This window comes from Cuculus canorus, chromosome 5 (genome assembly GCF_017976375.1).
Source record: "Cuculus canorus isolate bCucCan1 chromosome 5, bCucCan1.pri, whole genome shotgun sequence".
NCBI lineage: Eukaryota > Metazoa > Chordata > Aves > Cuculiformes > Cuculidae > Cuculus > Cuculus canorus.
Window position 1 is genome coordinate 2,257,720 of NC_071405.1, and position 261,651 is coordinate 2,519,370.

At 49.8% G+C, this 261,651-nt stretch overlaps 9 protein-coding genes across 19 annotated transcripts; 5 read left to right on the forward strand and 4 right to left on the reverse strand.

The window, feature by feature from the left end:
* Positions 1–99,058: 99,058 nt before the first annotated feature.
* Positions 99,059–99,983, reverse strand: RPS29 (ribosomal protein S29). Its single transcript, XM_009558810.2, has 3 exons — positions 99,823–99,983; positions 99,266–99,365; positions 99,059–99,180 (listed from the first exon to the last, which is right to left on the reverse strand). Exons 1-3 carry the CDS (start codon positions 99,882–99,884, stop codon positions 99,172–99,174), a joined length of 171 nt encoding a protein of 56 aa, XP_009557105.1. The 5' UTR covers positions 99,885–99,983; the 3' UTR covers positions 99,059–99,171.
* Positions 99,984–103,996: 4,013 nt separating this feature from the next.
* On the forward strand, positions 103,997–112,755 carry LRR1 (leucine rich repeat protein 1). Its single transcript, XM_054068934.1, has 3 exons — positions 103,997–104,314; positions 106,046–106,773; positions 111,045–112,755. Exons 1-3 carry the CDS (start codon positions 104,057–104,059, stop codon positions 111,295–111,297), a joined length of 1,239 nt encoding a protein of 412 aa, XP_053924909.1. The 5' UTR covers positions 103,997–104,056; the 3' UTR covers positions 111,298–112,755.
* A 3,684-nt stretch (positions 112,756–116,439) lies between these two features.
* MGAT2 (alpha-1,6-mannosyl-glycoprotein 2-beta-N-acetylglucosaminyltransferase) lies at positions 116,440–118,253 on the forward strand. Its single transcript, XM_009558813.2, has one exon. It carries the CDS (start codon positions 116,476–116,478, stop codon positions 117,790–117,792), a length of 1,317 nt encoding a protein of 438 aa, XP_009557108.2. The 5' UTR covers positions 116,440–116,475; the 3' UTR covers positions 117,793–118,253.
* Positions 118,254–118,474: 221 nt separating this feature from the next.
* Positions 118,475–137,507, reverse strand: DNAAF2 (dynein axonemal assembly factor 2). Its single transcript, XM_054067093.1, has 3 exons — positions 135,256–137,507; positions 122,778–122,924; positions 118,475–120,835 (listed from the first exon to the last, which is right to left on the reverse strand). The coding sequence occupies exons 1-3, from the start codon at positions 137,488–137,490 to the stop codon at positions 120,263–120,265; spliced, it is 2,955 nt and encodes a 984-aa protein (XP_053923068.1). The 5' UTR covers positions 137,491–137,507; the 3' UTR covers positions 118,475–120,262.
* A 1,364-nt stretch (positions 137,508–138,871) lies between these two features.
* POLE2 (DNA polymerase epsilon 2, accessory subunit) lies at positions 138,872–158,166 on the reverse strand. Of its 5 annotated transcripts, none has more exons than XM_054067096.1 (19): positions 158,047–158,166; positions 156,811–156,911; positions 155,901–155,976; positions 154,881–154,958; positions 153,901–153,994; positions 153,262–153,336; positions 151,226–151,309; positions 150,250–150,306; positions 149,837–149,885; positions 148,323–148,395; positions 147,145–147,317; positions 145,776–145,865; positions 145,158–145,212; positions 143,210–143,266; positions 143,043–143,120; positions 142,521–142,629; positions 140,357–140,533; positions 140,171–140,238; positions 138,872–139,022 (listed from the first exon to the last, which is right to left on the reverse strand). In XM_054067096.1, exons 1-19 carry the CDS (start codon positions 158,112–158,114, stop codon positions 139,004–139,006), a joined length of 1,581 nt encoding a protein of 526 aa, XP_053923071.1. In that variant the 5' UTR covers positions 158,115–158,166; the 3' UTR covers positions 138,872–139,003. The 5 variants fall into 5 exon arrangements, 3 of the variants coding, with proteins under 3 accessions (XP_053923071.1, XP_053923070.1, XP_053923069.1); XM_054067095.1 differs by having other exon boundaries at positions 143,210–143,269; XR_008449961.1 differs by having other exon boundaries at positions 138,880–139,461; positions 140,037–140,238; positions 143,210–143,269.
* Positions 158,167–159,529: 1,363 nt separating this feature from the next.
* On the forward strand, positions 159,530–192,399 carry KLHDC1 (kelch domain containing 1). 2 transcript variants are annotated; one of them, XM_054067611.1, is made up of 14 exons: positions 159,530–160,004; positions 163,774–163,844; positions 165,206–165,323; positions 167,831–167,949; positions 169,634–169,712; positions 171,260–171,343; positions 173,707–173,790; positions 178,117–178,344; positions 181,478–181,536; positions 186,029–186,141; positions 186,963–187,035; positions 190,297–190,381; positions 190,702–190,754; positions 191,545–192,399. In XM_054067611.1, the coding sequence occupies exons 1-14, from the start codon at positions 159,903–159,905 to the stop codon at positions 191,714–191,716; spliced, it is 1,440 nt and encodes a 479-aa protein (XP_053923586.1). In that variant the 5' UTR covers positions 159,530–159,902; the 3' UTR covers positions 191,717–192,399. The 2 variants fall into 2 exon arrangements, with proteins under 2 accessions (XP_053923586.1, XP_053923587.1); XM_054067612.1 differs by lacking the exon at positions 178,117–178,344 and having other exon boundaries at positions 159,536–160,004.
* Positions 192,400–193,945: 1,546 nt separating this feature from the next.
* Positions 193,946–206,392, forward strand: KLHDC2 (kelch domain containing 2). Of its 6 annotated transcripts, none has more exons than XM_054067277.1 (14): positions 193,946–194,044; positions 194,978–195,149; positions 196,034–196,113; positions 197,082–197,199; positions 198,844–198,959; positions 199,966–200,047; positions 200,136–200,219; positions 201,179–201,259; positions 201,336–201,394; positions 201,908–202,017; positions 202,650–202,722; positions 204,017–204,104; positions 205,166–205,218; positions 205,502–206,392. In XM_054067277.1, the coding sequence occupies exons 2-14, from the start codon at positions 194,994–194,996 to the stop codon at positions 205,623–205,625; spliced, it is 1,224 nt and encodes a 407-aa protein (XP_053923252.1). In that variant the 5' UTR covers positions 193,946–194,044; positions 194,978–194,993; the 3' UTR covers positions 205,626–206,392. The 6 variants fall into 6 exon arrangements, with proteins under 6 accessions (XP_053923252.1, XP_053923248.1, XP_053923250.1 ...); XM_054067273.1 differs by having other exon boundaries at positions 194,019–194,044; positions 194,898–195,149; XM_054067275.1 differs by lacking the exon at positions 193,946–194,044 and adding an exon at positions 194,058–194,197.
* A 912-nt stretch (positions 206,393–207,304) lies between these two features.
* NEMF (nuclear export mediator factor) lies at positions 207,305–236,692 on the reverse strand. The gene is made up of 33 exons (XM_054067272.1): positions 236,591–236,692; positions 234,698–234,766; positions 233,346–233,448; positions 232,210–232,335; positions 231,976–232,124; positions 231,693–231,760; positions 227,925–228,011; positions 226,939–227,015; positions 224,885–224,955; positions 224,719–224,794; positions 223,570–223,632; positions 223,159–223,236; positions 222,616–222,824; positions 221,485–221,670; positions 220,112–220,175; positions 219,485–219,573; positions 218,349–218,452; positions 217,716–217,778; positions 216,897–217,009; positions 215,907–215,964; positions 215,474–215,532; positions 214,295–214,415; positions 213,914–214,190; positions 213,033–213,075; positions 212,898–212,947; positions 212,190–212,337; positions 211,521–211,595; positions 211,247–211,441; positions 210,590–210,622; positions 209,277–209,383; positions 209,141–209,184; positions 208,973–209,052; positions 207,305–207,869 (listed from the first exon to the last, which is right to left on the reverse strand). The coding sequence occupies exons 1-33, from the start codon at positions 236,647–236,649 to the stop codon at positions 207,792–207,794; spliced, it is 3,222 nt and encodes a 1,073-aa protein (XP_053923247.1). The 5' UTR covers positions 236,650–236,692; the 3' UTR covers positions 207,305–207,791.
* Positions 236,693–251,220: 14,528 nt separating this feature from the next.
* Positions 251,221–255,184, forward strand: ARF6 (ADP ribosylation factor 6). Its single transcript, XM_054068538.1, has 2 exons — positions 251,221–251,355; positions 251,441–255,184. Exon 2 carries the CDS (start codon positions 251,689–251,691, stop codon positions 252,214–252,216), a length of 528 nt encoding a protein of 175 aa, XP_053924513.1. The 5' UTR covers positions 251,221–251,355; positions 251,441–251,688; the 3' UTR covers positions 252,217–255,184.
* The last annotated feature ends 6,467 nt before the right edge of the window (positions 255,185–261,651 follow it).

Sequence of the window (261,651 nt, forward strand, 5' to 3'; positions counted from 1 at the left end):
TACCCAAAGAGAGTCTCTGAGGAGAGAAAACTGTGAAGATGTGTAAGTAGTCCTACTCAAAAACCATTATTCCAGGATTCATTGCTTCTCAAGTCAGGATGCTGGTAATGATACTGAAAGCTCTCTGTACCTTATGGCCCTTCACCAGCCGTGTGCTCATCTATTATTTCGCTGGGGTTATATTACACATTCCAGTGACTCCGTTGTTGTAAATGCACCAGGTATCAGGCAGTTGTAAACAGTGATGAGGTCTCAGCCTCCTCCAGGCTAAACAGCCCCAGGTCCCTCAGCCACTCCTCATATCCCTCATTCTCCAGCTCCTTCCCCAGCTCTGTTCCCTTCTCTGGACACGCTCCAGAATGCCAACATCCTTCTTGTAGCGAGGGGCCAAAAACTGAAGCCAGGATTCGAGATGTGGCCCCACCAGTGCCGAGTTCGGGCGCAGAATCCCTTCCCTGCTCCTGCTGGCCACGCTGTTTCTGATCCAGGCCAAGATGCCATTGGCCTTCTTGGCCACCTGGGCCACTGCTGGCTCATGTTCAGCTGCTGTCAACGAGCACTCCCAGGTCCTTCTCCTCCAGGCACCTTTCATACGCTCTTCCCCAAGCCTGGAGCTCCACCGAGTGGTTGGTGCCAAGGGGGTGATCGTGTCCTGGGGTGCATCCAGCACGGCATCTCCAGCCAGGTGATGGAGGGGATTGCCCTCTCCTTCTGGGTGCAGTTTTGGGCACCACAGGATAAAAAGGCAAAAGCTACTGGAGAGCATCCAGAGGAGGGCACAAAGTTGGTGAAAAGTATAGAGACTAAGTCGTATGAGAAGCAGCTGAAGTCACTTGGTCTGTTCAGCCTGGAGAAGACTGAGTGGGGACCTTATCACACTCTACAACTTTCTCACAAGGGGAGAGGGAGGAGCAGGCACTGAGCTTTTCTCTCTGGTGACCAATGACAGGACCCAAGGGAATGGCAGGAAGGTGCTCCAGGGGAGGGTTAGGTTGGGCATTAGGAGAAGGTTCTTCCCCAAGAGCGTGGTGGAGCTCCGGAACAGCTCCCAGGGAAGCGGTCACAGCCGCTTCCAGGAGTTGGACGTAATGATCCTTGCAGGCCCCTTCCAGCTCTGGATATTCCGTGATCCTTTATTTCTATAATATTTTAGAAAAAATACAGATATTATCAATAATGAACTCTTAAACCTTGCCAACTGCTTGGTGCAGATGTGTCAGTAATTACCTGTATTTAGAAAAGGGGATAATTCCAGTATCTCACATTTATATAATTAACATGTCCAAGTTTATTAAAGAAAGGTAGAATCTTTTTGATGTTCCTGACAACTGCAGCCATCTGAAGGTGGGTCTAATTAATGCAAAAAGAAAGCTCTTTTTCTTTTATAACTAGATAAAATATATTATACATAATCTAGCTTCTTCTCTCCCTCTAGCCTTGAGAAGAACACCAAGTGCAACCATCCAGCATGTTTCTCCTTAAAACTAGACTGACACTCAAACAGTGTTAAAGAAAAGGAGTACAAATATCTAGGAAGACTGGATTATGGAGAAATTCAAGTGCGCTGAGTACAATTTAAAGCCCTTCTCTGTGCTTTGGGTGCTTCAGAAAACTCAAAAGTCTGCACTGCACTGAGAGATATCCAGTTCAGCCCTTGGAGACTGACCTCACCATGTGATGAAAAACCCTCTAGAACTGCTCTTTTCTCCATCATTCTGTGGTCATAAATGTAGCAGAAAAGGGTCCAAAAACTCTGAAAGTCTTTCCATTTCCCAAACTTTGCAAATTGACTGATTTATCTGAAAAAAAAATATTCTTTTCTTAAAGAAAAAAGCACACAAACAGCAAAAGTATTTGAGAAATACAGAAAGAACAATTTCTGATAGACGTTTCAATAAAGTCTGTCAGGCAATTCACAAAAGAAAATCCTCTCTAAATAGGAGCTTGATTGTAATGAGAAGAGTCTGAGATTTTTCCCAATTTCCTCCTCAAGAGACAGAGGCTAAAATATTCTGATTGTTAAACAAGAGAATACACAATCTTAGATGAGGACTTTGTAGAGTTTATGTCCACTCTTCCACACTGCTGCTTCACCAATAAAATCTGATGGAGGATGAACTAAGAAGGACAAGGGGTGCGGGAGGACACGGTGGCACAATGCCACGGTCTTTCCCAGGTTCCTCCCTTGTGAATTCATGGAATCATAAAATCATGGAATGGTTTAGCTTGAAAGGGGACCTCAAAGCCCATCCAGTTCCAACCCCCAGATTTGGGGCAGCACAAAACCTTTCACCTTTCTCTCCGGTTTGCACCCATCGTCAGTAAGAGAGCAGGACTTTATCGTGGGGACAAACTGTGTTATCTATGCTCAGGACTGCTTAAGTCCCTTTTGATCTGCCTCTTAGAATGATAGAATCATAGAATGGTTTGGGTTGGAAGGGACGCTAAAGACCATCCTGTTCCAATCCCCTGCCATGGGCAGGGACACCTCCCATTGGATCAGGCTGCTCTTACCTCTTCGCAGATGCTACCTCCTCACCTCCTCCCTTAGCACCTCTCAGGTGTGTGGCACAGCACCTTCTCCCTGGAGTGGCTTTCCAGGAATGCTGGGGCCACCATCTGCTGTGGCTGGAAGTAATGAGAATTCTTCCCAAAAAAAGAAAATTACTTGTCAACTCAGACCTGACAATATCTGTTTAGCTGCAGAGTGAATATAAGTCACTTCAGTGATATCAGCAAGAATGTCATTTTCTGACAACACACACGAAGAACAATCATTTCAATTACTGAAGGAAAGGCTGCTGCCACCTAAAACCAGATGTCAATCTGCCGGAGTACAAATTGGCTTTCTTTGACACAATAATTATGACCGGCTCAATAATGCATTAACACGGGCGAGCAAATGGCGTGTTGAGCACAGGTCAGCACTGCCCTGCTCGGGATCAGCTGGCTTAGAAAATCTCAAGTGATTTATGTCGCCATCGCACATCGCACTTTGGTAAGAGGCAGGTTTACACAGCAGCCTCAAAGGCTTGAGCTGCTTGTGCCAGCAGAGCAGGCGCTGTGGCAGGATGGTTCGAGTTGCCTTTGCTCTGGGGTTGGTCCCCTGGAGCTGCCTCAGGCAGGGCACTACCAGGTCACAGAACTATAGAATCGCTTGGTTGGAAAAGACCTTTGTGATCATCAAGCCCAACTGCCCCTGTCCACTGCTAAACAATATCCTGAGCACCTCATCTACCCATCTTTTAAACCCTTCCAGGGATGGGGACTCCATCCCCTCTCTGCGCAGCCTCTACTATGGCCTGAGAAACCTTTCCATGAAGAAATTTTTCCTGATGTCCACCCTGAACCTGCCCTGGTGCAACTTGAGGCCATTTCCTCTCATCCTGTCTCCTGGCACTTGGGAAAAGAGACCAACACCCACCTCACCACAATCTCCTTTCAGGGAGCTGTAGACAGTGAGAAGGTTGATGATGCTGCGTTGCCAGTCTACTGCTGAAGGACTTGCAGCTTAAGGATGGGATTGATCTTACACTACCTTAGACAATTAAAGGTAGACGGTTAAATAGACGGTTAAAGTAAACCAGCTGTGTCAGTTTATTCCATGGTCAACAGCAGGAGATAATACCTCAAAAGATAACAGCATTAATGGCTTTAAATTGGAGAGGGGCAAATTCCATCCCTGGAGGGGTTCCAAGCCAGGTTGGATGGGGCTTGGAGCCCCTGATCCAGTGGGAGGTGTCCCTGCCCATGGCAGGGGGTGGGACTGGATGGGCTTTGAGGTCCCTTCCATTCTGTGATTTTATGATTCTATGATCTGTTTGAAAAACTCTTAAGATGCACAAGAAAATATCAGGGTAATTGGGCTTGTGTGTAAGTAAATTAACACCATTTTGTCCTAAAGACTCCATTTTGCACAAATGAGGTCACGTGCTGCAGTCTCTCTGTCTCTGATGCTTCCTTTTAATCAGCAACACAAAGCAAGGCAGCTTAAATCAGACCCTTGATCACTGTGAATGGGATTCTGTAAACAAAGAGGCACAAAACAATGGCAAACGCTGCTCTGATAGATACACAGACAGACCAGGGACAAGGAGCAAAGGATGCCTGAAGTTCATCAGAGAAGTTAAACATAAGAGTAAATAGAAACCAGCTTTACTTGGATCCCTTAACAACAAAGACACGGATATGTGGTCAGTTAGATGTTAATGATGTTGCAGTCTGGAAGCAAAAAACAAATGCAATGAGAAGCTGAGCACAAGCAAGATAAACCATGCTGTACATCACAGGAATGGCCCTTGTCTTGAAACTGGAATCCTGCCCAGGAGCTCAGGGACAAGGAGGTGCTTATGCTGCATGTGAATTTGATCTCACAGAATCACAGAATGTTCTGAGTTGGAAGGGCCCACAAGGATCATTGAGACCAACTCCTGTCCCTGCACAGGACACCCAAACGTTCTCACCATGTGTTTGAGGGCATTGGCCAAATGCTTCTGGAAATATTCAGGCTGTGTCTGCTTCCCTGGGAGCTATTCCAGTGCTCCACCACCCTCTGGGAGAAGAACCTGTTCCTAATGTCCAACCTAACCCTCCCCTGGCACAGCCTCCTGCCACCCCCTTGGGTCCTGTCATTGGCCACCACAAAGAAGACCTCAGCACGTGCTCCTCCTCCTCCCTTTGTGAGAAAGCTGCAGACCACAATGAGGTCCTCCCTCAGCCTCCTCTTCTCTGCGCTGAACAAACCAAGTGACTTCAGCCACTTCTCATACAGCATCCCCTCTAGACCATTCACCAACTTTGTGCCCTTCTCTGGCCACTCTCCAGTAGCTTTAGGTCCTTTTTATCCTGTGGCACCCAAAGCTGCACCCAGATTTAACATAGATACAAGCCAGTATGCCCCAACACGTAACCAACATGATCAAGGTTCCTCATAACGTCCTCTCTACATGCATCTACAGTTGTAGGTACAACAAGCTGGAAGAAACCACTTACACACATCTTCTCACTACCCTTTGCTGGAGATCCCAGAGGAGCAACTCAAGCTATCAAAGTAGTCTTCATTTGGTTGATGAGCTGTAAACCACCCTCATGTCTGCGTTCTGTCCTCACTAGACAGCTGCTGGTTGAGTCCCAGTGATCTCACCCACCTTTGCCTTAACTTCCAACACAGCTATAAAAAATATCTTGCAAAATTCTAATTAAGAAGAATTTCTCCTCCTTACCCTTATTGAGCCTGTGATGGACTGACCCTTGTGTGCACACTAAGTTGTTTGTACACGTCTTCGTTTCAGACTTGAACAGATATTTAGTCCAAAAACATACCCACAAAGATGATGAGCAAACTGCAAATTGTCCCATGCTAAGTGTAAGGGATGCTTTCACGTCTAATAAATCAATCCGCACGCTCATGAATCCAGTCCCAGGAAAACTCCCTGTCAGCAAGGAGAAAGTATTTGTAGAGCCTGTAAATTTGCATAAAATTAAATACAGACATTTAAAAATCTCCTCTGAAAGCAGAAGTGGAAAACACCTGTGAGCTACCCCAGGGTGACCCTCAGAAACTACCATCCCAGCCGGACCCAGATATGGCTCATCTCACTTTTCCTCTTTTTTCTTGGGATGCAGTAAATGGCTATTGGCTGCAGCAGCATCAAACCACCCCTTCTCATACTGACCACTGCCACCAGCTAATGCTCTGCAAAATCCCACCAGCTGCCCAGGGATGCCCCAGCACCGTTCCGTGTACCAGAGCCTCGGAGCCCAGACACAACGAGTAGAAACATACAGTGGTTTGGGTTGGAAAGGGATCTCAAAGCCCATCCAGTTCCACCCCCTGCCATGGCCAGGGACACCTCCCACTGGATCAGGGACTCCAAGCCCCATCCAACCTGGCCTGGAACCCCTCCAGGGATGGGGCAGCCACAGCTTCCCTGGACAACCTGTCCCAGGGCCTCCCCACCCTCACAGGAAACCATTTTGTCCTAAGTTCCCATCTCAATTTTCCCTCTTTCAGCTGGAAACTGTTCCCTCTCATCTCATCTCACGAGGAGCGGCTGAGGGACCTGGGGTTGTTTAGCCTATAGGAGGCTGAAGGGAGATCTCATCACTGTCTACAACTTCCTGAAAGGAGGTTGTGGTGAAGTGGGCACTGGGCTCTTCTCCCAAGTGACAGGCAGTAGGACCAGAGGGAATGTCCTCAAGCTGCACCAGGGCAGGTTCAGATTGGACATCAGGAAAAATGTCTTCACAGAAAGGTTTCTCAGGCCCTGGCAGAGGCTGCCCAGGGAGGTGGTGGAGTCCCCATCCCTGTGGGTGTTTACAAGATGGGTAGATGAGGTCCTCAGCGATCTGGTTTAGTAGTGGACAGGGATGGTGGGGCTTGACGATCTCAAAGGTATTTTCCAATGAAGTGTTTCTATAATTCTGTCCCTGCGCTCCCTGATCAAGAGCCTTCAGGAAGAGTTGGACATGCTTTATTTACATGGGATGCATCATTTGAATCACAATCCACCCCAAGACAAGTTTTGTATTCAAAGAATTGCTCACAACTGTTTTTTTTAAAGATCCATTATTCGGATCAAGCTCGTCTGTGCTTCTTTAATGTTCCTCCATCATGGTCTGCTGCTGTATCCATTAGTTACACCAAGACAAAAATATAAATGGATGCAGTATCAGAAATCATTTCATACAGTCAAATCTTTTTTACATAAATAAGTTCCCCAACCCAGGTGGATTTGCTCTGAATATATTCACTGGCTCCTTTTGCGGATGTTTCTGGAAGCTGGGAATTGCAGGTCTCTGCAATACCCTTTGAGGAGCACATTCATTATGTGTGCAAAAAAAAGCCCTGTGTGTGTGTTTCTGTGTGTGTGTCTGTGTGAAGGAACAATTTATCTGGATGACTAAAATTCCAATATGAGTTGACAAAGGATTGACTGCTCGTGTATTTAAATCCATGACAAGCCTGACATTTTATAAGTTTTTTGCTCCAGGCATAAGATAATTTACATTACAATTTTAATATTTTGAGAAATGGGGACCAGAGAGGTTTTTCCTGCTCAGTTATTTTCTTCAAAGCATATCAGAAAGAAACCCTGATGGGCTGTGATCATACTTCTTCCACAAAGACCAAGCTCCTGGTTTGTAAAGACAACACAACAAACTTTGTTCTCGGTTTGTGGCACAATTCTTCACCCTCTTAATGACTGGTGGGGCTGGAATGAATACTCATACGTCGTTCGGCCCTACAGACGCTACCATGCTGCAAAATTCAGCCGTTCTGATTAGCTACATCTTTAATGTGCCTGGAGATGAGTTTCCAGCAGAGCTCACAGGAGCCATAAGCTCTTCAAGGCAGTGTTTGCTCACAGGTCTGTAGAGCACCAGATGCAACGAGCCCTTCGTCCCGAGGGTGTCTCTGGCACAACCTCACTCAGTGCACTAATAAACATGCAGCTAAAAAAGAACATTCTATCCACGTCTTGCCATTGGTGCTTTTTCTCCCTCCTGCTGTAAAACTACAGAGCTGCTGCCCTGTACCAGCGAGCAGGTGTGATGCGTTTGGAGTAAAGAAGCCTTGAATGGAAGAGAACAACTCATAATGGCTTTAAACTGGGAGGAGGAAGATTTAGATGAGACATTAGAAAGAATTTCTTCATGCTGAGGGTGGGGAGGCCCTGGCCCAGGGTGCCCAGAGCAGTGGTGGCTGCCCCATCCCTGGAGGGGTTCCAGGCCAGGTTGGATGGGGCTTGGAGCCCCTGATCCAGTGGGAGGTGTCCCTGCCCATGGCAGGGGGTGGGACTGGATGGGCTTTGAGGTCCCTTCCAACCCAAAACATTCTATGATTCTATGAGTCTATGATCCATCAGAAAACCTGCACTGGGCTGCTCTCGCTCTGGGTTTGTTGCACGTTTCTCTCAATAAGGGCCAAAGCGAAAACAGTGAAAGATGCAGCACCAGGATTAAACACGTTTAGAAAACAACACTGGCTTTGTGAAGGGATACAGGAAAAACAGACTCAATCTGACCTTTTGGAACACTTTTGGTTGATCTGCTGCAATCCTGGACACAGAAATCTGTTGAGTCATAGAGTTTTTGGTTGCTTATTCTACTATGAAAGGTCTGCAAATGCCATTGAACTGAACATCAGAAAAAAGCACTGAAATAATGGATGAAGGACTTGCTGTGCAGTTTCATTTATGATGAAAGTTAAACAAGCAGTTGGTAGTTTTCTGACATGCATGAATCTCAAGAACATCCAAAAATAAAAGAGTTTTTTCACCTGGCGTTGATGAAAAGCAATTGGAGCAAAGACTGGAACAAAACAATTCTCTAAATAGAAGCCTCCAGATGGATCCTGGCATGAGGGAATTTTCATGTTTTATATCATAAATGCAATAAATTCCGATATTTCCACTCCTAACACCCTCCTGTGCAGTCCTTCTCTCCCAGGTCATCTCCAAGGGTTATTGCTGCCCTCTGCATCAGCATGACCAGGATTCATTGTGGGCCAGAGGCTGCATGTGGTACCATCCAACTCAACCACCTCAAGGAAGTACCACTGAAATGAACCAACGTCTTAAAAAGTAATTTGAAATCCCTAGCAGTATCTGTCTCAAGCAAATAAAAGCAGACAAAAGAAAATGAAATGTCATGACTATACAACCCAGTCAATGTGCTCTGAAGACAACAGCTCACTGAGAAAATTCATGGAATCATAGAATCATCGAGGTTGAAAAAGACCTCTAAGATCATCCACTCCGACCACCAAGGCAACATCATCGTGTCTACTAGACCGCGCCCTGAAGCACCACATCTACGTGTTTCTTGAATGGCTCCAGGGATGGAGACTCCACCACTGCCCTGGGCAGCCTCTGCCAGGGCTTCACCACTCTTTCAGTAAAGACATTTTTCCTAATATCCAATCTAAACCTCCTTTGAGCGGAGTGAGAAAAGACCAACTCCCACCTCACCACAATTGCCTTTCCAAGAGCTGCAGAGAGCGATGAGGTCTCCCCTCAGCCTCCTTTTCTCCAGACTAAACAGCCATAGCTCCCTCAAGAAACCATCACCACTTGGCTCTCCACTGGAGTGAAAGCAGAAGAACAAGTTCAACAGCACTAATGTGAAGTTGCTCAAAGAGCCTCACATCCTCTCTCCACAGCACTCAGGCCCCAGAGACAGAGAGCTGCACCACAGCATCAGCGCAACCCAACATCAGCTCCTGAGGAAGGACCACAGCTCCTCAGAACCTCAGGCCCAGCCTGGCTGCGAAGACACAGCAAAAGTACTCTGAGGATAATGTGATTCTTAAAGTGCTTCCAGAAATATGATCTAAAACTGGAACGCAGCCCAGACAATTACTGTTGCAGACACCTTGGCATGGTGACTCCTCCCTGCCTGAGCCCAAGCACAAAATAAGAATAAAAAGAAGCATTTGTGTGTTAAACAGTTGCAACCAAAGTGAAAATCTTGCCACAAGATGTTGAATCTTAGCAGAAAATAACACCAAAAAAGGGGTAAAAAAGGCAGTAAATGGAAAGTATCAACAGGAAGGCTGGACCTGTCCACAACACAGCTAAACACTGGAAGTGGTATCTGTAGGTTTGAGGTTGCTAAACCCATCCAAGTCTCAACACTGGAAATCTAATTTTCCTACCATCAAAAGAGTTTTCTACAGGATACATGAATAGCCGAATTGCTGCCAATAGCCTGAAGAGCTGATCCAAAGATTTTGCCAAGTGTGGCTTTCAGCAGCAGCTGCAGACGCAATTTCTGGTACCAAATCTGCTGTGAATGTGACCTGAACTGAATCACAGAATGGTTTGGGTTGGAAGGGACCATGAAGGTCACCTAGTCCAACCCCCCTGCAGTCAGCAGGGACACCTCCCACTGGATCAGGGGCTCCAAGCCCCATCCAACCTGGCCTGGAACTCCTCCAGGGATGGGGCAGCCACCGCTGCTCTGGGCAACCTCGGCCAGGGCCTCCCTGCCCTCAGTGTAAAAAAGTTCATCCTAATGTCTAATTCAAATCTCCCTCCTTCCAATTTAAAGTCATTCTCTCTCATCCTATCACTCCAGGCTCTTGGAAAAAGCCTCTCCCCAGCTTTCCTGGAGCCCCTTTCAGCACTGGAAGCTGCTCTAAGGTCTCCCCAGAGCCTTCTCTTCTCCAGGATGAACAACCCCAACTCTCTCAGCCTGTCCTCATACAGGAGGTGCTCCAGCCCTCGGATCATCTTCGTGGCATCCCCTGGACCCATTCCAACAGCTCCATCTCCTTCTTATTCGCGGATTCCAGAACTGGACAGGAGAGCAGGGTCTCCTCATCCAGGTTCCAGTGGGAATCCAGGAATAAAAATCAAATTGAAAATTTGGAAAGAGCTGAAAAATTATCTTTGCAGTAGCACATGAGGCTGCTGATGTCACTGAACATCTTGTTGTTAGCAGAGTTCCTCTGGGCTCTGTTTGAAGCCTTTTTTTTTTATTTTCTATACAAACGAGCTAGACCTACACTTCCAGAGAGTTAATTTGCATTTTTATGGGGATGAAGCCATTTTGTATGCCAGTGGGCCTTCTCCGAATAGCGCTCTGGTTACTTTTTAAAAGGCATTTAACATAATGAAGGGTAGATTGCTGAATATTAAGCCAGTGAGTTTAGCGAAGGAAATGTCAGAGAGTACGTTTCATCTTGATGCATTCAAAATGGCAAATAGCGTACCATCCCATTCCTTATCAAACAGAGTCCACGCAGCTCGCCTTTCAAATACACAGCCAGGTTTCCAAATTCCAGGCTTTTGAAATCCGGGGTATCAACCCACTGAGCAAGGGTTCGCTGGCTCCAGAGATCCTCTGTGGAAATCAGAGGTGGTGGCATTTAGACAGGGACAAGAAGAAGTGAATAGAAGGGTGCAGAGGTGGCAGCGCGTTGGGGCTGTGTGGATGGAGCGGCTCAGGAAAGGTTACCTGGACATCAACCTCGTGTGTTGGAGCACCTCCTGTACGAGGACAGGCTGAGAGTTGGGATTGCTCAGCCTGGAGAAGAGAAGGCTCCGAGGAGACCTTATAGTGACCTTCCAGTACCTGAAGGGGCTACAGGAAAGCTGCTGATAGGACAAGGGGGAACAGGTATGAACTGGAAAAGGGCAGATTTAGACTGGATATAAGGAGGAATTTCTTCAGCACGAGAGCAGTGAGGCCCTGGCACAGGTTGCCCAGGGAAGTTGTGGCTGCCCCATGCCTGGAGGTGCTCAAGGCCAGGTTGGATCGGGCTTGGGCAGCCTGATCCAGTGGGAGGTGTCCCTGCCCATGGCAGGGGGTGGAACTGGAAGATCCTTTAAGGTCCCTTCCAACCCGAACTACTCTATGATTCTATATATATACACACATATATTGATACGTATGAATGGTGAAGCCCTGGCCGAGGCTGCCAAGGGCAGTGGTGGAATCTCCATCCCTGGAGGGGTTCAAAAAATGTGTAGATGTGGCACTTTGGGACATGGTTTAACAGGCATAGTGGCGTTGGGCTGGATTGGACTGGATGGTCTTAGAGGTCTTTTCCAACCTTAATGATTCCATGATACTATTGATATTGCACACGATAAAGTTCAGCAGCATTTCAGTACGCTAATTGACTATAAAACCAGAGAAAAGTTCAGTTTTTACATTTAAATTGCTATGGCTCTCCCAAATTTTGATCTTCTTAAATAAAAAGTAGTTACTAAAGCCTTGGACAAAAAATAAACATCACCTACAAAATAATAAAAAAAAAGAAATTCATAGAATCATAGGGAAAAAAAGAAATTAAGAATTAATAATCAGTATTCTGGACAAAACAGGGCACTGTCTATGGGGGCTGACTGGTAACGTCAGTTTCCCCATGTTCAAATCCAAATGAGTTGATACCCACAAAGAAGAAACAAAGGGACTCTATGCTTAACAAGAAAATGTCTCCTAAAAGCATCAAGAATGCAAATACAGCAGATTCCCACACATGCACGGCCAGGAGATCTTGATCCTGAGGGTTCCCACTACTCAGCCTGGAGGAGCAGCTCAGTTTGGCACCAGGACCAGGCTGCTGGACTGCAGTGGCGTGAGAAAGGGCCAGATTCCCTACTTGCCACCCACGAAAAGCATAAAGAAAAGCATCAGCTCACAGCACAGAGAAGCCAGGAGCAAAGCTGCTGCCTGCTCTCATCCCTGCCCTGCTGCACATCCAGCTACAGCAAAGTGCTCATCGCCTCTTTGGCTTTTACCTTCCTATGTGGGAAGACACTGGAATGCACTTTCTGCATCCATCAGCTCCTGTTTGCAGAAGATGGCACAAATCGGGCAACCACACCTCCCTCAGAGCTCTCAAATACGTTTCCATCAGCTTCAGCAGAACCGGTCCTGATTTACTCCAGGCCAGAGGAGACAAAGACAACGCCATCAGGTTTACATTTCTGCTGTGTAGCTCATCAGGATTTTAACCCTGGTGAACAAAAAGGAGGGACATTTTCCTCCTGTTTATTGTACCTTACTCAAGATCATTGTATCTCCCCCAAGACACACAGTGCCTCAGCTCTGCATCCACCTCCCAGCAGGCACACTTGCATTCCAACACCGAGCCAGGGCCAAAACACTGCTGCGCATAAGCCAAGTCACAGCAGTCCCTCCATTCCCCGGGTTCAGCAGCACAAATAAGACTGGAAATGTTAATTCAGGCAAGGAGATTGTTAGAGATATAAGTTTTCCATATAAGAAGGCACTGGGAAAAACTAAACAGATCAGCAAAGAGTGGCCTGAGCAAGAGCTGAGTGGTGTTTGGAGCTCGGGCCAGGCACATAGTGTAGTGGAGTGGCACAACCCACTGGCAGAAGCAGGTAACAGGTTCATCGCTTTCGTATCTAAGGAGTTTTGATGGCACAGTGCAAACGGGAGTCTGGAGGAAGGCCTGGGAGTGCATTATCCCCAGGGAGTGGGGTGCTGCCTGCCAGGGAGACAACAGGCAGCAGGGGCTGAGTGTTTGCTAGATACACATGGACTGCAGAAACACCTTCTGATAGAATAGCTTGGGTTGGAAGGGACCTCAAAGCCCATCCAGTTCCACCCCCTGCCATGGGCAGGGACACCTCCCACTGGATCAGGGGCTCCAAGCCCCATCCAAACCTGGCCTGGAACCCCTCCAGGGATGGGGCAGCCATCACTGCTCTGGGCAACCTGGGCCAGGGCCTCCCCACCCTCATGGTGATCCAGATACAATTCAGATTTATTTTCAGAGGCGTTCAAGGCCAGGTTGGACTGTGTGACATGACTGAACTTTTTCCAGAGTCACTGACCTACTTTTCATGTGAAATCATAGAATCGCAGAATGGTTTGAGTTGGAATGGGCCTCAAAGCCCACCCAGTTCCAACCCCTGCCATGGGCAGGGACACCTCTCACTGGATCAGGGGCTCCAAGCCCCATCCAACCTGGCCTTGAACACCTCCAGGGATGGGGCAGCCACTACTTCCCTGGGCAACATCCCTGTTGTGCCAAGACATGTACAATGGCATCGCAGCTCTGCCCAGCACTGCTGCAGGCTACTTGACACCCAACTTCAGCTAACAGCGTAGACCAAGGAGATGTGAAGATATCTCTGTCAAGCAGGAAGGCGGCACACACCACAGCTCATTACAGCAAAGCCTAATTGGCATCACTGTCTTTGCAGCAAGCTTTGACATATTGAGGAGCTCAGGGAGGCTGAAGGGTGGCCTCTCAGGGCAAGGAGGTGGGTGCTCCCCAGTGAAGGATATCATCTCAACGCTTCTCCTATCCGTAGCATCAACAGCAGCTTTGGGGGTGGAATAGCTGTGGCCCCATGTGCAGGGGAGCACCTGGAAAGCAGGAGGAGCAGGACTGATGCACTATGATAACATTACACACCACCAGGAAGCAGCAGGCATCAGGGCAGGAGCAAAGGAGACCAAGAGACAGGAGAAGCAGCAAAAAGACAGGCTGAGTGCTGACTTCCACTGCAACACCTAGCAGGGTCCCATTCCCAGGGCTTTCCTTAATACGGACATCTAAGTTTAGCAAGACAGATAAAAATCTCATCCTCTCTTTAGTCAGAATTAAATCAAGAGTCTGGCTTGCCCCAGAGGATGGTCTCAGTCACATCCCAAAAATGCACATATTGTATAGCCCAAAACTAAAAGTGCCATGAAAACTGAGCAGATTTGGGAGCCGGGAGGCAGAAGCGGCCTCGTCTGTGCCCAGAAACGGGGAAACTAACAAAGGTATGCAGAGGCAGAAACCAGGTGGTAGAGAAGATGGTACATTGCAGGGTTTCAGCCTCCTCCAGCCAAGGAGGGACCCCGAGAGCTGTGGGAGGAGAGGGACCATCCTGGAGACAGACGCAGGGGATACAGCTTGCAGAGAAGATGCCACCAACAACAAGCTGTTGGAGAGCATCACCTTCCCGAGCATTTCAACACACCACTCCTCAATTCTCCTTTCTCATGTCGATCCATAAGCGCTGCTTTTTCTGCTCTGATGTGTTAATTTCTAGAAAATAGACAAAAGTCTATTTAATTTCAACTCCAGACTTGGTGGATAGAAAATAGACAAAAGTCTATTTAATTTCAACTCCAGACTTGGTTGATACCTTCACTGTGAAAACAGAGGAAGGAAGAACAACACCCTTGGAAGCTTCTGGGGGCCCAAAGGTTGTTTGTTTATCTTTGAACTTTGTGCCAAAACAACAAAACACAATTATCCTAATTTTTGCATGCGATTTCCAGCATTGTAAATCCTTTATGTAAGAATACATCAAAACCCTTCTGCCTGCCAATCCCCTCCGTTGCTAAGGAACAGGCAGGCAGAAACCCTGAGCTGGGAGACTTGAAAGTCCTCATTAAAAGGCTTTGTGCATCACTATCAGTGAAATGTTAATTCAGTAAGGCTGATTGATACCCCTGTGTTATCAAGTTCCAGCGATGAGGAAGCTGCTCTGGCTCACCTTCAGTCACTGTTGTTAACAGCAAAAAAAAAGGTTTCTCACTTAAGAAACTGGAAACATTTTAATCCTGAAAAGCAAGCAAAGTTTTCATGTTCTGCATTCCTCATTTCTGCCCAGCACACACGGGGCTCGGGAAATTATTTACATACATTGAAATTCACTTAGCAAACTGGGCTGCACCATTTAATTAAAATGTTTCCAGCTGTATAATCATAGTACATCTTTCAGAGCATCTGACCAGGCTGATCAGCAAGGAAAGCTGCTGATCTGGACAAAAATTTTCCACCAAGCCCATGTCTCCTTCCTCCAGGGCTCCCAGTCTCAGCATCAGAGTAAAGTGAACGCTGATCACCCCTTATGGCCCAGAGCATTGGGGGCTGCCCCATCCCTGGAGGGGTTCCAGGCCAGGTTGGATGGGGCTTGGAGCCCCTGATCCAGTGGGAGGTGTTCCTGCCCATGGCAGGAGGTACAACTGGATGGGCTTTAATGTCCCTTCCAAGCCAAACTGCTCTATGATTCTATGATTATTAAGTTTTATTTCAATCTCACACCTCTCTCACAGCTCTCCTGGAACAGGGCACAGACGTCACCACGTTGCAAGAAACAATATTTTAGCCTCTTTGTTAAGCCTCCTCTGCTTAAAACCTGCGCTACAGATGTGAATTGTTGTAATTTTACAGTTAAAAATATACCAGTATCAAAGAAATACTATTTAAAATCAATCTGCATGGCAGACAAGGGAGGGGCAGGGTGATCCTATCCATGCACAGCAACAACTATGCTCAACACAAAACTCAACATGAGCCCACACAGTGCACTCGCAGCGCAGAAAGCCAACCGTACCCCAGACTGCACCCAAAGCACTGCGACCAGCAGGGCAAGGGAGGGGTTTCTTCACCTCTGCTTCAGACGCACGAGATCCCACCTGGAGTCCTGTGTCCAGTTTTGGAGTCCTCAGCACAAGAAGAACATGGAGCTGTTGGAGCGAGTCCAGAGGAGGCCACAGAGATGATCCATGGCCTGGAGAACCTCTGCTATGAGGAAAGGCTGAGAGAGTTGCGGTTGTTCAGCCTGGAGAAGAGGAGGCTCTGGGGAGACCTTAGAGCAGATTCCAGTACTGAAAGGGGCTCCAGGAAAGCTGGGGAGGGGCTCTGGATCAGGGAGTGCAGGGAGAGGACAAGGGGGAATGGTTTTCAGCTGAAAGAGGGGAGATTGAGACGAGATCTTAGGGAGAAATGTTTTGCTGTGAGGGTGAGGAGGCCCTGGACCAGGTTGCCCAGAGCAGTGGTGGCTGCCTCATCCCTGGAGGGGTTCCAGGCCAGGTTGGATGGGGCTCCAAGCCTCCAGTGGGAGGTGTCCCTGCCCAGGTCAGGGGGTGGAACTGGATGCTCTTTAAGGTCTCTTCCATTCCAAACCATTCCATGTTTCTATAAACATTCTGTTCTATATATTCTATGATACAAATGATTTTTTTTCCATTACAAATATGAAGGAGCTGTGGGAAGTGGCTTCCAAGCTCAAATACTCCAGCAAGTCAGGATTTATCCAACTTCATGTCCTTCTACACCTTCTTTGGAAACAGGGAGCGACTGTCACCCTATTACCCTACGGAGCGTGGCAGCAGCAAATCATTGTCAGACTATGCACAATTGGTCATCCTCTTCATTGATTTGTAAAGCTAAATTAGGAAACGAACACTTTGCAGTTTAATCAAAGCTACAACAGTGCCATTAATGCACTGAAAGGTTGGAAATGATTGACCCAGAAATGAATCCCCAACAGAGCAGGCACAGCTTCCCACCAAAACTAAACGGAGGGAAGTGTCAGGAGGAGGAACCAAGCACTTTCAAATGGGCTTACGGACTTTTTTACATAGAGGAGGTAAAGAATTTCACAGCAATGTGGCCAAACAACCCATATTTCACTATCATGGCCCAATCAGAGGAAGTCATTTTTTTGACTTAGGTTTAAATGAAGTTATTATTTGACCCAAATCTCAGTGAAAGCAGAGCTTTATAGAGCAATTTATCCAAGATTTCCTCAGGTAGCTCAGTTTATCCAGCCAACATCACAGCCACCCCTGCGTCTCCCATTCAGGCAGCACAAGCCCTGTCCTGCCGTGCAGAGATCAGCATCAGTTGTACCATGTTTCTCAGGGACATATCCCTTATTTAAGAAGCAGCATGACTAAATCTCCTTCCTCCCCTCCAAGATGTACAACAATGCTGTCCAAGCTCTCACCAGACTTCTCACAGGAGCTCATGGCCGTCTGTAGCACACACATGTGCCAAACGAGGTCAAGAAGGGGTTTGGTTTCTAATGAGGTTTCTGCTTGAGGTTTTGGTGATGGAGAATTGAACTAGGAGTAGGAAGCAAGCCTTAGATCAGCCCAGATCACTTTATCAGCGCCACAAAGATGATCCGAAGCTGGAGCACCTCTACTATGAGGCCAGGCTGAGAGAGTTGGGGTTGTTCAGCATGGAGAAGAGAAGGCTCCAAGGAAACCTTAGAGCAGCTTCCAGTACTGAAAGGGGCTCCAGGAAAGCTGGGGAGGGGCTTTTTAGCAAGGCCTGTTGTGACAGGATGAGGAGTAATGGTTTTAAACTACGGGAGAGGAGACTTAGACCGGATGCAAGGAAGATATTTTTTACAATAAAGGCAGTGAAGCACTGGCACAAGTTGCTCAGGGAGATGGTGGAGGCCCCATCCCTGGAAACACTCAAGGTCAGGTTAGATGGAGCGCTGTGCTGCCTGGTCTGGTTAAAGATGTCCCTGCTCCTGCAGGGGAGTTGGACTGGGTGACCTGTTGAGGTTCTGTCCAACACAAAGCATTCCATAATTCTACCTCATCCTCTTCCAGGGGGCATTTGAGGTGGGATTGAGTTGGGAAGGGGGACAGTCTACTGCAGACATCAGTCAGAGAATTGAGATGGTGCTGCCACACTCCAGTGGATGCTGAGCACCCACTTGGCATAGAGTGGAGAACATGAGCCCCTCTGGCAAAGCTGCTGGAAAACACTGCTCCTGGCGCTCAGTATCACCCAGGGAGTCTTCACCATCCTACTGTGAGCACTTTCCATCTCTTGGCACCCAGCTAATATAGGAAATTCACATTTCCCACTGGAGTCTGGCTAATCACAGCTGCATCAGATGTCCAGATGATGCCCAAACCACCAGCCCACCCACAGCTCCCCCAAAATCCCATGGCAACCGTGAAAGCTGCATCACCCCCAGCATAAACAGGAGGAGAAGGAGTCCTGGCACCATTATGCTGCTTCAAACTGTTAAGGTTTATTAATATCACTATTTACCTTGGGTTTTTCCATCATCATTTCATGCAAAAAAGATTAATATTTACCTTGGTGTAAAACCCAGAAAGCAGTTTACACAGCTTTTAATGCACGGCAATTGTTCAGTTGGGAACCCTGATCTCAGGCACTGTGCATATATATCTGGGCTGCTCTCTATCCACCCGGTGACAGTAGTTTGAGAGGAACAATAAGAACTAAAAATCAGAGGCAAATATTACCAGCCAAAAGCTCACTGGAGTCATCTGCCGGAGCTGCGAGTGCCAGAGAGCAAATCGCTCATTAGCAACACGCACAAAAGGAGGGTTTATTTGAGGCAATTAAATAACAACGGCAGTTGTGCAGCTCAGAGCCTCAAAATGCCTTTAATTAAACGGTTTTAGTGTAAGGAAAAATCAGGTCAGGCAAATACAGGCGCAATTCAGAACTGTTAGCAGATTTCTGAAGTTTTGGAGTTCCATGCTTTGTCACAGCTCAGCCTCCACAGAACAGAAACACAGAATCCTAGAATGGTTTGGGTTGGAAGGGACCTCAAAGCCCACCCAGTTCCACCCCCTGCCATGGGCAGGGACACCTCCCACTGGATAAGGGGCTCCAAGCCCCATCCAACCTGGCCTGGAACCCCTCCAGGGATGGGGCAGCCACCACTGCTCTGGGCACCCTGGGCCAGGGCCTCCCCACCCTCAGCGTGAAGAATTTCCTCCTCATGTCTCATCTAAATCTTCTCCCTTCCAAATCAAAGCCATTCCTCCTTGTCCTATCACTTCAGGGCCTTGGAAAAACTCCTTCCCCGACTCTCCTGGAGCCCCTTTCAGTGCTGGAAGCTGCTGTAAGGTCTCCCCGGAGCCTTCTCTTCTCCAGGCTGAACAACCTCAACTCTCTCAGCCTGTCCTCACAGCAGAGGTGCTCCTGCACTTGCATCATCTCCGTGGCCTCCTCTGGACTGCTGAACAATTCATGGGGCTTTTCACTGTGAGGAGAGGACAAGAGAGAAATGGAGGCCTGATTCACTGTTTTGCCTCTTAAGCTACTGTGTAATCTCACAATCACTCTGCCGCAGTGAAGAGTTATAAAATAATAGGAATTTGTCAGGCCTTTGATTTTTTACAGACTCCTGTGGCAGAGACACTTGAACAGTTTCACCAGAAAAGATTGAACAGGAATTAAATATTTTGACCCTAACTCTTGCCTCATACCTCTTTACTTCAGAAGCAGAGTTATGGGACTCATCCTAATAAAATCTATACAAATACATGAAATCACATCCCCACCCTTCAATGTCTGTATGTCCCCACCAACGCTGCAGAGCAGACACGAGGGGAAGGGTCCGAGGCTGGGAGGGAGCTGGGCTCAGGACCTGGGTTCAGGAACACACGGATCCACATCAGGGGCAAAGGGATAGATGAGATCCTCGCTGGACATTGGCCATCACAGAAGAGAAAGAGACCCTTGTGATCACTCAGTCTTGTACTCAGTGTGACGTCTATGGGATGGAATCCTCTGCTGGTCAGTTTGGGGTCACCTCTCCTGTCCGCCCCTCCCTGCGGGTGCCACTCTTTTTCCCCCTTTCCCTTACGGCTCCACCAGCTCCAGGACAGCCTTGGTTTCTCTAGGTCCAAGCACGATTAGTGGCCTCTCTGCGTCCCAGTGCCCGTGTGATCACTACTAGAGAGAACCTGTCTGAAAAACATGCAGTTAGCTCAGAAAATGAAGTTCCTTAGATGAGACTGAGCTGAAAACTCAGAAATGTTATTCTACTTTAGCTCAAACCACAGCACCTAGCTGGCACCAACAAGCTGGACTTCTCACAGCAACCCTCAAGGTCCTCCCCACCTTCCCCGTAAGTACAGCTCATTGAAGCCCTCACGGTGTTTTCAGAGCAGCCAGACAAGTTTGCACAGATTAACGTCATGGGAGGATAACTCTTCGCCTCAGGTGAATACCTTGATTCAAAACCAAACCATATATAACGTAGTCCCCAAAAATGGAAATGAGGATTTTAAATCCAGGTCCTGTAAAACAATGAGACACTTGGGGATGAAGTTATTTTACAACATCGGCTGAATAGAAGTTGGAGAAAGGGGCTGGCTATTTCTCAAGCCTGCCAGACACTCTTTGTGGAAGACAAATTATGGCAATGACCGCCAGAAGCTGTTCATGATGCATTTGATACCGAGTTAAACAGCAAATTAATATTTTCCCACTTTTCAAAAATTTAGCTTGCCACAATCAGTCTTGCTTCAACTATAAAGAAGGTTCAGGCATTAATTTTCTTTCCATGCAACATATATTTCACTTTTCCTACTCAAATAGTTAAGTATCTCAATAGTAAAACTCAAGGAATTTATGGTTTAGTTTAAGAGCCTATGTAAAATAAGGCAAGGGTCCAGAGCCACAAAGCTTTATTTAGCTGGCTATAGCTTTATTTCTTAGCTATTAAGAAGTCATTCATTACACTCAGCATTATTCTTACATATAGATTTTTCACTAACCTACTTGCAAAGTCACTCCAGAGCCTAAATTTTGAGATGAATTCAACCAATAAGAAAAAGATGCTCCTGCAGGCATTTTCTCACTTACATTGCCTAAGATCACCTCCTGTTTCTTAAAATCCCTGTCTTTCACCCAGCCATGCGCAGTCACAATTTAACAAGCTGTTACAAAAATTCTTCATACAGGAGAATTTGTCTAGACACCTGTTTCGGATCATAGAGACATAGAACGGTTTGGGTTAAATGGACCTCAAAGCCCAGCCAGTTCCACCCTCTGCCATGGGCAGGGACACCTCCCACTGGATCAGGGGCTCCAAGCCCCATCCAACCTGGCCTTGAACACCTCCAGGGATGGACATCCATGACAACCCTGGGCAACCTGGGCCAGGGCATCCCCACCCTCACAGCAAAATATATCTTCCTAAGATCTTACCTCAGCCTCCCCTCTTTCTGCTTTAAAACATTCCCCTTATCCTATTCCTGCTCTTCCTGCAGAAGAGCCCCTCCCCAGCTTTCCTAGCTGGGCGATGCTGCGGTTGTGGGATAGCTCGTAGGAGGAGCGCTGGTGGCCTGTACTGGGGGTCGTTGTTGCCTAGGTTCTCACTGGGTTGTTTTATTCTTGGAAAAGCAAAATAAAATGAAGTGTAACCACAGGTAGATCACAGAATCACAAAGGCTGGCAAAGAACTCTTAAGTTCATCCACTCCAACTGTCAGCCCAACCCCACTACAGTGCCTACTAAACTACATCCCAGAATGCCACATCTGCATGCTTTTCAAACCCCTCCAGGGATGGTGCCTCCACCACTTCCCTGGGCAGCCTCTGCCAGGACTTCACCACTCATTCACTAAAGAAATTTTTCTTGATATCCAAACACCCCCTGACACAACCTGAGGCCATTTCCTCTCATCCTATCACTTGTTACTTGGGAGAAGAGCCCAGCACCCACCTCCCTACAACCTCCTCTCCTGGAGCTGCAGAGAGCGATGAGGTCTCCCCTCAGCGTCCTCTTCCCCAGACTAAGCAACCCCAGCCACTCCCAGAACCCCTGTTCTCCAGCCCCTTCCCCAGCTCCATTCCCCTCCTTCAGACATGCTCCAGCCCCTCTATGTCCTTCTTGGAGTGAGGGGCCCAAAACTGAACATAGAATTCAAGGTGCGATCTCATCAGCACCAAGTACAGGGGGACGATCCCCTCCCTGGTCCTGCTGGCCACACCATGGCTGACCCAAGCTAGGATGGTCTTCAAAGATGCATTAGCAACTTACTAATACTCACAACTCCACTTGGGTGCAGCAGGTTCTGCAGAGAAAGTGTGATTTCTTAGCAATTGCAGGTATTTTGCATCTTCAGCGCCACTTATGAGTGTCACCTGCTTAACCCCCATGGCAGAAGTATTCTTAGTTTATTAATGGGAAGTTAACATGGTACAGTTGTGAATACACTGTGCTTGAAGCAGAGAGTGTGCAAGAACACTCAATTGCATTGTCTCTCAGGGGGGAACAACATTTCCTTTGCTCATAGATTAGAAAGCAGAGTCATCGGAGAATGCAGAAATGGAAGAAACTGGGGATGGGCGATCAGCCTCGTGCCTCAAGTTTTCATTTGCAGAGTGAGCATTTTTCTCTGCTTCATGGTTAACTGAATGTTTCATCCACTTTTCATCCAGAATTTGCTTACCTATATTTTCAAAGTGATGTTCAGAATCCCCCAGCTCTCACTAAAAGGCTCTTCTCCAACTTTAACAGTGTCAGAAGCTGAAATCCACCAACGAACACGCCATGTGCATGGCTATTAGAGTGGCTCCTAGGAAAACCCCAGACTTTACCAATTTACAAGCACTCCCCAACTCTTCTAAACCCTCTCCCAGCTGTACAGGTAAGACCATGTAGCCAAAAGAGACATCATCTCACCAAGGCCAGTCACCTCCCTTGACAGACACATGGTGTGAGGAGCAGAGAGGCTCCCACTAACAACACAAGAACCACATCACACCACAGCTACAGTGATATTAGCAGGACTATCAAGGGAGCCTTAATTGCTGCACCATGAGTCAGTCCACTGTCTTTAATCTGAGTTTAAGTGTCCATAAATTGATATATCTTAGTGAACATGCCAATAAGTGACCACCCAAATGCAGCTCTGAGCTCAACACTATCTTATGTTCAGGTTCAGCAGGAAAAGAGAAGAAAAGTAAATCATTTTCTGCAAGGTGAGTATTCATCACATTAGATTTAGTAATAAAGAACTCGATAATATTCTCACAGGCTGGCTTTTAAGTTGACTGGTTAATGGATTATTAGATATTTTTAATAGACAGTGGAAGATCGTGGAATAGTTTTGGTTAGAAGGGACCTCAAAGCCCATGGGCAGGGACACCTCCCACTGGATCAGGGACTCCAAGCCCCATCCAACCTGGCCTTGAACCCCTCAAGGGATGGGGCAGCCACCACTGCTCTGGGCAACCTGGGCCAGGGCCTCCCCACCCTCACAGCAAAACGTTTTTCCCTAAGATCTCATCTCAACCTCCCCTCTTTCAGCCTCAAATCATTCCCCTTGTCCTATCCCTGCAATCCCTGATCAAAAGCCCCTCCCCAGCTTTCCTGGAGCCCCTTTTAGTACTGGAAGCTGCTCCAAGGTCTCCTCAGAGCCTTCTCTTCTCCAGGCTGAACAACCCCAACTCTCTCAGCCTGTTCTCATACAGGAGGTGTTCCAGCCCTTGGATCATCTCCGTGGCCTCCTCTGGACTCACTCCAACAGATCCATGTTCTTCCTTTGCTGCCAAAAGCACATGGATTGTCAGAGCCATATGAGATGAATGGTTAGTGTTAGTTAAACATTCAAGTAATTTATGCAAGCCTTTGGCTAATACGCAATTGGACACATTAGCGTAAAAAATATCTGATAACAGCCCTAAATTCCCAACATTTAAAAGCACCTATTGCATGCTGCACAATGACTTTCCCCTTTGCAGAATCCCAACTCCATGTTTCCACCTTAAAGCTTCTTGTGCCGAGCCCCAAAGGCTGCAGATGTACCAAGAGAAAAGCCCTACCAGCCCAGCTGAACTAATGCATTTGTCTCCTGAAATTTGGCATGAAAATGGATCATTGAAGTAAGAGGGAGAGACAGGAAAATTACAGGTTTTCAGTGACACTTTTCACAATGGCTTTCTAATCCACCGTGCAGTCTCTTCAGCCTGAACGCCATAAAGTCCATTTAGCTGGAATGGGAGCATTAAATCCTTAATTTTACAGGGAAGCTGCGATTGGATCAAAATACCATGTTTGAACAGAACTTTTAAATCATGTACTTGAACTGGCCAGTTTGTTTAATAAAGATCGCTCAGCACCAAGAGCGCGGGTTTGGAGCTTTGACAAAGGTGAATTACTGTCAGCGGTGCGGAGCGGGCTGCTGCTGAGCATCCCACGAGCCACCAGCTGCGGGGAACTCACGCTTATTAGAATGGTTGAAGCGACACATTAATTACTTGGGCAAATAGACTTCATTTGCAGTATTTGGTTCAGTTCTGGAATCCTCAACATGAGATGAAGCTGTTGGAACGGGTCCAGAGGAGGCCATAAAGATGATTCGAGGGCTGAAGCATCTCCCATACAAGGACAGGCTCAATTCTGGGGTTGCTCAGCCTGGAGAGGAGAAGGCTCCAAGGAGACCTTATAGTGACCTTCCAGTACCTGAAGGGGCTAAAAGAAAGCTGGAGAGGGGCTGATCACAAAGGCTGATGGTGATAGGATGAGGGGGAACGGGTATAAACTGGAGAGGGGCAGATTTAGACTGGACATGAGGAAGAATTTCTTCACCATGAGGGTGGTGAGGCCCTGGCCCAGGTTGTCCAGGGAGGTTGTAGCTGCCCCATCCCTGGAGGTGTTCAAGACCAGGTTGGATGGGACCTTGGGTAACCTGATCCAGTGGGAGTTGTCCATGCCCACGGCAGGGGGTTGGAACTGGACGATCTTTAAGGCCCCTTCCAACCCAAACTATTCTATGATTCTAAATCTGAACTGCAAGCAAGCGTGCTGTGGCTGCCACTGCTCACCACACCTTGCCTCCACGGTTCGGATTCATCCCACAACCATGGGCACTGCAGCTACACACCGTGCAGGATCACCTTTCCCAGCTCCGAAGCAAATATTCAACAATTACCAGTCCATTTAACCCTAGCTTTATGCCATATATCTGCATCCCAGCATCAGCGCGTCCAGACCTGCCTAGTGGTGCACCTGCACTTAGTTTTCACGTGTCCCAAAGGGGAGTGAACTGTGTGGCAGAATTTCAGGGGAAAAGTGTGTTTTCGCTTTTCCTCCTTCACTCTTCTCTTTAAAATGTTTTGCACCTCCCAACAGGACGGCATGATCAACACGTTCAGTACTGAACTCAAAAGACAAAATTACCAGCTATGCAAAAAGAGCAGCAGGTGACCAACCAGTAAGCAGGAAATTATTCCCCAAAAGGAGCTGGCAGTTGCTTTCAAATAACAAATGAGGGCACACAAATTACCAAGCCTCTGAGGCAGCTCTTTCCAAATAACAGAGGAGCACACAGGAGTTTGCCAGTCAGAGAGGACCTGGGGAAACCATCGCAATAGGTCATTCAAATACATCACAGGTTGCTCACCTGTTATTAAATGCGTGGAGTCTGCAGGTACTGTAATGTTTCAACATCACGACCAAACTACTGGCAATTTTAAGGCTTTGCACAATTTCAAGCTCTTTGCAAGGGTTCAGAGCCCCTGCTTTTGAGCCAGACTCATTCAGTGCTCTGTGATTTACAGAGCTCAGCCCCTGCGACACAAATTCAGCCTTCAGTAGCAATTCATGTTGCATCCTGGTCTTCAGAAATGCAAGTGAGGACCAAAGGAGGGCTGCAAAGCTCAGGCATCTGCGTCTGGTTTGGGATAGGATTCACGTTCAGCCACCTCATCCAGAGATATCACTTAAAAATTGCTGAGCACAAACACTGCAAGGCAGAAAGGAAGAAAATCCTTTTGGGAGGAATCCTTCAAAGAATACACTGAAGATTAATCTAGTCTTTTTTAAGAGAGAAAGGAAATTGATTCCCTGAACCTGAAGACTCAGCTTTGCTCCTGAGCACCCAAAGCTTTATTCAAGCAATAAAACATGGCAACAGTTTGTCCCTTTAGCACTTCATCCATCACTCATGGGAGAGAAGGGGAACCTCTTCCCTCAGAAGCCGAGCTCTGAACTTCCCCCAGAAAACAGCGCTGAATGAGCAGCAGCACCCTCTTAGATTTCATCTCCAGGTAGTGGGAATGTGTCTTCCATTGAGAGATAATGGACAAGGTATTTAAGAAGTACAGCTCACTAATGTGCCAAAAAATGGTCTCTCTGTGAGGTGTCTCTTTTGCTCTGATGTAAAAGGCGAGTTGGCCTTCCTACCACAGCCATATAACTGAGCTGCAGGTCATGCCAAGAAGGCCAGGCAATGGCAACGGGGTGGCCACAAGCTACAGGTGGGTTGGCACTGCAATAATTTGCTCTGTGGTCCTACCCTGCTCCTGGGAGACCTAAATCCAGAGTACACTAAGAAAGAAATTGGTTACACAGAGGGTGGGGAGCCCCTGGCCCAGGCTGCCCAAAGCAGTGGGGGCTGCCCCATCCCTGGAGATGTTCCAGGCCAGGTTGGATGGGGCTTGGAGCCCCTGAGCCAGTGGGAGGTGTCCCTGCCCATGGCAGGGGGTGGGACTGGATGGATTTTGAGGTTCCTTCCAATGAAAACCATTCTATGAAAAAAAGATGCAATTTTGGAGCCCAAAAAACAGCTAAGAGCATTAAAAGATAAAAATAACACAGATAAAGTTTTTTAAAATTGCTAATTATTCCAGCATGTCTGGCCTTCAACAGAGAGCTGCTGTCACTGTGTTTGTTTGCAACCTTTTAAGGGAGAACAAGGTAGATTAGAGACATAAAAAGGGTGTGACTGGAGAGACTGAGCAGCAGGAAAACACTTCTCTATTCTCCTAAGCCTTCCACAAAACAGGCCTGGAAATGTCTCTTCAGCGGACATTCAGATGAACTTGAGGGATGTGATAGTTCACTAAGCAGCACCCACTGCATACACAAATCCCAAGTGCCAGGGCAACGGGCAGCTATTCCAGCCCAACATTTGAGCAAGAACACCTCAAAGGTAAAAAAACAGGAGCAAAAACCCCAGTGGGATTTGACAGAAGTCAGTATGGACGGCACGTGGGCAGAGACCCTGCTTTGCCACCACGCCATGCCAACAAAATTAAATTGGAAGCTGTCACCTCTATAAACAACACTGAGGTGTCTGCAATCCAAAGGAAACGCTGAGTTAGGGACCAGCGGCTCTTTCTCTCCAGCTCGATGATTCCTCAATGGTTCCTCCTCAACAAGCAAATTCCCCTTGGGGCAACTCGGACATGGCATCTGGTTGCACATCTTTCCAGTTCACTTCTCCTGCTCGTAGCTGTGGCTGCTGTGAGTGAGAACAGTAATTGCCCCTGGAGCTGGAGTTCAAAGGGAACAAAGACCCCAGTCCTTGATCAGGGCTCATGTCCAGGACTGTGGATCCGGAATCTTAGGTACCGAATTTCTCCTAATCAAGGGCAGGGAGGAAGTCCTAAATCTCCTTCCTTACTTTCTGACCTTCCCACATTCACACATCAGCAAGAAGCTTCCCAGTGTTTCCCCTTCGTGCTCAAAGCAACGTATTTCCAGCAAAAGGGAAGAGGCAGCTTCCTCCTTTCTACCAAGGGGAGAAAAATTACTCTATTTCTGCTGTAGTAGAGACCAGGACCTTTGAATTATCCTGTGGCAGAGGAACGATTACCTAAACCAACACAGGCAGCAGGAGGCATGCCGCATCCCAAACATGACTCCAAAAGCTAATGGAATTACTGTAAAGGCAAAATTATTCCATTATTTTAAAACTACAGCTGCATGACCCTATATATAAAGAACTCGTATATAAAGAGCCTCGAGCAAATCAATAATGCAAGAACTTGCCTACTAAAAGAGCAAAGAAAACCAATATAAAAGCATGGAAGCATACACGCTGTGACCGCTCTCTGAGGGTGATAAAGTGCTCCTCCAGCCCCATTTCAGACCTTCCTCTCCCGCCCATCAGCCAGGGAAAGGGGCGCAGCCATCCAGGACTCATCTCTACAAAGAAGCCATCCCAAACCAGCAAGGATATGAATCTAAAGCACAAAATTATCACAGCTGATTTTGCCAGAGATCAGGCTAAAGTCCGAGTGCCAGCTCCTTCAGCCGGCTCGGCATGCAGATGTGTTCGGTGGTACCTGGGATCAGTCATCACAAGCAGCCTATGAGCAATTCGGTTCAGTGTGCTCGGATATAGTACATTACCCAAGACTGATTGAAGACAATTCCCTGTCCTGAACGTGTTGATGGCCTAATATGTCACACGAGCTCTCCTTCCGAGCAGCCTCATGGCCTCTCTCTTATCCAAGCTGACACATCCATAATGGCATTGTTCCTGCTAGAAAAGTCATCTGCAGGAGGAGATTTACGCTGGGATGTTTTACAGCTGGCAAAACGCGAAGCTTTTGCTCAGTCATGCCAGGTGTGATGAGCTATCGCCTCTCCCCACCTCTTCCACCTCTGCTCACACTAGCGAGATCCACAAAACTGAGGGGAGAAACAGCAAATGATTGTGAACTCTCCTTGCAACCAGAAGCACAGCAGGAAATGATTCGCTACCTCCTGCAATGTAGTTTGGATTTGCAAGAGAAGAAGAGGAACCCAGGGCAGCCATTGCTTTGGCCTTGCCTCACTTTCTCCTTCACATCCATTCCACCCAGCTGCTCTCTTCTGCCCGTGACACGGTCTCACAGCACAGAGAACAAATGTAGCACCACAACAGGAAGTGTTATTTATTCATTCCCACCACGCACTATATCTGTGCTTATATCTTGTTGAGTTACTTATTTTTAGTACATTCCTACCTCTCTAACAGGTCAGGTAGATAATTGTTATCTCTATATATATAATTGCAGGAAATATTCATTAATCAGTACAACACCGGGCAGAAATTTCCTGATGAATCATAAAATGGACTGGGTTAGGTTGGAAGGGACCTTAAAGATCATCTAACTCCAACAACCCTGTCATGGGCACCTCCCACTGGATCAGGGGCTCCAAGTCCCATCCAACCTGGCCTGGAACCCCTCCAGGGATGGGGCAGCCACCACTGCTCTGGGCAACCTGGGCCAGGGCCTCCTCACCCTCATCATGAAGAAATTCCTCCTTATGTCTAGTCTAAATCTTCCTCTCTCCAATTTAAAGCCATTCCCCCTTGTCCTAACACTCCACACCCTTTGTTAAAAGTCCCTCCCCAGCTTCCTTGTAGCCCCTTCAGGCACTGGAAGGTCACTATAAGGTCTCAGAGTGAAGTCTGATTACATCTTAAAATCACTCTTAAAAAGGGATGGATATTCCACCACGGTGTCAGCCCCTTAGTTAAATCGTGCTGCATTTTGCAAGAGCAGAAGACAGTTTCATACAGTTTCTTATGCAAAAGTACTACAGGCAGAGTTCAGATATTTGGGTTGTACAGAGAGACTCAAGTTGCTCCGGTAGAAGTGATAAATCATTTGCAAATAAGGCAGAAAAGCTGTGAGTTTCAGGGAAAACAGTTAGGAATCAGTAACAGAAACCAACAGGCTCAGGGATTTGAGGAACAGGACAAGAGGAAATGGCCTCAAGTTGCACCAGGACAGGTTTAGATTGGATATTAGGAAAAATTTCTTTACTAAAAGAGTGGTGAAGCATTGGAAGAGGCTGCCCAGGGCAGTGTTGGAATCTCCATCCCTGGAGGGGTTCAAGAACTGTGTAGTAGGCATAGTGGGGTTGGGCTGATGGCTGGACTGGGTGATCTTGGAGGTCTTTTCCAACCTTAATGATTCTATGAATTTTTAGAAGATTTGATTATTTTATGATAAACAGCGGAAGGGTGGGACACAAGGAGGAAAAGGGAGAGTTGGGTGAAGAATCAGTTTCTGTGGGGGGAAGAAAACACCAGTGCAGGACCTCAAGGCATCTCCCCCTGGGCAGAGATGACACTCTCAGTCACACGGTCCCCAGGTGGCCACTTACAGAGCTGCTACTTTGTAATGGTGAAGGTATGAACACAGACTCAGAGGACAGAGGGCAACAGAGCTGCAAAGCTGAGATGAGCCTGGAAATTCACCCGTGTATTGTCAACAAGTCCAAGTTCAAGGCAGACACATCAGTTCCCAACAAGAGCAGAAGGAACTGGAGTTTTATGCCATTTGCTCTTATGACACAATCGTGCGATGATTCATTTAGCGTGCATTACCTAATCCAGATCGCGGCACAGCCTTGATTCATTGAGCCGGGCAAAGAAATGAAAGAGCGGAGCCCTGGGAAGAGACGCACAGTTATTTGTCCTCTGCAGAGCACTGAGAGGTGAGGATCCATTAGATGCGGTAGTGGAAAACGGAAGCGATGGGAAGAAGAAGGTGAAGAGAGAGCTCCAGGAAAGACATTAAATAGAAACCCTAGCAAAATATAGGTTATTGTTAGTGCACAGAAACAATCAGTCTGGAGAAGCAGCTATAAATTGATAGCGTGTTATTGATTTCAATTGACATGTAGCATCTTGGACAGCCGGTGGCTGACGGAGAAGAGTACAGAAAGCCTACACCTCCCAGAGGTCTTCTTTAGCTGACAAAACAGGAAAAGCAGAGAAGATATTAAAGTGCTTTGCCCACTTCCCAAACTCAGCTCCAAGCTTGAACCCCAGCAACAGCAAATCTGCACTGAGAAAAATCGTAGAATCACGGTGTAGTTAGGGTTGGAAGGGGCCTTAAAGATCATCCATTTCCAACCCCTCTTCCATGGGCAGGGACATGTCTCACTAGATCAGGCTGCCCAAGGCCCATCCAACCTGGCCTTGAACACCTCCAGGGATGGGGCAGCCACAACCTCCCTCGGCAACCTGGGCCAGGGCCTCACCACCGTCATCATGAAAAGATTCTTCCTAATGTCTTGCCTAAATCTGCCCCTCTCCAGTTTATACCTCTTCAAGACTGAAGCAAGAAAAGAAACAGGTGATCCTGGGGAGCAGAGGAGAGCAGTCAGTGCCTACGTCTGGACCTCAGCAACACCACCATCCAGACCTCATGAAAGAAAAACAACAGAATCATAGAATCATCAATCGTAGAATTGCTAGGTTGGAAAAGACCTTTGAGATCATCAGCTCCAACCATACCTGTCCACTACTAAACCATAACCCTAAGTGGAGCTAGCAAGGACACCAGAAAGCATGTGATATACTCCATCCTGCCAGACAGGGATTCTCCATATCTCGGCTTTGCAGAAGATGTAGTTTAGGGCTGGGATGCAGTCTCCATCTTCACATCCTTCACCCAGACCATCCCAAGGGCTGCAGAACCTTAAGTGTTTAGCAAAGGTAGCAAAGAAGGATACCTGGGGCTGAGACCACCTCAACTGTCCTGTCAAAGGGCCTGGTAGTCTTCTCGTGCTTTCCCTTAAGACACATACAGGTGTCAGGACCACGACCTTCTCAACAGACAGGCGACTCCTAATGACCGTGGTGCGAGCTAAAGATGTGATGGAGAAGCCATGTCACAGATTCAAAAGCATGACACATTGACCCTGGCTAGATGCCATGTGTTCACCAAAGCCACTCTACCACCTACCCCTCCTCAATTGGATCAGGAAAAAAAAATATAACAAAATGCACGTGGGTTGAGATAAGGACAGGGGGAGCATTCGTCGATTCCTACCCTGGGCAAAACAGACTTGACTTGGGGAAATTAGTTTGTTACCAATCAAGTCAGAGTAGGATAATGAGAAATAAAACTAAAAACACCTTTCTCTCATCCCTCCCTTCTTCCCAAGCTCAACTTCGACCCTAATTTTCTCTACCTCCTTCCCCTGAGCAGCACAGGGTGACAGGGAACGTGGATTTGCTGTCAGTTCATCACACATTGTCTCTACCACTCCTTTCTCCTTAAATTCTTCCCCTGCTTCGGTGTGGGGTCCATCCTAGAGGACACAGTCCTCCATGAATTTCTCCAATGTGAGTCCTTCCCATGGGCTGAAGTTAAACTGGAAGGAGAAAGATTTAGGGAGGCTCCGGCCCAAGCTCTCCAGAGCAGTGGTGGCTGCCCCATCCCTGGAGGGGTTCAAGGCCAGGTTGGACGGGGCTTGGAGCCCCTGATCCAGTGGGAGGTGTCCCTGCCCACGGCAGGGGGTGGAACTGGATGGGCTTTAAGGTCCCTTCCAACACAACCCATTCCATGATTCTATTCTATAAAGAGAAAAGCGTAGGAAAGCAAAGGACCAACCATCTGCTGTCAGATGTTCCTGAGGCACCATAATTATGAAAATATTATTTCATGTTTTGTAATAGTATTTTCTGAGAGAGAGACACTTGCTTGGAGCTTTAAAATCTCATCATAGTACAAGACTTTGTGATCGTGATGCACTCCAGGAGACAGATGAATAAATAAGGCCCTCCATAACTTTACATCTTAAACATCTCTCTCAGTCCTCTCTCATGGAGCTATGGAACATTAGAGGGGGAGCATCACTGCACACAGAAAAGCACCTCTACAACGTAGCCATTTGTGCTCTGCTTCTTCCTCATAATTTCTTTTTTGTGACATCTCGAGATGTCCATTAGGCACAGAAAACACTGTTCTCTATTACCCAACAAATGAAAATGCCCATGACTTTTAAATTACAACCAGATCACAGTGACGAGTCAGAAAGAGCTCATTTAGGCCAGCTGACAGCCCATTTGTCCTTTTCCAAATCTTCGCGGAGCACAACAAAGCTGATAGAAGCCTAATGACACCTAACAAGCACATTTCACTGCTGCACGCAATGGATTTGACGCTCCTAGGAAGAATCATAGAACTGCTTGGTTGGAAAAGACCTGTGAGATCATCGAGTCCAACCGTACCTGTCCACTACTAAATTAGACCCCTCAACACCTTATCTACCTGTCTTTTAAACCCCCCCAGAGATGAGGACTCCACTACCTCCCTGGGCAGCCCCTGCCAGGGCCTGAGAACCCTTTCTGTGACTAAATTTTTTTGATGTATCAAGTGCTTTGTCAGGGTAGGGGGCAACATACCAATGCTGGGGGACTTTGTGGTGGAAAAGAGACATAGAAGTTCACACACCATCAGACACCACGGTGATTAAGGGCAGGGTGGTTCAAAACTGGTGGAGGGAAACCTTGATATTCACAAACCATGGAAAAGATATAGAAACTAAGGATTATCATGGTGTTCTTGATAAGATGGTGAGGATGGGCAACATCTGAAAATGGATTTGGCCACAGCACAATGTGCCACCAAGTTGCTGTGTGGTCTTGTTGGCTGGTGGCCCATCCATGGGGCATTTATAGAACACGCTCCAGCAAGGTGGCAGAGAGTTGTCTTTATTTTGTCCAGACCTCAATACTCCTTTTGACCTCACTGTAAGAGAAGGATGGAAGATCTGGCACTTAGATATTTACAAACCGGCTGGGAAACAGTATCATTGTTTCTGGTTCCTTAATCACTCAAGTCATGACAAGAGTTAATGGTCCCTGAAGCTTTCCTAGCAAATGTTCCTTGACATGCCATTTTCTACACATCTCAGTGATAGATAGGGAGTGAGAAGTCACTTTATGACAAACCTTCTCAATTATTTAATCAGGCAGATTCTAATAACTTGGGGAAGTCCCCTAGAGAAATGAAAGAATAAACACAGTTACCCTTTTATTCTCTGAGTAGCTAGAGAGGAAAATGGATTGTCTCCTCTCCCGTTGCCTGCCAGGTTTGGGTTTGTGACAGTGAGTTTCTCTATTTCTGTCTCCGTATTTATGGCTTTTTGAACTGCTTGTGAAAAAGAGTAAACGAAAATTAGGGTTTATTTTTTTCTGTAATATAAACACGGTCAAGAAAAGTCACTGTTCTGTCAAGAACAGGAAGAAGGTTGTGAATAAGGCAACATGTTGGCCCACCATAAGGGAGGTGGGCTTAGCAAGTCTGATAGACACTTTCTTCCTTTTGGTGCCTCTCACCTCAGATTTTAACCTGTTTTTGGATGAGTGGCACTGCTGAGGCTCTGAACACAACAGAACTTGCTGTGTGGAAGCTCTTCTGTCCATTGATTTATGCAGAACTGTAGAACTGCATTAGCACTAAAGTATTCAATTATCTTTTCATGTAAAACCACCAAGTCAAAGCATTATAAAAGGGACCCGGGGATTTAACTTCACGCCACTGACTTGCAACAGCAGGACAGCTTGCTTTCTCTCTGCCGTACCAAAATCCACATTTCGATATGGTAGGGGAAGTATTCAGGCACCTCTGTAAGTCATTATGCAGCTACATAACAACCAATCTGCTCTTTTGTGCTGGAAGCAGGGGTCAGGCTTCGGCCAGAGCAATTCTACTGCTACAAATGCATGTTTTGTTGTCCTTTATTTCTCTCCTCATTCACGCTGGAGTGGGATACAATTTACAGCCGTAATACGTGTACAGCAGTCACCACTTTTTGCATTGCAAACACACATCCATATGCATGGTAGAGAAACGAGACTGTAATATATGCTGGTCTCAGCCCAATATATCTGTAACATCCCTCTATTTCTCTTGAAAGATACACCAGGCCGGGCATGCCAAAAGCAGAGAACATAAATCTGAGTGTAGGAGAAAGTCACTTGCATTAACCAAGGACACCTTCAAGCCTGTTCCTGACGCCAGGCCAAAAGCCGGTCGCTGCCCAGCCTTCCCCTGCCTATTTAGAAAACAAGAACGTGAGCCGGGTGTGTTAAATGGTTAATCCAGACTGTCTGCTGAAGATATGTCTCCACAAATGTTGTACCATCTGGTGCTCTGTGAAAGCTGGAGGAGTGGGTGCCGTATTTTCATAACAATACACCCTTCCACTCTCATTGATTAATAACATGAAGCTATTTTGTCTTTGTTCTGTTGTATTTTAAAATATTTGTATGAAGGCTTTTCAACGTGAAATCCAGTAATTATCTTAAGAGCTGAGTCAATAGGTTCTTCGGGCAGAGAAACTACACGTTAAGCTGAACAGTAAAAAGCTCAATGAAAAAGTGTCTCTGCATCAGGTCCAAGATCACTAACGTCCTTTTTTTTGCTCCAGCACAATGATACCCAGGAGCCTTTTTCCAGATGCCATTTGGAAGCAAGTAGGCTGGACACCACCACTGAGGAGCTGCGAAAACCAGGAGCACTGTTGGCTCATCTTCACCCGAGGTGACGGGAAGTCAGTTTATACCATGCCAACGTCCATACTGAGGCCAGGGCCACATGACACCAAGGTGGGTAAATTGCCCTCAGCCAACACCTTGAACCTGCTCCAGGAGGGAGAAAAGAGATCTTCTTTGCACCTCTCTGCCTCCTGCCCTCTATCCCGCTCCATTTTCTTCCCACAACAGCTGGGGGAGCTTCTGCAAAGCCTGGGGCCTTGGGGCGTGAAGACAGCTGAAAACATCTGTCTCCAAGCCTCCTCTTCGGGGTGCTGGCTGTAGAGTTGCCCTCCCATAAAAGCAATGTTTTGGAAATAACAGAGAAGGAAAAGCTGCAAAGGGAACAACACACACATCCCTGAATGAGGAGACATCGGTGCTTCGCCTCCTTCCAGCGGTCCCCAGTCAACAAGGGAATGATAACTCCTGAATTTAGTTATAATCCAAAAACTAGAAGGAAATAAGGGTTACTGCTGATATTAACTCAACTGAGAGTCAGTCTACATAATGCTGTGTGCCTGCAGGTGTGTTCACAGCGGCCCCTCTTTAGCTATCGATAAATGTAATGTGAGGGATTTAAACCCAACCACGGAGGCTTCGATATCAAAGGCGAAATCTCTCTTTAATTTAACATCTAGAACATCCAGCTCATCGAGGCAAAGCTGTTTTAGTTCCAGCGGATGAATAGCTCATGAACAGGGAGCACAGCTAAAAATGTGCAACTAGAAGATGATTTAAATAGCGCAGTTTATAGTGGATACAATTAATAGGCAATTTCTCATAAACTTCCCTAGAAGATGTAATTTTTTCTTCCAATGGGAAGCCTTATTGCACCCAGTGATTCCAGTTCTGTGCTGGAAAACCAAATTATATGCTTTCACACTATCAAACTTTTTCCAGCGGCTGAAAAAGGTAGCAGTTTTATTTCAATGAAAGCTGAGTTTCCCCATAATTGCTCCATGGACAAGCAGAGCCTGGGAGAAGGCACATCAAATACTGGGAAACCTGTGGTAAAATTAAGAGTCACCACCCATCAGTTTAACTCAAAATATCATGGAATGGTTTGTGTTGGAAGGGACCTTAAAGCCTATCCAGTTCCACCCTCCTGCCACAGGCAGGACCACCTTCCAACGGATCGGGTCGCTCACAGCCTCACGCAGCCTGGCCTTCAACATCTCCAGGGATGGATAAGTCTTCATCCCTTCACACACAGCATCCACTGGATTTAAAGCAGAGGGTGGAGATCACGACAGAGAGGCACATCCAGCACCAAATTGGATCAATCCCTCGTTTCCCCATAAAATATACATCCACCTGCCCCATTAGCACCCACCCACCATTTCCAGCCTCAGCAGAATTTCCCCTTTTCCTCAGTTTCATATCTCTCTTCCACCTGTTATGTGGTGACCAAGTTCCAAGTACAAACAGAGTGACCCTCATCAAGCAATAAAGAAACAAATCCTCCAGCAGCGATTTCCTATCTGACAGTTGGTGTGCGAATGCTTCACTGGCTTTACTGTTTAGCCATGAAACCTTCATCATAAGTGTCATTTGGCTTTAACTTTGCAACAAGGTAATTATAGCACCGTGCTTATTAAAAACAGACTCCATCACAGCCGACGTTGACTGATGTTGGGTAGAGTCGGAACTTGACAGCCCAGTAGGATGAGCAAGTGCATCAGGGTGCTAACGACATTATATTGCAAATGCTGCTTATTTTCTGTCGGCTCTAAACTATGCGGTAAATAACACATCATAAAAAAAGGAGATCCAGAAATAACATTAGGTTAAAATGGAACCATCAATTATCTCTCTTTTTGCAGCTTTTAGGAGATTTATCTCCTTTTTTTAATTTTTCTCTTTTTTATCCTCAAGTGTTTGCGCAGGTTTTTTTCTTTACTTATTAATTGCTTTCTTCTGACTCCCCTGTTCTGCTTCAGTGCCCATAAATCAATGTAAAAAAGATAAAATGCTACTATTATGAAATGAGTGTAAAACCGTATTTAAATGAAGTTCTTTTCGCACATATTTTCTCCCATCTCAGCCCCAAAAAAATCCATTCCCAATGAGATCAAGACCGGTTTTCCTACCCCAAAGTGGAACTGGCCTGTCTCATGGTTCAAAATCCTCCCAGAGCAGCAGGAGGCCAAGGCCACAGTTCTGTGACTCACAGAGTCATAGAATCACTAAGGTTGGAAAAGACCTCTAAGGTCATCCAGCCCCACCATCAGCCCAACGCCATCATGCCTACCAAACCATGTCCTGAAGTGCCACAGCCACACGCTTTTTGAACCCTTCCAGGGCTGGGGACTCCACCACTGCCCTGGGCAGCCTCTGCCAGGACTTCACCACTCTTTCTGAAAAGTCATTTTTCCTGATATCCAATCTAAACCTACCCTGGTGCAACTTGAGGGCATTTCCTCTCATCCCATCACTTGTTACTTCGGACACTTTCTCCTAGAAGCCATGAAGGAAGTTTCAGTATCAACTTTCTCCAACAGTGAATACATGATGTAAGGTGATACCCACACACTGACCACTGGTGGTATCAGCTGCCACCAGAGATAGCCCTAAATACTCCATACCAAAAAATTGATTATTACAAATCAGCTCTTTCCTGGAAGAACGTATGGTGCTGGAAATTTTTTATAGAATCATAGAATGGTTTGGGTTGCAAAGGACCCCATAGCCCATGCAGTTCCACCCCCTGCCATGGGCAGGGACACCTCCCACTGGATCAGGGCCTCCAAGTCCCATCCTACCTGGCCTTGAACACCACCACGGATGGGGAAGCCACCACTCCCCTGGGCAACCTGGGCCAGGGCCTCACTACAGGGTATTTTTTCCCCACTTCTCAATATTTCCACTGCAGGAGATGCTGGGGCAAGAGCTGAGAAGGAAGCAGTGATGAAGGTGAAACACCTTCTCTCTCCTCAGATGTACAGAAAGAGAAAATACAAATTATTTTTATCTTAAAATCCAAGAAGAGAGTGAGAGCAGAATTTAGTATTCATTCTCAGAGCTTCACAAGGAAAAAAATTAAAGACTTAGCAAACTGAATGGGGGAGGCTGAGGTCCCTCCAACAATTGTTGCTTTTGCGGAAAATGAGCCAGAAGGTTCACAGAAGATGGAAGGCATCCCCTCCCATGGCAGGGGATTTGGAGCAGGATGGTCTTTAAGGTCCCTTCCAACCCAAAGCATGCTGTGATTGTCTAAAAACGGGGAGGTAATGAAGAAGGAAGAAAACTCAGCCCAGGCACCCTGGCTCTGTCTGAGCTGCATTAAAACAACGAATTTTCCAGGGTATCTTCTACATTTTGTACTGAAGTATTTCATGCTGGGATCAGTACAGAGACAGTTTAGGAGCAGCTGTGTTTGGCTGCCAAGTCTTAACTTGATCTACTTTTACAGGATAAAAATTAATTTCAGAATCATTTCCTCCCTCAGTTAACACTTGGAAATGTTTCTAAAATGAAGACAAATGTAGCTTCCTAAAAGAGATCTTGAAGAAAAACTATTTTGCACTTCTTGGGACCCAACCTTGTGCCTGTGGCTGCGCTGCTGGACCAAAGAAACCCCTGACTTTTGAGGTGAACTGGCAGGTATCTCATCCCAGATTCTGTTTGTGGCAGAATCAGCCAAGTTAAAATGGTAAGCGACCCTTAGAAGCTGTGGAAAAGATGCTTCAGTTGAGAAGTAATTTATTCTGATTAGTGCTGACTGCTCGTCAGCCACCAGCCTCACTATTCCCCATCTTCTGCCCCAAAAGGTCAGAGAGTTTGACCTCAGCTCCTCCTGGATTCATCTTAAGTGACAGAGAGGGAGGAGGATGAGTCATTTGTAGGAATGGGGACTTGAAGAAGGTCTGGTTTGTGGTCACTGGGGTTATTTGCAGCTGGATTTCTTTTTTGACCTTTCTGCTCCATATTGTTAAGAGCAAAGAGGTCCCTCTCCGATCGTTTCATTTTGAAGAAAGCTGCCACGTAATGTTCCAAATACATTGGGCTGCATTTTCTGTGCAAACAAACACAATTGGTGACGGATACTTAACATCCTTGACCTTTGGATCTGGACCATTAGAGGAGAGAAGCAAGAAGGGGAACTGTGCCCTGAGGGTCTCTGCACAGAGGAGCACCTTCGGGACAGCCAGTGGGGTCAGCATCTCCCAAGAGTGGATGCACAAAGGATGATGCTTCCCAGCACTCTGCAGCAAGTGAGGTATATTTTTCAACACCATTTTTTCACTCCTTTCAGGACGATGGACTTGCCTTGGGCAGATACAACAGGATGGAGAAGCCGCTGGGCCAACCCCAAAGCCTCTGTAAACTGCCTCAGGGCACCTTGCAACCACAATGGTAAATTCCTGGGAGGTCACTTAGCAGAGGAAGAACATGTTCACATTTCAGTTATCAAACTGCAACTTCCTTCACGTCCAAAAGCAGGAATATTTCCTTCCCTGACCTCTCCTGGACCCAGGAAGGGAATCCTGACTGAACCGTGAACAGGAGAACTTCACGGGGCAGAGATCAGGGGTATTCATGGCAAGATGGTCAGCTGGTACTTAATTTACACTTGGATAGCAATCACCAAGCCAGTTTCCAAGAAATTAGCTCTCAGACAGGCGGAGAGAGTTGAGGTTGCTCAGCCTGGAGAAGAGAAGGCTTCGAGGAGACCTTATAGAGACCTTCCAGTACCTGAAGGGGCTGTGAGAAAGCTGAAGAGGGGCTGTTTACAAAGGCTTGTGGGGATAGGACGAGGGGGAATGGGTACAAACTGGAGAGGGGCAGAGTTAGACTGGACATAAGAAAGAATTTCTTCATGCTGAGGGTGGGGAGGCCCTGGCCCAGGTTGCCCAGAGCAGTGGGGGCTGCCCCATCCCTGGAGGGGTTCCAGGCCAGGTTGGATGGGGCTTGGAGCCCCTGATCCAGTGGGAGGTGTCCCTGCCCATGGCAGGGGGTGGGACTGGATGGGCTTTGAGGTCCCTTCCAACCCAAACCATCCTATGATTCTACGAAATTTTGCTGTTTCAAATATTTTCATTCTGAAACAAAAGGGAGTCAAAGTGACTTTTCACAATTCAAATCCCAGAAACTCATTTACTTTAGGAGGGCTGAACAGCTTTATTTCAAATTTGATGGGGTTTGGTTTTCCTTAGGAAATGTGTTTAATTTAAAAAAAAAAAATTGTGCGTAGGAAAAATCAAATCATTTTGGAAATGGAGAAATAGGACACATCAGTGTTATTGAAGAGGTTTTGTCTAAATAAAATATTACTGACATTAGTGAGGTTTTGAAAATATTCAGACTTGGATGAAAATGCTCACTGTTCAACACCAGCACTTTGAAAAATTTCCAGGCAGAGTTAATTCAAGTGACAAGGGCATTTTTCCTGATTTGTTTTTGTGTCTCAGTCCTTTAATTGCAGTTGAGAGGAGCATCTAAAGTGCTCCAGCTTGCACTAAGATCATAGATTCACAGAATCATGGAACAGTTTAGGTTGGAAGGCGCCTTAAAGCCCATCCAGTCCCACCCCCTGCCATGGGCAGGGACACCTCCCACTGGATCAGGGGCTCCAAGCCCCATCCAACCTGGCCTGGAACCCCTCCAGGGATGGGGCAGCCCCCACTGCTCTGGGCACCCTGGGCCAGGGACTACCCAGCCTCACAGCAAAATATTTTTTCTTGATATCTCATCTCAATCTCCCCTCTTCCAGCTCAAAACTGTTCCTCCTCGTCCTATCCCTGCACTCCCTGATCAGGAAGGAGCCCCTCCTCAGCTTTCCCGGAGCCCCTTTCAGCACTGGAAGCTGCTCTAAGGTGTTCCCACAGCCTTCTCTTCTCCAGGTTGAACAATCCCAACTCACTCAGTCTGTCCTCATAGCAGAGGTGCTGCAGCCCTTGGATCATCTTTGTGGCCTCCTCTGGACTCACTCTAGCAGATCCATGTCCTTCTTTTTTTGTCCTTTTTTCCTTTCTTTTTCCTTTTTTTTTTTTTTTTTTCATTTTTCTACATGTCTGACAGCCAAAACCACACGGAGATCTGGACATCAGCAGCCCAACACCCAAAGACAGGATCCATCCCATCCTCTCTTCATCCTCTTTATGCAAAGTTGCTCAGACATTTTGCTCATTTTTTGCTATACAGAAATTAGAAGATTCCAAGTGATGAACGCAGCATCTCCAATTGCACAATCTGCTTTTTGTCTTCAGAAACATTTGACATCTCTGAATTTTTAACCAAGAGCTAACTCTTCAATGAATTCACCAATCACTTCAGTGGACACAAAATATTTTACATGGGCATATTTTCTTATTTTTTGTCGCTGAATTAAAAACATTCTTTGAGGTGCCTACTGATGCCTGCATTTTAAGTAAAAAATACTGAAATTCTGTAAGAAAAATCTCTTTTTCATGAGTTGCACCACACTGTGGGCTGTTTCTGCAGTTGCACTGATAAAGGGGATTCTCTCTGTGTGGTTTGAAGTCAGAGATTCACACAAATTATATCAGAGTGACACATTCAAAGGCGCTCACGTATCTACATCCTACCTGTTTGGGGATCACTTGTTAAGAATCATAGAATCACAGAATAGTTAAGGTTGGAAAAGGCCTCTAAGCTCATCCAGTCCAACCATCAACACAACACCACTGTACCTACTAAACCATGTCCCCAAGTGCAACATCTACACATTTATTGAACGCAGGGATGGAGACTCCACCGATTCCCTGGGCAGCCTTTTCTAATGCTTCACCATTCTTTCAGTAAAAAAATGTTTCCTAATATCGAATCTAAACCTCCCTGGTGCAACTTGAGGCCGTTTCCTCCCATCCCATCACTTGCTACTTGGGAGCAAAGAGTCTCCATGCACCTGGGAGACTCCTTTTCACAAACTGGTCACACAGCCTTTCAAAGCTGTTGTGATCATTTCCCAGTTTGGGACAAAAAACTGTGTGAGTTCTTATGCAAACAGTTTGTATCTCTGACAGACGGTTTGTTTCTCTATATTTACCTTGAAAATCATCCCTATCATTTGGATCTCATTCAGTTCATTAAACTCTCATTTCACCTTCAAATCTGCCAAAACTATTTGCAATGGACACCTGGGAGTCTCCTGCTGTACCCTTCCCATCACTGAACAGAACTGCAGAACTGCTGCAAAACCTTATTCTATTAGGTTTGTAAAGCAGTAATTCAGTATTTTTGCCTGCCTTGCATTTAAAAATATGGAGGCAATTGATAATGCTCTCAAATATTTAAAGCAGGAGCTTGAAAACAATATTCATAGATCATCGCTCTCTTCTGCCATGCAACTACGTTAGCGCTGTCTGGGGAATATTCTTGGTCGATCGTATTTTTGATCATGAGCTTTTCTATATAACCATGGCTGTTTGCATTTATTCATCAAAAGAATAGATAAAAGAGTTCAGAAAACATTTATATTTTCTGATTGTTGACTTTGGCCTTAAAGAATGCACCCAAAATTCCACTTTCTGCAGGCAATAATGCTCCATATCTTCCACTGTCCCTATCACCTGTCTGCTCCGTTAGGTGATTAACTCTATGATCACTATAAAAATGTTTTATTTAGTGAATAGTTGTAAGTACTGGTATCTACCATTTCCAAATCTCTTGCTTTATTACCCTTGCTCAAGAAGGTCTTAATATTTAAGTGATTTACTGATCACTTAAAATGCCAGCTTGGCCATTAGGAGATACATTTCACTATGCATTGCCTAATTTTATAGTACATTATTTCTTTATAAACAGACACATTACTCCGAAGCATTAATTAAACCTGTTTGCCCATTATGAACTTCATTTGGAAGACAATCACATAACCAGCTGCTTGTCCTGATGGATGGGTCTGCGACTCCACGTTTTGGCTCGCACCAAAGAGCTTCCCAAAGAGCGGGCGCCACCAGGAGCGGGTAACATTATGCCATGGAGAGCAGTGATTTGTGGAAAGAAAGCATCTAATGAATAATGCATGGCATTTGCACTTCAGCAATCCAGTTTGCTGAACTATTTTGCATCAATAACCCGGTACTAAAAAGCTCTGTTTATTATTGCCAGCCTCTAAGGCTTTTTGAAATAGAATTACATCAGCCACATTTATAACACTTAACCTTTGGATCAAACTGCAGCTCGTTACATCACTGGCGAGCGTCCTCGCCCAGAAACTTCTCTTGAACTCTTCTGGAGTCGTTCACACTCCCACCACAAAGACATGACATTTAGAGCAAATGTAGAACAGTTCATCCCCCACCTCCTTAAATTCTGCCAGTGCTCCTGGACTGAAAGGCCTCGGGACACAAGCACTCAAGATCCAGGCAGACTACCCATCTCGAGTTTTGGTCACCACAGGATGAAAAGGATCTAAAGCTACTGCAGAGTGTCCAGAGGAGGCCACAAAGTTGGTGAAGGGTTTAGCGACTAAGTCGCATGAGGAGCAGCTGAAGTCACTTGGTCTGTTCAGCCTGGAGAGGAGGAGACTGAGAGGGTACCTCATCGCTTTCTACACCTTCCTCACAAGCGGAGGAGGAGGAGCAGGTGCTGACCTCTTCTCTCTGGTGACCAGTGACAGGACCCAAAGGAATGGCAGGAAGATGCTCCAGGGGAGGGTTAGGTTGGGCATTAGGAACAGGTTCTTCACCCAGAGCGTGGTGGAGCTCCGGAACAGCTCCCCAGGGAAGCAGTCACAGCCTGGCAATATTCCAGAAGCATCTGGACAACACCCTCAGCCTCACAGTGTTAATGTTGGGGTGTCCTATGCGGGGACAGGAGCTGGACTCGATGAGCCTTGTGGGTCCCTTCCAACTCAGGATATTCAATGACTCTATGATTCCTGAAGAAGCCCTCAGTGAGCAAATGTTGTCTTCTCATCAGACTTTTCACACAAAAGAGATCAATTAAGCCTCCCCACCCCCTCCTAGCACCACAATACTCACCAGTACAGACTCCCCAGAAGTCTCCCTCTTTCTTGCAACATGTGTGTCCATCCCACAGTCTCTGTACCAGGACCACCTCCAGTTTCCAACATTTACGGACTCCCAAGGCTGGAGGCATCCCCAGCCTCTGCTCCAGACCACTTCCAACCACTGCAGTGCTGTGTTGCTCTGGATCTTCTGATTTTCACTCCAAATGAGTCAGATTTACAAGACAGTCTGCTAAGAAATAAAACTCCATTTCTCATTCCTGACTCTAGCGAGTATTTCAGTCTTTACATATTTTCTTCTCAGGTGTGCATAGCCTGAGTTATTGTCTCAGCCAGCTCCCTCCAGCATCGCTTCGGAGACCACGACAGCCACTCCACAATTCAAACATTCAGGACAGCATCATGCCCTGCTGTGCCTGAACATCCCCATTAAGAAGGCAACATTTGCCCACGGTAACCCTGCAGACGTATGCACAGATGTTCCCTGCATTTAGGATAGCAAATAACCGTGGTTTCTCAGGTACCACTGAGTGGAGCTGACTGAGAAATGATTTAATGGTGCCCATTATAACTGAAAAAGCCAAAAAGCTATTAAAGGTTGTAGGAGAAGTGCTGTCACAGTTGGAAGACTCTTGGCTGAGCTGAGCCAAAGGCCACCTCATGGGGATTCGATTTATGATGAGACACAGACAACACCAGGAACAGCAGCACACGTGCCAGCCAACACAGATCAGCTCCGTGCATCGGAGGCAAAGCAAGTCTTGACATGCACTCATTGGAAACTCCACAGCCTCACAGGGCACCCTCATCCCACGCCTGCAGAGAGCAGCTCAAATGGACCCCAGTTAGCAGAGCTGTGCCATAGCTCAGCTACACCCAGAGCTCCATACAGACCTGGAAGAAATGCAAAATGCATTAAAGCCCAAAGAGGGCTGGCAGCTGATGTTGCTTTCCAGCTATCTGCAGGCACCAGAAGAAATGAGCTGACAGAGAAGGATGCGCTGGCAGGGCTTGGCGCAGACCTTAAAGGAAGAGGCTGAACTTTTTCCTCTAAGAGCACGCAGAACAGCGGGCACCGAAATGTGTGCATGCAGTACACAAACACCATCCCATCACCTTCCTCACCATCCTCATTTCTTTGGGTCCAGGCGCAAGATCACTGGCTGAAGCACCGTGATCACAAACGAACCCTCATAGCATGGCAGTCTCCCCAGATGCAAAGGAAGCTCATTTGGATTCAGGAGGAGAGTTAGAAAGAACGGCTGCAGAAAGAGATAGTTCAGGAGGGAGCTGAAAGCTTGGAATAGAGATAACGCTGTGGGGACATTCATCTTCTGGTGATGGAAGGAAAACACAAGGGAGAAGAGTTAGATTGCCACAGAGGTGCATGGAGCTGCTCCACTGCTCCCAGTCCCTCTCACGCTCACTGCAACTGTTCAGCCCCACCCCAACAACTGATAATCCTACCAGCATTCAAGACTTCTTCCACCCTCTCTAATATGTGTGACAAACTGCATCAAATCAACCTCTGTGGAATAAAACTACACTCCCAGGTCTGGGGGGATTTTTGAGCCCTATGCTTACCATGCAGAAAGCCTTCAAAACACAAATCACAGTACTGTTTCATCAGTTACATAATTACTCTGCTACAGCTAATTAGCAGCCGTCTGTAAACACAACTTTTATCCCAGAAGTCCCCTTTTTGGAGCACAGCTGAAAATACAAGTCAGGAAGCGCTCTACCACTCAGTCCAGTGAGCTCAATAACCCTCAGGACTGGTCTTCGTGTCTTCAGGAGATGCCTTAGTGACAAGCCAAGAGAAACCAGGTTCTCCAGACAGGGCAGATGGGTTTCTAATCCCTGTTTACGAGAAGTGAGTAATAAAGATGGGTTCTGAACCTACACAAACCTACACGAGATTTGGAGCACCTCTGCTCTGACGACAGGCTAAGAGAGTTGAGGTTGTTCAGCCTGGAGAAGAAAACGTTCTGGGAAGACCTTACAGCAGCTTCCAGTACTGAGGGGGATAGGGGAAAGCTGAGAAGGGGCTTTTTCCAAGGGTCTGTAATGACAGAATGAGGAATGGCTTTAAAGTGGAAGGGGGAAGATTTAGACGAGACATGAGGAAGAAATTCTGCACACTGAGGGTGCTGAGGCCCTGGCCCAGGTTGCCCAGAGAAGTAAGTGATAGCTGCCCCATCCCTGGAGGGGTTCAAGGCCAGGCTGGATGGGGCTTGGAGTAACCTGATCCAGTGAGAGGTGTCCCTGCCCAAGGCAGAGGGTGGGACTGGATGGGCTTTGAGGTGCCTTCCAACCCAACCCCATTCCACGATTCCCTGTAACCCCATTCATCAGCAGCAGGCACTGCAGTCAGAATCAGAGGGGCCTCGCCTCCAGCTGGGCTTTTTCCTTTCCTTCCCCCCCAGCTGGGGAAGGCAAGGGAGGGGCTGCCTACTTTCTCACTGCCAGCTAAGGGGGACAAATATTCAATTTGAAAAGAGCAGGAAAAGCAAATGCTTAGGGAAAATACGCTCAGCTGGACAAAAAAGCTTACCAAAGAGTGACAAATTGCTCCCACCGCTGTCAGACTTGCAGAGACCTTTTCAGCAGTGGTAGAGGAATGCACTGAAGAAATGCCATCCTACACTCAGCAGAAAGATCAGAGATTGATGCAATTAAATCCCTAAAAGTCTAAGGGTAAATGTAGCCACAGCAATGAAAGCAAAGAGGGTGATCTGACTCTAGATAATTAAGCATCCATTTTGACACCATTGGGATCAAGAGTCCAAAAGTGGAAACCTGGATCCCACTTGCAGGCAGCAATGGGCAGGACAGTGGGGAATGCAGCCAAGCAACAGCAGGGCTGGGGCCAGCCTTCCCCAAAAGCAGCCTCTCCCCCAAAGCATCCCCTCACACAAGGACCCACACTGGATACAGGATGGGTGGCAGGTGGGAGGAAGTCTGCAGAGACCTCACACCATGGAGAAGGAGCCGTGTTTGAGTGGGAATGACAGCGATCTCACAAAAGCCGTGCAATACCATACCTCCAACAAACACACCAAGAAGATCATAAGTCTCCACAGCACACTACGAATGACTGCAGAGCAAATGGTCAACACGTAAAAGCTATTTAATCCTGATAAACAGAATGACAGAATGGTTTGAGTAGGAAGGGACCTTAAAGATCATTTAATTCCAACCCATTGGCAGAGGCATCTCCTCCTACATGACGTTGCTGAAAGCCCCATCCAACCTGGCCTTGAACACCTTCAAGGATGTTGCAGTGCTCTCGTCAAACCCCATGAGCAGGTCTCATGGCAGTGAGTTCAGGACATTCAGCTTAAAAAGGTATTTAGCACAGATGAGTCACAGGACTACTGTTCTAATTTGTATTTCAATCACAGATGCATAAACCCCTAAATTTTCTGCTGGAATATTCCATGTAAAGTTGGACTGGGTGATCTTAGAGGTCTTTTCCAGCTTTAATGATTCTGTGATTCTAAGTCCAACATATCTGGAAAGACATCATTTGCCACACAAAAATGGAAATTGTACGTAAGCTTAGCAGCAATCTCAACAAAAAAAAAAAACCAGGATGGTGACATTGCTTGACAAATCTTAATTAACCACTTCTCTAGGCCCAATCAAGCAAATTAATTACGTATGCACCAATCTTTAAAAAATAAAAGTATTAACATTAAACCTCCCAAGCAACTTGCTGAACAACAGCCACCAAAACCCGAGTTTTAAAATGAGCTCCAAAGCACAGAAACTCTTTTTTTTCTCCATCAAAAACTGGCAGGGGTCTTCATTGTGCAAGATAGCCAGTGTCTGAACAGAGCAACTGTAATTTCATTTCAGGGGAAGAACAGGTTAATCAGCATTGCTGGATTCAACACAAGCTTCCAGGAGAGGGATTTTTGTCACTGCATGAAGAGGTTCGGCCAACCCTTGCCCACAGTACCTGAGCCCTGGGCACGTCCTGGTACCCTTGATAACATCTCAGCCCCAGATGCAAACAGCAACCAGCTTTCAAGAACTGCAGTGCCCTGACGCCTGCTTCTCCCAGAGAGCCCTGACGCTGGCCTTGCACTCAGAAGGTGATTTCTGGGCTAAAGTTCAGGAAGATTTAAAGTAATGGCAGTAAAAAAAATACTAATAAAAGTAGATTGCTTCTACTGCAAAAGGGCATCTTCATTGAACTAATGACAACCAGAGGGAAAATCCTTCGTCTGTCTGAGTCAAAGTTTTCAGCCAAACTGCAAGTGGAATATAACAAAAGTCCCTGAGGACTAGTCATTAGTGACCACTTCAAGGACAGCAAGTCACACAAATCACCCGATTCTTCATAGAACAGTTTGGGCTGGAAGGGATCTAAATGCCAGTTCCACCCCCTGCCGCGAGCAAGGACACCTCCCACTGGATCAGGGGCTCCAAGCCCCATCCAACCTGGCCTGGAACCCCTCCAGGGATGGGGCAGCCACCACTGCTCTGGGCAACCTGGGCCAGGGCCTCTCAGCCCTTATAGAAAGAATTTCTTTCTAATGTCTAATGTAAATCTTCTCCCTTCCAATTTAAAGCCATTCTTCCCCAAATAAAGTAGTCCCAGGGAAGTGGGTCCTTCCCTCCCATCCTGGTGAAACACAAGGTCAAAGAGTTCAATGCCGCAGAGTTTCAGAAGAGGAGGTGTGAAACCTTCAAGGAGATCCACACCAGCCCCAGCCCAGGCCTGCCTCTTGTCCGGCTCCTGTGCAGGGGCTGCAATTTAGAACACAGTTTCCTCTCAAAACACCTCAGAATCATTGAATCATCATGGTTGGAAGAGACTTCCAAGATCCTTAAGTTCATCCATCAGCTCAACCCCACCATGCCTACTAAACCATGTCCTGAAGTGCCACAGCCACACATTTTTTTAACTCCTCCAGGGATTGAGACTCCCCCACTGCCCTCGGCAGCCCCTTCTAACGCTTCACCACTCTTTCAGTAAAGAATTTTTTCCTAATATCCAATCTAAAGCTCCGCTGGTGCAACTTGAGGCCATTTCCTCTCATCCTATCCCTTGTTACTCGGGACTCAGTAACCACCTTCTGACATTCCTGAGCACAGAGAACGCATCCTGCATTGCGCTTCTCCGCCGTTCCCCAAGCACAACTCCTGAAGCCACAGCTCCGAGAAGGTCAGTCACTGCTGTTGGACGGCAGTTTGAATATCAAAGGCGCTGCGAAGGCCAGCAGAGCGCAGACCGCAGAGGGTGGACGCCTCCAGCCAGAGCACTGATCCTTTTTTAAACAAAGCACACTGGCGATGATTAATGAAATCGCTCTGCTGCCTGCTTCGGCCTCCTCTCAGAAGGTACACGATCACAGGATGGAACTTTCCAAGTCAGCTCCAAGGTCAGAACTGAAACATCCTGAAATACCAGTAAAAAGCAGTTTTCTCTCCCCTTCAAGCATTCAACATCTAGAAACACGCACAGCAAAGGATTGCCCGCAGCAAGGCTCCCGGTCTATACTTAGACTAATTATTTGCATCTCAGCTACTTTGCAAACATACAGAGAGAACTGACTTAACTTATTTCCCCATCTGAAGCTTTTTTTTATTAATGAAAGCGCTACCAGAAGAATGACATGTTTATTTTAATGATTCCGTTCCCCTAATTTATACAGCGCAGTCACTTAGGCACCATGTAGATCTGCAGATCAGCAAATGAACCTTGTTAGTGTGTGTATGCAACTCAATACACGCAGGCAAAAACACTAACTAGCTTGATTTGCTGATCAGCAGATTTGTAAGTTATTTAAATGACTGCACAGCTCTAATTCATTAAAACAAATTTAATGATTTTTCCCATCAATGTTCTCACACAATCCCTCACTCCCCAACAGAAACACTGGCTGCAGGGAGCGGCAGCTCCAGCACTAAACCTCTGCTTATGGGGAGCCGTGGGATAAAGATTTCAAATTGGAGGAAAGAAGCAATCCCTGAACCTCCTGCCCCCAGGCAGAAGCACCAAGAGGCAAACACAAACCCTGCAAACGGCTCAGCTCCACCACCATCTGCCGATTTCTGCAGGACAGCCTGCTTTCCAAGATGCGTCTCCCAGCTCACACGCTGCTTTATAATCTTCTCCATCCCTCGTTTGCCCTGCTCAGACCTCTTTGCAAGCTTTTTCTCCTCTTTCAACCCCCTAAACCTGTATATTTTTGAGTGTGCGGCTCCCTTCAAATACACACCTCCAGGTGGTAAACTCGGCACCCCCTCCGTTTACTGCAGATATACAAAGCTTCTGTCACTTCCATGGTGGGAGCGGTGTGGCAGGCACCCAGAGCCTCACAGAGCTCGGACGATCTCACATCAAAAAGCAGAATATGATTAAAGGGGTAAAAGCTCCGTATAGGAGAGCTACAGCTTCCCAAACAGACAGGAGGTGAGGCTGCAATGAGAGAAGCGGTGCCACTTACAGCAGCTGGCAGGAAGGGACCAGCAATGTGCGCTGGCAGCCCAGAAAGCCAAGTGTCCTGGACTACACCCCAAGTGTGGCCAGCAGGGTGAGGGAGGGGATTCTGCCCCTCTGCTCTGCTCTGGTGAGACCCCACCTAGAGTCCTGCATCCAGTTCTGGAGTTTTCAGCACAGGAAGGACTTGGAGCTGTTGGAGCGAGTCCAGAGGAGACCACAGAGATGATCCATGTGCTGGAGCAACTCTCATATGAGGACTCTTAAGAAGGGCAAGAATGTTTCCCAGTTCCCAGCCAGATCAGGGAGAATTTTCACGCACTAAAAAGGTGCAAAAATGTTCTGGTAGCTTCTGAGGGATCCATCAGCACAGGACATGACGTATCAGCACAGACAGTGGTATGGACACTGCTCAGAGGCTCATTTCACCGTTCTGTGTGCCCACTTAGATCTTCTAGAAAAGGGAGCAGGCACCTTGCGGAAATTAATTTATATAAGGTATAAAAAAGGGGAAAATACCTATTTGAAGACATCAGAGCAGCAAACGCTGCCTGTCCAGACAGAGACTCCTCAGCAAGAACATACGAGGCAGGGAAGCCCCACACACTTTGCTCAGGGTTAAGTCTCAGCAAGACGGTTTCCATATGCAAAACATTGTCAGGCTTTAGGTTGCAGAATCATTAAGGCTGGAAAAGACCTTGAAGTTCATTCCGTCCAACCATCAGCATAACCCCACCGTGCCTGCTAAACCGTGTCTCAGAGTGCCACATCTACAGGTTTTTTGAACCCCTCCAGGATGGAGACTCCACCACTGCCTCTGCCAGAGCTTCACCACTCTGTCAGGAAAGATAATTTTCCTAAATCTTCCCTGGTGCAACTTGAGGCCATTTCCTCCTGTTCTATCACTTGTTACTTGGGAGAAGAGGCCAACACCCACCTCACCACAACCTCCTTTCTGGGAGCTGCAGAGAGCGATGAGGTCTCCTCTAAGCCTCCTCTCCTCCAGGTTAAACAGCCCCAGGTCCCTCGGCTGCTCCTCATAAGATTTGTTCTCAATCTGATTCACCAGCACTTGCCTTAAAACAAGCCTTCAAGTGAGCAGAAACAATAAAGCGGCTCGTGCCTCGCTGCTGTGCAATGCATTAAGCCACTTGATTTAATAAATGATGCAATTACGATTATACATATTAAACCTGACTGCCCGATGTACAGCGAACAACCAAACAGTGCGTTTCAGAAAAGCTGCTCTATCAGCTTATGCCAGGCTCGATGAATTAACCACACACACCGAGCACTTCTAAGGGGAATCACAGATGGGATTCATCCAAGTGTCCATCACTATTAATTCAGCCTGAGCTTTGATTCCTGCCTTCATGCCAGAAAATGGGATTCCTGCAAGGGAAGGCACACAGCACATCGGCAGACACAGACCTTCAGGCACTTACACATCTCTTGTACAAGACACGTTGTTAATGAGGAGCGTGGAAAGTCTCACAGCATCCCCCCCATCACTTCATCCTGTCCTTTTTAGGTACTGACATGCATGAGACATCACTTGGATACAGATAACTGAAAAAAATAAGGTAACGGAAGACAAATACCCCTTCTCCTGCCCTAAATATCACATCAGATATGCACCTCAGCCAGTCTGTCAATGACAACAAGCTGTGGCACAGTTACATCCCGGAGGAAAGAGATGTCATCCAGAGGGACCTGGACAAGCTGGAGAAGTGGGGCTGTGTGAACCTCATGAAGTCTGACAACGCCAAGTACAAAGTCCTGCACCTGGGTCACGGCTATGCCAAGCACAAGTCCAGGCTGGGCAGAGAATAGAGTGAGAGCAGCCCTGAGGAGAAGGGCTTGGGGTGCTGGCGGAGCAGAAGCTCAACATGAGCCGGGAATGTGTGCCCACAGCCCAGAAACCACCTGTGTCCTGGGCTGCATCCTAACAGTGGAACCGGAAAGGTGAGGGAGGGGATTCTGCCCCTCTGCTCCACTCTCTTGAGACCCCACCTGGAATCCAGAGTGCTGTTCTGGAGCCCTCAGCACGAGATGGACTTGGATCTGTTGGAGCAAGTCCAGAGGAGGCCACGAAGATGATTCAAGGACTGGAGCACCTTTGCTACAAGTACAGGCTGAGAGAGTTGGGGTTGTTCAGCCTGGAGAAGAGAAAGTCTGTGGAGACCTTAGAGCAGTCTTTCAGTACTATAAGGGGTCTACAGGAAAGCTGGGGAGGGGCTCTTTAGTAGGTGGCAGGGACACCTCCCACTGGATCAGGGGCTCCAAGCCCCATCCAACCTGGCCTTGAACCCCTCCAGGGATGGAGCAGCCACCACTGCTCTGGGCAACCTGGGCCAGGGCCTCACCACCCTCACAGCAAAACATTTCTTCCTAAGATCTCATCCCAATCTCCCCTCTTGCAGCTGAAAAACATTCCCCTCATGCTATCCCTGCACTCCCTGATCCAGAGTCCCTCCCCAGCTTTCCTGGAGCTCCTTTCAGTACTGGAAGCTACTCTAAGGTCTCCCTGGAGCTTTCTCTTCTCCAGACTGAACAACCCCAACTCTCTCAGCCTGTCCTTGTATGGGAGGTGCTCCAGCTCCCAGTTCATCTTCATGGCCCTTCCTGCCAAACATCTGCCCTCCCATTTCTGCAACACATGGATCCCAAAACGGAAGCTCTCCAAAAATTGATTCTCTGATACTGTGATCCCACGCTTGCTTGCACAAGTCCTGGGCAAACCCAACTGCTCTTTTGTGAGTTGCCATAAGCCTCCAACACTGCATTTCTGAGCAGCCTTCAAATTAAATAGCAATAAAATGCCAGCAGCTTTTGTTGTCCTGTTTGTTTAGGTTTTTATTCTGCCTTGTGCTCCATCTGTGTCACTTTCCTATTGCGCCGCTCCCAAGCGGCAGCATGTCAGCGCGTTATATTTAGGGGGGAGAAATGAGCAGCCTCTCTGGAATTCTTTCATTTGCCACTTTATTATCATCAAGAGCACCTACTTCCAGATGGAAACGCAGATTGGCATGAACTGCGAGCCTTTGCCACTGCCTTCTGTTCAATCCTGCTTTGCCAGGAAAGATTATGTCCCTGGACAAGCTGGAACTTCACGCCAATGGCAGACAGTCCTGTTGAATTAGTCCTTCCCAGGTTCATTTGAGCAATTTGCACTAAGATTTGCTGTTTGTTTACAAAGCCCATGGTCTGGGACTATCAGATCTGTATGAATCATGGAATGGTTTGGGTTGGAAGGGACCCCAAAGCCCATCCAGTCCCACCCCCTGCCATGGGCAGGGACACCTCCCACTGGATCAGGGGCTCCAAGCCCCATCCAACCTGGCCTGGAACCCCTCCAGGGATGGGGCAGCCACCACTGCTCTGGGCAACCTGGGCCAGGGCCTCCCTACCCCCAGAGAAAAACATTTCTTCCTAAGATCTCATCTCAGTCTCCCCTCTTGCAGCTGAAAACCACTCCCCCTGTCCCTCCCCAGCTTCCTGGAGCCCCTTTCAATATTGGAAGACACTCTAAGGTCTCCCCACAGCCTTCTCTTCTCCAGGCTGAACCACCCCAAGTCTTTCAGCCTTTCCTCGTACGGGAGGTGCTCCAGCCCTTGGATCATCTTCTTGCAGTAGGATGTGGTAAGAGTTTTTCTATTTGTTAAATGGAGAAATAGGATTTTAAGCTTCATTTTAAACTTGCGCCTTGACAAAAATATCATTACACTCCTTTTCTGCATATGACTTTGTATCATCCCCTCGCGGCAGCACCGGAACAAAAGTGCTTTGCACAGCAAAGTTGAGTTGAACTCAACTAAATGCGCCCTGAGTTCAGCATAGAATTCCAAATCCCAGTAATTACCACTGCGTATTTCACTGTCCTCCAGTGCATTGCACAAATTGAAATCTATATTTCAGTCTCGCAGCTCAAAGTATCCTCGCTAATAGCCAACAGTGAAAATAATCATCATAGTGCGGCGGCAGAACCAACATGCAAGCAGCGCTTCAACAGAATCATGCGCAAACGAGTGGAGAATCCAACTCGATCTTAAAGCAGCCGGGCTGAGAAACACCAATCTAAAAAAAGGTAAAATAGACAGAGAAGTATAGGCAGTCGCCATGGCAACAACTTGATATGAAAGCAAGAACTGATGGAACCTTTACAGTTACTTAAATGCTTATTATAACATTATGCAGAAGGGCTGAGTAAAGAACGCAGAGAGGTTAAGGTAGTTATAAGAAAAACAGTCATTGTGGGATGAGCAAGGCAACAATTTATAAGTCATAAATAAGACCCTGTTTCAACTGAGGCATTAGAAATAACAAGATAACTATGTCCTCTCAAATTAACGAGGGAAATTTGTTTTCAGGAGCAAGGAAAGGAGGGAAGTCTCATTGGGCCACAGCCTTCAGTGTGAACACTTCTCATCAAGAAGTGCATGACCTCTCCAGCATCCCATGTTCCTGTTCCTCAGCCTCAGCCATCCCTGGGCTCCAAAGAGATGGCTCAGGGGTGAGACCTGAGCCACACCAGAGTCCTACCCAGATGCTTTAGCTTTACAGCATTGAATCCTCCTCTTTTCACTCTGCTCTGAGCAGTGGGATGACTCAAGGTGAGCACGGTCATACACAAGGGTGAAGCAGAGATCTGAGGCCAAGATTTCCTTTAAAACCCAGGTTCGGTGCAGAAATAAGATATTGTCATCCATGGACAAAAGCAACTCAAGACATGTCAGAGAGTAAGTGCAGCACCCACCACAAAGATCAACCACGTTCCCCTGTTCCAAAATGCTCACCCAACTCCTGCACAAGTACGTGGTGTTCTGTCTCCATCGGTCTTGTACAGCCAAATGGAAAGAAGGAAAAAAATAGGGACTTACTTCTCCTTGACCCAGAATTCACCCCAAGCCTGAAGCAGAGCTTCCTGCTGTGGTCTCTTCTCCAGAGAGGCTGATGGGAGGCAAGCAGGGGAAACGTCGTTACAGTCACGCTCAGGATTTTGGTCTCAGGTGCTTTTCATCTGAAACATGATTCCAGGGTTCAGTTTTATAAAGTCAATGGTTTAGGTCACAGCCTATGCATCAACAAAGACACAGAATCACAGAATCACTAAGGTTGGAAAAGACCTCCAAGATCATTAAGTCCAACTGCCAGACCAACACCACTGTGCCTACTAAACCATGTCCCTGGGTTGGATATTAGGAACAGCTTCTTCCCCCAGAGGGTGGTGGAGCACTGGAACAGCTCCCAGGGAAACAGGCACAGCCTGACAACATTCCAGAAGTGTTTGGCCAATGCCCTTAGACCCACGATGTGAATGTTGGGGTTGTCTATGCAGGGACACAAGTTGGACTCCATGGTCCTTGTAGGTCCCTCCCAACTCAGGACATTCGATGATCCTATGGTTTAACCCCATGTGCACCTAATAAAACAGAAGGCAGTGTGTTTTGGGGCAGATTCTGCAGTTAGCTGAGGTCTCCCAGGTATCTGCTAGAGAGGTCAAAGACAACCCAGGGCAGAGACTATAAAAATCTGAAGTATTTGGGCACAGGGGGAAGGATAGAGTCATGCTGAAGACCAATACTTACACAAGAAACTAAAGCATGGGTGAAAGGCAGCCCAGGTGAAAGATAAATGTGTTCATGAGCTGGAGTGGGATATAAATTTCCAACAGCTCTGGTGGAACAGGGCATTGTACAAAGCTCTGGTAAGAGCTGACCTGGCACGCTGTGCAATTAGACTACATAGGTGATGAGGGGAAGGTGAGGAGAAAGGCTGGGACCCAGAGAGAAGCCTCACTTTGGTTCCTCTACCCTTGGAAAACGCAGCCAGCAAAGGAAGAGGGGAAAAAAACAACTATTTAGTTGAAAGATGATGTTAGTAAAGGGAAAATATCAGGATAACCTGGTCACAAACACATTCAGACCAGAAACAGAGTTGCTGATGTGGTTTAACCCCAGCTGGCAACTAAGCACCACACAGCCACTCACTCACCACTCCCTGCAGTGGGAAGGGGAGGAGAATTGGGGGGGATAAAGCTCGTGGGTTGAGATAAAGACAGTTCAATAGGACAGGACAAGGGAAAGAAAAGAAGATAAAGAAGAAAACATACACAACAAGTGATGCAGAATGCAATTGCTCACCACTCAATGACCAATGTCCACCTTGTCCCTGAGCAGCAATTTCCCCCACAGCCAACTCCCCAGTTTATACACTGAGCATGACTCTATAGGGCATGGACTACTCCTCTGGCCAGCCTGGGTCAGCTCTCCTGGCTGTGCTCCCTCCCAGCTCCTCGTGCACCTCCCTGTGGACAGTGCAAAGGAGGCTGAAATGTCCTTGGCTGCTCAGCAACAACTAAAACCAGCAGTGCTGTCAATGTTATTCTCATATTAAACCCAAAACACAGCTGTACCAGCTAGTGGGAAGAAAATTAACTCTGTCTCAGCCAAAACCAGGACAGTTGCTAATGATCAAAAGGAGGAAGTCTAGAAGAGCTTTGTAGAGAGGGGCAGAAGAGAAGGCGGAGCTTTACCTGGGTTTTGGGTGGCTCTCAGTAGGTTGAGGGAAGGCAGTGGCTGCAGCTGTGCTGCAATAGCAGAGAACAGCAGCTGGAGCCTCCCACCCTCTGCTCCAATATTTCAGTACTAAGCAGTACAAATACAATTCTTCAAGGCTTTAATTAAAGGCTTCAGGCAATCTAAGGGGGGGAAAGTTTCATATTTCATTTGGGATGGGGGCTTTCTCCCTCCTTATTATGAAACTTAGCTCAATACTAAATTAAATATTTCAAATTCTTTTTCCCCTGAAATCATCCAAACAGTAAATTTTGAGTCTTTGTTTAACACGCTACCTATTGATCCTCGCCAAGGCTACAGAACTTCATAAATCTCCACTCCAAGCAAGAAAAGCATCTGAAAAAAAAAAAAAGCTTAAGATTAGTACAACTCAGATCGGTTCCCAAGAAAAATTTCCAAGACCAGAAGTGCGTTTTTAGCAAACAGACCCTGGAGAAGCAAATCCATCCAGTGTTCACTGGCGCACAAGAGGGCCACGATGCTCAAGATGGTCCAATGGCAATAAATGCATGCATCGCAAGCCCAGCTGCAATGCCGAGACTCTCCCACTGCAATACCTTCCACATCAAAGCCAGCAGCTCAAACCTCTCTGCATTTGATTTCATCCCATGCTTACTGGGCCAGCATTGCTAGAATTTGGCCCGCACCAACAGCTCCTCCTCTCCTGCCTTGCAGCACAGTGACAGGATGAGAGAAAATAGCCTCTGGTTGCGTCAGGGGAAGTTTAGATTGGATATGAGGAAAAATTTCTTCACTAAAGGGTTCTCAGGCCCTGACAGAGGCTGCCCAGGAAAGTGGTGGAGTCCCCATCCCTGGGGGTATTTAAAAGACGGATGGATGAGGTGCTCAGGGATCTGGTTTAGGAGTGGACAGGTACAGTTGGACTCGATGATTTAAAAAATCTTCTCCAACCAAATGATTCTATGATTCTATTCTATTAGAAAAGAAAGAGAAATGAGAAAGTGAGAAAGAAGATGGATGAAGGTGCTTTTAGGCCTTCAGCAAAAGGAGGAGAAGCTACACCAAGAGAACTCATCAAGTATATTTAATTTAGGTTCATTAGCAAGGGAAAACGAGCCTGGCCAGTTAGCTGAGCAGCTAATCAGGATGATACATTGTAGGCATCTTAATGGGATTGCTTCAGATGTGGATAGGGCTGAATCACCTCCTGTAGATGGTTAGGGCAGTCCACCATCCACCTAAAGTTATCCCAGCTTCAAACCAGGAGGAAATGGAAACCCTCAGCCCCTGCAGTGGGTCTCTGTGTCGGTATTCAGGAATGCTCTAGCAGTTCCTTATCACCAAACACTCAGAGAAGGCTGTTCAATTAATAGAAGACAGTAAAACGAGAAGATTTAATGGCGGCAGCAGCAAGGTTTAACACCAGATAGCAGCAACACCCTCCTTTGACACTCTTCATCCATTGATAAAGTCTGATAAAGCTGTAAGCTTCACAGGCATTTTCTGGCAAATGAGCCATAAAATAGGATAGTTTAAGTATTATCCCTAAATGGTAAACCTTCCAATTATGCTAGAAGAAAAATTACTATATCCCGCTAATTATAACAGCCGTGGCTTGGATTTGTTTGAAAAGAAGCTCACTTCATTTAAAATAAATACAAACTCTGAAGGAGAGACAGAAGGGCTGAAAAAAAGAATGAAAATGAGAAATGAAAAGTATGGAGCATGCAGAGAGACTGAGCACCCGCGTGTGATGGGTGCACGCAGCTGCCGGTGCTCACTGCCGCATCCATCCAGCTGTGGCTGCTCCCATCTCCAGCAGCCCCTCCGACCAGGACTCACCACCACATCCATCCAGCTGTGGCTGCTCCCATCTCCAGCAGCCCCTCCGACCAGGACTCACCACCGCATCCATCCAGGTGTGGCTGCCCCCATCTCCAGCAGCCCCTCCGACCAGGACTCACCACCGCATCCATCCAGCTTTGGCTGCCCCCATCTCCAGCAGTGCCCTTCAACCAGGACCAGCCTGGTGCAGAGCTAGCTGCTAGCATTGTGTCTCCCTTACCTTACCCACACCCAACTTCATCTTCATCCTGAAACAGGAACCCTCACCTAGGCTCACTGCCAGCTGCATCTCCATCCCAGGACCTACAGCCACCACAGAGGAGGCTGCAGCAGCAGGATGTCCTGCACATGCCAGGATCTGTCTCAGTTTGGGTGACTCCTCTTCTCCTGCCCTTTGGCTCCTACCATCATCATCAAGATCAGAAATCCAGGTGGAAAGCAGAAGGAGGAGCTGTGCATCTGCAGAGAGCAAGTAGGTCTTGTTAGCCCTGCAGTCCCTAGGACAAGGATGGGCTCTCTCCTAGATGAGATGATAAAAGGCAACAGGATTGAACAATGGGGTTAATTCTCATTACAAGAAGAAACCATTCAATAATAAAACTTGATTTTAGAAAAATTTTATAGAAAATGGTTTTTGAACCCCTCCAGGGATGGAGACTCCACCACTGCCCTGGGCAGCCTCTGCCAGGGCTTCACCACTCTGTCAGGAAAGAAGTGTTCCCTAATACCCAATCTAAACCTGCCCTGGTGCAACTTGAGGCCATTTCCTCTCATCCTATCACTTGTTATTTGGGAGATGAGACCAGTACCCACCTCACCACAACCTCCTTTCATGTATCACTGCCTGCAACTGAGGTCTCCCTTCAGTCTCCTCCAGGCTAAATAAACAGCTTCAAGTCCCTCAGCCGCTCGCCATAAGACTCATGCTCCAGACCCTTCCCCGGCTCCATCGCCCTTCTCTGGACCTGCTCCAGCAGCTCCAGCAGTTCATAGTAATTATGAAAGAGCAAACCTACAGGACTGAGAGATCTAGTTCACAGGACATGGAGGCTGAAGGCTCAGCGCCCATAACCACAGCCAACAGCCAACTGCTACTGCAAGACCATTTCCACCCATGCACATTTCCAGGATGGAAATCAGTGCAGCAAGCAGCACAGATCTCTCCACCCACCATCCCGCAGCCATCTCCAGTGCTTGGTCTCAGAACCAATTTCTGGGTATTTTTATCCTGGCCGTGAAAACAACTGAAAAAATTACTTTCTGCAGGAATTCTGCAAAAGGCTCTGTTTCGGCTGACAGTCCCATCCACACACACAGTTGCTCAAAACCAAACCAAGCAAGGTGTGCAAATGGAGCCAACGAGAAATTGTTCTAAAATGGAAAGGGATGAATATTCATGGCAATATTTTGGTTGCATCTAATCTATCTTTATAACAGACATTTCACTCCAGCACGCTCAGACTGGAGCTCTAAACAGTGACAGCAAGAAGAAATGTAATTAGCATAAGTCATAGCAATTAAGGATGCAAATACAGTGGATGCCACGTGGTAATTTATCATAGAATCATAGAATTGTTTGGTTGTAAAAGACTTTTGAGATCATCAAGTCCAACCATACCTGTCCACTACTAACCCAGATCCCTTAGCAGTTCATCCACCTGCCTTTTAAACCCTTCCAGGGATGGCGACTGCACCACCCCCCTGGGCAGCCTCTGCCAGTGCCCAAGAACCCTTTCCATAAAGAAATTTTTCCTGATGCCCAATCTGAACCTGCCCTGGTGCAACTTGAGGCCATTTCCTCTCATCCTATCGCCTGGCACTTGGGAGAAGAGACCAACACCCACCTCACCACAATCTCCTTCCAGGCAGTTGTAGACAGTGATGAGGTCTCCCCTCAGCCTCCTCTTCTCCAGGCTGAACAATTCCAGTTTCCCCAGCCACCCCTCAGAAAACTTGCCCACCTCTGGATGTGCTCCAGCCCCTCAATGTCCTTCTTGTAGTGAGGGGCCCAAAACTGAACCCAGGATTCAAGGTGTGGCCTCACCAGCGCACACCAGTACAGGGGCACAATCCCTTCCCTGCTCCTGCTGACCACATTGTTTCTGATCCAGGCCAAGATGCCATTTGCCTTCACGGCCACCTGGACCACTGCTGGCTCATGTTCAGCCACTGTCAACCAACAGCCCCAGGTCCTTCTCCTCCAGGCAGCTTTCCAGCCACTCCTCCCCAAGCCTGGAGCTGCACAGGGTTGTTGTGACCCATGTGCAGGACCTGGCACTTGGGCTGGCTGAACCTCATCCCGTTGGTCACAGCCCATGAATTCAGCCTGTCCAGAACCCTCTGCAGATCCTCCCTACCCTCCAGCAGATCAACACTCCCTCCAATTTCACCAGGAGAGCACCAAAGCTCCCCAGGGAGCAGGTGAGATGCTCCCCTTGCCTCTTAAACACCATCACAGTCACATACACGTACAGACATAGTAAGTGTTTCACTCTGCTTGCACAGACAGAAACACAGCCCAGCAAACACAACGTGCTGGGAGATCTCATTACAGAAAGAGGGAGGCTGAATTTTGTGTTCCCAAATCATGTTTCCTCCAAGCCACTGTAGTCCGAGAGGTGACAGTGAAAGTTTCCTACTGATCGAAGAGCAAGCCTGCAATGGTAGACGAGACTTCTCCCATATTGTCTGCAGAACTGGATGCCCGGCTCAAGCCAAATGCCACGTACATCCTTGTGGCCCCCTAATCCCGACACGGACGCATTTTGCTGGCAGCCAGCCCGTGCCATTGAGTCATCAGGTTACGTGACACTGCACGCTGAAAGCGTCCATTCCCTTCAATGATGTTCAGAAGCAATTACCTAAACAGTGTGTACAAATCCTTTATTTGGATGCTTAATTACCTGGTAGGTACATAAATGCCGGGTTTAAGGCTTGCACAGTGAGTGGAGCATATAAACGTGGGCTTCAGCTGGAATGTTAAGGCAACCAGTTCCAGAAATGGGGCTCACTACAGGAAGAAACAAGCAGGCAATGAATGGCAGAGCCAAGGGAGACTTTAAATAAATAAACAACACCAAAAAAACAACCCACCCTAAAATTTAAGGCAGCTCAGCACACTGCAAAACCAGGCAGTATGGGCTGGGCTGGATGGGGCTTGGAGCAACCTGATGCAGTGGGAGGTGTCCCCCCCCATGGCAGGGGGTGGAACTGGATGGACTTTGAGTTCTCTTCCAACCCAAACTATTCTGTGATTCTATGATTCTATGTTGGAATGGGTCGGTTTTATTCACTTTTGCAACAAAACAGTGCAAAGAGTGTGAGGAGGAAGAGGGATCTCTTGCAAAGGTTTATTCCGCAGCACAAAACAGCGATATCCAGAGATGTGATTACCCAGAGAGAGACAGAGACCCTCTCCACACCCAGGCTCAAACACTGCCAGTGCCCCTAAATGTTTTGAGATCTCCCATATGGGCAAAATACTGGCTGAACCAAGACAGAGCTGAATTCTGATAAAAAGGACTCTATGTATTTTAATATCCACCCAAAACTCTGAGCCAAGTGACAGCCCTCCTGTATAAGTGCATTGCCCTCATCACAAAAACGCTCATCCTGTCTTCTAAGACTTTCAGAACCTTTTGCACCACATATATCACACAAAGACGAGCTATTTCGAAAGCACTGAAAGTGCAGACTCCTGATTTTTAATACACATTGCATTTTATGGCTCAGATACCAGGTTGATATGCAGTGTCAAGGATTTCAATGGGACTATATTTATAGGCATCATTAATTCAAACGAGTTCATAATAATCCCATAGTATGGAATTAGTGGCATTCTGCTTTATCCAAGGTGCTATTAAGTTATATATCAGGTAAAGAGTAAGGCTATTCCACAAAGAAAAATAAGAAGGCAAAACAACTTCAATAGCGCATTATTATTAGATACTGAACAGTCAGAGAAAAAGAAAAGCTCACTGAGCAGAGGTGGAAGCTGTATTTCATGTGCTTTCCAGTAGCATCACTGCTGCACAAGGAGGAATAAGAAAACAGGCTGTGAAAACCAAGGCTGCAGTAGGAACACTTTGCTCCATGGAGTGCTGGAGAGGAGCCCTCTGATGGGAATGACACCTCCAGCCACTCTGCGGTTGACACCAAGCCCAGGCGGACCTCACCCATCCCTGTGCCACTCACCTGCAGCCCCAAACAGCACGTATCAAGCAACAGGAGAGTTTGGCACCTTCCCAAAAAGCTCATCCAACTCTGAAAAGCAGGCTCCAGTCCTGCTTGGGATCACATTAGCTATGCAACATTATTCAGCTGGGAGCAAAAAACCCTCCAGTATGCGTTATTTCTTAACTGCCATCATGTGTTTTAAGAGGGAAACATTCAGGAGGAATTAGGGATAAAAACAGATAAATGAACAGGGAATTTAGGACTGGACTCTTGGGACTGGAAGTGAAAAAAAAACCTGCAGCATTCCCCATAAAACCTGACTTTCAGGCTGAAAATGACAGCAATCAATTTTGCTTTCCAGCTGCAGGAAAGGGATTTTCTTGGATCCTTTCGCCATTGCCCAATTTGGGAAAAACTCTAGTTCCTAACAATGTTGCCAAGCACCATCAAGCAAGGAAACTCCCACAAACAGCACCATTCACAAATCACTGCTACGCTTTGTTTACAACATTGCTAAATAATCGTAAAATCATGGAATGATTTGGGTTGGAAGGGACCTCAAAGCCCATCCAGTCCCACCTCCTGCCATGGGCAGGGACACCTCCCACTGGATCAGGGGCTCCAAGCCCCATCCAACCTGGCCTTGAACCCCTCAAGGGATGGGGCAGCCACCACTGCTCTGGGCAACCTGGGCTAGTGCCTCGTGCAACATCCTTTGCTCTTCAGGTGCTCTCCTGCTGACCCCCGTTCCTCCTCCAGGCTCTGTACATCTGTTGCTAGCACTGGCATCAAACTGGGACTGATTTAGGTTCTCCTCCCCTGTGAACTTTAGTTTAAAGCCCTCTTCACCAGCCTGGCAAGCCTTTCACTGAGGATGCTCTCCACCTTTTCTCACAGGAGGACCCCATCAGCCCCCCATTAGACCAGGTTTCTCAAAGGCACTGAATGGATGAACCTCATGACAGAAGTTAAATTTTGAGGACAGGCTGAGAGAGTTGGGGTTGTTCAGCCTGAAGAAGAGAATGCTCCGAGGAGACCTTATAGTGACCTTCCAGTCCCTGAAGGGGCTACAAGAAAGCTGGGGAGGGGCTGTTCACAAAGCCTTGGAGTGATAGGACGAGGGGCAATGGGTACTAACTGGAGAGGGGCAGATTTAGACAGAGCATAAGGAGGAATTTCTTCGCTATAAGAGTGGTGAGGCCCTGGCCCAGGTTGCCCAGGGAAGCTGAGACTGTTCCATCCCTGGAGGTGTTCAAGGCCTGGTTGGATGGGGCTTGGAGCCCCTGATCCAGTGGGAGGTGTCCCTGCCCATGGCACAGGGGTGGAACGGGATGATCTTTAAGGTCCCTTCCAACCCAAACTATTCTATGATACTATGATTAAAAATAACAGAATAGGGAAGAAAAATATTTCACCTACAAAATCTCAACAAAAGCTCCGTGCAGATGAACCTGCATCGCTGCACCTGAGATCTCCTAAACAGGGTGGCAGCAGGGATTATTTTAGTAACATACCACAATAAACACTGGGGTTGCAGCACCCAGGGCTGTTCCATGACTCTGGCTAATTTGCTAAATCAGACTGAAGCGTTGAGTCGGAGAGCAAATTTACCTCCAGCTTTGCAACAAATTAGTAACATGCAGATAAAAACTGCACTCTTGCTATTCATCTGCTGGGAAATGGATGGAAAAGCCTTTTTCTAGGTCTCCCTAGAAAAGAGAAGGCTCTGGAGAGAACTTACAGCAGCCTTTAGGTAATTAAAGGGGCTCCAGAAAAGCTGGGGAGGGGCTCTTGGTAAGGGAATGCAGGGATCAGAAAAGGGGGAGTTATTTTAAGCTGAAAGAGGTGAGATTTAGATCAGATGTTTCTAAGAAATGCTTTGCTGCGAGCGTGGGGAGGCCCTGGCCCAGGTTGCCCAGAGCAGTGGTGGCTGCCCCAGCCCTGGAGGGGTTCCAGGCCAGGTTGGATGGGGCTTGGAGCCCCTGATCCAGTGGGAGGTGTTCCTTCCCGTGGCAGGGGGGCGGAACTGGATGGGTTTTAAAGTCCTTTCCAACTCAAGCCATTCTATAATTCTTTGAACAACACAGGGATGTGTGAGCTCAGGCACGGTTCTTCCAAAGCCCCATGCCATACCACTCACTGTCCCAGGCAATGGCTGCTGTCCCCATGCTGGCCTCACAGGCCACCTTGGCATCCAGAACACTGTCTCCAGCTAAAAACTTCCTCTCTACCTTGGTTTTTTGGGCTTTTTTTTTTTTTTTTAAACATCCAAACATGTTGCTACAGCAACCCCAGCACTTTATTGGCACTCAGGGGAATATTCATCTCCAGTTGAGCTGCTCCATGGAAACACATCCCTGTGTGGAGGGGTAGAAGCCGACCCCACCACTCTGTGTCTGCTGAGGCACGGGGTCCACACCAGCTAGGCAAAGACGGGGGGGTGGAAGGTGCTGCAAAGGGACGCTTTCAGCTCAGAAAAGTACCCAAATAAAAACCTTGCAGAGGCCAGCCCAGCACTCACAGTCTCTGCAACACAGAGGGAAGTAGTTCTGCAACTTGGAAAAACACCTCATGCACAGGAGTGAGGACACTACTAGGAGGGAACCCGTTAGAAATAACTCCCTGGTTTGCTGCAATGTTAATCCTGGCCCATAACCTGCTGAATGCAGCAGGATTATCACTCAGCATATCACAAGGCTTCATCCCAAAACATGCACCGTGCAACACACATGTATTTAGAGGCACCTTTTGGGGGGACCAGCCCATCCACAGGGCCATCGTAGTGACACCTGCACTGATCTTACGCAGCAAAACACATCATCATTTTTCATGGGGTGTTTGGATATTCAAGTAGACAGGCTGAGGCAGTTGGGTTGTCCAGCCTGGAGAAGAAAAGGCTCCAGAGAGACATTAGAGCAGCTTCCAGCACTGAAAAGGGCTCCAGAAAAGCTGGGGAGGGGCTCTTGATCAGGGAATGCAGGGACAAGACAAGGAGGAATAGTTTTAAACTGAAAGAGGGGAGATTGAGATGATATCTTGGGAATAAATGTTTTCCTGGTGGGGAGGCCCTGGCCCAGGCTGCCCAAAGCAGTGGTGGCTGCCTCACTCCTGGACACAGCTGGATGCAGAACTGCTATCTTGTTTCCATCACTTAGAATCATAAAATTATAGAATGGTTTGGGTTGGAAGGGACCTCAAAGCCCACCTAGTCCCACCCCTGCCATGGGCAGGGACACCTCCCACTGGATCAGGGGCTCCAAGCCCCATCCAACCTGGCCTGGAACCCCTCCAGGGATGGGGCAGCCACCACTGCTCTGGGCACCCTGGGCCAGGGCCTCTCCACATGCCATGCCCCAGATCCACGACCTGCACAGTCTAAGGTGGTTCGATTATCCATGCGGAGATCCAGAGGCTGAAAAGGTCACTCACAGGGCGACGTCAAAAAAAAAAGCAAAATTTAACGTGACTTCAACCAAAGGAAAGGGATCAAAAACTCGTTTGCAAAGCCGAGCTATGGAGAACTTCCCAAAGCTGCAGCAAACAGAGATCAGTTTGGGCAGAGCAGAACGTGATCCCTGGACACAGCCAAGGAATTCGGATTTGATCCAACAAGAGCGGTGCCGGTCAAGGAATCACAGTGAGATAAATGAGAGACAAAGGCAGGGGTCGGGGGGGAAAGGGAGAGAGAAAAGGGAAAAGGAAGGGGTCACCTCTGCACTGGGCAGCCCCACATTCCCGGGAACACGCGCTCTCTCCGGCAGCAGCTCCAGCAGCTCCTTCCAGGGATCCCATTGGAGCGATGGGTGCACGAGGGAGCTGGGGAAGGGGCTGGAGAGCAACGGATACGAGAGGAGCCTGAGGGACATGGGGCTGTTTAACCTGGAGAGAAGGAGCCTGAGGGGAGACCTCATCCCTCTATAAACTACCTGCGAGGAGGCTGTGGTGAGGCGGGCGCTGGGCTCTGCGATGGGGTGAGAGGGAACGGCCTCGAGCTGCACCGGGGCAGGTTCAGACTGGACATCAGGAAAAATTCCTTCACTAGAGGGTTCTCAGCCCTGGTAGAGGCTGCCCAGGGAGGGGGGCGGGGGGGGAGTCCCCATGCCTGGAGGGGTTTAAGCGATGGGCAGATGAGGTGCTCCGGGATCCGGTTTAGCAGCGCACGCGGAGGCCTCGACTCGACGATCTCCGAGATCTTTTCCAACAAAGCGACTTCCGGAGTCTTAAGTCCTTTCATCGGGGCAGTCCCTCCCCCTCGGCCCGAGGGGCCACTGGGGGCTCTGCATGGGCAGAAGCCCCTTGAGGAGGGTCCGGAGGGGGTGGGAGGGACAAACGAGGCGCTCAAACAATACAAACGTTTAAGACAGACAAAACAGTAAAGTGGGTGTTTACACCCCACTCACAGGAAAACATTCCTTCCTAAAATCTCATCTCAATCTCCTCTCTTTCAGCTTCAAACTATCCCCCTCATCCTCTCCCTGCCCCTCCCCAGCTTTCCTGGAGCCCCTTTCAGCACTGGAAGCTGCTCTAAGGCCTCCCTGGAGCCTTCTCTTCTCCAGGCTGAACAACCCCAACTCTCTCATCCTGTCCTCAGAGCAGAGGTGCTCCAGCCCTGGGATCATCTTTGTGGCCTCCTCTGGACTCTCTCCAACAGCTCCATGTCCTTCTTACGCTGGGGATTCCAGACCTTGACACAGGGCTGCAGGTGGAATATCACAGAGCAGCTATTTAATTCATTACTTCATAATCAAACTATTAAAACAAAGCACATTTCTTCACATTCTAAACACAGCTTCTCAAGAAGGTCCCTCTGGCAGCGCTGCCCCTCGCCGCCAGCATCAGTAGTCGCAGTGTCACCCTTTGGCTCCACAGTTTCTGTGGCATTTTTCGATATTTAAAATCAAGCGACTCTCAAAAGTTTCCTTGGCCGGGACCAAAGTTCATTAATATGCCAAACCAAATACTTATGAGCTTAAAAACAGGCAGAGATGAAGCACTGTGCTGCCTGCAAACAATATATCTCAGCATGCAAAAGCTGAATTCTCCCTCTTGATTTTGCTTAATTTGCTGGGTTTTTTTTTTTAAATTATCTCAGCTTTCCCTCTCTCAGTTTCCCAACTTTCTCTTTTTTTCCGAAGAAGAAAGGAGTTCTCTCCACAAGAGCTCAATGAAGACAGGAGGACACTCCTGGAGGGCTTCAAGGCCAGGTTGGATGGGGCTTGGAGCCCCTGATCCAGTGGGAGGTGTCCCTGCCCAGGGCAGGGGGTGGAACTGGATGAGCTTTGGAGTCCCTTCCAACCCAAACCATTCCATGATCCTGTGACAGGAGGGTACCTCCTTCCAGCCCTACTAGAATGGGTTTTCTTCTGTTGTTTCCCAGCTGTCTTACTCATATCTCAACATATTTCTTCTCTATGTTACTAATACACATTTTCAGGCTGTTGGAATATAAAATAGAATTAATATATTGGCAGATATCCACAGCAGCCTCTCAGGTGTTCATATTGAAAATTATTATTTTCAACAGTTCATGGCTCATTTCTTTAAAATTAAAATTAGTGTTGTGGCAGCTGGGAATAATTTCCCAGATGCCTGCACAGAGAACATAGACCTGGAGGACGTGAGGAATGAGGCTGCTGTTGGATGTGTCCGATCTTGGGACATCCCAAGTCTTTACTACTGAGGATGACCTTGAACGGGGGGTTCCGACACAGATGAAGCAAAGGTAGGAATAATCTTCTTTGCTTCCCTTAGAATCATAGAACCATCAAGGTTGGAAAGAACCTCGAAGATCAAGTCCAACCATCAAAACAATACCAACACGCCTACTAAACCATGTACCCAAGTTCCACATTTTTGCTTGTCCACGTTCAGCTGTCACTGAAGGGAGATCGTGGGCTTCAGAGCACAGTGCTGGGTGAGATGCATGGTCTGAACGGCATCATTGGTTTCACATTTTCATGCGATACTCTTGAAGACAAGCACATTTCTGTCTTAAACACTTAAATCTCACTGTCCCATTGAACTCCACACAAGGATTTGACCTAAAAGCTGCACAAGAACACTAGAAAATTGGGATCTGGCAGAAAAATGTTATAAAGGACAGGACCGAAAATAGCGCACATGCACAATTTCCAGAAAATCCTGCCAGAGAATATTGAAGGAAAGTCGAGCAGCACACTTTGGACACGTGTTTGGATTTGTTTGGATTGGGGGTGGCATCTTTCTAGGTGGCCTGGCAGCAGGGTGGTGAGCAGCTTCCATCTCTGCTGGTCACTGGGGAAAAAACAAGCATTACAGCATCCGGTCCTCTGAGGGGCAAGAGAGAGGCAGCATTTCACTTTCATTCACTCCATCCTTACCCCACCGTGCTGCACAGCCACCACCTCATGCCACATCCTGCCACAACATGAGGACCCACAGTTTCCAGCAGCTTTGGAGTACTGCAAGGAGTCAAAAATTTGTTCTTACCGTGGAGAGAAGAAAGGCTCCAGGGAGACTGTAGAGCAGCTTCCAGCTCTGAAAGGGGCTCCAGGAAAGCTGGGGAGGAGCTCCTGATCAGGGAGGGCAGGGACAGGACGAGGGGGAATGGTTTTCAGCTGAAAGAAGGGAGACTGAGATGAAATCTTAGGAAGAAATGTTTTGCTGTGAGGGTGGGGAGGCCCTGGCCCAGGTTGCCCAGAGCAGTGGTGGCTGCCCCATCCCTGGAGGAGTTCCAGGCCAGGTTGGATGGGGCTTGGAGCCCCTGATCCAGTGGGAGGTGTCCCTGCCCATGGCAAGGGGTGGAACTGGATGGGCTTTGAAGTCCCTTCCAACCCAAACCATTCTTCAGTTCTCTGGGACACCCAACTGTTACATCCATCTCGGGTGTCCCCATGGGGAAGGTCCTGCTCTTGGCCATCCACCAAGCCTTCATAGCAGAGGAGTACATTCTGCTTTCCTGGGAAGTCAGGCAGGGTGGGGCAGCCTTCACCCCTTGCTCCCAATAGCCCCATGCAGCATGTGCAACACAGACCCTTCTGAAACGCCAGAAATACCTGCAGCCTCCAGGCAGCAGCAAAGCATCCACCTGCATTGTAAATCACTGGGAAACATTAATAAACAGCTCCATCTACTGACATCCTTACCCAAAATCCAAACTCCTATGGCAGAAGTAACACAGCATCCAGAGGCGCTCGTGTTGCTGACTGCATCCTGCCTGGGCAGAGCAAGGACCAGCTTTCAGCCCAGGCGCAACCCATCACAGCCCCGTGGATCCCTTGCAGGAAAGGGAAATCTTCTAGAATAGCTCATTGCCTCCTCCTGAACCACCTCTGTCAGAACTCCCTTTGAATTTCAGTTAATTGACATTAATTAAGTGTATTTTCAGCTCATGGAGTGAAATGTAACAACTCTTTAATGTTGTATTTCAGCCAAGGAGATGGATACACCTGTGATATAATAAAGCTAACAAGTTGAAAAGAGGCGTCTGAGAACGAGCAGCCTCGTTACCCTTGTGGAGCACAGGGACATAACGAGATGTAACCAAGTCTTCACCATCCAGAATCCACCCTTTTTTTCAATACCAAGCACTGTGGTCTCAATGCAGCCCCTGTTGAGGGCCAGAAAAGGCACAACCGCCCTCCCTCTCACATAGCATCTTCCTCCAGGCAGTTTCACGCCACTGACAATCACAGAACGATTTGGGTTGGAAGGGACCTTAAAGATCTTTTAGATCCAATGAGGCCAAAATCACAAACCTGCAAGAGGAAGCATATTGGGGTGTCGCTTCTTCCCCAAATTTTTGCTGGAATTGCGAAAGTACTTTCAGACTGGGTATTTAATTTATAGATTGTTTATTTTCCCATTCATTTCAGGTCCTTGGGTTACCCTAAAAGCACTCTTGAACCCCAAAGCCCCTTTCCTGCCCCAGGGAGACATAACAAGGCAGGACATCTGCTGTTCTGCAATTTCCCCTGTCCTCGGGGGACAAATCCTGCTGTCTCCTCTAGCGCAGAGCAGTATTTAGCTGTGTCCAATACCCTGGAGCATCACAACAGTCGGTTCACACGGATACAGTGACTCCATGTCCACTTTGCCAAAGCATCCATCCTCTGTCACTTGTTATTTTTCATTGATCAAGCCCAACTCATCTCTCAGACCCCACATTTGCGGGCAGACTCAGTGCAGAGGGGAGGGTTTGGTCACTAATTCCCACATGCAGCAACCCCAGGACATGCTCAGATCCATGCCCAGGTCTTTCAAAACGCCAGGCATCCCCTGGCTCTCTGCTCTGCCAAAATTAAAACCATAGCTTCTTTCTTCCACATCACTGCTGACGAGCAGCAATTGCAAAACATCCGTGGGAGTAAAGGAGCTGTGCTCTGCACTGCTCTGCCAGGGGAGAGCATTATTTACAGCCAGCAACAGGATTAAAGCTTCAAACTGCTTTTAAATTTGGAAGATAGGGCCCACGCTTGGGGAGCTCAGGTGTGAAGAAGTTGCTCGCATGGCAGAGGAAGGTGACTCGGAGCTGTTGGGCTGAGCTTCGGGGTGGCTGCAGCTGCACCTTCCATAGCGCTGACACAGGGATGGGAAACACGAGGGTGGGAAATTAAGACTGAGGAGGAGGACATCAGCAGGACCACAGGTTGCTGACAAAAAAGTAACCTGTAAAAATCTGGCTTTAGGGTAAATAGCAAGGTGGTTGGAATAAAAGTGTCTGAGTGTCCATCCTTCCCCACACGCCCACAAGGATATTTGGGCAGAAGCAGCCATGCAGGGACTCGCATTTTTCTCTTACAAAGGTATGTGTTTAAAAATCCCAGCCCAAAATATAACTCGATTCAGTTGGATGGATCCTTATAGCTGGTCCTCATTTTTTATTAAAGCATTTGTGGCTTTTTCTGAGCAGCTCAGGTGGCCAAAGTCCATCTGCTGACAGGCACAGAAACGTCATCCGTTTGATTGTGCTCTCTCTTTCCAGAAAGGCTTTTGCACAACATCTTCAGCCAAACCAAGAAATGCCTGTGGAGCAGATGGCGAGCACCATCTGAGGGATCTCCAGACTCTTTCCCCATTGTGCTGAGCAGCATAAGCTCTTTGATAGGTCTGTTGACGTCCACCATGTCTCCTGCCTCCTCCAGGAACACCCTTCCCATGTGTCAGCAGGATTAAACTGATGCAAAAAAACTTCAGAAAAGGCCCAAAACCTTTACAAATAAAAATCCTGACTGTGAGCTGCCATGCGAGGAGATCCTTAACGCTGCCCAGCCGCAGGAGGCACCTTGTATAGGCACAGGGGCTGGTTGCCTTTGTCACCGATGTCACCTAGAGCAGCTGCCAGCCCAAACATGTTTCCCAGTTTGGCTGTTTATGGCAGGATAGAGAGAAATGTGTCAGAGCTGTTAAAATGCTGGCAGAAATGTTTTGAGCTGTTTATTACCTTATAATCCCTGCCAAAAATCTATAGGGACAGGGTTGTCTTAACAGGGCTGAGATAGTAAATGCAGGGGTAAGTGTCTCAGCATCCCTGATGGATATTATGACCCCTCCAAGAAGCCAGGGACCCCTCTGCTCCTGCCACACACGTGTGCCTCTGCTTCACAGAGCTTCATCAAATGCTGGAGCATGTCCAGGGGAGGAGAACAGAGCTGGGAAAGGCTCTGGAGCCCAGGGTTTCTGGGAGTGGATGAGGGCCCTGGGGCTGTTTAGCGTGGAGAAGAGGAGGCTGAGAGGAGACCCCCATCGCTCTCTGCAGCTCCTGGAAAGAAGGTTGTGGTGAGGTGGGTGCTGGTGTCTTCAACCAAGTAACAAGTGACAGGATGAGAGGAGATGGCCTCAAGTTGCACCAGGGCAGGTTTAGATTGGATATTAGGGAACACTTCTTTCCTGACAGAGTGGTGAAGCCCTGGCAGAGGCTGCCCAGGGCAGTGATGGAGTCTCCATCCCTGGAGGGGTTAAAAAAACATTTAGATGTGGCGCTTGGGGACATGGCTTAGCAGGCACGGTGGGGTTGGGCTGAAGGTTGGACTGGATGGGCTGAGAAGTCTTTTCCAAACTTAATGATTCCATGATTCTATGACTGAAAATTTTTGGAGCCAAGGAGAGAACTGTATTTGGGGAAACACCAGTGTCCCCGAGCTTGAGAGAGAAAAACTGCTGGAAGGAAGGGAAAGACAAAAGGCAGATCCTTGCTTATGGCTAAAATTCTCCCATCAGCACTGTCATAAAAGCACACTTTGAGCGTATTTTCTCAGATGAGGTGTCAGGGTCTGCACTGAAAAAAACCTGAGACTGTGTAATTTTCCAAAAGAAACTTCAGCTCACACCACCTTTGCCTGGAATGGCGTGAAGGGCAGGCGACTGACAGAGGATGCTCTTGCTCATACCAAGAATCCTACTGAACTGAGATGCCAGGGCTGTATCAAAGCTGTCCAGGCTCCTATCCAGGGCTAAAGTGTTTAATCCGGGTTTCATCCACACACCAGGATGAGTACCAGGAGCTGGTGCCGTGCACTGGGCTGGGCTGGTGCACTCCCAGGGGCTACCGAGACATCCACACCCCGGATGGATTTTCAGCCGAGCAGAGATCACAGCAAAGACAGAGCAAGAAAATGTTCCTTATGCAATTTTAACTCCATTTTGCAAACTTAGTTTCATTTACTTGTTAAAGTTTAATACATTCCTGGGAGATGGGGGGAGGGAGCTGTCAGCGCTGCTTTACCTCTCCCCATGGCCCAGCTGGCATTTTTTATTTGTGTTTCCACTCTCAACAGATAAATCTGCTTTTATCTCCTTCCGAGTCACCCAACAGCCTAAAAAAATGCAGAAGCAGGAGGAGGAGACAGACATCGTGTAGGAAACTCGATGGCAAATTTACTGCAAGGGAACAGAAAATATCAGGAGGTGATTCTGCATCTTTGCTGACCATGACTTGGGCATTGCACGTCTTTAGAAGTATTAATTAAAGCAAACTGAACATTAGCATTAAGAAACCTTCAAGGCATTTGACCCCCCATATCACCCAAATATATGTTTAGGTTGTAAGAAACAATGGAGGCTTCCAGCTCCCAATGTTGCCAGGGAAGAGTCGGACTCAAACAGCGCAGCCGATCAGGTGAAATGCAGAAAAACAGGGAAAAGATTTGCAGCTCAGTGGTAATGGATTTTCTCAGTAAGGGCTGTCATGGACCACCTGAAATTCCCTTTGCCATTTCTCTCTATAAATGTCATCCTCAGGTGGATACTTTGCTATAAAGGGATGATTTTTTTCCCCCTCCTGCATAGAGGAGCTGTTTGTTTGAATGTATAAATAGTCACAGCCTCTATCAGGGCTCCAGAGATGGCTCGGCTGCCAACTTCTGCTCCCTTGCGAGTGATGTGCCCTAATTTTCTCCGCAATTTACCTCTTCCCATCCTCCATCCCTCTGTCCTGCCACGGCACAACGAGTCTCACTGAAAATCATTGAATCACAGAATCATGGAATGGTTTGGGTTGGAAGAGACCCAAAAGCCCATCCAGTTCCAACACCCTGCATGGGCAGGGACACTTCCCACTGGATCAGGGGCTCCAAGCCCCATCCAACCTGGCCTGGAACCCCTCCAGGGATGGGGCAGCCACCACTGCTCTGGGCAACCTGGGCCAGGGCCTCCCCACCCTCACAGCAAAACATTTCTCCCTAAGATCTCATCTCAATCTCCCCTCTTTCAGCTGAAAACCATTCCCCCTCATCCTATCCCTGCACTCCCTGATCCACAGCCCCTCCTCAGCTTTTCTGGAGCCCCTTTCAGCACTGGAAGCTGCTCTAATGTCTACCCAGAGCCTTCTCTTCTCCAGGTTGAACAACCCCAACTCTCTCAGCCTGTCTTCATATGGGAAGTGCTTCAGCCCTCAGATCATCTCCATGGCCTCCTCTGGACTCGCTCCAACAGCTCCATGTCCTTCCTTTGCTGAGGATGTTTAGCTTTACCCTATGCCTATATCGGTATTTATTGCCTTTTTGGACCCAAAGGGGCTTTTTAGAGCCCTGATCCTCACCATCATCAAGGAGTTGCTTGGTGTGCTGGTCCAGGCTCATCAGGATTCAGCGCACGGGGCTGGGGTTTTCGGCAGGGAGGGTTTAGGAAGCAAGGAAGAGAGCAAGGCAATAAACATCTCTCTAATGGGCACGTCTGCGACAGCAGCAGAGAAATGCACCGGAGGCATTTTCCTTTCCCCACACCAGCAGCCGGAATTTACCCTGCCTGACGAGCCCCCGCAAGCCGTTAATGACTGAAAGAGCCACTTCCTATAATGAGATTTTCATAGGTGAAATGAATATAGGCAGGTTGCGGTGAGTGATTACAAGATTTAATGATGGTCTCTTTCCACACCCGTGAGAATGCCTGGGGAAAGCTGCATCCCAGTTATCTTCACCAGAGGCAGGCGCGGCGTAATGCGATGTATTTTACATAGTGAGAATGGACTCCTGGTAGGCTTTACGTACCTACAGCCCCTTCTGGGCACAGGTGGGGAGAGACGGCTGCACCGCTGATGTAACTCAGGGAAATCTCAGCTATCCCAGTGTGTACGCACGCACACATCCCCCCTATGCCACTGCCTGGGTAGGCAATAGCAATTAATTACCCTGATTAACATCAGCTTACTTAGCACCAGCCTCATCCGTTGTTCACCCGGGATGCAGGTTGCTGTTTCTTGAGCCAGCATCAACTCTCATGCTCTCAGAAATATCCTTGATCAGAGCAGATTTGGTGTCTTTTCATAGAATCATAGAATCATTAAGGTTGGAAAAGACCTCTAAGATCATCCACTCCGACCATCAACACAACACCATCGTGTCTACTAAACCATGTCCTGAAGCACCACATCTACATGTTTTTTGAACCCCTCCAGAGATGGAGACTTCACCACTGCCCTGGGCAGCTTCTGCCAGGGCTTCACCATTCTTTCAGTAAAGAAATTTTTCCTGATATCCAGTCTAAACCTCCAATGGCACAACTTGAGGTCGTTTCCTCTTGTTCTATCACTTGTTACTTGGTTGAAGAGACCAGCACCCAAATGGCTACAACCTCCTTTTAGGTAGCTGTGGAGAGCAATGCACACACATTTCCAGCAGGACTGTAGGATTCCCATAGGAAGCCACACCAGGATCCGTCTGGTTTTTCTCCCCCAAAATGTGCAGGCTGGGTTGGGGCAGCTTTCGGCTTGTCCATGGGGAGATGGAATTGCTAGACCATCATTTTTTTATTCGCCCTCTATGAGCAGCTATGGAAAAGAAATAAAGCAGAATTGTAATCACTGTCACTCTTACTCCTTCGCAGCTGCAGACCCAGTGTTTTATGGATGTCACAGCTTTAATATTCCTTTCAAAACAGGCTGTGGACATAAAAGGCTGGTTTGTCAATCCGTTGATCGCCCAGGGCTAAGCCAGTGTTTCTGCTGAGTTGCCGTGGTTTGCATTGAACAAGCTGGCTTTCTAAGATCAAAAAAATATTCTCCATCAGCGCAGGGTTGCAGCCACAGCTCTCCTGGATGCCAGAGTTCCCCTCTTTCTGTGGGAATAGGACAAGAGGGTGACAAAGTCAAAGATTTAGCATTACTCTCCCTTTCCTTATGTCTTCTGGAGCTCCCCTTTGCCAGCATCACACCATCCAGCATAACAAACACTACAATAGAGTTATTTGATGTGCCAAAAGTTCTTCTGCCAAAATCCATTTTGTGGGGTCCGGTGCAGGGCAGGAGAATGACTTTGAAATGTGGGTTTTGACCTGGGGGTTCTGCATCTCTCACTGCACCCCTGTGTCCCCCGGCTCGAGCCCAGCGAGCCGTGCCCAGGCTGGCACCACACTGCTCATGTCTGCTGAGGGACCCTCTCCTGGGGGATGCTGTAATGAGGTGGATTATGCGACATTCTCATGGCTTTAGTATCCTGGAGCTGTTAAACACTTACCGCGCTGGTCTGGGCTGGTTTTGTGCTCCCCAGTACCAGCTTCAGGCTCAGCCTGAAAGATTAGATAGAAATGGTTGGACTTGATGATCTAAGAGGTCTTTTCCAATCTAGTGATTCTATGATTTCCAAACTGCCAAGCAGCAAATGAGAAACAATCAACACTCAGACCTAGTAACATACAAAAATTACCGTTTTTTTTTTCAGATCCCATTCTCACTTCTTCTGTCGCTTTTCCCCACTTTCCCACCACCTTATACTTCCCGTGAGTTTCTATCCCAGAATAACTCTTTCAGGAGGCTGCAAAAAGCAGTTTTACATCAAGTAGAAGGACTACAAAGGTGATTTGAGAGTGGGAGCAGCTCCCATACCAGGCCAGGTTGAAACAGTTGGGGTTGTTCAGCCTGGAGAAGAGAAGGCTCCAAAGGGAGACCTTAGAGCAGCTTCCAGTGCTGAAAGGGGCTCCAGGAAAGCTGGGGAGGGGCTGTGGATCAGGGAGTGCAGGGATAGGATGAGGGGGAATGGTTTTCAGCTGAAAGAGGGAAGATTGAGATGAGATCTTAGGAAGAAATGTTTTGCTGTGTGGGTGGGGAGGCCCTGGCCCAGGTTGTTGCCCAGGGAAGTGGTGGCTGCCCCATCCCTGGAGGGGTTCCAGGCCAGGTTGGATGGGGCTTGGAGCCCCTGATCCAGTGGGAGGTGTCCCTGCCCATGGCAGGGGGTGGAACTGGATGGGCTTTGAGGTCCTTTCCAACCTCAAACATGGTATGATTCTACAAACTGGCCTAAAGAGCTCCCCAGGCTCCATCTACCAGAGAATAAAGCATTGTAGAGCTCCTTCTGGAAACATAACAGGCACTAGTCGGGAAGTTCATCTCTGGGGGAGAAGGGATCTTTAAAAGAAAGAGAGGAATAAAGAAAGACACTTTCATTCTGCAGTGTTAGTTGAATCAGACTCCTTCAAACACCGATGTCAAAGCTTGGAAACTGGTGCTGAATAACTGCAACGCTCATCGTCACCCATCTGCTGACCACTAACTTTTAAAAGAGAGCTATTTAAGAGCAAATTGTTGGATGTTCCTTCACCGGCAGCAGATAGCAAGCATTTAGATGACATGGCTGCCCTCCAAGAAAAAGCAAAATAATGACAGAAAAGCAGTCAGCTCTAAATACAACAAAGCCCAAGAAGACAAAGTCAAGATTAAACCTGCTCTTATGCTGGGGACACAGATAGATTCGTTGAAGTGATGTACTGATGTTCCCACTCTTGCCCAGAGCGGCTGCTGAAGGTATAATGGGCCATGTACACCTCTTGCAAGCCACGTCCTAGCAGGACATCTGTCATAACTGGGCTTTTTAGAGACAGGAGATGCTCTCCTGGGCTCTGTGGAGAGCGAAGGGCTCCATTAATTGACAGCGATGCGCAAAAAGTGGAGGAGATCCTACCAGGTTGTTTATCCCTCATGAAGGCAAACAATCAGATTGCCATTAATCCCATGACTGGAATGGGCATAGGAGAGCACTGGCGTTCTGCTATAGTTGTCCACCCCCAAAAACCCTTGAGGAGAAGTTTTCCCCTTTGACTGTTGCTATTGTCAGCATTGGCTGAAGTCATTCCTTGCATAGCTTTGAGTTGCAAACAAGAAAAATAGTATGTTCCTTGATCATGGTGGCCCTTGCTCTTCTGTGCAGTTTCTCTAATAAGGGCTTTGCAGATCCTTCATCCATTGCCGCAGAGGAGTGTTATTAAAAGGTCTCTCTCCTCTGCTCAGCCAGCTGTCTTCATAAAATGTGAGAATTCAATACTCATGATGAGCTCCGCTCTTCTGATGCATAGGGTAGGAAACAGCCAGCAAGTTAAGAGTTAAATAAAACTGCAGCAATTGTGTTTGTTTTGTTTTCTTAGGAAAACACCCTCCAGCCTACTAAAGAGAAAGCAAACGTCTATCCTCAGAGCCGGCTCCTGAACCTGGGAGGAGAGGGAGACAGCTCAAAACACCATCCCATGCGCACACACTGCCTTGCACACTCATTTTATGGATGGCAGTGTCAAATGAGGCTGAAACACCCAAGAGCATCATGAAAGACTTTGAACTGCTGGAGCATGTCCAGAGAAAGGGCAGCAAAGCTGGGGAAGGGTCTGGAGAACATGTCTTAGGAGGAGCGGCTGAGGGAACGGGATTGTTTAGCCTGGAGAAGAGGAGGCTGACGGGAGACCTCATTGCTCTCTGCAGCTCCCTGAAGGCTGAGGTGGACGTTGACCTTTTCTCCCCAAAAAAACAAGAGATAGGACAAGAGGAAACGGCCTCAGGTTGCACAGGGGAGGTTTAGATTGGATATTAGGAAAAATTTCTTTACCAAAAGAGTGGTGAAGCCCTGGCAGAGGCTGCCCAGGGCAGGGGTGGAGTCTCCATCCCTGGAGGGGGTTCATAAATTGTGTAGCTGTGGCACTTCAGGACATGGTTTAGCGGGCACAGTGGAGTAGGGCTGATGATTGGAGTGGATGAGCTGAGAGGGCTTTTCCAACCTTAATGGCTCTATGATTCTATGAACCTGCGTGTGCGTGTGTGCAATGGGCTTGTGGTTTTGAGCTTAAGGATTTTGATGTGAATTGTCCTTTATTTTGAATGGAAATCACTGCTCTTGCAGAACCAACATAGACCCCACATGGCTTTAATCCACCAGTTACAGGTCTGCTCTAACATTCACACTTTTATACCACCTGCACTAGAAAATGGAATTATTCCTGTCCTAAACCAGTTGAAAACAAAGGCACAATCCCTGGCAAAGCCCCTCCTGGTCTCTAACAGTCGACAGCACGAGTGCAGAACCAGCCAAAAGCATATCCATGCCTGGAAACATTCAAGGTCAGGTTGGATGGGGCTCTGAGCAACCTGACTGAGGTAAAGATGTCCCTGCTTCCGCAGGGGGTTGAACCGGATGGGTTTTAAAGGTCCCTTCCAACTCAAACCATTCTATGATTCTATGATTTAATATCCATATGAAATACATCACCCACTTCCTAATTTTCAGGGTTCAGATCCAAAGCCAACCCCAAACCACAGTAAGTTTAGTGCCAGCTCCCCACCACACTTGGAAGCAGCCCCGATATCTCAGCTGTGAGGGAAAGGTGTGATTTTACCTCTGCCAAAGAACTTTGAACAAAAATAGAGGTGAATGAGTCCTCAGTGAGCACTGAAAACAGCTTTGATTCCAGAAGCATCCAGCTCGCAGATGGACCACCTTAAAAAAAGGCACGTTACTACCGAGGTACAATGAAAAATGGTGCTGTTTTATTTGGTGTATCATGAGCTGTATCTCCCCGCTACACCCGCTGGAGCTGGAGTGCCGGCTGTGGCAGGTACAGCCGTATCTGCAGAATCTTCAAACGTTGCCTTCAGGCAAGAAGTTAATCTTCTTTCCCTTTGTTGATAATATTTTTTCTGTACGTTATATCTCTTCAAATGCAATTTGCAGTCCCCAAATCGGAGGACAGGCTTTGTGACAAGGAGAAGCCTCATGCCGAGACGCTGATGTGCTTTTTCCATCTCCCAGCCTGGCAACGGCAGCGCTGGTACCACATATTCCATCTCGAAACACGATAAAGTTTCATTGTTCATTAGGACGGCTGCAATGAGGCATTGGTGGAGCAATCAAATAATTGTTTCTAAAAGCACGTCTTTATGATGCCCTAATGTGGTGCTTTAAAGAGTTGTTGGGAAACGAGGTGAGGACAAGGAGTGGGAGATTTCAGTCTTGTGAACGGTGTTGTGCTATAAAAGCTGCAAAGAACAGAGATATCTGTAGGGCCAAAGGTGATCGAGAAGTCATAGGATTATTGACTATCCTGAGTTGGAGGGGACCCACAAGGCTCATCGAGTCCAACTCCTGTCCCTGCACAGGACACCCCCAACATTCCCTCCATGGGGCTGAGGGTGTTGTCCAAATGCTTCTGGAATATTGTCAGGCTGTGACTGCTTCCCCGGAAGCTGTTCCAGTGCTCCACCACCCTCTGGGGGAAGAGCCTGTTCCTAATGTCTAACCTAACCCTCCCCTGGATCGTCTTTCTGCCAATCACTCAGAGAGAGAAGTTATTGATCTCATCCACTTCCTCACCCACAATCAACTTCATCATGCCATTCCCATGAGAGCTTTGTCTAACCTTGTCCTGAAAACCTTCCATGACTTCTTGGTCATGTTCTCCTTGGTTACTTACTCCAGGTGCTTCTTTCTTTATTTACTTCATTAGTACAAATGCACAAATAAAATCATCACTTCTGAACAAAGTTGAAGACTGAACTCCTGTTTTCCAAATCTTGTCGCATTTGTTTTCATCGTTTCGTCATTCTTTTTTGCTGATTTTTAGTAATTGGGCTCATTGTCTACTTCATATACATCTCTTATGACTAAGACCAACAATGATTTCTTTGAGGAGATATCCATACTCCATAGCACCTGCCGGAAGAAGGTCACCTGCCATTCCCCACAGACACCGTGCTTAGTCTCCTGGAACTATAGAATGTGGGTGGGAAGGAACCTCTCTTCTCCATTCAATTCCAGTTTCCACAACTGCTCCTCAGAAGACTTGCCTACCTCTGGACACGCTTCAGCCCCTCGATGTCCTTCTCATAGTGAGGAGCCCAAAACTGACTCCAGGATCTGAGGTGCAGCCTCACCAGTGCTGAGTACAGGCGGATGATCCACCCCATGGCTGATCCAGACCAACACGCTGTTGGTCTTCTTGGCCACCTGGGCCACTGCTGGCTCATGTTCAGCCACTGTCAACTTACACCCCCAGGCAGCTTTCCAGCCACTCTTCCCCAAGCCTGGAGCTACACAGGGTTGTGATCAAAGTGCAGAACCTGACACTTGGCCTTGTTGAATGCCATCCCGTTACCCTCAGCGCATCGATCCAGCCTGTCCAGCTCCCTCTGCAGATCCTACCTACCCTCAAGCAGATCGACACCCCCATCCAGTTTGGTGTCTTCTGCAAAGTGACTGAGGGAGCATTCGATTCCCTCATCCAGCTCATTGGCATCTCCCAGGAAGAGACAGTGCATCCATCCTACTGCCACAAAATCCTGTTTTGGCATTCACAGGAGCTGAGTGTCCACCGAGGGTCTGTCTGTGCTCCTCACAACAGGAGGCATCAAGACTCACCACCTCTTTTCTGAGAGCACATGAAAAGGAAAAAGCAGCCAGCTCAAGGTCCAACAAAATAACCAACTAGAGAGACAACGAAGTGGACAACTTTAAAATGTATAAATTACCATAGCTTGCTCCAGTGTAGCTGAAAAACAACAAAAAAAAATCAATCTTTATAGTTGGAAAATGACAGTAGCTTATTTAATTTATGGCAGAAGCAAAGACAAGAGGAGAACGGCATGGAAGATTACGCTTGCCGAGCGCGCTGCTCTCCTGTAATGTAATGAAATGAGTTAAGAGCAAAGTGAATTAGTGCTACGGGCTGACCTCATCCCACTAATCCTGGAGAGTAATAAGAAATGAAAGGTTGCATTCGCTAGCTTGGTTTTCAAGGTCAGTGAGGACCAAAGTGGCCAGTGTCATCTCCCTGTGATTTTGGCATTAACTGAGTGGCCGGCTGCGATCCTCATAATTTATTCTAACAAGGAGAATTACTCCAGTGCTTTTGGTGGGTGGGTAACTCCTTCAGGAGCAAGAAGAACATGAGAACGAGGGGCTGCAGCTATCAAACCAGCTCCCACGCTCAGGTACATGGACATCCTTTTCTATTTGGCACCTCGCACCAAGCAGACTGATAGGACTGCAGCAAGCGGAGGCTCATCCCAGCGCATCCTGGCTGCACCGCTCTTGAGCTGATCCTGAGGTGGTCCCCATCCATCCTGCTCTTGGCTCCTAAATGATTCCTATCTCCCTTTTGTGCCTTTGCTTGGAAAAGTTATGGATGCTTTAAAAGCAGTTTTGTTGGAAAGCTGTATTTCTCATGCCCTGACAGAGCTTATCCCTGAGCGAACCAAACACTAAGCTGGGATGGTGGCAACCGGCTGGATGTTTCTGCAGGTAAGATTGTCCTCCACAAGAAAAGACAGTTTGAGACCCCGGTACGAGACACCAGCCGCTGTTTTGCAGATTTGTGGACTCTGGCTGGAGGCTGAACTTCATGATGTGCAGAGCTGCACACCACTGATCCACCACCGCTGGGGACAAGCAGACGACGGTTACACCTGGAGAGTTGATCCTCCTGCACGCAGCACAGTGAGATCGCCCCATAATCAGGAGCTATCGGCAGACAGAGGATGGGATTCTGGCAGGAGGGGAAGGTGCTGCTGGAGCATATCTGGTCTTCACATTATCCAACAGACAGAGGAGAACAGGACTTGAGGATGGGCGCTGTGGCTCCTTTGAGGACCATCAATAACTTCACCTCCTTGGCTGTGACGGCAGGACTGCCAACACGGCTTTGAACCCCCCCAGCCTGGCTGGGCTGCTCCCAAAGGCACACAGACAGGCTTTTGCTCCAAACCCACCGCTTTTCTGGTGCTGATGTTCACTACCTTCCCAGACGGCTCCATTATCAGCGTGTGATTTCAGGCTGCAGCTCTAGAAATGTCATTCATGTGTTTCTATTAATCATTTTCTCCCTTCACACGCAGCCTAATCAATGGGGACAAGTGTGCACTCCCTCTAACTGATTCCTATTATTCCTCATTATGGCCTTTGTTTCAACCCTCTGCTTCCCATCTGGCACTAAACCCCAAGAGTCCACATCCGAGCTATCCTTGTCTCCGTAGGGACAGCTCTGCTTTAGTTGTGTAATCAATTAGCCAGGAACCAGACCACCAGCTTGGATACCTTCTTAAAGCAGCCTTAATTTTGATTAATATCTCTTCAGGACTTTAAAACCATACAGGCATGATTCCCTACCCAGCCATGCCTGTTAAAATCATAAATCAATCTATTCCATCCCTTCCAGATGCACTGAGACCTTTCCAGCCGCAGCTCTCCAGCTCCCACCACCGCAGAGTGTTATTTACTGGGTTTGAGTCTACCATCCACAGAGAAGAAATCCCCTCACCAAAGCCAAAAAAAGGCCAGAAATATGTGTTTATTTTCTAAAGTAATTAGGAGTTACCTCCTGCAGATAGGACACTTGGGAACAGCTTTATCCATGCTGGGAGTAAAGGCTTTGCTGCTCACCTGGAGGGTCACACCAGCAACTCTTAGCCGGAGACTTTGCCCATCGTCACATCCTTGGCACCCGCCTAGAGGGGAGGAGGAGGAAAATACACACATAAGCACATGCTGTATATAAAAAAGATGTTTCAGCTTTAGACATCAGTCGGTTTAGGTCCTCCAAAGACATGTGTCACAGCTCAAGGTCCCATTTCTGGTTCCCCTCTGGCCCAGGTTGCCCAGAGCAGTGGTGGCTGTCCCATCCCTGGAGGGGTTCAAGCCAGGTTGGATGGGGCTTGGAGCCCCTGATCCAGTGGGAGGTGTCCCTGCCCACCACCCCACCAGAGGGGTGGAAATGGATGGGCTTTGAGGTCCCTTCCAACCCAAACCAACCCACAATTCTATGATGCTATGATGCTATGATTTCAGAACCCCAAACCAGCCTATTTCAATCCTTCCTGATGCTCAAAGCCCTTCCTTTCCCAGTTACCACCCATCTGGGAGAAAAACACCCAAGAAGTAATGTTTCCTTTTATGTTTTCCGTCTTTTATTCCCGTTTGGATCACCCAACCCAGGATGCAGATTTGGGTCCTCACAGCATAATCCTGGGTGCTGTCATGGGCAAAGGGTTGGAAAGCAAATGGGCAGCCCCGGGTGTAGGCACGCGACAGAAGTGTTCTGCAAGGCTCTCGTACCTATAGAAAGAGAGGGGACACACTTTAAGGAGGAAAACTGCAAGTGGGAGAGACACATCATCGTTTTGATTTATATTTTGAAATATGGCGCTGGCAGTGAGAAGATAAAACGATGCTGCTCTGCAATAAAAGATTCAAGAGTTGTTTGTCAGTTTTCCATTCCTTACTCCAGAAACTGAGTTTGCAGCCAATGCTTTGATCAGTTTTCAAGCCAGAAAAGATAATTTTTTCGTGTTGTAGCAGGATGGACACGCGCAGCCTGATCCTGCCCTCTGGGGAGGGAGGTTTGGCTCCATCCCTTTCACCCATCCCCTGGTAGTTTTAGAAGAGCTTCTCTGCAAACAGCACTGTTCACTTCAAGCGGCTTTTCCCCTTGGTTGCAAGGACTTTAGGACAAGGGGAAATGGCCTCAAGTTGCACCAGGGAAGGTTTAGGTTGGATATTAGGAAAAATTTCTTTACTGAAAGAGTGGTGAAGCCCTGGCAGAGGCTGCCCAGGGCAGGGGGGGAGTCTCCATTCCTGGAGGGGTTCAAAAAGTGTGTGGATGTGGCACCTGGGGACATGGTTTACTTGGCACGGTGGGGTTGGATTTGATCTTAAAGGTCTTTCCCAGTCTTAACGATTCTATGATTTAACTATCGAAGGTATAAATATCAGATTGCAAAGACACATCAGGGCTGGCGCGGGTGCAGCAAGGAGCATGGCCAAGTTCTAGGGCAGACACGGATGGGTGGAGAACCTCAGCTGAAAACAGGAGCTGGCCCCAAAATATCCCGAGGGACAGAGCAAGGAGCTAATTTCAGTTTTCAAGCCCATATCCATCGAGAAATCTGGTTTATAGCCTGGTTACAGCAGCTGTGTCAGGGGCCGGTGGAATACAGCATGCCCCAGAGCGGCCCAAAGGCAAACTGAGGCGGGAGGTTTCTCTGGAGCACCTGGACCACAATGCTGGAGCAGGTGTCTGCAGGTGGGAAAGGAGCCAAAGCACCATCAAAACCATTGCATCTTTCCATTGTCCTCCAGGGACAGAAACTCTCTCCAGCACAGGGATGGAAAAGGCACAGCCAGAGGGAAACTCTGCCGAGGCTCCTCCAGAGAGGACTATGTCTGTATAGCTGAAAGGTACACACTGCAAACCAACCCAGCTGCCACATTTCAGTCTGGCTTTGGAGAAATCCAAGGGGTTTAACCATCATCTGAGAGCAAAGCCTGAGCCTCTCACCGGGGACAATAAACACAGCAGGAAGCACCTTAAGGTTCATATGAGTGATGGTCTATTTTTGCACCGATCCCACATCCCCACTCTGCTTAAAAACAAATCCTTGTGGGTTTTTTGCCACAGCAGAAGGGACACAGGGGACCAATTGCCTGGCAGCGCAGATGGGATTTTGTGGCCACATAAAACCCTGTGCTGATAAGATTCCTCCGCAGTCATTTGTTTTAAATGCCAGAATATGCTTCAGGAGCTCTGACATTTGGGGAATAAAAGCAAGCGGTGACCAACTCCCCGCTCTTCATTAGCTCCTGTAATTGGCATTATCAGCAGAAGGAAGCACGGACAGAATGTGTGGACCAGACCCTGCAAGCACTGGGTGAGACAAGGTCCATCTGAGACAGGTTCAGTCACCAAGGGGTACAACACCTCACCACGTTCTCCATCCCCTCCAGCAAAAGCAACCCCTCAGTTGTTGAATGTTGAGAAGTTGTGACTGCCCCATCCCTGGAGGGGTTCCAGGCCAGGTTGGATGGGGCTTGGAGCCCCTGATCCAGTGGGAGGTGTCCCTGCCCATGGCAGGGGGTGGAACTTCAACGACCTTGGATCTTCAAAGTTGCTTCCAACACAAACCATGCCATGATTCTATGACTATTCAAGCCTAAATGCTCCAAAAAGTTCTGGAAATGTCCTATATCCCCATGGAATTCATCATGACCTCTACGAGTAATGCACAGTTGGACCTGAAAACGTTCTGCCTGAGAATATCCAGACTCGTGAAACCCACTTTGTCGCACAGAGCCTTTAGGAGGGTGAGCCAGTAGAGGCAGCCCAAATCCTGCGAGGCCAGGCGAGTGCCGAGCCCCAGCCGCAGCTCTGCCGCACACGGGGACGAACACCTGGTTGAGCTGAGATGAGCATCGATTTTGTGCCGCCGGCTGCTGTGACACCTTACATCAAACACAGGGAAAAAAGCAGGAGAAATATAACTGAGGTTTACAGCTGGTGTGAGCACACTGGTGTTGCAGACGAGATGCCATAAACACGAGGCATAACTCCAGAGGATTTCCTGCTCTTCTGTGCAACAGACCATCTATTTGCCAGGGGTTGTATAGCGCTTGCCCAGGATAGACGCAGTCGAAGCGGTGATAAACGCTGCGGGCACACACACAAAAAAAAGTCTCTATCTGTGTGTCTGGACCTTCAAGAAAATCAGTTAAACAAAAAGTGGTCCTGAGAGAAGCTAAGTCCCCAGGCAAGGGCTGGCTGCTGGGTTTCACCTGCTGTTCTGAGCAAGGTAATAGTTTTGCCCATCATTACAGGGGAGTTAACGGAGAAGCAAAAAGTAATTAAGCCATCAGAAGGCATTGAAGACACACAGATCCCAGGTGTTCGGTTGGGAGGGGATTTCTACAGCATATGTGAAATCCTAGTTAAAGTTCTCACATTTTCTGGATGGAATCCCAATCCTGCGCAGCTACTGCAGACTTAGGAGGAGGATGGAGGAGAGCACAGCGAGGAGACCATGCTGAATAAGCAAAGCCCCCACTGCAAAGCTTGGAGCTTTGACTGGAGGTAGGACTTCAGGGATGCTCTTTGTCAGATTGCAGCCAAGAAATCATAGAATCACAGAATGTTTTGGGTTGGAAGGGACCTTAAAGCCCATCCAGTCCCACCCCCTGCCATGGGCAGGGATACCTCCCACTGGATCAGGGGCTCCAAGCCCCATCCAACCTGGCCTTGAACACCTCCAGGGATGGGGCCAGTATTTGCATCGATTTCTCCTCTCACCTATGAGCCCCTCCTGGCAGAGGGTTTGGGGGAAGTATCACAGTGGTTTTGGAGTTTTATTCACCAGCACAAGCCTGAGCTATCAGTGCAGAGGTCCCTCGCTCCCACGTGCCTTTACTCTGATGAAATATTAATGAAGACATCAGCATCGCACAACGCCCTCTTGTGATCTGGTGCCAACAGAAAATTAGAGAAATCCACAGCAAAGGCAGAAAACAACACAAATGTGGGATAAAGCCGGACAGCTGGAGCGGCACAGAGGGAGAGGTTGCAAGGCTGGGGCACTGATGGACAAGAAGCTCGAGATGAGCTGGCAGAGTGCGCTCACAGCTCAGAAACCAACCTGGGCTGCATCCAAAGCAGCGTGGCCAGCAGGGAGGGAGGGGATTCTGCCCCTCTGTTCCTCTCTTGTGAGACCTCATCTGGAGCCCTGTGTCCAGTTCTGAAATCCTCAACATAAGAAGGAGATGGAACTGATGGAACGGGTCCAGAGGAGTCCACGGAGATGATGCAAGGGCTGGAGCACCTCTGCTCTGAGGCCAGGCTGAGAGAGTTGGGGTTGTTCAACCTGGACAAGAGAAGGCTCCAAACAGACCTTAGAGCAGCTTCCAGGACTCAAAGGGGCTCCAGGAAAGACTGGGACAGAACTTTCAGCAGAGCCTGTTGTGATTGGACAAGGAGTAATGGTAGATTTAGACTGGATATAAAGAAGAAATTTTTCACGCTGAGGGTGGGGAGGCCCTGGCCCAGGTTGCCCAGAGCAGTGGTGGCTGCCCCATCCCTGGAGGGGTTCAAGGCCAGGTTGGATGGGGCTTGGAGCCCCTGATCCAGTGGGAGGTGTCCCTGCCCATGGCAGGGGGTGGAACTGGATGATCTTTAAGGTCCCTTCCAACTCAAACTATTCTATGACTCTGACTCCTCGGTCAGGCAGGGAAGTGGCCCAAGTTATTTGGGGCCACATGATGGAGCCCAGGTGGTCAACTCTGCATACCTCAGTACTTCAGCTCCCCTTTCTGCTCCCTTCAAAGCCTTCTCTTTCGTTTTAATGTTGGTGGGTTTATCCCCCAGAGTCCCAAGCTGGATGCATCTCCTCTACCCGATTTTTATCCCTGCCATCACCCACCTCCCCGGCTGCTCAAAAAATCAAGGAGAAACATGGTCCATATCCCAAAACAGGCCCAGTGGGTCCCAACGGGGGCTTCACAGCCTGACAAGAGCTGACCTGGAAAACCACAGGCGGGGACACACAGACACGCAGGCAGCGCTGGGTGATGCTCTGCCTCTGGGCCATTTTCAGCCACCCTGAGATTAATGAACGGCATAACCTGGTTGCACATTGGCAACTGATCCCGGTGCTGCCTTTCCCGTGGGAAGCACACAGGGAAAATGCACAGCTTTCCCTTCAAGGCATATAAAATCATCTGCTTCACAAGCTGCAAAAACAACATACATCCTCAGGGCAGAAATACATTTTCCAAACTCAAAATTCTGGACTCCTCCTAGTTACAAGACTCCACTATCAATAGCAAAGCATCAACCTGGAATTTCCTCAGCACGGTCCCAGAATCATGGAATGGTTTGGGTTGGAAAGGACCTCAAAGCCCATCCAGTCCCACCCCCTGCCATGGGCAGGGACACCTCCCGCTGGATCAGGGGCTCCAAGCCCCATCCAACCTGTCCTGGAACCCCTCCAGGGATGGGGCAGCCACCACTGCTCTGGGCACCCTGGGCCAGGGCCTCCCCACTGTCATAAAAAATAAATTCCTCCTTATGTCCAGTCTAAATCTGCCCCTCTCCAGTTTATACCCATTGCCCCTCATCCCATCCCCACAAGGCTTTGTGAACAGCCCCTCCCCAGCTTTCCTGTAGCCCCTTCAAGTACTGGACAGTCGCTATAAGGTCTCCTCAGAGCCTTCTTTTCTCCAGGCTGAACAACCCCAACTCTCTCAGCCTGTCCTCAGAGCAGAGGTGCTCCAGCCCTTGGATCATCTTTGTGGCCTCCTCTGGACCCGTTCCAACAGCTCCATCTCCTTCTTATGTGGAGGATTCCTTAACTGGACACAGGACTCCAGATGAGGTCTCACCAGAGCGGAGCAGAGGGGCAGAATCCCCTCCCTCCCTGCTGGCTACGCTGCTTTGGATGCAGCCCAGGACACAGTTGGTTTCTGGGCTGCGAGCGCACATTGCCGGCTCATGTTGAGCTTCTCACCCCCCAGCACCCCAAGTCCTTCTCCTCAGGGCTGCTCTCAATCACATCATCCTCAGCCTGTACTGAAACCCTAGATTGCCCCGACCCAGGTGTAGGACTTTGCACTTGGCCTTGTTGAACCTCATGAGGTTCTCACAGCCCCATTTCTCCAGCCCGTCCAGGTCCCTCTGGGTCACACCCCGTCCTTCCAGCGTGACAACTGCACCACTCAGCTTGGTGTCATCTACAAACTTTCTGAGGGTGCACTCAGTTTCACTGTCTCTGTCACTGATGAAGATATTAAACAGCTCTGGTCCCAGTACGGACCCCTGAGGGACACCACTTGTCACGGATCTCCAGCTGGACATCGAGCGGTTGACCACTACTCTCTGAATACGACCATCCAACCAATTTCTTACCCACCGATATTACTGAAGTGTTAATGCCGAGCATTTGGGGCAAGAAAGCGTTGTTCTAAATGATCTGACTTTGTACGACCAAGCTATTTGAGAAGAGCAGCAGCTCTGCGAGTCCCATCAGCACTCGGAGCATCAGTGCCCTTAGAAGGTGTAAATATACAGTGAACTCATAATAAGATATTACACATTGCTCAGCAATCTCATGTCTGGAATACAGTGGAAATCTGCTCAGGGGGGAAGACAGCAATTTGATTTTTAAGTTTGTTTAAAGCAGTTTTAACATTAAACAAGTAAACATTTGTAACTGAATAAGTAGTTTTCAGTTTAGTCAAGGAGCATTCAGTGGATGTTGGTATAAATATTCAGTTATGGAAATTATTTGATTGAAATAGAGTTTACACGCCATAAATAAACATCGCTGGCGATGAACACACGCTCCCAACAAGCGGGGCGAATTAGAGAGCCACTGATGCCTAATGCCAGCCTTTGAAAATGGTTTATTTAGAAGCACTTCTGCTCACCGCGCAGACAGCCGAATCCCATCTGCCTGGGGTTTTGCTAGATGTTCGTCTCCCTGCGGTATTAAATCCTCCGAGCAGAAGCCCGGCTGCACGCGGGAGCTCATCCCTGTGCCCGCGGGAGCTCATCCAGGCACTGGGATGGGGCAGATTTATCTGAGGAGCGCGTCCAAGGAGCAAATAAAACTGTACACCAGGAGCCCGGGATACGTGAGCGTCGCTGTGGAGCAATGGTGTTGGCCATCTGTAGAAATCAGGGGTGAGAAATCATAGAATTATGGAATCACAGAATGATTTGGGTTGGAAGGGACCTCAAAGCCCACCCAGTCCCACCCCTGGCGTGTAGATATAGCAGATGATCTCCCAAATCATACAGTTGTGGAATGGGTTTGATCACATAGGACTTTAAAGCCCATCCAGTCCCACCTCCTGCCATGGACAGGGACACCTCCCACTGGATCAGGGGCTCCAAGCCCCATCCAACCTGGCCTGGAATCCCTCCAGGGATGGGGCAGCCACCACTGCTCTGGGCTGTGGGTTTTAACCAAAATCCGCTGTGGTTTTGGTGCTAGTGGAGCAGGTTGGATGCAGGCGTGGAAGAGATCTTCTTCCACGGTATAAACTGGAGAGGGGCAGAGTTAGACTAGACATTAGGAAGAAATTCTTCACGCTGATTGTGTTCCAGGTTGCCCAGAGCAGTGGTGGCTGCCCCATCCCTGGAAGGGTTCCAGGCCAGGTTGGATGGGGCTTGGAGCCCCTGATCCAGTGGGAGGTGTCCCTGCTCATGGCAGGGGTGGAACTGGATGATCTCTAAGGTCCCTTTCAACCCAAACCATTCTCTGATTCCATGTTGTCCCTCAAGCATTGAGCATCATCTTGACTTGTAACCATACGTAGTGACATAGAGTTAAGAGTCTTCCAAACTATATTAATAAATGCCATCCAATTCAGGAGGGTTCGTGGTGGCATTGCAGTCGGGGACAGCTCTGCACAATCCTGTGGAGCAGCAGATGAGCTCAGCGTTACGGTGGCGCGAGGCAGGGGTGACCTGAGCAGGGACCAACAGCACTGTGCTGCTCTGGGTATGTTCTTGAGCTTTCTCTCCAAAGTGCCAGTGTGTGCAGGAACCAGAGCAGGAGGGGGAAAAGGGGAAAACGGGGGGAAAGGGGCAGAGATGGGGAGAAAAATGGGGGAGATGGGGAAGAAAAGGGGGGGAAAAAAGGGGAGAGATGGGGGAAAGAAAGGGGGGAGAGAACAGGGGGAGGAAAAGAGAAGGAAAAGGGGGGGAAGAGGGAGAAAAATGGAGGGGAAGGGGGAGAAAAATGGGGGGAAGGGGGAGAAAAATGGGGGGGAAGGGAGAAAAGGAGGGAAAAGGGAGGGGAATGGGGGAAGAGGGGAAAGGGGGGAAAGAGGGAAAAGAGAATGGGAGAGGGAAGGGGAAAAAGGGAGGGGAAAGGAGGGGGAAGGCACGGATAAAGGAGGGAAAAGAGTGGGGAAAAAGGGGGAGAAAAGGGGAGAAAAGGGGGGAGAGAGGGGAGAAGGGGGAAGGGGTGGAGATGGGGGAAAAAAGGGGGAAAAAGGGGGATAAAAAGTGGAAAAGGGGAAAAAGGGGGACAAAGGGGAAAAAAGGGGGGAAAGCATGGAAAAAAGGGGAAAAGGGGAGAAAAAATAGGGGAAAGGGGGAAGGAAAGGGGGGAAAGGAGGGGAAACAGGGAAAGACATTTCAGTTCTGACATCACCTGTGACCCAGTCGAGCAGGACCCAAGAAGCAATGAGAAGGGGGCAGAGCCATCCCGTGCAAGGATTCAGATCCCAGAGGTTTCTCCAAAGCAGGTGAGGTCAGGGCACCTGTGGGACAGACTCCCTGGTGCCAGGGCTTATGGAGAACAACCCCTGATTTCTGGCCACAGGAGCCCAGGACCATTTCTCCCGAAGCTCCTCCAAGCACTGGATCCACGGTTGGACTGTGCCATCTAGCTTCTACGCTCCGACATGGACTGATGTGCTGGGAGTCGTTGCTCCCCCTGCTCACCAAAGCCAGTGTGTCAAGGGTGGCAGAGATCCCAGGACCTTGGAACTGGAAATGTGTGCTCTGCCACAAGGCTCTGCCAGCACAGCCCGTGGGGTGGGTGAGACCCTGCCCAGAGTCACTCTTGGAGACAGTCTGCCAGACCTTTTCTCCTGAGCATCACCGAGTGCCATCATTGGGATCATAGAATAGGCTGGAAGAGATCCCAAAGCCCATCTAATTCCAACCCCCCTGCCATGGGCAGGGACACCTCCCGCTGGATCAGGGGCTCCAAACCCCATCCAACCTGGCCTGGAACCCCTCCAGGGATGGGGCAGCACCACTGCTCTGGGCAACCTGGGCCAGGGCCTCCCCACCCTCAGCGTGAAGAAATTCTTCCTTATGTCCAGCCTAACTCTGCCCCTCTCCAGTTTATCCCCATCGCCCCTCATCCCATCCCCACAAGCCTTTGTGAACAGCCCCTCCCCAGCTTTCCTGGAGCCCTTCAGGGACTGGAAGGTCGCTATAAGGTCTCCTCAGAGCCTTCTCTTCTCCAGGCTGAACAACCCCAACTCTCTCAGCGTGTCCTCGTCTGGGAGGTACTCCAGCCCTCAGATCATCTTTGTAGCCTCCTCTGGACCGGTTCCAACAGCTCCATCTCCTTCTTAAGTGGAGGATTCCAGAAGTGGACACAGAACTCCACGTGGGGTCTCACCAGAGCGGAGCAGAGGGGCAGAATCCCCTCCCTCCCTGCTGGCCACGCTGCTTTGGATGCAGCCCAGAACACGGTTGGTTTCTGGGTTGTGAGCGCACATTCCCGGCTCGTGTTGAGCTTCTCACCCCCAACACCCCAAGTCCTTCTCCTCGGAGCTGCTCTCAGAGCAGCAGAGCCCATGTGTGATGAGCCACAGGCACAGAACACATGGACAGCACTTTATGTGGGCAGCAACCAGATCTCATCCCACACCTGGACCAGGCACCTCTTGCATCTCTCCTGGGAGACCCTTGTGCCACCTGACCCATGTCCAGCAGACCCCAGAGCACTCACAAAGCTGCTTTTGGAGCATCAACTCCCACCCTGTGCCTGCTCACAGCAACCACGGACAGACTCCCAGGTCTCTTTCCCTCCTCCTAGTAAACAGCTTTAAGCTCAGCGTACTCCGCTCCACGCATCACCTGCAGCTCACACACGCTGGAGCGGCTCCAAGATGCCCCAGGTAGATCCTGCTCCTTGCAGGAATTCACCAGTGTCGATACTGGGAATATCCACATCCCTGGATGAGCTGCTGGCCCTGTCCCAGCACAACTCACAGAGCAGAAAGTGTTTTCCCAGTTCCACAGCTGGGAAAGTGAACCCTGCGGCAGAAGGGCAAGGTGCCACATCCTGGTCCAGGTGATGGGGATCCACCTCACTGAGCCCAGCACCCACCTCGAGATGCTGCAAGCACAACAGCCTGAAGAGCAGCCCCAGCCTGGGGCGGTTTCTTTGCTGCCACAAACCACATCCCGGCGAGCTGAAGGTCACCTCCGTAGGTAGAGGGGCTGCCGCGAGGCGTGGGCTTTCCCAGCGGCCACAGCTCACCTGAAGGAATCACACATTTTTCCTATCTGAGCATATCAGACAGCTTCAGGGATGATGCTTTGAAGCTGGAAGACGGGAGATTGAGTTGAGATCTTGGGAAGGAAGAGATCTGTTCAGGTGGGGAGGCCCTGGCCCAGGGTGCCCAGAGCAGTGGTGGCTGCCCCATCCCTGGAGGGGTTCCAGGCCAGGTTGGATGGGGTTTGGAGCCCCTGATCCAGTGGGAGGTGTTCCTGCCCATGGCAGGGGGTGGGACTGGATGGGCTTTGAGGTCCCTTCCAACCCAAACCATTCTATGATTCTATGATTCTTGTAGCCTAAGGAAGAGTTTAAGGGCAGCGTTTTACCCAGAGCCTCTGACAAATTTTATCTGGTGCATAATCCAACGCAATTTACTGGTTTTCCAGCAGCCCAGATCCACTACAAACTCTATTCCAGCAATTATGGGTTCATCTCTCCGAAAGCCAAGGCATCGCTGTCTTTTACTTGGCTCCAAGTAGGCAACATTATTTCCCTACAGATAAACACATATTAGTTGTTTGCTGCTAATGCAAAGTCCTTCGAGGGTATTTTGATTTTACCTCTTCTTTAGGGGAATCAGCAGCTCTTTGTAAGTCATTTCGCTTCCAAATAACTTTGAGTTTCACATCTGTGCCCCTTCAGAGTCCGTAACCGTCAGCTTTACGAAGAGACAAAATGCAATTTTCACAATGAGCTCAGGAAATTCAATGTTTTGGCATCTAATCTTCATCGTATATTGGGCAATAAATACCTAGTTAAGGCAGCAATAAGGTAAAAAGGGATTACAGTCGCACCACACCACCTTCCCACTAGACTTAAAAGATGGGAACAATAGAATAGGAAAAAAAGAAAGAACATTTAAAGCGCTTACAAAATTACAAGGTGACAATTCAGGTGCTTTAATGTGTATAAGGCAATTCAAAAATCTATTTTAGCTCTGTTTTCCAGCAGGAAGCTGCTGCTCAGCCGCTATCCCCGACCATGGGGGACAGAGAGGGGTTTATTGTTCCCGTTTTCCATCACGCGGATAACAGGGCCGCTCGGGCTCTTCGCTCTCGGGACACATCCTCAGCTGCTTTAGTGCAGCAGAGCTCAGCGCCCACAGCAGCACCGCGTGGGGCAGAGGGAGAAGGTCCTGCACCCGGGACGGGACAATCCATAGAGTACAGGCTGAGGGACAACGGGATGGAGAGCAGCCCTGAGGAGAAGGACTTGGGGTGTTGGGGGTGAGAAGCTCAACATGAGCCGGGAATGTGCGCTCACAGCCCAGAAACCAACCGTGTCCTGGGCTGCATCCAAAGCAGCGTGGCCAGCAGGGAGGGAGGGAATTCTGCCCCTCTGTTTCTCCGTTGTGAGACCCCACGTGGAGTTCTGTGCCCAGTTCTGGAATTCTCAATGTAAAAAGGAGATGGAGCTGTTGGAATGGGTCCAGAGGAGGGCTACAAAGATGGTCCGAGGGCTGGAGCACCTCCCATACGAGGACAGGCTGAGAGAGTTGGGGTTGTTCAGCCTGGAGAAGAGAAGGCTCCGAGACCTTATAGCAACTGTCCAGTACCTGAAGGGGCTCCAGGAAAGCTGGAGAGGGGCTGTTCACAAAGGCTTGTGTGGATAGGACGAGGGGGAACGGGTATAAACTGGAGAGGGGCAGATGATCTCTAAGGTCCCTTCCAACCCAAACCATTCCATGATTTGTGGTATTAATTACCAAGTATTTCTCAAGATGAAATCCATCTCAGATCATTCCAAATCTTAGAATCATAGAATCACCAGGTTGGAAAGGACCCACTGGATCAGAGTCCAATCATTCCTAACACTCCCTAAACCATGCCCCTCAGCACCTCACCCACCTGTCCCTTAAACATCTCCAGGGAAGGCAACTCAACCCCCTCCCTGGGCAGCCTCTGCCAGTGCCCAATGACCCTTTCCATGAAAAATACTTTCCTGGTGTCCAATCTGACCCTCCCGTGGTGGAGCTTCAGGCCATTCCCTCTTGTCCTGTCCTCTGTCACTTGGGAGAAGAGCCCAGCTCCCTCCTCTCCACAACCTCCATTCAGGCAGTTGTAGAGAGTAATAAGGTCTCCCCTCAGCCTCCTCTTATCCAGGATAAACAATATGCGCTTGCAGCCCAGAAACCAACCGTGTCCTGGGCTGCATCCAAAGCAGCGTGGCCAGCAGGGAGGGAGGGGATTCTGCCGCTCTGTGTCTCTGTTGTGAGACCCCACCTGGAGTCCTGTGTCCAGTTCTGGAATCCTCCACGTAAGAAGGAGATGGAGCTGTTGGAACGGGTCCAGAGGAGGGCTACAAAGATGATCCAAGGGCTGGAGCACCTTCCATACGAGGGCAGGCTGAGAGAGTTGGGGTTGTTCAGCCTGGAGAAGAGAAGGCTCCGAGACCTTATAGTGACTGTCCAGTACCTGAGGGGGCTCCAGGAAAGCTGGAGAGGGGCTGTTCACAAAGGCTTGTGGGGATAGGACAAGGGGGAACAGGTATAAACTGGAGATGGGCAGATGATCTCTAAGGTCCCTTCCAACCCAAACCATTCCATGATTCATGGTATTAATTACCAAGTATTACTCCAGATGAAATCCATCTCAGATCATTCCAAATCTTAGAATCATAGAATCACCAGGTTGGAAAGGACCCATTGGATCATCGAGTCCAGCCATTCCTAACACTCCCTAAACCATGTCCCTCAGCACTTCAACCACCCATCCCTTAAACGCCTCCAGGGAAGGCGACTCAACCCCCTCCCTGGGCAGCAGTTCCAGTGCCCAATGACCCTTTCCATGAAAAATATTTTCCTGATATCCAACCTGAACCTCCCCTGGCGGAGCTTCAGGCCATTCCCCCTTGTCCTGTCCCCTGTCACTTGGGAGAAGAGCCCAGCTCCCTCCTCTCCACAACCTCCTTTCAGGCAGTTGCAGAGAGCAATAAGGTCTCCCCTCAGCCTCCTCTTCTCCAGTCTAAACACCCCCAGCTCTCTCAGCCGCTCCTCGTCAGACGTTCTCCAGCCCCTCACCAGCTTCGTTGCTCTTCTCTGGACACGCTCCAGAGCCTCAACATCCTTCTTGTGGTGAGGGGCCCAGAACTGAACACAAGATTCGGGATGCCGATCCCCCAACTGACCACCGCAGCGCTCACCTCAGTGCACATTTATCCGTCCAGATGGGAAAAAAGCAGCTCCCTAAGCTCCTGCCAGCAGCACCACCCACGGCCCTTCAGCCTCTGCTGGCAGCACCAGCCCAGGGCAAGGGGACAGGGCTCCCTGCCCCAAGGGGGTGACTTGCCCCCACCAATCCCCTCTCTCGGGGTTTGCTCCCACTCCCTCACCCCTCCATCTCCTTCAGTTGCATTTAATGACCTAAAAAGGCTGTGAGTGACTCACAAAACCAGGGACTGACCTATTTACCATTTCAGGTGTGGTCACAACTCTCATCCCACCAGTAACATCACCCAGAGCAGAGATGTTCCACTTGACACTGGTGGAGCTGCGCCTCAAACCCTGGGTTTGGTTTTGGGCCCCTCACTCCAAGCACACATCCAGAGAAGGGAACGGAGCTGGAGAAGGGGCTGGAGAACAGGGGTTACGAGGAGCAGCTGGGGCTGTTTAGCCTGGAGACAAGGAGGCTGAGGGGACACCTCATCCCTGTCTACGACCGCCTGAAAGGAGATTGTGATGAGGTGGGTGTTGGTCTCTTCTCCCAAGTGACAGATATTGGGAGAAGGCGGAATGGCCTCAAGTTGCACCAGGGCAGGTTCAGACCGGACATCAGGAAAAACTTCACCAAAAGGGTTCTCAGGCCCTGGCAGAGGCTGCCCAGGAGGGGGTGGAGTCCCCATCCCTAAGGGGTTTAAAAGACTGAGAGATGAGGTACTTAAGGATATGGTTTAGTGGTCGATAGGTATGGTTGGATTCAGAGGTCTTTTCCTACCAAGTGATTCTACGATTCCATCCCTTCACAGTGAACCAGAACGGCCCAGCTCTAAGCTTTGGGCACACCTGATGGGTGTTTCCTCAACCCACTCTCTCCAGTCCTGTTGCACTTAAGGCAGCCGGAACCTTCAGAAACACCATCCTGAGTAGAAGCGGGGCACAGCTCCAACCATAACTCGCTTCCCTTGGGCAAGGGTTCCATCTGCACAGCACACATGGGCTCCAGCAGACACCTCCACAAAAGCCACCACTGCCTCAGGACATCCTCACCCCATCTTGGTTTGGGATCAGCTGTAGCTTCCCCAGTTTCCACATATCCTGACCAGCGAGGAAGGTTTGGGGACGGTCAGAAGGACAGCTCACCAACCACACATTTTAAGCCAAGCATTTTACTGCTCTGCTCACAAACCTGAAGGCTCTGGGGCACCAGCACCCCCAAGACCCCCTGGATCTGCCCCAAGACCCCCTGGGTTTGAGCAGGAAACCCATGGACAGCAGGACAGGCTCCTCCAGTCCTCAGCACAGCACCCCCACCTCAGGAGGGCCCTTCCAAGGGATTAGAAGCCCCAAACCATCAGAACCTTTATAAAAGGCAAACGTACAGATCAGCAGGGAAGAGAGACCATTTATTGAGCAGGGCTGCACCAAGATGTTGAAGGGAAGCCCACATAAGCCCCTGGAGCTTCTGGCGATGGTCTCATCCTCCTGGCGCTCAGTCCAGCTGTAAAAAAGGGAGAGAAGTGAGAGGAGCCCGTAGGAAATGGCGAACCCGGCACAGCAGCCCCCAAGAAGCCTCCAGCGCTCACCTTGACGAAGCCGATATCCTTGGCGTACTGGCGGAAGCACTGCCGGCACATGTTCAGCCCGTACTTGCGAATGAGGCCGTGGCGGTTGGAGCAGACGCGGCTGTGAGGAAAGAGGGAAGCTGGTCAGGGCAGGGAAAGGCAGCAGAGAAGAGAGGAGATGAGAGGAGAGAGTCATGAGAAGAGAGAGAAGGGCGAAATGGCAGAGATACGTGAGGGGAGAGAGAGAATGTAGCAGAGAGAGAGACGGGGAAAGAGACAGAAAAGAAGGGGAGCAAAAGAGAGAAAGGGCTGGAGGGGAGACGAGAACAAAAGAGAGAGGGGCTGGAAGGGAAGGGGGGGCAAAAGAGAGAAGCTGGAGAAGAAATGGGGGGAAGAGAGAGGGACGGGAGAAAAAGGAAGGAAAACAGAAGAGGCTGGAGAAGAGCAGAACGGTGGTGAGAGCGAGAAAATGAAGGGGGGAGAAAGAACCACAAAGGAAGGAAGAAAGGAAAAGAGGCAAAGAGGACACGGGGGAAAAGGCAGAGAGGAGAGAGCGGTAAAATAGCCGGAACACTGACCAGGAGCGCGATCCCTGCCCAAACTTCCTGGGGTGACTCCAATAGAGCTGTTGGTGCCCCATGCTGCCGCCCGACAGAGAAAGATGGCGGCCGCCGCGCGCGCTAATGAGGGGCGGCCCCGCCTCCCGGCATGCACCGCGGCTCCCTTCCTCCCGGCGTGCGCCGCGGCCTGCCCGGCCCTGCCACTCCTCCCGGCATGCACCGCGCCGCGGCGGGAGGAGTAGCGCAGGGAGTGGGTGGTCCCACAGCCACGCCCCTCGGTGACATCACGCGGGACACTACTAAGGAGCTGCCACACCTCCCGGCATGCACCGCGCCGCATTCCCCCGTCCCCCGGCCGTTTACCCGACATGCAACGCGCCCAGCTCTGCCCTGCGGTGGAAGGGAGTCTGCAGGGGGATGCCTCTACGTCTCTCCCCCTCGTCTTGTCCCGACTCGAGGGGGTCACACTAGGGAGTTGCCACGCCTCCCGACATGTACCGCGCCCCACCTTGCCCTGCCACGCCACTCCTCCCAGAATGCACCGAGCCACACACCACCCCACCCCACCCCCCGCCCTGCCTCCCGGTATGCACCGCGCCAGGGCGGGCGGGGGCGGTGCCCGGAGTGCCCTGAAGCCCCGCCCCTTCGGTGACGTCACGAGGGCCTCCTCAAGCCGCTTCCACTCCTTCCGGCATGCACCGCGCGCCCCTCTGCCACGCCACTCCTCCCGGCATGCACCGCGCCGAGCCGGTCGGGGAGTGGAGGGAGAGGGTGTAGCCCCGTAGCCCCGCCCCCGTGATGACGTCATTCTGAGCGGCCCTCGGTTTTCTGCGGTGGGCGTGGTCCCTATGCCCCGCCCCCTCGTGACGTCAGGCATGCTCGGCTCTAAGTGGTGGCGCGGCGCGAGCGCTGATCGCCGGGCGCGGTGGCGCGCGCCTGTGGTCCCAGCTACTCGGGAGGCTGAGCCCGCCGGATCGCTTGAGCCCAGGAGTTCTGGGCTGCAGTGCGCTATGCCGAGCGGGCGTCCGCGCTAAGGCCGGCATCAATATGGTGAGCCCCGGGGAGCCGGGGGACACCAGGTTGACTAAGGAGGGGTGAACCGGCCCAGGTCGGAGACGGAGCAGGTCAAAGCTCCCGTGCCGGTCAGTAGCGGGATCGCGCCTGTGAATAGCCACTGCAGCGTAGCCTGGGCAACACAGAGAGACGCGGGTTCTTTTTGTGTGCCCTACAAGCGGCTTTTTGCACCGCGGAGTTGTCCGCACCAGTTCTCCAACTAAAGCCCCTGCTCAGCTCTGCACCGCCTCCTGCTGGAACAACGCCGCTATGCCTACACCGCAGTCCCCCCTCATTGAGCCATACCGCCTCCTGCTGGAACAACGCCGAGATGCCTACACCGCAGTCCTCATTGAGCCATACCGCCTCCTGCGGGAACAACGCCGCAAAGCCACTCCGCACCGCACCCCTTGGGTCACTCCCTCACCCTGCACCGCAGCGCCTCCTGCGGGAGCAACGCGGTGATGCCTTCACACCCCGGAGCCACAGGGACTCCTGGTGGAGCAACGCCCCGAGGTCACAGCCGCACAGCGCTGCACCCCCTCCTGCGGGGCCGGGGCCGCAATGCCCCCCCCCTGCACCGCCCCCCCGGGTCACACCGCCTCCCGCTGGAACAGTGCAGCGCTGACCGCACCAAACTGCCCTGCACCGCATCCCCTCCTGCTGGGACAGGGCAGGGATGCCTGCACGCCTCTGAGCTGCACCCCGCACCGCACAGCCCTGAGCCACAGCAGCTCCTGCGGGGACAATGCCACAATGCCGCACCGCATCCGCCTGGGGGACACCCGCCCCGCAACACACCGCCTCCCGCTGCAGCTCTGCCCGCACTGCTCTCCTCTGGGTCACACCCGCACCTCCCCCCACACTGCCTCCTGCTGGGAATATTATGGACTCATAGGATAGTTTGGGTTGGAAGGGACCTCAAAGCCCATCCAGTCCCACCCCCTGCCATGTGCAGGGACACCTCCCACTGGATCAGGGGCTCCAAGCCCCATCCAACCTGGCCTGGAACCCCTCCAGGGATGGGGCGGCCACCACTGCTCTGGGTGACCTGGGCCAGGGCCTCCCCACTCAGATCCCACACAACATCCTTTAGACCCATCGAGCTGCTCCCAGACCCCCCAGACACCACTGAGCTGCTCTTAGACTGCATTGAGCACCCACAGATCCCACTGACCTCCCCCAACCACACTTAACAGCTCCCAGACCCTTCTGAGCTGCCTCCAGACCCCACCGAGCGGCTTTTAGACTACACTGAATCCCCTCAAGACCCTACTGAGCTACCCCCATGCCCCACCGAGCCCCTCACACCCCACTGAGCCGCTCTTAGACTGCATTGAGTTGCTCCCAGACCCCACTGAACATTCCTTAGACCCATCAAGCTGCTCCCAGACTGAATTTCCCCAGATCCCACTGTGCACTCCCTAAACTTCACTAAGTAGCCCTCAGACCCCATTTAACAGCTCCTAGACTTCACTGAAGCCACCACTGCTCTGGGCAACCTGGGCCAGGGCCTCCCCACCCTTATCATGAAGAAATTCCTCCTTACACCTAGTCCAAGTCTGCCCCTCTCCAGTTTACACCCACTGCCCCTCATCCTATCACTCCAAGCCTTTGTGAACAGTCCCTCTCCAGCTTTCCTGTAGGGCCTTCAGGTACTGGGAGGTCGCTATAAGGTCTCCTTGGAGCCCTCACTTCTGCAGAAGAGACCACCAACAACAGAACAGCCCCAACTCTCTCAGCCTGTCCTCAGAGCAGAGGTGCTCCAGCCCTCAGATCACCTCCGTGGCCTCCTCTGGACCCGTTCCAACAGCTCCATCTCCTTCTTATGTTGAGGATTCCAGAACTGGGCACAGGGCTCCAGATGAGGTCTCACCAGAGCGGAGCAGAGGGGCAGAATCCCCTCCCTCCCTGCTGGCCACGCTGCTTTGGATGCAGCCCAGGACACGGTTGGTTTCTGGGCTGTGAGCGCACATTCCCGGCTCATGTTGAGCTTCTCACCCCCCAACACCCCAAGTCCTTCTCCTCAGGGCTGCTCTCCATCCCGTTGTCCCTCAGCCTGTACTCTATGGATTGTCCCATCCCGGGTGCAGGACCTTCTCCCTCTGCCCCACGCGGTGCTGCTGTGGGCGCTGAGCTCTGCTGTACTAAAGCAGCTGAGGATGTGTCCCGAGAGCGAAGAGCCCGAGCGGCCCTGTTATCCGCGTGATGGAAAACGGGAACAATAAACCCCTCTCTGTCCCCCATGGTCGGGGATAGCGGCTGAGCAGCAGCGTATACACTGGAGAGAGGAATTTCTTCACGCTGAGGGTGGGGAGGCCCTGGCCCAGGTTGCCCAGAGCAGCGGTGGCTGCCCCATCCCTGGAGGGGTTCCAGGCCAGGTTGGATGGGGCTTGGAGCCCCTGATCCAGTGGGAGGTGTCCCTGCCCATGGGTGGAACTGGATGGGCTCCTCCAGCTCTCCCAGCCTGTCCCCGTATGGGAGGTGCTCCTACCCTTGGATCATCCCCCTCAGCTGCTCTGTGTCCCCTCTCTGAGGCTGTTATAGCATCACGGAACGGTTTAGGTTCGAGGGGCTCTCACAGCCCACCCAATTCCCGCCAGGGGCAGAGACACCCCCCGGGGGATGAGGAGCCCCGTGCCCCTCCCCCTGCCCCGTCTGCCCAATCGCCTCTCGCCCCGCCCCTCACCCCGCCCTCCAGACGTTCTGCCCAATCATCTCCCTCTAGCGCCCCGCCCCTCCCTCCATCTGTCCAATCGCCTCTCTCCTCGCCCTGCTTCTGGCCCCGCCCCTCGCATGGCCTCTCCACTCGCCCCGCCCCTCGCCCCGCCTTCTCCCGTTCTGTCCAATCACCTCCCTCCTCCCCTGCCTATAGCCACGCTCCCTCTCCCCGCCCCTCGCTCAATCTGTCCAATTGCCTCTCACCCCTCGCCCCATCTGTCCAATCACCTCTCACGGCCCCGCCTCTCTCATTTGTTCTCCGGTAGCCTCGCCCTTGGCCCCGCCCCTCATGCTGCCTGTCCAATTGCCTCTCTCCCCTCCCCGCCCTTGGCCCCGCCCCTCGGCTCCTCTATCCAATCGCCTCTCGCTCCTCGCCCCGCTCCCGCCCCGCGCATCCAATCGCGCCCCGCCCCGCCCTCAGGCGGTGCCGCCGCCGCTCCCGCGCTTCGCTCCGCTCGCAGTGCCGCCCGCAGCGGCGATGCGGCTGCAGTGCGAGGCCGAGGTGGTGCACCGGCAGGTCCCGGGGCTGCGGGGCCGCGCCTCCCGCGCGTTGCTGTCGCTGGGCCGGGCCCGCGGCTCCGGGGCGGTGTGTTTGCTGCTGTGCACGGCGCGGGACCGGGCCGGGGCGCGCTACGGGCTGCGCGACAACGTGGAGAGGTTCTTCACCCGCTTCGTGGAGGAAGGCAAGGCCACCGTGCGCCTGCGGGAGCCGCCCGTGGACCTCTGCCTCAGCAAGGTATGGCGGGAACCGCCGGGGGGGGCTTTGCTGGGGCTGGGAGCTGTGAGGTGGGTTCTGGGGGGGGGGTTGATGGGGTCTGGGGGGGCTTTGGTGGGGACTGGGAGCTGTGAAGTGGGGTCGGGGGGGGCCTCAGTGGGGTCTGGGGGGGGTTGATGGGGTCTGGGGGGGCCTTAGTGGGGTCTGAGGGGGGTTGATGAGGTCTGAGGGGCCTCAGTGGGGTCTGGGGGGGGGGGTTGATGGGGTCTGGGAGCTGTGAGGTGGGGTCTGGGGGGGCTTCAGTGGGGTCTGGGGGGGTTGATGGGGCCTGAGGGGTCTCAGTCGGGTCTGGGGGGAGTTGATGGGGACTGAGAGCTGTGAGGTGAGATATGGAGGGGCTTACTGGGGTCTGGGGGGGCTTTGATGGGGCTGGGAACTGTGAGGTGAGGTCGGGGGGCCTCAGTGGGGGCTTTGAGGGGGACTGGGCGCTGTGAGGTGGGGTCTGGGGGGGCTTTGATGGGGACTGGGAGCTGTGAGGTGGGGTCTGAGGGGGGCTCAGTGGGGTCTGGAGGGGTCCCAACACAGTCTAAGAGCGGCTCGGTGGGGTCTGGCGTGGCTCAGTCGGTGGGATCTGGGAGCTGTTAAATGGGGTCTCAGGGGCTCAGTGCAGTCTGGGAGCAGCTCGGTGGGGTCTGGAGGGGTCTCAACACAGTATAAGAGCTGCTCAGTGGGGCCTGGGGGTATTCACAGGCTCTGGAGGGGCTCAGTGGGGTCTGAAAGTGACTCAATACAGTCTAGGAGCTGTTAAGTGGGGTCTGGGGGGGCTCAATGCAGTCTAAGAGCATCTCGGTAGGGTCTGGCAGCTGTTCACAGGGTCTAGGGGGGCTCAACATGATCTGGGAGCTGTTAAGTGGCGTCTTGGGACTCAGTGGGGTCTAAAAGCTGTTCACTGGGGTCTGGGAGCAGCTCAGTGGGGTCTGGGAGAGCTTCAGTGAAGTCTAGGAGCTGTTAAATGGGGTCTGAGGGCTACTTAGTGAAGTTTAGGGAGTGCACAGTGGGATCTGGGGGAATTCAGTCTGGGAGCAGCTTGATGGGTCTAAGGAATGTTCAGTGGGGTCTGGGAGTAACTCAATGCAGTCTTAAGATTGGCTCAGTGGGGTGTGAGGGGCTCGGTGGGGCATGGGGGTAGCTCAGTAGGGTCTTGAGGGGATTCAGTGTAGTCTAAAAGCCGCTCGGTGGGGTCTGGAGGCAGCTCAGAAGAGTCTGGGAGCTGTTAAGTGTGGTTGGGGGAGGTCAGTGGGATCTGGGGGTGGTCAATGCAGTCCAAGGGAGCAGCTCAGTGGTGTCTGGGGGGTCTGGGAGCAGCTCGATGGGTCTAAAGGATGTTGTGTGGGATCTGAGTGGGGAGGCCCTGGCCCAGGTCGCCCAGAGCAGTGGTGGCTGCCTCATCCCTGGAGGGGTTCCAGGCCAGGTTGGATGGGGCTTGGAGCCCCTGATCCAGTGGGAGGTGTCCCTGCCCATGGCAGGGGGTGGGACTGGATCTGCTTTGAGGTCCCTTCCAACCCAAACCATTCCGTGATTCTATGAAATTTTTTAAGCAGCACAGCAGCCTCACAAGCCATTTCCCTTTCCCGTTTCATTCCTTTGCTGAGTTGCATCACCCAACACACGTACAAAATAGTTCAGAATGCATTTGTACAAATGAGCACAAGAATAATGACCTTTTACCTCCCCGTTTGTGTTTTCTTGTAGGCAAATGCCAGCAATTTGAAGGCTTTCCTTTCAGCTGTGAGACTGGCTCACCAAGGGACTGACATCGGAGCTCTCCCGCTCTCGGCTTTGGTACCGGCAAAGACCTCAGAGGTTGAAAAACCCAAGACAAAAATGATCATAACTTCCCGAAGGGACTATCCTCTCACCAAAAACTTCCCCTACTCCCTGGAACACCTCCAAGCCTCATACTGCAAACTCGCTCGGATCGACACGCGTGTGCTGTGTTTGAAGAAGCTCCGAAAACTAGACCTGAGTCATAACCACATAAAGCAGCTGCCGGCTACCATTGGCGACCTGACCTGTCTTCAGGAGCTGAATTTGCACGACAATCACCTGGAGTCCTTCAGCGGGGCTTTGTGCAACTCCACCCTCCAGAAATCCCTTCAGTTCTTGGACCTCAGCCAGAACAAAATCAAAGCTCTTCCAATTCAGTTTTGCCAGCTGCGAGAACTTGTCAATTTAAAGCTCGATGACAATGAGCTGATTAGGCTGCCGTTCAAGATTGGCCAGTTAGATCATCTACGCTTTCTGTCAGCAGCTCGAAACAAACTTCCTTTCTTACCCAGTGATTTTAGGAAGCTCTGCCTTGAGAACCTGGATCTCTTTGGGAATCCTTTTGAACAGCCCAATCCGCTCGTTCCCAACATACAACTGAAAATACCTTTGACTTTGTTGGAGTGCGCAGCGAGAGCAACCGTGAATCACAGGTAAGAGCAGCACGGTGGGTGCACACAGTTGTGAAATGGTTTGCGTTGGAAAGGACCTCAAAGCCCATCCAGTTCAATGGGCAGGGACACCTCCCACTGGATCCGGTTGCTCCGAACCCCATCCAACCTGGCCTTGAACCCCTCCAGGGATGGAGCAGCCGCCACTTCTCTGGGAAACCTGGGCCAGGGCCTCCCCACCCTCAGCGTGAAGAATTTCTTCCTAATGTCTCATCTAAATCTTCCTTCTTCCAATTTAAAACCATTTTGCTTTGTCCAGTCACTCCAGGCCCTTGTAAGAAGCCCCTCCCCAGCTTTCCTGGAGCCCCTTTCAGCACTGGAAGCTGCTCTAAGGTCTCCCTGGAGCCTTCTCTGAGCCTGAACACCCCCCCCCCTCTCTTCTCAGGATGAGAAGGAATGGCCTCACGCTGTGCCAGGGCAGGTTCAGATTGGACATCAGGAAAGATTTCTTCAGTAAAGGGTTCTCAAGCCCTGGCAGAAGCTGCCCAGGGAGGGGGGGGAGTCCCCATCCCTGGAGGGGCTTAAAAGATGGGTAAAGTTGCTTGGGGATCGGGTTTAGTACCACATAGGTGCTGTTGGACTCCATGATCTCAAAGGTCTTTTCCAAACAAGCGATTCTATGATTAGGTTGTCACTGTCCCTTCGCATGTAAGAACAGTGTTGCCTGAAGATTCCCTTCACTATATGGCTCCAGGTTCTATCTGCGGATGAGTTTCCCTGCACATAAGGTGGGACCTGACGCAATCTGAGCTGCATTGGAAAGGTCCCAACAAGGCAGCTTTGCCACGGCACTGTAGCTGGCATGACCTGCGGGCTTTCTCCAGCCGTAGGTTTTCCTTGAGCTGTTGTTTTCCTCTGGTGTTGGGGTGAAGGCCCTCAGTCTGATGTGGAGAATCCTGGTTCTGAGGCAGTTTTACACTTATCACTTCACACAGTGAACACAGCCCTTGCCCAGGATGTTCGTCATCATAGAATCATGGAATAGTTTGGGTTGGAAGGGACCTCAAAGCCCATCCAGTTCCACCCCCTGCCATGGGCAGGGACACCTCCCACTGGATCAGGGGCTCCAAGCCCCATCCAACCTGGCCTGGAACCCCTCCAGGGATGGGGCAGCCACCACTGCTTTGGGCAACCTGGGCCAGGGCCTCTCCACCCTCAGTGTGGATGATTTCTTACTAATATCTCAATCTTCCCCCTTCCATTTTAAAGCCATTCCCCTCATCCTATCACTCCAGGCCCTTGGAAAAAGCCCCTCCCCAGCTTTCCTGGCACCACTTTCAGTACTGGAAGCTCCCTGGAGTCTTCTGTGAGCCTGAACAACCCCAACTCTCTCATCCTGGCCTCATTGCAGAAGTGCTCCAGCCCTTGCATCATCTTCATGGCCTCCTCTGGACCCGTTCCAACAGCTCCATCTCCTTCTTATGTTGAGGATTCCAGAACTGGACACGGGACTCCAGATGAGGTCTCACCAGAGCAGAGCAGAGGGGCAGAATCCCCTCCCTCCCTGCTGGCCACGCTGCTTTGGATGCAGCCCAGGACACGGTTGGTTTCTGGGCTGTGAGCGCACATTCCCGGCTCGTGTTGAGCTTCTCACCCCCAACACCCCAAGTCCTTCTCCTCAGGGCTGCTCTCACTCACGTCATCCCCAGCCTGTACTGAAACTGCAGATCACCCCGTGCTGCTGCCTGTGGTCCTTCCAGTATCAACTGCCACGGCTCCCGCCCTGCTCTGGGTGTAAAACAGAGCCAAAAGATGGAAAAGAGGAGTCATGGTTACAGACGGGGTGAGAGACTGACTTGAAGGGTTCCTGATCCGCATTCCATGCCCCTTGTTGCCCTGAGGGTGGGGAGCGCCCTGTGAGCCTGGGTTAATTGCTCGGAAGGCTGTGGGAAAGGTGTCCACGGGCAGGCAGGGCACACCCTGGAAACGAGCTGAGCAACCAAGTGCTCTGGTTCAAACCATACCCGTTTCTGACCTTCCTGATTTATTAATTCAACTCCACATGTCTCCTCCCCAACTTTACATAAATTGCAGTGGCCTTGATATTGATATTATTAAGGCATCTTTTTTTTCTAGGGAATATAATGCCTTGCAGTTGGGGAAGGGGCTGGAGAACAAGGGTTATGAGAGGCGGCTGAGGGACCTGGGTCTGTTTGACCTGGAGAAAAGGAATCTGAGGGGAGACTGATTACTGTCTACAACAGACTTGAAAGGAGATTGTGGTGAGGTGGGTGCTGGGCTCTTCTCCCAAGTGACAAGTGATAGGACATGGGGGAATGGCCTCAGGCAGTGCCAGGGCAGGTTCAGATTGGATATCAGGAAAGATTTCTTCAGTAAAAGGTTCCCAGGCCCTGGCAGAAGCTGCCCAGGGAGGTGGTGGAGTCCTCATCCCTGGAGAGGTTTAAAAGATGGGGAGATGAGGTGCTCAGGGATCTGGTTTAGTAGTGGACAGGGACAGTTGGACTCGATGATCTCAAAGGTCTTTGCCAACCAAGCAATTCTATGATTTTGGTGCTCGGTTACGTTACCGAAGTTTCTCGGGATACCCAGTCACGAACCAGCCCCTGGTCCCATGCAGTAGGCAGCACACGGAACAAAACAAGGTTCATCCTCCACGGGCCTTCTTGAGGCAAAGGGCGGTGGAAGCAGTCCATGGTTCTGTGATTCTTAGGAAACAGCATTGGACAAAGTGGTCCTGATTATCTCAGACAGAAAAGGAAAAACCAAGTGGGCAACAGACGTTGTCCAACGTTCACTGGAGGTGAGAGCTCACAAAGAATGAGAACTAGGAGCGATGATGGGCTGTACCAACCTTGAGAAAGGGAGAGAACCAGAGGGAAAGATACAGAAGCAAAAGAGTGGAAATTGGTCTCCATAGTGGCGTTCGGGGCAAGTGCTGGAGCTGTGCTTGTGCTTGTTCTGACCAGGAAAAAGGTTGTCCTGGAATTGAGGTGGTGAAAATCCCCCGAGGAGCCTTAGCTGTGTGAGTGATGGAGTGTAGAAAGAATTGGGAATGTGTGGGTGTAGTCAGGATGTGAGTCAGAAGGACCTGTTCCGTAGGGCTGGAGAGGCAGCTGGGCACTGGTGGTGCTCACACTTTGGAGTGACCTCGGCAGCGCCACAGGGAGATCATTCCTGTGGTACCTCAAGCACAGTGCCTTGTCCACCATGGAATGGAACAGCAGCAGTTCTTGTTCCTGTCTCTGGATGTCATCATTGGTACGACAGATTAAAAGAGCAGCATTCCAAGAGAACCTGCAATGAAAAGGCACATGTCATCTCACGCCATCCAGAGGAACCCGGACACGCTGGAGAAGTGTGACGGTGTGAACCTCATGAGGTTCAACAAGGCCAAGGGCAAGGTCCTGCACTTGGGTCACAACAACCCTGTGCAGCTCCAGGCTTGGGGAAGAGAGGATGTAAAGCTGCCTGGAGGAGAAGGACCTGGGGTTGTTGGTTGACAGTGGCTGAAGATGAGCCAGCAGTGTCCCAGGTGGCCGAGAAGGCCAATGGCATCTTGGCCTGGATCAGCCATGGTGTGGCCAGCAGGAGCCGGGAAGGGATTGCACTGTACTCAGCGTTGGTGGAGCTGCAGCTCGAATCCTGGGTTCAGTTTTGGTCCTTCACTCCAAGAAGGACACTGAGGGGCTGGAGAAGAGGCTGGAGGACAAGGTTTATGAGAGGTGGCTGAGGGACCTGGGGCTGTTTAATGTGGAGAAAAGGAGGCTGAGGGGAGACCTCATCACTGTCTGCAGCTCCCAGAAAGGAGGTTGTGGAGAGGTGAGTGCTGGACTCTTCTCCCAAGTGACAGGTGATAGGACAAGAGGGAGGACAAGCTGTGCCAGGGCAGGTTCAGATTGGACATCAGGAAAGATCTTTTGCAATAAAGGGTTCTCAAGCCCTGGCAGAGGCTGCCCAGGGAGGTGGTGGAGTCCCCACCCCTGGACGGGTTTAAAAGCAGGGGAGATGAGGTGCTCGGGGATCTGGTTTAGTAGTGGACAGGGACGGTTGGACTTGGTGATCTCAAAGGTCTTTTCCAACCAAACCATTCTGTGGTTCTACCGTGATTGCACATTTTTAATGACTGTCTTTAAGTGCAGTATTTAATTCCTGACCAGTGACAAAATTCCAGCTTTGCCGTGTCCGGGATCTCAGAGGCGTTTCTCCCGGCTGGTGCAGCCACTGTCTTCCCAGGGCTGAGTGACACTGGTTAACTCTGAGGTGAATTCACACTTGCTCCTCTTGTTCCACAGAATCCCCTATGGTTGTCACCTCCTTCCTGCTCATCTTTGTGAAGACCTGGAAGTGGCTAAAAATTGCCAGTGTGGAAATGCCTGTCTGAGCAGCTTCATTCAGATCACGGTGACCATGAATCTCCATCACGTAGCTCACACCGTGGTCCTGGTGGATAACATGGGAGGTACAGAAGCCCCCATCATCTGCTACTTCTGTTCTCTAGACTGCTATTCCCAGTTCCTGGACAGGTACCTGCAGGGTAAGAGGTGACCATCATGAGGTGCCAAAGCTCTGCCTGAAGTTCTGTCCAGTGGCGGAGGAGCCAAAATTGCTTCCTGCTTGTTCCCTTCATGTGCTGTCGGGGGCATTGTCGATCCTGCACTGAGGGACCACCGCTCATCCGGTGCCTTGGCTGTTCCTCTACCACTAGAATCTCTCTTTGGTTGGAATAAATGATGCTTAGCTTGAAGGGATCCTCCTTTAGAATGTATTTTGCAGTTGTTTTCCTAGTACTGTGACTCTGTTCGGAGTATCACAACCATCTTCTTTTTTCTGGGTCGTAAGTGGTTTCTCCTCACTGGGAGAAGGAAGGTGAACATGTACCGACCACTCTGCTTGCTGACGCTTGAGCTCTGCCTACAGAAGAGCTGCGCTGCCGTTGTCGCTCCACTGGACTCTTCCTAACTTGTTTACTCAGAGCAACGTGGTGGGCAGCTACAAGAAGACATGACAGTGGGAGAGTTCCAAAGCAGTCCTGTAATTCCAGGTGCTCCTTTTTAAATGCTTCTGTTACAGGGTTTTCACTTCAAGCAAGGACCAGCACTGCTGTTTTTTTACCAGAGCCAATTTTTTGGGGTTTTATCTCTTTGTGATACAAAAAATGTCTTTTTCTAAGTATGTGAGCTGAACTTTTGTTTTTTAACTCTCACGTTTTAAAGAGCCTTGACTTGTTCACTGCGTCAACGTATTAAACTTCGAATTCTCTGTGCTTGTGATTTGTGTTTTCTCTAAGCAGTTTTTCAACCGAAGCATTCTAGGGATCACCTCCCGGCTCTTTTCCTGGTGCAGAGACCAAAATACTTGAGAGACTCCACACAGCCTTATTTCACATCTGCTCCATGGCCGGAGCTTTGATACAGCATGGAACAAAAATCCCTTGAGAGTCTTTGGGCACCTCCTGCCCTGGAACACGGGATGGCTGGGAGGAGGGAGCATGTCACGCTGTTGTTCTTGAAGAAGCACTGGCTGCCCAGGAGTGAATTCCTCACACTGCATCCCTCTAGGTCAGAGCTAAGGGCACCACTCTGGCAGTTTTGTGTAGTTTTAGTAGGAAAATGAGACACCTGGAGCTATCGAGTGCAGAACTGCTCCGGGCTGGGCATCAGGCGCCAGCTAACTGCAAGCACAGTGTGAGGAGCAGCCCCTGGGGCGGCAGCCAGCTTTGGGAGAACGTCCTGGCTCGCCGGTATCTTTAACGTCTCCTATGTGAGCACAATCTTCACCTTTTAAAAGTCATCCATTCCAAACTTCACTCACCCAAGACATTCACAGCCAGAATAAACACCGAGCGCGCCTGCTGAAGGGCTTCACTCTGACAAGGCCAAGAGATGCATTTTCCTGGGGAAAAATGGCTTTTATCCTAGAAACACTGAGTGTCATTAAAGCTTTCTGCAGGTGTCGGGATAACCCAACTACTCTCTCCACACAGCAGCTGCAAAGCAGTAACTTCTAAGCCCCTACAGAAGATCTGGATGAATCATTCCTTAGGTGTTGCTCTTCAACTCCAGAAAGCACGTGAAGGAGGAAGCCAAGCATGGCTGTTTACCTCCACTCTGATCTTTAGGAAGCTCTGGGATGGTTTAAATAGTCGTGTGCTAATGCTGCTGTAAAGAGGGAGATCCGATTGCAGCAGCCTGGGATTACTCAACGGGAAAAATATCTTCCAGGTGGAGGAGGGATGTGGAGCAGGGGGAGAAATTTGGGCTCCTCAGGAATTTTTGATGCTGCTGTGTGGGTGGCTGTGCGGTGCCTGGGAGCGTTCCTGGGGAGCCCATGGTGGTGGATGGAGAAGGATCTGCACTGCGTGGCCCTGGGGGCGAGCGGGATCCACACTGCGTGGCCCAGGAGGTGAGAATCCGGCTAGCAGAAGGTGGCATTGAATTATGGAATCATAGAATAGTTAGTGTTGGAAGGGACCTTAAAGATCATCTAGTTCCAACCCCCCTGCCATGATCAGGGAAATCCCAAGCCTTGAGGTCCTGCCCAATCCCTGCCATGCTGGAAGAAGGGATCAGCTGGAGAGGAGACCGAGGAGGAGTGCAGCCTCTTGGCATGAAAAACAGGCTGCAAACAGTGGGAAAGGGCGTTTTGTATGGGAATCTTTTGCCATCGGCTCTGCATGTGCTGCTGGGTTTTTTTTAATCCCATGTGTGCAGTGGGGTGCCGCTATCTCTGAAGCGAGTGTCATCCTCAGAACTGACCTGGCTTCCCTTGATCCTCTGAAACTACAGCACCTGGTGCAGCGTGGAAGAGAGTGGTGGGGCGCCTGAGCCCCGTCCTGCAGAGGTTCTTCCCCGGCCACATTGCTGCGTTAGCAATGTCCCCAGAGTGCTGTGATCTCACCATCTCCATCCACAGAGATCAGACACATAGAGGAGCTTTCTAAACTCCCTCCTTTCCTGCTTTCCAACAAAAGAAGTAAAGGGAAGTCTCGTGCAGACACGCAAAGGGGTTTACGCTGTCCCCAAGTCCCCTCGGGAATGGGTTCCAGCTGACCTCATTTCCTCAGCAACTTGCAGTCCCTGCAAACGAGCTCTCTCCGTGCTGTGAAGCATTTGTCGCAGTCGGATGAAGCCGGATTGCAGCTCCATCCTGGGGACAGGAGGGTGGTTGGTGAGCGAGTTGGGGTTTGAGCCTGGTTGGCTGCGGGGCAGCTGCTGCAGCGCTCCGTGCCTCCGCTTGGCACTGCTGGAGCTGCTGTCAGCCAGCCAGGAGGTGGCACAGCCAGGAGCCAACGCTCTGCTTCTCAGAGGCAAGAGCAGAGATCTCTTTTAGGGAGTGCTCTGTTTTAATGCCTTGCTTGAAAATCATCTGTGCCCAAGTGATTAAAAGACACCAGGGGGATTATGCACCAGTCAGGCAGCAAAACTGTCGTTAACAACATGTCCTAAATGTGGAAGCATCACTCTAGTCCCTTCTGCTCATTTTGTGCCCAAGAAGTTGGATGTTTGCCTCGGATGGTGCACTCGAGTACTGTGGGGCTTGGGGTCATCGGATGAAAGCACTCAATTGCTCTTGGCTGAAAGTGAGAGATGCTGTTAAATGGAATTGAAACCTGAGCTTACCCATCTCATCTGGGGGACAAACCAAATCATAGAATCATGGAATGGTTTGGGTTGGAAGGGACCAAGCCCATCCAGTTCCGCCCCCTGCTATGGGACACCTCCCACTGGATCAGGGGCTCCAAGCCCCATCCAACCTGGCCTTGAACCCCTCCAGGGATGGGGCAGCCACCACTGCTCTGGGCAACCTGGGCCAGGGCCTCCCCACCCTCATCATGAAAAATTTCTTTCCAATATCTCATCTAAATCTCTCCCCTTCCAATTTAAAGCCATTCCCTCTTGTCCTATTACTCCAGGCTTCCTTTTCCCCAGGCTAAACAGCCCCAGGTCCCTCAGCCACCTCTCATAACCCTTGTTCTCCAGCCCCTTCCCCAGCTTCGTTCCCTTCTCTGGATGCACTCCAGCCCCTCAACGTCCTTCTTGTAGTGAGGGGCCCAGAACTGAACCCAGGATTCAAGGTGTGTCTCACCAGCGCTGAGTACAGGGGCAGAATCACCTCCTTGGTCTTACTGGCCACGCTGTTTCTGATCCAGGCCAAGATGCCATTGGCCTTCTTGGCCACCTGGGCCACTGCTGGCTCCTGTTGACCAACATCCCCAGGTCCTTCTCCTTCAGGCAGCTTTCCAGCCAGTCTTCCTCTAGCCTGTAGCTGCACAGGGTTGTTGTGCCCCAAGTGCAGGATCCAGCCTTGTTGAACCTCATACCATCACTCAGCCCATCGGTCCAGCCTGTTCAGATCCCTACGGAGCCTCCCACCCTCCAGCATATCCACACTTCCTCCCAGCTTAGTGTCCTCTGCAGACTTGCTGAGGGTGCACTCAGTATCTCCATCCAGGTCATTGATAAAGGCATTGAATAGAACTAATGCAACACAGTTTTTTTGATGACAGATATCATCCAGAGGGACTTGGACAGGCTGGAGAACTGGGGCTGTGCGAACCTCGTGGGGTTCAACAAGGCCAAGTGCAAGGTCCTACTCCTGGGCTGGGGCAATCTGCGGTTTCAGTACAGGCTGAGGATGATGTGACTGAGAGCAGCCCTGAGGAGAAGGACTTGGGGTGGTGGGGGGTGAGAAGCTCAACATGAGCCGGGAATGTGCGCTCGCAGCCCAGAAACCAACCATGTCCTGGGCTGCATCCAAAGCAGTGGGACCAGCAGGGAGGGAGGGGATTCTGCCCCTCTGCTCCGCTGTGGGGAGACCCCACCTGGAGGATTGCATCCAGCTCTGGAATCCTCAACATAAGAAGGAGATGGAGCTGTTGGAACGGGTCCAGAGGAGGCCACGAAGATGATCCAAGGGCTGGAGCACCTCTGCTATGAGGACAGGCTGAGAGAGTTGGGGTTGTTTAGCCTGGAGAAGGCTCCGAGGAGATTTTACAGCGACCTTCCAGTACCTGAATGGGCTCCAGGAGTGCTGGAGAGGGGCTGTTCACAAAGGCTTGTGGGGATGGGACGCGGGGCAGTGGGTATAAACTGGAGAGGGGCAGATTTAGGCTGGGCATAAGGAGGAATTTCTCCACACTGAGGGTGGGGAGGCCCTGGCCCAGGGTGCCCAGAGCAGTGGTGGCTGCCCCATCCCTGGAGGGGTTCCAGGCCAGGTTGGATGGGACTTGGAGCCCCTGATCCAGTGGGAGGTGTCCCTGCCCATGGCAGGGGGTGGCACTGGATGGGCTTTGAGGTCCCTTCCGACCGAAACCATTCCATGATTCTAAGATTCTACGATTCTATAAGGTCAATTCTGGGCAAACCCCACGATTCGAACCTCCCCCTCCCGCTCACGGCTTTCTCCCCCCGCGCCTGTGGGGGCGATGGCGGCTGCGCGCGGCCCCCCCCGCGGGGATTGCGGCGCGCGGGACAATCGCGGGGCGCGGGCGGGATGATGGAGGGCTGAGGCAGCCAATCGCCGCGCGGGGCGCCAGGATGGACCGCCGCGCGCGCCAATCGCGAGGCGCCTCCGGGCGGGTGGGCGTGTCCAAGGGCGCGGTGGGCGTGGCCGGGGCGGGGGAGGCGCGGGAGGCTCAGCGCGAGGAGGAGGAGGAGGAGGAGGAGGTGGCGGCGGAGGGGAGGGAGGAAGGAGCGGGGCGGCCGCCGCCGCCGCCGGGAGAGGATGCGGCTGCGGATTTACAAGCGCAAAGTGTTGTTGGTGGCCTCGGCGCTCGCCCTGTGCGCTCTGGCGCTGTGGGGAGGAGGAGGAGGAGGAGGAGGAGGCGGCGGAGGCGGCGGCGGAGGGAGGAAGCGGCCGCAGCCCTCGGGCAGCCCCGGGGACGCGCCCCCCGCCGGCAGCGAAGCCCCGCGCCGCCCCGCCGGTAACGCCTCGGTTGCCTCGTCGGCCTGGGACGGGGAGAACGCGACGCTGCGGTACCGCTCGCTGGTGTACCGGCTGAATTTCGACCAGGCGGTGCGGGGCGCGGCGCGGCTCCCCCCCGAGCTCGCCCTGGTGGTGCAGGTCCACGAGCGCGCCGAGCACCTGCGGCTGCTGCTGGAGTCGCTGCGCAGGGCGGCGGGCGTGGAGAACGTGCTGCTGGTGCTCAGCCACGACCTGTGGTCCGAGGAGCTCAACCGCCTGGTGGCCCGCGTGGACTTCTGCGCCGTCCTCCAGATCTTCTTCCCCTTCAGCGTCCAGCTGTACCCCGGAGAATTCCCGGGCCACGACCCCCGCGACTGTCCGCGCGACGTGGGCAAAGCGGCCGCTTTGCGCTTGGGTTGCCTCAACGCCGAGTATCCCGACTCGTTCGGGCACTACCGCGAGGCGCGCTTCTCCCAGACCAAGCACCACTGGTGGTGGAAGCTCCACTTCGTGTGGGAGCGGGTGCGGGCGCTGCGGGAGCACGCGGGACCCATCCTCTTCTTGGAGGAGGATCACTACCTGGCGCCGGATTTCTACCACGTCCTCAAAAAGCTGTGGGCGTTACGCGAGAGCGAGTGCCCCGAGTGCCAGATCGTCTCGCTCGGCACCTACAGCCCCATCCGGGGCAGCTTCGCCGGCCGCGCCGACAAGGTGGAGATGAAGACGTGGAAGTCCACCGAGCACAACATGGGCATGGCCTTCAGCAGAGACACCTACCAGAAGCTCATCGAGTGCACGGACGCCTTCTGCACCTACGATGACTACAACTGGGACTGGACTCTGCAGCACTTGACTGTCTCTTGTCTTCCAAAGTTCTGGAAAGTGCTGGTTCCCGAAATCCCCAGGATTTTCCACACGGGGGACTGTGGCATGCACCACAAGAAATCCTGCAGACCGTCCACCCAGAGTGCCAAAATCGACTCTCTCTTGAACAGCAACCAACAGTACCTGTTCCCCGAGACGATGACTGTCAGTAAAAGGTACTCCATGGCACCGCTCTCCCCTCACGTCAAAAATGGAGGGTGGGGAGACATCAGGGACCACGAACTCTGTAAAAGTTACCGCAGACTTCAGTGAGGAGCCTTCTCGCAGCCTTTTTTTTGCCCCCTTTTTTGAGTTGTCCCCTCCTGTCTTTTACAGGCACACGCCTGTATCACGAGCATTTATGAGTTGGTTTCTGCTTTAATATGAATAAACATTCTTGTAAAAGGTGTCCCAAAAAATAGTAATCTTTCATCTTCGGCAGCCACAGTCTGGAAATGGGTTCCTTGCTCAGCCCCTTTGGAAAGTCAGCATCGCTGCGTTTACTGGGAGGAGGACAAAACTTGTCTTCAAGCGTATCTTTTCCGGTGTCTGCGTGCTCCGGTGCGGGGGTTTTGCCCCATCGGGGTGGTGGGCAGCGAGCGAGGGGATCAAGCTCTCCCCAGCTCCGGTGGGAGCCAGTGGTACTGGCACATCCCGTCCCACCGGGGGTCACCTTGTGCCTGACTTGGTTTGATTGCGATGTCTTGATGAATATATGAAGGAAAAAAACAAAACAAAATATCATTGTTTTTACTACAATGTAGATAAATAAATATATGATTTTTTTTTTAGTTCTGCCGAAATAAAGTTCAGTTGTTTTGTACAACCAGAAGTTCTTGGTTCTCACAAAAAGGCAATGTCGTTCCGTGTTGCTAGAAAGCAAATCAGGGGTGGGGAGGGTCTTATCCTTAATCCCGAGGGCTGAGCACGTGCCAGCACCTGTTTGAGTTGTGTGCATTTAACTTCATTAGATTTTTAATGATGCTCGCTAATTGAAGTAGAATGGAGTGACAAACACGTGGTGCGACGCTGCTTTTGTTTGGATCCAAGAGGAAAAAAAAAGAGCTCACTCCCAAATTAGTCAGCTGTGCAACGCGACCGGAGGGAAACAGTGCTGGGCAATGGGAGTGAGCAGAGCCGTTCGTTAACATCAACGGCTTCAAGTCTAACAGGCCGAGCGCTGTGGTGGCCACTACAACTGGTAGTAGCTCACAAGCAGCTTTTTGTGGAAAGAATCGTGTCAGAGGGGACAGGCGTGAGGTGTTAAGAGGTGGATTCTGTACCAGCGGTTTAGGAAGAGAAAAACAGCTTCATTTGCTGAATTTCAGATAATAGGGCTGGTTTAGGACTTGCAGAACTCTTGCTGCAACTGTTATTTGCGATGGAACGGTGCACGGCGAGGCTCTTCTCGCCCCGCTGTTTGTCACCCGCTTTATGGGTGTGAATGCATCTGTTAGTAGCGGTTTGAGAGCACTGAGGGTTGTGAAATTCTCTGCGGTGTCAGCAGGAGTTTATTTTGATGGCAAGAGGATGCCCTTTTCCCTCCAGGGTAATTTAACCACCACGATTTGGTACCAGCTCTGGCACTTGCCACATTCTCAGTTTCACAAAGTCAGGGCTGCGCTGGCAAAGCCACACGTGTGCCCGGCGCTTCGATCGCTCCCATGGGAGCCACACAGCTGGGACAGAGCCGGCAGAGTTCTGTTTAGAATCATAGGATTGCTCGGTTGGAAAAGACCTTGGAGACCATTGAGTACAACTGTCCCTGTCCACTAAACCAGACCTTGGGAGCAGGAATATCAGGGCTTCACCCAGCAAACCGCGCGCCCTCCTGCCGCCGGGCAGAGGCTTTCGGCAGCCGCAGCTGCACCGAGCTGACAAAAGTAAAGCTTAGGCTGCAGGCGCTGGCGTTTAACAGAGAGCAGTTCCAGAGCAGCTGTGAAAGAAGTCAAATTTAACTTTATTCTAAAGCACTTGTGGCTTGTACAACTCCAAAGGCAAACAGAAGTTATTTCAGAATCAGAGAGAAAGGGAACTGAAAGTCCTATTATTATTAGATGTGTTCTTTTGGTCATCGTGACAAGCAGGGAACTGTTTCTGAAAAGCAAATCTCATCTGGATAAAGCGAATCCATTTTATAAACTGGAAATACGTAGATGTGCAATGAGAGAGAATGTTTTTATTGTTTGTTTGGCAGATGGGGGGGGAGGAGGGTGTGGATGCCGTGTGCTGAAGTAATGTACTGGGATGGAATACATGGTATAAATGTTAATTATTTTTAGGAGACTAATTAGAACTTCCCTCTGTAATTAGAAAGTTCGTTTGATTGCTAAGAATCAGTGTAAGTCTAATCCTGCAGTGAGCACAAAATGAAGGGTTTGAGAAATGATGGATAGGTGGACCAAACCCAGCGGATCCAGGGAGAAAGACACATGCTCCCTGCGATGTAGCGAGAGACTGGGAAAGTTATGTAAACAATAAAGATGTATTTTCCTTCCAGAAGCTCGGATTCACCTTCAGCTGCTTCTTTCTTGTAAGTAAAACTACTTCAACCCATACAGGTGATGAGAAAACTCAGATCCGTTAACTTCAAAACCATTAATAACCTAAGAGTTCAACGCCAGTGTGTAAACAGAACAGTTCCAGTAGGAACTGGCTTCGCCTTTTAGCCCTGAAGCTGCAAATCCACGTGTGGAAGTCACAGTGAGCACCAACCAACAGAACCAAACCCTGAACAACTAAACTAGTCCAATTCATACAGCAAAGGATTCTGAAACACAATGGGGCAGCACGTGACATGGTCCCGGATGATCCGCACACTCCCATCCTCCGTGTTCACTTCTTGGAGCACCAGGGAGGCTGCTCTGCTGCCGGAGCTGTCGCTGTTTCCCTGTGCCGACCCTGCGAGCGCAGCCGCCTCCTCCCCTCCTGCTTTTGCCAGACCCACCATCTCAAGGCCTGCTTGGTTTTCAGACTCTGTGGCCACGGCCCCTCCATCTCCTGTGACAGCACTTTCTAAATCCAGTTCCTTTCTCCCCGATTTGCCAGGAATGGCTGAATTATTGTCAGAAGGTTCCTTCTGCACACAATGGTGTGAACTAAAACCTACTTCTCCTATTGTTTCAGCTGCTGCGAGAGACATGGAAGTCCTGTTGGTTTCTGTAGCGCGCTCTCCTTCGGCTGTGTCAGCTGTGGGACTGTGTGTTTCTGCCTTTGTTTGGGGGCAGCTGCCCTTTGTCTCTTCAGCCTGATCCCCTCCTGTGCTGCTGAGCGTTTCTTCTTTCCCATCCCGTTCGGAACGGGCTGCTTCCTGCGGCTGTCAAGAAAACAAACAGACTGTTTTATAGTTGAAACAGCTTGGATACACAAAACTGCTGTCAAAGACAGGCCAAGACACTTGTTTCTCCAACCTCTACTTCCGAAAAGCCAAGTCAGTCCTGCACTGAGGTTTTCCTGGTCTTGTACGGCGCGTGGGAATGAGTGGCAGGGAGGCAGTTTGCCTCCCGAGGGTTTCCTCCACAACAGGACGCGCTGCTGGGCAGCGGCCAAGCGGTCGCAGCCTCTCTTGCAATGAACAGTGGGGAGGCGGGCGAGGCACCACACCCAGGCTGTTCTCCCGAACTCAGGGGCCACAAACCAGCCGCAACTCCAAACTCTCATTGCGAGAGGTGTGTTTTAACCTTGCAGTTAGGGAAATTACCATGCTGGAGTATTGGAAAGGTGTAACTGGGAGCGAGCTGTCTCTCTCAATCGACCCAGGTGAGTCAGCCCGGGAATCGCTGCGGGTTGCCGCAGGAGAGAGGGAACTGCGACCTATCGCTGTCTAACAGCAGTTACACCATTTCACCAGTAGCTACTGACTGCTTTAGCGAAAATCAGCGGTCACTTGGATGTCCCTAGCAGCGGGCAGCCAGGATCAGGCGGGCAGCTTTCCAGGAGCAGCTGGATTCATGGATTCAAAGACTGAGTCACGCTCTCACACGCCCAACCCTTTTTGACCCCAAACCCACTGCTCACTCCAGCGAGTGAGGAAAGAAACTCCCGTGAGTCCTTCTCGGCACGGGATGATTCTCCCACGTGGGTGTTGCCTTCCAAGAAGCTGTGACACATTAACTGCATCTGCAGCCTCAGCTTTATGGTCGCAGAGGTAACCTGATTGTCCCTGTCTATTATCCTTTCTTAAAAGAAATGGGGAAAGTTAAATGGATTTTCTTGGCGTCTACCAAGAAACCCCAGTGGATTTGTGGGCTCTACCTCACATTTTCCTCTCTACAAAACTAACGTTGTGTGTTCTCCATCTCCTGCCATCCCAGTCCTGCGGCAGACTCAGAAACAACAGCCCTGTACACAGAGCGGGTGACTGAGGGAGAAGGGCAGCCTGAATGAGATCTTAAAGCACAAGCAGCAAGTTTGAGACCAGTGCTGAAGAGGAATGGTCCCATGTTTAATCATCTACACAACAGGAAAGCCCTGAGTGTTTGAACACTTGGACCGAATAAAGATAATGAGGCCCAGTTATTTGCAGGCAAAATCCTCCAGGTTTTCTCTGTCTGTGTGACAAGGCAGAGAGGGGGAAGCGGTGCCGTGACCGAGCAGCCTCTGCCCATCCTAAGGAGCTCTTTCTCATTCCCACCCCCAGCCAGGTTCTTTGCCTCTCCACTCCCTCCTGACCCTGAGTCCCACCAGGGAAGTTCTCTTCTGGAATAAATGCCTGCGAAAGTGTCTGTGCATCTTTAACCATGGGCTCCGCTACCTGAGCCCAAACACTCGGGTATGTGAAGGACGTGGATTATTCAATCCCTTATTCTGGCTTTGTTCTGATGACATCTGCCATGGTTTGCTTGTGGCATGTTGGCATCAGGTCTGCCCTGAAAGCACCTGGGGTCCCTCTGAATAAGGGTCACTAGGTAGGTAATTAGTCATTTTTTTTGTCTTAATCCCAGTGAGAGATGTAGTGCATGCGTGCCATGCTGAATTCCTGCAAGGAGAAAGCACTGTCCTTAATGATTGTATCACTGTTCTCCATCTTCCCAATGAATCATAAGAGCTTTCAATCCCTTGGTCACATTAAACAGCACGAACGTGAACCTGTGTTTCTTAAAACTGATGTTTATACTTGCAAACACACCCTACTCCACAGGCTTCCCTGCTCTATCAAGACAAAACAGGAACAAAGCCATTCTGGTCAGAGCTGATAAGATCTTGCTGCGGCACATAAATCAGTCAGCAATATGTACCACTGCCAGGGAAATCCTTACCTTCAACCTGATTTGAATTCTGTCCTCAGTAACATCAAGCACTTCAATTAATGGCTGACTTTCCAGTGCTGATTGGGAGCAAGAGGAAGGGCATGAAACAGCGTCTAGAAATCCATCAACGTTTTCTTCACTGACAAACAATCTTTCCTAAGGAGAAAAAAAGAGGAGGTTATGTTCTTTTCATACTGTGCTTCAGCAACACCGGAGCAAGAATCTAACTCCAAACAGAGCCAGGACTGCTTCACAAAGCCGGTTTCACATAGCATCTTGATAGAGAGAGATTCTCAGTCAGACATTCAGACCTAACGATGGGAAACGAAGACCAGCGATCAGCTCATTTTGGTTTAACGTTTGGTTCTGCATCACACACACTGATAAAAGACACACATTCTCTCTCTTTCAGTATATGATAATACACAGATTTGGACTCCCTCTGAAGAATGATTTGCATCAACACCGCTCCACCGTCCTCACCTGTCTCAACATCAGGAAGGAGTTATGCTTTTACTTACTTATTTCTTACTTTAAGGAAACACAAACACCTCCTTGGACCCTCACTGCAGGATCTCCGAACTCTCACACTCCCAGATCAGACCTCCTAAAGCCGATGCTACGAAACATGCATGCCTGTACCCATTTCACACCCATCACCCATGCTTCTCAGGTCTCCAGTCAGGCGAGCATGAACATCAGGAGGAAGAAACAGTTAATGAACACGGTCCAGGACAGGTTTTGTTCATACACAGTTCAGAAATAACGTGAAACATGTTGCTACAGGTTTTAAGATTTAAATCAGTTCCAGGGAATTAAAGGTCCTAAAATACAACCCGGAGGGGCTGTTTCATAAGAACTACAGAGCCTTCCGTGTCCTTGTGTTCTTCACGAATCATCTGCTGTAGGCTGTGGGTAACGACAGATGTTGGCACAGTAGAAATGCTCTAACCTAGAGGACAGTTCTTATGTTCTGTGTTCTTATGTTCTATGAGGACAGGCTGAGAGAGTTGGGGTTGTTCAGCCTGGAAAAGAGAAGGCTCTGGGGAGACCTTAGAGCAGCTTCCAGTGCTGAAAGGGGCTCCAGGAAAGCTGGGGAGGGGCTTCTTACAAGGGCCTGGAGTCATACGACAAAGGGGGATGGCTTTAAATTGGAAGGAGGAAGATTTAGATGAGACATTAGGAAGAAATTTTTCACGATGAGCATGGTGAGGCTCTGGCCCAGGTTGCCCAGAGCAGTGGTGGCTGCCCCATCCCTGGAGGGGTTCCAGGCCAGGTTGGATGGGGCTTGGAGCCCCTGATCCAGAGGGAGGTGTCCCTGCCCATGGCAGGGGGTGAGACTGGATGGGCTTTGAGGTCCCTTCCAACCCAAACCATTCCATGATTCTGTGTTCTGTGAATTACCTTTTTTGTATAATGATGAACTCTTTAATGGGAAATAGCAGGGGAAAGTTGCAAACCTTCTACTTTAAGCCATACTTTTAAATGTTTCGGGCCAGCTCTACGCTTTTGTTAACCCAATGGAAGTTAAATCCAATTATCACTGACATGTTGCGTACTGAGAAGCAAAAAGGCAACTCTGCACATTCCTGGCCCCCCGTGGATGCAGCCTTATGCACACCCAGATGCCGCGTGGTATCTAAGGCACAAAATTCAACTGTCACCTCAGAAACAGATCCTGTAGGGGGACAAATCCAACAGTGCCCTGTTGTTTCACTATATGAATTAGAAAGCACAATATGGAAAGTCACAACATACCTATTGCTGGCTTTCAAAACAAGAGGACTGAACTCATTTTCTCTATAGGAAGATTAAAATCCAGGCAAACATCCAGCATCGGATGCTGAAATGGTTTTTGGAAAGATTAAACTGCAGCAAAAGAAAACTCTCCTGTAACACACACACATCTTGCACTTCTGTATATGAAGCTCAGTGCTTATTGCCTTGTGCTGATCCTTTCTGCCTGCCAGAGAGGGGCCCAGCTGGAGCTTCAGCCTTGTAGGAATGTTCTGCAGGGTTCCAGAGAAGGTGTCAGGGTAAAGAAATGAGGCAGGGAGCACAGACACCAGCATCGAACCTTCCACGAGCTCACAAACCACATCACTGGGCATCACAGGAGGCACATTCCCACCTCTGTCAGCGTCGCTTTGCCCACGCATCCCAGACAGAGCAGCTCAACTCCCCTCCTGTGGGGTTTTCAGCCCGCTGCCCAGCACCGTGGTGGTTCAGCCCCTCCCTAGAGGTAAGGGCAGCAAAGCATCCTCTCCTCCAGCACAACTCTCCTCACCCAGCTGGCAAATCTAAGTCACCTTTAGCAGACACCTTCGCTCCTTCATTCCCTGCGATTTCATTTTAAGAGCAAGAACATTTTTCCTAAAAGCTAGAGACTTGTGATTTGAATGTGGATAAAAAAAGACACCACTGTTTGTTACTGCTTTTCCTTAAAATAACCGCTACAAGATCTCCACATCTCACACCCTGCTTGGGAAAAGAACCACCGTGGGCTTGGGGGCTCAGCAACCTTCCTTCGATTCTCTGCTTTCTCCCAGACTACTGTGACAGGAGATGCCTCTTTGCCTCTATTTTTCCTACATAAAATGGGGAAAATAATCTCCTTTCCCTGTGTTTTGTCCAGTTAAAGCATAAATCTGCAAATACACTCTCTTACTGTGCATTTGTGCTCACAACAAAGTTGGTACCTGACCAGCGTGACAATAAAAAGGAATCTCAGGAACAGGAATCGAAAGATGAGAGACACTTGAAACGCCAATAGGTAATGAAAAGCTTTCTGTTAGGTCTAAACGTTACAAATTATAGAATCATGGAATGGTTTGGGTTGGAAGGGACCTCAAAGCCCATCCAGTTCCACCCCCTGCCATGGGCAGGGACACCTCCCCCTGGATCAGGGGCTCCAAGCCCCATCCTACCTGGCCTTGGACACCTCTAGAGAGGAACAGCAGGAGACAGTGTACACACACCAAAGCAGAGAGACAAGGAAGAAGAACAGGAGCACCTTAGGAGAGAACGCGAGGTTGAGAGCTCTCTGTATTGAAACTGTGAGAGCCCACACTGCCCGGGAACCACGGCTCTGTGAAGGGCGTGACAGCCGTTCCTCCTTAGCGCAAGGACAAGTTGCACTTTGCCAACAAACCCCATAAATCTTCCTGAAGTTGTTTTTCCCCGATTAAAAGCAAAATGAATTATTTTCTTAACAGAAAATACTGCTACAGAACCCCTGAAACCAAAAGGAAGGTTTGCCAATCAGTGCTTTCCAGGAGGATAAAAGTAACCGCTTGTGATGATGTTCCTATTGGTTTGGCTAATTACTACAAACCAATTTCCCCAGGTTTCAGACCAGTTCAACGCCACCTTCCCGGAGCACCACGCTTACATTCCCAATCTGTGTTTACACCATTATCACTTTGCTACCTGAGTGCCTGCCATAAATCACGGTCCCTTGTGGTGTGCACACACGCAGTGTTGGGTTTATCAGTATAATGATTATCATTAGCCTGCTTTGCCAGCCAGCCGCTGTAATTCAGACTTTGCATTCACAGCGAGAGCGTGCCACGGCACTTACGTTACTGCAGATGTTATCAAAGCACAGACCTTGAAAAAATGATTCAGGAATTTGTTTTAAAGCCTGTTTGCTCTGGCTTGGAAAAGCAGCAGAGGACAAACATCTGTGAATCATTCCAATGCCCCTATAGAATAATTGTTGGACTCAATGATCTTAAAGGCCTTTTCCAAATGAAACCCTTCTGTGATTCTATAAGCCTTCGGTTTAAAGAATTTATTTTCTGATATTTATGATTCTCTCTTAGCAACTCGGAATTAGATTTGTTTTTCCTCACACATGCTGTCATCTGCTGTCAGGTAGACATTCCTTTCTCCCTGTGACTAAACTGAGACCAAATTAACACAAACATTAGCAGGAATGACTGTGGTTTTCAGAGCATTTCATCATTCAAAGCTGTTCCGTATCAGTCAGCACTGACAGCACAGAGCAGGTCCCCACTGTTGTCCTTCGCACTCATTGTTTGTACTGCTTTACTTTACCCGAGCTCGCAGCCAGGCACCATCCAGAGTTACCTCCCACGCAGGATGGAACACCTTTAAAATTGGGACAGATTTCAGGTCTAAATTATTTGCATGTCTTCTGTAATGAGAAGTTCATGCCAAGATGGAAAGGGACTCGGATCTATGGGTTTCCTGGACTCTTGGATTGCAGGGTCCCACTGCAAATCAGCTCGACGTGAGGATTCAAAGCTCCCAGTTTTGGTGATTCATAGAATTGCTTGGTTGGAAAAGACCTTTGAGATCATCGAGTCCAACCGCACCTGTCCACTACTAAACCAGATCCCTGAGCACCTCATCTCCCCGTCTTTTAAACCTCTCCAGGGATTGGGGACTCCATCACCTCCCTGGGCAGCCTCTGCCAGGGCCTGAGGACCCCTTCTGTGAAGAAATTTTTCCTGATGTCCAATCTGAACCTGCGGTGATGCAGCTTGAGGCCATTCCCTCTCGTCCTACTGCCTGTCACCTGGGAGAAGAGCCCAGCGCCCACCTCACCACAACCTCCTTTCAGGCAGTTGTAGACAGTGATGAGGTCTCCCCTCAGCCCCCTCTTCTCCAGACTAAACAGCCCCAGGTCCTTCAGCCGCCTCTCATAACCCTTGTTCTCCAGCCCCTTCCTTATCTTTGTTTTCTTCTCTGGACGTGCTACAGCCCCTCAATGTCCTTCTTGGAATGAGGGGTCCCAAACTGAACCCAGGATTTGACCTGTGGTCTCACCAGCGCCAAGTGCAGGGGCAGAATCACCTCCTTGGTCTTACTGGCCACGCTGTTTCTGATCCAGGCCAAGATGCCATTGGCCTTCTTGGCCACCTGGGCCACTGCTGGCTCATGTTCAGCAACTGTCAACCACCACCCGCATGTCCTTCTCCTCCAGGCACCTTTCCAGCCACTCTTCCCCAAGCCTGGAGCTGCACAGGTTTGTGGTGATCCACATGCAGGACCAGGCACTTGGCCTGGTTGGACCTCATCCCGTTGGTCACAGCCCATCGATCCAGCTGTAGCCTGAAAGTAGTATCATAGTATCACAGTATTATAGTATCATAGGATAGTTTGGGTTGGAAGGGACCTTAAAGATCATCTAGTTCCAACCCCCCTGCCATGGGTGGGGACATCTCACTAAATCAGGCTGCCCAAGGCCCATCCAACCTGTAGTGGTTGTATCTGTAGTAGGGGCAAAAGCTTTTGTATGGTAATTGTGACTGCAAAGATTACACAGCTCAGAAGAAGCTTTTGAGAGCTTCATTGGTAGGTTAATAATGCTTCCTACAACAACTGTTTTGTGCAGTACGTTATTCCCACAATGCAGCTACCAATTAAAGGCTATTCAAAAATTAGTTTGTTCTACAGCAGAAGCAATCTCATTAGGTTTCTTAATGTCGTTTGGGAAAGGAATTACTTTGGAAAAAAAACCAATCCAAATCAAACAATCAGTTTGTTCTGTTCTCCTTTTCTGTCCTACTCTGACCTCCCAAAAAACTTGCTGGGAGTCCTGAAATGCCAAGTACCAAATTAACTGAACCAAAAATAAACTGTTGTAGGATTAAGCACAACAGTCCTAGTTTCTAGTATCACCTTCCAAGAAGTGACCCCTAATTGTTGCATTAACGCTTTAGAGTAGCTTTGGAGTTGAGAATCATAACCCTGACTTCCAAAGAGAGCGTGTAACAACTCAGAATAGCTGGGGAAGAAGAGCTGCAGTGGCACAGCTCACCGGGCTGTCCCTGCCGGCAGAGATCCAGCACCTCTGTTTGGACTTGTGAGCACATCGCAGCACCCACGCAGCTCCCTGGCACAGAGAAAACCAACTGAGAGGTGGCACAGGCTTAAAACATCAACGTATCTTACACTCCTGTGCGCAGCATACCTGCTGCCAAAGCAGAACGCCCAAGTCCAGCAGTTAGGAAACAACACGTGGCAGTCGGAGCATGCGGCAAGCAGAGGTCACAGGGCCTCGGTGTTACCTACTGGCTGCTTTCTGAAGGAAAGAGAAGTAACAGCTTCCAAAGGATCTTCCCAAGGCTCTGTGGCTGTGCCGAGCAGAGAAATCACACCTCTTTTTTTATGCTCAGTAACACACCCGCCTAAAATAGTCTCTGTGAAAGCATCAGCGTTGACACAGAAGTTAAACAAAGCTTTTGTATCACTGTGCGATTCCCTTTTAGGTACCTGTGTTAAATAATCCTCACCAACGGCGAAACTGATGCTCGATTCATATAGTGAACTCACCAGGAATGTTTAGTATCCTATTTTTCATACTGTAAATGTTAAAAACCATGTCAAGACACATGGGCTTGTATCACAAAAGGGATGGGCTGACTGCAGTGAGGGAAGAGGAAAGCTCGAGAGGGAAGTGCTGACCAGGACAGCGAGCACACATCCTCTGAACAAAGTCATTCCAGTCCACTGAGAAGGGCAGGAAGGGTGTGGATCAGCATGAATGGGAATTATTCCTTTAACTAACCCTTTTCTAATCACATGAAAACGACATATGACCCCAAAACTGCAGGCAGAACTGATTATCCACCAAACATGTTTCACATGCGAGTACAACCGAGCCTCCAAGCCTCAGATAAAGAAAAGCGGTTTGTATTTCTGTTCAGAATTGAGCATTCAACCCCAGGAGACATTCCAATACGGTGCTTTACGAAGGCACCATTTCAGTAATTGCCCAACTCCAGCCCTGCTGTAAACCAGGACATTCTGGGACACGTTGTTCTCGGAAACCCCGCCTGGCAGGCTTACAAATTTTATTAATGGTTATTTAACTCTCTCATTCTTCTTTCAGCATTCAGTCCCCAGGCTCTGCTGTCTCAAAATGAAGAGGAACGCTCTGATGCAGGAGCTTCCCAGGCCTGAGCTCCCAGGATTTCACAAATGGAAGAGAGAATCACAGAATCCTGGAATGCCTTAGGTTGGAAAGGACCTTAAAGCCCATCCAGTCCCACCCCCTGCCATGGGCAGGGACACCTCCTGCTGGATCAGGGGCTCCAAGCCCCATCCAACCTGGCCTGGAACCCCTCCAGGGATGGGGCAGCCACCACTGCTCTGGGCAACCTGGGCCAGGGCCTCCCCACCCTTGTGCCAAAGGCAGAAGTGGGTGAGCTGCGATGAAGTGCAACAGCGGAAGCACAGCCTGCAGCTGGTCCTTCAAGGCAAAGAGCCAACAGCGATTCCGACAGCGGGGAAGCTGGGCAACTTTCTTAGGTCATGAGTCTCTATTCCCATGGGAAAGCAGGGCCTGGAGCGATCCCTGCAGAAAGACCAACACCGTGTGGTCCAAGCACATGGCCAGTGACAGAAGACCACTTTTAATCACCTGAAATATGTGTCCCTGGTCCACAAAGGCCAAACTTACAGGACCTTTATTTTCCTAGGGTGTCTGCTCACCACCGCAAGAGTGCGGATGTCGTGGTTTAACCAAGGAGTGAAACTACCTGGAGAGAAAGAGAAGCAATGGCTGAACCACTGGAAGGAGCTGGAGCTGAGAGTCAGCAGAGAGCCACCAAGAAAGCTGTGAAACCAAAGGAACACCAGGAGCAACCAAATGGAGGAACAGTCACTATGGCACAGTTAAAGTCCGGGGAGGACTGCTGCACTGTGACAACTTGCTCGAAATAACCACTTGCTGGGGTGGGAATTCATCTATGGAAAGTGAGCTCTAAATATATAATCTTTCAGCACAGGGATTCAAATGTATCCAACTACAAAAAGGAAAAGCAGTCCTTGATATTCTGCTTCAAGAATGGTGTCCTAAGGAAAAGCTCAACTCATTCTTCTACCGATATCCGTATCAGACCTTTGTGATAAAAGGAACATCATAAGCACATGAGGCAGGGTCGTGCAATTACTGGCACCACCATCGTACGTGCTGCTCTGGGCAGAGGCGCACAGGCAATCGGAACCAAGAGATACACATCCCACCACATCCCAGTCCAGGGATGCGGCTGCTAACGAGACATTCTGCACATGCAGTGAACAATCATCACAATACCTTTTAGACTAGACATTAGGAAGAATTTCTTCACTATGAGAGTGGTGACACACTGGAACAGGTTGCCCAGGGAAGTGGTGGCTGTCCCATCCCTGGAGGTGTTCAAGGCCAGGTTGGATGGGGCCTTGGGCAGACTGAGCCAGTGGGATGTCCCTGCCCATGGCAGGGGGGTTAGAACTAGATGATCTTTAAGGTCCCTTCCAACCCAAACTATCCTGCGATTCTATGATTTTCCTGGCTGTTGGGCAAGTTAATGGGAGACAATTACGGACCAGGGTACAGTAGCAACCACTGAGGAAACCATTCCTTGAAATAACACAGAAAACCTTTGGCTCCAGTGAGAAGCAGCTTTCCAGAAGAGAGCAGAACAGGAATTTCATATCTATAAAAACACCAGCCTCTTCTTCTGCCACACACAACCCTCTGGCACTGCTGCTGCAGGAGAAAAGATAAAGCTATCAATGGGCCAAGGTAAATTGTGTGAGGTTCAACAATCCAAGTGCCAGGTCCCGCAGTTGGGTCACAACAACCCTGTGCAGCCCCAGGCTTGGGGAAGAGAGGATGGAAAGCTGCCTGGAGAAGGAGCTGTGGATGTTTGTTGACAGTGGCTGAACATGAGCCAGCAGTGGCCCAGGTGGGCAAGAAGGCCAACGACATCCTGGCTTGGATCAGCCATGGTGTGGCCAGCAGGAGCAGGAGTTGGGGAAGGGGCTGGAACACAGGGGTTATAGGAGCAGCTGAAGGACCTGGGGTTGTTTAGCCTGGAGAAGGGGAGGCTGAGGGGAGACCTTATCACTGTCTGCAGCTCCCGGAAAGGATGTTGTGGTGAGGTGGATGCTGGGCTCTTCTCCCAAGTAACAAGTGATGGGATGAGAGGAAATGGCCTCAAGTTGCAAAGGTGGGGGGGTTAGACTGGATATTAGGAAAACATTCTTTCCTGAAAAAGTGGAGAAGCATTGGAAAAGGCTGCCCAGGGAAGTGGAGTCTCCATCCCTGGAGGTGGCGTAGATGTTACACTTGGGGAAGTGGTTTAGCAGGCATGGTGGGGCTGGGCTGATGGTTGGACAGGATGAGCCTAGAGGTCTTTTCCAACCCTGAAGATTCCATGATTCTGTGATTACAAAGAATCAGACAGGAGCATTACTGGGAGGCGCAGGATAAGATTCCTGCTTGCCTGGCCCACGAGAAGCTCCCAAAGGGATGAAACAGGGTGCTGCTACTGTGTACGTTCCTAAAACACTCTTCTATGACTGCTGTAAGTCCTTGCAGATCTGCATGCAGGAACTATATCTCTGACTCACAGAAAAGAGATTCAAAGCAGAAAAACATCAGAGATGGCAGCAGACAAATTGAAGAAATCAACCTAAGTAGGAGAGAAGCTACCAGGAGCAAACAGTTAATGGATAGAAGACAGCACGGAATAGTAGCTCTAATTAAATATTCATTTTTCTCACTTCACTCTGAGCGAATGCAGCTCTCGGCGTTGGCACAGGCACTTCTGGGAAACAGCACACTTAAAAAGAGAGCAAACAGAACAAATGACTTCAGATGATTCCAGCTGCTTCACTTTGCAGGCCCGGGATCCAAAAGGACCAAAATGCAGAAGGAATCAATCTTTTTCAGTGCACTATGTAAATGAATGGCAGGGAGGCTCGTGACTGATGCTAAACCTCCTCCTCCTTCCAAAGCATTTTGCAATATATAATGCATTTTACACATTCAAAGATGGTTTAACTCACAACAAGGTAATATTGACCATTGCTTCAGGCCCTTTTAACAACCCAATCACAAAATCTTCCCCCGGTCATAGTAATGAATACACACACCAAACACTTCCAATCATTAGACTGAGATGAAAGCATGCAGAAACGTCCATTGATTGCAGTACTAAAGAGACACTGCAGCGGAATTTCCTCTCCCCACACTGATTTTTCAGCTATATCCCTATGTACAGTCACTGAAAGCTGTTGTTTTCCCTTAAAACCTGCATTTAGGCCTATGGTCTCATGCCACAGTGTGTGATGAAAGAGACGGATATTCAGACCACCTGAAATAGCAGCTAAAACGTGTGTAGGCCCTGTCCTGTGCCTCTGCACCTGCACAGAAAATGGGCAGTAGTTTCATCATGGTGTATTTAATGTTGCATCAGCACCCAGTACTTGATGACATCAATTAATAATAGCGCCGGATGCATTGTGGTCTTATTGGCAAAGACACTGCCATCAGTGGCCCAAACGGCCAAGAAGGCCAACGGCATCTTGGCCTGGATCAGACAGAGCGTGGCCAGCAGGAGCAGGGAAGGGACTGTGCCCCTGGACTCATCACTGGTGAGGACACACCTCGAATCCTGGGTTCAGTTTTGGCCCCTCACTCCAAGAAGGACATTGAGGGGCTGGAGCGTGTCCAGAGAAGGGAACACAGCTGGGGAAGGGGCTGGAGAACAAGGGTTATGAGAGGTGGCTGAGGGACCTGGGGCTGTTTAGCCTGGAGAAAAGAAGGCTGAGGGGAGACCTCATCACTGTCTATAACTGCCTGAAAGGAGATTGTGCTGAGGTGGGTGCTGGTCCCTTCGCCTAAGTGACGGGTGACAGGATGAGAGGGAATGGCCTCAAGCTGCACCACTGCAGGTTCAGATTGGACATCAGGAAGAATTTCTTCACAGAAAGGGTTCTCGGGCCCTGGCAGAGGCTGCCCAGGGAGGTGCTGGAGTCCACATCCCTGGAGGGGTTTAAAAGACAGGGAGATGAGGTGCTCAGGGATCTGGTTTAGTAGCAGACAGGTATGGTTGGACTCGAGGATCTCAAAGGTCTTTTCCAACCAAGCGATTCTATGATTCTAAGATTTGGAGGTTCCTTCTCTGGGAGAAGCAAAGGAAACGCACATCCAGCAGTTCAGCATGGGTAGTTTTCAATAAATCCATCACCTTCAATACTTACCCAAAGGGCTCAGCTCCTCCTTCAGAGGAGCTGCTGTTACAGAAAAGGTATGCAGCCTGCTAAACGGCAAACAATATGTGAGTGCCCAGATGCACAAATACTCATTGGATAAAGACCTCCTTTTCAGATGTATGCAGCGTTTTCTAATTGCAGGGTTAGAGCAATTAAGATACTTGAAGCCACTGTGCCAGTGGATGGTGGGATACTTTAAGTCTGCCAGTTTTCTGGACTTGCAACCCCATGGTACATGACCCAATCGGCAAAGGATTTTATCGTCTAAAGTAAAGACAAACTCAAAATCACAGGGATGAAAGGCTATACAAGAATTGAGCTGCCTCAATCTAGTGGGAGGTGTCCCTGCCCATGGCAGGGGGATTGGAACAGGATGAGCTTTAAGATCCCTCCCGACCCAAACCATTCCATGATTCTGTAATTCTACAGAATTCTGAGCTTACCAAACATAGCTTTCCACAAAACTAGTGTGACTGCTTCTTGACATGAGTGCCTTGAGGCGAGCAGCCCTTCACAGGGACACTGCAGTTCTCAGCAGGCACTGTCAGCTGGACACAGCACGAGTGCCAAACTCCACCTGCCTGACCATCCATGAAATAAGAAACCATCTCAACTAGAATAATATTCTAGAATCATATTGACAGGACAAGGGGAAATAGTTTTCAGCTGAAAGAGAGGAGATTGAGATCTTCGGAAGAAATGTTCTCCTGTGAGGGTGGGGAGGCCCTGGCCCAGGTTGCCCAGAGCAGTGGTGGCTGCCCCATCCCTGGAGGGGTTCCAGGCCAGGTTGGATGGGGCTTGGAGCCCCTGATCCAGTGGGAGGTGTCCCTGCCCATGGCTGGGGTGGATCTGGCTGTGCTTTGAGGTCCCTTCTGACCCAAAACATTCCACGATTCTATGATATTCAGACTGCCAGGAAGAGAAGATGAAGAACCAGCTCAGCAGAACAGCAACAGATCAACCATTCCCAGCTATGGTTGGGTGTTCTCGTGGCTGTAAGTGGGAGTTCTGTCCTGGAATACAGACACCAGTAAGCTCACTCCACATACACTAGTGCTACATGACGCTGGCTGCATGTGTCTCTGTCTGGTTATTCTAAACATCTCCTTCCTTTGTGTGAAGGGGCTGCATGAGCCATTTCCATGGCCTAAAAGGCCAACACTAAGGATAGAGTTCAGGCTCTGCTTTCACTCTTCACCACAATTTCCCTTATCAAAAAAGCACCCAAGTCACTTGAGGTCCAAGGATGAAGATGTCAACTCAGTGACGTGACCTTCGTTACTGCACTAACGAGGTTGTTGCACTGACATCTGGCAGAAGGTCTCTGTGGGAAGCAGTCTCCATCCCTACCAAGATCTTCTGAACTCAAGAGCTCCCCGAGCCATCGTTCCTACAGAGCGGCAGAGGTCACGCACCACAGTGGCACTCTGGGAAGCGCACAGCACCAACCCTGCCATTGCAAAGCCGTTACCTGCAAAGCAGAGGAGGCGTCGAGGCCGAAGCAGAACTTCTGCCAGTGTCCAGTGCTGCCGGGGGCCTTGGCGAGCGTGATGGCAGCGTTGTGTGAGGACACGCTCACGCTGGTCTCGGGGGATGCCAACCTGTGTGCGGGCGCGAACCGGAGGAACAGGGCATGGGCTCCCGCGCCGCTGGAGAAGCGGATGCAGTAGTGGTTGGTGCCCACGTCCCCGCGGAGGCTCTGGGGCTGGATGCCGGGCACGTGGAGCACCAGCGCCACCGAGGCTTCGTCCTGCCGGCACTGGAAGGGCGGGCACACCGGCAGCGCCATGGCCCCAGGGGACACGGGGGAGGCGGCACCGGGGCGGCGACCGGCCGGAACCGCCCCGCCGCTCCCCAACGCCTCTGCTCGGAGCTCGGGCTCCCCTTCGAGCCTCTCGGCTCCGAGCTCGGGCTCCCCGCCCCGCTCCCCGCTCAGTTCCTGCGCTGGGAGCTCGGGCTCCTCCCGCTGCTCCGCCCCGGGCTCCCGCTGCTCCACTCCGAGCTCGGGCTCCTCCCGCTGCTCCGCCCCGGGCTCCCGCGGCTCCACTCCGAGCTCGGGTTCCTCCCGCTGCTCCGCCCCGGGCTCCCGCTGCTCCACTCCGAGCTCGGGCTCCTCCCGCTGCTCCGCCCCGGGCTCCCGCGGCTCCATTCGGAGCTCGGGCTCCTCCCGCTGCTCCTCCCCGGGCTCCCGCGGCTCCACTCGGAGCTCGAGCTCCTTCCGCTGCTCCTCCCCGGGCTCCCGCTGCTCCACTCGGAGCTCGGGTTCCTCCCGCTGCTCCGCCCCGGGCTCCCGCGGCTCCACTCGGAGCTCGGGCTCCTCCCGCTGCTCCGCCCCGGGCTCCCGCTGCTCCACTCGGAGCTCGGGCTCCACCCGCTGCTCCGCCCCGGGCTCCCCCCGGTCCTCGCCCGGCAGCAGAGGCAGCGTGAGGCGGAGCTGCCGGCTCTCCCTGCAGAAGACGGCGCGGCCGCGGTCCTCGTCCACGCGGCAGGGCAGGCGGAGTTGCAGGCGGTAGGCGGGACGCGCGGAGCGCAGGAGCAGCTCACGGCCGCGCAGCTCCAGCTCCAGCGCGGCGGCTCGGGGCAGCAGCGGCAGCTCCACCGACACCTCCAGCTCCCGCCGCGTCGCCCCGCCGGCCCGCCCGCACTGGTAGTCTTGCAGGTCCATGTAGGAGCGGTGCACGATGCTCCAGCGCGGCGTGGTGGGGCCGGGGCGGCGCGGCGAGGCGGCGGGGGGTGGCAGCTCCGCGCTGCAGGCGCTGGGGCGCGGCGGGGCGCGGGCGGCGGGCGGCTCTGGGGCAGCGCTGGTGCGCGGCGGGGTATGGATGCTGGGCGGCTCCGGGGCAGCAGTGTCGGGGTGCAGCGGGGTGCCGGCTGGCTCTAGGGTGATGTCAGGCGGCTCTGGAGCAGCGCTGGGGCGCAGCGGGGTGCAGCTGGCAGGTGGCTCCGGGGCAGCAGTGTCGGGGTGCTGCGGGGTGTCGATACCGGGCGGCTCTGGGTCGATGTCAGGCGGCTCTGGAGCAGCAGCACTGGGACGCACTGGGGTGCGGATGGCGGGTGGCTCTTGGGCGACGTCAGGGGGCTCCGGGGCAGCAGTGTCGGGGCTCAGCGGGGTGCGGATGGCGTGGGCCTGCGGGACGCCGCGGTAGCGGGTCCCTCTCAGCACGGCGGCGTTGGCGCGGTCCAGGCTGACCCCGCAGTGCCGCTCCACCGCATCCATGGCCGTGTGGGCGAGCAGGCGGCGGAAGCGGGCGCTGCGGGCGGCCAGGCGCAGGGCGGCCGGGTGGAACACGACGTCGTAGATGAGGCGGCGGCGGCGCCCCGGCTCCTCGCGGCCCGGCGGCAGCGCGTAGGGCAGCGATAGGCGGCGGCCGCCGGGCTCGGGGCGGGCCTGCGGAGCCGCCACGGCCGGGTCGCTGCACACGTTGATGTAGCAGCGGCGGGAGCCGGCCTGGCTGGTGAGCAGCACGAACCCGCCCGCGGGGTGCAGGAAGCGCAACTCCACGCCGCGCTCCCGCTCCAGCGCCGCCACCTCCTGCTCGTACAGACAGCGCTGCGCGGGGTCGGCCAGCTCCGCCGCGAACTCGGCGAATAGCGCCTGGAACTGCGGGTCGCGGAACGCCCGCTGCAGCCGCTCGGCCTCCTCGGCGCTCAGCTCCGGCGGTTCCGGCGGGGACCGGATCGGCCCCGCGGAGAACGGCGCCGCCATGGCTGCCCTCGTCGCCTTGGAGACGCCAAACAAGATGGCGGCCGCGGCGCAGGGGCGGACGGGAGCAAACAAGGTGGCGGATAGGGCGCGAACGGGGGAGCAAACAAGATGGCGGACGCGGCGCAGGAGCAATCAAGATGGCGGACGCGGCGCAGGCGCAGGAGCAATCAAGATGGCGGCCCAGGCGCCACCCGCTGAGTAAAGATGGCGACCGCCCTTTGGGGCAGCACCAGGCTGATGTTGATGCTCGCGAGCTGTTCTTGACTTCATTTTCTTGGGAAAGGGCACAGTTCAGACAACACGAGGTTGCTCTGCTGTAGAATCACGGAACTGTTTGTGTTGGAAGGGACCTCAAAGCCCATCCAGTCCCACCCCCTGCCACGGGCAGGGACACCTCCCACTGGATCAGGGGCTCCAAGCCCCATCCAACCTGGCCTGGAACCCCTCCAGGGATGGGGCAGCCACCACTGCTCTGGGCAATGTAAAAGCTGCTGGGGCAGAAGATGGCACTGCCATACAAACTGGCTCTTTTCGGATGGCTCCTGCAGAGGATTTCCTCCTCCTGGCCTCCTGCAGAAGTTCCAGAGGACCGTGTCCTTGCTCCCATGGACTCCCCTCACCCTGTCTGCCTGGCGCTGTCTGTACACACAGTGTATCCTGCCAACAGTAAAGACCTCACTGATGTTAACACCCAAGCCCACATTCCCAGCATCTCCTGCAGATGACTAGAATCTTGGAGTCATTAAGGTTGGAAAATATCTCTAAAATTATAAAGTACAAGCGTCAGCCCAACCCCACTGTGCCTGCTAAACCATGTCCCTGACTGCCATAGCTACCTGTTTTTTTGAACCCCTCCACGGATGGAGACTCCACTGCTGCCCTGGGCAGCCTCTGCCAGGGCTTCACCCCTCTTTCAGTAAAGACATTTTTCCTAGTATCCAATCTGAAATTCCCCTGGTACAACTTGAGGCCATTTCCTCTCATCCCATCCCTTGGGAGAAGAGCGCAGCACCCACCTCACCACAACCTCCTCTCAGGAGCTGCAGAGAGCGATGAGGTCTCCCCTCAGCCTCAACTTCTCCAGCCTAAACAACCCCAGGTCCCTCAGCTGCTCCCATAAACCCTGTGTTCCAGCCCCTTCCCCAGCTCCATTCCCTTCTCTGGACACAGCTACACAATAGCAGTAGCTGCCCGTTCAACTCAGCTCTCCCTACCTCTACTGTGTTTTTCCAACAGATGGAGATCTCCTGTTTGATGTTCACACATCTGGTTCCTCTCGTTGTCTTCCTTTATTATGCTTTTACAAGTAATCTTCGCTGTGACTTGACACCAGTTATCTGAACCGAGACCAGGATCTTTTCCTGTGAAGGTCTTATCTGTGTAGAAAACACCCTTTTTGGCTTTGATATTTACTCTAAACAGGCTGTAATACATGATAAAATCAATCCATCTCAAATCAGCGCTGCAGGTGGCTTTACAAAGCCTCTCCCCCTTTTTGCAGTCTCGCAGAGATTCACAGCCCTTGGAGCTTGCTGAAAATACCAAACAAAAACAATATTTAGGGATTTTTTGTCAGAGACAGTTTACAATGCTATTCAGTTCTTCATTTATGAAAGTCTCAATAACACTAAAGCATTTCATGGTGTGGTGTTTTCTATATTCAGGTAGAGGTTACATGAAACTGAATTGTACAAGAGTTTGCACTTCTCCCTTAGGGTTTTGCTATCGTTATTTCAAATGGAGGCACATTTCCATCGCAGCTATAAGCTCTTTGACTTTTTTTGGTGCTGCAGTTAGCTTTTTTTTCCAGTCACTGGAAGCCCACAGTGGGAATGAATACGTACAGATTGAAAATGTGTTAAGTCAAAGCATGAAAATGGCTCCCAAGATTAATGGCAATCACAAAATGAACCGAGAATAGTTCCTAAGTGTAATTAGCCTGTGTAACAGGCATCATCTCCAGAAACAAATCTGTTTCCCAACTGGATCTTAGTTACTGAAAATCATAGAATCATGGAATGGTTTGGGTTGGAAGGGACCTCAAAGCCCATCCAGTCCCACCCCCTGCCATAGGCAGGGACACCTCCCACTGGATCAGGGGCTCCAAGCCCCATCCAACCTGGCCTGGAACCCCTCCAGGGATGGGGCAGACACCACTGCTCTGGGCAACCTGGGCCAGGGCCTCCCCTCCCTCACAGCAAAACATTTCTTCCTAAGGTCTCATCTCAATCTCCCTTCCTGCAGCAGAAAACTGTTCCCCCTTGTCCCATCCTTGCACTCCCTGATAATCTTTTAACTTTTGGATCACACTTCTCATCATTGTTATTTGACTAATTTCTACATTGATTATTTCATTTCTAGGCATTTGGATTTCTTATACTGCCTAAAGATGAAGCCTCAGTCATTCCAAGCGGTGGCTGCCCCATCCCTGGAGGGGTTCCAGGCCAGGTTGGATGGGGCTTGGAGCCCCTGATCCAGTGGGAAGTGTCCCTGCCCATGGCAGGGGGTGGGACTGGATGATCTGTGGGGTCCCTTCCAACCCAAACCATTCTGTGATTAACTGCTAGAGCACTGACATTGGTTCTGTTTATAAAAGTGCTTTTCCGTGGTCCTCCTAATAACTCGGAAATCAGCAAATAAGAAGATACTTCCTTTTAAGTGAGAAAGTGAATATATTTACCTGTCTTCCACTGTCTTGTTGGAGGGATAGAATACCTTGAATGAAAATCCACTTCTTGGAAAGGAACCCTGTAAAGACAGGCAGAAACCTCGCTCAGGTAAGGAAAATACTGTACAAGTAGTTAAAGACACACCCGGCTGTGACTGTTCTCCCTTCGTATTTTGGTAAAGCGCAAGGAAATCTTACCGGGTTTATGCAGAGGCAGTCGGTGTTGGTGACAGTGAATGGGTCGTATTTATCCGCAATGACGAGCATGTCTGGCACAGGATACACCCTCAGGGTGTAGTCGTAAGCCCAGTACACGGGGCTGACGTACAGCGGGAGCGGTGTCAGATGTCCTTGCGATAATATAGTCTTTATGAACTGCGAGATAAATGTAAATAGTTAATTTGAGCCATATTCAGCAAGTCATTCCTGCACATGCTAATGCCTTGTTGGTAAATAAAGAAGCTTTGGACCTGGAAGTGTGTTTTGTGTATCTGTCTTGGTCCCTCTGATTATTAACGATTTCCAGAGTAAATTAGCAGCTCCCCTACAACAGTCGGCTGCTGCTCTCTTGTTGTGTTGGATTTTTAAATAGACTAAGTCCTTTCCAAAACCGATCAGCCAACGTTTGAAGATGTCAAAGCTATTTCATGGATCAGACTCTCCAACAAACTGCACAGTCTGCTCGCCTCTTCTTCCAGTGCAGGAAGTACCAACGCTCTCAGAACTTATGTTTTGTGTTTTTTTTTCTCCTATGGCTTTCCTCCCAGTACTAGTTAACTACAAGGCCCTCTTTCCCCTGAACTGAGGAAACCATTTGCTTAAGAAATGATTTTGATTCCTTTGGCAGTTCTTGGAGTTGCCCTGCTCCAAACACCAGCTGCCCCTTTCATTTGCTTTTTCATCTGGGAAATTCCACCCAGGGTATTTTTCTTCCCCAAACTCCCTCCTCAAGCCCCTTGAAAGCTTTTATTATCTCTAATTACTCACGTAGCTGCCATTAGGCTCCATTTTCTCCAAAGGGCCAAAATCCCTACAGTAACGTGGCGGAAGGGTCTACTGTTGAAAGGAAACTAAGCCTAGGCCTCATTCCTTAATTTGTCAACACTGATGTGGGCAGCTTTTCGTTTCAAACTCTAAATGCTTTATTCTTTTAATTAGTTCATTCCACTTCACATTTCTTGGAGAATCCTGCATTGCTTAATGCATGTTTGATTTTGCTGTGATTTATACCTGCAGCGATACAGATGTGATATAAAAACTCAAAGTATGGTGCAAAATTCCATATCTATTCATTCATGCGTTCACGCATCGCAGTGCATCCAAGCTTGCTGTTCAAAATCTCAAGATGCCTCAAATACCACTAACACCGTACAAGGCCTGAAGTCATTACTAATTCAATCTTCAACCAAGATTTCCCTCTCATTCATCTTTTTACGCTGATGGCTGAATTAAAGTGCTGAAGAGAGGCAGAAAAGGCAGAGAAACACTGAAGTTTGCAAAAGCAATCCAATTCTTTTATCCACAGAAAGTGCTGTCACGCATAATTCTACCTGGTTGCTTCCCTTCCAAGCATGAGAAAGCAGGGAAGTGATGGCTTTGCAGCAAACGCATCCGCAAACGTGCCCACAATGAGTTCCCCATGTTCCCAGAGAACCTGAGCACCGCCCTGATGGAGCAAAGAGCTGAAGGAAGTTTCCAAGTCAAACAAACAAACCAACCCCAAATAAACAGAAAGACACTCCATCTGTCACTGCAAGGAGTCAGTACTGCCTGGATTATTCTCATTCAGTTATGTCAGTGAGTCCCACCAGCTCCTGCTTTGCGCTCATTAACTGGGATCATAACGTAGGATCATAGAATCATGGAATGGTTTGAATTGGAAGGGACCTTAAAGCTCACTCAGTTCCACCCCCTGCCATAGGCAGGGACACCTCCCACTGGATGAGGTTGCTCCAAGCCCCATCCAACCTGGCCTGGAACCCCTCCAGGGATGGGGCAGCCACCACTGCTCTGGGCAGCCTGGGCCAGGGCCTCCCCACCCTCAGTGTGAAGAAATTCCTCCTTTCTTTAGATTTAGATAGTTTAGATATTAGTGACTTTCCAGTACCTGAAAGGACTTAAAGTGACCTTCCAGTCCCTGAAGGGGCTACAAGAAAGGTGGGGAGGGGCTGTTCACAAAGGCTTGTGGGGATAGGACGAGGGGCAGTGGGTATAAACTGGAGAGGGGCCCTTCCAACCCAAACCATTCTGAGATCTTTCCTACAGTCTCTCCTGGTTACTCTTGCAACGTGAGAATGCAGATCAGAGCATCCTAAAGGCTGATAAAAAAGAAATGAGGAAGCGCTGAGCACAACTCACTCACATGGCTGGGAATATCCATGTTGCTGCTAGGGAAGCGGACGCAGTTTCTGCACATTTTGTTTACCAAATCTTCGCGAAAGATAATTATTTCTTGGGTGCAATACTGAATCCTAAATGGAAAACATTTATTAAATTAAATAGGAATGAAACTAAAAAGATAGGGAGCTGATTGTAAAGTTGATCTCCCCCCTATACAGCGAAATGTAAAAGCACATTTAAATGAGAGTAATATTTTGCCATCTTCCTTTCATTCCCTCCAGATTCAGGAAAAATATGATCCTTTGAGCAGGATTTTTACACTTGCTATCAAGCTTTTAGCACTACTTCCTTTTATCAATGAATTATTTATGTCTTAATGTATTTTAAACTAGTTATAATTACTGCAGGTGAAGAAATATATTCATTGGAAAAATGTAATACCAATTTTTCCCCATAATTTGTCATTTTTGAAAATTACACCTGCACGTAAATTAGTTGTTCAGGGGGGGAAAAAAAGAAAAATTGCAGTACATTGTACTGTTACCTGCAAGGATTTGTGGTGAAAACTGAAAACGGCACCAGCTGCCTGAATTCCTGAGTAATATTTTCAGCCAGGGGAGGTCTGGAATAAAGAGGAACAGATGGAGCCATGAAGACTCTTCCCTTCTGTAACTATTTAACTCAAAATCTGAGAAAGTGAAGCAAACTGACCTGGGTAAAATAGAACCAGGACCAGGGTCTTCAGGGCCAGGAACAAACACAAATCGACTGCTGTGAAGAGTCCAATGTATCACATTTATACAACTTAGTCCATAAATGTATGCAAATAACTATTCCAGGCAGGGATGACAGCTCCTTATGGACCACATACGTCACAGCTAAGACTGAAGATCCATATGCATCCTGCACTGTAGAGGAGGAAGCCTCCAAAACTGGTCACCGTGTGAGGTGGGTCGACTGGGGATCTGAGACCCACAGGGTGTGCAGCCCGGCTCGACTCAGTGGTGATCCCTAACAGGGAACCCAGACAATCCAGCAGTGACGTCCCATGACAGCCCCACTGGGATGCGGGATGGAGGAACAATCCATGAGACACGCTTGTCGCGTCTCATCACATCAATAAACGTGATGGCTGGAGAACAAGGGTTGTGAGAGGTGGTTGAGGGACCTGGTGCTGTTTAGTCTGGAGAAGAGGAGGCTGAGGGGAGACCTCATCACTCTCTGCAGCTCCCTGGAAGGAGGGAGGTGGTGAGGTGGGTGCTGGGCTCTTCTCCCAAGTGACAGGCGATATAGGATGAGAGGAAATGGCCTCAGGTTGCACCGGGGCAGGTTCAGATTGGACATCAGGAACGATTTCTTCACGGAAAGGGTTCTCAGGCCCTGGCAGAGGCTGCCAAGGAAGGTGGTGGAGTCCCTATCCCTGGAGCGGTTTAGAAGACGGGGAGATGAGGTGCTCAGGGATCTGGTTTAGTAGTGGACAGGTGCGGTTGGACTTGATGATCTCAAAGGTCTTTTCCAACCAAACGATTCTACGATTCTATGATCTCACACAGCTGGAGAGCCACAGGCTGTGGCCATTCCGGCTTTGGGGGCCCACTCTAGGAATGAGCTCTGCTTATGTGCTGCTTTTGCAAACTCAAGCATCAGAAGCCAGAGAGGACCAGCCTGGCTGCTCCTAGTTTCACCTCCCTTTGTATATTCAAATCTCCACAGAAGGGATTCAGTTCTCTTCAGTGCTCCCACAGAGCAGGGACACAGGAAGGAAGAAATAAAAGATTCCTTTGCAGGACAGTGCGTGGCTTTGGTTTGAAGAACCATGTGTGCAAAAAGGGAAAGGACAGGAAGGAAATGCTTCCACGTTCCTGGGGCTGGCTCAGAGGCCTGTATGTGCTCACAGCAGCATCGATGTTTCAACATCAGTTTATAAAGCAGCACCGCTTGGGCAGAGGCCTGCTGATTCATAGAATCACAGAATGGTTTCACCTGGAAAAGACGTTCAAGGTCATCGAGTACAACCATCGATCCAGCTCTGCTAAGTCTGCTGCCAGACCATGTCCCCAAGTATGACATCTGCTATTCTTTGAAACCCCACCAGTGATGGGGACTCCACCTTCTCCCTGGGCAGCCTCTGCCAGGGCCTGAGAACCCTTTCAGTGAAGAAATTCCTCCTAATATCCAGCCTAAATCTCTCCTGATATCTTGAGGCCATTTCACCTTCTGTCATTGGCTACCAGCAAGAAGAGACCATCTCCCACCTATCTACAACCTCCTTTTAGGTACTTGTAGAGAGTGATGAGGTCTCCTCTCAGCCTCCTTTTCTCCAAGGGAATTCCAGGGTGGACAGGCTCACCCAAACAGCACTTTCAGGGAAACATAAGCCTTTAAAAATAATTAAACATAATGTTTAATCCTTGTGGAAAATGTTCCGGGGAGAAGTAGTTTCACCTTCACTCACTCAACAGAAGCTGCCATGGCCACGCTATTTTAGATAAAGCCAAAGCATTATCCTGCTCCCAAAATAAACTGCAAGACCAACTCCCTGCCTCAGAGCTGGCTCATGATAATGAGAAAACATGCTATCGGCCAGCTTCTTAAAGTAATTAAAGCAAAGTTTCACACCATAAACATATTTCCCTTTCCATAGCCCTTTGCCATGTACCTTTTATGGATGCTGGGATATTCACATATAATATCAGCAAGAGCCTTCAATGAACCTAGAGCATGAGAAAAAAATCCATGATGTAAATACATGGTGAGACAATAAATGCGTGATAAATACTCTGTACTTCAGTACACGAAAATGTGTCACTTTGAAAATAATTTCGTTTCTACTTTACTTGTTTTGCTGTCATTCTTTTAATTTAATCATAGAATCATAGAATGGTTTGGGCTGGAAGGAACCTCAAAGCCCACCCAGTCCCAACCCTGCTGTGGGCAGGGACACCTCCCACTGGATCAGGGGCTCCAAGCCCCATCCAACCTGGCCTGGAACCCCTCTAGGGATGGGGCAGCCCCCACTGCTCTGGGCAACCTGGGCCAGGGCCTCCCCACCCTCAGCGTGAAGAATTTCCTCCTAATGTCCCATCTAAATCTTCCCCTTTCCAATGTAAAGCCATTCCCCCTCTTTCTATTACTCCAGACCCTTGAAAGAAGCCCCTCCCCAGCTTTCCTGGAGCCCCTTTCAGCACTGGAAGCTGCTCTAAGGTCCCCCCAGAGCCTTCTCTTTTCCAGGCTGAACAAGCCCCACATGTCTGACTCCATACAAGGAATTCCCCACCTTTCAGTGACTGGATTTGATTTTTTCCATATGGTGCAGATGAAAAGTTTCCACAAAAGAAAAAGCAGGTTGGAGGTGCAGCGGAATAACCTGGGAAAAGAGAGTATCTGTTAGTGTAGCATCCATTCACACCAGTATCCATCATTCTTCAGCCTTCAATCTGTTCTATGGAAAGCAGAATCTGAAACAGCTCTTGGAGCTCTGCCGCTGTTGATGCACCTGAACTATTTTCTTCATACAGGCTTTTGTTAACTTAAAAGGGATGATGGCAGTGTAGAAATGTCACTTCAAGGGAGCCCTCTGCTATTTACAGGCCCAGTTCCCACAATACTGTCTACCTGTATCCAACTGCTGACCCCGGTCATGTAATTACACAAAGTATAATTATAATAAACAATACAATTCAACATGTACTCTGTCCCTGAAGAGAAAAATGGGAGTAGGAAGAAAGCGGTTATTATTAACCTCCGTGCATCATTCCAATGCAAGGGCTCTACCAACATTTAATTCCCTCTTTGGCATCAAAAAGCAACAGCAACTGGAATTGCCTGAGCATTGTAAAACTGATGAATCCTCACAATACCACTGATGACTCAGAAATACAGAAAACAGTGAAAAAAGAAACCCACTTCTCATCCCTAAGGGAGAAATCATAGAACCATGGAATGGTTTGAGTTGGAAGGGACCTTAAAGATCATCCAGTTCCAATCTCCCTGCCATGAGCAGGGACACCTCCCACTGGATCAGGGGCTCCAAGCCTCATCCAACCTGGCCTGGAACCCCTCCAGGGATGGGGCAGCCTCCACTGCTCTAGGACACCTGGGCCAGGGCCTCCCCACCATCAGCATGAAGAATTTCCTCCTAACGCCTCATCTAAATCTTCCCCCTTCCAATTTAAAGCCATTCTCCCTCATTCTATCACTACAGGCCTTTGTAAAAATGAAAGCATCTACTCCAGCACTCACCTCCCGCACATCATCCCCTGAGAAAGGGCTCAGCAATGTTTTTTTATCTTGTTATTCCACTCAGCTATGATTACTCTCCATTTATAATCACAAAGCTCATTACGTGCCTCATAAAAAAGTCTTAAAACAGTGAATACAGCGTATGCGTCTGTGCCAGCGAGTTCAGTATTCTAACCTCACAGTCCCTTTTAACCACAGCCCCTCCATCTCTTCAGCATTTCCAATCTCCAGTTTGCTTCAAGGATCTTGTGGGGCTTACAGGGAAGCTGGGGAGGGACTTTTTCCAAGGCCTGGAGTGACCAGATGACGGGGAATGGCTTTAATTGGAATGGGGAAGATTTAGCCTGGATATGAGGAAGGAATTCCCTAAAGCAAGGCTCAAAGTCAAAGGAGCTCTCACCTACCTGAAAACATCGTGTGAAGCTTTTCCAGCACCTCTGCTTGGTCCAACCACACATCAGACAGAAACACAAACATGGCATCTTCATTTTCATCCTCCAGCTGCTTTAGTTTCGCAGAAGCTTTTACTGAAGCTGATGAAGGGCCTCCAAAGAAGTTCACGTTCCCGTAGAAGGCTCTGCATCATCACAATATTCCAGTTAGTTCTGCATTCTTCCCAAATAATTTTCATTATGACTCTTTACACTTTTTATGACACTTTAGCCATTTTTATAATGAGGATGATGATAATATAAGTGGCCACATAGTACCAACCATCTTCCAATACTTTGTGGATGATCAAGATGATTTCAAGATGATGCAAGGGCTGGAGCACCTCCCATAGGAGGACAGGCTGAGAGTTGCAGTTGTTGAGCCTGGAGAAGAGAAGGCTGAGGGGAAAGAGCAGCTTCCAGCACTGAAAGGGGCTCCAGCAATGCTGGGGAGGGCTCTGGATCAGAGAGGGCAGGGAGAGGATGAGGGGGAATGGCTTTAAGCTTAAAGAGGGGAGATTGAGATGAGACATTGGGAAGAAAAGTTTTGCTGTGAGGGTGGGGAGGCCCTGGCCCAGGTTGCCCAGAGCAGTGGGGGCTGCCCCATCCCTGGAGGGGTTCCAGGCCAGGTTGGATGGGGCTTGGAGCCCCTGATCCAGTGGGAGGTGTCCCTGCCCATGGCAGGGGGTGGAACTGGATGGGCTTTGAGGTCCCTTCCAACCCAAACAATTTCATGATTCTATGTGGAAACAAAGCAATATGGCAGTCACCCAGATACAAACCAGGGCTGCTGCCCTGCCTTAATTTAACAGATTGTCTCAGGGTAATATTTATCCAGAGTTCTTTCCCACATCCATTCCTTGAGCAACAAGAAATTTCTTATTCCCATGTAACAATTGCAACAGAGAAGGGCTGAGATCTCAATTGCCATTAATATGCAGAACCCAGTGGCCTTTGCAAAGGTTTTTCACTGGTCCAAACAAACCAGCAAGTCTCTGAAAAGCTTCCTTAAAATCCTCTTTACTTTGAAGCACTTGGAGAGGGGGAAGAACCACACGTTTTGATGTCACAGACATTATAAAACAATGATGCGCTTGCTCAGAAGCCCATAACAAAACAGAGGGTGAGGCCGCTGAGAGCCAGTTTCATACCTCGTGGTAGCAGAAGGCTCAGTAGGGGGAAATCCAAATGCGTTCACATGAAAAACTTCATCTTCATACCAACCTAAAAGATTTTTAACAACAAAATAACCTTTAGTTTCTCTAACAACACCATGTCCCAGACATGATTCAGTATTGGCAGCCGTCCTGCATAGCTGTTCCCAGCCTCCACCAACCCATCGCATGCGATAGCCCCGGTCCCTGCGCTGCTCCGTGGTGAGCCAGATCAGGGAATTGGCCGGCTCAACAATAGGTTGAGCAAGGAAACAGCTATTTTTTAACCCCTGTCACTTCTTTGCTGTTCAGCCACGTAAAGAATCTTTTCAATCCAAGCGAGTAAGGATGTAGGGGAACGGGAATAATTTTTGCTGGCCCTGGCTCAGAGAATCATAGAATTATGGAATGGTTTGGGTTGGAAGAGACCTTAAAACCCATCTAACTCCAACCCCCTGCCATGGGCTGGGACACCTCCCACTGGATCAGGGGCTCCAAGCCCCATCCAACCTGGCCTTGAACCTCTCCAGGGATGGGGCAGCCACCACTGCTCTGGGCAACCTGGGCCAGGGCCTCCCCACCCTCAGCGTGAAGAAATTCTTCCCTATGTCCAGTCTAAATCTGCCCCTCTCCAGTTTATACCCACTGCCCCTCGTCCTATCCCTCCAAGCCTTAGTGAACAGCCCCTCCCCAGCTTTCCTGTAGCCCCTTCAGGTACTGGAAGCTGCTCTAAGGTCTCCTCAGAGCCTTCTCTTCCCTAGGATGAACAACCCCAACTCTCTCAGCCTGTCCTCATATGGGAGGTGCTCCAGCCCTCAGATTATCTTTGTAGCCTCCTCTGGACCCGTTCCAACAGCTCCATCTCCTCCTTATGCTGAGGATTCCATAATTGGACACAATATCCCAGATGAGGACTCAAGAGAGTGATAGAGGGGCAGAAGAAGAGGGGCCAGAGAAGTCCTCATCAAACTCAGTATTGATACAGGCTAGGGGATGAAGAGATTGAGAGCAGCCCTGAGGAGAAAGACTTGGGGGTCCTGGTGGATGTTTTAGCAGTTTTAAATGGTTTTAAACTGAAAGAGAACAGGTTTAGAGTAGGCATTAGGAAGATTTTGCACTGAGGGTGGGGAGGCCCTGGCCCAGGTTGCCCAGAGCAGTGGTGGCTGCCCCATCCCTGGAGGGGTTCAAGGCCAGGTTGGATGGGGCTTGGAGCCCCTGATCCAGTGGGAAGTGTCCCTGCCCATGGTAGGGGGTGGAACTGGATGGGCTTGGAGGTCCCTTCCAACCCAAACCATTCTATCATAATCACTGAAACCCTCAAACTTCACAGTACTCTGTCCTCTGCCTCCAGAGCCCACAATGTAACAGGAGAGGTTCGTGGCCCAAAAGATTAATGGCAAACCTCACCGATGCGAGATGTGCCTGTTCAGCCACACCTGAAGACACAGAACTGCGGCAACAGCCATTAACAGAACAACTTATCATGAGCAAAGAAAACCAGTCTGCTTTACCTTCTGCCAACACAAAGCACGATTCGGTGTATAAACCACTGTGGAACTGGTGCAGAAAGGTTAAGAAATATATTTTCTTAGATCAGGACTCTTAAAGTAGCTCTTTTGCCCCAGTTTGCTTTCCAGCTGGTGCAATACGTTTGGACAGCACTGGAAGTTCACAGGCTGCCTTCAGAGCCAGGAGATCACCTGCAAAGAGGAACACGCTCAGCTTCCACCAGGAGGAATAAACCCCGTCCTAACAGCCTCTCTGAAAGGGTGCTGAGCTGCAGTGACCAAGTGACTTGAAAAGAAGCAAAAAGACAGAGCTGCGATACTCAGTACAAAATTTGTAGTGGTCAGAATCGATTTGTCATTCAGTCTGCAGTTCTCCAGGTCCATAGGAAGTCTCTTACACCACAGAAAAAGGATATGGCTTTGCTAAGGTCGAGCTGGACAACTCCGGTAGGGTCTTCTAGGAAAAATTTCCCCTAAAAAACAGGATGAATTAATAAAGCAAAGTACACCTAAACATACAAATACTTCAAACAGGAGCATCTATCAGTCAGCATTCAGAAATAATTTAGCCGGTTTTATCACTGTGAGCTTAGAAGACACGGGAAGAACTGAAAACAATGCAGTTATAGAATCACAGAATCATAGAATTGCTTCGTTGGAAAAGACGTTCAAGATCATGAAGTCCAACCATACCTGCCACTAATAAATCATATCCCTAAGCACTTCATCTCCTTGTCTTCTAAACCCCTCCAGGGATGGGGACTCCACCCCCTCCCTGAGCAGCCTCTGTCAGGGCCTGAGAACCCTTTCGGTGAAGAAATTTGTCCTGATATCCAATCTGAACCTGCCCTGGTGCAACTTGAGGCCATTTTCTCGTCCTATTGCCTGTCAGTTGGGCAAAGAGACCAATATCCTTCTCTCCACAACTTCCTTTCAGGCAGTTGGAGACAGTGATGAGGTCTCCCCTCAGCCTACTCCAGCCTGAACAACCCCAGGTCCCTCAGCCGCTCCTCAGAAGACTTGTAGGTAGTAGTAATTTGTAGGACGTTAGGGTAGGTGTATCACCACCTTCCCTTTGAGCTATGCCTGTCTGGGTCGCTGGGGCTCCCCTACAACCACAGTTCAGCGCAACAGCAGGTCCGAACACAGCCAGGGGAAGTGCCGGCTTTCCAAGTGGCATTCCTAGAAAACCAAACTGATTCTGCCTGCTGACACCCACTGCTTGTGGAAAAATCTCCTCTTAGGGAAGGGCTCTTGCACCACTGACACCGACAGGAGCTCTCCCACTGACATACGACAGGATTAAGCAGGGAGATATTTAAGCCTCCTCATATTCTAATACAACATGGGATGAATGGTGGCCAAGAAACTCTACAATAAAAAGCAACCTACCTCCTTGAGCTGAGTTATCATCCCGAGCACAATCACTTCGCCCACTTTAGCTGTATTGCCCAACAGAGTTTCTATTGTTTTCAGCTGTAAAGGCAAAAAAAAAATCAAATAAAAATTAAATCAAACTCTCTATTTATCTATTCTTAAGCAACCAAGACAAAGCACCACACAGCACGTGTTTACATTAACACACAGATGAGCTACGAGAGAATTCAGGCCCATTACAAAACTCAGAGACATATTTCTGAAGGGCAAACGTAGCACAGTTTAGGGAAAGCTATCCAACAGCGGCTGCTAGTGCAAACAAATATTTATTGTTATATTATTTATATTTAATATTATTTTGCTTACACGTGGATTAAAACAGGAAAGAGCAAGCAGCAACTTCTGCTCCTGCCTAAGTATGTCAGTTGTAGTAAGAAGATCCTCAGCACGATCCAATTGGAACCAGAGGCCAGAAGAGTAAGGACTTTAATGAAAGAACCTTAGTTTGAGGACACAGAACCCTCCAGAGTGGTGCAGGTGACACCATCCAGCATTCCACAGCTTCTGGACAAGCTTACTCTCATTTGTCAAGCTGCAGCTAAAAAGCATAATCCTCCTCCAGAAACAGCATAAGAAATTTGAGAACCTCATGAGTTTCAACAAAGCCAAGTGTAAGGTCCTGCACCTGGGTCGGGCCAATCCCTGTGTTCAATCCAGGCTGGGGATGATGTGATTGAGAGCAGCCCTGCAGAGAAGGACTTGGGGTGTTGCGGGGTGAGAAGCTCGACATGAGCCGGGAATGTGCGCTCACAGCCCAGAAGGCAAACCATGTCCTGGGCTGCATCCAAAGCAGCGTGGCCAGCAGGGTGAGGGAATTATTTCTGCCTCTCTGTTCCTCTCTTGTGAGACCTCATCTGGAATCCTGTGTCCAGTTCTGGAATCCTCAACGTGAGAAGGAGATGGAGCTGTTGGAACGGGTCTAGAGGAGGCGACAAAGATGATGCGAGGGCTGGAGCACCTCCCATACGAGGACAGGCTGGGAGAGTTGGGGTTGTTCAGCCTGGAGAAGAGAAGGTTCCAAGGAGATTTTACAGTGACCTTCCAGTACCTGAAGGGGCTCCAGGAAAGCTGGAGAGGGGCTGTTCACAAAGGGGGGATAGGACGAGGGGGAACGGGTGTAAACTGGACAGGGGCAGACTTAGACTAGACATTAGGAAGAATTTCTTCACCATGAGAGTGGTGAGGCCCTCGCCCAGGAAGGTTGTGGCTGCCCCGTCCCTGGAGGTGTTCCAGGCCAGGTTGGATGGGCCTTGGAGCCCCTGATCCAGTGGGAGGTGTCCCTGCCCATGGCAGGGGGGTCGGAACCAGATGATCTTTAAGGTCTCTTCCAACCCAAACTATTCTATGAGTCTATGATTTGCCACAGCTTTCTGGGTCGATAGGATGCAGCCAAGGTGCCTGCAAAGCCTGGGTGGAGATGCAGCCTCAAGGTCAGCCTTAGGTCAGCTGCTTTTTTGTCCATTAATGGGGAGAAACAGGAAAGCTGAGTAAAGGAAGCGCTGTTACGTGGTACCTTGCAACACACACACACACACGTTCATCTCTGTTTAGAAGAATATAGTAACTATATAACTATATAACATAGAGAGAGTATTTAATGAGAGAAAGCAGAAGCGAGAACAGAATGGACTAAAGTTCTGACCTCCTCCAAGCGCAGGTTTCTGAATTTAGTGCTTACCAAAGGAAAAGGCCAGGAAAGCATCCCCAGGCAGAGGGAAGCAAAGTGTAACCGGCTGAATGTTCTTCTGCCTTCTGGAAGCTACATTTCTCTTGTGCTTCACAGCTGCCTTTGAGCAGCTTGGTCAGCACGCTGATCTGAGCCAAATAATGGCATTTTTGATACAAGGGCTAAGAATGATAGATAATAATTAATTTCCATTGATTACCCATATCGGATGTAAAACTGAAATGCCACTGGAGAGCTATTACTGCATTAAAATGTGACGCAAGTGCAGCTTCCTTTGCAAGAAAAAATACACGAGCTTTTTTACCTGGAATTTGCTCCCGCTGTCATCAGGATGAACAACAACTGCTGAAGGAGTGAACAACTCGTGCCTGTGAGTCCTCTGCAGAAACCAAAATTGAAGTAATCCAGTTTAAAAATAAATAGGCACTGTCAAAAAGCCAATTCATCACCACCACTGCACAAAAGAGTTCTTAAAGTTCTCTATTTTAGCCACCAATGCTTAATTGGTTGAGCACAATCAGTTCTTTAGACAAGAATTTGCTTCTAAGAAAGAGACGATCAATAATACTGGACAAAAACAAGCCCATAAAGTAACAGCAAAGCATCTGTAATGCTTTTAAAAGAAGTTATTCCTGACTACGTGCAAGGAAGGGACTAAGAGAGCAAAGGAAGTAAACTGTGTTAAATGCTGACTGTAAGGACAAGAGCAGGCACTCTCTCTTCACGGCAGGGCCTACTAAAATAAGCAATTTGGGGTTTTTTTACTAACAGAGAGCCTGAAGAAAATACCTTGCAAAAGTTTTCACTTCTGTTCTCAGTCCCATTTTATTTAAACCACACCTCACAAAAGCACCTCAACACAAAATGGTGCTGTGCACATGAGAATATAAACACCAACATTTTGTTTGCGGGTGTTGTTAAACAAAGCAAAACTTTTCCAGACCTGCTGTAAGATGGAGTAGCGCTCCCGAAACAGTTCCGCTTTATCTCTGGCAGTCCCAAACAAACTCGGTGCAGGGAGGTTGGTCATCGACAGCCTGCAAGAAGTTTAATACAGACAAGATTAAAAAAAAGGTACCTTCCACACACAAAAATGATTTATTGATCTAAGTGTTGTAGAAGGCTGTAAAGCTGTAACATGACTGCATAATTTATTTGCTCAACAAGGAAGATTTCTGTGAGGCATCCTGTGTTTCTGCATCTTCAAGGCTACATCCATTTAATTTCCCTCTCACTCACAGGTCCTGAGATTTATCTTCCTGCCTGAATGGGGCTCTGCAGAAACCAGTCTTTAAAAAAGCAACTATGTCTTTTAAGTGGCCATGAACAAGAGAACCATGAACTCTAAGCTATGAACTCTTCCTCTTGGTTAGCAGATTGTCTTTATGGCATTCTCTGCTTCCAATAGCCTGGAAGTGGCACTGGAATTAAACTCCTCCTGCAAACACACAGCTTGCTTTTGCTGGACCGGTGGAATCAAGGAGCAAAGACAGAAAATGAGCTGCACGCAACATGAAAGTTGCTGCAGCTCCTCACACCACTGTCCCTTCCTGTACTTCCATGTGTACAAACTGGAGAGGCGTAGGTTTAGATTAGACATTAGGAGGAATTTCTTCACGCTACGAGTGGGGAGGCCCTGGCCCAGGTTGCCCAGAGCAGTGGGGGCTGCCCCATCCCTGGAGGGGTTCAAGGCCAGGTTGGATGGGGCTTGGAGCCCCTGATCCAGTGGGAGGTGTCCCTGCCCATGCCAGGGGGTGGGACTGGATGGACTTTGAGGTCCCTCCCAACACAAACCATTCCATGATTCTGTTTTTCTGTGAGCAGACCCAAGAGGGAAAGATCAGAAAACAGCCTTTTAACTGTATAGCAATAGAGGATTTTTTTCTTAAGAAGTGCTTGAAACTTAAAATATGCAAGACTTACGGTAGAAACCTCTTTCTTTCTGAATTATAAATATAACGTGGAATGTCGAAAGCTCCAATAATGTTGAAAACGTTTTCTCTGAAATAAGAATACATTTACAACTTTATCTGAAGCAGATCAAACTGTAGCAAAACATGCTCAATAAAATTATATTCCTTTTTTCACTGCCGCCCTGCATTAACATCCTTTCTCCCACATCAATACACCTACTAGATTGTACTGCACCTTCTAATTCAAGAAAGGAAACCTTTCACAATTTCATTTAGAAATATGAGAGGGGTACATCTCCTTCCCTTATGATCCCCTGCTGTCTTTTTTAACAACAAAACAGCCCTGGCATGGTTAATGTGAACAGCATTAAACAATGGGCATGCACAACTCTTCAGACTTAATTGAGTTGATACGTCCCATCATTCAGCACAGGAAGGACACGGATATGTTGGAGCGAGTCCAGAGGAGGCCACGAAGATGAGGTGAGGGCTGGAGCACCTCCTGTATGAGGGCAGGCTGAGAGAGCTGGGGTTCATCATCTTTGTGGCCTCCTCTGGACCTGTGTCAACAGTTTCTTATCCTTCTTATGCTACAGGTTCCAGAACTGGACACAGGACTCCAGGTGAGGTCTCACCAGAGCAGAGGGGCAGAATCCACTCCCTCGTCCTGCTGGCCACGCTGCTTTGGATGCAGCCCAGGACACGGTTGGTTTCTGCTCTGTGAGCACACGTTGAGCTTCTCATGAGTGAGCAGTTCCAGGCCCTTCTCCTCAGGGCTGCTCTCAATCACGTCATCCCCAAGCCTGTATTTTAATTCCAGAACATTGACTTTATATTTAGAATCTCAGGCCGATCCCTGAGAATAAATTTTCTAAGAAGGAACAAAACAAGCCTTCAAAGACAGTACCAGAAAGGCAAAAGCACAAAGTAATTACAGCACGTGTACCACTGCCATTTATTTCCCAAGAAGAAATAAGGGAACACAAACCAACTCCCATAAACCTCAAACAGAAAATTAACATCAACATACATAGTTTCATCCGATGTTTGGCTGCATTCTTGGACGGCTGCTTCCACCATGGACTGTTCAACCATATTAGATGACACTGAAAAGCAAATTGCAAAGGATTAGGGCTGGATGGAAAGTGGTAAGGAAGAACATACGGGGTGCTCAAATGTTTTACAGAAATGGTTCAGAGTGATATATTACACAAATAATCCACAATATAAGAAGAAGGAACTGTTAGCATCAGTCCAGAGGAGACCACGGAGATGATCTGAGGGCTGGAGCACCTCCAGTATGAGGCTGAGAGAATTGGGTTTGTTCAGCCTGGAGAAGAGAAGGCTGTGGGGAGACCTTAGAGCAGCTTCCAGGACTGAAAGGGGCTCCAGGAAAGCTGGAGAGGGGCTCTGGATCAGGGAGCGCAGGGATAGGATGAGGGGGAACGTCTTTAAATTGGAAGGGGCAAGATTTAGATGAGACATTAGGAAGAAATTCCTCATGCTGAGGGTGGGGAGGGATAGGATGAGGGGGAACGGCTTTAAGCTTAAAGAGGGGAGATTGAGATGAGATATTCAGAAGAAATGTTTTGCTGTGAGGGTGGGGAGGCCCTGGCCCAGGTTGCCCAGAGCAGTGGTGGCTGCCCCATCCCTGGAGGTGTTCAAGGCCAGGTTGGATGGGGCTTGGAGCCCCTGATCCAGTGGGAGGTGTCCCTGCCCATGGCAGGGAGTTGAAACTGGATGGATTTTAAGGTTCAATCCCACCTGACCATTCTATTACTCCATGAAATAAGAACATTTTTAGCAAGCTGTTTCTCTTTACAAACTGATCACTTAATATTCTCACCAGAAGGATGCATATCTAGAGAAAAAAATACCCCTCCCACACTGCCCCCACCATTAAGAAAAGGTTGCTTAAGAAAAAGCAACCGTTTACTTACAAGGCTGTTTTTCAATGGCGTCGATGACATTTTCAATTACATCATCAAGTTCTACTTCACTGACGGACTGCAGAGCTTCGGTAAGATACTTCAGAGCATCCCTAATTCCAGAGAAGAAAGTCAGCTCAAAAAGCAATCAATATACATTACAGTTTATACAAACTATGCCAGATTTAGCAGTTGGGCACCATCCCTGGAGGTGTTCCAGGCCAGGTTGGATGGGGCTTGGAGCCCTGATCCAGTGGGAGGTGTCCCTGCCCATGGCAGGGGGTGGAAGTGGGTGGGCTTTGAAGTCCCTTTCAACCCAAACTATTCCACAATTCTATGATCACTAAATGGCTTGTAATTAAAAAAAGCGAAATACTTAGTACTGTGCAATACTGCAATAGTTTAAGTCAAAGAAAGAAAACCATCAGGATTGCAAACATTGAAGATAAGAAGGAGGTGCGGAGAGCCTCATCTTCAGAGAGACTCAGGTCAGAAAGGACCTCTAAGGGCTCCTGGTCCATCTTTCTTCTCCAACAGCACAGGTCAGTCACTGCTCACAGAGCTGAGCGCTTTGAACACCTCTGGCCCTGTGCTGGTGCTTCACTGCTCTCCCTGGAAACAACTTTTTTCATAGGATTACAGTCTACAGTAGAAGCAGCGTCTGGAGACCACCTGGCTCAGCCTTCCCCTGAAAGCAAGGACTTGGGATGACACCATCTGGGTACCGGAGTGGGCACTGAAGTGGGCACCAGAGCAGCACCGGAGCAGGAAGTGATGCAGGTACCAGAGCGGGTACTGGAATAGGCACTGGAATGTGTACCAACCTGGGTACTGGAGTGAGCACCAGAGCGGGTACCAGAGCAGGTACTGGAGTGGGCACCATAGTGGGCACAGGAGGAGGTAGTGATGTGGGTAGCAGAGTGGGCCCCAGAGTGGGCCCTACAGTGGGTACCGGAGTGGGTACTGGAATGGGCACCACAGCAAGTACTGGAATGGGCACTGGAGTGGGCACTGACGCAAGCACCAGAGCAGCACCCGGAGCAGGTGGTAAAGCAGATACCAGAGCGGGCACTGGAGCGGCCACCGGAGAAGCACAGCAGTGACACTGGAGCGGCCACCGGAGCGGCACCGAATGGGTACTGGACCCGGCACTGGAGTGGCCACCGGAGCGGGTACCGGAGCGTTCCGGGAATGGGCACAAGAGCAAGCCCCGGAGCGGGTACCGTCCCCTCACCCCCCCGTACTCACGCCCGCAGCAGGAAGCCCCGCAACCGGAACGCGCAGCTCAGCCGCCGCCTCACCCGGTCGCCGTCCATCGCCCCGCTGCGCGCCAACCGCCCGGCCACGCCCCTGCCCGCCTTGGCCACGCCCCTCTGACCCCCGCCCCAGCTGCCCGGACCATGGCCCCGCCCCCGAGCTGCCCCGCCCCGATTAACCATGGCCACGCCCCCTCTGACCACCGCCCCCAGCTGCCCGGACCCTGCCCCGACTGCAGCTGCCCTGCCCCGCCCCGATTAACCATGGCCACGCCCCCCGACTCCGCCCCTTCTGCCTTGGCCCCGCCCCCGGCAGGGCCCGCCCCGCCCTGGTCCCCTTTTGTTATAGTAACTAGTTGTTGTATCACTATGATTCCAGGATTCCATGCTTCTGCATTTCTGATTCCATTATCCCAGGATTCCATGCTTGCATGATTCTGTGATCCCAGGACTCTGATTCTGTGATTCCATTATTCTACATTTCTACGACTCCATTATTCCAGCATTCCATAATTCTAGATTTCTATGATTCCATTATTTTGGTATTCTACGATACCAGGATTCCATATTTCTATGACTCTACGATTCCATGATTCTGTGATTCCATTATTCTGTGCTCACGTTATTCTATATTTCTATGATTCCATGATTGTACAGTTCTATGATTCCATCATCCCAGGATTCTGATTCCCTACTTCTGATTCCACGATGCTGTTTCCACAATTCCCTATGTCTACGATTCCCTATTCCCACAACTCCCTACTTCTATATTTCCATTATTCCCTATGCCCACGATTCCCTATGTCTATGATTCCACGATTCCCTATTGCCACGATTCTCTGATTCCATGATTCTCTATATTTCCACAATTCCCTATTCCCACGATTCCTTATCTCCAGGATTCCACGATTCCCTATTCCCACAATTCCCCATGCCTATGATGCCACGATTCCCTATTTCCATGATTCCCTCTTTCCATGATTCCCTATTCCCACGATTCCCTATTTTCACGATTCTCTATTCCCACGATTCCCTATGTCTGTGATTCCACGATTCTCTATTCCCACAATTCCCTATCTCCAGGATTCCACGACTCTCTATATTTCCACAATTCCCTATGTCTATGATTCCATGATTTCCTATTTCCATGATTCCATATTTCTGTCATTCCCTATTCCCACAATTCCTTATGCCTACGATTCCCCGATTCCCTATCTCCAAAATTCCACGATTCCCTATTCCCACAACTCCCTATGCCTATGATGCCATGATTCCCTCTTTCCATGATTCCCTCTTTCCATGATTCCCTATTCCCACAATTCCCTATTTCCACGATTCTCTCTGTCTGATTCCACGATTCTCTATTCCCATGATTCCCTTTCTACAGGATTCCACAACTCTCTATATTTCCACAATTCCCTATGTGTATGATTCCATGATTCCGTACTTCCATGATTCCATATTTGTCATTCCCTATTCCCACAATTCCTTATGTCTACGATTCCCCGATTCCCTATTCCCACGATTCCTTATCTCCAGGATTCCACGATGCCCTATTCCCACAATTCCCTATGCCTATGATTCCACGATTCCCTCTTTCCATGATTCCCTCTTTCCACGATTCCCTATTCCCACGATTCCCTATGTCTGTGATCCCACGACCCCCTGTTCCCACGACCCCCCCATGCCTCCATCCCCGCTGTTTCCGCCCCGGGGCAGCGAGCGCGGACGGAGCCGCCGCAGCCTTTAGACCCTCCTCGCTTCCCGTCCGGGCCCAGCGGCCGAGCCGCAGCCTCTGCCGGCGGAGGCGTTTGGCGGCCGGGCCGCTCCTTCCGTCCCCCCCGCAAGATGGCGGCGGGCCCCAAGGACCCCTTCTGCGTGGCCGAGGAGCGCAGCGGGCACTGCGCCGTGGTGGACGGGACCTGCCTCTACGTGTGGGGGGGATACGTGGTAAGGCGCGGGGGAGGCGGGTGGAGGGCGCTGTGGCGGGGGAGGACCCGGGCTGGGGTGTCGGCCGGGGCTGGAGCAGCCGCGCGGGAGGAGCGGGGCGGGACGGGGAGGAGGGGGGGGGGAGTGAAGGGGACGGGGCTCTCCCCCCCGCCGCCCCCGCGCGCGCCCCCACCCCGGCCGGGCACGGAGGGCGCACGCTGATTGGCTGCGGCCGCGCCCCCCTTCGGTCTGGCCGCGAGCGCGGGCTCTGATTGGCTGACGGGCGCGCCGGGGGGGCGGGACTTTGAATGGCGGCGGTGGCGCGTGTGGCTGCGCCGGGAAGGGCGGTGGGCGGCGGAGTGGGGTGTCCGTCCCTGTGTGCTTCCTTCTCACCCATGTGTTTCTGCCCTCTCTCAGCGTCTGCTTCCGTCTCACCCACGTGCTGTCCTCTCACCCATGTGCTTCCTCTGCCCTCCCAACATGTGCTTCCCTCTCACCCATTTGCTGTTGCCCTCTTGTTGGAAAAACGTTAATTTAGCTGAAGAATTAGGGCCCAATTAAAATAAGATTAGAATTATAGGTTATGTATATTGTATTTAGCATTTGATAGATATTGTGTTTAGCATTTAATTTTGTTGATCTTTATAGTTAAGTGTGGGCAGACTTTGTGTCTGTCTCTGTAGACAGTGATGGTTTTCTCACAAACCACATATAACCTTCACAAGTATGATATTAGGGAGTGCTTAGAAAGAATGTACTGACAACCTTATCCGAGCAGAGCCTACGCTTTTACTAACGACCTTATCTGAACACAGTCTACATTTGTGAAGGCCAGAAGCATACCAAGGGCAGTCAAGTGAAGATAAGGAAATGCTGGTGTCCACACAAATGATGAGACAATCCTCAAATACACATGCATGAAGAAATGATGTAATCTGTTGAATATACATTAGATTGCGAAACACTTAAGGGTTAAATTGCGGACCGCCGGGATCGTCTGGGAACCTGATTTGGGTTTGAATACCCCTGGTTCCCGGGGCCTCGAAATAAAGCACCACATATAACTTACCTGGAATGGTTATGTGTTTGTCTCTACGCTAACACTCTCATCCCTGCGCTTCTGCCCTCGCTCGTGTGCTTCCCTCTCGTCCATATGCTTCTGCCCTCTCTCAGCGTATGCTGCCCTCATCCCCGTGTTTCTGCCCTCTCATGTACTTTCCTCTCACCCATGCACTTCTGCCCCCTCAGTGTGCTGGGGGTGTTTAGCCTGGAGAAGAGGAGGCTGAGGGGAGACCTTATTACTCTCTACAACTACCTGAAAGGAGGTTGTGGAGAGGAGGGAGCTGGGCTCTTCTCCCAAGTAACAGGGGACAGGACAAGGGGGAATGGCCTCAAGCTCTGCCAGGGGAGGTTCAGGTTGGATATCAGAAAAAAATTCTTCACAGAAGGAGTCATTGGGCACTGGAACAGCTGCCCAGGGAGGTGGTTGAGTCGCCTTCCCTGGAGGTGTTTAAGGAACGGGTGGATGAAGTGCTGAGGGACATGGTTTAGGGAGTGTTAGGAATGGTTGGACTCGATGATCCAGTGGGTCCTTTCCAACCTGGTGATTCTGTGATTCTTCCCTCTCGCTCATGATCTTCTGCCCTCTCTCAGCATGTGCTTCCCTCATCCATGCCCTTCTGCCCTCTCTCAGTATGTGCTGCTCACTCACCCACATGCTTCTGCTCTCTCAGTGGGTGCTGCCCACTCACCCGTGCATTTCTGCCCTCTCAACATATGCTGCTCACTCACCCATGTGCTTCTGCTCTCTTTCAACATGCGCTTCCCTCTCACCCATGTGCTCCTGCCCTCTTTCAACGTGTGTTTCTCTCACCCATGTGCTTCTGCCTTCTCTCAGTGTGTGCTTCCCTCTCGCCCCTGCATCCCTTCCTTTCTCCCTTGCGCTCCTCTCCCCCTGCGCTCCTTTGCTCTCATCCCTGTGCTGCCCTCTTGCCCCTGCACCACTTCCCTTTCACTCCTGCACTGCTGCTCCCTTGCCTTGCAATCCTACGCTCTCATCCCTGTGCTCAGCATAGGAGGACATGGAATTGTTGGAGCGAGTCTAGAGGAGGCCATGGAAATGCTCCGAGGGCTGGAGCACTTCCCGTATGAGGGCAGGCCGAGAGAGTTGAGGTTGTTCAGCCTGGAGAAGAGAAGGCTCCGAGACCTTAGAGCAGCTTCCAGTACTGAAAGGGGTGCCAGGAAAGCTGGGGAGGGGCTCTGGATCAGGGAGTGCAGGGACTGAATGGGGGGGAACAGTTTTCAGCTGCAAGAGGGGAGATTGAGATGACATCTTTAGGAAGAAATGTTTTGCTGAGCGTGGTGAGGCCCTGACCCAGGTTGCCCAGAGCAGTGGTGGCTGCCCCATCCCTGGAGGGGTTCCAGGCCAGGTTGGGTGGGGTTTGGAGCCCCTGATCCAGTGGGAGGTGTCCCTGCCCATGGCAGGGGGTGGGACTGGATGGGCTTTGAAGTCCCTTCCAACCCAAACCATTCTGTGATTCTATGAAGTAACCAGTATCAGTAACTAAGTGGTTAATAATTATATTTCAGGTTTGTATTTAACTGTATTTACTGAAGCTGGCTGGTTATTCCCACACAGTCTTTCATTCCTGTCTAGTGCTGAGACAATAACAAATGGTGTAATTGTTACTCTGCCTGAGTGCTACAAGCGCATTGTGTTTGGCTTCCTTCTCCTGTTCATTACTCTTCCTCATCATTACTTCCCAAAATATTTTTCTTTCTTCCTTGGCCTGTGTTGGGAGACTTCCTAGATCTGTTTTCCCCAGAGGAACTATTTTTCTCCTTCATGTTATGGCATAGGTTAAGCTCTTCTATATTTGACACTTTGTTCTTTCACAACAACTAAAGAGGAAGTCAGAAAAAAGTACTGATTTTAAAAATAAGGAAGGAGTTCCTCAGGCCCACTCACTCACTGACTGACTTCAATGTTTTGCCAAGGAAGATGTGTAACAGCATAAACCAGACCAGATTTGAAACTCACACATTAAAACTCATTGTCTTTGGTTTTGGGAGATACTTTTAACTGGGCAACAACTCTTGGTATGATTGAAATTCCCAGAGGAGGGTGTAACTGAAAACCACAGAACAAAGAGTTACCTGTGGCAGCTGAAGGAAGGAAGACCTTCAAGATCATCAAGTCCACTCCTTCACCAAACCCCTGAGCACCTCATCTGCCCATCTTTTAAACCCCTCCAGGGATGGGGACTCCACCACCTCCCTGGGCAGCCTCTGCCAGGTCCTGAGAACCCTTTGGGGGAAGAATTTTTTCCTGATGTTCAGTCTGAACCTCCCCTGGTGCAACTTGAGGCCATTCGGTCTCATCCTCTAGCCTGGCACTTGGGAGAAGAGACCAACACCCACCTCACTACAACCTTCTTTCAGGCAGCTGTAGACAAAGTGCTGTTAGCAAAGCTCAGTGACATCAGGGAACGCCTACCACCACATTTTAATAGCTTCCAAAAGTGAAAAACACCTTTGAACCTCTAGTATAAACTGTAAACTGTTAGTGTTATTGAGCTGCCTGTCTACAACTGTCATTATCAGTGCAGAAATGCTAGGATATGACTTACACTCTGGTACATTATCTCCCTGAGGTTGTTCTGTGTTGCTAAGGAGTGTAATTTGGTATTTCATTTTTTAAAACGTATGGTGTATAACGTAGAATTGAATTGATCATAGAATGGTTTGGGTCAGAGTGATTTAACGTTTGCCAATTTATTTTTGGTTGTAGTCGATTGAAGAAAATGAGGTTTATCTGCCTAACGATGAGCTCTGGATCTATGAAATGGATAGCGGGTTGTGGTAAGTAGCATAATTTCTATTTAATTAATAGATGAAGTTGATCTTTGCATAGGTTGCAGTTGGCTGCGGTGAAAATTTTGCCTTCCTTCAGTTACGTGAATTATTGGATGTGTTCCCTGGAGTTTAAATAGCAGACTTTTAATGTAAAGACTGAAAAACAGATGTGTACTTGTAAATTGCTCCAGGAAACACTTGAAATTCCCTCCTTCCCTCCCTCCTCTGTTGGTTGCTGCCTGTTTCTTTTGGTGCAAGAGGTGCCTCAAGCCGCCTCATCCTCTCTCATGGTTTTTACCCTGGTGTCCCTGTATCAGTTGCGCTGGTTCAGCTGTTTATATGGTCACACAGGAAACCGGATCGGGAAAGTGATCTGCGTTAAAAATAACCTTTCATTTTCTATGGTTATTTTTAACCTGGATCCATTCTTACTCTTGTTCAGTTTGCAGCGTGAATGGTTGCACACGCGTAGCCAAGTGCATTGTGCAGCGCGGGATCAGGAAGGAATGAGAGAGCAAGAGACGGGGAAGGTGGGTTGGCTGCAGCAGGGCTGGTGCCGGAAGAGAAGCAGTGCCCTGAGTGGTTGTTAATGAGTTTTGAGCAGGGACAGGTTACTTGTTCACAGCTTGTGATTTAGCTTTTCGTTTTCATGGCTTCTTCCAATTCTTTGAGGTTGGGTTATGGTGTCAGAACTCAAAGCTGTGAGAACCTTTTTCTTCTGTACAGCCAGCAGTGACAGACAATCATAGAATCATGGAGTGGGTTGGATTGGAAGGGACCTTAAAGCCCATCCAGTCCCACCCCCTGCCGTGGGCAGGGACACCTCCCACTGGATCAGGGGCTCCAAGCCCCATCCAGCCTGGCCTTGAACACCTTCAGGGATGGGGCAGCCACCACTGCTCTGGGCAGCCTGGGTCAGGGCTTCCTCAGCCTCATCGTGAAGAATTTCTTCCTAATGTCTCATGTAACTCTTCCGTCTTCCAATTTAAAGCCATTCCCCCTTGTCCTGTCACTCCAGGCCCTTGGAAAAAGCCCCTCCCCAGCTTTCCTGGAGCCCCTTTCAGTGCTAGAAGCTGCTCTAATGTCTCCCCAGCGCCTTCTCTTCTCCAGGCTGAACAACCCCGACTCCCTCAGCCTGTCCTCAGAGCAGAGAATATGCACAATATTCAACTGAAAGTTGTCTTCTACCTCAGGAGCCTGACTTCATCCTTTAGCTGTCATTTCTAGCGTCGATTATGACCAAAGCATCACTAAAACTGTCTTTTTAGGTTTAAATGTAACAATTATCCATACATCTGGTTTGGGTTTGTTAATTTTAGCATGTTTGAAAGCAGCTTTATATGACTTAAAATATGTGCTAATTGCAGGACAATGCACTTAATGGAAGGAGAGTTGCCCACCTCCATGTCGGGAAGCTGCGGGGCAAGCATTAATGGGAAGCTGTACATTTTTGGTGGATTTGATGATAAAGGATACAGTAACCGGGTATCGTATTCTCTTCTTTCCTACTTGCTGTGTTTGAATGAATAAATGGTAATGCTGAGTTACTATTCAGTGTGGGGCGCCCTGCATTGGAATTAATGGGAATTTTAAATAAAAGCTTTATTTTTGTAGAAAAAGTATATTTTTAAACTAAGAAAAAACTTCAGGTTTTGGAGTTTTGTTCAGTTCCATGTGTTTTTCTGTGATTTTCTTCAAATCACAGAATGGCTTGGGTTGGAACGGACCTTAAAGCCCATCCAGTTCCAACACCTCCTGCTGGATCAGGGGCTCCAAGCCCCATCCAACCTGGTCTTGAACACCTCCAGGGATGGGGCAGCCACCACTGCTCTGGAAAACCTGGGTCAGGGCCTCCCCACCCTCATGGTGAAGAAAGTCCTCTTGATGTGTAATCATCCCTCTTCCAACTGTATTTTTCACTGAATTGTAGCTTCAGAGTGAGACCCTTTATGGGAACCTTCTGAGTATTTTTGTGAGAACTGCCAGTGCTTTCCCAATTGCTTTCCTTTGTTTTTAATGTGTTGGCAGCCATAAGTGAAGTTGATCTCATAATACCACTTCTAATTTTGCTTTTTTGAGAGTGCTTACCTTTCTTGTATAGTCAGATAATAATTAAAGTTGAAATGTAGCTACCAGTGTTCCTTGCGACTGAAGACTGCGGTAGTAAAGGAGATGAAATGAGCTTTTTTATCAAGCGTAAATGAAGTCAGAATTCAATCCTGACTAGAAAATAACTGAGATGGGGCTGTAGCCAGGTCTTGATTTAGTGCTCAGCTTACAAGTGTGGTTGGTTTTCCTGTACTCACCTAGTTAGTTTAGGCAGAATAACCAACCGTTCTGCCATGAGAATGGAAACGAGAGCCATTTGTGCAGCAGAAGTGTTCTGCAAGGCTACAGTGGGCTCTGGAAGGAGTGGGATGTAGCTGCCGTGGTCTGGCTGAGTGAAGGCAAGGAAACCTCTGTGCCTGGGAAGATCATGGAACAGATCCTCCTAGAAGCTATGCTAAAGCACGTGAAGGACAGGGAGGTGATTAATGGCAGCCAGCACGGCTTCACCAGGGGCAAGTCCTGTCTGACCAAATTGATGGCTTTCTATGATGAGGTAACTGCAGCAGTGGACACGGGTAAACCGACGGATGTGATCTATCTAGACTCCTGTATAGCGTTTGACACAATCCCCCGCAACATCCTTCTCTCTAAATTGGAGAGATATGGATTTGATGGGTGGAAGGTAAGGTGGATAAGAAACTGGTTGGATGGTCATATTCAGAGGGTAGTGGTCAGTGGCTCAAAGTCCAGATGGAGGTCTGTGACAAGTGGTGTCGCTCAGGGGTCCATGCTGGGACCGGTGCTGTTTTTTTATCAACGATATTGACAGTGAGATTGAGTGCACCCTCGGCAAGTTTGCGGATGAGACAAAGCTGAGTGGTGTAGTTGCCACACCGGAAGGATGGGATGTCATCCAGAGGGACCTGGACAGACTGGAGAAGTGGGGCTGTGAGAACCTCATGAGGTTCAAAAAGGCCAAGTGTAAGGTCCTGCACTTGGGTCAGGGCAGTTCCTGTTTTCAGTACATGATGGGGGATGATGTGCTTGAGAGCAGCCCTGCAGAGAAGGACTTGGGGGTGCTGGGTGATGAGAAGCTCAACATGAGCCAGGAATGTGCACTCGCAGTCTAGAAGGCAAACCGTGTCCTGGGCTGCCTCCAAAGCAGCGTGGCCAGCAGGGCGAGGGAAGTGATTCTGCCTCTCTATTCCTCTCTTGTGAGACCTCATCTGGAATACTGTGTCCAGTTCTGGAATCCTCAACGTAAGAAGGAGACGGAGCTGTTGGAACGGGTCCAGCGGAGGCTACAAAGATGATCGGAGGGCTGGAGCACCTCCCATACGAGGACAGGCTGGGAGAGTTGGGGTTGTTCAGCCTGGAGAAGAGAAGGTTCCAAGGAGATTTTACAGTGACCTTCCAGTACCTGAAGGGGCTCCAGGAAAGCTGGAGAGGGACTATTCATAAAGGCTTGTGGGGGTAGGACGAGGGGGAACGGGTGTAAACTGGAGAGGGGCCGAGTTAGACTGGACATTAGGAAGAATTTCTTCATGCTGAGGATGGTGAGGCCCTGGCCCAGGTTGCCCAGAGCAGTGGTGGCTGCCCCATCTCTGGAGAGGTTCCAGGCCAGGTTGGATGGGGCTTGGAGCCCCTGATCCAGTGGGAGGTGTCCCTGCCCATGGCAGCGGGGTTGGAACTAGATGATCTTTAAGGTCCCTTCCAACCCAAACTATACTATGATACTATGAAACGTGCTGCTAATTCTCATACTTTTTGTGTTCTTGTTGTGTATTGGCTCTTTCCTGTATGTTCCTACAGACGGCAAACGTCACTGTCAGCTCCTTTGTTTAAAACGGCAGTAGTGTGTGCTGGGTGAGGGTGGGTTTTTCTCTTGGCTGGATTCTTTGATGTCGTTTATACTGAAAATATTGTAATTTTTTTCTTTTAAGCTGTATTATGTTAATTTGCGAACAGAAACTGGAACCTATAGGTGGAAAAAAGTTACGGATTTTAAAGGTCAACCTCCTACACCACGTGACAAGCTTTCCTGCTGGGTGTATAAGGACAGGTAACACATTAAGAATATTTGGTATGTGTTAATTGCAGAGAAGAAGTTCTATAAAGTGAAAAGTACGCAGGTTTGGGAGTCAGGAAACTAATTCTTAGCTTGACTCGCTGTGTGATTTTGTGCAACTCTCTTAACAATTTGTTGCCAGAGTTTTCTCACCTGTGAGCTGAGTGATGGTGAGTATAAACCCACGTTAGGAGAGGGGTGGGAAATTTAGTGGGAGTTTTTGGAATGCTTTGAGGCTTTAGATTAAAATAATTCTGCATCTGTTACTTAATTTTAACACGTGAAAAAAACAGTATAAGAATTACGCTGTGTTTTTTTTTGTCTCATTATGCAAGCATTAAATTATTACCTGTAAAATACAAATAATTGTATTTTCAAGGATTTACATGACATACAAATACAGTTGCAAAGATGTTTTCAGTGAGTCTTTATAAGAACTAAGTCAGTCTATAAATTTGTGTTGTAAAGGTGTATCTAGAAAAAATACTTTGCTAAAAGTGAATATTTTATTTCATATTATGTGTTTATTTTGGGAAATGTCTGGATATTGTGGTGCATGTGGTCACAAGAAAGTGATGTCTCAGTGATTTGTTATAAAAGTTGCTGTATATACAGCGAACACTAAAATGTAAGGGATTTATCTGTTTCTGACTCCACATTGAAAGGGTTTTGCCTCTCAGCACTGGTTTTGTAGTTCTGATTTTAATGCAAGATATACGAAATTACGTATATTTGAACAACTTCTCCGTAGCTGTTAATACCAGATTGTTCAAAACTTAATTATCCTATAATCCACATATGGAGAAAATGCCCTCTTTGAGGTGGCGCAGTGTGACCTTTTCATTTAACACATGTACTTGGGGACAAGCTGGGCACCATTTTAGGAGTGTTCCATAAGGTTTCTCAAGGTGGGAATGTGCAAATGAGGATGTCTTGGTGTGTTGCACAATGCTCTCAGTAACTCTGTTTCCCCAGGAATGTCAGGCTGGAATGACCTTCACCATACTGCCACTTCCTAAATTGCCTTCTCCTGAGATCACTAACAACCAAATGTCCTCAAATGTTGAAGTTAAACAAAGCGTTAGGAAGCGTTACTTATGGATGGACATTTCGTGGGTGGAATATTAGGCTGGGAGGTGTGTAACAGTGCTTGGAACGCGATATTCAGTAGTGCTAGCAAAAAGAATCTCTGTCAGCTAGAAGAAGAATTTGTGGGTCACAGGCAGGCTGTGGGATAAACCTTGGGGATGTTTGCTGTGCAGAGACGCTAACAAATATAGCAGGAGCAGAGGGATTTCAGTGGAAAAGGGCAGGAATTCTAGCAGGAACACAGACATTTGTATGTCTTGTTTGTTAAGGGTCATCCCAAGACTCCTGTCTGAAAATCTAACTGGGATAAACTCATGGATGGAGGCATAGAGAACAAGGACGTTGAGGTATCCTGAGCCTCCTTCCTTGCTTATGCGAATTTCTGTCAGGCTTGTTGAGGAGTGTAACTGTTACCTTCATCTCAGTAAGGTTTTCTGTCTAATTAGGTACAATATAGAACTTTTTAATTTGTTTATATCATTAATAATAAAGTAGGCAGACTAGAATTCAAAATTAATTAGTACAGCTTATTAATTTGAATGTGATTTACAAACCAGCTAACTGAGCTTATTTTTTGCTGTAATTTTAGGCTAATCTATTTTGGCGGCTATGGCTGTAGGAAGCACAATGAACTGAGCGATTGCTTTGATGTCCATGATGCATTTTGGGTAAGGAATTCGTCACAATTTGTCCCTTCCCATTGTCAAACATGATCTTTTCATAGAGTCATAGAATCACCAGGTTGGAAAAGACCTCTGAGATCATCAAGCCCAACCATTCCTATCTGCCACTAAACCATATCCTTAAGTACCTCATCGCCCCATCTTCTAAACACTCCAAGGATGGGGGCTCCACCACCTCCCTGGGCAGCCTCTGCCCATGACTCTTTCGGTGAAAAATTTTTTCCTAATGTCCAATCTGAACCTGCTTTGGTACAACTTGAGGCCATTTCTTCTCGTCCCATCACCTGTGACTTGGGAGAGGAGACCAGCACCCTCCTCTCTACAACTTCCTTTCAGGCAGTTGTTGACAGTGATGAGGTCTCCTCTCAGCCTGCTCTTCTCCACGATAAACAACCCCAAGTCCCTCAGCTGCTCCTCGTTAGACATGTTTTCCGGCACCTTCCCCAGCTCCGTTCTCTTCTCTGGATGTGCTCCAGAATGTCAATGTCCTTCTTGCAGTGAGAGGCCCAAAACTGAACCCAGGATTCGAGGTGCAGCCTCACCAGTGCTGAGTCCATGGGCACAATCACCTCCCTGGTCCTACTGTTTCTGATCCAGGCCAAGACGCCATTGGCCTTCTTGGCCACCTGGGCCACTGCTGGCTCATGTTCAGCCACTGTCAACCACCACCCGCAGGTCCTTCTCCTCCAGGCAGCTTTCCAGCTGCTTCCCCAAGCCTGGAGCTGCACAGGGTTGTTGTGACCCAAGTGCAGGACCCGTCACTTGGCCTGGTTGAACCTCATTCCGTTGGTCACAGCCATACTTACTGTCCTCAGGAAGTATGAGAACCTGTCGGATTTTTCTGTTGTTTGTAGCAGCAGCAGAAATGCAAAAGAGAATTTTCCACTCAGATTTGACATTTCAGACGTGTGTTGCGAGTGGCAGGCGTTCCGTGTATTTCATGTACCCCGTGCTGGACTTTGAATGCAACAGAGTGAAGTGCTGTCAAAGCAAGAACAGAGGCAATATTTTAAATCTGGAGACATAATTTAAATATGAAACTGACAGAAAATTTCAGAATTTAATTCCTTGAAATTTTTAGCTTCATGAGTCTGACAAACGCTTGTGGTTGATATCCTTAATTTGTTATCCAGAATCATGGCCGTTACTTTAAAATGCCTGGATAAACTGGTTTCCTGCAACAGTTTCTTCCAGTTGATAGAAAGAAGAGGACAATCAGTGTATTTAAAGACGAGAATGAATAAGAAATAGATATGCATTCAAGGGTATATGGATCCTTACATCAAATATTACATATTGACTTACAGGACTGGACCCAACAATGAATTCCTGAATGCTGTTGATCTGCAGCGAGACCTGAGCATCATTATTAAAAACATTACCATGTATTGCTTTTAATAACATTTGGTATTTTAGTTTTTTTTCCTGGTGTGATGGTTCCCTTTTTGTATCCCTGGATTTGTATCCCTTAATAAGCACAAAGGTTTTAAAACAGAATAAACTTATTTTATATTTTTTAACTTCTTTTTTAGGAAGGACAGATATTCTGGGGGTGGCACAACGACGTTCATGTGTTTGATACGACCACACAAACTTGGTCTCAACCAGCAATTAGAGTGAGTGTTTTTGTTCCCATCTTTTGACACAGTTGCGATTTTACTGCATTTTGAACAGCTCTAGAAGCTGATGTCGGGAAGAGTAATTGGAATATGCTTAGTATTGCTCAGGCTTGTAAAATTAAACAGGAGGACACTCGATGCATCTGAAATGAGGAAAGCTCATAACTGATGTGAAATCTTTTCCCCACAGGATGTTATTAGACTGATAGTCTCTCTATAATGCAGTTCTGATGCAAAAACCATGGTAATCTTCAGAGAGATATTGGAACTGGATACACTAGAGGATGATACAGCATTCTGTGTCTAGGGGAGAGTTTTGAGATAAAGCTTTGTGTTCAGGCTTGAAGATAACTGTTAGGAATATAAAAATTACAGTCGGTGCTCTGTTACCGGAAAGACAAGGCACCAGAGTATTGCAGAAATCTATTTATCAGGAATACCGGGGTGCTGCTGAGGAGCAGGGTGTGGAAGTGAGTTGGTGGCTCCTCACAGAGCAGCCCCGGTCCTGCAGAAATGGATTGGGGTGGTTACACCCACTCTGGGTGGCCCTGTAGATCTTGCCTGGGCTCTGAGAATGGAAGAGTTTCATGGCCGAAGCACAGCCATTAAACCAGCCTGGCTCTGCATTCACTGTGTCCAACACCTAACGTGACCTTCCGGCACAAAGAGAGGGTCCGTGGGTGTGCATGGTAGAAACACATGGATGACTTTAATGGTGCCAAGCTGAGGTTGCAAATCTCCTTTGTCTGAACTGCTTGATACGAAGCTGTTTGGTTGACTGTGACTGTGTGTAATTAATCTGCAGTGGGGATAACCTGTCCCAAGTAAAGGAGAGCTGCCCACACAAGAGAATTTCTTCCTCTCTCCTGCCTCCCCCTTTTCACAAAGCTAGTAGGTCAGCATCAAGGATGGTGTATCGGGCCGAAAGAACAACAATGGCCTTGAGTCTGGTCCCCCTCAATTCACTACTCAGCTTCCACACACTTAAAGAAGACAAGAGCGGAGAGAGTAAACTCACAGTATTGCTTGTTTAGGTCTTCTTTGCAAAGTAAATGTATTTTAGTATCATAGAATCACAGAATGGTTTGGTTGTGACTGCCCCATCCCTGGAGGGGTTCAAGGCCAGGTTGGATGGGGCTTGGAGCCCCTGATCCAGTGGGAGGTGCCCCTGCCCATGGCAGGGGGTGGAACTGGATGGGCTTTGAGGTCCTTTCCAACCCAAACCATTCTGTGATTCATGAAATCCTGGTGAGTTAACATTAGCGCTCGGTATCATAGAATCATAGAATCACCAGGTTGGAAAGGACCCAGTGGATCATCGAGTCCAACCATTCCTATCACTCCCTTAAACCATGTCCCTTAGCACTTCATCAATTGGTTTCTTGAACACCTCCAGGGAAGGTAACTCGACCCCCTCCCTGGGCAGCTGTTCCAGTGCACGATGACTCTTTCCGTGAAGAATTTTTTTCTGATATCCAACCTGAACCTCCCCTGGCGGAGCTTCAGGCCATTCCCCCTTGTCCTGTCCTCAGTCACTTGGGAGAAGAGCCCAGCTCCCTCCTCTCCACAACCTCCTTTCAGGCAGTTGTAGAGAGCAATAAGGTCTCCCCTCAGCCTCCTCTTCTCCAGGCTAAACAACCCCAGCTCTCTCAGCCGCTCCTCGTCAGACGTTCTCCAGCCCCTCACCAGCTTCGTTGCTCTTCTCTGGACACGCTGCAGAGTCTCAACATCCTTCTTGTGGTGAGGGGCCCAGAACTGAAGGGCCCAGTAGAATCAGTACATCCTAATGAGTGTCTTGATGCTATTTTATAGTCTTTATAGGATGTTCTAAAATCCTTACGAAACTGAATGCAAAACCTGACATTAACAGTGAAACATAAAAGCCAATTTTGCAGTCTTTATTTCTAATCTACACAGGGAATACATTTTGGCAGATGGCTGTGGGTTGTAACACCAAATTTTAAGATCTGATTTCCAGAGGTTTTTGTACCAGCTCCTGATGGTTTGTGACTTGGAAAAATAGCGCGGCCATGTGCACATTGTGTTACTGTGATTTTATACTTAGGAATTAAAGATAAATTAATTGCATTTCACTTAAGTAAACTGACGATAAATCAGACCAAGAGGGAGTATATTAAACACCAGCTACTGAGAGAACTCAATTAAAGCTGTCCTTGGCAAATCCACGTTTCTTCTAATATCCGTGGAGTTTTGGACATGACTGCAAACAATTCCCTTCTGAAGGTGCGGTTCTGTCAGCAGATTGATGCACATTGGCTTTACTTTTGCAGTCTCTGATGCTGACTTGCCCGGCTGGCACGTGAATATGTTCTGAAGGGACTTATCTTGTTTTTTTTCAGGGTGGAGATCCGCCTCAGCCTCGAGCAGCTCATACCTGTGCTGCGCTGGGAAATAAAGGCTACGTCTTCGGAGGACGAGTGCTGGTTAGTGTTTAACTAGAACATTTTATTGGCATTAATGTTATTTTCATGGCAGTCATGGTTTTTATAGCAAATTATTTTTGTGGTAGGAAAAATGTCTGTGGCCTAACTGGTGTGTTAGGGGTGTGGAGTCCAGGATGCTGCTTTTCATCCCCCTGTGCCTTAGGAAAAGAAGAGCCAATGATGAAGCATTCATTGCCCTGAAAAAGGGAAAGACCAAATGACTGTATGGTTATAAATCAAGAGGAATGGTTGATGCATACATAAGCTCTGTAGGGGGTGATTCTTTGGTAGTGGAGCAAAAGCCAGGTGATAGTCCAGGGCTAAATATATGATGAGATGCTGGCATTCTGCACTTGCTACAGCTTGGCAGATTTATACGTCACACTGCTGGCTTCCTTCCCCAACTCCACTTAATGAAATGCCAGCAGGTAGTAAATAGAATCATAGAATGGTTTTGGTTGGAAAAGACCTTTGAGATCATTTAGTTCAGCCATCGATCCAGCCCTGCTAAGTCTGCCACCAGACCGTGTCCCCAAGTACGACATCTGCTCATCTTCAAAACTCCTTCAGGGATGGGGACCCAACCGCCTGCCTGTCAGCCTCTGCCAGTGCCCGAGAACCCTTTCGGTGAAGAAATTCCTCCTAATATCCAACATAAATCTCCTTGTGGAGAGGGGGCCATTTCCCCTTGTCCTGTCACTGGCTACCAGGGAGAAGAGAGCAACCCCCACCTCGCTGCAACCTCCTTTTAGGTAGTTTTAGAGAGTGATGAGGTCTCACCTCAGTCTCCTTTTCTCCAGACTAAACAACCCCAGCTCCCTCAGCCGCTCCTCATAAGGCTTGTGCTGTAAACCCTTCCCCAGCTCTGTTCCCTTCTCTGGATGCACTCCAGCCCCTCAATGTCCATGTAGTGAGGGGTCCAAACCCCAGGATTTGAGGTGCAGCCTCACCAGCCTTGAGTCCAGGGCACAATCCCTTCCCTGCTCCTGCTGGCCATGCCGTGTCTGATACAATCCAGGATTTTTCCTTTTGCTCCCCCCATTCCCTCTAAAGAAAGTGGGAACATGTAAGGACAGTCAGTTACTCACATACACACATCTCGAGCCCTGATATTTCCCTCTGGGAAAGTGAAATTCAGGATAGCTGTTGGGATACAGCATTTTATATTTACAGTTGCCACATGTGGTTCTAAATGGTAGGAAAGAACAGAACTCAGTCGGCTTTGTAATTGTCATTTCTTTGCACATATGTGACTGAAATACAGATGTCTGGAAGAGCAGCGAGTGGCGATAGTGTCTGGATACGATACCAGCCTCCATACGTTCGAGCTGGTACGGGATGCTGCAGCGTGTTATCTGATTTCACAGCCTACTGCAGGCACGGGCCGTTCCAGTCCTGTCAAGCCTCTCCTCTGCTCTCCAAACATCAATTTTTCAGTCTTTACCTTCGGCATGCTCTGTGCCCTCGATACAGAATGTGTGAAGCACACCGTAGAGGTTGCTGTTAACAGCTTCATTCTGTGCAGCCAACAGAAGCTCCTCACCGCAAGAGTAAGGCTTGTATTTCCTTTCCTGATAGCTGATCCAAGACTGTACAGTTTAATACACTGTGAGAAGATCTTGGATCCGTTTTCCCTTAGGTAACGGCCAGTGGCAGAAGAGCTGTCTGTATAGGATGCAGTCAGTGCGTATTTAAATCAAGGCTAGATTCTTGCTGGGTAATTTTAACTCTTCCCAGCTCTTTTTAACTTAATAAAACAAGTCATAGTCATGCCCTGATTGTGTGTTCCTAACAAACCGCTGGAGACAGTAAAACCTCTCAGCAGCACACTTCATTTTTCCACTCCTAGTCAGAGGAGATTTTCCCTTCAGTTCTTCTCTGCTGAAGCATTAATGTAAGAATTGAAGCCTGAGGCAGCAATCCAGTACAAAGAACGTATTCCTGTCTCATGTCTGGAAATAAGGGTGGTAGCAGGTGCTCTTCACTAGTGCAAGCTCCCCTATCCTCTGTAAATTTTTTGCAAGGATGGTTTCTATTTGGGCTGGAAAATGTACTGGCTCTCTTAGAACTGTTGCAAAAGAACAGGGAAGAGAATATTTTTCAAGGTCTTTGTATGAGCTGGAGTTTACCAGGAACGTGAGAAACGGATTCTGTAAGGCAACTAAAAAAACTCCTACTTTAAGTTACTCTTTTCCTCTTCCATAGTTTTTTTAAATTTATGATTTTAGCTCTTTTTACCTACAGCTAATTTAATCATCATAGAATGATTTGGGTTGGAAGGGACCTCAAATCCCATCCAGTCCCATCCCCTGCCGTGGGCAGGGACACCTCCCACTGGATCAGGGGCTCCAAGCCCCATCCAACCTGGCCTGGAACCCCTCCAGGGATGGGGCAGCCACCACTGCTCTGGGCAACCTGGGCCAGGGCCTCCCCACCCTCACGGTGAAGAATTTCTTCCTAATGTCTAATCCAAATCTTCCCCCTTCCAATTTAAAGCCATTCCCCCTTGTCCCATCCCTGCGCTCCTTGGTTCAGAGCCCCTCCCCAGCTTTCCTGGAGCCCCTTTCAGTGTTGGAAGCTGCTCTAAGTTCTCCCTGGAGCCTTCTCTTCTCCAGGCTGAGCAACCCCTACTCTCTCAGCCTGTTAATCATATTGAGTTAAAGGATGAGACTTGGTGCTTTCTATCTTTGCTACTATGAAAAGTAGCAGTGAGGCAGTTTTTGAAAGCCCTCAGTGCTCTATTTGTGTAGTTTCATGAAAGAGAAGGAATCAGCTGTCATTTGGAAATGCCCTATAATGAACTGGTGCCAGCTTCAGCTTGGAAAGCTGCCATAACCCAAACCCTGTATTCCAAGTGCTTGCAAATAAAACCATGTAAAATGGCACTTTGTTCCCTGTCCCCTGGTTTTCATGCTGCAAGTGCTGTCCTCGATGGAAGGCATCATTCTCCTTGGGGGAAGTCTACAGTTCTGTTATAAAATGGTTACTCCCACTTGCTCAGACAGAAACCAGATGTACAGACCAAGGCCGGCTCCGAGCGGCCGCGTAGCGCCCAGCCAGTTTTTCTGTTAGAACTGCCTCCCACAGCTGTAAGAATAGTTTTTACTGAAGCCCCTTTTCAGAGTGATCAGAAAAGAAAGCCACCACAACTGCTCCTGTTTGTTCTTACCATTCGGTACGGTGTGTTACGTGGCCTTTCGTGTGGGCGCACAGCCTGTGGAACTGCTGCTGAAGCCCCTCCTTGACCGAGAGAGAATGCACGCAGCAGCATCCAGAGCTGTAAGCTTGGACAAACATGAACTGCAAATAACTAAGAAAGTAGTGGGATATTCGAAGAGAGAAACATTTTCTAGTCCTGCTTGAGTCTTACGTGTCAGGGTTTGCTGTGGCCGGTGAAGTGAGCTCGGTGCCACAGCTATGGACTTGATCTGTCGTGTCTGCTGTGTAACTCAATTCTTACTCCCCACAGCAGAACTGAATCCGGCTCCTCATGTAGCAAGCCCGCACGCGTGACAGGGAAGGAAGCCTAGATATGGAGGAGTAGATGTGCAGCTCGGGACCTTCTGGCCTGTATTTCTGACCTTCTGTGTATTTCTCAGCCTTCAAAGCCTTGCTCCCTCTGGCATTTTGTTGGCAAGGGCTGTCTGTGCTGCAGAGGCCTTCACCCCAGGAGCAGAACAGCAGCGAATGCTGTGTCCAAGCGAGTTAGGGGTGCTGCGCTCTGCCTGCGGCGACTGAACTGCTTTGTAACTCCAGCTAAGATTCTCCTGCAGTCTCTGCAAGGGAAATTATTGGTAAACCAGAGCTCAGCTCTCAGTTCTCTGCTGTGCTGCTGCATGATTAGATGTGCCCTAAGTGGATGTGCCCTCTGGCTTCTGTTTAACCCGGTTTGAGTGTAGGATTCAGGAATACAGGAAGGCTCTGATCTGAAAAGGTTTTCTCTTCCTCAGGTAGCAGCTTCTTTAATAACCATTTGAATAACCAAGTGAAACCACTTGGAAACGATGTCAGAGAAGATGGCAATTTTGGAAAGCTACATTTAATTTTCTAGGAGGGCAGTGAGGGTAACGTTCACCTCAGTGATGCTCTATTATCGATTCACTTTCTGTCCTAGAAATAAGTGGAAGGAGACTTACAAAGGTTAGGGAACATTCAGTGGGGCTTGAGAAATTGATGTAAGTGGAAATAGGAAAGGAAAGCTAAAGACATCAGAAAAACACATTCCCTGACAACAGAAGTAACTCTTCCCCAAAGGATGAAGTCCTGATTTTCTCCATAAATTAAGGAGCACAAACAGGGTTGCTCTGCTCCTCCTTCTCCTTCCAGTTCACCATAATACAAATCTTCCCAGGGAAAAGGCTCTACAAGGAACGAGAAAGGGCCAGGAAGTGTCATGAGGCTTCTCCTATTCATCTTTCTGGGAGGAAAGGGCACCTTTTTCCAGACTTGGAGCTAGAACTGGTAAAAGAAGATGATGGTGATGATCCAAATCAGTTGTACCAGGAGTCATTTGAAAGCAGGCTCAGCAGTGTTAAGTGGACTCTGTTCCTCCAGGTAAGCCCTTGAACCAACGGAAGCGGGAAAAAGTGGGAAGGAAGGAAGGAGAGTTAACGCAAAAGTCGATGCAAGTCTTATGTTTGATTTAAATGGAAAGTTTTCCCGTAAAGAATAATGAAGTAATAAACCAAAGCCTTTGCAGCAGCTCACACATCCGATGCCTTAAGGTGTGCATGTTTATATTTCATGTTATCCTTTCCATCACGGAAGATCAGAAGGTGCATTGAACCGCAGTTCTTCAAGGACAAAGATTTGAGCTGTTTCCTTGTAAATCTTTGAATGGACAGCTGCACAGTTTACTGTAATGGCTATGAGCTGTAAATATGTCACCCTTAGCGCTTCTCACCGTGCTAGAAAGCTCATCCTGAGACAAAGCAGAGCCTGGTTAATGTTTTCTGGGCTGCACGTAATGGAACTCGCTGTGGATAAGTAGTGTATCTGAGGAGTCCTTGTGGCTCAAAGGGAAATGCAAACCCTCTCAGGAGGCTTGATGCTCTTAAGCCAGTTAAGGATCATCTTTGGATTATCAGCTCAATGATTAAATAGAGTAGGAAGCGTTTAGAAATGCATGAGAAACCTGCAAGAAAACTTTGCATGTGGCAGGTGACAATACCCTAACCTGACTGTGCTTCACATTTCCCAAAGAAGGGTCTGGTAGAAAAGCATTTTCGTTCATTAAAGCTATGTTAAAGGGCTGAATTGTAGAGATAAGTGTCCAGCTGATGCTGTGTTGAATTCAAGATGAAGTTGATGTAATTGTGCATCTGTTGATCTGTTGAATCATGAGAATGTAAAGTTTATAATACATTGATTTCCCAGGGACCAAGGCACTGAAAACTGCTCCATCGTCTGCCTAATGCCTAGGAAAGGAAAGTCAGCGAGGAGGTCTTGAACAGGATCTTCTTGAAACCTTGGTTTCCAACATAACAGTGACTTTCTTCCCTCTCTTTCATAGATGCCCTCTGTATTGACTCTTCTATTCCCAGATAATTAAATATTTTCAGTTCTAGAGGCCGGGATGTTGCTTTCCCCCACTGCTCCCAGGTGTCTGGCTGTGTACAGGTACAGCAGAAGATAAGCAGTAATTGCAATTTCCTTTCTGCTTGCATAATTTGTTCCTCATCTCCTTCTTAAGGAGCAGGAAACTGAGTAGACTTGGCATGGAAGATGGATCTCTTCCACTAGCTGTCAGTTGGACCACGCGTTATTGCTATATTCACCCCCTTGCAGGGATGAAGCTTCTCAGGCGATGCATGGAAGCCCTTGCATTCTGCTTTTCTTTACCCTGTCAGCCTCTCTGGAGGCGTTCCGAGACGCTAGTTAACGTTCTCTTCCCTAGGACAGAGAAGGGCTAGCACATGCTTGATCAGAGGAGACCATAGCTGTCCTGAAAACCTTGCTGTTCCTGGAATCCACTGAGACACTTCCCGTAGCTCTGATGGACAGCTTTGGAAATCTCCGAAGCTGAGTTCTCAGGGGTAGAACTACTCCTATTCTGACTAAATGATGAGTCTAATTTCCGCTTCAAAGGATCTGCAAGCCGGAGAAAGGCTTATTCTAATAGATCTATGGACTGCCCAAAGAGAAAGAAATGGTGAGGTAAGGCAAGATGTATTTCCCTACTTCTCAGATGTTGTTTTGCAGTACCAAGGGGAATCACAGACACCAGTCAAGTGTGTTGTGAGCCATTGAAAGCATCGCTACAGCGCAAAGAAATTCTCTCTGGTATTCTCCCATCCCTTTATCTTCCTAAGGGAGTTACCTTCTTCAAAACACAGGCAGATATGCAAGTGTATTGATACCCCATTGCTCTTATTGATGCACCTTAGTATCTTTATAGCAAACTGAAAGGGTCGTTAAACCTTATTGTTGCCAGGAGTTACTTTGTGAAAGGGCTTTTGCCTTCTGGAAAAGAGAGACCACCACAGATGCATGAGCTTCTCCGCACTTCCTGAGTACAGTACTTACTGGAGTATTTCAAGGAATAAATGACCAGGCAGAAGAAGGTGTAGTTCTGATCAGAATGCAAAGAAAAATAACCAGAGGGAACTATATGTAGAGCATTGTAAGGTTTTAGCCCCAGCCTGGCCAATTTCAGCAGCTAAAACCGAGCAGTTGTGGTCCCAAATCCTTTACCCCCACCCCCAGGAAAAGAAAATGAGAGGAAAAGACTTGTAGGCTGGATGCTAAAACTACAGCTTTAATGAAATAGTAATAATAATAATGATGAAAATAATAAGAAAGTAATAAAATCTATACAAACATATGAGATCGGACCCCCACGTCGCCCCTCGATGACTGTATGTCCCCACAAACGCTGCAGAGCAGACACGAGGGGAAGGGTCCGAAGCTGGGAGGGAGCTGGGCTCAGGACCTCGGTTCAGGAACACACGGATCCAGATCAGGGGCAAACAGACAGACGAGGTCCTCGCTGGACATTGACCATCACAGAAGAGAGAGAGACCCTTGTGATCTCTGTTTTCTACAGAGCGTGACATCTATGGGATGGAATCCTCTGCTGGTCAGTTGGGGTCACCTCTCCTGTCCACCCCTCCCTGCAGGTGTGACCTTTTCCACCAGCTCCAGGGTGGCCTTAGTTTCTCTAGGTCCAAGCACAAGCAGTGGCCTCTCTGCATCGCAGGGCCCGTGTGATCACTGCTGGAGACAAACTGTCTGAAAAACACACACTTAGCTCAGAAAATGAAGTTCCTTAGATGGACTGAGCTGAAGTCAGAAACTGACTTGACTTTAGCTCAAACCACAGCAAGTGTTCTGCCTTCTGCAGTTCCCTACCCTGAGTTCTGTGGATGAACATTGAACACATTTGCAGGAACTGAGTATAGCATAGTTCTTCCCTATCAAACTACTCCTAAAAGCTCACGCTGGCCCCATACTGCCTTGCGTTACTGTAAATATTCCTGGCAGAGAGTTCTTGGAGAGTCGCATGGGTTTTCGGGAAGATGTGCTTTTCATCTGCCACACCATATGGAGCTGTATTAAGGCACACGGGTACGGTTTCCTTCAAAATGTTGTTTCTTAGAATGTCCTATCCTGGGAAAGCCTCACTGGAATATTTTGCTCATTATTTGCTTTAATGTAACATAACTGGGATTTTATTTCTTTGTTTTAGCAAACTAGGATGAATGATTTGCACTGCCTGAATTTAGACACTTGGACGTGGTCTGGAAGGTAGGTTTCTTTCTCTAATGCTTAAAGTTGAATGTACCAGATTGAAATACATTGCTAAACAGTTCCAGAGCTAAGTTTGTAGCTTTTTCAAGAGGAGAAGGGGAGTTTCGGGACTATTTTAACAGCTGTTATATTGTGATTTCAATTTAATTTAATTTGATAGTGGTTACTGCGCTTTTTCTGTTCCACACCAGAGTGTTGATGATGCTGTTCTAAACACAGCATGCAGTGATTTAACATCCTCATTTTCGATACAGGGACATATATCCATATGGAATTTTAGTTTTGATGGCTTTTCGAACACTTTTTACTGTCTATATTTGGCTCGTTACGGTACAGACTGGGGAGAGATCTCCTCTCCAAGAGAAGCATCTTAACCATTTTCTTAAAAATCAAGTAGATGCATGACCTAAATACTTCAATTTTAAACTAAATCAGGTAATAGTGTACTTCCTCAGGTTTGTGTGTTTGCACGTAGCATTTATGATAGTGTAGAGTCAATGGATTTGTTGTTAACTGATGAACAAAGCAGGATAAACAGTGACTGATGGGTGATGCCTGCTGCCTCAAGGTAACCTCGCAGGAATTTCACAAAGGACCATGAAGGAGACCTTTCCCAAGTGTGTCAGTACAGATCCCACTCCAGGGCTTTATGTGCTGCGTGCAGCCATAATCATAGAATGGTTTGGGTTGGAAGGGACCTCAAAACCCACCCAGTTCCACCCCCTGCCATGGGCAGGGACACCTCCCACTGGATCAGGGGCTCCAAGCCCCATCCAACCTGGCCTGGAACCCCTCCAGGGATGGGGCAGCCACAGCTTCTCTGGGCAACCTGGGCCAGTGGGTTGAGGGTGGCCTCCCCACCCTCATCGTGAAGGAAGCCTTAATGTCTCATCTAAATCTTCTGTTTTAAAGCCACTTCCCCTCATCCTGTCCCTGCACTCCCTGATCCAGAGCCCCTCCCCAGCTTTCCTGGAGCCCCTTTCAGTCCTGGAAGCTGTCTAAGTTCTCCCCACAGCCTTTTCTTCTCCAGGCTGAACAACCCCAACTCTCTGAGCCTATCCTTATATGGGAGGTGCACCAGCCCTTGGATCATCTCCGTGGCCGCGTCTGGACCTGTTCCAACTGATCCATGTCCTTCTGATATTGGAGATTCCAGAACTGGGGTTGAGTCCAACCCGTAACCTCACACTGCCAAGCCCACCATGAAGCTGTATCCCTGAGCATCACATTCGCACAGCTTTTAAACACCTCCAGGGATGGTGACTCCACCACTTCCCTAGGCAGCTTCCTCCAGTTTGAAACCCTTTTCACAAAGCCATTTGTCCTAACATCCAGTCTAAACCTCTCCTGGCACAGCCTGAGGCCCTTTCTTCCCAGAACTGAAGTTTTCTCATTAACCAGTCACGTCAAGTTTTTCTCTATGCAGATCTCTTAAGGAATTGCATAACACTAAGCTGTTAATCCAGGAATATCTTCCAACGAGCGATTGCAGTATTTATTTTAGTTGCCACAACCCAGGAGTTGTCTCACCTTTCCTGCGCTCCACCAACTCATTGTTGAAAGGGTTCAGTATTCTGTTATTTGTTACTGTGCCGATTTTTTTGTATCAGTCTCATGAAGGACTGAAACATCACCCATCAGTATCTGTGGTGTGTTTTTCCAGCTATCACAGCCTGTCGTCCCTCAGCACACCCTGCCCCTTCACCAATTTTAGAAGCATCTTATACAAGAGTTGTGCAAAGCAGAACACTGCGACTTGGCTCCAGCTTCGGTACCAAATTTAGTAAGACAGTTTTGCAATCGCTATTTAATTAGCTGTGATTCTTCAGTCTTTGCTTCCAGATGGAGAGCTGCTCGGCAGCCACCAGCACTGACATTCCTCTGACTGCACTCCGGTACCTCTGTTGCTCACCCTAGGCTCTCTCTGGGCTCAATTAAGAGAAACGGGCACTTCGGGGGCACGGGACAACTGCTGGTGAGGCAGACATCTAAATAAATCCCGAGCTGTGCTTTTCAAGGCCCTGCCTAATTGGTGAGAAAGGAAAAACAGATGTCTGTCTCTGTGTGGACTGAGCACACATCTGGCACCGGAAGAGGCTTCCCAGGGAAGTGGTGGAGTCACCTCGCTCCAACCTCATTCCAGGAAAGTGTCAGATGAGGTCTCCTCTCAGCCTCCTCCAGGCTAAAGAGCCCCAGGTCCCTCAGCTGCCTCTTGTAAGACTTGTCCAGCCCCTTCCCCAGCTCCGTTCCCTTCTCTGGACGCACTCCAGCTTCTTGATGTCCTTCTTGCAGTGAGTGGCCCAGAACTGAACCCAGGATTTGAGGTGTGGCCTCACCAGCACCAAGTACAGGGGGATGATCCCTTCCGTGGTCGTGCTGGCCACACTGTTTCATGCAAAGCTTATTTATACACATATGTATATATATATATGTATATGTATATGTTTCTGTGTATGGATGAGGATGAAGGGGGAAACATCGCTCTCCTAACTCCTCCAGCTGTTCTGTGTAGAGTTTTCCAACCAAATGATTCCATGTTCCATCACTGTCAGAGGCCGCCCAGGGAGATGGTGGAGTCCCCATCCCTGGAGGGGTTTGAAAGACGGGTAGAGGAGGTCCTCAGGGATCTGGTTTAGTAGTGGCAGGTATGGTTGGACTCGATCTCAGAGGTCTTTTCCAACCAAACGCTTCTGTGATTCTATGTGACACTCGCCTCACTTTAGGAAAGTAGAAGGGGGGGAAAGTAACTGGTTTTTTTGAGATTGTGTCTGTCTGGATTGAGCATTCTTTTATTTCCCGCTCTGGACAGTCTCCCACTAAGATTCTGACCCCACAAGAAAGTGTTCACAATGGCTTTTTCTTTCCTCTTTCCAAAATGAGGCCATGCTGAGTGTGCGGTGGCCTGGATTCCTCGTGTCTAATGGCAGGTGCTTCACAAAGCACTCACCTCTTGGCTTATATGAAGGTGCTGGGCAGGCTGGAGCCCTTGGGAGGTTCTTGCTTCTCTCTTCTGGGTCCTCCTGAAACAACCATACACCAGAGTGCCTCAGCTAAGATAAATTCACTGTCAGTAACCCCTTATGCTCAAGTTCTTTACTGCTCAGATTCTCAAGCGTGCCTAATTGTGCAGCTAAAATGAAACCCATGGGTAAAGTTTGGAAGAACTGTATTGTAACACAATCAGATTTTTAGCGTAGCAAACCTGCTCTGTGTTGTATTCAGGAATTCTGCTTCTTGCTAAACTTCATCTCAAAGTTTGGGTGACCCACCGCAGCGGTTGAAGAGTCAGTGGATGCTGGATAAAAGGCAAAGCCACAATCCTTGTATCATTTCAGGTCGTTTTCCTAGGAGTGTGTCATGGTTTAGCCCTTGCCCGGCCAATTTTGGCAGCTAAAACCGAGCAGTTGGGCTCCCAGTTCTCTTCCCCTGAGGGAAAGGGGAAAGGGAAATGAGAGGGAAAGGCTTGTGAGTTGGAAAGGAAACTAAAGCAGCTTTAATATAATAGTAACACCAACAATAATAATGAAAATAATAATAAAATCGATACAAATGTATGAAATCATGTCCCCACCCCTTGTTGACTGTACGTCCCCACCAACGCTGCAGAGCAGACACGAGGGGAAGGCTCCGAGGCTGGGAGGGAGCTGGGCTCAGGACCTGGGTTCAGGAACACACGGATCCAGATCAGGGGCAAACAGACAGATGAAGTCCTCACGGGACACCGGCCTTCACAGAAGAGAGCGAGACCCTCGTGATCCCTCTGTTTTGTACAGAGTGTGACATCTATGGGATGGAATCCTCCGCTGGTCAGTTTGGGGTCACCTATCCTCTCCGCCCCTCCCTGCAGGTGCCACTCTTTTTCACCCTTTTCCTCTTATGGCTCCACCAGCTCCAGGGTGGCTTTGGTTTCTCTAGGTCCAAGCACAAGCAGTGGCCTCTCTGCGTCTCAGTGCCTGTGTGATCACTGCTGGAGAGAAACCATCTGAAAAACATGCAGTTAGCTCAGAAAACAAAGTTCCTTAGAGGGGCTGAGCTGAAGTCAGAAACTGGTTCTACTTTAGCTCAAACCAGGACAGAGTGGAGAGATTGGAGGCTCTTGGGATTCATTACAATTGATCTCCAGTAACTGAGTGTCTTTTACATACATGTACTCTGCAATTTAGTTGAATGTATTGTTCCTTTGCTGTTCTACATGTTTGGAGTTGAACGGCTTCAGTGATCTTAAAACAAACAAAATAACTCTGCTTTTGTCCTTACATTTCATATTCACGTAACTGATTGTTCAGAGAACAATTCCTACAAGAAATTACTTGGTTTGGATTTGAACACTGCTCTTCTCCAAAATACTTTCAGATTGCATAAGTGCGGCTTTTTCACTGGGCAAATAGCCAAGCTGGTTGTAGGACAAACTAAATTCACTGTTAAATTGTTTGGCAGGTTAATTGTCAGCATGCCTTTAAATGTTTTTTTGTTTATTTGTTTCACCAAGAATCAATATCAGCGGAGAGAAACCGGAAGATCGATCCTGGCACACGCTGACTCCGATAGGAGATGACAGACTTTTTCTTTTTGGTGGACTAAGTTCTGATAATGTTCCTTTAAGTAAGTAATTAAGAGATGATAACTCTATTGTACACGTTAGTGCTAACCTCATATAGCGAGCTCGTTTGCTGTCTTTCTCAAACTGCTAGACCTAAGTCTTGTTACAGAGTCTTCATGGTCCTTGAATATTTCTTGAGTTGTCGTATTGTTTTTAATCATAGAAGCACGGAATGGGTTGGGTTGGAAGGGACCTCAAAGCCCATCCAGTTCCACCCACTGCCGTGGGCAGGGACACCTCCCACTGGATCCGGTTGCTCCAAGCCCCATCCAACCTGGCCTTGAACCCCTCCAGGGATGGGGCAGCCACCACTGCTCTGGGCAACCTGGGCCAGGGCCTCCCCACCCTCATAGTAAAGAATTTCTTCGTAATGCGTCCCCCTTCCAATTTAAAGCCATTCCCCCTCATCCTATCACTCCAGGCCCTTGGAAAAAGTCCCTCCCCAGCTTTCCTGGAGCCCCTTTCAGTGCTGGAATCTGTTCTAAGATCTCCCCGGAGCCTTCTCTTCTCCAGGCTGAACAACCCCATCTCAGCCTCTCTGGGAGGGGGTGATTTAAAAGGGACATTGACCCATTTCCTCAATACATCTGAAAAAAACCAAAAGTAAGTGTATTTCAATCCCAGATTTCCATGCAGTGAGCTTTCTGTGACTGAACGGTTAAGTGAAATTAGAAAGAGCTAAAGACGCAAAGTGAGGTAGTGATGATGTTACTGTTACCCTAATACAATGTCCTCTTAGAACACGGAGCTGCTTGTATACATAATAAAAACAATAATGCTTTGTTCCAAGAAAAAAACCACAAATGTATGTTCTTGTTTGTAGGTGATGGCTGGATTCACAACGTAACAACAAATGCATGGAAACAGCTGACCCATTTGCCTAAGAGCGGGCCTAGGTATACGAACCCAGATAATGTTCGCTGGTATTTAGGCATTTAAAAAAATTAAGTAATTTGAAATCATCGAACGGTATTTTTAAACTGCCTTATAAGAATATTTTCGGAATGTAATGCAGTAAGATTGAATAGTTTGCCTCACTAACTGATGTTCTCTCCTCCTCAATTCAGCATTATCCTCTTTGTGTTTGTTGTAGTTGATGCTCACTTGCAGTACAAGATTTTTTGTGATGAAGGATCTGAGTGTCCAACTAACCTGCTGTTCTACAGCCAAAATATTTTTATTAATTCCTTAATTTTGAGGAATTGGTAACCCATGAGAATAATAAAAGCTGTTTAATGTCGATACATCGTCAGAAACACGGGAGAGGCAGCCATGCAAATGTTGCTGCACCTTTCAGGATTCAAAAGCATTACGAACCACCTTGGTTGCTTTGTTTGGGGTTTTTTGCCCTGAGCAGAAGCAGCTAATTGTGATTCCAATTTTGCAAAACTGAATTTAGCACTGAACAGCCCTGTAAATGGCTGTGGAGCTTTGTTATTTTGAGGAATTAATTGCCAGCCAAAAAGGACCTCGTTCTGGGACGTGTATTGTTCACACTGGCAACGATACTGCCTCTTCCAGGCTCTTCCTTTTCCTCTCTAATGTAAGACTACAGAAAAAGATTGGTTCTTTCTGACTAAAGAAAACAGGATTCATGTTCTGGACCTGGAGGTTATTTTGAATCAAGCACTGAAACGAGTGCTTACTGTACCAGAGCTTTGCTTTTAAGATGGTGTGTGAAGCACCCTCTATATTTATAAGGTAAATACCATTGCATTGATTTGTTGTACAACGTGAGCATTCAGTTTTCCATGGAATTAATTCTGTGAGTTCACCCAGGTGCTCTCAGCACAATTTTATATCATGCTTTTAGCACAGTGTATTGTTCTGGTCTGTCATTTGCATGCTTCCTGCCTTACCTTCTGTTTTCAATTGCAGAAATATATTTACCTCAATTAATTTTCTTCCTGTTTTATCCTATTCTAGGGTGTCCTTTAAATACAACAGCACTGTTAGACCAAGATTTTCTCCTTTCTTATATTTCAGACGCTTTCAAGCCCAGATAAACTTACCCCTTAGCTTGACAGAATATTTTCTGTCTATGATCAGTGAACCGATGTATAAAGCAGCTGCTGGCTGCCCTGACTAACAAAGCACCTCACTAGTCGTCAAGGCGTGTTCCGTTCTTTACACGGATGGTCTCACAAAAGTTAACTGTTGGCATGCGCTGCCTCGCCTTCTGCAATTGTTTTTACTGATGCATCATGAAAAATGATCAGGCAGGGACAGAGCGTGCTCTTCCTGCAGGGAGCTGCAGCTCAGCTGGAATAACGTCTGTAGTTGGAATAACAACTGTAGCTCAGCTAACGTTTGCACGCCAGGTTAAAATACAGAATGAATCGTATGTTTAACTTAGAAATTCCCAGTGTTTTCATTACAATTTAATTCTGTTATTCTGGCTAGAAGAGCTGTGTAAAAGATTACGTCAATTCAGCCTCTGTGTAACGTCAATAACCTGCTTTGTTAGGATGTTTAGGTGATAAGTTAGAACAGCTGTGAGAGGACATAAACTCGGTCAGTCTGTAGAGAAAGCATCGGGTTGGGAGGTAGGATGCCAGCGGAGTTGAGGCAGGAAAGGCTTCCCAGCGTGCTGCGGTGATGAAGTCCAGGCCAGAGTTTTCCTAATGCAGATAAGGCAGAGACAGATCTATCCACAGGTAGGAGGAAAAGAAAAGGTGGGATACAGTTTAGCCTAAGGAGAAGGGGGAATAATTCCTGATATGAATGGAGTAAGAAAGTGAGCATAAAAGTCCACGTGGTGCGTTATTCTCTTGGTTAAGTAGCCATGGAGGGCAGAGCTCTGTGGTGATAATCATCTTCTGATGATTACTTCAGTGGGGATACGTCAGGAGAAGAGTTAAGATTTCCGACTGCTGATAATAAGAAGTAAATCCAGGAAGGCACAGCTGCTGAAGGAGCAGAATCCTTGGTAAAGCAAGATTGGACAAGTCAGGGTTTGATTTGGGTATTTATACCTCATGCTTTTGTGTGCACAACACGACACTTATTGTGGGTGTGATGTAAGGAACTGGCACACGGAAATCGATCCCTGGGAACCTTTGGAGGAAGTGTAAAATGGGAACAGGCCAACCTGTGCTCTGAAGGGGCAGGAGGCGGTACCCAAAAGCCCACAGCTGTAAAGCCACGAGAACTGCAGACAGAGTGGGAAATTTAAAAAGAAAAAAGGAAAAGAACAGCTGTGTTTGGCGAAGTCTTGGTTTGTAGAATCCTTTGCGCTCTAAATGTTTTCCACTGCACCCTTTTGTCAAGGTAGTGGTAAATATGATAAAGTACCGATAACTGGCAAAAAGATTGTGTTCTGTACAAAGTGCAATCATTCAGCAGAATCCTCACGAGATGGTTACTCACATTGCTCTCTCCTTTTACGCTGTTAAAGAAATGAGTGTATTTTAAGGTCTTATTTTTTACCTCTGACGACTTTTGAAATAATATCTTGGTTTTCTGAGCAGTACTGGTTACGTCACATGCTCCTGCCCAGGCACGTTGTGTCAGCTGGCCCATTTTGGGAATATTTGATGGAGAAGTAGGAAGCTGAGAGGTCCCAACATGCTCTGGGCAAACCCATGGCCAGAAAGAGCAGAGAGACTCTCGGCACCGCTCCAGGAGCACCAGGTTGGGTGGGACTTGGAGCCCCTGATGCAGTGAGAGGCGTCCCTGCCCATGATTGGAACTGGATGGGCTTTAAGGTCCCTTCCAACCCAAACCATTCCATGATTGATTCTTCCCTCAGAGCAGGAGGTCTGCCTGGAGACACAGGTTGATAAAGAACCGGCAGAGCAACTTGTCAATGCAGAGCTTACAGCTGTAACAGCCTTGTGGGCAAGTAGTGAGGTCAGCAAGACTGCAAAGCTCTGTGCAGAAGAAACGGAATCACGGGATTAGAGAAGTGACCTTTCTGTTTTAGTTGAAAGGAACTTATGTCCTGGTAGCAAAGGAGCAAAGCAAAAATTTCTGCCAAGAAACTTGAGTATGAAGAGTGGAGGAGAGTCTGTATGACGGGAAGAGGTTCATAGGCAAGCAAACCAGCTCTTCTCTGAAAGCCTTAGAAACATGTAAGGTCTAGATCTGTTTTGCTGATAACACAGGACTGGTTGTTGTGACTTGCTCACTAATGCTATTTATAATGTTATCTCTAGGCTGTGGCATACGGCCTGCCTTGGAAAAGAAGGAGAAGTGATGGTGTTTGGTGGAAGCAAAGATGACTTGCATTTCATGGACACGGTCAGTAAATGGAATAATGAAATCCTATCACTCTGATAATTAAAATTGATATAAAGTTAATGCAGTTGGTGATTCCATTGGGTTCATTCGTATCGTATGGTGTGAGATGGGACCTCAGGTGTTCTTCAGAGTAATTTAGGAGGGTGTTTTCCTGCCATTGTTAGGCTCATAAAAGGGAATTTGTTATTCAGGTTCTTTATAAATAATTACTTAGATATTATCATATTTAATTGATGCACATGGTAATAAATGCTACATTGATCCAGAAAACAGTTTCTAAGGTAAGCTGTTTGTAACGGTTCTGCTTCTCTGTTCACCAGGGTCACTGCAGTGACTTGTTGATATTCCAGACTCAGCCGTATTCCCTCCTCAGGTGAGTGCAGGTTACTGGCCCACAGTCCCTGTGTGCATCGCTGCGGCTTCGTGCTTTACACATGGGTTTAAACCCAGGCAGGTAAAATATGAAATTGCTTCCCTAGTCTGAAGCATTGGGCATTGGTGAGGCTGCACCTCGAATCCTGGGTTCAGTTTTGGGCCCCTCACTCTTAAGAAGGACATTGAGGGTCTGGAATGTGTCCAGAGAATGGAACGGAGCTGGGGAAGGAGCTGGAGAACAAGGGTTGTGAGAGGCGGCTGAGGGACCTGGGATTGTTTAGCCTGGGAAGAGGAGGCTGAGGGGAGACCTCATCACTGTCTGAAGGTCCCTGAAAGGAGGTTGTGGTGAGGGGGGTGCTGGGCTCTCCTCTGGAGTGCCAGGCAATAGGACAAGAGGGAATGGCCTCAAGTTGCACCAGGGCAGATTTATGTTGGACATCAGGAAAAATTTCTTCACTGGCTTTTATTATTCTCAGGCCCTGGCAGAGGCTGCCCAGGGAGGTGGTGGAGTCCCCATCCCTGGAGGGGTTCAAAAGCCGGGTAGATGAGGAGCTCAGGGATCTGGTTTAGTGATGGACAGGGACGGTTGGACTCGATGATCTCAAAGGTCTTTTCCAACCAAATGATTCTATGATTCTATGTGCAACCCAGAGCAGTTTAAACTCTTGTGCACATACAAGCCCAACATGATCATGAAGAGCACCAGCCTTTATTAGGTGTCACTCCTTTGTCTCCAGGTTATAAAGCATTTCATTCCATCTCTTTTCTTTCCTTGTTTCCTTCCTCAGGTTGTGTCTCGACTGCATCGCTAAAAATGCAACAGTCTTAAAGAATCAAATACCCTGCTTGCCACCCAAACTTCTGCAGCAAGTGCTGAAGAAAATAACTTTCTGGACGGCGGTTAACCACCGGCAGGAGAAGAAACTGGAGACCGAGAAGGAAAGCCAGCTAAACACATGAAGAGTGGCTATGGAACTGGAACGCCGTGGTTTATTTACACATCTTTTGTTAGTGAACTTTACCAACGCTACAGACAACTGTATGTTAAACTGAGTTTCTAAGTGAAGTTTGAGAACAAAGAAATCCTTTTTATGGAAGTTTCTCTCGTTTTCTGCGTTGTAGAAAGCTGAGGGGACTTTGTAAGTATCTTTAACTTCTGCTGTTGTGGTCTTAATGAGGCAAGTCCTTGCCACTTGTTCTTTCCAAAGGTGACAGATGATAACAAAATGTTGGATAAAATATGGCTTAAGACTAAAATCTTCCTACAGCCTTATGCCATCAGCATTCCTGGAAGGATGAAATTAGTTCTTTGGAAGAGTTGCACTTGTTGATCCTGGAAATGGTCACTGGTTTGCTGACAGCACTGGATCTGGTTATTTCCAACCGTCCCGGCAAGCGATGAAGCCCAAAGCCTTAACTGCAGCAGGAAAATCGATGGCTGGCCCTGGAACTTGTTGGGAATGCTGTGAGGAACAGTGCTGCCACCTGTATAAGAAAGCACCCTGGTGGTCCGTGATGGGGTTTCACTGTTCCTGTAACCACTGGTCCTTTTTGAGACAGGTTGTACATTGTATTTGGGATGTGTAAAGTTTATATTTAATTCTTGTTAAAAAGAAAAAATCTTATTTATTGTTTAAAAAGAGCATATGTAGTACCGGCTATTTTTCTGTTCCAAATATTTAGTTAACAGGAGCACAGTCATTAAAATTTTATAGACGGTTGAACCAAAAGCCCCTTTTGACCAGTTTGTGACGTTTTTAGATTCTGAAAAACTGGGGGAAAGGGGGTTTTTTTGGAGCAAAATGGATCATGGAATGATTTGGGTTGGAAGGGACCTTAAAGCCCATCCAGTTCCACGCTCTGCCATAGGCAGGGACTTGCTCACTGCAGGGGGTGTTAAACTGGATGACCTTCATGGTCCCTTCCAACCCAAACCATTCCGTGATCATCTCCATGGTCTCCAACAGCTCCATCTCCTTCCTGTGCTGAAGACTCCAGAGCTGGACGCGGGGCTCTAGGTGGTGTCACACCAGAGCAGAGGGGCAGAATCCCATCCCTCCTTGCTGGTCCCACCGCTCTGGATGCAGCCCGGGATGCAGGTGGGTTTCTGGGCTGTGGGAGGGTCCGTGCCAGCGCTGTGACCCGGCACGCGCTGCCTGTGGCTGCTCTGTGACACTTCCCTCCGCGCGGCGATGCCAGTACTGGTGCCATCGTGGGGCAGCAGCATTACCCATACCAGTGCCATTGCAGGCGGTGCTACCGGTACCAGTGCCATCGTGGGGCAGCGGTGCTACTGGTACTGGTGCCATCATGGACAGCACTACCAGCACCGGTGTTGTCCTGGGGCAGTGCTACTGGTACTGGTGCTGTCATCCCTCCCTGCGGTGCTACTGGTTCCAGTACCCTCGCAGGGCAGCATTACTGGTACTGGAGCGGTCAGTACCGGTGTCATCGTCCCTCCCTGCGGTGCTACTGGTTCCAGTGCCCTCGCAGGACAGTGTTACTGGTACTGGAACGGTCAGTACTGGTGTCATCGCTCCCTCCCTGCGGTGCTACTGGTACCAGTACCCTCGCAGGGCAGCGTTACTGGTACTGGAGCAGTCAGTACTGGTGTCATCGCTCCCTCCCAGCAGTGCTACTGGTACCAGTACCCTCGCAGGACAGCGTTACTGGTACTGGAGTGGTCAGTACTGGTGTCATCGCTCCCTCCCAGCAGTGCTACTGGTACCAGTACCCTCGCAGGGCAGCGTTACTGGTACTGGAGCGGTCAGTACTGGTGTCATCGCTCCCTCCCAGCAGTGCTACTGGTACCAGTGCCCTCGCAGGGCAGCGTTACTGGTACTGGAGTGGTCAGTACTGGTGTCATCGCTCCCTCCCAGCAGTGCTACTGGTACCAGTGCCCTCGCAGGGCAGCGTTACTGGTACTGGAGCGGTCAGTACTGGTGCCATCGCTCCCTCCCTGCGGTGCTACTGGTACCAGTGCCCTCGCAGGGCAGCGTTACTGGTACTGGAGCGGTCAGTACTGGTGCCATCGTCCCTCCCTGCAGCGTTACTGGTACTGGAGCGGCCAGTACTGGTGCCATCGTCCCTCCCTGCAGCGTTAGCGGTACGGGAGCGGTCAGTTCTGGTGCGTCGCTCCCCTCTGGGCGCAGTGCCGGGGTCACTCTCCGCCACCGGATCCCGCGGACCCCCCCGGACGCCGCGCGGCGCTGGTCCCGCTCCCCCCGCGGCTCGGCTGTCCCCGCCCCGGCCCGGACGGCGCCTGCGCGGCGGAAGCGGCGGCCGGAGGTGAGCGGGGAGAGCCGGGATGGGGAGAGGAGGAGGGACGGGAGCGGGGCCGCGGGGGCTGTCCCGGCCCGGGGCGGCGGGAGGCCGGGCTGAGGGGCGGCTGTGACCGCCCTGGTGTCCCTGCCCGTGGCGGGGGTTGGAGCTGGATCATCGGTAAGGGCCCTCCCAAGGGAAAGCGTTCCGTGGTGCTGTGACGCTGCGTGTGAGGGGAGATGGAGGAGCCCTGAAAGCCTGTCCGAGGCTGCCCGGGGAGGGGGTGGAGGCCCCGTCCTTGGAGGGGGTTAAAAGGTGAGGCGAACAGGGATATTTCCTCTCTTACGAGACCCCACCTGGAGCCCTGTGTCCAGTTCTGGAATCCTCAACATAAGGAGGACATGGAGCTGTTGGAATGGGTCCAGAGGAGGGCCATGGAGATGATCCGAGGGCTAAAACACCTCTGCTGTGAGGACAGGCTGAGAGAGTTGGGGTTGTTCAGCCTGGAGAAGAGAAGGCTCTGAGGAGACCTTAGAGCAGCTTCCAGTACCTGAAGGGGCTCCAGGAAAGCTGGGGAGGGGCTGTTCACAAAGGCTTGTGGGGATGGGATGAGGGGTAATGGGGATAAACTGGAGAGGGGCAAATTTAGGCAAGGCATAATGAGGAATTTCTTCATGCTGAGGGTGGGGAGGCCCTGGCCCAGGGTGCCCAGAGCAGTGGTGGCTGCCCCATCCCTGGAGGGGTTCCAGGCCAGGTTGGATGGGGCTTGGAGCCCCTGATCCAGTGGGAGGTGTCCCTGCCCATGGCAGGGGGTGGGACTGGATGGGCTTTGAGGTCCTTTCTAACCTAAGCCATTCTATAATTACTTATTCCACTTCAGAAAGAAGTGCCAGAGTGTGGTTTCTCCTTTCTTTCCCCTGGTGGCTCGCAGACCCCCACTCTGTGTGTTGTCCTGTGCAGACAGCGCTGTATCGAAATGGCCGATGACAATGAAGACCTGCAGGCAGATGAAGAGCTCCCGGCTCCAGCTGAGGATGGCTTTGAGCAGCTGGAGAACGACAGCCCCGCGGAGCGCAGCGGGCACGTGGCCGTCACCGATGGGCACTGCATGTACGTCTGGGGAGGCTATAAGGTACGCGGCTCTTTTGTGAAGTAAGGCTCCTGCCACCCATGCTGCTGGTAATTACATCTCATTAATTTGGGAGTGACTTCGTTAAGTTATCTCTCCCCTAGGAAAGAAAAGCCCCGGCTATCAAATTAGGAGGTGACATTTGACTTTGAAATAAATGGGGAGTGTTAGATGCGGATCTCAGCAAACGGATAAGTTTTGTGGGATGCACGATGGTGTTTGCCTCCATCAACTCCTGTATATGTGGGAGAAAAAGGGAATGCTGATTTGAACTGCACACCATGCAAAATGGTCCTTTTATTGACAGCAGTATCAGCACAACTGCGTGTTGCGTGTAATGGTCATGGGCCAGTTAGTTATCAGCCCGGGCTGTGCGTGTCTGCAGGGAGAACCAAGTTGTTGTGCAGTTTAGGCAAGAATTAAGGTGAATCGTCCATGAGCTTGGGACGTAAATCAAGACAAACCTCTGGTGTGTTGTTCTGATGGTGTCACATCTTAAAGCCCGTCCAGCTCCAGCCCTCCTGTCATGGGCAAGGACACCTCCCGTTGGGTCAGGTTGCTCAGAATTCCCTAGAAAGGGAGTTTTAGCTCATTTATGTATGCTAGATATCCTGCTTGGGCTACAAAAAGGAGGTTTAACTCCTATTTTGTCCTGGTCTCTGGCTCAGCTGGGTGCATCTCTGGTCCCCAGAAGCTCAGGTAGGGTGATGCCTGCTCTCCAAGGGCTGCTGTGCAGGGAGAGGTGGAGGACTGCAGCCAGCACCGTTCCTGCTGCTTTCTGATCCGCGATCAGGTCTCTGAGGGGTGTATACAGTCACAGCAGCCTGTAATTCCACATGCCAAGGATCCTTCCCATGTCGCTTTTTCTTCTCTGACCTATTCTGCAGAATGCCCAAGTGAGGGGATTTTATGACTTCTACCTGCCTAGAGACGAAATATGGATCTACAACATGGAAACTGGAAGATGGTACAGTAAATAATTAACTTAATTATTGGTTTCGGGGACGAGGGGGAAGGATAAATTCTTAAACTGGTATAGAAAGCACACTGAGGGCCTGGGAACAGAGAAAGAATTCTGAGATCTTGTTTCCGCCTATTCAGCTGTTGCATAAACATGTGAAATCCTTAGAGAATATTGGGTTTTTCACTGTTGAAACGGCAAATATATTTTTACTGGGTGAAGCAAGAGAGGCAGCTCGGACAGGCAGCTCAAACAGGAGGATGTGAAGCAGTTTGGGATGCCTGGAATAGGATAGAGCACCTGAAAGTTGTGTTTGTACCACTTTGGACTACAGTAGTGCCTTGGTAAGGGATCCCATACGGAGTTCTTTATTTGTTGTCCTTTCAAGAAGTGGTTTTTCAATGCTGATGCACAACTACTGTGTCATCTTAGACCATCCTGAGCCCAGCAGCTGGGTCAAACCCACGTGCCTTGCAGTGTGAAAGGAAGGAATCCAGTGCTCTGGCTCTGTAGCGAGGGCCCCTCCGCATAAAGCACAGTTTCAGCAGTGCTCCCAGTCCCCATTGTGGTTAGGGAGAGCCCTGGGCACTGGACGGAAGCTCCTCGTGGTTGGAATGTTTACAAACAGTAAAACCTCAGGACTGAACTAGAAACCTTCAGTTTAGACGGGCATATCCTCCTTGCCCGAGGATCTTTCTGTGATTTGGAAGGAAATGCCAAAATCCTGAACTGGGCAGACAGGATTCCTCCCCCACAAAACAGGTCACAATTAAAGCAGGAAATTCCCTCTCTTGCACCAGGACAGTGTTATAAATCATTAAACCTGCATAAAGGGTGTGAAGAACTTGCAGCTCAACAGCCCGCAACAATCTCTTGTCATTAAAAACACACTGGCAGTGCTATAAAATTCCTCTCCAGATAAAATCGCTGTTGTTGGGTTTTATCAGATAAAATGTTTTAACCTGTGCCTCCAGGAAGAAGAGTAAGACCGAGGGAGATGTTCCGCCCTCCATGTCTGGGAGCTGTGCCGTGTGTGTGGACAGAGTGGTGTACCTCTTCGGAGGGCACCACGCGCGTGGCAACACCAACAAGGTCAGTCATTTGAAGGCACATTCCTCCTCACAGATGAGTTTCTCCCCATTAGGTTCTGCTCCCATTGTTTATAAACTGGCGGGGGCCTGTTCAGTTAATTAAAATCCATCCAAAGCAAGAGGTGTATAATCCTAATGAGTCAAGGAAATGTTTTTTTCCAAATCATTGTTCAGGTTGGACCTCAGTTTGGAGTCTAAATGTTAAAACCAGGGGTGCTGGGCATGTGTCCAGTCACCGTGTCCTTTGTGGCTCCTGCAGCAGAACATTTGCATCTGCTGGCTGTGTCTCCAGTTCTTGGAAGCAGACACCAGCTTCCCCGCCACAGCAGCAGCTTCCCCAGATGAGAACTGACTGAAGCCCTGTGCTTTTTGTCCTCGCCTAAGGAAAGTTTTGTCTAATGAGATACAGCGTGTGCTGCGTGGGTGTTTTTCCGTGTTGGTGATTCTCAGGTTGCCCAGAGCAGTGGTAGCTGGAGGTGTTCAAGGCCAGGTTGGATGGAGCTTGGAGCCCCGATCCAGTGGGAGGTGTCCCTGCCCGTGGTAGGGGTTGGAACTGGATGGGCTTTGAGGTCCCTTCCAACCCAAAGCAATCCATGATTCTCTGATGAGCTGCCTGACTTTTACCAGCTCAAGTGTCTTTGTTCCTCTACACCAGGCAGGTAACCTGATGGTGAGACCGCTCAGCTGCCGGCTCTGCACCACTTCACGTGGTGGCTGTGCTCCAGTAGCTTCACAGCACTGGAGCCTTTTATTTGTTCTGGGCGCAGTTGTCCTTGTGCAACTCACCCTGTAAATTGTATCGCACCGGTGCCACTGTGTTTGCTCCTTCTGAAAGGTGGGAATTCCCAGCATTCACTGAAATAACATCAGGAGGTGATTTGTAACTGCGCTGGAGCTGTTTGAAATGTTATCCTGCTCTGATGTTCTGGAAGTGGTGTTCAAATTAAACAGTTTTGGCCTTGCTCTTCAGTATAAACTGAAGGTACCTTGATGCAGTGCTTGCAAACAGTCGGAAACAAACTGCACCTGTGAGGCGTGCCTTGCTTCCTTCCTGCCATGGTATCCCTAAGTTTCAGTTTACGTGTGTGTCCGTTCTTTCTGTGCCTGTAAAAGAATGTAGCACCCAGAGGAGGGGTGGTACTGTAAAAAATGCTCTTTAATTTATTTTTTATACTAGATTTTATAATTGTAAGACAGTGGCTACCCTGCACACGGCTTCACTGCATCCTATTTTGGCTTTGGGATGGTAAAACTCGATGTCCACAGTCCTGTTACTTTAGTAAAAACCTGTTTGGGACTGAGTCTGCAACAAGATAAGGATCAGGATAAGAAGTGGTGGCTGTCCCATCCCTGGAGGTGTTCAAGGCCAGGTTGGATGGGGCTTTGAGCAACTGGATCCAGTGGGAGGTGTCCCTGCCCATGGCAGGGGGTTGGAATTAGATGATCTTTAAGGTCCCTTCCAACCCAGACTGTTCTATTATTCTACGATCTTTGGGTCCGTATTTTGTTGTGCTCTTTGTGGCTGAGAAAAGAACTTCTAAAGTATTTCTGTACCAAAACATGCTAATAAACAGTTAATATTTTAACATCAGACTTTAAGTGTGAAGCCAACTGTGTGGTTAAAAACTGTTTTTATTTTCTGCAGTTCTACATGTTAAACTCCAGATACACGGACAAGGTGCTGCAGTGGGTCAGGGTGGAATGCCAGGGGGTGCCCCCTTCGTCAAAGGACAAACTCGGCGTCTGGGTTTACAAAAACAAGTAAGGCTCTGGGGACAAAGCTGGGGAGGGGCTTTTTCCAAGGGCCTGGAGTGATAAGACAAGGGGGAATGGCTTTAAATTGAAAGGGGGAAGATTTAGATTAGACATTAGGATGGAATTCTTCACCATGAGGGTGGGGAGGCCCTGGCCCAGGTTGTCCAGAGAAGTGGTGGCTGCCTCATCCCTGGAGGTGTTCAAGGCCAGCTTCAAGGAGATGTAGATCTGTGCAAGACTGGGGCTGTGGGTGTTTGGTTTGGTGGTGTAGGTTGTTTTTCTGCTGCTCCATAATTCGATAGGGATTTCTGGCCGTGCCATTAGTTTTATTTAATCTATGCTAAAACCCTACCATTACATTTAAAACCCAACAGTAAAGCCAGATGAGTGACTGCTCCTGGTGGCTGCTCTTCAGGCTTTGAAACAAAATGCAACAAATACAGAGGAAAACGTCATCCTGCCCCAAAACTAAAAGCTTCCCAGGCTGCTTCGCTGGTAGAGGGTCTGACTGCTGCACATAGCGTTCCTTGGTCTCCTCCTGCCCTGCCCTGCCCAGCTGTAATGCTTTCCCTTTGCTCTTTGCAGGAGAAGCATCCGTGTACGTTTTGGCTGTGGGGAAAATGGGCAGAGGGCTTGGAAAGGGCGGAGTGAAGAATCTGTGGGAATGAACCCCCACAGCTGCTGTGTGGGAGCCCTTGTAGCCCAGGCTGCAGCACAGCCACCAGGCAGCAGGCTTGGTGGCTTCAAACATTTGGAACTGGTGCAAAGCTTCAAGCCTGAGGCTTGGGAAGCAGCCACAGAGGGATTTAATGTGGGTGGTAGGGTCAATTAGGCAAGAAACAGGGCCCCACACCTGGAAAACTTGCATTGTTGACATATTGCAAGTAATGAAGCCAAAGGAGCTTCCCTGGTTTTCCAGTCTTCTGTTTCAGCACAACCCTGACAGACCTTTAATTTATAGCGACTGATGTGATAACATTTCTAATCGATCTCGTTGCATATTTTCTTTCAGGCTAATATTTTTTGGAGGCTATGGCTATTTTCCTGAAGGGAAACAACGGGGAACTTTTGAATTTGATGAAACCTCCTTTTGGGTAAGAAAACCTTGGGGAAATTTCTATTTAATCTTCAATATTTGATTAACGCTTATTAACATTTGCTGCTTATTTAATATGTTTAAAGAATTCAGGTCTTCCGAGAGGGTGGAACGACCACGTGCACGTTCTGGACACTGAAACATTTACTTGGAGCCAGCCTATAACTACGGTAATTAATAGTCTTACATCAGTTAATTAGGTTATAGCTCTTAGGAAATACTTGTGTTGTGTGCCTATCTCTTGCAGCATCCTCTGAAAGAACGAGTGGCTCTGCCAGGCCTGGGCTCGCTGCTTTGATTTGTGCCAGGACAGAGGAGGGTGCTGATAAAATTCCCTTGTGTTTCCGTGGGGGGTTGTCCTCACAGCAGTGGCTTTGGGCGCAGATGCTCAGGGGGGCTGGTGGTTGCTCGGTGAACTCACTGTGTGTAGCTATCCTAACCTGTGGGATCTCACAGGAGCTCCTGTGTCCGGCCTGGATCTCCCCAGCATCATTTCTAAGATGTGGTTTGCCATTTGCAAGCCGAAAGCACGGAAATTGTTGTTTAGCCTGGAGAAGAGAAGGCTGTGTGGAGACCTTAGAGCAGCTTCCAGTGCTCAAAGGGGCTCCAGGAAAGCTGGAAGGGGCTCTTGATCAGCGAGTGCAGGGATGGGATGAGAGGGAATGGTTTTCAGCTGAAAAAGAGGAGATTGAGATGAGATCTTAGCAAGAAACATTTTCCTGTGAGGGTGGGGAGGCCCTGGCCCAGGTTGCCCAGAGCAGTGGTGGCTGCCCCATCCCTGGAGGGGTTCCAGGCCAGGTTGGATGAGGCTTGGAGCCCCTGATCCAGTGGGAGGTGTCCCTGCCCATGGCAGGGGGTGGAATTGGATGGGCTTTCAGGTCCCTTCCAGCACAAACCATTCTATGATTGATCTCCCTGGGTGTCTGATTTGTGGCACTGGAGACCTTGCTTGCCTGGAGAGCCACGTCCAGGTGAGGTCCCAGGGTGCTTGTGGTGGCCGTGTGCATGATGGGCGTCTTCAGGCCAGCTTGTCTTCTCTTCAGCTACTGCAGGATTCTGGTGAAGTGGTGGGTTTTTTTGTTAATATATCAAATAAACTAAGTTCTTCTTTCACATTTTCTCTTCCCAGGGTAAAACTCCATCACCGCGAGCGGCTCACGCCTGTGCCACTGTTGGGAACAGAGGATACGTGTTTGGCGGCAGATACAGAGTAAGCCCCGCCCAGCCTTACGCTGCGTTACTGAACCCTAACCCGGGTATTCCAGCCACGCTCTGCTTTATTGCAGGAGTCCAGAATGAACGATCTCTACTACCTGAATCTGGATACGTGGGAGTGGAATGAAATGTAGGTACTAAAACTCGAGTTCTTTTGTTTGTAAAGCGGTGTGAGGTTGCCATTTTAATTCACTTCTAGTCATGCTGGTGAAGCGTGGGGAACTCCAGCAATCAACTACGCTCAAGTAGAGCTGATCCTGATCCGTTGCCAGCTCTCGCTGTTAATTATTGGTACCAGTGAAATTCTTTCACTGTGTCTAAAGAAACGACGCTTGCTGTTGGGTTGTGAGCTGCCTGCAGAGCAATGCTGCGTCCTTCAGATAGCTGAAAAATAATCAGAGCTGAAAAGACCAGCAGTATTTTATCATAGTATAGAATCACAGAATGGTTTGGGTCGGAAAGGACCTTAAAGCCCATCCAGGTCCACCCCCTGCCATGGGCAGGGACACCTCTCACTGGATCAGGGGCTCCAAGCCCCATCCAACCTGGCCTTGAACCCCTCCAGGGATGGGGCAGCCACCACTGCTCTGGGTAACCTGTTCGTAGTGCCTGTGTGATTTACGGTGCTTTTATTGACCTGCAGAATCGCGCAGGGCCTCTGCCCAGTGGGCCGGTCGTGGCATTCCTTAACACCGATTTCTTCAGATCACCTTTTTCTCTTTGGAGGCTTCACCACAGACAAGCAGCCATTAAGTAAGTCCTTCCAAAAGGATTTTGTGTTCTTCTTGTTTTTATGTTCTTGAACAGTTGACTGTGGAATCTTGAATTATCACTTTGCCGCCTTCGATTCTTGCGAAATTCCTTCCCTAACTTGTTATCCAACTCCTTATGGTCACAGAATCATGGAATGGTTTGGGTTGGAAGTCACCTCAAAGCCCATCCAGTTCCACCCCCTGCCAAGGACAGGGACACCTCCCACTGGATCAGGGGCTCCAAGCCCCATCCAACCTGGCCTGGAACCCCTCCAGGGATGGGGCAGCCACCACTGCTCTGGGCAACCTGGGCCAGGGCCTAACAGGTGATTTCACAGAGCAGGAGCCCCCGAGTGTGTTGAGACACTACCCTCTATAGAAATTGATGCTCTAAACACGTATCTAATGCAAATCACAATTAGTAAGTGCTTTACAGTTCAGACTTCGCTCCATAAACCACTGTTAAACACCCAATTTCAAACAGGCAGACCAGTGGTTCATAAGATTTTCCCTAAAATACTGGATTTATTTAAGAACAAAACCAGATTGTGTTACACGAGCCTGTGTTTGTTGCAGCAAACATGGAAGCGCTAATAGAATCCTGCTTATCTTTGGGATTTTGCTTGTTTCCAGGTGATGCTTGGATTTATTGTATCAGCAAGAATGAGTGGATACCATTTGAGCATAACTACGCTGAAAAACCAAGGTATGGTTGATGCTTCCCTGGAAATCTGTACACAAGAGGAAGCTTTTCGGGCTGGCTGTCGGAGAGATATGCATGCCTCTATGGCCTTCCTTTTCCTTAACAACACAATATTAACACTTCCTTCTGCCTCTGGAGCACGGGATGGGCAGGAGTGGGGCTGGAGGTCACGGATAGCTCGATGGTGTAAGAGCAGGGGACAGGGGATGTAGGGGTTTGTCCTTGCTGCAGAGAAGCTGGGCTGCGACTGCCAGCGCAGGAGCTAACTGGAACCTTGCTCTGCCAGCAAACTGGACGGAGGCAGGTGGCCCTGTTTGCAGCGTCCTGGCTGCTGGCTAATCCTGCATACACCCAGGGTATTTTTGTCTTCCTAATGAGTCAATTAAAGGTAATGACCTGCAATTTAAAAGCATCAAACCGAGTGTGATGCATGTATAAGGCATTGAAAACACTCAAGTCCACTGAATTCTCGTGATCCATCATGGTTGGGGTGATGTTCTGCTGCAGGTTATAGAGTCATAGAATCATAGAATGGTTTGGGTTGGAAGGGACCTCAAAGCCCATCCAGTCCCACCCCCTGCCATGGGCAGGGACACCTCCCACTGGATCAGGGGCTCCAAGCCCCATCCAACCTGGCCTGGAACCCCTCCAGGGATGGGGCAGCCACCACTGCTCTGGGCAACCTGGGCCAGGGCCTGCCCACTATTAAATAAGGTTAAAAATGAGTTAGAGCAGCGATGCTTCCCAGTCTCCCCCTTTGTCCTTACTGCTGGTGGGGGTGAGGAGGGGTCTGTGTTTCTGGGGCAGCAATGAGGCGGAGCTGCTGCCCCCACCCGCTTTAACCCCTTTGGAGCAGTGCTTCAGGGCCGTGGTGTTGCTGAACACACATGTGACGTGAGTTGTTTCCCCACGCCCTAGAAGAACAACACGAAATGTGACTGAAAGTGTTCGTTCAGTCTTCTGACTCAAGTAGGACATGACAATAATGCCTGTGGCAGTGGATGGTGACAGCCGTGCTCCAGAGGTGACAGAACTGTGGTTGTCACACGTGTCTGCGCTGGCAGGCAGCGTGCGCTGAGCCCTGCAGCGTCAGCCCCGCTCTAACCAGGACACCTCACACAGCCCAGGCTTTGCTAACCAGTTTTGTCTCTCTGAACGTAACCTCCTGTTGAATTGGTCTCGTCGGCAGCGCAGGTGGAAGGGCAAACTGTTGCGTGTGACCTTGAATACCAACCCTAAATGTCCATTATTCGGTGGGTGGCTTTTGGTTTGATGCAGCGCTGCCTTCTGTTTCCAGGTTGTGGCATACGGCTTGTGCCAGCGAGGAGGGCGAGGTGATCGTCTTCGGGGGCTGTGCCAACAACTTGCTCGCCCATTCTAAAGCTGTAAGTTTGAGCTTTCCCTTCCTGTGTGGCGCGGCCCTTCCTGCAGGGGCCGCGGTCTCTGCCCACAAAGTGCTTGTGGTCAGCAGCGTGATCTCATGAGGGCTGACCAAGGTGCAGAACCAGAGCTTGGACGTTTTGTGCTGCCTTTCGGCAAATCAGACAATCGTTCATTATTTAAACAAACCATGACTTGCTGTCCCTAGCACACGTTTCGCCTGGAGCCGGTTCTTTCCCAGCCTGTGCTTCTCTTGAGGTGTTTAAGAGCAGTTTTGTCAGGGTGGTGCCTACGGCAAGGCCTGGGGAGCCCAGGCTGAGCAGAGCAGGGCTCTAAACCGGGACGGGGGTTGTCCCGAGGGCTGCAAAACCACCTGTTGGCTGAGAAGGGAGACTGGCAATGAGCGTGCCAGCACCGTCTGGTGCAAGAGGCGGTGGGCGTCAGCTGGAGCAGGCAAGTGGCAAACAGGAGTGGTGCAACGCTGCTGTACGCACTGGCAGCTCAGCTTGGGCAGAGAACGTGTTTACATGCACTCAAGGAGCAGGCGTAGCCATAGAGATAAACAGACATCGACTGCTGAGCCTGATAAGAGGTCCCGTGTCCCAAGTCCCTCACGTGCAGATCCCTGGAGCCTTGGAAGCCCTGCCAGCAGGTGCTGTTCCTGCTCCGGGCTCTCATATGCACACACACTGACCGGAGCATGTGGCTTTCCCCGGCCAGGCCAGGGCTGCACCCAGCTCCGTCCCTGTCCCACAGCCGCAGGGAGCGCTGTGAGTGTGGCTGCTGTGCCCCCTCTGCCCTCCAGCTCTCTGAGCCGTGCCTCCCCGAGCATCCGTAACTTCCCACTTGGAGGATGAGGAGCACAACGCTGCCTTCAGCTGCGCAGCTGCCTTGGTCATTGATGCGAGGTCCAGTCTGCCCCCGCCTCAGCCTCCCCTCCGGCCCCGGAGCTGGGCTGTGTGCTGTCCTTCCCAGGGTGTCTGTGTGAGCCTCGGCTGCTTTGGCTCGTGCTGCGGTGATGGGAGTCTACAGAACCAAACCGCTTCTCTCTGTTTCCCCACCTCAGGCTCACAGCAATGAAATCCTGGTGTTCTCCCTCCAACCAAGATCTCTGGTAAGGTAAGAAAGCACGAGTTCAGCATTAAACTGTCGCATCTCGGACACGTAGTGCAGGGTCACTGCCAGACCAGATTCCGTGTTCCTGGAATGCTTGAAAACACTCCTTCCCCTAAAGAATGCCAAAAGAGCAGCAGCCAGGTATGAGAGTGCAGAACAGGGTCCCTTTCAGGACCACGTTTGGCACCAAATAGAAGAACAAGCCCTCAGTAAACTGTAACACTGAGCCGACCTTGCGGCCTGTGTTCCGAGCGGTGCTAACCCCACCGTGTTTCCCTCTCCCAAGGCTGTGCCTCGAAGCTGTCATCTGCTTCAAGGAGATGCTGGCCAGTTCCTGGAATTGCCTCCCCAAGCACCTGCTGCACAGCGTCAACCAGCGGTTTGGAAGTAACAACACCTCGGGCTCCTGAGCCCTCGCTGACCGAGCTGCGCACAGCCGAGCAGCTCAGAGAAGATGTAACAATCATACTGAGTGTGGCAAACGTTAACTTGTATAGGTTAAAGCTCTGTGTTGGTGTTGGTAGTCGCTTCCTGCCGTTGTGTTGCATGTGAATGGCCTAGAGAGAACCTATTTTTGTGTAAAGATGTTTGCAATAAATGTATTTAATGCAAGTGGAGCTGCATCCCGTGCTTAAGCCGAAGCTTGGTCTGGGTTTATTGTTTGGGGGATGGACTGGATGAGCTGTAAAGGTCCCTTCCAACCCAAAGCATTCTATGATTTGTCTGCCTTGGCATATGTGAGGGCCACCGTCAGTGAGAGGATGGGCTGTGCCTGTTGGGATGTACGTGTGGAGGCCCTGGCCATGGACCTGGCACCTCTGGCTGTGCAGGAAGCACGAAGGCACAGCAGGACTAGTAGAGGAGTGCTGCTGCTAGAAGATAGTGATTGTTTAGTCTGGAACCTAATCAGTCCAACTGTTTAGTTAAGTTGTTTAGCTGTAAGAATGAATGACAGAACTGTGGCGTAACCCAGCAGAACCTGCTCAGCATCAGCATTTGTGAAGAAGCTGTGAAGGTTCCACCTCGATAAGATGAACTTGTGCAGAATTTCACTCAGCTACACCCACCCAAGAAGGCTCAGAGCGGGTTCAAGGCAGGAGGAGGCTACAACCAGCTGCAAACCTTGAGGACAACAGCCAGCCAGGCAGGGGACAAGGATAAGAACCCAATGGAGAAGAAGACCCCCAACCCTCATACCATTGAACTGACCAGTGTGTGGACAGCGTGCAGGGGTAGGAGCTTGGCCGTAAGGGTGCAGCTCCCCAGGGGTTTCCTTGCTCAGGGTCCCTCTCCAGACGCACCGGAGCTGTAGCCTGACGCTGCACCACCAATAAACTGGTCTGAAGTGTTTGTTAGTGGGTGCGGATCCGCCTCAGGAAGCCCAGGGATGAGGACAGGAAGGTCTTTCACAGCTGCTTTAAGCTGGGCTGAAGCCTGCTGCGAGGAGGACTCCCGCACGAAGATACAGCATTAGCATAATCGCCTGCAAACATTCTGAAAGTGCTGCTTACAGCGAACGGGGATGTGGGAATTGTGCATTGTCAGAGCTGATAAAACTCCTAAACCTCCAGCTGTTAAAGCACCACAGCTCTCTGCTTGTTTGTAGTTTGCTTTGTTGGAACTCTGTGTTGTGGGACTTCAGTTGTGAACCTTAGGTAGTGGATATTCTTGCCCCGAGAGGCACGGATGGTTCCTGAGCCCGTGACCAGCCATGGCTATAACCTGTGGAGCTCACCTGCAGCTGGAACAGCCTGTGGGACCTCGGCCGGGTGGAGGATCCACCATTCGGGGCTGCGGACTGGGTCAGCACCTGCCTCCACTGACGCTGTGGCTGCGGGGAAGGGCCGGCGCCGTGGTTAAGCTGTCCTCAAATAAAAAAAACATTAAAAACTTTGACTTCTAGACTGAAATAACCGCTGTACTGTAATTCCTGTGCTGGGTTCTTGGGGAAGGTTTAGCCGCAGCCTGAGCGCTGAGGGTGGCGCAGCCCCTCGGAGCTGAGCTATTTCCCATCTCTTGGGGTTTATTCCAACCCTCGAGCTCCTCTTCCCTGCCTGTCCCTGCTCTCCATGGGGTAACGGGTGGGCAGCGCCGCTCGAGAGGGGCAGAGCTGGGATGGCACCGACCGTATGGGCTGGGGAAAATCAAATCCTGCCTTTTCTCTAAAGAAGCGTTTTGCGCAGAACCTTTTCTACTCCTCCCAGAAACTCCCGTCCCATTCAGAGAGACTGGGAGGAAACTGCACGTGGCAGGTTTGTGGCAGCAAATCCAGGCAACCTTTGCCCAGCAGCGCAGGGAGGGAGCGCGCGGCTCCAGCAGTCAAAGCGTTCGAGAAGGACCAGCGCGAAATAGCATCGCTGACCCAATGCCAGCCGTTTACTCGCAGGGTTTTATGCTGTTTGTTGGAGTCCATTGAAACCCCGACGCTGGAGTCCATCAAAACCGCGACGCAGGGACTGAGCCTCCTCTGGCTGCTCCCTCGGGGGCTGAAATCAGTCGTGTTAGCGGCCCAGGAAGGGCTGGATCCATCTCCTCGGCAGGCGCTGGCAGCGTCCCTTTGGAACTTGAGGATGGCATCACTTCTTTTTCATGTTCAGGAGATGAGGTGCAGACACTTTCACTTTGCCAGGAATATTTCTTGACAAATCGGTATCCTAGGAAACATGAAAAAGAGAAACGGAAAAGAAACAGAAAAGCATTTCCGAATGCCTTCCTCGCCCCAGCAGTGCTGCCCAGGCTGACAGCAGGAGCCAATCTGCCCGTTTCTGCCAGCGTGCTCCTCAAAAAAGTGTGGCTGATAGCAGGCCTCTGCTCTTGTGCCATGTTTTATTAATGAAAGACTTCATGGAGGTGTTCCAGGCCAGGTTGGATGGGGCTTGGAGCCCCTGATCCAGTGGGAGGTGTCCCTGCCCATGGCAGGGGGTGGAACTGGATGGGCTTTGAGGTTCCTTCTGACTCAAACCATTCTGTGATTCTATGGTTTTCTGTGCAGCTGTTGGGGTGGGGTCGTTGGGTCATTTCCAGGTCATTAACCATTAATTGTGCTTTTCTAGCCATGGTGACTTTTTGGGGCTCTCCAAGGGCTGGGATTCAGGCCAGCAGCTGTCAGACAGCCCTCAGGGCTGCCCAGACTGACAGGGATCGTGGACGTGACACGAGAAATGAACACCTGAGGAGAGATGGATACGACAGGCAGTGCCATTGGAGTGAGGGAGGAGAGCAGGCAAGGAAGCAGCTCTTCCTGGCGGCACGTGCGGGGATGCTGCAGCCTGACGGCACCGATTCGAGGAGGAAAGGGCGAGGGAGGAGGAGGAACTGCAGCCCTCAGTTGCAGCTGGGCAGGAATTTACCCTCCCTGTGGTGAGCACCTTCCTGGGGAAGGTGGGCAGGGAAAAGCTGAATGGCAACTCCAACCCGAGCCCATCTGAATTCCCAGTGCAAGATCTGCCCCTCCAGGCTCTGCCAGCGGGAGTGGGAATCCCCCCCTCCCAGAACCAGAGGACTCTGTGGCTGATGCTGCTTTTGTCTGATGATTTACAGACACAAGCGATGCAATCCAGAAACGCAGGGCCCCAACGCTGTAGGGGAGACCCAATTTCTAACCATCCTCCCCAGCACTGCTGAGAAACACCACTGCTAAAAAAAACCCCACACGAGCACTGTTTTTGGAAGCCTTTACCCCCAGAATGGCACTATTGGACATTTTGCTGCCACCATTATGTTTGTACAAGAGAAATCAAGTAGGAAAACAAGTCACCTTTACACTACGGAACAGGTCTTTTTCTCTCGCTGTAGCTTCTTTGGATTGCATAAAGTTATGCAAAGCAATCTTTGCAGCTGTAAAAACATAGGGAAGGTTTAAAGATCACGTACAAACATGGTCTGGCTTCCATAAGTAGAGGGTTCAAGTACTTTAATACAGTACCTTTTCCCTTCTTTTGGGTGCCGGGAGTGAGTTTGACTTTATACCTGTCAAAAGAAAGGGTTTCTGTGAGTCTGTGGCTCCTCTCACCCGCACAAGCCGCTGCCAATCCCTTCCCACAGAACGCGCCACAACTCACTTATAGTTCGTCATCGCCGTGTAGGGAGCACAGATGGGAACAGCGAAGAGCACAATGTCCTCAGGGTGCGGCTGACCGGTCAGGGAGTCCAGCAGCGCCGCGCCTTCCTGAACGGGCAAAGGAACTGCGCTGGGAACCCAGCCAGCGGCTCCCCAGCCCCCAGCTCCTGTTTTCCTGGGGGCAGAGGCTGACGGGTCTCCCCTTCCTGCACCGCAACAGCATCCGCATCCCCACAAGAACCGGGAGTCAAAGCTCACCATGGCATTACCAAAACCTTCATCGCTCACTTTACTGGCACCGAATCCTGAGCCACGATTCGTTACTGACCATCTCTGATTACTAAAATCACATCAAGCCCAAAGCCGGGAGTGTTCAGCCTGGAGAAGAGAAGGCTCTGCAGAGACCTTAGAGCAGCTTCCAGTGCTGAAAGGGGCTCCAGAAAAGCTGCTGAGGGACTTTTTCCAAGGGCCTGGAGTGATAGGACAACAGGGAACGGCTTTAAATGGGACGGGGGAAGACTTAGATAAGACAGTAAGAAGAAATTCTTCACGCTAAGGGTGGGAGGCCCTGGCCCAGGTTGCCCAGAGTAGCGTGGCTGCCCCATCCCTGGAGGGGTTCCAGGCCAGGTTGGATGGGGCTTGGAGCCCCTGATCCAGTGGGAGGTGTCCCTGCCCATGGCAGGGGGTGGGACTGGATGGGCTTTGAGGTCCCTTCCACCCCAAACCATTCCATCATTGTAAGAAAACAGGATGAACTTAGTTTCAAAAGATCTAAACAAGACACCCAAGTGCAGTCACAACTTCACAAGGTCACCAAAAGCTTCCCCTGAAGACAACCGTTATCCTCCTTCATTAGAGAGTGTAAAGAATCAACTTGTTTCCAGCCTTGGGCAACACCCACAGGCTGTAATTACAGAAAACTTTGAAGCAATTTTATATGTAAATAAACTTCTAAACTAAAGATCAACTTGTCCTGAACTGCATTGTGTCATCCTGCAGCCCAGAGCCGCTGTTCCCAGGGGTGCAAAGGCAAGGGACGAGCTTCAGTTTGCTCCCCCTGCAAGTTTCTATAGGGAATAAAAAGGGCTGGATGAAAAAAAGCTTACGTTTTAAAGAAAATACCAGACAGCTGGGTTCAAAGAGTCACAGCCACGAAGGGGACTTCAACAACAGAACCAGACCCTTCCAGCCTGCCAAACCCCTGTGCCTCCGCTCCAGCCCCGCTCCCAGTGAGCTGCGTGCAGCCAAACAACTTCCAGCAGGAATGAAACCTTTTTCTCAGCGCCTATTGAAGCTTCAGAGACGAGCATTTACCTCAACTCCCGGCTGATCCTGGTCTTGCTCCTCCTGTAGACACAAACAAAGGAGATAACAGGGCTGAAGTGAGCACACGACTACTTTTTCTCACCCCCAGCCCCTGGAGAAAAGAAATCCTTCTATCAGCAGTACATGCAAAGCCACATTCTCACCGCAAAGAGAGTTTAACTGATTATAAAGCAAAGGTAACAAGCGCACTTTTATGTGGGTGAGGGGAGGAATATTTCTTTCCTAACTGTAACTTGCTTGGCAGATGCCAGGCTGATAGGAGAGAGATGGGCTGTGATTCAGAGCTCCTGACTCACAACAAGAGATCTGCAGAGTGCTCAGTTACATTTCAGACAGATCGAGTGGGAGGCAGCGACTTCACCGGCTCCTTGGCAGCCTGGCGAGGCTCCGCACCCCTCGGAGCCCTCGTTCTGGCTGTGCTGGGAATGCAGCCCGCACACAGACTGCTGCGGGGGAGTTTGCTGCTTCTTGAAACCCATGGGCTCCCCAAGTCGTGGCATTAGGCACAATATTCTCCACTGTGCCCCAAATCCAGCAAGAGCTGCTCAGGCTCCTCGGCAGAACAGAGCTACACAGGGCCAGGAGCGCCACGATATGAGGGTGGAAGGGACAGACACGACAGACAGGAGGAGAGGTGCTGCTCACCTTCTCATCCTGCTGCTCCTCCAGGGCTGGGTCCTGCGAGTCATGCAGCAGGACTCCTGCTGGCAGCGTCTCCTTGCCCTCTCCACCACCACGACGCACGGTCTTGGGTTTCTGCTGTTGCTTTTTTACTGGTTCTTCTTTCGTCTTCCCCTTTTTCCCTTTTTTTCCTTTCTCCTCCTTGTTTGACCCTGCAGACTGCAGTTACGCGGAGGTGGTCAGCAACAGCGACGCAGGCGTCCGCACCACGGGGAGGGGCAGGACTGCCCTCACTCACCCCCAGCAGCTTCATGATGAGCTCCCGGTCCTCGTCATCCTGGTCTTTGTACTTCTTCATCTTCTTCATCTTCCCCTGCAGAAGAAAACACACCGACAGGTTCAGAAACGGGGACTTCTGCAGGGTTTCCCATCCATGAACAACTAAATGCTGACCCCACAGCCACATTCTTCCCAGGTTCCCCTACACCTCTTTCACAGAATCGCTTGGTTGGAAAAGACCATTGAGATCTTTGAGTCCAACCATCCCTGTCCACTACTAAATCATATCTGTAAGCACTTCATCCACTTGGCTTTTAAACTTCTCCAGGGATGGAGACTCCACCACACCACCTGCGCATTCCAGGGCCTGAGAACCCTTTCCGTGAGGAAATTTGTCCTGATGTTCAATCTAAACCTCCCCTGATACAGCTTGAGGCCACTCCCTCTTGTCCAGCAGTTCACCAATAACCAAGAGATGGTGGTTTCAGTGGGGAAAGCGCAGCATGCTCAGGGCTAACAGACCAGCACCATCATCCTGAACCCACCAAGAGCACCACCAAGAGCCTAAAACCATCAGGCAGCCACTGATGACTGACAAACCTTCAGTGGTAGTACTTCAGAAGTAGTACTTCTGCCTACACTTCACATGGCAATAGCTCAACCCAGTGAAAACCCACTCTCCACATACCTTCTGGCCCCGCTTGATGGGCTGAGGGGCTGGCACACCCTTGTTGGTGTTGGGAGCAGGGGGAGCCTGCGTCTCCGTCTCTCTCTGCTTCTCTTCGGGCAGCTCTAAGTTCTCAGAGTCGTTTTGCTGCTTCTTTTTCTTCATTTCTCTAAGAAAAATGATCACTTGTTACACTGCCTTTTGTGACGACAACAGCACCAGCATGACCACCCTGCTTCCCTGCCACAGGGAGAGTGGAAATCACCTCTCATCAGCAACGCCCCAAGAATCATAGAATAGTTTGGGCTGGAAGGGACCTTAAAGATCATCCAGTCCCACCCCCTGCCATGGGCAGGGACACCTCCCACTGGATCAGGGGCTCCAAGCCCCATCCAACCTGGCCTGGAACCCCTCCAGGGATGGGGCAGCCACCACTGCTCTGGGCAACCTGGGCCAGGGCCTCATCACTCTCATGGTGAAGAAATTCTTCCTAACGTCTAGTCCAAATCTGCCCCTCTCCAGTTTGTACCTGAAGAGTGCGCAAGGAACTGTTTGCTCACAAGGAGCACTCCCGAGGCACAGGACAGCTGCCTTCCCCACAGGAAGGACCCACACTTGAAATGCAGGATGGACAATCGACATGGATCAGCAAGACATGCTGCACCCAGGGCCTGGAGAGGGACCGAGGAGACTGCGTTCCCTCCACTGCAAACACAAATTGATGCTCACCTCCTCTCCTTGGCAGAGAGATGCCTTCGCCCCTGGGACTTGCTGTCAGCCTAAGAAGTGAAACGTAGTTAGAGCACACCGTGGCCAGCAGCAGCTCACACCGTTCTCTGCCAAACATCGGAGCTGGGACCTTACCAAGTTGGGCTCTTCCTCTTTGGGGACGATTTTCTGCAGGGCTCTGTGGGGAGATCAAAATGAAGCTCAGCAACAGAGGTTGTGCAGCTCAACCGTGGACGCATCACCACAGCTCACGCACTGGCTAACTTGGTTACATCACCTTTGTCTTTCCAGTTCCTGAAAATCCCAGCGTCAGTGAACAGAAAAAAGGGCAGCAAGGCTGGGATTCAGTTTACAGAACAAGCCTGCAGGTCTCTGCCAGCTCATCTCATGTGCACACACAAACAAGCGACAAAGACAGCCCGGGCACAGCAGGTGCTGAAGGAACCCCTGATGTTCAGCTTCCCATGCTCACAGCCCCGCCCGGCTGTGCTATTCCCTGCAGAGCTCTCCATTTCCACCCACTCCATCCCGTCTCCTTACACCCTCTAGGAAATGCCACTTCCAGTGACAACAGGGAGACGAGCTCATCTCGCAGTCGCACGCGGAGCAGTAACTCGGCACCAGTGCGGCAACACAGATACAACTCACAACTCAGTTTTTCAGGCCTGCACAGAGGAAAATGGGGGCAGCCACCTCCCGAGGGGCAAAATCGGTGCGTGGTGATCAAGGGATGCTATGGCCAAAACAGGGAATAGAGGCGATGAAAGAGCCAGACACCGCTGTGTGCGTCAGGAGGGACATCCACAGCAGCAGCCCACACGAGGATCGGGGCAGGGAACGGGGCAGGGAACGGGGCAGCACAGCCTTCCTGCCCGGCGCTCTGGCAGCCCGCAGAGCTGAGCATCGAAAGAAGGGATGGCAGCTCCTCACAGCCCTGGTCTTGACAGCATTTTAACAGCAGGGAGACCCTCCAAAGAGCCTACGTTGCTGATAAACGCAGCGGCTTCTTCACTTACCTTTGAGACTGAAGATGTGACAGGTCGATTGTTGTATCTGGGTAATTTACTACTTCTTCCTCCTTCACTTCACTCTTTGGCTCCGGATGTTCCGCTTCATCTTCAGACTCCCCACCATCCTCCTCAGAGTCCCCCTCTGGTGCAGGAGGAGTGTTCGCCCTGCCCTGCTCAACATCACTAACGTCCTCATCACGATTGCTCTCAGACACAGCTTCCACATCCTCTGGTGCTTCCTGACTCTCTGCTTTCTCCTCTTCACTGCTGCTGTCTCCTCCTTCTGGACACACAGGAGAGGAAAACACAACTCTCATTAGAAACACCAACCACCAAACAGTCCCATCTGCCGCAGCGCACACAGCACCCCGGTCACATCCACCATACCGAACAGCTCCACTTCTTCAGACACCAGGTCACTGGCATCGCTGGAAACGGTTTCCAGAATCTCATCCTGTACTTTGATCTTCCTTTCTTCACGGTGTCTCCAAATACAGCTTTCATCCACCTAATAACAGAGGCACCTTGACATTAGGCCGGCACCTGCTCCGGAGATGGTCACTAGTCCAGTTGGAGAACACCCAACGCAGGTTTATTCTGTCTCTTTGGACACTTTTTGCCATTCAAAGGCATGAAAATAAACCGGCACATCTAGAATCATAGAATCGCTTGCTTGGAAAAGACCTTTGAGATCGAGCCCAACTGTGCCTGTTCACTGCTAAACCAGATCTTTGAGCACCTCATCTGCCTGGCTTTTAAACCCCTCGAGGGATGGGGACTCCACCACCTCCCTGAGCAGCCTCTGCCAGGGCTGAGAACCCTTTCCGTGAAGACATTTCTCCTAATGTCCAATCTAAACTTCCCCTGGTGCATCTTGAGGCCGTTCCCTCTCGCCCTATCATTTGGGAGAAGAGCCCAGCACCCACCTCACCACAACCTCCTTTCAGGCAGTTGCAGTGATGAGGTTTCCCCTCAGCCTCCTTTTCTCCAGGCTAAACAGCCCCAGGTCCCTCAGCCACCTTTCATAACCCTTGTTCTCCAGCTCCTTCCCTAACTCCGTTCCCTTCTGGACACGCTCCAGCCCCTCAATGTCCTTCTTGGAGTGAGGGGCCCAAAACTGACCTCAAGGTTCAAGGTGTGGCCTCACCAGTGCCAAGTCCAGGGGGACAATCCCTTCCCTGCTCCTGCTGGCCACGCTGTGTCTGATACAGGCCAAGATGCCACTGGCTTTTAAACCCCAACGTGACACCCCAGAAAGCACAGCCAGCGCGGGGGCACATAGCGGCACCACCAGCAGTATCTAAACACGCACATGCTTCAAACAGAGCCGGTACAAAAACGTAGCAGAGGCAGTAACGCTCAGGGTGTCTGTCTGTTTTAAATGAAGACAAAGCAAACTGGAAGTGAAAGCAGAGTCATTTTCAGCAAGCAGCATTTTATGGAATTTGTCCCAGTAGGAAAAGAAGTAATTGGGAATATCCTGATAAGCCAGAACCAGAAAACAAGCCTCCTCCAGCTCACACCAAATTACAAAAGCCAGCAGGAGCCGCGCAAAGAAAGCAATACCTTAAACAAGAAGCTAAAGCCCATCATCAGATACGAAGGTGGAAGAAAATTCTTCTTCCCTGAAAAACAAAGGCAGATCCTCATGAGGTGGTTTAAGAGCTGTGTAACACGATGTATTTTCAAAATTCGTTTTCAGCAGAGGCTTCCAGCTACTGAAAAATTACACTGGGGCTTTTTATCTCTCTTGGATGGCACCAGAACAGGAGAAACTCAAAAGCATTTTAGCTAACAATCTTCTGTCTGAGGCTCAGCTGGAAACGCTGCTGCAGCTGCCTGATACTCAATCCAAACCCCTCAGAACAGATTTGCAGGAGAAGAAAGAGGTGCATCATTCTGTGAGGGGGGGCGGCGTGGTGGCTGTCACTGCAGGACAGCAAAGCATCTCCAGACAAAATGCCCAACATCAAATCCACGCTGTGTCTTTATGTCTCACCTCGGATCATGAAGCTTCCAGTAGTGAGGTATTCTCCCGTAGGTGCAGTTTTAGAAACCTGAAAAAAAGCACGGCATACTGTAAAAAGCATCGGTCCCAGAGGGCCAGCGCTGGGACCACAGCACCACCAACAGCAACATCAACCAAGCTGCATTTTTAACATATAAAATCATAGAATCGCTTGGCTGGGAAAGACCTTTGAGATTTGAGTCCAACCGTATTATCCACTACTAAACCAGATCCCTGAGCACCTCATCTGCCCGGTTTTTAAACACCTCAGGGATGGGGACTCCACCCCTTCCCTGGACAGCCTCTGCCAGGGCCTGAGAACACTTTCTGTGAATAAATTTTTCCTGATATCGAGCCTAAACCTCCTATTTCCTCTCATCCTTTCACCTGGCACTTCAGAAAGAGCCCAGCACCCACCTCACCACAATCTGTTTCAGGAGCTTCAATGATGAGGTCTCCCCTCAGCCTCCTCTCCTCCAGACTGAACAGCCCCAGGTCCCTCAGCTGCTCTCATAACCCCTGTTTTCCAGCCCCTTCCCCAGCTCCATTCCCTTCTCTGGATGTGCTCCAGCCCCTCAATGTCCTTCTTGAAGTGAGGGGCCCAAAACTGAACCCAAGATTCAAGGTGTGGCCTCACCAGTGCGGAGTCCAGGGGGACAATTCCTCCCCGGCTCCTGCTGGCCACGCTGTTTCGGATAAAGGCCAGGATGCTGCTGGCCTTCTACAGGAGCTATTCTATAGGAATAGTTTGTAGAAAGGCTCAGTTTCTGAAGGGTTCTTCCTGTGCTCTCTTAGGACACGCACCCCTCTCCACCCTGGCCCTAGGTGCAGCAGAGCAAGGGAGAGCACGCAAGCAATGGTATCAGAGACCAGAAGTTTCACCCGCATCCCTCGGTTCCCACAGAGAGACGTTTTGTCTGCAGCTGCACAGCTATTCCTTCAGAGGTTCCATTTGCAAAGCTCAAGCACGAGCGTCCTTACCTGGTTGTGGGAGACCCACCAAGCGCTGGTGACAACGCGGGCATCCCAGGCGGCGCTGTAACACAAGGCCATCGTGCCTGCCTCTGTCAGGGTTCGTGGAGGGATCGGTTCACCTACAAAGTAACGTCTGACATCAGCGAACACGATCCAGGCACGACAGGTTAAATTTTCCTTCCACACACCCTCTAACGCAGTGTGTGATCTTTCCAGGGCAGAGACAACGCTGCCTTGGTTAAGCGTGAAACAATTCAGACAGAGCAGAAGCAGCATCAGCCGGTGCTCTTCAGAGCTCCTTCCTGAGCTCAGCTCCACAAGCGAGCAGTAACTGTGCTTCTCGTAACACAAGGCCAACTCCCACCACCTCTCAGGAAAGGGGCACAGGCAGGGCTTGCTTTGCCCGTCTCCCACGAGGTCCATCCCACCACGTTAACACTTCTCTGCAGAGACCAGCACCCTCTGTCGGCACCCAAACTGCTCGAGGCACCAATCAGAGTCCCGGCAGGACTCCATTCCCTGCGGCCAGAAGCACGCACTTGCACCACTGCCTCTGCCAGCGACTAACGCCTGCCTCTGTGAGCACATCTCCATCGCTCCTTCCCACCAGAAGCTTCCCTGAGCAATTGGAAGCAGCCAGTCCTGGTTGGGAAGTGGCAGCAGTCAGTGACAACATGATCTTGGCAGGACTGACGCCTCTCATATCCAAAGGGAAAGATCTGCCGGAGCCGAGTACCACTGCGAGAGGGGAAGGCAGCTCACCGGGCTGGGCTCAGACAGATAAAAGGCTTTTACAAGTCCCTGCCTCCGCCTTCCACGAGGTACCTGATGGGTTCTTGATCACACAGCTCGTGGCTCCGTGGAGATCGGCATGCACGTATACATCCCCTGGAAAAGAGGTGACTCAAATCAGTTGCATACGTGGTAACTACACAGATTACTCGTGCGAAAGCGTTCTCACTCTGGAGGTGTTCAAGGCCAGGTTGGATAGCCTTTGGGCAACCTGGTCCAGTGGGAAGTGTCCCTGCCCATGGCAGGGGTTGGAACTGGATGGGCTTTAAGGTCCTTTCCAACCCAAACCATTCTATGATGGTGAAGGTCCCCAGCGTTACTTGGAAATGGCTGTTCTGGCTGCAAGGAGCAGGATGGGAAGAGGATACAGAAGCCTTTTAGTCCACCCAGTTGCCCCAGGAAAATCAGCCCCTTTGGTCCTGACAGGTCCTGACAGGTCCTGACCTACTCTGATCCCACAGTGCCGGAGGGCGCAGTCTCCCAGAGCAGACAATCCAGCCCTCCAGAGAGAACACACACAACCTCTAGGACTCGGCAGCAAAGCCCCCTTCTGCCCAAGGCCCAGCTTAGGCACAAAGCAGACAGACCTCCTCGTGTCGTTCTTTTACATTGACAAACTGGAAAATAAGAGAGAAACCGATCTACTCCACCTCATTAGACTCTTACCTGGTTTAAGATACCGCTTTACAATCAGCTCGTTCTGCTGTTGATCTCTTCCAGCAATAACAAGGTAATTCTCGGAGCTAATGAACCACAGGAACTTCTCAAACCTGCCAAATTACATCAACTCATTGTGTGAAAAACACCTGGAACTAATAGAACATTATAGAGGTATTTTTTGTACTAAACTCTAAGAATATCATAGCACCTCTGCTGTGAGGACAGGCTGAGAGAGTTGGGGTTGTTCAGCCTGGAGAAGAGAAGGCTCTGGGGAGACCTTAGAGCAGCTTCCAGCACTGAAAGGGGCTCCAGGAAAGCTGAGGAGGGACTTTTTCCAGGTGATAGGACAACAGGGAATGGCTTTAAATTGGAAGGGGGAAGATTTACATTAGATATTAGGAAGAAATGTTTTGCTGTGAGGATGGGGAGGCTCTGGCCCAGGTTGCCCAGAGCAGTGGGGGCTGCCCCATCCCTGGAGGGGTTCAAGGTCAGGTTGGATGGGGCTTGGAGCCCCTGATCCAGTGGGAGGTGTCCCTGCCCATGGCAGGGGTGGGACTATATGGGCTTTGAGGTCCCTTTCAACCCAAACCATTCCATGATTCTATGAACATCCAGCTCAGCATCTACTCCTCAAAAAAGACACTTATAGTTTCACATCCATCCATATGCCTGGGCCATAAAACCAAGGGTTGGTACAAATATAACATCACTGCCCCAATAGTTGGAGATGAAACAAAGTCCAGCTGCCTCCTATTTACTTTTATGTTAATAATACAGTTATTAGACCATCAAAATCTTTAAGGTTTTTTATTGCTGGGTTTTTTTTAGATCTACTGTTGCTATTTCACAGATTTGTTAGGAAGTATAACGTTCCCTATTTTCACTAAACCCATGTTCCAAGCTGCATTAAAAGCAAAAACCTGCAAGTCCATGTCCACTGAAAGGAACTTTCCCAGGCAAAGGCTCTAAAAGGACCAGGTCAGCATCTTCAAGGAGCGATTGTAAGCAGACTCAGTATGTGTCGTGCTCAGAAATCAGAATGAACCCCACTTCCAAGCTGGTGAACAGTCAGCCTGACACAGCCGTTCTGTATTTGCACACAGTCACAGTACATTAGATTAAGACAACGGAACTGTACTTGCCAATAGACCTTTCTCGCTTTCTGAATGGTGGTAACCGTCTGAACTTCCCTCAGAGTCTGTTTCGTCTTCTTCTCAGCCGATTTAAATGCCTATTTAGACAGAAAGCATGATTAGAATCCGCCAGCACAGAAGTCACAGAACTTAACTGAATAGCAGGAAGAGAGGTAGGTAGGTAGGAGGTTGGTAGGAGATTTATCTCAACTTCTTGGGTGCGCAGGAGCTGCTCCACACACTGCTCTTCACTGGCCTGCCTTCCCCTCCTGCACTTGTAAGATGACATCTATCCTAAAACCTCTCTACGTCTCCACTTTGGATAGCTGCCCCTGACGTTATCAACTCTCTGGATGTATGGATTCCCACCAACGTTCCAGTTCTACCTCCAGAAGTGCTGCTCGGTCACTATCTCCGCCTTACGTGCTCCCAGTGCTGCTGGTGGAAACCAAAGGATACAGCAGGGAGCTGCAGTCTTTGGGTCAGTCAGCGTAAAAGCTCAAGAACGAAACAGCCCTGGTCAGTTGGTTTTAGCTTTCATGTCTCTTAGGACTACCTAGACAACATCAAGGGTTTCCATTTATCAGGGATGTGGACTTGAATTTTAATTATCTTCTAAAAACAAAGAAAAAATACCTTTTCTGCAGCCTCCACGGTCTTCTGGGTTTTCTTAGCTGCATGTCGTTTGTGATCGTAGTACCTGCAAAACACAAGTTTGTTTGTACCTGAAATCTGAGCAGACCCACATGTTTCCAGAAGGCACCTATCACAGTCCTCTGTGTTTGCCATCACGAGTAAAGTTTGGAGAAGAGTCTTCTTTTAGCCCAGATCTTTGTCTCTCTCCACCGGATGAAGTCAGTCCCCTCTTGGGCAGAGAGAGCACCTTGTTTGGGTTAATACACAGTAAAAGGAGCTCCTTTGTTCCGTGTGTCACTGTGAAGAACCGTACTAGAAATTAAACAAATGCGACAGGTAGAGACCAGCTGCCGCACAACACTGAGATGGTGGGTTTGGACCAAGGAAATGAATATCCTAGAAATCAGGGCGAGCTGCTCATTTCATTTTCTGACTTCCATTTGTTTAAATGGAATTGTCACACATAAGGACGTGATGTCATGCAGAGGGACCTGGACAGGCTGGAGAAGTGGTGCTGCGTGATCCTCACGAGGTTCAAGAAGGCCAAGGGAAAGGTCCAACACCTGGGTTGGGGCAATCCATGGTTTCAGTACACAACGGGAGATTGAGAGGAGCCCTGAGGAGAAGGACTTGGGGTGTTGGAGATGAGAAGCTTGACATGAGCCGGCAACATGCGTTCGCAGCTCAGAAACCAACCGTGTCCTGGGCTGCATCCAAAGCAGCATGGCCAGCAGGGAGGGAGGGGATTCTGCCCCTCTGCTCCTCTCTTGTGAGACCTTATCTGGAGTACTGTGTCCAGTTCTGGAATCACCAAAATAAGGACATGGAGATGTTGGAATAGGCCCAGAGGAGGCCACAGAGATGATGCAAGAGCTGCAGCACCTCCCATACACAGACATGCTGAGAGGTTGTTCAGCCTGGGGAAGAGAAGGCTCCAAGGAGAGCTCAGAGCAGCTTCCAGCACTGAAAAGGGCTTCAGGAAAGCTGGGGAGGGGTTTTCTACAAGGGCCTGGAGTGATAGGACAAGGGGGAATGGGTATAAAATGGAGAGGGGCAGATTTAGACTGGACATAAGAAGGAAATTGTTCACGCTGAGGGTGGGGAGGCCCTGGCCCAGGTTGCCCAGAGCAGTGGTGGCTGCCCCATCCCTGGAGGGGTTCCAGGCCAGGTTGGATGGGGCTTGGAGCCCCTGATCCAGTGGGAGGTGTCCCTGCCCATGGCAGGGGGTGGGACTGGATGGGCTTTAATTGTCCCTTCCAACCCGAACCATTCTATGAATAAGAAACACAGGTCACTTCCTATGACGTTATCACTAACAAATGCGAGCATACAGGAACTCCCCCCACCAGGGCCCCACTCACTGTAAGCCTTACTTTTTAGCATTTGCATACGCAGACAAGCTGAGATCAACATCAACCAACGATGGTTTGTTTTTCTGGGGTTTCTTCAACTGCTTGTTTTTATTCTTTTTCTTTTTGCCCTTTGGTTCCTCTGTTTCTTCTTTCTCTAAATCAGCACCCTCCTCCTCCTCTTCCTCTTCAGATAACACATATGGGTTCCTGAAAACACATGACATCATATAATTATGATAAGAGAACCTGTTATTTTTCATCCTTAGTGCAATGCAGTCTTACTTCTATCCTCTGCTGAAGACTGGATATGATCTAAGGAACCGTTAAATTATTTTCCTTGAGCCGTCACAGGAAGGCCCCCGGACGCCCTATGTTCATATGAGTTAATGTCTTGGAGTCAGCCAAAGTTTTGGGGAAAAACAAAATCAGAAAATAAAGAACCCAGATTTTCCAATCCAAGGAAGTGACATTTTCAAAGGCAATTTCTTCTATCAAGAGGCACGCATCTATACTATCAAGCTAGAGAAAAATCTGGACTTAAAATGAAGACCAGTTCCATAGATCTACTACTTTAATGAAGTGACAGAAACACAAGACATTCTCTGCATGAAAAGAGAACAGTTACATCATCACACTGACTCACCGCACAGGACAGCAATGTGCTGCTTTAAAGCCTCAAGAAACAGCTGCTTCGCTGTTTTCAGAGAGGTGTGCTGAGCACACACCAGCTCGATTTGTATTTGTTTCTCACCAGGACATTAAATCCTACTCAGTACAGCTGTGCTAAGTCTGTGTGGCAGCATAAAATAATGTTGTTCTTCATAAAGGAAAATGTATCTCCCTACTCCTCTGTATGAAGGGTGCACTGCTCAGCAAGGAAGAAGGCATCTGTGCTCACAGAACTATGTCCTCCTCATACTGCTGTAAGAGAAAACTAACAATTTAAACACCAATGCACAAGCAAAAATGTTCCAGGCCAGGTTCAAGGCCTTGAGCAGCCTGATCCAGTGGGAGGTGTCCCTGTCCCTGGAACAGGGTTGGAACTAGATGGGCTTTGAGGTCCCTTCCAACCCAAACCCTTCCATGATTCTCCTATGCAGCTCGCAGTCAGCCCTACTTATACTTGATGCAGGTGATCTGCAACATACTCACCTCAGCAGCATCGTGATATGATTTGTCTGAAGCTTTAATTCTTTGATTGCACTTGCAACGGGATCTCCCTGCGCTTGGGCTTCTCTAACAATCGTGCCGATCTCTGTCCAGTCTATCTGGTTGGCTAAGGCACTACGGACCACCTGGATGGCTCGGTCGACGATCTCCAAATTCATTTCTATAAGTTCTCCTTTGATCTGATTAGCTTCCTTAAGGAAAGAAAAAAATTGACACCCGTTGATGCTAAACACACACTCCACAATAAAAGCGGTCATTAAGATTGAGACAGAATCCAAGAATGGCACTGAGGTGATCCCACCAACTGGACTCCTGCAAGCAGAGCAGCACAAGCAAACTTTGGCAAGAGAGGCACAAAGCACTTGGAAGGAAGCAGAGCCCCCCAGGGCCGGGCTTGGCTCCCCGAGGGGATACAGGGTGCCTGGGGACAGCAGAAGCCTTCCCTGTATGCTGATCCCTAATGCTGACCCTCCTCTTCAAGAACCATGATGCATCTTCCGAGTTAAAAACCAATCTTCATCTTACCTGAGCTTGCTGAAGCGCTTCTAGTCTGTGCTCGTGATCCTTATGGACATTTTCAAGTTTCTTCAGTGCTTGTTTTTCCTTTCCAAAATAAGAAAGATGAAAAAAATATAAATACAAATGGCATCTTATCACCTCATCGCTGCAAGACATTTGATAGAGCATTTCAGCACAGAAAAACACTGCAGCGCAAGAGATGCAGAGTCTCCAAAATATCGTTAAGGCTGTTACTTGTAGTCCAAGCAGAACCAACTGCGACATTATGTATCCTGAAATCCACTCCCCGACCACCACTAGCTCAGCATTTTCATAGCAAAAATAGGGAATGACACCCTCCCCCTCGCTACAAGAACCAAACGAAGCATCTGAAGCTCAGAGGCACCTCAGCTGCTCCACTCTTTGATGAGAGCGTACCTGCTGCAACGCTTTCAGATCAAGTTTCTGTCCTTCTAGCTTGGAGTAGAACTCATCCACTGCCTGCAAGAGAAAATCAGTTCTAGGAATCTCCAAGTAGCACTAACTTATCCCAGCAACACGCAGGCAGAGGAGGTTTAGCTTGAGAGAGGTGGCTGCAAAGCACTAGAAGAGGCAACGGATGCTAAAAGAGTTCAGCAACTTCATTTCACCTTTGCGTGAAATGAGTTCAGCAAGACACAGGGATAGGTCTCATCGCACACAGCTTAGCATAAATAAATAAGCAAGCCTACTCTTTTGCCAAGAAATGATGAAAAGGAAGTTGCTGTTTGACCCAGTGCGCTCTTCAGCTTAAGCGATTGCAATGATAGACCTGCCTGCCCTGAATTCCTGCTGCTCCAAAAGCTCAGGTAAAAACCAAACACACACAAATCTCCTAGAAAGTCTGCCTAAGAACTGCTCCTGGTGCTCCATTTGCCAGATACCGTGCTTAAAACAGAGGAGGAAGGTTTTAAGCTGCTTCAATCATCAGTGCTGTGAAGGAGATGCCAGAAATTCAGCCAAGAAGCAGGGCAGGAAGGCAAGATGGGAATTATGGACATCAAGGTCAGGGATAATACACAGTTAACCAGTTCAGATGTTAACGAGCCAAGGATCAGGAAGGACAACACTCAAGGAAATACTAAATCAGGTGCCTGAAGCTTTCAAAGCAGTAACTGGAAATGTATCAACATGGTGATTGTGACCACTGTTTGCCTCCAGTGATAACTCAGTGCCTGAAATCCCCACTGACAAAACGTTCAACCAGGACTGACAGAGGCCACTTTCCTCACAGGCTGAGCACCCACCTCCATTCAGTGCCACAGAGAATCACAGAATGGTTTGCGTTGGAACCGACCTTTAAGATCATCCAGTTCCAACCTCCCTGCCTGGGCAGGGCCACTTGAGATAAAAAGAACCACGCTGCTCAGTAGTAGCCTAAAGGCCCTGGTTTAGTCAGTCTTTTCTGCATAAAACATTTATCCATAAAATTAATCACCTCTTTCAAGGTCTATGTTTTCATTAACATCTTCTGCATCACATTTTAATCACTCTTTTAGCATCAGTCAATTAAAGCACTTAAGTACAGTATCAGCAAAAGCACTGTACCTTATTGAATGAGTCAAATTCCAAGTACGGACATTTTGAATGTTGAGAAAACAAGAAAGGATGAAACTCCTCATATCTGTAAAATACACATTTGATATTATGACCTGAAGACTAAATTATGTTACGCAGACTAGTAGAAAAAAAAATAAATACTTCAAATATTTACGTGTAGATATCTTCTGTTGGTTTATTTGGTTCCAGGCTTGGCTTTTTCTCCCTCTTCTGGATAATAAAACCCTAAAAGAACACATAAAAATCTCACCAGCATTTGACTTTGAAAAGGATCCCCTTTAGCTGGGCAAGGCAGCAAGTTTTCAGTGCTAGTCTACCGATCAGCACAAGACACTAATTCACAGAATCATGGAATGGTTTGGGTTGGAAGGGATCTCAAAGCGCACCCAGTCCCACCCCCTGCCATGGGCAGGGACACCTCCCACTGGATCAGGGGCTCCAAGCCCCATCCAACCTGGCCTGGAACCCCTCCAGGGATGGGGCAGCCACCACTGCTCTGGGTAACCTGGGCCAGGGCCTCCCCACCCTCAGTGGGAAGAAATTGCTCCTTATGTCTGGTCTAAATCTGCCCCTCTCCAGTTTATACCCATTGCCCCTCATCCTATCACTCCAAGCCTTTGGAAAAAGTCTCCCCAGCTTTCTTGTAGCCCCTTCAGGTACTGGAAGCTGCTCTAAGGTCTCCCCGGAGCCTTCTCTTCTCCAGGCTGAACAACCCCAACTCTCTCAGCCTGTCCTCCCAAGGGAGGTGCTCCAGCCCTTCGATCATCTTTGTAGCCTCCTCTGGACCCGTTCCAACAGTTCAATCTCCTTCTTATGTTGAGGAGTCCAGAACTGGACACAATCCTCAGATGAGGTCGCACCAGAGCAGAGCAGAGGGGCAGAATCCCCTCCCTCCCTGCTGGCCACACTGCTTTGGATACAGCCCAGGACACGGTTGGTTTCTGAGCTGTGAGCGCACATTCCCAGCTTATGTCGAGCTTCTCACCCCCCAACACCCCAAGTCCTTCTCCTCAGGGCTGCTCTCAATCACATCATCCCCCATCCTGTACTGAAACCACTGATTGCCCCAACCCAGGTGTAGGAATTCATCCTAGCGGAGGAACCTGTAGCAGAAGAGATGTCTTTCACTGAGGAAATTGTCGTTGTCATTGACTGAGTAAAAAAGGGAGCTCTGACGCTCCCACATCTCACCTCCGACTTCCTCCAGCCAAAGCAAAGGCAAACATCTCTTGCAGACCTCGGGACTATCACACAGCTGACTACACAAAGACATGGCTTACATGCAGAATGGTGTTATTTGTATTAAAGCATGAGTCCATGATTCTCACAGGACCTACTTGTCCTTGTAATAATCTGCTTGTAAATGATTTAATTGCCTTTTCCACCCCTTTTTCACATTATCAGAGGTGCTACCACCTCACTGATGGGCTTGGCCTTGGTCAGAGGCGGGTGTGCCCCACAGCCAGCTGGCCCTGGCTTCTAGCAGCCTCCAGCTCCTGCTATCAAACCCCTCGCCACACAAACCCCTTAAGTGAAGAATAAAATCCATAGTGGTAACACAAGGAAAAAGCACATGCAGAATCTCTGCTTGCCAGTTTAACTCTGCAATTCCTGCAGAGCTGACAGGGAGGAGATTCCGCCCCTCTACTCTGCTCTGGTGAGACCCCACCTGGAGTCCCATGTCCACTTCTGGAGTCCCCAACATAAGAAGGACATGGAGCTGTTGGAACGGGTCCAGAGGTGGCCACGAAGATGATCTGAGGGCTGAGATACCTCTGCTTTGAGGACAGGCTGAGAGAGTTGGGGTTGTTCAGCCTGGAGAAAAGAAGGCTCCGGGATACCTTAGAGCAGCTTCCAGCACTGAAAGGGGCTCCAGGAAAGCTGGGGAGGGACTTTTTCCAAGGGCCTGGAGTGATAGGACAACAGGGAATGGCTTTAAATTGAAAGGGGAGAGATTTAGATAAGACATTAGGAAGAAATTCTTCACAAGGAGAGTGGGGAGACACCGGCCCAGGTTGCCCAGAGCAGTGGTGGCTGCCCCATCCCTGGAGGGGTTCAAGGCCAGGTTGGATGGGGCTTGGAGCAACCGGATCCAGTGGGAGGTGTCTGTGCCCACGGCAGGGGTGGGACTGGATGGGCTTTGAGGTCCCTTTCAACCCAACCCATTCCATGATTCTCTGACAGCCAGGTCACCCGGCTCAGACCCACCTTCCCACTGAAGCTCTCGGTCAGTGCCATGTACTCCTCTGCTTTCTCTAACGCAGCCAGCACCTTTTCAATATTTTCTAAAGAGAAAGGGAGGATGAGAGGGATATTTTAAAACACCTAGAAGAGAAAGATATTTTTATAGAAAGAGAACACAGCAGCAAATCAACAAGAGCCCCAGGCAACTGCTCTTCCAGTTCAGTGCCTGAAGCAACCTGTCCAACCCAACCACGTTCAGTAGGATTCCAGCACAGCTCAGAAATAAAAATCACAGATATCATTTTCCACTTGGGCTTCATGACAGCAATTATTGTTCGTTTTAAACAGCAGCCGTAGCACACGTTCTACATTTGGGGGATTTTTAATTAAAAAAATCTACATAGGTACTTGTAAGACATGATTATTCAAGTTTCATGAGAAAAAGACCACAAAAATGCCAGCACTGCATAAAAATAAAACTGCAGGGGCAAAGCACAAACCAGTAACTGCGAGAAGTTATTTGCCTGTTACAAAGCTGATTTATTACGACTCCATAATGCAGTAGGAAGCAAAATGCCTTTTGATTTATGGCAACTATAAAGCACAAAAGAAAAACATGACTGCAGACAAATCTATTCTGATGTCACTCCTCAAACCCATAATTTCCACATAAATGTAACGCAGATACTTTATGAAATCCCCACGGTGTTTATTACGGATAAAGGAAGGTTTGATGCTAACTCTTCTATGCGGGATTCTTGTAAAATATCCCTTTATACATCCAGAGTTTCCCTGATGTTTAACGTTGTATCTAATTATAAAACAATTTAAGTCTGATGTTTTAATTCCAACATACGCACAATTCAAGAATTTTAGTGTGAGCAAGCTTGGTCCCTAAAAACACTACGGTCAGAAACACAGGTTTAAAGGTTGCTCACCTCTTTGGAAAGAGATACTGTATAGACAGAAAAAGGACCATATACACCTTTAAAACGTTATTTCCTACATACCTTTACTTTCCATCTGCTGATCTACTTTGACGTAACCAGGAAATCCAACTCCGATGAGGCAATGCTCAATGAGAGTCGCTCCATAAGCTGTTACAAAATAATATTCACTCAGAAAACGTTCACAACAGAATTGGTATTCACATTAAAATCATAATAAGTGTTTTAACAAGCTGTGGCCCTGAAACTACAGTCAGGCCTTATGGAAGCTGGGGAGAGCAACAGAGTTCAGGAGAGATGGAGCTCAGAGAGAGGAACAACCAGGGTGGAGCATCTTCCGTACGAGGACAGGCTGAGAGAGTTGGGGTTGTTCAGCCGGGAGAAGAGAAGGATCCAAGGAGACCTTAGAGCAGCTTCAGTGCTGAAAGGGGCTCCAGGAAAGCTGGGGAGGGGCTGTTCACAAAGGCTTGGAGTGATAGGATGAGGGGCAGTGGGTATAAACTGGAGAGGGGCAGATTTAGACTGGACATAAGGAGGAATTTCTTCACCATGAGAGTGGGGAAGCCCCGGAACAGGTTGCGCAAGAAGTGTTGGCTGCCCCATCCCTGGAGGTGTTCAGGTTGGATGGGGCTCAGAGCCCCTGATCCAGTGGGAGGTGTCCCTCCCCATAGCAGGGAGCAGAACTGGATGGGCTTTAAGGTCCCTTCCAACCCAAACCATTCTATGATTCTATGACTCCCATGGTGGCCCTCTCAGAAACGCTCACTGGGCAGAGCTGCTGCATCTCAGCTCACAGCCCACGTGTTCCTACAGACTTAAGGGTGCTTAGGTTTATGTGGAACTGGGAAAGGTCAAGGATCACGTGAGGACATACAGGAAGGATGGTCTTTGTGTCGGCCAAAATGGAATGAACCCTTTAAATGTCAAGATGGGTAGGGAAGGTTCTGAACTGAAGAGCGCAGGAAATCTGACAAGGGTGGCAAACAGCCTGGCTTGGGACAAGGTGTTACAAAAGGTGAAGCCACACAAACTCTGTAGCTTCAAATAATGAACCAGCAAAGAGCCGGAAAAGCCAAAAGTGAAACACAAGTGACAAAGGAAATAGATGCAGCCCCACTCGCACAGGGATACACAAGCTCCCAAAAAGATGCCTGAAGACCAAGAAACAAGGTGGGGCCATGGAAAAGCAGGTTTTACTTAAAACACTGAGAACAAGCAAGGCAGAAACGTGGGGAAAGGAAGACATCAAGCTGGCATGGTTTAACCCCAGGTGGCAGCTAAGCACCCCATAGCCACTCGCTCATCCCTTCCCTGCTCTGGTGGGAAGGGGTAGAGAAGTGGAAAAAAGGGTAAGACTTGTAGGTTGAGATAAAGATGGGGTACTAGGACAGCAACAGGGAGAGAGAATAATAAAAACAATAATAGGATATACTAAGCAAGTGATGGACAATACAATTGCTCACCACCTGGTGGCCAATCCCCAGCCAACTCCCCAGTTTATACACTGAGTGTGGAACTGGGAAAGGTACAGAATATCCCTCTGGCCAGCCTGGGTCAGCTCTCCTCGCTGTGCTCCCTCCCAGCTCCTCGTGCACCTCCCCGTGGACAGTGCAAAGGAGGCTGAAATGTCCTTGACTGCTCAGCAACAACTAAAACCAGCAGTGCTGTCAATGTTATTCTCATACTAAACCCAAAACACAGCTGTACCAGCTATGTCAGGCATTCAGGATGTTGAAGCCCAAACAAATTAACAAGATAACCACTTGAAAAAAAAACAGCACAATCCCATGGGAATGAAAACCCAGCCTACAACTGGGATACGAGGGATTAAGGGTACAGTATTAACTGTCTAAGCACAGCTGGTGGTCACCCCAACACACAGAGTGACAGCCAAGAGATTGTGGAAACAGGACACACAACAGCTAAAGCAGGTTCCAATCATCCCAGTCTGGCTGGTTGGATGTTATGTCACGGTACAAGGCTAGCACTAAAATTTACCTCGATCCACACTAGCACAACAAAAAGGCAAGAAACCTCCTACAGGCATTTGCAGTTCAAAAGGGAAGATTATGTAAAGCAGGGAAGCTTCTTAGAAGGAAAGAAATTAAGACAATCAACAAAAGGCAGTCTGCAAAGAGCCTGCAGGCTGTTATAAGATGCTATTTTGGAGGTTCAGAACAAAGGCATATCACTTAAAAAGAGTGCGTCAGAAAACTCCAAGGAAGGCTGGCATGATTGCTGGCCGATGAGAAGCTCAACATGAGCCCGCAGCGTGCACTCACAGCCCAGAAACCAATCGTGTCTGGATTCTGCCCCTTTATTCCTCTCTTGTGAGACCCCACCTGGAGTCCTGTGTCCAGTTCTGGACTCCTCAACATAAGAAGGAGATGGAGCTGCTGGAACAGTTCCAGAAGAGGCTACAAAGATGATCTGAGGGCTGGAGCACCTCCCATACAAGGACAGGCTGAAAGAGTTGGGGTTGTTCATCCTGGAGAAGAGAAGGCTCCGAGGAGACCTTATAGTGACCTTCCAGTGCCTGAAGAGGCTACAAGAAAGCTGGGGAGACTTTTTCCAAAGGCTTGGAATGATAGGATGAGGGACAATGGGGATAAACTGGGTTGCTCTGGGAAGTTGTGTCTGCCCCACCCCTGGAGGTGTTCAAAGCCAGGTTGGATGGTCCTTGGGCAGCCTGATCCAGTGAGACATGTCCCTGCTCATCGCAGGGGGGTTGGAACTGATTGATCTTTAAGGTCCCTTCCAACCCAAACTATTTGATGATTCTATGATATTCCCAACTGATCACTGTCATTTGGCAGCAAGATCCAGAAACAGATGGTCCTGAGGAAACGTAAGCTCAACTGCCAGTGAGCACAAGTGTCAAGATGTGTGTTGGAAGTTATTAGGGAAGGAATAGCGAACCAACCAAGAGAAATCACGCTGCAGTACAAATCCTTGCTGTGTTTCCACTGTGAATGTTACATACACTTTTACTTACCCTGTTACAAAACAGGTAGAGCTAGAAGGGCAACAAGGATCATCACAAGCTTGGAATGGATTCCATACAAGGAAAGACTACACAGGCTTTGTTGTAGGCTGTGTAGTCCCTGGAGGTGCTCAAGGCCAGGGCAGCCTGATTTAGTGGGATGTCCCTGCCCATGGCAGGCGGGGTGGAACTGGATGGTCTTTAAGGTCCCTTCCAACCCAAACTATTCTACAATTCTATGACAGTGATAGTTAGGCCGGCAAATCACCTGCTTTAAACTGTTCAGGGGCACCTGCCAGGCAATCCCAGGCTTGATCAACACTGCCGAATCAGGAGGACAAAGCAAACTTGTCCTGACCATGTCACACAGCTCAAACCTGCTTCTGTGGTCAGAGAAACTGAGGCACAGTCCGCTTTGCCTGGCTACCAGAGAACACCCAGAGGGACATATCAAGCACCCTGGTATTACCACAGCGGTACCTGCTCCAGGCCTGGCAGCACTGGCCAATGCTAATCCTAACAACATCCTTACCCTGACTGTACGCTTACAGCTCCTATTTGGTACCACTGAAGGCAAGACACTGGACAAAATGCATCAAGTTAGAGCTCCACTCTCAGGTCCTCACCACTGCAGGATCACAGCAAGGCTCACCTCTCTGTGCAGTCAGCTCGGAATCAAAAAGACCTACCCTGTTTTCAAAGGCTTAGCAGTTCTGTTGTTTCAAACACACATAATAGACTGAACATCAAAAAAAACAAGACTGCTTGAAGCATTCAAATTTTCAGCATCATCTCACCATGATGCATATTGACCCCTCTTCACTTTCTAACAAAACATAATGACTTACGAAGGTGTGGGTTAAGAACCCTCTTCAGCTGTTCTCCTTTGGGTGCATTTGATATTATTTCAGTCAACCTACAAAAGATAACGGGGAGCTGTAATTCTCAAGGAAGGATGGGTTTTAGGACTACATTGAATTGCTTAGAAACAAGAGAACATTTTCAGTTTTCAAAAACAATAGCACAAAACGGCCTGTGAGAAGCAAAAAGACTACGCAATGACGTGCTACTTTTCACAGTTTCGAGTGATTTGGGTTTAATCCAACATAGACACCACTCAAAAGCTATTACCTTTCCAAGGTTGGCAGGGGCGCAGGCGCTTTTGCGCTATCGACTGGGTATCGCTCCCGAACCGCAAACCTGACATCATCTGCCTCATCCGTGCGAAACCTCAGCAGGTTTAAAATGATGTATTCGTGGTCTGTCAGGACAATGTTACCCTGCGAGGACAGCACAAGGGACCATCAGCAAAGGCTGCACGCGTGCGCTTGCTTACAGAGGTCAAGTGTGGAGCTCTGCACTCACCCTGTCGTACAGCTCGACGATGAGGTGATACGCAGCTTCATCGCTTCCAAACTGGAAGTCCACGATCCTATCTATGCCCAACTGTTTTACACTGACGAGTCTTCTGGTCTTTAAATGCTTCCGGCACTGCCGATAATGGAGAAAATGTCTGTGAGATGATGCAAATGGACCTGCTTGTGACACTTATACTGAAATACATCCTTAGCTACAGATCCCTCCTGTGACACCAACCACTTCTTAACATAAGACACCATAAGGGCACACACAGAGACAAGACAGCTCTCGGCAAAATAATACCTTGATATTTATAGGTAGTATAATTGTTCCAGATTCTTAATGTTGAGCCATTTTTGCCATGAAAAACTGCTATTTGTTTAGCTCGCCAAACAAGCAGATAGCTAAAATTCCAAGGGTTTATGTTACAAAGGGAACTGGGATTATCGCCGCATGCGTCTATGATATGGAAAGCCACCCTAGAGAAGTTTTGCTGTGTCATTTCACCGAGGCTGCACATGGAGGTGATGGGCTAAGCAGACCACACTCAGGTTCCAACCCTGCAGACCCACCTGCAGGAACACAGCCTGAAGGCTGGCAGCAAGATGGGAACCCTCGCAGCCCAGCAGACAGAGCAGCAGGACTCCCCCAGCACAGGGTGCTGCCTCCGCAGACTAAAAATTTGGACAATTCAGCTGGAATGACAAGGATGCCCCATCCTTGGAGGTGTTCAAGGCCAAGTTGGAAAGGGCTTGGAGCCCCTCATCCAGTGGGAGGTGTCCCTGCCCACAGCAGGGGGTGGAACTGGATGGGCTTTGAGGTCCCTTCCAACCCAAACCATTCCAGGATTCTATGACTTTGCTGGAGTAAAATTCCAAACGGTCTGGCTGAGCCAGAAAATGCCCAGATTCATGAATGTTAATAAATTTACATTTTCATTGTTTCAGGCATTGAACATCAATGACAATGCGAGGTTCGCGTTTGTCTTCAGTCATCCGCTCGATCAGGATTCACCACGCAAATCACCACGCAAATCTTCCGCTATCATTTGCTGTCCCCAAAGGACAGAACACGAACGTTGCTTTCTGATATCCGGCCATCTTATTAAAAAGAATTTAAAAAGAAACCGTGGGTTCATTTACCTTCATTGCAAAGCCAGATGGCATCATGTTCTTTGGCCACTCGAACTCCGTCGTGTGGATGCGCATACCAGATTCAAGCAGCAGCGTGGCCTTGCAATCTGGCCTGTAGGCAGAATAAAGACTCAGCAGGTGGCACACGAGTGGCCTCCCCTTACCACAAGCGAGTTTGCACTGGGATGAGCCCAAACAAAACAGCAGCTTGCTGTCTACAGGAAACGCCAAAACTCGTAAACCTATCAGTGTCACCGATGGCGAAAGAATGTCCACTCGAAGTTTGCCAAAAATGTGGCCATGCAAAATGCGTGGCAAGCAATGGAGTTAGAGATTGGAACCCTCAGCCTGTCTTCATAGCAGAGGTGCTCCAACCCTTGGATCATCTTTCTGCCCTCCTCTGGACTCACTCTAACGGATCTGTGTCCTTCATCTGCTGAGGGTTCCAATCTCTAACTCCATTGCTTGCCACGCATTTTGCATGGCCGCATTGGAGCGAGTCCAGAGGAGGGCAGAAAGGTGATCCAAGGGTTGGAGCACCTCTGCTGTGAGGACAGGCTGAGAGAGCTGGGGTTGTTCAGCCTGGAGAACAGAAGGCTCTGGGGAGACCTTAAAGCAGCTTCCAGTACTCAAAGGGACTCCAGGAAAGCTGGGGAGGGGCTCTGGATCAGGGAGTGCAGGGATGGGATGAGGGGGAATGGTTTGCAGCTGAAAGAAGGGAGATTGAGATGAGATCTTAGGAATAAATGTTTTCCTGGTGGGAAGGCCCTGGCCCAGGTTGCCCAGAGCAGTGGTGGCTGCCCCATCCCTGAAGGGGTTCAAGGCCAGGTTGGATGGGGCTTGGAGCCCCTGATCCAGTGGGAGGTGTCCCTGCCCCTGGCAGAGGGTGGGACTGGATGGGCTTTGAGGTCCCTTCCAACCCAAACCATTCCACAATTCTATGAAATTCTCCAGCATGGCTGGAAGTGATCAGATGAGCCAAGGTCCATCTTGGACACTGCTGGAGGGGCAGTTTAGTGACAAAACACCACCCCTCCCTCCCACTTTGCTTGGACACCAGCACACCACTGACTAAACGCTGTTCTTCACTTCTCCTGCTCCTCTCTTCCCTCCCCACAGAAAAAAGCAACAGCTGTGCTTTCACTCCACCTTTGGCCTTCTATGTATTTTCTGCAGTATTTCACACTTCAAATGTGGTCTATAAAGAACTTCCCAGGTAAAAATTACTGCATTTTAGCAAAGGACAACAGAATTCTACCGAGAGCTCGTCAGAAAAGCCACACACCTGCCCACAGAAACTGCATAAAAAAAGTCCAGCTCTCATACAGTGACAGCATAAAGAAATATAAAGTAGTTCTTACTTTTGAAGGCGAATAAGATACGTCTTGTTATCCACATCATAAACGTTGTTCACTCTCATCCCCAATAAGCTGTCAAAAAAAGAAAACCACGAGATTCTGATACACAAACCACACACATGGCTGAAAAAAAAATCCAGTGATAATTAAAATACAGAGGAGCGCAAGTCAGGATAAATTACAGGCAGTAACCAAAGCGGCAGCGAATGGAGGTTAACGGAATGAACTGGAGGCTGAACAACCAAAATACAGAGAAATTGCTATAATGATTAATGAATCTAAACAAGTTAAAGCAAGAGCAGGCGCTGCGGACACTCCAGCGGTAACCAGACGGCTTCGGGCTCTCCGGCACAGGACGGAGGCCGGGCTGTCGGCTCCTGCAAGGCCTCCTCTGTGGCAAGGATGGGATATTCCTCGCTGTGCTGGAGCACTGCGCTCCTTCAGGATACCTTCGGCATCAGCTGGGGAGCACGGGGCACCAGTATCCCCCGCAGAAACATGGAAATGGCCTGGGGGGGTCAATCTCAGAGCAGGGATGAATATGCACGACGCCCTGGACACCAGAAGGGAATCAGCGCGCCGTGGGACATGGGTGTGAGGAGCACTGGAGCTTCCCTGCTGGATGGGAGGGTCTAGGACAGATCACAGGTCCTTCACAAGGCTAAGGGGAGACGGAGAGTGCTCCATGGGGAAGAGGCTGGGGACAGGAGATGGGCAGGGAGGGGAGAACCTGGTGGTGCCAGAGCAGGAGATGGGCAGTGAGGGGAGAACCTGGAGGTGCCGGAGTAGGAGATGGGCAGTGAGGGGAGAACCTGGAGGTGCCAGAGCAGGAGATGGGCAGTGAGGGGAGAACCTGGAGGTGCCAGAGCAGGAGATGGGCAGTGAGGGGAGAACCTGGAGGTGCCAGAGCAGGAGATGGGCAGGGAGGGGAGAACCTGGAGGTGCCAGAGCAGGAGATGGGCAGTGAGGGGAGAACCTGGAGGTGCCAGAGCAGGAGATGGGCAGGGAGGGGAGAACTTGGAGGTGCCAGAGCAGGAGATGGGCAGTGAGGGGAGAACCTGGAGATGCCAGAGCAGGAGATGGGCAGGGAGGGGAGAACTTGGAGGTGCCAGAGCAGGAGATGGGCAGTGAGGGGAGAACCTGGAGGTGCCAGAGTAGAAGGGCAGGGAGGGGAGAACCTGGAGGTGCCAGAGTAGGAGATGGGCAGTGAGGGGAGAACCTGGAGATGCCAAGGCAGGAGATGGGCAGCGAGGGGAGAACCTGGAGGTGCCAGAGCAGGAGATGGGCAGTGAGGGGAGAACCTGGAGATGCCAAGGCAGGAGATGGGCAGCGAGGGGAGAACCTGGAGGTGCCAGAGCAGAAGATGGGCAGTGAGGGGAGAACCTGGAAATGCCAAGGCAGGAGATGGGCAGTGAGGGGAGAACCTGGAGGTGCCGGAGCAGGAGATGGGCAGCGAGGGGAGAACCTGGAGATGCCGGAGCAGGAGATGGGCAGGGAGGGGAGAACCTGGAGGTGCCGGAGCAGGAGATGGGCAGTGAGGGGAGAACCTGGAGGTGCCGGGGCAGGAGATGGGCAGCGAGGGGAGAACCTGGAGATGCCGGAGCAGGAGATGGGCAGCGAGGGGAGAACCTGGAGGTGCCGGGGCAGGAGATGGGCAGCGAGGGGAGGGCCTGGAGGTGCCAAGGCAGGAGATGGGCAGCGAGGGGAGAACCTGGAGGTGCCAAGGCAGGAGATGGGCAGTGAGGGGAGGGCCTGGAGGTGCCGGAGTAGGAGATGGGCAGTGAGGGGAGGGCCTGGAGGTGCCGGAGCAGGAGATGGGAGAGCCCGGAGCCACCGGGGCAGGAGCAGCACAGCGAGAGGGGACACTGGAGGTGCTGCAGCAGGACGTTACGTTACCTGTGCCGCAGCTCAGCGAGCACCGCTCGGATGTCCACCGTACTGAACCGCGACTTCATGGCTGCACATCCGCCCCGCGCCTGCGCCCGCCCCGCCGGCTGCTCCGCGCATGCGCAACCGGCCCGAGGGGTGGGGCCAGGCGGGCTGCGCGGGTGCATTGGGGCTCTGCGCGGGAGCATTGGGGCTCTGCGCGGGAGCGCAAGGGTGCATTGGGGCTGCACGGGGTCTTAGCGAGCACTGCGCAGGGTCACGGTGCGGGTAGAGAGCTCTGTGCGTGCTGCGCGGGGTCAGCGGCGCTGTGTAGTGTCAGGGTGCGATTCTGGAGCGGTACTTGGGGTGCGGTACGGAGCTCCGTCCGCTGCGCGGGGCGGTGTGGAGCGGCAAAAGGCGTTCGGTGCAAAAGGCGAGCGCCGCCGTCTCTGCCCCGTGGCTGGCTACACCACGGCCTAGTCGCAAGCCTGCCACCTCGACGGACCCCGCGCACGGGACGCCACCTCTCACGGCGTCTACCGGCTTCTCCCGAGTGTCTCGAGCGCCGCTGCCCCCTTTCTCCCTTAGGGTGGTCCAGCGGTCCCAGCACACGTACCGCAGCCTCGAACCCGCGGGCTCAGCGATTCGGCAGGCTCTGCCTCCCTCTCCTGGCTGGGATTACAGGCGCGCGCCACTGCGCCCGGCAGAAGTAGAGGGAGCGCTGTGGCTTCTCATGGCGTAACCGCGGCCACGTCATGCTGGGCAGGGACAGCGCCGTCCCTCTGTGCCCGCCCAGAGCATCCTCTGTGCGGGGGAGCAGTGCCCGGGACGGGCTCTACGCTCTCTCCGTGATACAGAAACGTCTTTCTCAGGGCTGGGCAACGCGAGGAAGGGATCTCAGAGCGTCACAAAATGGTTTGGGTTGGAAGAGACCTCAAAGCCCATCCAGTCCCACCCCCTGCCATGGGCAGGGACACCTCCCACTGGATCAGGGGCTCCAAGCCCCATCCAACCTGGCCTGGAACCCCTCCAGGGATGGGGCAGCCACCACTGCTCTGGGCACCCTGGGCCAGGGCCTCACCACCCTCATAGTAAAGAATTTCTTCCTAATGTCTCATCTAAATCTTCCCCCTTCCAATTTAAAGCCATTCCCCCTCGTCCCATCCCTGCACTCCATCATCAAGAGCCCCATCCCAGCTTTCCTGGAGCTCCTTTCAGTCCTGGAAGGCAGCAGCAAGACAAGAGCCAGGGACGGAATTTGTTTCCTGCTTAAATGCACGTGTAGAAATTCTCCTGGAAATCTTATGCATATTCTGTTATTTTCCAAGGAAAATTGTAACATTATTATGAACTTCACAGCAGCCAAATCTCCTGCTCATTTGGAGTCTTAGCGCCATCTCTGTCTGACCTTCCACTTGAGATGGGGAAAGAATGTCCACAGGGGTGATTACAGAAGAAGGGAATCATAGAATCACCAGGTTGGAAAAGGAGATCATGGAGTCCAACCATATCTATCTGCCCATGGAACTGCTTTGAGGACCCTTCCAACCCAAACCATTCCATGATTCTATGGTTTCGCGGGCACGGTGTGGTGTTGGGCTGATGGTTGGACTGGATGAGCTTAGAGGTCTTTTACAACCTTCATGATTCTATGATAAAGGGATTTCTTTAAAAGAGCATTCCTGAGCCGCCTCCCTCCACTTTTAAAAACATCTGGGAGTTTTCCTACTATCCTCTCCTTTTGCCTGGAGAAAACCCTCGTGAGATGTGATTGCTGCTCCCCTCTCCTGGCCGGGATCTCCATTTGGGATTCCCAGCTGACATTCCTGGCTGTATCGGCACCGTGGCATTGGCAGATCCCAACCCCTCACTGCCCTCTTCCCCAGGCAAAAGGAAGCTGGGTCCCGCTCTCTTGCCCGGGCTGTGCTACAGGGACTGTTCACAGGCGCGATCCCGCTACTGACCAGCACAGGGGTTTTGACCTGCTCCGTCTCCGACCTGGGCCGGTTCACCCCTCCTTAGGCGACCTGGTGGCTTCTGGGCTCCCCCAGGACCACCATATCGATGCCGGCCTTAGCGCGGACGCCCGCTCAGCACAGCTCGCTGCAGCCCAGAACCCCCGGGCTCAAGCCGTCCGCCAGCCTCAGCCTCCCAGGCGCTTGGATTACAGGCACAAGCCACCGTGCCCGGCTGCTCTTCGGGATTTTCCAGATTCCTTGCCATCCACATTTAAAAAAAGGGAGGGTTCGTAGATAGGAAGGACAGGTTTTCTGAGTGGTAGATGGTTTAAGCAGCCGAGAAAGCCCAGGCTTTTCATTTTGAGCCAGAAAAAGACATCCTGATGCTCTGTTTTCATTTTAAGCAGAATGAGGTGCATCCGAGAACATGCACATGACCAGCAGTGTCTGAACATGAGCCAGCAGTGTGCCCAGGGGGCCAAGAAGGCCAACGGCATCTTGGCTTGGATCAGAAATGGGGTCACCAGCAGGTCCAGGGAGGTGATTCTCCCTCTGTACTCGGCACTGGTGAGACCGCACCTCAAATACTGTGTTCAGTTCTGTCCCCTCACCACAAGAAGGATGTTGAGGCTCTGGAGGTGTCCAGAGAAGTGCAACGAAGCTGGTGAGGGGCTGGAGAACGTCTGACGAGGAGCGGCTGAGAGAGCTGGGGTTGTTTAGCCTGGAGAAGAGGAGGCTGAGGGGAGACCTTATTACTCTCTACAACTCCCTGAAAGGAGGTTGTGGAGAGGAGGGAGCTGGGCTCTGCTCCCAAGGGACAGGGGACAGGACAAGAGGGAATGGCCTCGAGCTCCGCCAGGGGAGGTTCAGGTTGGATATCAGAAAAAAATTCTTCACAGAAAGAGTCATTGGGCACTGGAACAGCTGCCCAGGGAGGGGGTCGAGTCGCCTTCCCTGGAGGGGTTTAAGGAACGGGTGGATGAAGTGCTGAGGGACATGGTTTAGGGAGTGTTAGGAATGGTTGGACTCGATGATCCAGTGGGTCCTTTCCAACCTGGTGATTCTGTGATTCTGTGAGAGCTCTGTCTCAGCTCAGTACGCTTCATTTACTGCAGAACAGATAAGAGATGTCTCACTCGCTGCTTTGAAATGCTCCTTAAAGAGAAGGGCTTCTTGATTCTCCAGTGTTTTCCTAAGAGTGTGCAGCTCAGAGCTGATGACACAAACGAGCTGTGACAGTAAATCCGTGATGGGGCAGAATAATGAGACACTCTTGAGAGCTGGAGACCCAGCTTGGTCTGGAGTGGTCTGCCTAAGCTGGTGGAGTTTGAAGGGTGCTTACTGCCTCGCTGGTGTGCAGAGTCTCTGAGCCAGAAACACAACAGGGAACGCTGCTGCCCACGGTTTCCCATTATATAGTTACATCCACCGGGATCCCAAAGGTCTGCCTGGGTCCTGGACTGTGACCATTCACCACTGCAAGAAGTCACAACGCATGCCACCGAAACATGAACACAGCTGAGTGAGCAAGGCTGGGGCAGCGTCCTCGGGCTGAACATTTGTGGGAGATGCTTTTGCCTTTCCCTGGTTTTACCTGACGATTTTGTGACTGCTCCCTGGCACAGACGGTGCCTGAGCTGACGAGCGCAGGGTCCTGCGTGTGAAAGATGCCAAAAGGAAGCTGGGTCCCGCTCTCTTGCCCGGGCTGTGCTACAGGGACTGTTCACAGGCGCGATCCCGCTACCGAGCGGCACGGGAGTTTTGACCTGCTCCGTCTCCGACCTGGGCCGGTTCACCCCTCCTTAAGCGACCTGGTGGCCTCTGGGCTCCCCCAGGACCACCATATCGATGCCGGCCTTAGCGCGGACGCCCGCTCGGCACAGCTCGCTGCAGCCCAGAACCCCCGGGCTCAAGCCGTCCACCAGCCTCAGCCTCCCAGGCGCTTGGATTACAGGCACAAGCCACCGTGCCCGGCTGGCGGCAGCTCCCGCTGACTCCGTTCTCCAGCTCTCCACGAGCAGCTCCTCCAGCCTCGCTGCGATAGCCAGGAATGCAGGCAGCGGGATGCAGTAATGTTCCTGCATTACAGGAACACAGTGGGAACACAGGGGAGAGGAAGCATCAAATACAGGAAGAAAAATGTAGCTCTTCAAGTGAAGATTCAACACAAAGCCTTGCTTTAGAAAAAGACCGCGTTAAACTGTTGTATGCCAAAAGATTAAGTTGATGGTCCTGTTCTAGATGCCCAGTGAGAGCTCAGAAGGATTTGTTAAAGGGATTCAAACAGGCAATCCACTTGCTGTAGCGAGTACTTGCAGATGTAATGAAGTGTTTTGATTCTCAGAGAAGGAGATAAAAGTAACAAAAATGGGAATAAAAAGCAGGAGGTCCTTGCCTTTATCCGTTCTCTACCATCTAGAAATACTCTCCCAGAGTACTGGAGAACTTCGTACTGTGTTTTGCCTCTCCCTATCCAAGAGAGCCCTTCCAAGGCATCCCATGAGAGTAACTGTAGCTGGGGCTGGGGATGCTGCAGGCCCCTCACCTCTCTCTGGCTTCACGGAGACCTGGGGCTGCAAGGAGAGCCTGGAGCCAATGTGCTCAGATAGCTGAGGCAGCCTTTGGTCTCATCATAGAATCATAGAAACATTAAGATTGGAAAAGACCTCTAAGCTCATCCAGTCCAAACATCAGCCAATGCATACTAAACCATGTCCCTAGGTGCCACATCTACATGATTTTTTAATCCCACCAGGAATGGTAGGGTTCTTCCCTGGGCACCCACCACTGCACTGGGCAGCCTCTGCCGGTGCTTCACTGCTCTTTGAGGAGGAAAGAAATATTTCCTAATATCCAATCCACACCTCCCCTGGCACAACTTGAGGCCATTTCCTCTCATCCTATCGCCTGTTACTTAAGAGAAGAGACCAGCACCCACCTCACCACAACCTCCTCTCTGGGGCTGCAGAGAGCAATGGGGTCTCCCCTCAGCCTCCTCTTCTCCAGGCTGAACAACTCCAGCTCCCTCAGCTTCCCCCAGAACCTCTGTTCTCCAGCCCCTTCCCCAGCTCTGTTCCCTTCTCTGGACGTGCTCCAGCCCTTCAATGCCTTGTTTTTTGAAGTGAGGGAACCCAGGATTCAAGGTGTGGCTTCACCAGCACCGAGTACAGAGGGACAATCCCTTCCCTACTCATGTTGGCCACTCCATGGCTGATCCACACTAGGATACTGTTGGCCTTCTTGGCCACCTGGGACCACTGATGGATCATGTTCAGTCACTGTCTACAAGCAACCCCAGAAGTGCAGGCTGCACTGCCCCTTTCCTAGCAGAACGAGTCAAAGCCGATCCCAAACCATGCACTGCCAGTGCCAAAACAGCCCCTTTTCTTCCTCTCTCCCCACACACTTTATTTCTTCAGACACACCGAGCACTGGCCTGGGGATTTCTGGTGACTGTGAACATGGACAGTAGAGCAAGTTTGAGGACAGGAGTCCTGAAACAGTCACGTCTCTCCACAAAAGCCATGCAGACCATCTCCTGACTCCACGTCAGCCTGGAGGAGAGCAGAACCAGCTGCTGAGATCACAAACTCTGCTGAAGAGCAGCACCAGCCTGGCCAGAGCCTCTTGCTGCTGCCTCCACCTCCACAGGTCCCCTCCAGGCTCACCCCACCAAAACTGTCACTGCTGCTGTGCCCAGAGCCAGCCTGCAGCCGGCTGAGCCCTGACCAAAGGGCTAAAGACACTGAAGGATGGTGTCTTTGCATTGCAGAGGTCAAGGTACGGGTGTTCCTCCTGCCCAAGCACGGACATGCCTCATTCCACAGGCACACCTCCTGCCCAAGGCCAGACCCGCTCCGGAGGTACCTAAGGATTTCTTCCAGCCTGCCTGCCCCACGTTCGTGGAACAAAGTCCGGGGCTGAAGTACATGCACGGCAACCCTATCTCAGAAAAGACAACCAAGATCTTCCCCAGCACTGCGTGAGCCTGAAGCCCTTAAGGGGTGTCAGGGTGAGAGAGACAACTTGTTCTGGGCTCCCATTATCCACTTAAGGAACAGCTGTCTGTGACAACTGGAGTTTCGGTTAAATGCATTAGGATAATGACTTAGGAGTCACAGGCATGAGGAGATGGAGGCTTGATGTCCGCAAACAGGGGAGAAAGACAAGTTGACTACACAGAAATATCAGTGCAGGGCTGGGCATCCCTCTCCCATCCCCTCCTCCTACCGGTAACACCAGGACTGTTTCTTCCTATACTGAAGTTTTTCATCACGCAGAAAAACACAGCGGGAGTGAATCAAGACAGCAGGGGCATGAAACTGGGTGGTTTGCCCGAGAAAACCTGATGGCAACAAGCTCGGCAGATTGTTGGAGGGACAGTGCCCAGCCGGGATGCAGATACGGAGTCCTGGCAGCAGTGCCAACCTGCTAGCACAGAGGGGTGCCCTGGAGCGGCTCCTGGCCACCGAAGCAACCCGTGGAATTAAAAATGAGACCACTCAGAGCTGGGGAAACCTCAGCTGCCCAACTCTGGGCTCACGCAGAGCTCTGCCGGTTGCTGCATCTTGCTCAGTGGGAGCAGCTGCTCCAGGCTCCTGCTGAGCTCCCCACGCATGGAAAGTGGGGTAAGTTTGATTCTGGCCTCCTGAAGAACCGGTTTAGGGCTCCCACTGAGCTCCAAACCTCCACCCCTTGTAAAGGCCACATTCACACTGTGTCTGGAACCAGAGACCCTTTGAATAACAACTTATTTTTCCCTTACAGGAAAAAAAAAACCACTTGGGATTTGCTTGGGAAACCTCTCTATTTGTGTGGATGCAGGACACAGCAGAATTCTGCTGACCCGCAGCTGCAAAGCATCCCCATCCTGAGCTTCTCGGGCAGCCCCGTGCCACTGCCACGCTCTGCAGGACACCAGGATGGCTCAGAACATCTGGGTATCAGCAATGGGGTCCAAATCCCTCCAGGTGCAGGTCTCCATGGGCTCAGCCAGCACATCCAACTGGGTCCAGAGGTCGCTGGGGCATCTCCCGCTTTGTTGCTGCTGGGAAATACTGGGCATGAAAGCGCCAAAATCAGAGAAGGAAGGAAAAGCCTCACAAATTATTTTTACACTTGTTTAAGGCTTAGTGATTTTTTTTTGCTGTTGTCATGGTGGTGCTTCAGGATTTTGGCATGTGGGAATTTGGTTGAGAAGTAAACCCCCACCTACATTCCCTCTGCCTGGTCCCGAAAACAACCTGCGAGAGGAGAAGCCAGCTTGTTTGCCAACAGTGATTGCAGAGGCATTTCCATCTACCTAAGAGACAAAACAAACCCTAACAGCCTGCAGGCCAAACTGTTTTTCTGCTGGGAGGTTGCTTTGGAAGAGCTCTCCTCCACTCCCACAGGAGGCTGGAGGAATTCCAGGGAGACCAGGGCAGGGCTTTCACCTGAGGAGAAAAGTGGGATTTCTAGCGATTCCTTGGAGCCCTCAGGACACCATATCAGCGCACATGGATGCTAACTGGAATCTGCTGCAGTCAGGATACTCTGCAACCCCCACTTTCCCACCTCTCCTCCTTCCCTAACCTTATGGGAAGGGTGCAAGGATCTGTTTAATGCCAGGCTGCCAGGAAAGCAACCACTGCTGGAGACTGCAGGTGTAGCGTCCTGGCCAAGCCCGGCTGTGGTTTCACAGCCACCGGCATCGCAGAATTGCAGGAAACCTGGCTGAGATACCCATGGGGACCACATCCCCACTGCCTGCCTACAGGCAGGAGCCACCACAGCTCCCAGTAAGTGCTTCTCTAACCTGACTCACCCCAAAAAAGGACATTGGCCTATCCTATTGGATATCTCAGTGATAAGAAATCTGCAATTGTGATATCAAGGATATAACTCATTTGCACAACAGAAGAATTTATCTAACATAGATACTAAACCCAAAGTATTATTATACACCCCTTCCCTTCCTTGGAAAGCCACAAAGGCCTTTGAAGGTTCCATGCAGCACAGTCTTTTCCCATCTCCTTCTGCCAAGAGGACTGAAAAGTAAGCAAGATGAGCTACACCACATTAAAACCATATCCTGGGCTGTATCCAAAGCAGTGGGACCAGGGCGAGGAAGGGGATTCTGCCCCTCTGCTCCTCTCTCATGAGGCCTCTCCTAGAGAGTCCTGTGTCCAGTTCTGGAGTCCTCAGCACAGGAAGGGCATGGAGCTGTTGAAGCAAGTCCAGAGGAGACCACAAAGATGGTCCAAGGGCTGAAGCATGTCCCATACAAGGCCAGGCTGAGAGAGTTAGAGTTGTTCAGCCCGGAGAAGAGAAGGCTCCAGGAAGACCTTAGAGCAGCTTCCAGTGCTGAAAGGGGCACCAGGAAAGCTGCGGAGGGGCTCTGGATCAGGGAGTGCAGGGACAGGATGAGGGGGAAGGGTTTTAAGCTGAAAGAGGGGAGATTGAGAGGAGATCTTAGGAAGAAATGTTCTCTGAGGGTGGGGAGGCAGTGGCCAAGGTTGCCCAGAGCAGTAGTGGCTGCCCCATCCCTGGAGGTGTTAAAGGCTGTTTGGATGAGTTTTGAGCCCCTGATCCAGTGGGAGGTGTCCCTGCACATGGCAAGGGGTTGCAACCGGATGGGCTTTGAGGTCCCTTCCAACCCAACTCATTCTATGATTGTGTGAAAACAGGTTTGGTCTGATAACACAAACTGATTGGGAAGGTAAATTATATTCAAAGAGATAAAAGCAAAGGGGACCATGGATCCATTTCCTTGAGGTTTGCTTATCCTGCCATGAAGGCTATTAAGTAAAGGTGAACATGTACCATTATCATTCACTGCTTTCTAGTGACAGCACTCAGATCCCTGGTGGAGGACAGAACACACAGACAGAGCCTGACAAACCCCTCAAAAACAACAGATGCAAACCCTGGTACCCGCACTGCCTCTAAGTTTCTTACAGCGAAAGAAAAGAGAGGGCAGCGGCTGTCCTGCAGCCAGGCACAGACAAGTTATCAGAAGGTCCTACAGCTATCCGCAATCTTTTTTCCCCAGGCTTTAACCCATAATCACTTTATAACCATAATTACTTTTTAATCTTTGGGCTGTAAGTCCATACTGGCACACAACAGACTCGCCATCCAGTGACACATTGTCAGCCAACGCTTCCTTCTGAAATATTTAACTGCTGCAGGCTACCCAGGAACTCGCCCGGTATTGTCAGGGGCCCAAAGAGGTTATGAACTCTTCTACAGGTATGTGAAACCGAACCCCTTCTGAGAGATCATGTTTTCCAGGTGATCTAAAAAACATTCGGGCATTGTAAATGCTTTTGTTGGGTATTTGACCTTGAAAACCAGCCAACAAGGAAAGAACGTACACTATATTGAGTATATACATTGCCTAACGTGCACTTCTGTCCCCGAGGGGTACTTACAGGGTGAAGGTTGCTATCAGCTTTCTACAGGCTGAGCACTGAGATTAAGAGTCCATTTTGCTCAGACCATCACTCTCCTTCATCTTTGATGTCACACTTCCATCCCACGGTTACTTTAGCAGCTGTCTTAAAAATAAGAACCTGATTGAGAGTGCTGGGGGACGAGAAGCTCAATATAAGCCCACGATGTGTGCTTGCAGCCCAGAAAGCCAACCATGTCCTGGTCTGCATCTGAAGCAGCAGGACCAGGAGGTCAAGGGAGAGGATTCTGCCCCTCTGCTCCACTCTCCCGAGACCCCACCTGGAGCCCTGTGTCCAGTTCTGGAGTCCTTAGCACAGGAAGGACATGGAGCTGTTGGAGCAAGTCTAGAGGAGGCCACAAAGATGATCCAAGGGCTGAAGCACGTCCCATATGAGGCCAGGCTGAAAGAGTCAGGATTGTTCAGCCTGGAGAAGACTCCAGAGAAACCTTAGAGCAGCTTCCAGTACTGAAAGGGGCTCCAGGAAAGCTGGGGAGGGGCTTTATAGCAAGGCCTTTTGTGACAGGACAAGGAATAATGGTTTTAAACTAAGGGAAGGGAGATTTAGACTAAATATAAGGAATAAATTGTTTCCAGTGAGGGTGGTGAAACACTGGCACAGGTTACTCAGGGAGGTGGTGGATGCCCCATCCCTAGAAACATTCCAGGTCAGATTGGAGGGGGTTCTGAGCAACCTGATCGAGTTAAAGATGTCTCTGCTCCTACACATGGATTGGACTGGATGGGGTTTAAAGGTCCCTTTCCAAACCAAAGCATTCTATGATTCTTTTTCCAAACACCTCGCGCTGGGACCAGTGCATCTCTAGATGGCTCTGACAGAAGCTGTGCTGTCTCCGGGCTCTCTGAGGTAGGGCCAAGTCGCTCTGCAGGGACACAACAGCAGGGTTCCTCAGACAAAGAAGCTTTTATCTGCTTAACTAAGTTACGCCATTTACATTCTGCTTCCTGTTTACCACCCTTTTCTGTTCACTTACGGAAACTGCTATGACTCTACATAAAAATGTTTCAAAAGTAGGTGGTGCTCTCTCACCAGCTTCTCCCCCATTCCCTGAGGGATCAGTACCTGTGAGCTACAAGGACTGACACGCACAGAGTTTATTAACGACTAATTTCAGATCTTAACTATTGAAAGTGCTGAGTTCTCAAATGTCTTTTTGCTATTTATCATCCAAAAGAGCAGTAATAATTATCTAAAAAACACATGTCAAACCATGTAAAATCTTCTTCTGGTGCACAGACCACATGGACAGAAAGTTTTCCTGAAGGGCAGGGAGGATCCTCACAAATAAAGGCCAGCGCAGGTGAAGAGGTAATTGCCAGAGTAGATCCCATTTCTCCTCTATGGCACATAGCCACATCGCCACGTCCTCCATGAAGTTTTGGGTTTGCTATGTGAAGTAGTGAATGGTAGTTCTCTTTATCAGATTTTTAGACTCGGATGATGACAAGATCAACTTTGGATGCTTTCAGGAGGTTACAGAGCGGCAGCTGAAGGATACGGCATCAGCTCAGGGTCGGTCCCAGCTACAGAGAATGTTCAGCAGCAGCAGGAGAGCTCAGGGAGCCACCAGAGTGCCCAGCCTGTCCCAGTTCCAGTGGCTGAAGGGCAGGACATGCAGCTGCTAAAGGCTCAGGGACCCACGGGGCAAAGACAGTTGAGCAGAACCTGGAAAACACAGCCTGGAGCAGCATGGCTCATCTCAGCCACTGGCCCACCCAGAGCAGGGCACACACCCGGAGAGGACTTGGCCCAAAAAAGATAATACAGATTGGAGCAGCCTCTGGTTTGTCGATATCAAGCACAGGCAGGCAGGAACCCTGCGGGGAGAGGAGCAGCTGAGGAAGTCGCTCGGCCGCTTACTCAGCGGAAGGGCAGGTTGCGTGAAGATCGGCTCCTCAACAGCTCCAGTGCAAGAGCTGCTGCCCACTCCCTGAAAGCAACTCCATGCCTTGACATGCAAGTATTTCACAGGTCCCATCACTTCCAGTTTACCAGGAGGGAAAGGAGTGAAGGAAAAAGAGAAGAGCCCAGCTGTTTGCCAGGTGAAATGGATAAAGCCAAAGCCGGCCAAGCCCCATCTGCAGACATTCCCCAAGGATGACAGGCATCGCAGTCACCACAAACTGAAAAAAAGGCATGATTCAAGAGGAGAGACCCAAGAAACAGTACATCTGGGTCCAAAACAGATGGAGAAGGGGCAGAAAGAGCCCTTCCCCACTCTGCAGTTATCATCTTAGTTCATGCCTTGTGGTATCCACCAGCTGTGGTATCCACTGCTCAGCATCTCACTTGCTGTATGGGCTGCCAGGTGCTGATGTACTTAACGCCTGAGATCCATGTTCCTCAACTGGTGGACCTTGGGAGAAAGCACCACAGATAACTCTCAGCTGTTAAAAAGTGGGAAAACTTCACATACAGTCACACTCTCCCCTTCACACTTTACCCAGAACAAAAAAGCTAGCATGGCAGTCATTTCCCAAAAGCAGAAAGGGCCAATCCAAGGCCAGTAGGCAGCGCAATCCCTGCCTGTACAGGGACAAAGGCAGCGCTTTACAGCTCCCAACATCTCCTTTCCCAACTAGTTTGGTCAAGACCCGTGGTGTTGTACTGCTGCTGCCTAATGGAATCATAGAATAGTTTGGGTTGGAAGGGACCTTAAAGATCATAAGCAGTCGCTCATGTGCACCAGCACAGAAATGGTCACACAGAACAGAGCCAAGCAGAAACCCACTAACATCCACATCCTGACGTTAATTTTAGCCCTGCTCAGCAGCAAACTCTATTTAGATAGATTTCCTGTGTGAGTGAGATGAGACTAAACTGCCAGGATCCAGCCAGATCACCACGGCTTGCTGTAAATCCCATGCCAGTACAGTGCTAAGCTGTATTATCTGCTGCTTCAGAGACCAGAGTAGGAGCTGTGGCACTGCCCGATGCATGAACTGACACTCGTCAGTCCTGGTGCCAGCAGACCATACCCTAGCACAGCCACACGCACTCACGAGGACAGGCCACGGATGGTGTGTTTTCTTTGGCATCCTCCCTCTTTGCTCGCTGCAAGAAAGGGCAAGGCTTCCTTAGAAACTCTTATTGTCATCCACTTAATTCTGTAAGTCTAGGGAATCTCCTGTTCTTCCAGACTTCAAAGACACCAAGCAATTTCCCTTTTGCTCTTCCAAAGGGGATGGCTCTGCCCATGCCGCATAATTGCAAACAGGTCTGTCATACAAATTAATTCAACATTTGGGATTTTTGAAGGGACAGAAGGACATAGAATCATAGAACAGTTTGGGTTGGAAGGGACCTTAAAGTCCATCCACTTCCAACCCACTGTGATGGGCAGAGACACCTCCCACTGGATCAGGTTGACCATCCAACCTGGCCTCAAACAGCCCCAGGGATGGGGCAGCCACCATTTCCCTGAGCAATCTGTTCCAGTGCCTCATCACTCTCATGGTGAAGAAATTCTTCCTTATGTCTAATCTAAATCCCAAGTCCCTTCTCACTGCAGGGGGAGTGGACTGGATGACCTTCATGGCCCCTTCCAACCCAAACCATTCTATGGTTTTGCTGGTTTTGTGTTCTAGATGCCACTACTCACATCGGCTCCATCATCTCAGAAGCAAATACTGACACAGACTTGCTTCCCCCTCGCAGGGCAGCCCCTGCTCCAGCATGCCAGGCCTAGAGGACCTGCCTCATGCTGCTCACGTGTACCAAGCACACCACCAGGAGCGCAGGGTTGCGACACACTGTGCCTGTGAAACCGGCCAAACGTGTGCCTGTGATGTGTATGTGGAGGGTGCTGCTCTGCATCACGCTGGGCATGCTGGGGCACCGCTCCAGGGAAGTTAGCAAGGTACACGAACGCTGCTGTTCCCAAGGGGTTGGCCACAGTTTGAATGTCACTGACCCGAATTACAGGGAGCGATCCAAGGCAACAGGGAGCCATAAACCCAGTAGCACCATGAATCATGAGATGGTTTGGCTTGGAAGGGACCTTTAAAGCCCACCCGGTGCAACTCACCTGCAGCAAGCAGGGACACCTTCCACTGGATCAGGTTGCCTCATCTAACCTGACCTTGAACGCTTCCAGGGATGGGGCAGCCACCACCTCCCTGGGAAACCTGTCCCAGCGTTTCACACCCTCATGGCGAGAAGACCCCAGCACCTGAAGGCCAGGTGGAGGTTCTGTAGGGGCAGGCTCTTTCAGATGGCTCTAGTGAGTACCACCTGGCAGGTCACAGGTACGGGACAGGCCCATTTGAGGTCACCTCCACACACAGCTCCTGCTGCAAACCCCCACGCTCCATCCTCCTCACCCTCCCTGAAGGGCACCGAGGCCCTCAGGCACCACCAAGCTGCGGCAGCACTGCCTGGGGCGAGGGGCTTGCAGGTGCACAGGCACGGGCTGAGCCCTTCCCCAGGCTGACACCCCACTCCCAGCTCTCCCCCATCAGCAGGCAGGGGCTGAGCCCCCTCCTCACGCTGACACCCACTCTTCAATGCTGACTCCCCACTCCTCGGTCACCCTCATGGGTGCACAGGGTCTGAGCCCCTTTCTCAGGCTGACATTCCACTCTTCTCTATTATCATGCAGTGTCTGCGCCCCCTCCTCAGGTGGAGGCCCTGCTCCCAGCTCTCCCCTATGGACAGGCAGGGCCTGAGCCCCCTCCTCATACTGACTCCCTGCTTCCAGCTCTCCCTCATGGGCGGGCACGGTCTGAGCCCCCTCCCCAGGCTGACAGACACCCCACTCTCCCTCACTGGGCAGGATCTCAGCCCCCTCCTCATGCTGCCTCCCTGCTCTCTCCCATGGGCGGGCAAACCTGTAGGCCCCCCCGCCAGCTGCCTCCCTGCTCCCAGCTCTTCCCTATGAACGGTCAGACTCTGAGCCCCCTCCTTATACAGACATCCCCTCCCCAGGCTGCTCCCCCACCCCCCCTCTGACGCGTGATCGCGTGGCGCCTCTCCCCACCGAGGCCCCGCCCCTCCGCCCCTCGCATGCGCATTGGCCTTCTCGCCCTCCTCGCCCCTCCCCTGAGGCGCGCGCGGGTGGGCGTGGCGGACGGGTGGGCGTGGCCTCGAGGGACCGGCGCGTGCGGATTGTCGACCGTACGCGCCTCACCCCTCCACTGGGGCGTGACCTCGGACGGGTGGGCGTGGCCTCGGGAGGGCCCCCTGCGCGCCTGGCGCATGCGCAGTGAGGCGGGCGGGGCTGGGCCTGGGGGTGCCGGCGTGCGCGCGGGAAGCGGAGCCTGTAGAGATCGGCGCATGCGCGCGGCGCTGGGCGGGGGGGGAAGTCGCGCGGGCGCGCGCGGCGCCTTTTCCGGCGGCGCGGGCTGAGCAGGGAGCGGCGCGGCCAGCGGAGCGGCCTGAGGTACCCACCCCGCTGTCCTCCTCCTCCTCCTGTCCTCTTTCTCTCTTCCTCGCCTCACGCTCTTCTCCGTCTCCCCCTTTTCCAGGCGTGGACGCGGAAGCGCCCGCATCCATGAGGTGATTCGGCGAGGCGAGGAGCCGGGCGGAGCCGCAGCCTCGGGCCCGGCGGAGGACAGAGAGGAGCTATTCCCCCCCCCTACCTCCCCCCCCGCCCCTCCACGCACCCCCTCCCGCCTCCTCAGCCCCTCCCGGCCCTGCCCCGCGAACCCCGAGCGGTACCGGCCGCCCCCCGCCCCGGACCCCCCCGGTTCCCGGGCCCTTGGATGCCGCCGAGATGGGGAAGGTGCTGTCCAAGATCTTCGGCAACAAGGAGATGCGGATCCTGATGCTGGGTTTGGACGCAGCCGGGAAAACCACCATCCTGTACAAACTGAAGCTGGGCCAGTCGGTCACCACCATCCCCACCGTGGGCTTCAACGTGGAAACGGTCACTTATAAAAACGTCAAGTTCAACGTGTGGGACGTCGGGGGCCAGGACAAGATCCGTCCCCTCTGGAGGCACTACTACACGGGCACGCAGGGCTTGATCTTTGTGGTGGACTGCGCCGATCGCGACCGCATCGACGAGGCCCGGCAGGAGCTCCACCGCATTATCAACGACAGGGAGATGCGGGACGCCATCATCCTCATCTTCGCCAACAAGCAGGACCTGCCCGATGCCATGAAACCCCATGAAATCCAGGAGAAACTGGGCCTGACCCGGATCAGGGATAGGAATTGGTACGTGCAGCCCTCCTGTGCTACCACAGGGGATGGACTCTATGAAGGGCTGACATGGTTAACATCCAATTATAAATCCTAATGAGAGAATAACTATTTAGTCTACAAAGAATTAAAGAGAATAAAAAAAAACAAAACAAAAAAACATCAAAAAAAAGCAGCCCACATGGCTTTCCAGAAGAACGATTCTCTACTGAAAAGTAAAAGAAAAAGCATCCATAGGATTATGATCACCTTTCTCCAGTTGCCGCCCTTCCCTTCTGCACACTTGACTGGATTCCTGTTTTAACTCTTCTCTCGCTTGGCGTTAGGATGCTCTAATCTCCGAATGTGACACGAACACAAGCACTAGATGCTATGGCAGACTTCCAGCAAACAGGGGAAAGACACATTGTAGACTTGTTAAGTAACCTCTTTTTTTTTGGTTTTTTTTTTTTTTCCCCTCTCGAGAGCCCTATGGATGGTTTGGTGGTGTTGGGGGTGGCGGGGAGAGGGATCCCGGTTTCAGTGTATGCTTTCTGGTTCTACTTTTTTGATTATATATATATTTTTTTTCTTCTCTCACTTGCTGTAGATTGCTACTTTTTTGCATTCACGCAGAATATGTTGGTAGGTCTCCTTCATCTAGTAAACTGAAAGTTATTGCTTAAAATCAAACTGCAGTCTGTCTTTTTATATCAAGGGCTTTTTTTTTTTAAAAAAAAAAAGAGTTCTGTTAATCTGTAACTCAACAGTGACTCTTGCTCTGTCTTCATATCTCAGATTAAAAACGAAATGGATTCTTGCCTACTGATAGCAAGAATACCACTGTAACCTGTTCGAAGCACGCAGTGTTAACTTGGTAAAGTACGAACTGCTGTGAAACATCAGCTGTGAAGTTTGAACCATACATCATTGCATGAGAAGGGATGCAAATAACTTCCCCTACCGCATAGCAACCATTTAGCAAATAAGACAGGAATGCTGTAATAGTTCCAGGGGAGGTACTGTTAAGTTTTCGTCTCGCATTGCTAACTTAAGCAATGTTTAGCTGCAGTTTTTACTGCTCATGTCAGTCTCTGATTCAGTGCAAGGTGGGTTCCTTCCAGAAAATGCAGCAATAACATCTAAGCACTGCAGCAAGTTTTTACTTTAAATCACAGATGTTTAGGGCAAAAATCTAGCACCGATTTGCTTGTCTTGTGATGGAGGCGGATTGCTTTCATCGCAAGACAGCTAAATTGTTAGAGGATTTCCGATTCTTTCCGACATCTGTGTAGAGGAGAAAGACGTTTTCTTCTTTTCCGTTCCGCAGGGGTGAGTTCTGTGCCGAGCTGTAATTGGGCTTGGTAGCTCGGACATCTCTTAATTGAGGCAATCACTTCTCCCTTTAGTTTTCCAAGACTCGATTGAACTCGTTGCAGTCTTTGCCCTCTGTCTCGGTAGCCGTGTTGTTGCTGTAGTCCTGTAGGAAGGGAACTGTGTTGGATGTCTGAAGCCCATTGAGTAACAACTAATGAGAGCGGGAGGGGAGAGAGAGAGAGAGAGAGTATACGACTATGAATGTAAACTTCCATAATTAGTTCTTAAAGGGCAAGCAGCTCATTTGCCGTGTCACAGTTTGCAGATGTGACTGGCAAACAGAAAACCCCACCCAGAGCAGTGTTAGTATAAAAACTTGGGTGTTAACACTGGGTGCAAAACATGATAAAGCAGCTGGTTCTTATTCAGCCTTAAGGATTAACTTCAGATTTCCTCAAGGAGTTAAACTCGATTGGGGAATTCTAGGAATGTATGCTAAAACCAGAAGAAAATGGCTTTTTTTTTTTTTTTTTTTTTTTTTAGTTTTATTTTCCAAGGATATGAGTTTTACATGGAATTGGGGGCATTACACTACATTTCCGCAGTGTTGACTCTGCATGCTGAGCGCGTTGTATACAGAGCTCTTACCAAAGATGTATGGGAAGATAAAAATACTGGATTCACTTCTGCTATTGAATGCTTTGGACCACTTAACAGTTCCTTTGGGATACGGTTCCAAGAGGCTTGTCTGGATGTGGGTTGCAAATGGGCTGGAATGGGTTCTTGCTGCTAGAAGACAGAGCACTGATTGATGCTAAGCCTTTGTGAGTTAGAGAGTCTGCAAGAGCTCAATGTCGAACAACTCTGAAATCTCGGCTCTAAAGGAAAGGAGATGGGATTTTTCCCACCCGAGGCTCTTTGCCTTTGGAATATCATTGCTCTATTTTCTAGCTTTGTTTTTTGTCTTTTTTTTTCCTGTTGATGTAACTTAAGGTATAGTGTGGTGGTATAAAGACTAAAAATACAAGAATATGGTTACTGTTTTCTTCTGGAGCATAAATAAAATAGCCAAGCACAAAGTAAATGCCTAAACTGGAAAACTTGAAGCTCTATTAATGGTTCTTGAACTTTATTCTCAGTCAACATGGAAACTTCAATGATTTCATTTCTCGTCTCAGTTGATTTACTGTGTTTTCTCTTAAGTGCTGGGGCAGACTTCTTTGCTAGACTTTGCATTAAGTTGAATTTGCGATTTTGTATTTCCTTAGCAACTTTGTTATTCTGTTTTTGTAGGTGAAAGGAAACCAATTATGCTTCTGGGTTTTTTTTTAATGTCTTTTTTTTGGGGGGGGGGGCGGGGGGAAGAAGGGGGGGAGAAAAAGTTACTGAAACATGTGGCAGAGACTTCAAAAATAAACGGCCGAACAAAACACAAAGGTTTCACTTTCGACGTGTCCTTCACAGGTTGTAGCTGAACCTCACCACCATCGAGTGGCTGCCAGGCAGCAAAGGTAGCCTGCAGGATACAGTGGCGATCTGTAAGAAATCCCATAATTTAAAAACCAATCTGGAGTTTTTTAAGTGCATCGATTTGTGTTCATGTGAATTTATGGAGTAAGTTTTGAATAGCGTTAATTGTGTCCGATCAGTGAATGAGTCTGTAGACTGTGATCTCCCTGACTAAAGTAAACAGGAATTCTGTGTTCTCAATATGGCTGTAGTGTTGGTAAAGAACTAATAAGCAGAAAATAAAGCAATTATACAGCGGAGCTCTCTTGGTATGTTACTTACGTTTAATTATGAGAGAAACAGAAAGAGCCGATATGGTGCTGGAGTAGAGCCTTCTGCTGGCATAAAGAGATCTCTGTGCTGTATCCCGCAGTTTGGAAAGCCTGTAATTCCTTTGAGAGGTAGATTAGCGCCTGGTTTTATGAGTGGGAAGGATGATCCTCTTCCAACGCTCCTACTGGCTTCCAATGATCTTTAGCAAACTTTGGTGTTTGATTTGTTCTTCCCCTGTACCCTTGGAAGGTGAGAGAGCGCGGAGGGGCTGTGGCAGAGCAGGATAGTGTCGTGGTTTACGGAGAACACTGGGAAGTGGTTGGAGAGAGCAGATGTTGGGCTGTGTGGAAAATGCGGTGATGGACAAAAGGGCCAAGGAGTGAATAGGGGTGCTTGTGGAGTGACAGATGTGGAGTTGGGACGTCTCTGGTGTTGGAATGGGACACGAGTGAGTGGATAAAAGCCTTGGGCAGGTGCGGTGGGAAAGACCTGGGGTGGGGCTGGGGCCGAACGGCGGGCTGGGTGCACGCAGCGCGCACCGGTTGCTGCAGCAGCTGCCGTCCCACAGGGCTGAGGAGCAGTGGTGTCACCGGAACCACCCACAGAGTTCAACCTTAACCGGGCTGTCGGGCTGCTCAGGCGGCTGGTGGAGCGGAGGTTTTGAGGTACCCACAGCTGCAGGTGTGAGGCTGGGCACCAGCTGCTCGGAACTGTCTTCTTGGGAATCGCCAGGAGACACCATCCAGGCGGGCAGGAGTACCTGAACACGGGCAGTGGCTGCTGCAGTCCCCTCAAAGCGTTGTTGTTCTAGTGCATTCCGGCTAGTCTCTGTCTACCTGACTGTCAGTTTAAGGGTGTGGCTGTATAAATGAACTTACTCTGACTTAATTATACTACTTGGGGTTTGGAGACAAGGCTCTAGAAGACTCTCATGTCTCTCTCGTTACAGTAGTCATTTCTCAAACCGTCTGCCCTTATCATTGTCCATTGGAACTTTCTTGCTGCAGCACTTAGCTTCAAGAGTGCCCATCCTGAACCCTGACTCACGCTTCAGCAGGGCTTTTTTTCCCCTAGTCCTCATGGATGGCATTTGGAAAAAATGTGCCTGTCATCTTTAATTGGAAATTAACACTGCTAATACGATCGTCCTCCCAAAGGAACATCTCTCGATTTAAAAAATCAGTTGCGTCGTCAGCTGGCTGCAAGATCTGTGACAGCTGACGGCTTCACCGCTGGACCTGAGCGTTGTTTCCCTTTGTTGTTGGGAAGTGGGAATGGGAGAAGCAAGTGTAGAACTCGTTCTGGAGTGTACAAGCAGCCTTCGTGTGGGCGCCGTGACTCAGACTCCCCGCTAACACATGGTTGCGCTTTTTGACTTGGATTTATTTCTAATATCTGTCCAGCCTGGCGAGCTCAGAATGTGGGAGCTGAAATCACCTTGGCTTTGGTGCTTCCTGGAAAAAACAGCTTCTCCTTGCCTTAGCGGAAGCGCCAGCTTTGCGGGGCTGCTGGTGAATTAGTGGCACCTCCAGTTATGAACTCTCTTCCTCTTCTGAGGTCCTGAGCACGACTCCAGCGCTGCTCCTGGAATTCTGCTGAAGCCGACGCTCTCAGGGCTCCGAGCTGAGGTGGGTGACTCGAGCACCACAACCCATCTCACTTTCAAAACCCAGAGCAGTGTAATTTTAGCCCTGCCGTTGGTTGGGAAGGGGGGAAGCGAGTGACTCAGAGCCCCGTGGCAGCGAGGGGTGCGTCCCCAACGAGCTCTTGGGTGAACTGAGTACACAGTGCTGTTGCTCAGGAAGTCGCTCGTCTCTTGCTGAAGAACAGGTATCTCTGGCCTCCTTAAAACGAGAAAGAAGGGGAGGAAAAAAAAAGAAGTAGATATGTGAGTCATCTGCTGAATTCTCCAGCCTCGGCCTCACAGTGGTTTAACAGGCTCAGGCCCTTGCCTCGCCTCAAGATAAAGGTTTTGCCTTCCAGAAGATGGACTTTGCTCCTTGGCTGGTTTCTTTAGCTGTGTCTTTTAGGACAGCATTAGGTAGAAAACACATTTAGAATCATAGAATCATAGAATCATAGAATAGTTTGGGTTGGAAGGGACCTCAAAGCCCATCCAGTCCCACCCCCTGCCATGGACAGGGACACCTCCCGCTGGATCAGGGGCTCCAAGCCCCATCCAACCTGGCCTGGAACCCCTCCAGGGATGGGGCAGCCACCACTGCTCTGGGCAACCTGGGCCAGGGGCTCTCCACCCTCACAGAAATATATTTCTTCCTAATGTCTCATCTAAATCTTCCCCCTTCCAATTTAAATCCACTCCCCCTCGTCCCTGCATTCCCTGATCAAGAGCCCCTTCCCAGCTTTCCTGTAGGCCCTCTTTAAGCACTGATAATGCTATTAATAAATAAATAATGCTTGAAACCCTTTTTCTTTCCTTAGGAGGACTCGGATGAGGGCCAGCTCGAGGGAGAAGAGCCGACGGCTCCTGGCTTGGGACAGGAGCCCCTTGTGCCCCTACTGCCTCGCAGCTGTGGTGAAAACTCCCTCGGTGGTTTACACGAGAGAAGGAAGCTGAGGTGTAGATAACAGCCTGAACTCCTGAACTTGTCTCTGTGTCTGCGCCTAGAATGGATTCCTTGTTTGAAATATAATGGGGGGAACGCTGTCTGGGCCAGGCGCCGCCTTCGTCCCGAAGGTCGTTTCTCATGCAGCAGGAGGGGAGGTTTTCTCTCATTGTTCCAGGAGAGGAAAGTCCGTGGAAATCTGAAAGTTCTTTAGTTATGGCCATGCACTCTTAATTCACATTTTCGGGGGGAAGTGAAAGCCTTGGAGAGAGCTCGCTGTGCCGTCCTACTCTGGCCCACACCTCTGCGAGGACAGGAGAGCGGAATGGATGGACTCGGCTGGCTGATGGACCTCAGTAGCAAAGGAGGTGTTACCCAGGCTCAGCTGGGACTGTTTGAGAAGCCTGGATTGCCAGGCTTGTCCCCAAACCCACACAGGTCCATCGGAGCAAGGTGCGTTGTGGGGAAAGGGCCGGCAGCCATCCTGAAGAACCTGCCTTGATCTCCACTTCTGGGGATGGAGGAGCAGAGGCAAGCGTCCGGGGCTGACACCATCCCCCAAATACCTCCGGTGTCCATCGGTATTCCAAGAACAAACTCGTTACGTGAAGCTGTATAAATGGGTTTGCAGCGCTGGGTTGAGCTGCAAGGTGGGACTGACACCGGCCCTGGCGCTGACAGCTTCCAACTTGGAAGCAGCGTTCGCTTGGCGTACTTTTTCAGGAGGAGACTTTGCCCTTTGTGTGCACAGAACGTGGGATTGCGCAGTCCTCGTGCTGTTAATATTTGCCATTTCTGCCCTGAGGAGCTTCCTACATTTCCCTCCTGCAAGCAGGGGCTGTGGTAGAGCAGGTGCTCACCCCGTGGCTGTCAACTTTCAGCTGCCGCCCATCAGCGGACCGAGGTGCGCCCGTGCAGTTATCCCATTAGCTTAACATCTGCCAGAACGCCTTTTCCCCACAGGGGCTGGATCAGTCTGGAACCGCCCCGGCTCTTTGGGAAGCTTTTCCTATCACATCCTTACAGCTTTCATTCTGCTGCCCTAACTGTAACCAAACCCAGCGCTCGCCTTTCTCCGTGGAGCAGGAAGCTTTTGCAAGCAAAGCAGAGATTTGGCTCTACTTTTCCCTCCAAAACAAGTCTGTCTGTTTAAATGTTCAAATCGCATCCTATGTGTGGTGAAGATGCTCATATTTTTGATCTAAAGGGTTGGTTTGGCTGCGATGACCTGCGCTGGGCTGGTTTTCAAGCCAGCACTGGAAATAAAAGCATTTTGGAGGGGGAGGTGAGGGGCAGCAGCAGGGCAGGCGCTGCGGCTCTACTTGGATTCTTCTTGCTGCCCAGTACAAAGGTTCAGGAGTATCTTCGCCAGCACCTGCTAGCTGGAAGAGGAGCCAAACTCGGCAAGGGCCGATGTGGAAGTGGCTGGCGTGCGGCACTGCATTGTGGAAGGCGTTGAGTCGCTGCCAGCGAACTGTCCCTGAAACTCCCTCTGGCTCATCTTACAACCTTGGAGTTGTTCATGAATTCAAAGTCCTTCAGCCGTTGCCTCCAAGCATCTTGAATATGTGGGGAGGGGTGTGAGCCAGGGCGGGGATGGGATGCTGCCGCTACCCGGGCGCTGGCGATGCTCCTGGGCTGCTCCTGACAGGCTCCTCTGGCTGCACAGGCACCTTTCTGCCCCAGATCTGCTTCTGGCTGCATTTGCTACACCTTTCCAGCCCTCTTTAGGGAGGGATGGGAATATTTCAGACCAGGGTAGTGGCACGTTCCCCTTAAGTAATCCTGCCTGCAGCCTCGCAGCTGCAATCTTGGGATTTCAGCTCCTGCCTTACCTGTTTGGGTGATGCCTAAGGAAGAAACCATCTGCATTTTCCCCTTGATTTGAGGTTACACTTCAAACTCAGTACAACTTTTTTCCGTCATGGACCTTACTAATGATTTCTGAAGGGGGAAACATCTCTCCCTGAAGCCGAGCTGCAGCTTTTCCACCTCATTTGAAGCTGCCCATGGGTTTCTCTTACCCAGGGTCTCCAGGGTGTAGCCTGAAACCCCTTTCCCCGGCACTACACTTGCTTTTCTCCCTGGTCGCCTCTTCACCGTGCCAGTGTCCCCACAAACCCATCGTGCCGCGGGGGAGAAGGAACTGCACTGCTTCTTCCAGGCTCTCCAGTGGCTCCTGCTGTTGCTCCCGGTCCTCCCGGAAATGCTCCAAGTAGTGAAACAGGTTAATCACGTTGACGCTGGAGGAGTGCTGGCATCTGAACTGGATCTATGGATTAACTCGTTCTGCCCGGCGTTTGCCAACTTCTCGGCAGCCTGATGCATTATTCAGCAGCCGGGCTGCTTTCGGAAAAACTGGAGCTTCCCAACACTTGAGGGTTTCATGAATTGACGTCTCTCCTCTGAAGTTCACAGCTTCCTCCTCTCTTGGATTGCTAATGAACCGCAGGCTGATTAATGCCCAGACCTGGAATATTTTGCTCCTGGTTCCGTAGCCTGGAGAGGAGGCTTATGGCAAGCAGGCTTACTGCTGAGCTCCAACCCACCTCCCAGCGACCGCCTTTGGAAAAGAAGATTCTATTTAAGGCATCCGATCCATGGACGTGTTTCACATCTGCCAACTCACCAGGTCACCAAAGATATGAGTGGTGGCAGCAGCAGGGAGGGCTCCAGGACCGCCGCGCCGGGGCTGCGTGGGTACGAACCAGCCTGCTTACAAACCTGCAGTTCAAGCCGGGGCGCTTGCAGATGACAGATAGGGAGGGTGAGGTGACTCACAGAGAATAAATATCCCGTTGCACCCTCCTCGTAGGCAGTGATGTCTCAACACAGCGATGGCAGATACGAAGAGGTGGGAGGAGGGCACAGCCTGCTCCGTCAGTCCTGGTTTTCTTTTGCCTCCAGGTGTGGGAGAAATGCAAATGCTGGTGTGACAATGGTGCTGAGTGATGTTCTCAGTGTCCTGATGTGGCTCCACTCCAACATGAAGATGTCTTAGCACAAAAGCTCTGTGTCGGCTGGGGACACTCTGGGGGCTCAGTCCCACTCCTGCTGTGGCTCCTGGTCCTGCCTGTGCCAAGCATTTTCTCCTGTTCTGATGATGCCCAAAAGGGTTCTCAGGCCCTGGAGAAGGCTGCCCAGGGAGGTGGTGGAGTCTCTGTCCCTGTGGGGATCTAAAAGATGGGCAGATGAGGTGCTCAGGATCTGGTTTAGTAGTGGACAGGTACGGTTGGACTCGATGATCTCAAAGGTCTTTTCCAACCAAGCGATTCTATGATGCTATACAGGCAGATGAGGTGCTGAGGGATCTGGTTTAGTCGTGGACAGGTATGGTTGAACTTGATGATCTCAAAGGTCTTTTCCAACCAAGCGATTCTATGATTCTATGTTTGGAGGGACCAGAGGGTAGAAGCTGGAGCACATGGCGTGAAGGATCAGTGCAAAACTCTCCCAACAAGGCTGCTCTTTGGGTTGTAACCCTGCCAATCCACCAGAAAGCCCACCCTGCCCCGATGCGTGGCAGGGTATGAGTGCAGGGATGCACGGATCCAGTTATGGTTTAAATCTGGCCTCTCAGCTGGGTGAGGCTGCTCTCAGCCTTCGTACCTCAGCTGTGGTGGTTGGCAGCAGGAAAGGGGACTAATGAAGTCTGGAACCATGGGAGAAGCTGGTTTGATGGCATCTTAGCAGAGCTCTTGGAGCGGGATGCTGGGAGGGGCTGCCGATGCAAAGGAGAGAGTCCTTCCGCAGAGAGATTTGCAAGAGGGAGGAGGATTTCCCAGAATAAAGCACTTCTCCCCCACACCCATCCAGGCCTTTCCAACCACGCATCCCTCAGTGGTTCCTCTTTTAGCACCGTGTCTCCTAAGGAAGAAAAGAAAAAG

Coding starts and splice junctions, on each gene's coding strand:
- RPS29 (XM_009558810.2), bottom strand. CDS start 99,884: ATGGGGCACCAACAGCTCTATTGGAGTCACCCCAGGAAGTTTGGGCAG. Junction 99,366..99,822: donor GGGCAGGGATCGCGCTCCTG/GTCAGTGTTCCG, acceptor CTTTCCTCACAG/CCGCGTCTGCTCCAACCGCC.
- LRR1 (XM_054068934.1), top strand. CDS start 104,057: ATGCGGCTGCAGTGCGAGGCCGAGGTGGTGCACCGGCAGGTCCCGGGG. Junction 104,315..106,045: donor TGGACCTCTGCCTCAGCAAG/GTATGGCGGGAA, acceptor GTTTTCTTGTAG/GCAAATGCCAGCAATTTGAA. Junction 106,774..111,044: donor AGAGCAACCGTGAATCACAG/GTAAGAGCAGCA, acceptor CTTGTTCCACAG/AATCCCCTATGGTTGTCACC.
- MGAT2 (XM_009558813.2), top strand. CDS start 116,476: ATGCGGCTGCGGATTTACAAGCGCAAAGTGTTGTTGGTGGCCTCGGCG.
- DNAAF2 (XM_054067093.1), bottom strand. CDS start 137,490: ATGGCGGCGCCGTTCTCCGCGGGGCCGATCCGGTCCCCGCCGGAACCG. Junction 122,925..135,255: donor ACGCCTCCTCTGCTTTGCAG/GTAACGGCTTTG, acceptor TTTTCTCCTTAG/GAAAGATTGTTTGTCAGTGA. Junction 120,836..122,777: donor GAATTCAAATCAGGTTGAAG/GTAAGGATTTCC, acceptor TTTTCTTGACAG/CCGCAGGAAGCAGCCCGTTC.
- POLE2 (XM_054067094.1), bottom strand. CDS start 158,114: ATGGACGGCGACCGGGTGAGGCGGCGGCTGAGCTGCGCGTTCCGGTTG. Junction 151,310..153,261: donor ACAGCGGGAGCAAATTCCAG/GTAAAAAAGCTC, acceptor TTGCCTTTACAG/CTGAAAACAATAGAAACTCT. Junction 145,866..147,144: donor GCTTCACACGATGTTTTCAG/GTAGGTGAGAGC, acceptor CTCTTTTCCCAG/GTTATTCCGCTGCACCTCCA.
- KLHDC1 (XM_054067611.1), top strand. CDS start 159,903: ATGGCGGCGGGCCCCAAGGACCCCTTCTGCGTGGCCGAGGAGCGCAGC. Junction 165,324..167,830: donor ATAAAGGATACAGTAACCGG/GTATCGTATTCT, acceptor TTTTCTTTTAAG/CTGTATTATGTTAATTTGCG. Junction 186,142..186,962: donor TTCTGATAATGTTCCTTTAA/GTAAGTAATTAA, acceptor TCTTGTTTGTAG/GTGATGGCTGGATTCACAAC.
- KLHDC2 (XM_054067277.1), top strand. CDS start 194,994: ATGGCCGATGACAATGAAGACCTGCAGGCAGATGAAGAGCTCCCGGCT. Junction 195,150..196,033: donor ACGTCTGGGGAGGCTATAAG/GTACGCGGCTCT, acceptor CCTATTCTGCAG/AATGCCCAAGTGAGGGGATT. Junction 202,723..204,016: donor AACTACGCTGAAAAACCAAG/GTATGGTTGATG, acceptor TTCTGTTTCCAG/GTTGTGGCATACGGCTTGTG.
- NEMF (XM_054067272.1), bottom strand. CDS start 236,649: ATGAAGTCGCGGTTCAGTACGGTGGACATCCGAGCGGTGCTCGCTGAG. Junction 234,767..236,590: donor CTCGCTGAGCTGCGGCACAG/GTAACGTAACGT, acceptor TTTTTTTGACAG/CTTATTGGGGATGAGAGTGA. Junction 232,125..232,209: donor TCGTCGAGCTGTACGACAGG/GTGAGTGCAGAG, acceptor CTGTCCTCGCAG/GGTAACATTGTCCTGACAGA.
- ARF6 (XM_054068538.1), top strand. CDS start 251,689: ATGGGGAAGGTGCTGTCCAAGATCTTCGGCAACAAGGAGATGCGGATC.